At 39.6% G+C, this 288,358-nt stretch overlaps 4 protein-coding genes across 7 annotated transcripts in view; 2 read left to right on the top strand and 2 right to left on the bottom strand.

Annotated features, from left to right (window-relative positions):
• GNL3L (G protein nucleolar 3 like) overlaps positions 1 to 10,515 on the bottom strand; it is a 57,921-nt gene extending 47,406 nt beyond the window's left edge. Inside the window, exon 1 of one of the 2 annotated variants that reach the window (XM_080831173.1) lies at positions 10,347 to 10,515. The gene's annotated coding sequence lies outside the window, so the exon portion shown is untranslated. The remainder of the gene's footprint in view (positions 1 to 10,346) is intronic. The other variant, XM_080831176.1, reaches the window with a different exon arrangement.
• FGD1 (FYVE, RhoGEF and PH domain containing 1) lies at positions 10,115 to 50,553 on the top strand (the record flags this gene model as incomplete). The annotated part of the gene is made up of 18 exons (XM_080831179.1): positions 10,115 to 10,421; positions 27,378 to 27,551; positions 27,857 to 28,034; positions 28,162 to 28,597; positions 29,896 to 29,985; positions 30,677 to 30,825; positions 32,206 to 32,362; positions 32,468 to 32,606; positions 41,595 to 41,653; positions 41,791 to 41,937; positions 42,307 to 42,399; positions 42,566 to 42,645; positions 46,169 to 46,199; positions 46,683 to 46,784; positions 47,157 to 47,282; positions 47,459 to 47,620; positions 48,938 to 49,081; positions 49,627 to 50,553. The coding sequence occupies 18 exons, from the start codon at positions 10,115 to 10,117 to the stop codon at positions 49,930 to 49,932; spliced, it is 2,880 nt and encodes a 959-aa protein (XP_080687305.1). The 3' UTR covers positions 49,933 to 50,553.
• On the bottom strand, positions 50,423 to 55,536 carry TSR2 (TSR2 ribosome maturation factor). Its single transcript, XM_080831178.1, has 5 exons — positions 55,426 to 55,536; positions 55,173 to 55,263; positions 52,543 to 52,634; positions 51,797 to 51,967; positions 50,423 to 51,565 (listed from the first exon to the last, which is right to left on the bottom strand). The coding sequence occupies exons 1-5, from the start codon at positions 55,507 to 55,509 to the stop codon at positions 51,431 to 51,433; spliced, it is 573 nt and encodes a 190-aa protein (XP_080687304.1). The 5' UTR covers positions 55,510 to 55,536; the 3' UTR covers positions 50,423 to 51,430.
• Positions 55,537 to 156,607: 101,071 nt separating this feature from the next.
• On the top strand, positions 156,608 to 281,092 carry WNK3 (WNK lysine deficient protein kinase 3; the record flags this gene model as incomplete). 3 transcript variants are annotated; one of them, XM_080795167.1, is made up of 22 exons in its annotated part: positions 156,608 to 157,144; positions 182,169 to 182,341; positions 183,131 to 183,351; positions 184,083 to 184,240; positions 187,204 to 187,292; positions 191,085 to 191,304; positions 195,768 to 196,062; positions 197,059 to 197,210; positions 197,337 to 197,486; positions 224,300 to 224,361; positions 240,627 to 240,774; positions 250,379 to 250,495; positions 252,150 to 252,305; positions 252,387 to 252,438; positions 253,707 to 253,844; positions 254,215 to 255,155; positions 260,263 to 260,353; positions 260,907 to 261,037; positions 261,580 to 262,202; positions 265,450 to 265,661; positions 275,927 to 276,129; positions 280,277 to 281,092. In XM_080795167.1, 22 exons carry the CDS (start codon positions 156,608 to 156,610, stop codon positions 280,604 to 280,606), a joined length of 5,199 nt encoding a protein of 1,732 aa, XP_080651293.1. In that variant the 3' UTR covers positions 280,607 to 281,092. The 3 variants fall into 3 exon arrangements, with proteins under 3 accessions (XP_080651293.1, XP_080651292.1, XP_080651291.1); XM_080795166.1 differs by having other exon boundaries at positions 197,059 to 197,240; XM_080795165.1 differs by having other exon boundaries at positions 197,059 to 197,240; positions 260,263 to 260,494.
• Positions 281,093 to 288,358: the final 7,266 nt, after the last annotated feature.

The following is a 288,358-nucleotide window of genomic DNA, read 5'->3' as shown; positions in this document are numbered from 1 at the left end:
ATAAACTCGATCAATGTATTTGATATATTATATAACATAATGTTCAATGCAATTAGCTAATATTTTATTTAGGATCTGTGTATCTATATTCATAATTGAAATGAGCCTACAATTTTCTTTTCTTTTATTATCCCTGTCTAGTTTTAGACTCAAAGTTTGAAGATTATACTAAACTAATAAAATGAGCTGGGCAGCTTTCTCTCCTTTTCTATTTTCTGGAATAACTTGTGTAAGAAGAAAAGTAACTATTCCTTGTGAGTCTGGCACAATACACCTGTAAACTTATCTGGGCCTGGATTTGGGGGGGAAGGGATGATGTCCTTGCATACCATTTCAGTTTCATTAATACTTAGTGGTCTATTTAAGTTCTTTACTTCTTGCTGTTCCATTTTTGTCGTTTTTTATTTTTCTAGGAATAAAAGTTTATCGACATTTTCTAATTATTTCTGCCAAGTTCCTAATAGTCAGGTTTCTGGCTTGACTGCCTAGTGCCTTCATAGACAGGGGGGCACTGAAGGAGTAGCATGTCTATAATTTGGGGCCAGAGGAAGTTTGGCTACCTTTGTACTTCCAGCAAAGCAAAGATTTGTGTGATTCTCTGTTGCTTTGGAAATTTGTGATTGTATATAAATGTGTGCACTTTAGTAAGTGTGTCTGTTTACACATGATGCTCTAGTGTGTTTCTATTTATATGAAAATAGACCAAAAGAAAACAATTTTTCAAAGGGAAATTAGCGATGATTCTATGTGTAGCTATTTTTCTGTGTTTATTTGTATGTGTCCCTGAGCTGTGAAGGGGTAATTCCATGAGTCTCTCAGTGTCTCTGTGTATGTCTGCATCTCTGCCAGTGTTGATTCATTCTGTGTGTTTTTCAGTGTCTCAGAGTATCTGCAGCTATGAGGGTTCGTGATTCTATGTACATCTTTATGTCTCTGCAAAAGTCTCTGTCTCTAACTGTGTGTGGGGCAGGGAGATTCTGTATGCATCTCTGTGTTTCACTGTAGAAGTATATGCATGGAGTGCACATGCTACGTGGCAAGTTCAGACTCTCCAAGTCTGGAAGAAACATTACAACAGGAAATGCTCTGGATTCCAGCTTCCGGATGGAATTTCACTCAGAAAAATACCCCTTCCTGGTCCTCCCAATAACTGCAGCATTCTTTGTCTTTTTTCAAGAGGCTGGGTTGAAGGGGTTTATGCTAACCTTGACCTCAGAGGCCTTGTCTTTCAGGAGGATTTGGCAGAGCCATGAAATTCCACACCCTGCCACTTGCCTCTTGCCAGGCCTACTTCTTCCTCCTAAAGCCTTTTATAGTTCCACGTTATCTACCAGACCAATTCTGATCCAAACTGTCCAGAGAGACTTGGGGAAAACACAAGGAGATGAGGAGAAAAAAAAGAGTAAGATTTTTTGGAGTAAATATATAAATAAAGATTAGATTTGGGAGGAGAAGAACAGTTAAAGAAATGATAACAGGAGATAAAGAGACAGAGACAGAGAAATAGGGCCTGAAAGGTGGGAGCAAATAGTCAGAAATGGAGATAAATAAATAAAGATGGGGACAGAGAGATGGAGTGGGCAGGGTGGAAAAGGGGACAAATGGGGCAGGAATGTAGGGAGAGAGAGAGAGATGAGGTCAGAGAGGCAGCTACATAAAAGATGAGGACTGAGAGGAACACAGAGATGGTAACAGCCAGGTATATGGGAAGGGGGTGTTTGGATTAGATAAACAAAGACAGAAAGAGATAGGGATAAAGATGAGTAGAGAGGTTAATGATGTAGCAGATGACATTTTTTGAGAATTTGTTATATTTGAGGTATGGCCCTACAAACTGTGCATGTGTTAATTTACTTAATGCTCACAGTAATGCCATGAAGCAGGTACCCTATTTCACAGATGAGGACACTGAGGCACAGCAAGTCAAAGGCATAACTAAGATTTGAATCCAAACAATCTAGCACCAGTGACAGTATTCCTGACTACTCTGTCAGTGATGAAGAAAGACAGAGGAACGGGAAGCTGGGGACAAGAATGCAAACAGAAACAGATAAAACCCACATAGGGACAGAGAGATGAGGACAGGAGATAGGCACATGAGGAGAGCAACCCAATAAGAGAGATGGTAAGAGATAGAAAAGGGGTGATAGAGAGATGAGGAGAGAGTCATATAGGGAAACAATGGCAAAAGGACCAACATAGAGGGGTAAGAGAGACAGAGACAAAGAGTATAAATGTTACAGGGAGGAGGGGAGATGAAAGAATGGAACAGAAAGGTGAGAATAGAGAAAGATAGGTGGGGAAGAGAGACAGATGAATGCAGCAGTACAAACAGGAAGAGGAGAACTGGGAAACAACCAGAGAGAAGTAGGGACAGAGTAATGGAGACAGAAAGGCAGACAGTAAAGAGGCCAAGGAGACAAAGGAGACTGAAAGAGAAATAGGAAAGACAGAAGTTCTGGAACACACAGAAATTCAGAAACAGATGAGGTAGACAATGTGGTATTATAAGCACAGAGACTCAGACCAAGCTGAGAACTGTAAGTTAGAATGGGATGGAGACAAGGCAATCCTCAACATATACAATATTTTTTTAAAAAGGAGCAAGAAGAGGAGAGAGATGGAAAGAGAATACGAGAAACAGGAAAGAGAAACCACCAGAGAGATGTAAACAGAGAGACAAGAGAAAGCAAAATGTAGACAGAGATAGAGGTGTCTGAGAGGTGGCCAACAGTGATGCTGAACTTGGGGGGGCAGTAAAAAATAAGAAAGAAATAGAGACAAAGATAAAGTCATCTTGATCCAACAACTTACAAGTCTCTTGGATATATCAGGACTGGCACTGGGCACTGTGGTGCCCACTAGACTATGAGCTTAGGAAGGCAAGGCCCTGGTCTTTGTTATTCACTATTGCATCTTCTACCCACAATATAGTCCCACTCATAGCGGGGACTAGTGTTTTTTAAGCATTAGGTCCCAGAGAAAATGTACATGCATGGCATGGATTTTGTCATTGAATCCTTACAGCTCTGATGTAGTAGGTATTATTATCATCATTCCCAATTTACTGATGGGGAAACTGAGACTTAGAGTGATGAGTAACTTGACCAAGGTCACACAGAGGAACTAGGAGTGAAGCCCAAGCCAGGTCCAATGGCAAAAGTATTTCAGGAGGCAAGGATGAAGATGAATTTTTCCCTGACCATGCACTTGAAGTACAAATAAATTCTAGTCTGCCTGATTCCAAGGTCTACACATTTGACCACCATGACACACTGCTTCAGTGAAGACTCGCTGACACTGATGGAAGCCTGCTGAGCCAAGGTGCACATGTTCTGACTCCTCACCCTCTGTAGCTCCCTCCATCCAGTGAAGAAGGCTAACCTGGTTAGCTCAGAGAAACTTGAAAAATTTCTGTGAGTGGCAGTAATAAACTGTGGAAGAACCCCAGCCTGGGGCAATCAGAGAATGCTTCCTGGAGGAGGAGGTAGTTCAAAGAGGCCAGAGGCAGATTTACACAGAAGTCAGTGAAGGTTCAGGACCCCTTATTTGCACAGGTCCCTTCTAAGGCCCTGCTTAACAATCAGTGAAAAATCAAAGAGTACTAAGGATTTGTTACTCTGCAAGAAAATTGAAATACCCTAACATCTTACAGCTCATACATGAAGGAAACCAGACAGAAGTTTTCCCAAATTTAACAAGACCTAAAAAATGTACATTATTGTGAAGCTGAAACTTTTCTAAACTATCAGTAGTAGTTTATTTCTATCGACCATAGTTTATAGTTAAACTACCACAGTAGTTTATTTCTATCTATCTATATTTAGTAGTTTATTTCTATCCACCATGCTATTAAGAAAGTCTAATGTTTTGGGGGGCACCTGGGTGGCTCAGTGGGTTAAAGCCTCTGCCTTCAGTTCGGGTCATGATCCCAGAGTCCTGGGATCGAGCCCCGCATCGGGCTCTCTGCTCTTCAGGGAGCCTGCTTCCTCCTCTCTCTCTGCCTGCCTCTCTGCTTACTTGTGATCTCTGTCTGTCAAATAAATAAATAAAATCTTTAATAAAAATTAAAAAAAGAAAGTCTAATGTTTTTATTCTTTCTGTAGAAAATGGCTTTACCTCAGGCTTCAATGACAAAATAGAAGCCATTGAACATCAGGAATGATTACTAGGCCCTCATCTTCCCACTGCCAAGTCTCTAAACCTCCCAGTAACTGTGTCCATTCTTGTCTTATACCTACCAGCTATAATGAGGGGCCTGAAGACCTCTCCTCCTCTTGCCTCAGATCCCAACCCCTCCTTTCCCTTTCTCTTCTGCATCTTTGTCCTCTCCCTCTCTACTGGATCATTCCCAACAGCAAACAAGCACAGTCTAGTATCTCCTATCTTTAAAAAAAACATTCTTTGACCCTCCTCCTACCATCACCTTATCTGTCTGGGCTCTGTTCCCATTCACAGCCAAGTTTCTCAGTGGAATTGCCTATACATCTAGCTCTAATTCAATGGGGATGAGGGTGGTGTTCTGTTCCCTCTGATCTCAGGGAGGGTCCTGTAATAAACTACACTCTCACCAGCACTCTATACAATTATTACTGTTTGTTAAATTATTTTATTTTTCATTACATACTTTATATATTTTAGAATCTACATATATAGACAGCTTGGATAAATAATAAATATCTGTGTACTCATCACCTAGCTTGAATACCAGATCATTTTCAATGACAAAACCCCCTGGGTAACCCTCCCCAGTCACATTTCTTTCTCCTCCCTGAGGTAACCACTGTTCTGAATTTTTCATTTTTCATTCTTTGCTTTTCTGTATAGTTTTATAACATACAACTGTATCCATATATTGTATAATTTTTCATGTTTTTCAACTTTATATAAACATATTCTTCTATGACTTTTTTGAATCAGCATTAGGTTTTCTGAATTTCATCCATGTTGATATGTGTAGCTAGAGTCCATTCATTTTTTATTTCTTTATAGTAGTCCATCATATAAATATGTCTGAATTTATTCATCCCCTGCTCTATTTCTTGCTATCCATCTTGCTATCTTGCCTTCCATTTCTTGCTATCATTAACAGGGTTTGGTGAATATTCTTGTAGTGTCTTCCAGTACATATGTGCAAGGATTTCTCTAAGGAAGCAATGCTCATATTTTTTTCTCTCAGGACTTCCTTTACGTTCTAAAAAATCACTGCAAGATAAGTAAATCTTTAAAAAACAAAAAAAGTGGGGGGATGGAGCCTGGGTGACTCAGTAGGTTAAGCACCTGACTCTTGATTTTGGCTCAGGTCATGATCTCATGGTCATGAGATTGAGGCCCCACCCCATACACAGGCCATGAGTCTGCTTGAGGTTCTCTCTCTCCCTCCCTCTCTCTCTCTCTCTTTTTCTCTCTGCTCCTCCCCACACACTTGCGCAGGCTCTCTCTCTCTCTCTCAAATAAATAAATAACCTTTTTTAAAAAAAAAATCACTGCAGGACCTCAAAGAGCTTTCACGAATGTAATATCAGTTGAGACTTGCTGCATTAGAAATTAAAACTACAAAAGTTTCAATATATTAATTTTTAAATAACAACAATAAATCCATTTTTTCAAATAAATAACATATTTTATGAAAAATAACTATTTTCCAAAACAAAAATAATTCAGTGAAAAGAGTGGCATTGTTTTATGTTTTTGCACATCTCTTTATGTTATGGCTTAATAGAAGACAGCTGGATTCTCACATCTGGTCTGCATTCAATCTGTTGTGTTATCTAGAAAACTCCACTCTACAATCTTGAGAGAATGAGAGTAAAAGAAACAAATAACACCTTACTAGCATTATGGTTTTGGCTCCCTGCCCCCCACCTCTGCCCCCAGGATAACCCAGACCACACAGGGAGAACCGCTGCTCTAGGATATATACCTAAAAAGTCTGGGTCATAGAGTATGTGTATCACTGAGCTTCACTAGAAAACATCCAGCTTCTTCTAGAGTGGTTGTATCAATTTACACTCTTACCAATGGTGTAGCCATTCCCTCTTCATCCATTCTGGTGTTCACCCCTACCACTCCACTAAAACTGCTATCACGGTCACTACCAATATCCAAGTTGCCATATCCAATGGACCCTTTTCTTTTTTTTTTTTTTTTTTTTTAAACATTTTTTTTTTAAGATTTTTTTTTTTTATTTTTTATTTATTTGACAGAGAGAGAAAGATTACAAGTAGGCAGAGAGGCAGGCAGAGAGAGAGAGGGGGAAGCAGGCTCCCTGCCGAGCAGAGAGCCCGATGCGGGGCTCGATCCCAGGACCCTGGGATCACGACCTGAACCGAAAGCAGAGGCTTTAACCCACTGAGCCATCCAGGCGCCCCTCAATGGACCCTTTTCAATCTTCAACTTAGTTGACTTCTCAGTACTCTTTTTAAAAATCTCCAACACAACCTAGTAATGTCCCCATCTCTTTATCTCTTTCTCAGGCTCCTTGCCACCTCCTGCTCTTTTGCCCAATCTCTAAAGTTGAAGTTCCTTGGAACTCAGTCAAGGATCCTCCTCCTTTCTCTTTTCTCTCTTTCACACTGACCTCTTCTCTCATGGCTGTTAATACCATCTCTATAGTGACAACTCTGATTTATATCTGAAACTCAAACCTCTACCTTGGGATGTATATACCATTACCTGCTTTGACCTCTCCACTTGATTATCTTAAGGGAGTGTAGAATTGAACCCTTGGTCTTCCCCCTGAAAACCTGTTCTTCTTTCTGTCTTCCTCGTCTCAATGAATGACCTAGCCCACATGAGATCCGTGGAAGGCATCAAAGATGCCTCCCTCTCCCTCCCTTCCTCAAGCCACCACACCAACCCCTTTCGGTTCTAAATATCTCCCAAATCTATCTACATCTCTCCATCTCCACAGCCACCACATTAGTCCACTTGCCATTATCTCTGACTGCAGTAGGTTTCTAATCTTGCCCACCTCCAATCCAATCCACAGCAGCCAGAGTACTTCTTTTAAATCATCCCACCTCAATCCCAAATTAAAAACCTTTCAATGTAGGGTATTTTAGCATTTGAGAGATGTGAATTATCTACAAAAAAGTTACTATTTCATCATGGCCCATGGTATGTGCTCAAAACGACATTCATCAAATGAGCAGAGATCTGAAGAACAAATAAAGTAGAATTGGGGAAATGTGGGGTTTTATACAGAGGCAACAGCATACACAAAGACTCAGAGGCTAGAAAGACTAAAGAATGGTCAAAGACTTTCAACTTAGCCTTAAGAATGAAGTCTGGAGGGGCACCTGGGTGGCTCAGTGGGTTAAAGCCTCTGCCTTCGGCTCAGGTCATGATCCCAGGGTCCTGGGATCGAGCCCCCCATTGGGCTCTCTGCTCAGCAGGGAACCTGCTTCCTCCTCTCTCTCTGCCTGCCTCTTCATCTGCTTGTGATCTCTCTCTGTCAAATAAATAAATAAAATCCTAAGAATGAAGTCTGGAGAGGTAGGTAGGCATCAAATAAATCATCAAGGGTGTGGCTTAATCCTCCTTGTTGAAGAAGGTAGGCTTCCTTTTGAGCCAATGGGGACTCATTGAAGGGTTCTAAACATGACAGTGATATGAGTTGGTTTACCTTTTGAAAAGATCACACTGCCTACAGTGTAGAGAAAGGATTCCAGGGAGCAAGACTGAAACAGGGAGACCATGACAGTATTGCAGTTTAGACATGGTGCTGACTAGGGTCATGTCAGCAGAAATGAAGAGACTGCATAAATAAATCTGGAAGATATTTGGGAAGTAAAAATGACAAGATTTGGTGATTGCATGGGGGTGGAGGAGAGAGAAGAGTCAGGGGTATAACTCAGGTTTCTGCTTTGACTAGAGTCATTCACAAAAGTAATATACAAAGAAAGACAAACAGGTTGGGAGGAGGATGCCTTGAGGTGGCAAAAAACTGGGGTTTTAGGTGTTTCTGGAGTGCTCAGATAGAGCTGTCTAATAACCAGTTGAATGTGTGGGTCAGGAGAAATATCTGGAATCGAGGTATCAGTTTGGGAGTCATCAGCAAAGAGATGATAATTGAGGCCACGGGAGCAAATGTAATAATTGAAGGAAAGAGCACAGAGAGAGGAGAGAAGAGAGCTCAGGCCAAATCCCCAAGGAGCACCACCATTTAAGGGTTGTACAAAGAGGAGCCTGGAAAGTAAAGAGGAATTTGAACAAGGCAGTTGAAGAAAAATGTGAGTGTGGTGTCATGGAAGTGGTTTAAGGAGGAAGGAGTGGTCACAAGTGCCAGATACTACCAAGAAGTCAAGTAGGATAACCTCTGAAAAGATTGTATTAGATTTTGTGAGGTAGGCTGTGGCAAACCTTGATGAGAGAGCACTATTAGGCAAGTAGTGGAGGCAGATTGGAGTGGGTTGAAAGATAAGTGGGAAGTGGGAAAATGAAGAGAGTTAAGTGTAGGCAACTCTTTTGAGAAGCTTATGGAGAGGAGAAGGTGGTGGTTGGAGAGGAAGAATTTCCAGCAATTGTTTACACGTTTTCAGATGGAAGAGACCAACATGAATATGTTTAGATGAAGCAGGGAAGAAGCAAGGACTCTGTAGGTTTAGTGGCAAGAAGTCCAGAATTTCCTTTCAGTGACTTCTGTTTACTCTGTGAAATAGGAGGTCGGGTCATCTGCTGAGGCTTGAGGGCAGATGGAAAAGCTGGGGGTTTGAGGAGAAGGGAGGTTTGAAAGGGCCACTGTGGAGCATGGGGGAAAGAGCAGCCGAGGGACACAGTAGAGCTGTGGGTCAGTACTGAGGACCTCGTAGATGCTGGGGACCATGAGTCTTAGCGGCACGAATCTGTGAGACTGAATAGTTTTCTCCAGCAGTGTTTAGCTGCCTTTGCGCAGGCATGGAAAAAGCAGACAGTCGGACTGATCCAAGGTTGGGATGCTGCCAGACAGATGCAACAATTCTGAGAACTGAGGCTTTTGGCAAAAGAGTAGCCAAATTAAGGACCATAAGGTCTGGTCTGAGCAGAGCGAAGTGTATCAAAGACAAGTCCTCTATGAGCCAACCACTAGGGAGATTCTGGAACCTGTGGAAAGGTTTCTGGAAAAGAGATTGAAGGACGAGCAGACAGAGGAAGACCTGAGAAAGGAACAGAAAGACAGATTAGGGGTTTGAGCCCAGAGACTTGCCTGTGTGGGACCACGGACGGATGGGGAACGAAAGCTGAGGGGAATGTTTAAGGAGGAGGCGGGCCTTTGAGGGCGGTCACAGGGAGAAGCGAGGCGGGTCCGAGTCAGGGGGCGGGGCCAGGAGCAAATCCCGGGCGAGGGGGCGGGGCCGGGGTAACTGGGTCCCAGCGCCGCTGTGGCGGCGGCTGCCTCAGCGAAGGCTCCCGCCTCCCCACCCCCCTTCTCCGTCTCCTTCCTGCCCGCCGCCGTGGAGACCTAGGCCGAAGCTGTTACCCTGCCCCCGCGGCTGAAACATCGTCCAGAGGGATTGGCTGAGGGCGAGCCCCGCAGCACAAGCGCGCGACGCACACGCGCGCCCCTAGCCAGCGCCATCCTCTCCTCCCTCCCTCCCCTGCCCTGCCCTCCCTTCTCCTCCCCTCCGCCCGCCAGCCTCCGCTGCGGCGGGAGGAAGAACCCTTTCCGACCAGTCAGAAGAGCCCAGATCGATTCCCATTTGGGGAGAAAGAGACCCCGCACACCGAACAGACCGACCGCTCGCCCCGGAGCCACGGAAGTGGCTTGCCTCTTAAGAGAGATCCCGCGCCGAGCGCAGCCCCCCGACCTCACCCAGCCGCTGCCGCATAGACAGCGCTCCTCAGCGGGCCCCCGGCCCCGCCGAGCCCAATCTCTGCGCAGGGCCCGGGCCGGCGATGCCTGGCACGGCAGCGGCGGTGGCCGCGGCTGCTGCTGGTACTGCCACTGCTGCCACAGCTGCTGGCCCGGGCCCGGGCCGGGGGCTTGAATCTCCGCAGTGGGGCTCAGCCCGCAGCCCCGCCCCCCGAGCCTGAGGCCGCTGCTCCGCCGGGCGCCGGGCCTCCTCCGCCCGCGCCTCCGCCCCAAGAGCTGGAGCCAAGCGGGGAGCCCGGGCCCCGCGCCCAGGCCCGGACCATGCATGGCCACCGAGCCCCGGGGGGCGCCGGGCCCTCTGAGCCCGAACACCCAACCACGAACGCCCCCGGCGCCGCTCCTCCGGTCAGTGCCGACACGGATCCTGGAGCCTCCGAGCCCGGACTGCCGGTGCTTAGGGGCTCAGGCTCAGCTCTCGGCGGCCCCCTGGATCCCCAGTTTGCCGGACCCTCGGACGCCAGCCTGGGCGCTGCTCCAGGCCCCCGGGTCTTACCCTGCGGCCCCAGTCCACAGCACCACCGGGCCCTGCGCTTCTCCTACCACCTGGAGGGCTCACAGCCCCGGCCTGGTGAGTGATCGAGAGAGCATGGGAGCCCGGGCCATGGGCCTGGTACTGGGAGCGGGTTCTTGTTCTCGGGCCCTTTAAGCCCCGCCTCGGAGCCGGCCCGCTCACCCTGGCCCTTAGAGTCTTCTCAACCCCCACCCCCTTCCCTCGCTCCTCTTCCGTCCAGTCCTTTCTGCCTCTGTCCGCGGTCTCCTCTCTCTGTCCCTTTGCCCCCTCAATCCTCCCAACCCCTTTCTTATCTATCTGCTGAGACTAATGGGAGAGGGAGCACTCCAAGAAAAACGGTCAGAATTGCAAGGCAGTAAGGGGAATTTGGTAGGGGGAACGGAGTTTGGGAAAATAGGAGAAAAGGAGTCTTCTTCCATTTGCTAAGCGCCTACATTGTGCCAGGCACTGGACTGGGTGCTTTATATGGGCTCTCATTTCATCTTCAGGAACCTCCTGTGAAGTACCATTAGCCCCATTTTGTAGGGTAGGAAACCGAAGCCCAGAGAAGTTAAGTAACTTGCCCAAGGTCCCACAGCTAGAATAGAGCCAGGATTCAAAACCAGATGTATTTGAGTCCAAAGTCTGTGGTCTTTCTCTTTCCCCAAACTGAGGCTGGAGACCATGAAAGTAATGCCAAGCCTTCTGCTTATGTGATTTTCTCCTCTACTGTTCAGCAGCTCTGGAGTATGAGTGGAAAAAAAAAAGAGGGATGGTGGATTGATCCAAGGTTGGGGTTTTGCCAGGGTGTGTGTGGCAGGAGGACAAGGGAAGAAGGGAGTATAAGGTGCTGATGAATGAGATGGGTGGAGGAGGTGAGTCTTGGGGGTCAAGCCGGAAGAGAGGGCTGGAAGAGCTGATAGGTAGGGAGACAGCAGAGGGGGTTGGGGGCAGCAGCCAGTTGTAGTAGGGCTGTAGACCTGTGGGGCTGCAAGGATGGTTATAAAAAGAAATCAGGATGCTTGAACTTGAATTTGCAGAGGTGGAGCCACTCTAGGTCGGGCTGGGGCCACAGACTACTGCCTGGAGAGGCATTTGCACTGCACAGACTTGAGTGTCTGAGGCGTCCAGCAGGGCCACCCCCATCTGGGGACATCCCATGTGGACCTGAGCCCAGGAGCCACAGAGAAAGAGCAGTGTATCTCTGGTCTGCCTTCCACTGGGCAACACTGACAGAGCTGTTGAGCCTCTGGGACACCCTCCCCCCCCGCACAGGGCTCACATCCCCAGGCTCCATAGGGACTGTGGTCCAGCACAGTTAGCAGTAAATGAAACATAAAGCACTGGCAAGACGTACCACTTACTGCTTTTGTGATCTTGGGCTAGTCATGGAAACTCTGGGAGTTTCCAGGGGCTCCCTTGGTGTGGGCTGGAGATATCCAGCTGACAAGAGGCCTTTTACACCCTGCCCTGCATGTTGCTCCTGCTGGCTTTCCAAACACCCTTGACAGACTCTGTGTGGAGCAGGCTACTTGCCCGCCCTACTGTAGCACCTTCTTTCAAATTCCGAAACATGCCACAAGGACTCCCACCTCGGGGTCTTTGCGTCTGCTTTTCCCTCTGCCTGGCAGCTCTTCCCCCTGCGCCCTACCTGGCTTATTCCTCATCTTTCAGGTCTCAGCTCCGATGTCACTTCCTCCAAGAGACCTTCCCTGACCACTTTGGTGGGGGGGGGGGGGGCTGGGGGGGGCAGTTGTGAGTCTCCATCACAGCTTCCATCCTTGCCCTTAGTACAGTCTGAAATTATCTTATTATATGTGTCCACTTGCTTACTGCCCATCTTTCTCCACTAGAATGTGAACTCTGTGATTGTATCTGTTTTGTTCACTCTTGTGTCCCAGTGAGTAGAGCAGTGCCTAGCATATAGTAGGTGCTTAATAAATCCTCACTGAACAAATGCCTGAACAGATATGAAGGGAACACATAGTAGGCCCTCAGTAACTATTGTCTAAGAGAAGGAGAGCAGAATTCCTGCCCTCCAGATGCTCTTGGTCTGAGTCAGTAACTGGGTGGTGTCTTGACCCCTGGTCTCTCGCCTCTGATTGATACTCTCACTGCTCCCACCTCATGGTGGTAATTCCAAGTTGTCTTCCCACTCCACCAAACCTGACAAATTACCAATCACAATACCCATCCTGAACTACTCCCTTCCTCCCCAAAAGAGCAAAACAAAATTTCCAGGATTCTTTTTGGCAATCAAGTCCCTGTGTCTGTAATTGGTGGCTGTCTTTTATATATAAATATAAATAGCTGATATAGATAGATGATAAGATAGATAGATATATAGATAGATTCTCCAAATGGGGATTAGGAGTAAGAAGAGTTTTAGGGAAAGACCTGGCTTCCCAACCAACCATTCCTAGCTGACTCACTGTGTGACCCTGGGTGAGTGACTTCCCTTCTCTGAGCCTTGATTTCCTCATCTAGAGAATGCCTTGAGGAGTCTATGAGATACTGGTGAGAAGCCTGCAGAATAAAATAAATTTTTTTAAAAATAAGGGGAAAACCTTCTGAAGAGGAGGCAGAGGAATTACTCAGGCCCTGGCAAAGCAGGTGCTGGGCCATGTGATTCACAGCAGCATGGGGTGTGAGAGGCCTGCCTCCCCCACTGCCCAGCTGGCCCGGGTTTAGGCACAAGTGACTTGCTTCTCTCTCCACAGAACTTGCCTATAATTGGCCCAAAGAGGGCAGGGTTGGTGGTTGTAGGGTGTGTGTCTGTGTGTGAGAGAGAGAAAGAGAAACAGACAGACAGAAAGAGAGAGAGAGAAAGAGAGAGAGTCCTCTCAATTAAAGGGTTGAAACATTTTAGTCCACATGCTAAGATTTCTGTGTGCTGAGGCTTGTATTGAATCACCATCCTTAGGGACCAGTGGCCCAACCTGGTGGGGTGCTTAAAAATAATACAGTTGATGCTTGAACAATGGGGGAGTTAGGGTTATGAGCCCCCATGCCCCTACTTGCACAGTCAAAAATCTGTGTATAACTTTTGACTCCCCAAAAACATAACTACCTAATAGCCTAACTTTGACCAGAATCCTTACCAATAACATAAACAGTCAAGTAACATATCATTTTGTATGTGTACTATATACTTAATTCTTAAAGTAAGCTAGAGAAAAGAAAATGTTATCAAGAAATCATAAGAGAAGGGGCGCCTGGGTAGGCTCAGTCAGTTAAGCATCTGACTCTTGATTTTAGCTCGGGTCATGATCTCAGGGTGGTGAGATTGAGCCCCACATTGGGCTCTGTGCTCAGTGCAGAGTCTGCTTAGGATTCTCTCTCTCCCTCTGGCCCTCCTATGACTTGCACATGCACTCTCCCCCCTCTCTGTGTCTCTAAAATAAATAAATAAACCTTAAAAAAAGAAAAAATCATAAGAAGAAATACATTCATGGTACTATACTATATTTATTGAAAAAAATCCACATATAAGTGGACCTGTGCTGTTCATACCATGTTGTTCAAGGGTCCACTGTAGTTCTATCTTATCCATGTGAAAAACCTTCAATTTCTTCAAACTGCTTTCTCTTTACCTGATTTCTGGAAGGGGGAGAGGGCAATTGTTTTTACACCAATTTTCCAGGTTATTTAAACCTGGAAAGATGCCAGAGAAGGCTTTCAGAGAGTCAGAAAGGAGTCCCCAGCCTAGGTTTGCTCATAGAGATTTGGGGGAAACCCTACCCTATTCCTCAGTTTTGAGGCCTAGAATATCCTTCTGGATGCTAGGTGGGGAGTAGCTTGGGCTCTGTCTCAGTCAAAATAGTTGCATCTAATGTAAGAGTCTTTTCATGGGTAGTGGAAGAACTAAGCCAATTGAGGGGGGCAGCAATAGGGCTGACTCCCCTCTAATTTGGAGCCTAGGACATCATCAGAGACTCCAAGAGTTAGAATGGGAGCCAGAAAGGGCCCTGGACACCATCTAGTTCTGGGTTTCCCAAACTGGGTGAACATCAGAATCCCCTGTTGACTCTGAACAAATAAATGTGATTCCCAGACTCCACCTCAGAGCTCCAGAATCTTGGGGTTGCAATCCAGGAATCTATTTTTAAAGCTTCCCAGGTGATTCTGATGCACAGCCTAGAGTGGGAACTGATTTTTAGCTGGGGTAGTGGAGGCTCAGAGAGGCAGCTTATTCATGGTCCTATGGTAAATCAACATGATTAGAGTCAGGAAGATGTGTAGGCCTCCCCTCTGAGGCCGTCTCCTTAGGACCTTAAGAAGGCCTACCTCCTTCCCTCCCAACTCCAAAGGAAGGCAGGGGATCTAAGCTAAAGGGAGTGAGTCAACCCCTCACTCACATATGCACAAACACCAGCTGCCTCAGTTTACCATCTATGCCTAACTCTAGTGAGTGGCTGCCATTTGGCATTTCAAGTTGGAAAGCAGTTGCAGTTCTGGGACTCTAGGCAGGAGAAACCCTGGCATCAGCAGCACCCACCACAGGGCCTGGCCCAAAGCAAGGGCTCTAAAGGGTGTCAGCAAGGTTTGTAGAGCTAAGAGGAACATGGAGGGCAGATCAGGTAAGAATCTCAGTGGGAGCAAGGGCACTGAGGCTTGGGGCATGCTGGGAACTGGAAGTGTATTGAGAGGAGTAAGGGATAAGGCTAGGAAAGGAACTTTATCCTGAGGGCCAAGGGGAATTATGGAAGGGTTTACTAAGCAGGGGAATGCTGGGCTTAGATGTGGGTGTTTGGGAGATCCCCATAGCTACATGTGGAGAGTGGATGATAGGGATGCAGGAATGGGAGCAGGGAGACAGGCAGGTGGAGGTCATAGTCATCCTGGTGACAGGTGATCGTAGCTTGAGTTAGAGTAATGGCAATAGGTAAGGATGATAAGATCTGAGAGATATTTCAGGGCTAACACAGACAGGCCTTGGTGGTGGCTTGGATGTAGAGACCAAGGAAGAAGGAAAAGTCCAGGATGAGTTTGGGTTGTTGTCTGAAACCAACTACAGTGACCCAGTGGATGGGTTTGGGGCCATCTACCTGCAAGAGAAAGAGCAGGTTTGAGGGAGGATATTGAGTTTGAAAGCCTTGGGGGACATCCAGGTGGAAGTGGCCAGCAGGCGTCTGGGTGTAGGTTTGGAAAGCTCAAAAGAGAGAGGACTGGGCCAGAGCTGTTTGGGAATTCTCACCACCAATGCATACCGTGGATCACAAAATAGCTCATGGGGAGAAGTGTGTACGGTTCTGGGGTCCAGTCCCATGCCTGAAGACACAGATAGTGAGGTCAGCAGAGTCATATTCAGGTGGGTCATTCGTCACGTGCCCAAACTTTGCCTTAGAAATGCCTCGGGGAGGGAGGGCAGTGTTTTAAAGCACATTTGCATAAAGCTGAGACCCATTTCACAGATACCCAGGCTAGTGGCTGTTGCAAAGAACTGATGCAATACTCCTAAAACACAAATCGGACATGGGCAAAGTAAATTCCTGTGGCTCTCTCGATGTTCTCCCTTTTGAGGGCATCCCGAGAGGTCACAGAAGGAGGTCGCTCATGGAAAGAAGAGGGGGCTCATGACAGGAGGCAGGGGTGGGCTCTGCTGGGGATTTTTGGAGAGCAGCCATTTGAGATTCTGAGGGAATGTCTGGGAAAAGACCCAGATTTGGTTCAGTCAGCCAGGGCCTTCCAAAGAAACACAACAAAATATAAAGACTCTGGATAGCTGGGGAAAGGACTTCCCCAGACAGAACTAAAGGAATTGAAGCTTCCAAGGTGCAGGTGGTTGGCATCCCCGTTTCTCGGCCCTTTCAGGTACCTCTGTCCCTGTAGGATGGCCTGGCTGGAGCTACCTGCCTCCTTAAAGGTGAGTGGCGGCTGTATCTAAGACAGACTCCAACCATGGCTTTCTGGGGATCAGTTAGCTAAATGCCTTAGGGAGATGTGGAGCTGGCCAGATCCTGGCTGTTTGGGGCTAGGACCTGTCTGGAATGAGGGCAGGAAGCACAGTCTGCCATTGGTCAGCCCAGCAGAGTTATGTTCCCTCCTCTGGAGAGAGCAGACATCCTTGGAGCACTAAGTCCAGCCTCTCCGGGCTCTAATACCAGTTCCTCGGACTTGGAAGGCACCACTTCTCCAAAATGTGCTTCAAAACCCACACAGAGCTGAAGACAAGGATGCAGGACAGTAGCTGAACAAACCTCAGGGCTCCTGGCTCTGCCACTGGTGCACTGTGCCCCCCCCGGACCTCCTTTCCCGTCTCAGGGCCTTAGTTTCCCCATTTATAACCCTGGGACCTGATCATCTCATTTGTCTGGCATATAACATTGGTAATAAATACTTGGCAGATAAGGGAAAGTGAAAGGGGAGGAAGAAAGGCATCTCTTTATTCAACAAACATTTATTAAAGATGGACTACGTGCTTGGCCCCGTGCAAGGTGCTTGGTGTGCAACAAGACAGGCACAATCCTTGGGCTCACAGAGCTTCTTCCTAGCAGAGAAGATCTATATGACAAGTAATTCTAAGCACAGATGCTGCAGGAACATATGGGGGGCGGGGTAAGCAGGGAAAAGAGAACACTTGAGACTCCAGAGATAAATGGGAGTCCAGAGGTAAGGCAAAGCGGAAAAGCCATTCAGGCCATGGGAACAACATGTGCCAGAGACCCAGGCGGAAGAGAGCACTTTCGAGGAACAGACAAGAAGCCATTGTGGCCGGAGGGCGGGGGCGGGGAAGTGTTCTTGAGCTGGGCCTTACTTGTCCCCAAGCTCAGGAGGTTGAAGTTCACCCGGGAGGCAAATGGGAGCCCTTCGCAGGGCTGCAGGAATTAAAGCAGACTGTTTCTGAAGCTGGTTGTGGTGTGGAGAATGCCTTGCAGAGAGGATGGGAGGGAAACCAGTTAGGAAGCTGGAGAGTGGGGAAAAGCTTATGGATTCTAAAGCTAAGAAAGTCAGGTCTGCTAGGGCTTGGGGTCTGGCCTGGATGTGTGAGTTGAGGGAGAGGGAGGAGACACGGAGAAAGCCCAGCCTCTGGCTTGGGGTACTGCAGGAATGGATGTGCCACTCTTGGGATGGGGAAGGCAGGAGGAGGAGCCACTGGGGGCTGGATGTGGCTTGGGACACCCAGAGTCTGAGTGAGCCTGAAGAGAGGGGATGGGGCATCCAGGTGGCAGTGCCCAGCTGGCATGTGCTGTGCCCCCCTGGGCCCCAGAGTTAAAGGCAGGAGGGTGAGGGCACGGGTGTGTGGCTGAGGCCCACAGGGAATGGGAGGCTTTTCCCAGTGCTGGCAGCTTTCAGCCCTCTGTGGTGCTTTCCTATAGCCCAGGCATGGAAGGGGTTAAGTCACAGAGGGAAGGCGCCTGTAGAAAGCGGGGAAAGGCGGGACTGGCAAAGCTGGCCCCAGGGAGCTACAGCTGGCATAGCAGCCCTTCCACTTGGGTCTGCTAGAAGCACAGCAGCTGTCCACACCACTACCTCTGCCTTCACCTTCACCTTCCCTGCTCCCCTGCCTTAGCTTCTTCCCAGTTCCCCTAGGCAGGGCCTCCCTGCCTAATGCATTCCAGGTGTTGACACAGCCCCAGGGGCAGCAGGAAGTGGGGCAGGGAAGGTGTGGGTCTCTCTTACTGTGCATCTCTTAGGGGCTCCATTCTTCAAGCCTCACTGACTGCTTCTGTTCTCCAGAGAATTCGTTCAGGGATCTCTGGGTTGTGAATCTCTGGCAGGGTCACGCAGTGGTGAGAGGCTCCCTCCACCCCAGCCCAGACCCAGCTCCGCCACTTTCTAGCTTCATGTGACCTTGGGCAAGTCTCTTCACCTCCCTGAGCCTCAGTTTTAACATCTGTAAAATGGGGTTATCATGCCCACCTCTTAGCGTTGTCTTAAGAATTTGCCACAGGTAACAAAAACCCCATAGCACTCAGCATGACACATGCCGTGTTTGACAAATGGCCCTGGTCTGCCCTTTTTGTTTCTTCCCGCTTGCTTCTCTAAGCCTGGATCCCTCACTGTCCCTGTCTCCCTTCTGACTTGCCCCCGCCCTTACGGTTTCCCTCTCTACTTGTCGGCTCTCGGCTCTCGGCTCGGCAGTCTTCGCAGTCATCCTTCCGGTCTTCTCCCTCCTTGTCTTGGTTTCAGTCTCTCTCTCTCTCCCTCTCTCTCTCTCTCTGCCTTTTTCCCTCATGATGCCTTCGTGTTACTAACTCTCAAATTTGACCAGGCTTCTGGTGAGAGGGGAAGTGAGATGGGACAATCTTGGGGTCCTGGGGGTCACACACAGCAGGGGTCAGAGGGGTGATCCCCTAGTGGCTTTGTCCTCACAGGAAGGGAAATCCCAGCCAGCGTGGCAGCCCCAGCACTGGGTAATTACTGCCCCCAGTTCTTCCAGCTGCAGCTCCACTCCCTTCTCTTCCTGTCCTCTGAAGTCCCCAGCCCCTCCTGGGGGTGGAGCAACCACCCCCATCCTTCTCTGGCCTCAGGTCCAGAGACACAGGGAGGAGGTGGCCAGGCCCTTACAGCAATCCAGCAACTGGAAGAGGGATGGGCTGCCTGTGCTCTCATGTGGCCGTGGCGTGTGTGTGTGTGTGTGTGTGTGTGTGTGTGGTGTGTGTGTGTGCACGTGCATGTGTGCACATGTGCCTGGCTGTCTTTGTCCCCAAGGGTCTGTTTTGTGTGTATCTTAATGTTCTTATTTCTGTATGTCCGTCTGTATGTTTGAGTGTGTATCTGTATATATTTGCGTGTGTCTATGTGTATCTTTGGGTCTGTATTTGTTGTATGTTCCTGTTTGCCTGCTTGTGTATCAGCTTGGTTCTGTCTAAGCCCCTGAGAGTTTCTAGATGTTTCTGCATGTGTGTTTCTGTATGTAGGTCTTATGCATGCATTTGTGTGTGTGTGTGTGTGTGTGTGTGTGTTTCAGTGCCAATGTCTGTCTCTGTATGCCCCCTATGAATTCTTAATCTTGGTTGTGGTTGTGGTTGGTGTGTGTTGGGGCAGGGGTGCCTGCCTGTCTTCTGGCCCTTCCTGCTCCCTTCCTCCTGTTTGGGAACATTTTTTACAAACCCTGGACTGTGTTCATTGTGCCCTCAAACATGCTCCTCACCTTCCCACCTATTACTCACACCTTTGCTCAATTTTTTCCATTGCCTGCAGGATCATGAACTCAAAAACCACCTCCTTTAGAAAGTCATCCCCACCCCACCCCCCACCTCAAAATGTGATTTCTTCACCAACTCAGCAAACATTGGCTGAGGATGTGCTCTGTGACTCTGGACACAGACATGCTTGGGATCCCGTCCCAGCTCTAACTGTGTATCCACAGACAAGTTATTTTGCTTCTCTGTGTCTTGCTTTTCTTGCCTATAAAATGGAACTAATAGTTTGCAGGGTTGTTAGGAGGATGCCATACAGGAAAGCATTGATACGAAGCCTGATGCTGAGTAGGTGCTTAACAAACAGTTGAACCCCCATACTTTATTCCCTCCACTAAAAAGTGAACACTGTCAGTTTCAGAGAGTTTTGAAGGTTCTTGAAATCCCCTGCTCTCTTCTCCAGGCATCTTGCTCAGGGCAAAGTGTAAACTGGACCAAGCAGAACAAAAGGATTCCAGTTCAGGAAACTGCTGACAAGTATTGCATGAGCCTGCTCTGGCCCAGAAAAGATTGGGCTCTAGCAGACGGTGGAAGAAGGGGCCGCCAAGGCTGCCACCCAAGGCCAGAGCATGTCAGATAGGGCAGGAGGTAAACAACAGAGGTGGAAGGGGCCTTAAGGACCATCTAATTCAGACACCCCAAAGTGGTGGACCCCAAGCTGAATTTGACTCACAAATAATTGGCCTACTCACTGTTTTCAAAATTAGGGGATTTCATGTAAAAGTCTGGATTTCTGATTCTCTGGAAATATCGGAAGATCTGAAAACACAGGGCCCTGTGCCTGCAAAGTGATAATTGGGTAGAAGGGGGGAGCTACTATCCCTGCTTCAAGTGAGGCATGTGGTCTCCAATTTACCCCAGTCTCTATCATTCCCTAATGCCTGATACTGTTCCATTTTACAGGAAGGTCCTCACTTTACATGAGGGTACACATTTTACGGAAACATCCTGCACTTTACAGAAGGGGCTCACTCTACAAAAGACTTCCTCCATTTTACAGAAGAGTCTAATGTTTGGCAGAGAGTCCTTCAGACAGGTCATCCGTTTTACCAAAAGGTCTTTATAGAACTCTCCTCACTTTACAAAATGTCCCTCCATTTTGAAGAAGTCTCCTCCACTTTGTAGAAATTTCTTCCATTTACAGAAGGGGCATTCTTTTTATCAAAAAGACCTCCATTTTGTAGAAAGTTTCTGTATTTTGCAGGAAGGAAGACTCTAGGAAACTCTTGGAAGTGGCTCCTACTTTCCAAAAGTGTCTTCACCCTGCAGAAGGTGCCTCTGTTTTTCGGCAGAGTCCTCATGTTCAGAATACCAGTCCACTTCAAGGAAGGAACTTTCAGATCTACCCATAGGGTTCCCATAGACAGCTCTCCCGGCACATCTCACACTTGACAGAGCTTTGTGTTTGAACTTTCAGAGAGAACATCTGTCAAGCCAAGCAAGGCCTGGGCTACTCTGGCTGCAAAGGGGTAGGGCAGCAGGGCTGGACCTCACATTCAAGGGGAAGGTGGGAAAAGTGGGCAGCTATGCCTTTATCCCCTGCTTTTTTCTCAAACTGAAGGACTCCCCTACCCCCCATCAGAGCTGGCTTTCCAAAAGGCACTTTCTTACTTGCTGTTGTTCTTTCTTCTCCACTCCCTCTGTTCCCTTTTTCCACCCCACCCCACCCCACCCCCAGGAATTCCAACTGTCCCTGGGGCCTACCTCTTAGCCTGGAGAGACAGAGATCTGGGGGCTGTGGGGAGAAGCATGCAGTGGGGGGTCTGGAGGCATGAGCGCTGGGCCCAGCTTCTGCCCATTCTAGCATCATAACAGGTCCTCAAAATGAGAAGTACACACATATTCTCCCCCATTTTGCAGATGAGGAAATTGGGGTCCAGAGCTGTGAAGCAACTCCCCAGGTCACCATGGAGTTAATGGCTGAGATCCAGTCTGAGGCCCTATTAGCTGACTTGAGATGAGGCCAAGGCTACAACTAGGAGATGGGAGAGGGGGTATTGCTGACCAGCCAAGGGGGATGCTGGGAGCTTAAATTAACAGAGGTGAGGGAGAGACTGGGTCATTCCAGTGGAAATGGGCAAATGCAGGAGTCTTTATGTTCCAACAGCTAGAGGACAGACCTGCTTTGCCAGGAGCCCCAAAGCAGGTGCTCAGGGCACCTGCCAAGTAGGGGCATGCAGGAACCAGAAACAATTTTTGGAATGATTTTATCATTTCAGTAACAGTAAGTTGTCATGGAAAAATTCAAAACTCCATTATACTTCTGAACACTTATTTTATAGTTTCGTATGATTTGTGTTTTCAATGGAGTTTGAATTGCGGGATGGGGTATCATTGTCTTTTCTTTGCCATGCCACCTCTAGTAGGAATCCTGCCCTGATCTGAGGAGCTGTCGAGGAGAGTGGGGCTGGATTCTGTGTTCCCTCTCTGGCTGGGTTTGCTTGTGTTTCTTGGTGAGTCAATAGCTTTGTGTTGGGTTGCAGCCTGCAGCCTGTGGGTTTATGTACCTGTGTGCATAGTTTCGTGTCTTCACGGATATGTGGTTCTGTTGGCTTTCAAGTTTCACTCACATTGCCATGTGGGTGGGAGACACTATGCTCTTTCCCTTCTTTGTTTCATGGACTCCCCAAAATTAGGGGACTGTGATTACTATCTAGTTTTCTGAACAAGGAAACTGAGGTTCAGATAGATAGAGAGGCTTTGCCCAGGGTCACACAACTAGTAAGTGAGGGTGTTGGGATTTAACCAGGGTCTCTATGGCTCCCGAACCAGCTCTTCCTTTTTTTTTTTTTTAATAAGAAAAGGAGAAAGTGGGGGAGGCAGAAGGAGAGGAAGAGAGAACCTCAAGCAGTTTCCACACCCAGTGCAGAGCCCATGACAGGGCTTGATCTCACAACCCTGAGGTCATGACTGGAGCCAAAATCAAGAGTCGGACGCCTGACCAACTCAGCCATCCAGGCACCCCCAAACCAGCTCTTTCTAAAAAGGTGCCACAACACCTGAACACACACAATCTGGTCAGTGAGCACAGTCATGCCACCCCTTCTTTGGGATAGTAATATATCACAGGTTCTAAATGATTATCCTTGCTTTTTTTTAACAAATAAGACCATATTCAAGGTTATCCCTGAAATAATGTCACTGTCATGAGCACTCAGGTGCCCATTGCAGGGAAATTGGGTAGAGACCACAGCTTGCCTGAGGCTTAACTGGACGAGAGACTAGGGGGCCCTGGTTGCCAGGTGCCGCCTCAGAGGCCTGGCTTTGCCTCGTTGACTCTAAGCCTCCCTTGACTGAGGTTGCTAAAATTTGCTCAAATAAAGTACAGATAAATTTGAATTTCACATATTCAACAAACAATATTTTAGTACGGCATAATACATTTTTAGTGTAAGTAAGCATGAGACATGCTTATCCTAAGAAATTATTCATTGTTGATCTGAAATTAAAATTTAACTGGGCATTCTGTACTTTATCTGGTTGCCCTGTCCCTGGCCTCTCCCTCCCCTGAGCTTCCCCTGTCCCAACAGGCTGTCTCCCACCTCCCTCCCCTGCCTTGCATTTCCTGAGCCTCACTTAGCTTTTTTTTCCTGAATGAGTCTCTTGTCTTTGAGATTGGGAGCTCCCTGAGGGCTAAGATCAAAATTACCTTTTGCTTGCTGAAGTCTTGCTGGGACTGCACACCCCCACCCCCACAGAAGAGGTAGGACAGTGCCCAGGCACTCCTGGGGTGCCCAGGGTGTGCTTCAGGTCAATGACAAGAGATACCAGAATGGCAGCCATGGTTGTGGGTGAGCATAAAGTGCCGAGCATGTTCCATAGGGACATGTGAATGACTCTGTGGCTCTCACGAGGTCTTTGAGGGCTGCGCATTGTCAGTGTGTGGCTGGGTAGATTTTCACGAAAGTATCATAAGGTTGGGTGGTGTAACTTTCTCTCTGTGGGGTGCGGCCCTTTGTGGCCTCTGTTCTAATGGGCCCTGGGGACTCTGGTAAACCCAGTAGTGGAGGGAGGCAGTGCTGGTGGAGGACTCTGTCAGGGCGCAAGTGTACGTGGATGAAAGAGAATGCCGTGGACTGTCAACTATAAAAAATGGGCTGGAGAAAACCAATGCAGGACCTAGCCAGGAGGGGATGGGACAGGGTAGTGGGAAAGGCTGTGGTCTCCAGGAAGGGAGAAGGTCTCCCTTGGGAGCTTCCTAGGGGCAGAGATGGGATTTTCACATCTTCTAGCAGTGAGTCTTCTAGGTTCAGAGTAGGGCTCAGAAATGCCTGGGGGATCTGAGCTAAGCCTAGGGAAAGCAGAGAGTTCAACAGAATCGTGAGGTGCCATGGAGGCCTAGCTGAGAAGTTCCTATCCTCCCCATGGGCTGTGGAAAGTCACAAAAGGCTCTCATGCAAGTGTCATGCCCCGAGCTGGAGGTCCCTCCACCCATGTGGCAGGAGCAAGAGCTGGGGACAAGGGGGCCACTGAGGGAACCCATAGGAGGAGACAAGGAAATGGAGGCAGAGGGACAGGCATGAGGAGCACTGACACTGGAGAGGGGGGATCTTGAACCTTCTTCCTTCAGTGGAGCCTCCGCTGTTCTTGGCCAGGCCTCAGCTCCTGAGCTGGAACCCTGATGTCATCTCCCAGTCGGTGGGCATAGAGGTATTGTACTAGTTCACTAGCCACACTGCAGCTCATGACTTTCTTAAACACTGGGGTACAACACTGCCTCTCCTACTTCCCCTCTTTTCCAGCTTATCCTTGAGGGGCAGGGTTAAGAAAGGGGTCCAGGGCAGGACCCACCTGCTGAAGCTCAGCTGTGGACTTGCTGCGTGACCTTGAGCAAGCCACTGCCCCTTCTCTGCCTTCATCTCCTCATCAGATCCTGAGCTCACAGTCCCTGCCCCTCTCTCCTGGGAATGCAGAGTGTCCCAGAATATTTGAATCTTATCCAGCCTTCCGCTATGCAGGGCTGCCCACAAGGGGGCAGAAGGAAAGGAGAGCAGGCCCACTGGTGGGCTCCCAGGTGAGGTGGGGGGAAAAGGAGTAGAGGGTAGGCCAGAGCAGGGCCATAAAGAATGGTATGGTCACCCTATCCCCAGAACAAGTAGTGGAGTGAAGAGAGAAAAGCCCAGCCAGGGGCCCCCCAGCTGCTCTGTACAGATGGGGTAGGGAGGGCTCACCCAGGAGGACTGCCTGCTTTGAGGTGTGAAGACAGGGTGAGTTGGAGCCCTAAGGAGGCAGACAAGGGGCACCTGAGACCCTGGCACCTATGCCTGTATCTCGGAGGGGGGAAGCTCTGCACAGTAGGGTGCCTGGCTTTGCCTGCTGGATCTCTGGCGCTATCAACTACTCCGTCTCTCACCTTCTCTGGCCATGTGTCTCTCAAACTGAGTCTCCTCATGTGCCACCCTCCAAGTGATTCATCCTCTTCAACCCACACCCAGGGGGATGGTAGGGCAGGACCAGGCCAGGATATGCTGAGCAGGGCAGGGTAAGCTGAACTGAGAGAAGCACGTCCTCCCTCCCAGTTAGGGCCCTGCCTGCCCAGGTGGGAAAGGAAGTGAGGAAACTGCACCCAAGGCAAGGTATGGGGTGGTATGAATGAGGCTTGGCCTGGGGGCTGGGCCACCATGTTCCTTCAGGACTGGGAGGGGACCATGACCCAACTCCCCTGGGACCTGCCTGGCTGGATTGGGGCCAGAATGGGGCCAGAGACCCAGGGAAGCTGCTGGAACAGTGTGGGTTGGGCTATTCCTTCCCTCCAGGACGGCAAGACCTAAAATTCCCTGTGATTATTATTTTTTTTTTTTTTTGCCCATGCAACCCCATAGGGTGTCTGTTCATGTTAGCTGTATGTTTTTGCAATGGAGGGCACCTGTGACACCATGACCATTTAGACCAGTAGTCAAATGTCAGGTGTGTATGTGTGCCTCAGCCCCTAAGACCCAAGGCCACGTTTGTTTCATGAGTATGACACAGGAGTAAATTAGGCCATATGTCTGTGATCGTGTGTCTGCGTTTCTGGGTACCTGGCGGTGTATGACTTTGTGATATCATCCCACTGTGTGAGGTCCTATCTGACATGGTATAACGAACCTGCGTGGCTCTAGTCCTCATGACTGCGCAAACCACTTGCAGGTGTGTGAACCTGTAACACCGTATTACAGTGTGTATGACACACTGTTGCCCTGCAATTGTGAGATACAGTGTAAATGACTCTGTATGTCTTTGTGACTCGGTGTCACCAGCTTTGAGGAGTATATATGATGGTAAGTGGTTGGGAAATTATCGTATGAAACTGCATAAAATGATAGGCTTGCCACTGTGTGACTGTCTTTGTGAGTGTGCATGACCAGGTTGGCCTGTGTATGTGATACTGTGGAGCTGTGTGAAAATATGAGTTGGTGACTGTGGGTTTTGGTGACTGTGTGTGACCAGGCTTTCAGGAGCATGACACCATGTGATTGGGTATTGGAGTTTGTGTGGCCCTGCAGTTGACTGAAACAGTCTAAATAACACCATGTGGCTCAGTAACTGCATGGGCCCTTTTGTGATTGGTCAGTGTGAGACTCTGTAACACGGGGTAACAGATCCTGTGGCTGTGAGAGACTGTGTGGCTGGGGCCCCGCAAAACCAACACCACATGTGGGTGGGAGCTCTGAGAGCTCTTGGCTGCCACTCACTCTCTTGTCCTCACACCTGTTTGCCTGCGTCCTTCCCTATGCCATGGCCTTTCAGCCATGGCCTTTCATGACTTCCTTCTGCCCACAGGATGGTCACCTAGCTCCTCAGCCTGCCTGCAGGGTTTGCCCTCTCTGCTTTGTCCCCCACCCCCACACTGACTACTCAGTCACAGCTACCTGCCCAGCCAGGCCCACCTGAGCCCCACACTCTTTCCCTTTGGCACATGTCATCCTGGAAGGTCCCTCACTGTCTTCTGGATGGAATCTTCTCTCCCAAAGGCAACTGTCCTCTCCCCTAGGACCAAAGACAGAGGAGGACTTAGGGCACCCACAGTGAGGGAAGAGGGAGAGCGCAAAAAGGCCTCCCATTTTCTGCATTTGTTACCTGCCATTTTAAAGCCATTCCTGTGACCTGAACTCTGGGTGCTGGGTGTGTGTGGTTGTATGTGGTTGTGTGTGGTTGTATGTGGATGTAAAGGAGGGTAGTACAGGTTAGTGAGAGGCTGGGCTTTTTTTTTTTTTTTTTTAAGATTTTATTTATTTATTCGACAGAGAGAGAGAGAGAGAGCACAAGCAGGCAGAAAGGCAGGCAGAGGCAGAGAGAGAAGCAGGCTCCCCCCCGAGCAAGGAGCCCGACGCGGGGCTCGATCCCAGGACCCCGAGACCATGACCTGAGCCGAAGGCAGCGGCTTAACCCACTGAGCCACCCAGGCGCCCCGAGGCTGGGCTTTTAAGGAGCAAAACTTTCGCTCGTGAAATAGAATTTTGTCATTTTTGAGCACACTCAGCTGTATGAAATTGTAGACAAGGAAGGCCAGGTGTCCTCAGGACCTTAAGAAAAAGGGTGAAGAATGGCCTAGGCTCAGCATGCCCACTGTGGCTATATAAACAAGGGCTACAAACATGTACACAAACTGTAGGGTTCTCGCACCCACCCCTAGCCTGTTAACACCCTAATAACAATGCCTGCCGACATACAAGGAATCAATGTACAGATCACAAAGAACTCTTGTCTATTGATGAAAACAGCCAGCCACAGCCCTGGGCCTGGCTTCCCATCTGAGGGCTGTGGTAGGGGCTTTCCGGAAAGGCAGTATGCCCTGGAAAGGGGCTAAGGGAAACCCAATACCCCAGTACCTGCTAAGACATACAGCTCCCCTGGCCCCTTTGGGGTAACATCAATTGTTTCATACCCAGGTTCTCCTTTTCTGCAGGGCTGCACCAAGGAAACCGAATCCTGGTTAAAAGTTTGTCCCTTGACCCTGGCCAGAGCCTTGAACCTCATCCAGAAGGTCCCCAGCGGCTTCGCTCAGACCCAGGCCCCCCCACTGAAAGCCCCAACCAGCGTCCTTCACCGCTAAAGCGGACACCAGGCCCAAAGCCACAAGGTAAGTGGTTCCAGCGAGGGGTGGAGAAATGGCCCAGGAGAGGGAATAGCAGAGGGGAAAGCTTGACCAGTGGCAGAGGAAGAAGCCTTGTTAGAAGGATAGGAAGCACCATGGTCTAGCAGCAGAGGGCTGTGGCCTGGGGCTGATGTGCACACACTGGCATTTTGCCTCAGGCTTGCTCTGTAGCTGCCTTGGGCAACCAGGCAGGCTGGGGGTTTGTGGAGGGCCTCGTGGCCTAACTATGACAGCCACCTCTAAACTCAGCTCATTGAGATCTCCCCTCTCTTCCCTGTCCATTTCTCCAGTCCCCCCAAAGCCCAGCTACCTGCAGATGCCCCGGATGCCCCCCCCACCTGAGCCCATTCCCCCTCCACCATCACGCCCACTGCCTGCAGACCCCCGAGTGGCCAAGGGCCTGGCCCCTAGGGTGGAGGCCAGCCCCAGTTCTGCAGCAGTATCCTCACTGATTGAAAAATTTGAAAGGTGAGTCTGGTTCCCAGGGGGACCCTGTGGGAGTGAGGGTGGGCCTGGGGCAGGAAGGATAGCTATAAAATGGGACTCTCAGTCAAGCTCATACCCTGCCTCCATGTGTGTCCACCACCCACCTCAGAGAGCCTGTGATTGTTGCCTCGGATAGGCCAGCCCCTGGCCCCAGCCCAGGTCCCATAGAGCCAGCCGTGTTGCCACAGCCACCCCCGCAGCCACCTGTGCCCCAGCTTCCCGAGGGTGAGGCCTCCCGCTGCCTGTTCCTGTTGGCTCCCGGGCCCCGGGATGGCGAGAAGGTGCCCAACCGGGACAGCGGCATTGACAGCATCAGCTCGCCATCCAACAGTGAGGAAACCTGCTTTGTCAGTGATGATGGGCCCCCCAGCCACAGCCTGTGCCCTGGGACCCCTGCCCTGGCCAGTGTCCCTGTTGCTTTGGCTGACTCCCACCGGCCCGGCTCCCAGGAAGTTGATAGCGACCTGGAGGAGGATGACGAGGAGGAGGATGAGAAGGACAGAGAAATCCCAGTGCCCCCGATGGAGAGACAGGAGTCTGTGGAGGTACTGACCCATGTTTACCAAGAGACACGACCATGTGGAAAAACCAGGAGCCTGGCTCTTACACTTGGTTCTTCCCCAGCTTGTTATTCCTCAAAACAGGGCACTGTTTCCACTTTGGATGTTTGGCTTCCCTGGTCCCCGGGTACTAAAATATCAGTAGCAAACCTGTACCTCACCCCGCCCCCTTCACTGTAACTACCAAAATGACTATGCACAGTTCCAAATGCCCACTGGGATAATTGTTCTCCCCTCATCAAAGAACCACTAGCTGGACCTCAGTTTTTCCATCTTAAAGATGTGCATCCTGCTTGGGGATCCTTCAAGTCCTACTTCAGCCGGAAAACCCCAAGACTCAGTAGCTCTGTGACACTGGGCAAGTCTCCACTCCTCTACCACAAGCCTCGGTTTTCTTATTTAGAAAATGGAAAGTTTCTCACATCCAGACTCCCCAGCAGCTGGCCACCAGAGGGACACAAGAGCTAGAGCTCCTCCTGCCCGAAGGACCAGAGGCTGTGGCCATGAAGGCTCTTGGTAGCAGGAAACCCTTTCTGTGCCCCAGCAGCCTCAGGCTGCTTTCAGAGGCATCCCTGAACTTCAGTTAGGTTGCAGCTGGAACACCTTCTTCACCAGAGCCCAGCTCCAGTGCAGAAGCTGAGGCCAGCAACTCAGCAACCATGTGTCCAGTGATTTGGAAACTGGGCCAACAGGCAATTAGTTGTATGCATTTTTGTACTTTGGTGTTTTCTACACCCCAAGTACTCAGCAAGCCTTTGCTGCCTGAACTGAGTGGGCGAATAAATAACATTTATAGACTACTTAATCTGTAGTCTGCTATGTTTTACTTATATTCAATCATTTAATTATCTCAGTTACCAATGGATTTAGGTCCTATTACTATCAGTATATATAGATGAGAAGACTTAAATACAGAGCAGTTATACAACTTATACAAGCTAATGAATGGCGGAGCTAGGATTTGAACCCAGGAAGTCTGACTTCCTGGCCCACACAATTAACCACTGTGCTATGCTAAATGGATAGAGAGGGCAAATGCCTGGGTGCATGAGTGGCCAAGTGAGAGAGTGTGTATCATCAGAATTGAGGAATGGCCTTTAGGATACACTGGGGAGTCAGAGATTGAAGCTGGGAGGGTTATGGGTCCAGAGATGGGGAATAAGGTTCTCCCAGGGTGGCACTGGGCTTAGAGTAGCATCTGAGCTGTTCTGAGAATTCTGTGGGCTTGGGTGAAGGTTAGGGTATGGGGTGATGAATGAGTGGTTGCCTCTTCTCCTTTCCAGTTGACCGTGCAGCAGAAAGTGTTCCACATTGCCAATGAGCTCCTGCAAACTGAGAAGGCCTATGTTTCCCGGCTCCATCTCCTGGATCAGGTGAATGACCCCTTGGAGGTCCCTGGGCCCCAGGACCTGGGAGGTGGGTGCCAGGGAGGAAGTAAGAGGGCCTGAGCCCAACCCTACCATGACCAATCTAGAGTTGGTAAGACCCCTTTCTGACCTTGACCCCTATCCTGTCTCTGAAGTCAGTTCTGACTGACCCCAAGTTTGATCTTTGTATCAACCCTCCTTCCTAACTTTGGGTAGGTACATCAACCCTGACTGCAGCTCTAACCTAAGTGCTGAATTGACCCCATCCATAAACTAGACCCTGATCCTTATTCTAATCCTGGCCCTATTTCTGACCCCAAATTCACTAGAATCCATAAGGGTGGGAATTCTGCTTGCTTTGTTCACTATGTCATCCCAGCCATTACAGTAGCACACAGTAGGCACTCAAAAATAGATGTTAAATGAATGGATCTGACCCAGAATCTAATTCTGACCTTGACCCTGCTCCTGACTTCTCATTGTTCCAATGCCTACCTCCAGGTCCTAACCATGATAACCCAAAATCCAGCCCCACATAGAAGCCTAACTCCATTCCCTCTCTCCTCAGTCTCGAGACCAGTGCCGATCCCAAAGCTCCAAAGAGCTGTCCACAAACAGTGCCCTCACCTACAAGCTGCCCCTTCCCCTGCCAAGCCCCAGGCCCAGCTAGGCTGAACACGCCTGCCCTGCCCCACAGGTGTTCTGTGCCCGGCTACTGGAAGAAGCTCGGAACCGCAGTTCCTTCCCGGCTGACGTTGTCCATGGCATCTTCTCTAACATCTGCTCCATCTATTGCTTCCACCAGCAGTTCCTGCTGCCTGAGCTAGAGAAACGCATGGAGGAATGGTGAGGGACCCCAGATCTAGTCTTTCTACCCTTCTGTCTGCGTGCCTGCCCAACCCAGGGCACAAATGTGCCCTAGAGTTCATTCCCACCTGTCTTCTCCTCTTACCGCCTTTCACAAAGGGAATCAGACCAAAGTTCTGCCTTCTGTGCCTTCCCACTCTAATATGAAACACAGACCAAACCTCCGAAAGTTACAACAGAATACACATAAGAGTATGAGGTTAGGAGCCACATTGGCTGGGTTCAAATTTTAGCTCTGCCGTTTGCTAGTTTTGTGCTAGTTTCCTCCCCTACGTAATGAGGATAATAATAATAGCCTACCTTGGAGAGTTATTTGAAGGATTTAAATGAGTTGAGGCATGTTGAGAGCTTAGAACAGTACCCTGTATATAATAAATGCTCAATGTGAGCTGTTATTTTGGGGTTTTTTGTTGTTGTTGTTGTTGTTGTTGTTGTTGTTGTTTTTAAATCAGACCTATGTTAGAGCTGAGAACGAGAGGCTATAGGAATCCAGACAAATGGACCAAACCTAGTCTAGGGTTAGAGAAGGGTTCAGGGAGGTGCTGATTATTGAGCCAAATCCTGAGGGAGAAGGGCAGGGTTTACAGGCAGTCTCCCAGCCACCAGGCTCTCTCCTCTTACAGTCCATCCTTTAGAGTCTACACCCCATGCCATAATGGTCTTTCTGAACAATCAGACCATGTTATGTACTACTTAAAATCATCTCCATGCTCCCCACCCCCTTGGGATAAAGTGCATCTCCCTCACTAAACTGTCACCACGGAGGGCTGGCATGAAGCCGTTTCCTACATCTTCTCAATTACCCATTACCCCTGAGGGATAGGCCTGGCCTGGTTCTTGTGTGCCCCCAGCAGACCATGACCAACAAGGGCTAAGACCCAGGTCTAGTCCTGTGTGTCCCTCAGCAAACTGTGACTCCTGAGGAGTATGAGCAGACTTGTTCACTTTGTCTCCCCTATCAGACAGTGACCCTGTCGGGGCTTAGCTCAGTGTGACTCACTTGTGTCTTCAGATTCCCCGAGCTCAAGGCTGAGCACAGAATCAATAAGAAGTGTACAAAGTGGCCCTCACGGGGAGGTGAGGGCAGGTATCTCAGGACATATAATTCCTGGTGCTTGAAAGGGGCAGAGTCGGGGCAGGTGGCAGCCCGGGCCATGGCTTCAGGTCAAGCTGAGCCTTTTGGCCTAATTGGCCTGTAACACAAGCAGCAATTCCAGAGGAGCAGAACTGGCTGAGAAGTAGATTTCCAGGAATGCGGTGAAACTAGCTTACCTGGGACTAGAGGCCTAGAAAGAAGCCTGGGAGAGCTCTGGGGGACAAGGCTCAGCAGGACCGTGCTAGCCCCTGCTTCCACCCCAGGGACCGTTACCCACGCATTGGAGACATCCTTCAGAAGTTGGCACCCTTCCTCAAGATGTATGGCGAGTACGTGAAGAACTTTGACCGGGCTGTGGAGCTGGTAAACACCTGGACAGAGCGCTCCACCCAGTTTAAAGTTATCATCCATGAGGTACAGGTAAGCAGCAAAGCCGGATAGGATGGACTGGGGAGGAGAGGTCTGCAGGGACCCAGGGAGGGGTCTGTGGCCACACCTGAGCCCCTCTGCTTCTGCCTGTCACAGAAAGAGGAAGCCTGTGGCAACCTGACGTTGCAGCACCACATGCTGGAACCCGTGCAGCGCATTCCCCGCTATGAGCTGCTTCTCAAGGACTATCTGTTAAAGCTGCCCCATGGCTCCCCAGACAGCAAGGACGCCCAAAGTGAGTGCATGCCTCCGGACCCTTCCCTACCCCTTCCACCCACCCCAGACTTAACTCACAGGGTCAGCCTTCCACAGCAACGTAATGAGATCCCAGAATAGGATCTCCAGACTGAAAGGCCCACATTGAAGCTCTGGAGTAAGACCCCAGGATGAACATCCAGGTTGAGACTCTGCCTGAATACCCAGAGAGAGCACTCAGGAGTTCCCCAGTCTGAAGTTCCCAACTGGAACCCTAGGAGTTGGAAGAGTATACCCGGAATGATCCCCTAGAGGGAGCCACTGTTTTCTAGGCCAAGACCCCAAAGCGCACCCCTAGATTCATCCTCAAATGAAGTTATCCCAAGTTCAAAATGAAACTGAGCCAGAATCCCCAGGGACTGAGAGTGCCCAGACTGACCTCTCAGGCCAAGCCCTCTTTACTGAATCTCCACAGCTGAGCCTCACACAAGGAGAGTTGTCTCATCGGGCCCCTGATTATCCATCATCCACATTTAGAGCTCCACTCTGTGTTGCCAGCTGCTGCCTAGAACGAACCTCATAAAGAACCTCCCAAGTCTGATCAGAGCCCTACAGAACTGAGCTCTTCAGAACTGAGCACCCCTGACTGGACCCCAAATTTTCCACCTCCAAGATTTGGATCTCTAGGCTTAGATACTGTCTCCTCAGACTGAGTCCTCACACACAGAACCACTAGAAAACTATTTCATTCTGATTCCTCCAGTATGAGACCCACCCCCACCCCCAGGGTCACACCTCAAAGAGTGCTTCCCCAGAGTCTCCCCAACTTCCCCCCCCAACAGAGTATTATTTCCATTTATTCCTTCACTTATATAACAGCTATTTACTGAGCACCTTATTCTGTGCATTGTTGTAAGCACAGGGGATATGGAAGTGAACAAGATAGCAGGTAATAAAGAGAAGTAATAAATACACAGGAGAACACTGAATGGGTGCTACATGTAATTCAGAGAATAGGAAGGTGATGTGACAGGGGCTGGGGGGCTTACTTGAAGTTGGGTGGCCTCTCTGAATAGAAGATATTTGAGTCAGACCTGAATGACATGAAGAAGAGAGCCACATGCCAGCTGGAGAGGGCCATAGCCCCCAGAGGCAACAGCAGGTACAGACTTCCTGGGGGGAGGAGGAGGCAGCTTGCATATCTTTGGACCATCAAGAGGGCCAGTGTGACCTGAGCATGGTAAGTGAGGACAGAATGGTAGAAGTAGGGTTAGAGGGAGGAGCCAGACTTAAAAGGCCTAGATAAGGAGATGGATTTTTCTTTTCTGAGTGCAGTGGGTAGCCAAGGGAAGATTTTGATCAGGATTATTTGGGAAGCAAGAGAGAGAGAGAGAGACCAGTAAGAAGCCTTTGCAATAATCTAAGTGAGAAAAGTCGGCTTGGACGAGGACAGTAGCAGTGGAAGTAGAGAGAAATGGTTAGATTCAGGATATATTATATTTGGAAGCAGCACTGAAAGAACCAGGATGGAGTGGGCGTGAGGCTTGGGAGAAAGAGTCAAGAATGACTTGCAGATTTTTGCCTAGTGGTGATCGTTCTTGAGGTGAGCTCAGGAGGTTGATTTTGGACGTGTTCAAAGTGAGCTGCCAGGTAAGCAGTTAGATGAGTCCAGAATCCCAGGGAGAGAGATATGGGTGTCACTGGCTCATAGATAGTATTCAACACTGTGAGGCTGGCCCTGATCACCAAAAGAGTGAATGTAAATGGAGAAGAAATGGGGGCCAAGAACAAAGCTGAGGGAGGTGGCATCAGCAAAGGACTTGAGAAGAAGCAGCCCTATAGGTAGGAGGAAAGTTAGGAAAGTAAAGAGTGCTGGAAGCCACAAGAATCAGGAGCAGACAGTTGTAGTCTGCTGCTGTGTCTACTTCCCAAATTGAGTCCCCTCCACCCTACCACATGGGGCACTTTGCTACCAAGCCTGGACCTCTAGAAAGAGCGAGAACCCTAAAATATTTGACAGTTGAACTCAACAGACATCTGCAGACTAAGTGCCTCAGTCCTCTCCCTGACTGAGAACCCCCACTGAAGTGCCAGGATGAACTATATAACCTAAACCTTGAGAAAAAGCCTTCCAGACTGAGTCCTTAGGAATAGTTCCATGGGCTGACATCTCCAACCGAGCCCTCAGGCTAAATCCAGTATGAGGTCCCAGTTATAGGACCCCCCCCACCACTGGTTTCCCCAAACCAAGATCTGGGCTTCCAGAATGCTCCTCCCACCCTGAGCTCTGAGAGAGGGTTCCCAGTCAAAGCCCTCAGCCCAAAGCCCCACAAGGAGATCCCCCCAAAAGATCTTCCCAGTCTGGTCTCCATGGCCACCATTCTAGAAACAGGTATTGCCAAACAGCACCGCAGATTCATCCCCCATTTACTGTCCCTCAGATTGAGACATCCTGAGCTCCCAAAGATAGACTCTTTTGTCAGGCACTGATCCATGCCACAGACTTAGACCACTGAGGCCTCAGACTGATTTCTACAGTCTCTCCATCTGAGATCAAGCTGCCTGATCTGAGCTCCAAACAGATTCCAGATTGTGTTCTCCCTAACCCCAGTCCCCCAGACCCCTGTTTTCTATCCCCTTCACTGTGCCCTGGGACTAATGCCCTAGATTTTCCCCCAAATTAAGTCTGATCCTCCAAGTCTGATTTTCCCAGTCTTAACTCCAGACTGACTCCCCACAAATAGTGCCCCCCCGCCAGCTTTCTATATCCCAGCCTTGGATTCACAGATTGAGATTCCCGGGCTAAGTCCTACAGAATGAGGTCTCAGACTGTGCTCCATATCGAGACCCAAGAACGACACCTCACCCCACCACACTGAGTCTCCACATTTTATAACCCTCCAACTGGGATCCCCAGAAGAAGGCTCCTGCTCGTTTCTCCGCACAAAGCCCATGGATTCTACAGAATCATGTATCCACAGTGAGCTTTTAGGACTGAGTTCTTTCATTATTTCCACACTGGATCTCTAGCATGACATTTCCAAACTGAAATTTCCCAAATGAGCTCTCTGCACTGAACCCCCAAAGTGAGTTGCCAGTGTAATATTCCTAAACTGGGCACCAGGTAGAGTCCGTTTTACCAACTATGTGTCCCTGAGCAAGCTGCTTGGTCTCAGTTTTCTCGTGTGTAGAAGGGGGAGTGAAAAGGATACCTCCCTTGTAGAGTTGTTTTCAGGATGAGATAATCCAGGTAAAGCTGTCAGCACAGTGCCTACCTAGCAGCACATGGCAAAACCCCAATAAATGTTAACAGTTTTTGTTACTTGAATGCCCTGGCTGATGTACTCCATACTGAATGTCCATAAAATCAGCCCCTAGATTGAGTTCACCTAACTTAGGTTCCTATTTTGTACCAATATCAACCCTATCTGAGTCTCTAGAATGAACCTCGGAGCTTGGCCTTGCCCAACTGAGCTCCCCATGCTAAGCCCAAAAATGAACAATGCCCCCCCCCAACCACCACCCAAGAAAGAATTTCCCAGTCTGGTTTTCTGAGATGCTCTGAATGAGATCCAGTGCAACATATACTCAATAAGCTACCCAGCCCAAGATTTTGACCTCCCGATGTCAGTTTAAGTGCCTCCTCCCAGAAAGTGCCTCAAGGTCTGAGCCCCACTGAATCATAGCTCTCAATCCTTAGACTCACTCCCCCCACCTTCTATTCCCTAGACTGAACTCTGGAACCCAGACTCTAGACTGGGCTCCTCAAATAGGCCAAGGGGAATTGCTGGCCTAAACTGCCTACCCTGAGCCCAAGACTGAACTCCAGACCCAGGCTGCCAAAGACCCACCAGAGCTTCAGACAAGGCCCCTACACCGAGTTCCCCAAACCATACTCCCTATTCCAAACCCCCAAATGAAATCCTAGACTGACATCCCAGACAAAGCCTACACATACCAGACCCCTGGAAATACCAATTTGCACTCCATACAAGGCATCTCCAGACAGAACTCCCGAGAGCAAAGCCTCTAGTCTAAGTTCAGTGACCTGTACTGGCCTGAGTGGGTATCTCACAGCTTACCAGAGTCTTCTTTCTGTCCCTTTCCTGGTTACCTCCTACCTCTACCACCCAACATGCCCCCTGCCCTGGAGTGGGGGAGATATAGAATGTGTAGGAGAAAGGGCAGATGGCCAAGCAGGTCCAGCTCTGATGTCAACTCAGCCACTTCCCAGGTAGACAGCCTAAAGCCATCACCTCTTCTCTCTGTTTCCTCATTTTGGACAAATAGGGCCCAAATCACACCTATCTTACAGAGTTCTTGTGAGGACTGAGAGGAGCTAATTTATGCAAAGTATCTGATGGGGAGTCCTGGAGAGGGTGGGGGGACCCTGGCCCCATCCTAGGGAGTTCCTGGTCTACTGAGGGATGCAGATTTATCAATACATGATGGATACAGTGTGACTAGTGGGACAGAAGGGAGCGCGGAGGACTGTGGGAACCGAGATGGGGTCCTGACCCAGCCTGGGAACTCCGGACAGGTTACTAGGGGAGGTAAGCTGAATCCAGAAGACTGGGTGGCACTTAGCCAGATGAAACAAGACAGGGCCTGTTTAGGGAGGTACAAATGGAGGAAGTTGGAGAGGAAAGCAGAGATCTCCAAGGGCTTTCAAGGCCAGGCTAAAGGGCTGGGTTTTTCCCCTACAGATACAGGGGAGCTATTGATAGATTTAAGCAGAAGGATTGTCACTCTCTGTCAAGCTGTATGTGAGAAAGATCCCTATGGCAGCTAGGGTTGAAGATTAGAGACTCCTGAAAGGCCTGAGCTGGGTCAGCAGCTACAGATCTTGAGTACCAAGACTTGGTCATGGAGGCAGAGCCTCCTAGAAAAGCAAGACTTGGTTTCCCAGCCATATGGACCCTCTTCAGAAGCACCTGGACTCCTCCATCACGGGCAGATTTTCTCTTGAGAAAATTCAGCACCCTATAGACAAGACTGGGATGCAGGACAGCTGTAGCAGGGCCTCAAGTGTAGGCAGGATCGTTAGTGTGCGGGGATATGTAGGTATTTATTTCAAGATTTTTTTCCCCCCAATGATACCTGGTCACTATAGGAGATATGGAAATTACAGAAAAGATGAAAGAGATAGGGAAAAAAGATGGCTGTGATACAAGCCCCCAGAGAATAAGCACGATGAACATTCTGACATATTTTCTTCCCAGTTTTTTTAATACACATATATTTGCGAAATCAAGATCATTTGGTGTACACAAGTTGGTATCCTTTTCTTAAAATATCTTGAACATTTCACAAATTATGAAAAACTCTACAGAAGCATCACTTGTAAAGGATGTTCAGCATTCTATTCTATGAATGCACAGTAATTTATTTAACTGAACCCTTACAGTTGGACATTTTTTTGAGAGAGAGAGAGAAAGACAGTGAGCATGCAATGGGGGGAGGGGGAAAGGGAGAGAGAGAATCTTAAGCAGCACCAAACAGTGTGGAGCCTGACACACAGGGCTTGATCTCATGACCCTGAGATCATGACCTGAGCCAAAATCAAGAGTTAGTCGCTTAACCGACTGAACAACTCAGCCGCCCCTAAGTTTTTATTTTAATTCCAGTATAGTTAACATACAGTATTATATTAGTCTCAGGTGTACAATGCAGTGACAATTTTACACATCACCCAGTTCTCATCAAGACAAGTGTGTTCCTTAATCCCCATCACCTACTTAACACTCCCCCACCCCCCTTCCCTCTAGTCTGGAATTGTGATGCCTCCAGCTTTGCTTATCTTTTTCAAGATTGCTTTGGCTATTCAGGGTCTTTTGTGGTTCCATACAAATTTTAGGATTATTTGTTCTAACTCCGTGAAAAATACTGTTGCTATTTTGATAGTGATCGTATTAAATATGCAGATTGCTTTGGGTAGTATAGACATTTGAACAATATTTGTTCTTCCAAGGGCACCTGGGTGGCTCAATCATTAAGCGTCTGCCTTTGGCTTGAGTCATGATCCCAGGTCCTAGGATCCAGCCCCGCATCGGACTCCCTGCTTAGTGGGAAGCCGACTTCTCCCTCTCCCATTTCCTTTGCTTGTGTTCCCTTTCTTGCTGTCTCTCTCTGTCAAATAAATAAATAAAATCTTCAAAAACAATTGTTCTTCCAATCCATGAGCACAGAATGTCTTTCCATCTCTTTGTGTCATGTTCAGTTTCTTTCATCAGTGTTTTAAAGTTTTCAGAGTACAGTTCTTTTACCTCTTTGGTTAAGTTTATTCCCAGGTACTGTGCAATTTAAATGGGATTGTTTTCCTAATTTCTCTTTCTGCTTCTTCATTATTAGTATATAGAAATGCAACAGATTTCTATACATTGATTTTGTATCCTGTGATTTTACTGAATTCATTGATCAGTTCTAGTAGTTTTTTGGTGGAGTCTTTTGGGTTTTCTCTCACTATAGTATCATGTCATCTGCAAATAGTGAAAATTTTATTTCTTCCTTACCAATCTGGATGCCTTTTATTTCTTTTTATTGTCTGATTGCTGTGGCTAGGACTTCCAGTACTGTGTTGAGTGGAAGTGAGGAGAGTGGACATCCTTGTCTTATTCCTGATCATAGGGGGAAATTTCTCCATTTTCCCTCTTGAGTATGATGTTCCCTGTGGGTTTTTCACAGATGGCCTTTATTATGCTGAGGTGTGTTCCTTCCAAACCTACTCTGTTGTGGGTTTTTATCAAGAATGGATGTTATTGGGCGCCTGGGTGGCTCGGTGGGTTAAGGCCTCTGCCTTCGGCTCGGGTCATGATCCCAGGGTTCTGGGATCGAGTCCCGCATCGGGCTCTCTGCTCGGCAGGGAACCTGCTTCCTCCTCTGCCTGCTTCTCTGCCTACTTGTGATCTCTGTCTGTCAAATAAATAAATAAAATCTTTAAAAACAAAAACAAAAAAAAAAAACAAAAAAAAGAATGGATGTTGTTCTTTATCAAATGTTTTTTTCTGCATCTATTGAGATGATCATATGGTTTTTGTCCTGTCTCCTGTTGATGTGATGTATCACATTGATTGATTTGTGAATATTGATCCACCCTTGCATCCCAGGAATAAATCCCACTTCACTGTGGTGGATAATTCTTTTGATCTATTTTTGAATACAGGTTGCTAGTATTTTGTTGAGGATTTTTCATCTGTGTTCACCAGGTATATTGACCTATAGTTCTCTTCTCTTGTGGTGTCTTTATCTGGTTTTGGAATCAAGGTAATGCTGGCCTCATAGAATGACTTTGGAAGTTTTTCTTCCTCTTCAAATTTTTTGGAATAGTTTGAGAAGAACAGATATTTTTTCTAGAAACACAATTTTTCTTTTCTTTTTAAAGATTTTATTTATTTGTCAGAGAGAGAGAGAGAGAGCAAGCACAGGCAAGGGGAGCAGCAGGCAGAGGGAGAAGCAGAATCCCCAAGCAAGGAGCCCAATGTGGGACTCGATCCCAGGATTCTGGGATCATGACCCGAGCCAAAGGCAGACGCTTAACTGACTGATCCACCCAGACATCCTGAGAAGAATAGATATTAACTCTTCTCTAAATGTTTGGTAGAGGGGGTGGGGTTATGGACATTGGAGAGGGTATGTGCTATGGTGAGTGCTGTGAAGTGTGTAAACCTGGAGATTCACAGACCTGTACCCCTGGGGATAAAAATACATTATATGTTTATAAAAAAATTTTTAAAAAGGTCAAAAAAATAAATAAATGTTTGGTAGAAATTGCCTTTGAAGCCCTATGGTCCTACACTTTTGTTTATTGGGAGTTTTTGTTTTGTTTTGTTTTGTTTTAAAGATTTATTTATTTATTTGACAGATGGAGATCACAAGTAGGCAGAGAGGCAGGCAGAGAGAGAGGAGGAAGCAGGCTCCCTGCTGAGCAGAGAGCCCAATGCGGGGCTCGATCCCAGGACCCCGGGATCATGACCTGAGCCAAAGGCAGAGGCTTTAACCCACTGAGCCACCCAGGCACCCCAATTGGGGGTTTTTTGATTACTGATTTAATTTCCTTGGTGATCATCAGTCTGTTCACATTCTCTATTTCTTCCTGCTTCAGTTTTGGTAGGCTATATGTTTCTAGGAATTTATCCATTTCTTCTAGGTTGTCCAATTTGCAGGCATATAATTTTTCACAATATTCTCTTACAGTTGTTTGTATTTCTGTGGCATTGGTTGTTTTTTCTTCTCTCTCATTTGTAACTTTATTTGAGTAGTTCCCCCCCTTTTTTCAATGAGTCTAGCTAGGGAGTTATTGGTTTTGTTGATTAGAATGTGTATTTTCTTAGTATAGATTCCTATAATCATTATTATTGAGACAAAAAATAGGCTTATCTCTTTTTTTAAGATTTTATTTATTTGAAAGAGAGAGAGAGGGAGGGAGAGGGAGAGAGAGAGCGTGAGCAGCAGGGGTGGGGAGACAGAGGGAGAAGCAGGCTCCTCACTGAGCAAGGAGCCTGACATGGGCTCGATCCCAGGACCCTAGGAATATGACCTGAGCTGAAGGCAGACGCTTAACTGACTGAGCCACCCAGGCACCCGTCTTTGTTTCTTTATATGGCTCTTTTTTATTATAAAAGTAATACATGCTCTTAGTCAAAAATATGGAAAATACAGCAAAATCTAAAGGACATGACGAAAAGCACCCATAGTCCCACCATTCAGAGACAACTTGTTAAACATGAGTATGTTTCTTTCCAGTTACCTATGTAATTGTTATTGTTGTTATTTTTAATGGTAATAATAATCCTGTTAAGCTTGCATTTTATTCACTGCCAGTTATTCTATGTACTATAATTCTGCTGTTGTAGGATTAATTGAGATAGTTTCTGATTTTAAGTGATGTTGCTATGGACATCTTTGAGGCTGGTGCTTTCCAGGATGGGGAGGGTGTAGTCAGGCCAGGAAGAGGTATTCAAGGAGCAAAGAAGCCCCCAAGACCCTCTTCTTTGCTAGTCTCCCGCTTGACCTCCCACTCTGCCCACAGAGTCTCTGGAGCTGATAGCCACAGCGGCGGAGCACTCTAACGCTGCCATCCGCAAAATGGTGAGTGGCCCTTCTAGCCCCTGCCCCTCCTTGGCCACCCACCTGTGGTGTCTTTGTCCTGGGGGACTTGTGACTTGTGGACATGTCAGGGGAGGCCAGCACCCCAACCCTGCCTTCTGCTTCCTGTCTCCTGCCAGGAGCGAATGCACAAGTTGCTGAAGGTATATGAGCTGCTAGGGGGTGAGGAGGACATTGTCAGCCCCACCAAAGAGCTCATAAAAGAAGGCCACATCCTTAAGCTGTCAGCAAAGAATGGGACCACTCAAGACCGATACCTCATACTAGTAAGTGCCAGGTGTGGGGTTGCACACATTGACTTGGTACTCACTCAAGACTATACCTCCTGCTAGCCATTCTTTCCTCTATTAATTCCTTGTATTTTCACTACCTACAGCTAGGAATATTTTTTCTCTACTCCAGAGGGGATGTAACTAAGACTTAGAAGTGACTTGCCCAAGGTTGCCCAACTGGGCAGTGACTCCCATGCCTAGGCTCTTTTCTTGTGACCCTTGTGCCCAACTTGCGCTGTGCTTTCTCCATCTATTGCCTTGATTCCCCAGCAATAAAGCTTCAGGAGTCCTGTAAGGATAGGGAGCTGGGCCACACCTCTCCTGGGTCCTCCACACATACGTCCCAAAACTTTTCCTTCCTAGTTCAACGACCGCCTCCTTTACTGCGTGCCCAGGCTGCGGCTCCTTGGCCAGAAGTTTAGCGTGCGGGCACGCATTGATGTAGATGGCATGGAGGTGAGCACCAGGAAGTGGGAGATGGGTACCTGGAGTGGGGGCTTGGTTCTGGGAGGGATAAAGTTGTTCTGACTTTGACCCCAAGTCTTTGTGTGCATGTGTGCAGAAGGTAAGGGCTCTGTGGAGCTTAGTTATCCTCACAAAGACTTTTTCTCCCTCCATTCAGCTAAAGGAAAGCTCCAACCTCAATCTGCCTCGGACCTTCCTGGTGTCAGGAAAGCAGCGCTCCCTGGAGCTCCAGGCTAGGTACTTGACCTTACCTATACCTTCCCTCCAGCCCACCCTGTCCCTTCAGATATGAGGCATCTAGTTCTAGGCCACCTCGCCAAGGAAGAGATCATTCCACAGAAAAGATGGGCACCTTTTCCCAAAGATGCTGGCTTGCTCTTCTGATGGGTTTTGTTAGGGGAGAGGGGAGAATGAGATATTAATCCCAACAGGAATAACAACAATATGGTTTCTTGTAGATTCAGAGATTGAAGAGAAATAACAACCAAATGCAATGCTTGGTCCATGATAGAGACTAATTTGAATAAAACCCTAAAATACATTTACAAGACAACAGGGAAAATCTAAGTATGAACTGAACAATAACTGCTGGGTAATTACTGCTAACTTTTTCAGGTGTGATAATGGTATAATTATTATACAAGAGAATGGCCTTGTTTTTTCGTGATGCATGCTGAAGATTTAGTATCATGATACCTGCAATTTATTTTTAAAAGACTTATTAACCAGAAAATACACACATATATACATATATACACATATACATACATATATAACTATATGTGAACATATACATATATATGAAGTAAATATAGCAAAATATTTTTTAAATTTGCATCTATATAGTAGGCATACATTTAGTGAATTTGTGCTATCCTGTCTGATTTTTTGTATGCTTGAAATTTTTTATAATAAAACTTTTAAAAATAACAACATTTAAAAATAATGTCTAGCCATTTAACAAAGGGGCTTTCTTATCCATCCTCTACTTGGATCATTATAATAATAGCTCACATTTAGTGAAGACTTGCTCTTATGTTAGGCACTGTTTTAAGTGAATTTTAACTGAAACATTTTAAGTTTAACCTGACTAGTTGAATCCTTAAAACAACTCTTGAAGTAGCTACTGTTACCATCAACCCCATTTCACAGATGAGCAAACTGTGGCACAGAAGAGTTACGTACCTTGCCCAAGATCTCATAGCTAGAAAGCAGAGCTGGAAATAGAGCTCAAATTGCCTTCTGAGGGCCCAAGTGATTAGGAACCGAGGTCAGGGTCAGGGCCAGGGAATGGATGCATATGGGTAGATGATTTATTTCTGACAGGCTGCAAGGAAGTGAAAAATGAGAGTCAGAACCCTCACTGCTGGGACTGTGTGGAGGCCGGAAAGAGAGATGAATGTTACCTTTGAAGCTCTGTGGGACTGAGAGAGCATCCCCGAGGCCTGAGGCCTGCAGCCAGGAAGCAAGAACAAAGCCAACGTGGGCACATCCAGGAGGGGGCTCAGCAGAACCTGAGTGACAAGTCGTATGACTCAGACAGGTCTTCTGCTGGGAGGATGGGAAGGAGGGGGCTGCTTAAACACAATGGAGCCAGAGAGGAGCACTAAGCAGTGTAGGGTTTCCTCCTAGTGGCAGAGGAAAGGCATGGAGGGTTTGCTTTGCAATTGTTTGTACTGCCCTTTAAAAATTTTAATGAAAAATTTCAAATATGCAGAAAAGTGGAAGTACAACAAACACCCATATACCTACCATTTAGACAACTAGTGTTCAACCTTGGCAACACAGGGATCAACTGGGGAACTTTTAAAAAATGCTGCTGTCTGAAGGGCGCCTGTCTGGCTCAGTCAGTAGAGCATGTGGCTCTTGATCTCAGGGTTAGAGGTTTGAGCCCCACGTTGGGTGTAGAGATTACTTAAAAATAAAATCTTTATAAAAATAGTGATGTCTGAAACCCACCCTCAAAGACTGATTGAATTTGTCCAGGGCACAGCCTGAACATGAGGAGTTTTAAAAGCTCCCTTGCTGGTTTTAGTCTGTGCACCAAGGTTTAGAACCACCGACTTAAGAATCAACAATTATTGACATTTTGCCATATATATCTTTGGCTGAACCATTTTAAAGTAAAGACGTGACACTTCACCCCAGGCCTTTCCTTTCCTCTAGTTGCATATATATGTGTATGTGTATACACACATACACACACACACATACACACACACATATATTTTCTTTCTATATTTTATTATGAAAATATTCCAAAATACAGAAAAGTTAACAAAATTATACAGTGAACAACTGTAAACCCACCGTACAGATTCTATAAGTGCTAACATTGTCCTGTATTTACTTTATCACCAATGTATCCTTTTATCCATCCACCAATCCATCTGGTTTTTTTACATGCATTTCAAAACGAAGTTACAGGCATCACTACACCTCATCCCTTAAAGACTTTGGTGTGCATATTATTAACTAGAGTTCAATATTTGTTAAATGTCCTCTCCTTTTCTTGAGGCCAAATTTTCACACAGTTAAATGCACAGGTCTTAAGTGTGTACCATCACTAAGTTTTGATAAATATAAACATACATGTCACATGTTTTTTTTAAAAAATGGAATGCTATGTGTATTTTATGTTTTTACTTAAAATCAAGAGCTTTCTATACCACTTAACATATTATATTTCACTTAACATATTATAAACAGATTTCTATACCATTTATGTTGTCTGACAGTAATGATATACCATCATTTCTTTTTATCTGATCCCCTGTTGGGCACTTAGGCTGCTTCCAATTTTTCATAATAAATAGCATTGCAATGGACATTCTTGTAGCTAAATATTAACTCCTATCCTTAATTTTTCATGAAGTGGCTCTAAGGATGTAGTCAGATTTTCATATTAGAAAAATACTTTGGATGTCTGGTGTGTAGATGTGGAAGGGGATTAGAAGAGGCCAGGTAGGAGTCAGCCAAGAAACTGAGTCCTGTCCCTAGTAAGCAGTTTATGGAGCTGTCCCAGCCTAGAGGCCTTGGAGACTCCAGGGCAGACAGGAGAGGTGGGAAAGGAAGGAAAAAGGAAGCGGTAACTCACACTGATTGAGCACCTAGTGGACCAAGGATTGTGCTGGGCACTTTACCTATCACTTGTTACTGCTCAGAACAACCCAAACAGATCATTCTCTCCATGTAAAACGGAGAAGAAAATGGACTAAAGGAAAACAAGCTCCCCACCCTTTCTCAAATTTGCCATTCCAACAACAGGGAACTATTTATGGTTTCTTGTATGTTCCATAATTTTACACACACCTCACCCATAACCCTCTACTTGAGGCCCAGTACCTTCTTGAAGAAACCTTCCTTAACAGCCCCACCCAAATTCCAGGCTGGAGCAGGTCTCTTCTTCTGGGCTTCTCCGCCCTATTTTCACTCCGGGTCACAGTGCTAATCCCCCTGTATTGTCCCTATCTCCCCTCCTAGACCATGAGCTCCTTGAGGGTAGGGACCATGAGCTCCTTGAGGGTAGGGCCAGCCCTCTCTAAGCCCCAAGTCCCTAGCACAGGGTCTGGAAATTATTAGTAACTGCTGAATAAATAAACACAGGCTACATGACTTGCCTAAGGTCACATAATAAGTTAAGGACCAGAGGGTCAAAACCCAGGTCTGACTCCAAAATACTGTTTACCACTCCAGTTGCTTTTGGTTGGCCTGCCTAACCCAACATTTTTCTTTCCACCTCCCGCCCCCGCACCCCAAGGACTGAGGAGGAGAAGAAAGACTGGGTCCAGGTAACATCCAAGAAGGCTTTGTGGTAGGGGGCTGGAGGAGTATTAACAGGTCTCCTTGGGGTTTGTGGACTCTCCCCTAAACTCGTATCAGACCAGAATGGGCCTGGACACGGCTTTCCAACAAACTTTACCATCCCCGTTTTACAGATAAGCCAACTGAGGTCCGGAGGTTAAACAGAAACTCACAAATTCTCCCCTTAGAAAGCTGGCTCCTCTGAGGGTATAACCCCAGTGAGTTAAATCCTGTAAAACCTGAAGCCCAGACAGTGGCCAGGAAGACCTTCTGTGATTTTTCAACCACTGATCTGAGAATTGGATTTGGAATTGGGCTTGCTCAAGATCATACGCCTAACAAGGGGCAGAGTCTGGCCAAGAAACCAAGTTTTCCGACTCCAGGCTAGGTCATAGGAAGGTGAGGTGAGGGTGGAAGTAGGTGGGTTGTGAGGTGATCTAACCTCTTATTTCTTACAACCTCCTTTATAGGCCATCAACTCCACCCTCCTGAAGCACGAACAGACGCTGGAGACCTTCAAACTGTTGAACTCAACAAACAGGGAAGATGAAGACACACCCCCTAATTCTCCAGTAAGAGTCCCCACCCTCTCCCCCTGCACTGGGACCCCTTCCAGGCTTCCAAGTCCCCACTTTACCTTGAAATGATCCTTGCCCCTTCCCGGAGAGTGAAGACTAGAGAGGCAGAGTGCAGGACCTCAGAAGCACAGTCTCTTTTGGTATGGCCACAGAGGAATCATGGGGGAAACTGAGGCCCAGAAAGCAAAAATGACTTGTCGTCAGTAGTACAGTGAGGTAAGGACAGAGCAAGGACTCAAAGGCAGGTCTCCTGAATGTATCTGCTGCCTCCCAGTGATGATCCAAACCTTTGGGCCGAGGGCAGGGGCTGGCTGGACTGGGCTGGGGAGTAGCTATCTCTGACCTGGGACCTGGCCCTCTCTCCAGAACGTGGATCTTGGGAAGCGGGCACCTACTCCCATCCGAGAAAAGGAAGTCACCATGTGCATGCGCTGCCAGGAGCCCTTCAATTCCATCACCAAACGCAGGCACCACTGCAAGGCCTGCGGGCATGTGAGTTTTGGCAGGCAGGGGCAGAGCTAGGGAGGGGACAGGCTGGCAGCCCAAAGGCCCACTTCTGAGTGGGTTACCCTCCAAGTGGGGGAGGCCATGAGTCCACTGTGGGAGCTGGTACACTGAAGGGAAAGACCTGCAGGAACCAGGCTGTTTTTGCCCACTTGCCACCCCAGGTGGTTTGTGGGAAGTGCTCCGAGTTCCGGGCCCGCCTCATCTATGACAACAACCGCTCCAACCGTGTGTGCACGGACTGCTACGTGGCCTTGCATGGGGTGCCTGGGAGCAGCCCGGTCTGCAGCCAGCATACACCCCAGCGCCGGAGGTCTATCCTGGAGGTAAGAGCCAGGTCCCCGACTAACAGTCCCACACCGACCACATGGGCCCCAGCCACCCACCGACTGACACACGCGTGGGCATCTCTGAAATGCTAGGGTGCTATGTGCTTCCACTGAGCAAGTGACCCAGGCTTGGAGTGAGTAAAATGAATGCAAGAGTGAATGAAAGACGAATTTTTATTTAAGTGCTTTAGCCATTTAATCCTCACAGTAAGTAATCTATCCATGCTATTCCTATCCCTGGGTTACAAATGAGGGAACTGAGGCTCAGGGAGTTATTTGCCCAAATTATAAAACCAGTGAGTGGCAGAGCTAGTATGTTTTTTCAATAAACAAATTATCTTTTCTTATTACAAAACAGGATATGTGCGCTGGGGAAAATTAGGCAATATAAACAAAAATAATAAAAACACCATATTCCTTCTACCCACTAGATTACCACTATTAATAGTTGTGCTGTAGCATGCCAAACATACATTTTTGGTTTTGTTTTTAACCAAACTGAGGTATTTATTTCACTTAACATTTAAAGAATGCTTACTCTGGGGGTGCCTGGGTAGCTCAGATGGTTAAGCGGCTGACTCTTTATTTCGGCTCAGGTCACGATCTCAGGGTCCTGAGATGGAGCCCTGGGGTGAGTTCCTCACTCAGGGGGTAGTTTGCTTGAGGATTTACTCTCTCCCTCTGCCCCTAATTCCTACTCACGTGCACATGCGAGCTCGCTCTCTCTCTCTCTCTCTCTCTCTCAAAAATAAATAAATAAATCTTTTTTTTAAAAAGAATGCTTACTCCGTGGCAGGCACTCTTCTGAGCATTTTGCATACATTAACTCATTTAATCCTTACAACAGACCTGTATGTTCTCCTTCCAAGTCAATACATTTTCATCTCAAGCTGGGATTCTAAGCCAAACTGCCTTACCCAGCTACCCAATCCTCTTCACAACGCTAGGGTTGCCTCTTGCTAAATCCAAGGCATGGATGTTATGATGAAAGACAACGAACAGGGGGAGGTATAAAGGCATAAGTGACTTGAGGAATAAATCAACTGATGGAACAATGCCTGCCTGGCATCTAGGTGCCCCTGCTGAAACACCCCTCCCACCAACTCTTAGGAGGCAAGCAGCCACTGCAGTGCAGCAGACAAGCCTGGCTTTCAGCCTCAATTCTAACCCACAGGGGGTGGGGGTACTGGACAAATCCTTCCCGCCATCTGAGCTTCAGCCTTATCAATCCCTATGCTGAGGGCATGTCAAAGCCAAGAGTAGCCAGGCCAGGCCTTCTATCAACACTGATGTCCCCTATGTCTCTGGCCACAGAAACAGGCCTCAGTGGCTGCGGAGAACAGCGTCATCTGCAGCTTCCTACACTACATGGAGAAAGGTGGCAAAGGCTGGCACAAGGCATGGTTCGTGGTCCCTGAGAATGAACCCTTGGTGCTGTACATCTATGGAGCCCCTCAGGTGTGCATCCCATTCTTTCAGGGCCTTTCAGCCACCTGGCAAAACCAGGCTGCTCCTCTTGCCTTTCAGTCTTTGACCTCTCCTTGGCCTTGGGGGATTGGGTAAGGCTAAGGGGAAATCAGAACCCCTACCCTTGTGAGACAAAGACCAGCTAGAGACAAGGAGTGACTGTGGGCCAACATGTGTAGGGAAAAGTGGGGTGAGAGAGTGGAGCTAGTTTCCTGGAGGAAGCCAGAGTGGAGGTTAGGGACTGCTAGGTCCAGTTTGGAGCGGGGAAGAACATGTAAATGGAGGCAACAGCTGAAACAAAGGCCTGCAAATATTATTTGTTATATGCTAAAGAGAATAGCCCAGCTGGTTTTGGTTGTGGGAGGAAATGGGTATTTGAACTAGCCTGCATGCTAGCCTCAGTTGACATTTTTCAGTTGCTATCAGTGGAGCCATGGAAGTTTCCTGAGGAGGGGAAGGAAAAGAAGGGTTCAGCAGATGCAAAACTAGTGAGAAGCCTAGCCTCGAGGTGACCCCAGCTCTGTCCTGTTCCCTAGGATGTGAAAGCCCAGCGCAGCTTGCCCCTCATTGGCTTTGAGGTGGGGCCTCCTGAGGCAGGGGAGCGGCCCGACAGAAGGCACGTCTTCAAGATCACCCAGAGCCACCTGAGCTGGTACTTCAGCCCTGAGACAGAGGAGCTGCAGCGGCGATGGATGGCAGTGCTCGGTCGGGCAGGCCGTGGGGACACGTTCTGCCCAGGGCCCACACTGTCTGAGGACAGGGAGATGGAGGAGGCACCAGTGGCAGCTTCAGGAGCCATTGCTGAACCCTCCGAAGCCCCCCAGACCCAAGACAAGACCTAAAGGGTTTGGGAGGAACTGGGGCCCCCTACCCCATACTCTAGCTGCCCATGTCCAATTGGGGGCCCCAGCCCCCTCCCTCCCAGCTCAGTCAATACTTGAACTCCCATCATGGGCACTTTCAATCCCCAGTGCTGGGTCTTGGGTTTTTTAATTCATCTTTTCACAAAACATGGGCTTTAAAAAAAAATTCCTACAGCGATGTTAATTTTTTTTAAATCCCTGTCCCCAGGAAGGGTGGGAGCTGTTGCTAGACCCCCTTGAATTAGGCTGTTTTGTCCTCCATCCCTTCAACATCCTACAGATCCTGCCTCCACCCAATTCCCCCCCAAACTGGAGGCAGGAGATTTGGATTCAAGTGCCAGCTCTGCCACTGACCCCATGGCCCTGGCCCACCCCTGCCCCCCCAGCCAGTGTCTTTACACACGTTACATGGGGTGGTGACCAAACCCCTCCTGCCTCTCCCATGGCTTATAGCTTCTACCCAGCCCCAAGGCTACCCAGTATTTTATCGTCCAGACCCATGGCAGGGCCACAGGGAAGGACAGGGGAATGGGGGGGAAGACAATGGATACTCTTTGTTTTGTTTTTTAAAGAAAAATACAGTTTATTTCGGGCTTATGGAAACTTTCAGAGTGCTGCTGTGTTCCCTTTATCCACCTGTTTGTTCACGGTAACAGGCTGCTAGGGTGGGCCCCAAAACTGCTCCCTTACTGAGCTCTGAAGCCCAGCTCCTAAAAGGCTGATTCTAAGGCTCTTCACGGGTCAAGTCACAGATTAAACAATAAGGTACTATTTACTGAGATTTTAAGCCTCATCCCTAGATTTGAATAAGTACATGGAAAGAGGCTGGAGGAGAAAGAAAACAAATCCCAGGTCCCCCAAGCTCACCACCTAGCCAAAGTCTTAGACTTCCTGAAGGAACGCAGGGCTAGCGGCTAAGCTGCAGAAAGGGAGTGTTCCCGGGAGGTTCCAATTTCTGGGCAGGGGTATAGAGCTGCTTTGTGTGTGTATGGGCAGGGGAAAAAGAAGAAGAGGTACCACAGCTATTTTCGTTCACATCTTCAACTCATCTTGCTTCTAGTTTGCAAGTTCATCTCAACATTCCTGACCCAGCAGGGCTACTGGTTCTCCTGCTGGTCCTCTCCCTTCACAGATCCACCTGGCCACTGTCAACCAGTGTTTAGCTTCTCCAGTCACGCCCTCACCTGCTCAACCCTCCCTCTTCATACTAACCACACCTGAGAGGCAATGTACTGTGAAATCAGGCCCATCATGCAGACAGTAACTTAAGACCCAAGGGAGTGTGGTGAACCAGGTCACACTACCTCGAGAGCAAGGACCCTAGCGCTCTTCTTCCCCTGGAGGAAACTGAACAGGGGAACAGGAAGAGGGTGGAGATGGGGGAACCAGTCCAAGAGTCCATAACCCTCCCCAAAACCCCTACAGACAAGGCTCAAAACAACTAGCAAGCAAGGGCCCAAACCATTTCCAGCCCCACTCATTTCTTTCTCCGGACAATGGTCCAGCCATCCTCCACTATATCCTCTTCTTTAATAGTCTGGGAGTCTGGACCAGAGGATTCAGGCTGGGGGCAAACCCCATCTGTAGCTGCCCCATCATTCGTAGCTGTGACCTGGAAGAGAAATACAGGAGAGAGCTAAATACAACACCTCCTAGCTATGGCCACTGGAGACCCAGGCTCCCTTCCCAGCTTTGCCAGGACTGGCTATGTGACCTTAGGAAAGTTCCCTGCCCTCTCTGGATAATATATGCCCCCGCCCCATCACTTCCCTATGAAACTAGCTGATTTCCCAGAAAATTGAAGATATCTGCATCTCCCCACCCAAGGGGCACCCCCTTTCACCTCCATCTCCTCCACGCTGTCCGCATCATCTTCATCCGTTTCTCTGGCTGTTGTAACTGCAGTGGCTCTGACCCTGTACTTTCTTTGGGTAATGTGAGAGGCCAACTCCTTCAGAGCAGCCCCATCACCCCTCTGGAAGTGGTAGAACATGGTCTGTAGCTGCTGGCTCACCTACCAAGAAAACATTCAACTAGCTTGGATTTTTTTGAGAACCTACAATACAACCCACATGTGTTTGCAGCAAGAGTAGGGAGGGGTTTGGAATTTTCCAGAAGAGAATGGGGCTCTTTCTTCCCCAAGGAGTTCACTACTGAAGGAACCATATATGAAGGACCCAGGTAAGAGCCTAAAGTATGGAAGGAGCACTTCCTAGCAAAGGAAGGCACTAGAACTCGGTTTAAAAGACAGAAGAGGTAAAAGGGAAGGCAATCCCAGCAGGGCTTGATGGGGAAAATGTTAACCAGAACGGGTGGAAATGTACCTGGCCTGACCTGCCTTTGGGATGGAGGTGAAGAATGGATCTGATTGAGAATGTTGTATGGAGAGAAATTAAAGAGAAGAGGCAGAGTTTGGAAAGACCTAGGAAGACTAGACTTTTTTCTTTAGGCAAAAGGGAGTCACAGAAGGTTCTTGCACAGGACTCAAGAAAAGAATGGTCAGACCCAAGGTCTTGGCCTAAAAACAAACAGACAGGGAGAAGAAGGACTACAGGCAGGGAAATGGGAGTTAGTCCACAATATGCTCACCTGGGGCAGACTTCCATCCTCCACAACCGTATCAAATTCGTTCGTCATGAGCTCCCCGAGGAAGTCCTCCACCTCATCTAGCTCCAAGTCAGCTAGTAGGAAAGCAAAGACCAGCCACCTGAATCACTCATGCCCACTACTATTCAATACCTACTTGGTGGGTCCACATCCGATTGGTGGGTAAAGGCCCCAACAGTGAGCCTTTTATTCATTGAAGTGCTCTGTACTCCAGGTTTTTATGTGATTCTTAAAAACCAAACAAACAAACGCTAAACATAAATATCTCATTTCCAATCTCCTGCATCCTACCAATCCCTCTTATTCCCAAAGCATCCCGATCACACTTATCCTCTTTCATCTGACCTATTTTAATTGGCCTCCTCTCTGTGACCTTGAACAAGTTACTTATCTCTGTGCCTGTTTTCTCATCTACAAAGTGGGGCTAACAGCGGCCTTCTTGAAGGTCTATTATGAGGAGTCCCCTAAATAATGCCTAGCATAGAAGAGACCCATAATCCATGTTAATTTCCATCACTCAAGGGCTGAAGTTTCTGAAATGTAGAAACCCTTCACAACTGTGGGTCCACTGAACGGGATAGATAAGAAAAAATGGATGTTAAGTACTTCCAATGATGAAATCATCATAGCCTTGATATCAACATCCTATTGTGTGATTCTGGCTAATCTCCACCATCTAGGCTTCAGTTACCTTCTGGGCCCCTGCTCCACTTTTTCTGAATTAGAGAATTACTCAAGACGGTCTTCCACAAAGCTCCTCACTCTCCCTTCCCTCTGGGAGAGCTCGTTAACTCCCTTGACTTTCCCTAGCACTCTCATCTAATATCCCCCAAAGCCGTCTCCAACACAAACCACTCTACCAATTTCACAGATGCCTCAGGCCCTCCACATCCAAAGCCAAACTCATCATCTTACCACTTCAAACCTACTTCTTGTCCTCCAGGGTTCCTCTATTCCATGTAAGGCACCTAATCCACCCAGTGACTCAAACCCAAAACCTGCCTCCTTTTTCCCTCCTCTTCACGGCCAAACAATCTCCAAGGCCCCAATCCATTGCTATTGCCACTGCCCTAGTTCAGGCCTCATTATTTTCTACACGGAAATAACCTTCTCATCAGTCTTTCCCTCTCCAGTCCATGCTCCACACCGATTATTTTCTGAACTTTCTAGTCAACAAATCTCATCCCATTACTCACCTTAGAAAGGGCCCATGAATTTTCATCACCTACAGCAGTGTTTCATATCCTGCTTTTCAGGAATAGCTGTCCTGCTGGTTTTTAAAGAAAGCTATCCATAGAAAGCTAACAAGAAACAAAGGAAAACAGGCTTCTTTTTTGTGATTCTTATCGTTAGCCAAGCTTTTATTATGTTAATGATTACTGTGACTCCTAAGGAGGAGCTGAAGAAAAGTTCTTACATAATTTGACTGGAGAAGCTTTTTCTTCACTGAACATCTAACAGAACTATTATTCCATAGCCTGCATTTTGGCAAACACTGGCCTAACAGACAAACCAAAGGCATGTAACATCTTCCACGTCTTAACCTCTTCCCAGGGCCTCCCCACCCCCCAGATTCATTCTCAACCACTCCTACCTACACTCACAAGCGCACACACACCCTTACTCCAATACTGAGCTCCCTGCCACTTTCCAAATATAACACATAATCTTCTCATACCACAGAACTTATTTGTGTGTTGCTCTGTCTCCCCCACCTAGTTAACTCCTTTTCATCCCTTAAGACTCAAGCCAATCACTACCTCCCTGAACAATCTCCAAAGGAAGCCTCCTCCTCAGTCTCAGGCTACCCAAGCACCCTGAGCTCATCCTTATTAGAACATCACCCCGACTGTAAACGCCTACTTACTTAAATGGATCCATCACTAGATGGCAAACTTCCTCGTGATAACTCTGTCTAATGTCATCTACAAAACCAAAAGAAAAAAACCTGAATAAAGAATTTTGTAAAAATCTTACTATGCAAAAGACCCTCTGCAGGGTCCCTTATTCTTACATGACCTTAAAGACACATCAAAGGTGTAGATCTTTGCTGTCCAAATAACCAAAAGTCATTACTCAAATGTGGCACTCAAAATGTGGCTATGCCAAATTGAGAAGGTGCTAAAATTGTAAAATACCCACCAGATTTTGAAAACTTGATACTGAAAAGGGATGTAAAATATCTCATGAGTTATCTTTTATACTGATTACCTGTTGAGATATTTTAGATATACTGACTTCAGTAACATTAATTTCATCTGCTTCTTTTTACTTTGTTGAAGCGCCTGCTAGAAAATTTTAAATGACATGATGTGAGTTGCATTGTATTTTTACTGGACAGTGCTGAGGTGGATACTTTAATACCTATTTTAGACATTAGGAAACGGAGTCTCAGATAAAACAACTTGTCCAGAGTGATACCGCAGGTCAATGACACAGCCTCTAAGGCATCAGAACTCAAGATTCTGACTCCCAAGGCCTGTATTCATTCCACCTCGACCTTAGTTAGGTACCATCCCACAACTGTTCAACAGGAAGTGCGCGCTCTACAGGACCCGCCTCCTCCTCCCCACGCCCCCAAAGACAGGTCGTAGCGCCTCACATTCACTCACCATTGCGGAAGAAGTACTCCTCTACTGCACCCCCCAGCCACTCGGCCTTCTCTTGGCTGTGCACGCCCCCGAAGCCATTCTCCACAGCGATCTGCGAACACAGGCCAGAGCCCACCACGTCAGCCTGGAAGCCGGCCTGAGGTGGTGTAGGGTTGGCTGCTTATGCCGCCCAGTGGCGCCTCAGGCGCGTTGTCCAGCCAACTCTTGTTCTGCCCCAGACACTAACCTTTATCCTAGCCGTGGCCCTACTCACCTGCAAGGCCGGCCAGGCTTCCAGCGCCGCGCGGACGCCAGCCCCGAAGAGCGCCCGCGAATCTTCCCCAGCTCCTGCCATCATCCGTCCTCTGGCCACGGGATGCCCAGGAGGCCCAATCGCTGCGCAGCACAGCCCAGACCAAATGAGCCGAAAGCCGAGCCTGAGAACGCAGATGTGCCTTTCCGCGGACCTGGCAGCAAGACTAGAGCAATAGAAAAGTCTATCAGAGCAATGAATGACATCACCGCAGTTAACTCCTACGTAATAAACCAAAGGAAGCCAGGAGTGGAGGTCGCGCGGGGCCATGGGTTCTTGAAAGGTGTGGGGAACTTAATAAAGACACAGATTCCAGGCCTTGGGGCAGAGGAATCAACCCCAGGGAGCATAGCCTTAAAATTTGCGTTAAAAAAAAAACGTTGTAACATCTAAAACACTGCATCCAACAGCAACAACAGAATATACATTTTTCTGAAGTGCACATAGAACATTCTCCATGACAAACCATATGATAAGTTGTAAAGCAGGCCTCAATGGATTGAAAGGAGTTGAAATCACACAAAATTGGTGCTCCCACCACAATGGAGTGAAATAAAAAATTAATAACAAAGAAATTTGTGAAATTCACAAATATGTGGAAATTAACACCTTTCTAAATAACAAATGGGTCAATGAAAAAATCATGAAGGAAACTGGGAAACAAACTGAAATGAATGAAAATGAAAGCACAGCACACCAATATTTATGAAATATAGCTAAAACAATGCTTAAAGTGAATTTTAGGGCAACTGGGTGGCTCAGCGGGTTAAGCCTCTGCCTTCCGCTCAGGTCATGGTCTCAGGAACCTGGAATCGAGCCCTGCATCCGCTGGCTTCTGCTCAACAGGGAGACTGCTTCCCCCTCCCACCACCCCTGCCTGCCTCTCTGCCTACTTGTGAGCTCTGTCAAATAAATAAATAAAATCTTAAAAAAAAAATAAAGTGAGTTTTATAGTTATAAGCACCTATATTAAAAAAGAAGAAAGATGTCAAATCTATAACCTAACCTTTCACCTTAGGAAACTGGAAAAAGAAGAACAAAGTAATCCAAAAGCAAGCAGAAGGAAGGAAATAATAAAGATAGGACAGAAAACACCTGGAATAGAAAACAAAAGCAATAGAGAAAATCATGAAACAAAAGTTGATTATTTGAAAAGATCAACAAAATTGACAAATTTTTAGCTACGTTGACTAAGTAAAAAAGAAGACTCAAATTACTGAAATCAGGAATGAAAAAGGTGACATCACTACCAACGAGCCAAAAAAGACTACATATTGTATAATACCATTTAATATGAAATGTACAGGGGTGCCTGGGTGGCGCAGTTGTTAAGTATCTGCCTTTGGCTCAGGTCATGATCCCAGGGTCCTGGGATTGAGCCCAGCATTGGGCTCCCTGCTCCGTGGGGAGCCTGCTTCTCCCACTCATCCTGCTTATGTTTCTGCTTTCGCTATCTCTCTCTCTGTCAAATAAGTAAAAAAAAAAAGTAATATGAAATGTACAGAATAGGCAAATCTACAGAGATAGAGAATAGGTTAATGGTTGCCCAGGCTTTGGGGAGGGGGGAAATGGGGAGATGAAGATGTTCTTTGGCGGGGAGATGAAGATGTTCTAGAATTAGATGTGTGATGGTTGCTGTTGAGGGCTGAGTTGTGTGTCATCCCTTCCATTCATATGTTGAAGTGCTAAGACCCAATACCTCAAAATGTGACTGTATTTGGAGACAGAGCCTCTAAAGAGGTAAATAAGGTAAAACGAGGCCCTAGAGGTACACGCTAATCCAATACAATTTGTTTCATTGTAAGAAAAGGATATTAGGGCATAGAGAGAGACATAAGATGCACAGAGAAATGGCTATGTGCACAGAAGGTAAATATCTGCAAGCCAAAGAGAAAGGCCTCAGAAGAAACCAAACCTGCTGACACCTTGATCTCGAAGTTCTAGAATTTTGAGAAAATAAATTTTTGTTGTCAAAGCCACCAGTCTGGTATTTCGTTATGGTAGCCCTAGCAAACTAATACAGTTGCACAATGCCGTAAATATACTAAAAACCATTGAATTTTACACTTTAAATGGGTGAAATTTATGGCTTATAAATAATATCTCAATAAAGCTGTTCTTAGAAAAATAGCATAGGTGATTCCCTCTCACAGCAAGGATTGCAAACTTTGGACTAGACCATGTTAACAAACAATACTGTCACTTCTGTGCCTGGGCCCCTACTGAATATTGCTGTGTCATGCGTGGGTTTGATCAAATGACTAAGGAGTTTACAGTCCATCATGCAAGACTGGCCAAGGACCCTAGAGAATTATCAGTGCTCTGGATTAATCTAGGTGTTAAAGGACCTGAAGCAGATAGAATTCTGCAAACTGTCTTTAAGAGAAATGGTACAAATTAGGTATGAAGGTATTGCTTCAGATTTATAAAAGAAATCACAAATGTTACAAATTACAAAACTTTTTAAAAACTGACAAATACCATAAACATTCTCAAACCCCTCAAATAAAATATTTTTATCAATTGTTTGACTCATCTCCCCACTAATATTTCTTTTGGTTACAAGCTCCTTGATACCCTCCTCTAAATAAATATGACAATTATTTTATAATAACATTTTCTAGAGAGAATACAAAGAATTCAATTGAATTCAATGTCATTCAGTTGATAAAAATCTTTATTAGTAATTTAGAAAAATGTCAACTTCACAATTTGTTATTAGTGAGGTAAATTTTAAGATTGCTGTCAAATTTGGGGAAACCTCTTGTTTTGTTTTTTTTTTTTTACATGTGAGCTATAAAATTTCAGGGTATTTTAACTGTTCTTGTGCAATGACAAATCGTAAATGCTCTTCAAATTGACTACGCTCAATAATCAGGGACTCAGAAGTGGCATGTGTAAGTATGGGGTGCTGAGGCTTAAGCTTTATTGTTCTATAATAAATCCATCTCAGTGCAATGTTAGAGAAGGGAGCACAGGGGCTCATGAGAATCCAGCAGAGGGAGCCCCTGACCCAGCCTGGGGGCTTGTGGCAGGCTCTCAGAGATGACACTTGAGCTGATTCTTAAAAGTTTGAGTGGAATTTTGCCAGGTGGTGGGGTGTGTTACTAAATAAAGAGAGAGAAAGAGACTTTCCTGCTGAGGAAACAATGTATATACAAAGACACAGAGGCAGAAAACAACATGGTGTGAAATGATAACCATGAGCATTCCCAGGCTGATAACTTTGTAAAGCATAAACTCCTACACAGCAATTGATACTCATTCCAACAGACTCAGGAACTTAAATTGAGTTCAAATAAGCCCAAGCAAAGATACTGAGATTAATCACCTCTGCATGAGTTTCCAGACTAAGGCTTCAAATATATTTGGAGAGAGTAGGTAAGATGCTGGTCACCCGTTCCAGGGTGTTGTGGAGGTTTTTCCCACACCACCAAGTAATTCTCTGACATCAGCTATGTGTCTTCCAATTCAACTTACTTCTGATACTGCCTACCTGGAGATAGCCTCTGATCCCACAGGTTAAAAGTTTAGTCTTACAAATCTGCGCCCCACCCTCCAACATACACAAATCGCATGCCAAATACAAGTGCAGGTTGTTGCCTGTGCTTCTGACCAAAAGGCTATATATGGGAGGGAACAAAAACCCCATCCTCTGGTTCATTTAATTTGCTACAGGGGCTCACAGAACTCAGAGAAACATTTTACTTACTAGATCATCAGTTTAGGGTTGCCTGGCTGGCTCAGTCAGAAGAGCATGTGACTCTTGATCTTGGGGCCATGAGTTGGAGACCCACACTGGGTGTAGATAGATAGATAAACAAACTGAAGCTCTCTGACAGGGTTTTTATTGAGGCTTCATTACTTAGGCATGATTGATTGAATCTTTGGACATTAGTGATCTGTTGGTGGTGGTGTCGTTTAGTCTTTATTTCATAATCATAAACTTCACCCTGCAATCCAGCTAGACTTGGAGTAAGGAAAATATAGAACCCACAGAACTGCAACAAGAGCACAAAGATTATAGGATATTTTGAGCAGCTGGAGGTGAAGAGGTGCTCTCTGAGCTACAGAAGGAAGGATCTGGTAGTTGAGAGAAAACACAAGTCAAATTTGTTAGATTCGTCCACAGTCAGCAATGGTGATCTTCTTGCTGGTTTTGCCATTCCTGGTCCCAAAGTACTCATTCTGGGTTAATGATCACAGGGAGATTCAGAGAGAGCATGAAAGCTCCTTGCTCCTTCCACGCACCTTGCACTATGCATCTCTTCCATCTGGCTGTTCCTGAGTTATATCCTTTGATAATAAACCAATAATCTAAACTGGCAACTCTTCATGTTGGGTCCAACATTTGCCATGGACAAGATGCCAGGACCTGTGTGCTACAGGATGAAACCCTCATCATCAAATTTCTCCCCATAGATGGACTTGCCACCAGTGCCATTATTGAATGTGAAGTCACCACCCTGGCACAGAAATCGCAGAATAATCCTGTGAAAGCAGGAGCCTTTATAACCAAATCCTTTCTCCCCAGTACTCAGAGCATGGAAGTTTTCTGCTGTCTTTGGAACTTTGCCTGCAAACAGCTCCAATCTGTTAAAATAGATTTATGAATCAGATGAGTAGTCACTTCTTGGTTTCCAGGTCCCTTACCTCAAAGGAGACGTGACCCAAGGGCTCACCACCCACAGCAATGTGCATGGTGGGGTTGACCATGACTGGTGACATGGGAGGTTCCAGGGCAGTGGTGTCTGCAATGCCATTGGTGATTGAATTCAACCTCCAGCCCCTCTCCTCCCCCCCCAGGAGGTTGAGGGGTGAAACTGAAACTTCCAAACTTGTAATCACAGGGTAGCTCTACAGGCAACATAGCCATAGATACCTTTCACCATTCTCATCACTTAAGAAATTACAAAGATTTTAGGAGCTCTGTGCCAGGAAAGGGTTCAAAGGCCAAATACATATTTTAATTTATATTTTTTATATTTTATTTATTTATTTGACAGACAAAGATCACAAGTAGGCAGAGAGGCAGGCGGGGATGGGGGGAGCAGGCTCCCCGCTGAGCAGAGAGCCCGATGCAGGGCTTGATCCCAGGACCCTGAGAGCATGACCTGAGCTGAAGGCAGAGGCTTTAACCCACTGAGCCACCCAGGCGCCCCTCAAATACATATTTTTATTATAAATCACAATATCACAGTAGATCTTCTAGAAATACCCATGCTTGGGACTCCACTCTGGGCTCCAACAAACCAAGACCTCTGAATGAACCCTGAGATTTAGCCTTGAGACTGAAGTCCAAGTTTAAGTATACTAAGTGACAGACTTCCTCTTTTCTGTGCCTTGAATCCATCTGGCAATCTGTTGAAACCAATATGTCCCTTCCCAGATTAATGTTTTTAAATGCATAAAAATAAAATTTACATTACAAAGGAAACCAATTATATTAAAATATAGTTATAAGTGAAATAAGTCAAACAGAGAAAGACAATTATCATATGGTTTTACTTATTTGTGGAACATAAGGTATAACATAGAGGACATTAGGAGAAGGAAGGGAAAAATGAAAGGAGGTGTATCAGAGGGGGAGATGAACCATAAGAGCCTATGGACTCCAGGAATCAAACTGAGGCTTTTAGAGAGGGGAGAGGAGTGGTGGGATCAATGAGCCCGGTGATGGTATTAAGGAGAGCACATACTGCATGGAGTACTGGGTGTTATACGCAAACAATGAATCATGGAACACTACAGCAAAAACTAATGATGTACTGTACGGTGACTAACATAATAAAAATAAATAAATAAAATAAAATATAGTTATCAAAACATTACAAAACTAATTGTAATATACATTTTTTATTAATGCCTTAAATACAACGCTCTACTAGCAGGTTAGTAGTTAAATGACTCTTGCGATTTCAAATTAATGACTGTAAATAACATCTTTTAAAAAGATTTTATTTATTTATTTGACAGGGAGAGACAGCAAGAGAGGAAACACAAGCAGGAGAAGCGGAAGAGGGAGAAGCAGGCTTCCTGCTGAACGGGGATCCTGAAGCAGGGCTCAATCCTAGGACCCCAGGATCATGACCCAAGCTGAAGACAAGTGTTTAACAACTGAGCCACCCAGGTGCCCGACTGTAAATAACATTTTAAGAGATCTGTTATGAGGGGTGCCTGGATAGTACAGTCAGTTAAGCATCTGATCTTAGTTTTACTCAGGTCATAATCTCAGGGTTGTGAAATCAAGCCCTGCATTGAGTTCCATACTGAGCAGGGAGTCTGCTCAAGATTCTCTCTCCCTCTCCCTCTGCCCCTTCCCCTCTATAAAATAAATCTTTCTTTAAAAAAGATCTGCTATGAAAAATATCTGTGTGTTGGTGACAAATTTAATATTATTGCTAATACTACTGTGGTTGGTTACCTACATTTATTATTGAAAGAAATGCCTATAACAGACACATGAAAAAATGTTCATCATCACTAACCATCAGGGAAATTCAAATCAAAACCACATTGAGATACCACCTTATACCAGTTAGAATGGCCAAAATGAACAAGACAGTAAACAACATGTGTTGGAGAGGATGTGGAGAAAGAGGAACCCTCTTACACTGCTGGTGGGAATGCAAGTTGGTGCAGCCACTTTGGAAAACAGTGTGGAGATTCCTTAAGAAATTAAAAATAGAGCTTCCCAATGACCCGGCAATTGCACTACTGGGTATTTACCCCAAAGATACAGATGTACTGAAAAGAAGGGCCATCTGTACCCCAATGTTCATAGCAGCAATGGCCACAGTCACCAAACTGTGGAAAGAACCAACATGCCCTTCAACGGACGAATGGTTAAAGAAGATATGGTCCATATATACTATGGAGTATTATGCCTCCATCAGAAAGGATGAATACCCAACTTCTGTATCAACATGGACAGGACTGGAAGAGATTATGCTGAGTGAAATAAGTCAAGCAGAGAGAGTCAATTATCATATGGTTTTGCTTATTTGTGGAGCATAAAGAATAACATGGAGGATGTGGGGAGATGGAGAGGAGAAGGGAGTTGGGGGAAATTGGAGGGGGAGACGAACCATGAGAGACTGTGGACTCTGAGGAACTAACTGAGGGTTTTGGAGGGGACAGGGGTGGGAGGTTGGTTGAGCCTGGTGATGGGTATTGTGGAGGGGACGTATTGCTTGGAGCACTGGGAGTGGTGCATAAACAATGAATTCTGGAATATTGAAAAGAAATTTTAAAAATAAATAAAAATTTAAAAAAGAAAGAAAGAAAGAAAGAAATGCCTAATTTCATTGGAGGTTAGAAGATAAGATGTATTTTTTTCACATCTAAATCTACACTTAAATTCTCTGCATGACACTTACTCTACTCCTACTCTAGACCCTATTCTAGAGCGAACATTTCAGACTAGATTAAGCCTAGATGAAGAGGACCAAATTAACATGGTAAAGACTGAACTCCTAAAGCCTAAGCCTAAACTCAATTCCCAACATGAGACCTGAGACTAAGATCCAAGATTAAAACACAGATTGAGTTGCCAAACTGAACTGCTAGTATTTAAATGCAGCAGGTTCGATGGAAATTTTCAGACTAGAACCCAGCCTGGAATCCCAAGACAGAGCCCACCACACAGAGATCCCAGGTGAGGTTATCATACTGAGATCCCCTAGGCTTGGTTCCTTGGGATAAAATATTCTGGACTGAACTCCCAAAATCTGATTGTCCCAAAGCGGCCAGACTCAGCCACCCACACTGAGCCTTGAGTCTGGCAATCACTTGGTGAGAGGCTCAGTCATATCTTAGATCAAAAATCAGTCTTCCATATCGAATCCTTGGATGTTTCAAGAGTTAACTCTCAGTGTTTAAGCCCTCAACGTCATGTCCCCATAATGAACTTCTAGGCAGAGGTATGGGATTGAGACCCTAAATTTAGCTACTCGAAGGAGGATAGGGATGATATCTGGAGGTGGTCCAAGCCTGAGTTCCCAGAAGGACCCCTCACATGCTGAGGCCACAGATACATCTCCTCACTGAAAGTATAAAGTCAGCTCATGTTCTGAAACAAGTTCCTCCAGAATGAAAACCTAAGTCTGAGCTCCCAAATAACATACCCAGAATGAGCCCTAGAGGGAATCCCCAGAGAGAACCACCAGTATGTATCCAGTGGTAGCCATGAGAAAGCATCTCATAGACTTTTTATTTTACTTATTTTATTTTTATTCTTAAATATTCTTTTGTTTCAAACAGATTTTATTTATTTATTTGAGAGAGACAGAAATAGAGCATAAGCAGGGGGAGAGGCAGCAGGAGAGGGAGAAGCAGACTCCCCGCTGAGCACGGAGCCCAATGCAGGGCTCGATCCCAGGACTCCAGGATCATGATCCAAGTCGAAGGCAGACGCCCAACCAACCAAGCCACCCGGGAGTCCCTCTCATAGACTTTTTAGACGTTAGGGAGCATAACTAATCAAGTGCCCCAGCTGCTGTGTTCTGAAATCCATCCCTACATTTCTGCAAAGACCATGCTTCCCACAAGCTACTCCTAGCTTGAGTATGGCCGAGATACTTTGATGACTTTGGTTCAGGAGTCCCAGACAGCCTTACCAAAACTTCCTTGTACTACACAGCTGTCTAAAACACTTCTGTTCAATCTTCCCCCCTTCTCTTCTTTTATGGGTCAGACTACGTTGTGTTCTGATGGCTCTCAGCCTTCCATGGCAACTACCCCATTTTCTGTCATGGGCATTTCCCCTGATAAAATCTTGCTCACTTAATCCCATCTTGGTATTTGCTTCTCAAGACTAACACAAGCCCCTGGGCATGAGACTATGTGGTTAATTGCTCCAGACTGAGCTTTCATTTTTAGAATGAACCTACAGAATGAGATCAGGAGCCACGGTGTTCCCAGATGAGCTAATAAGGTCTCAGCCTCAAACTAATATCCCAGTTTGAGTCCTCAGACTTCTATGGGAGAGGGAGCAATCCAGGTGGAACTCCAGAGGCTACCAGATTGAACACCCACTCTCAAAACTTTAGGTTTATGCTTGCAGAATTAACTTCCAAGACTGAGCCCCCGTCTAACTGCCCCAGAATGAGTTCCTAGATTATCCATTTAACTGACTCCCTTGAGGAAGCTCCCACACAAGCCCCCAGACTGAGCTCCCAATGTTAGAGCTCCTAAGACATATATCAAAAATGGATCTCCACACAGGCATGCAGAGAGAGGGGGTCCTTGTTAGTTCAGACTAAGGGCCCCACACTGAATCCTAAAAGTCATGAGTAAAGGCTGATCCTCCAAATTGAGCTAGTTCTCTTAGATTGAGCCTCCAGAAGCTGGGCTTACAAACCCGAGGCCCAGAATGAAGCACCAGACTGGCAATTCAAGAGGCTTAGACACATCCTGGACTGAACCCAGAGGTAAAACATAAAAAATCAGGGTCCCAGACTGAACTCTCATATTGAAATACTAGAATGATCCCCTAGTTTGAGCACCCCCAGACTGAACTTCCTGTGAATGGAAAACCAAGAATGGGAATCTGAAGACTGATTCTACCAGACTGTCCCCAGACTCAGAAATTGAACTAAATCCTTTAAAGTAAGCTTCTAGACCACGGTCCCCCAACTTTGATCATGAAACTGATTCCCCAAAATGAACCTCCAATCTCTCAGACCCTAAATTAATATCCCCAGAATGAGTTCTCAAAATGGTATCCACAGAATCAGGGGCTCAGACTGAGAATCCCAGGCTGAGATATCTGTGCAACAAAGCTGCTAGCTTCACATTCCAACTTACATTTTCCCTTTCTCCTTTGGAACGGAACCCATATTTTTAGCTAAGTGGACATAAGTCCAGCTTAAAAACTATATTTCCCTGTATCCCTTGCAACTGATGGCCATGTGATATAAGCTTTGGCAGTAAGATTTAAATGGAAGAGTGAGGCAGTTCCTTGGGACTGTTTTTACATGAGAGAAATAAAGGCTTCTATCTTGTTTGAACCATCAGTATTTGCTGGCTCTCTATTATGTGCAATTGCATCTGATGCTGGTGGAGCGTCCTTGGTTGGGCTGAAGTCTGATCCACAATGACTCAGCATTTTAAGCCCAAATCCTGATGCTGAGCACCTAACAATGAGTGATCCAGACAGAGCTCCTGACTGACCAATACAGTGAGACTGACCCCCAGTACTAAGCTAGTAGTGCCTTAGCCCTTAGACAGGCAACCATAAAGTAAGTGTTTCAGTTTCTAGACCAAACCCCCCAAAATTATGTCTCTAGAATAAATATCCTGCCTGAGCTCCCTGAAGAAATTTCCCAGATTGTGCAAAAGAGATAGTTTGCAGAACAAAGTTTCAGATCCCTATACTGAGGCCACACTCTGAGCCTCCCCCCCAAAATCAAACTCCTTACCAACCTCAGAATTAACCACTGGATGGAGCTAGCACATTACATCCAGAGTAAACCTCTTCACTGAACCTAGTAGACAAAATCCCCCAATTGGAGCCTCCAAACTGTTTCTCCAGAGTGGAATTCCCAGATAAATCTCCCTGAAGTCTATCTGCTAAACTGAGGTCCCAAGATCAAGTCCCTCAGGCTAAGACTCCAAAATCACCTCCAATTATAGCTCTAGGTGGTCCACTCAAGTTGTTCAGACTGAACCCAAATATAGGCCCTCAGAGTGAGGCCCCCAAACTGATTCCACAGATGAAATTTTCAGATCAAGGTCCTGTACTAAAATTGAGACAACCAGTGACAATGTTGGAACTTATCTGAGCCCTGTGTTCCTGGAAAATAGCCATGGTCCAAAACTCCTCCACACTTTGGGCTCTGAGAAAGGGCTAACTACCAAGGACTTCCCTGCTCTCACATATTCTGAGATAAGACTCAGCTCCCCCTTTCCTCAGTGACTCAGATAAGACCTGTCCCTTTTCTTCCTAATCACCCTGTAAGACTCCTTAACTCCTTAACTGTCCACTCCTTAACTGTCTACTTGCCTCCATAAAATTTCAGTCTCCCTTTCTTTCCTTTAAGACATTTCTCATTAGTTGGGGCGCCTGGGTGGCTCAGTGGGTTAAAGCCTCTGCTTTCAGCTCAGGTCATGATCCCAGGGTCCTGGGATCGAGCCCCGCATCGGGCTCTCTGCTCTGCGGGGAGCCTGCTTCCACCTCTCTCTCTCTGCCTGTCTCTCTGCCTACTTGTGATCTCTGCCTGTCAAATAAATAAATAAAAATCTTTTAAAAAAAAAAGACATTTCTCATTAGTGTATGATCTCTCTACTGTAATAGGCTGAATAAAAATACCCTCTTAATTGTCCAGAGTATTTTGTCTTTCATGCCAATCTCAGTCCTCACATTGAAGTACATTGCACTTAAATCCTCAGTGTCTCATTCATTCATTCATTCATTCATTCACCAAATACTGATGGAATGCTGAATATGTGCCAGGCACTACACTAAGCTCTGCGCTAACAAGGCTCTGTTTTCACAGAGCTTACATTCAAGTAGGATAACAGGTGAGGGAGGAACAGTTTTTAATATGGTGGTCAGGAAAAATGCTGGATGTAACATTTAAGTTGTTTTTATAAGGAGAGGGTAGGAGGCCAGAAGAAGATGGTTCCAACAAAGGTAACATGCACAAAGACAAGGATAATGGAACTTAGTATGAGAGGAAAAGTGATACAGGAGGTGAGGCGTGTGACACCAGCAAGGGCCTTATTAGTCCAGGAGAAGAAATTGAATTATAGAGAAGCAAAAGTGGAAGCAAGAGACCTGTCAGAAAGCTCTTACAATAGTTCAGATAAGAGACAATGGTAGTTTGGTGTAGGTTAGTGATAGTGGAGACAGAGACCTGTGGACAAATTCAAGACAAGTTTTAGAGATAAAACCCATAGTATGCTGTAAGTACTACTGAGTGTGGAGGAGTTGAGGGAAAGGCATGATTCTCAGTTTTCTAATTTAGTAACTGGTAGTTGTACTGAGGTAGAGAAAGGTGGTGGGAGGAAAAGACTTGGGGAAAATACCAAGACTTATGGGTTTTTAAAATTTTTTTAATTTTTTTAATTTTTTATTTATTTGACAGAGAGAGATCACAAGTAGGCAGAGAGGCAGGCAGAGAGAGAGAGAAAGGGAAGCAGGCTCCCCCCTGAGCAGAGAGCCCGACGCGGGGCTGGATCCCAGGACCCCGGGATCATGACCTGAGCTGAAGGCAGAGGCTTTAACCCACTGTGCCACCCAGGCGCCCCCAAGATTTATGTTTTAAAGATGTTCAATTTGAGGTGCCTATTAGGTATTCAAGTGGAGATAACAAGGGGCAATCCATCTACAAGCTCAGAATGTCAACATTTAGAGGCTAGTGAGAGAGGATGAGAAGACACAGACATGTTTCTAGAAAGAGGAACTGGTTGACTGACCATGTCAGATTCTACTGAGAGCACAGTTAGGATGAGCAAAGACAAGTACTCATCTGTTGGGTTTGACAACATGAAGTCTTCGGTGACTTTGACAAGAGCAGGTTTCATGGAGAGGTGCAAAACCAGACTGGAGTTAGCTGAAAAGTGAATGGGAGGTGAAATGGGGACAGCAATGTGTAATCCATGTCTTGAGAAGTTTTGCTATGAAAGGAAGAGAGAACTAGGCAGTAGCAGGAGGGGCTCATGGAATTCGAGGAGGACTTAAAAATGGTAGATAACAGAGCACATTCATGCACTAATGGGGACAGCCCAAAAGAGGAGAACCTGGTGATCCGGGAGAGATGGGAGTAGCTAAAGGAGTAAAGACCTTGAGTAGGTGAACGAAGTGTAAAGAACTGAAAGGACTGATGTTTGATATGAAGAGGGTTAGTTCCTTCACGTGACAAGTCAGAAGTAAAGGAAGTTCTGTGCAGAGAGGATTGTAGATCTGGTGGTGAGATAAGGGAATTTCCATTTGAATGCAGCTATCTTCTTAATGGAAGGTCATGTGAAACCAACAAGCTGAAGGTGAGAACAGAGACTGGAATGTGGGAGGTTTGGGAGGAGCAGAGAAGGTATAAAATAGTAATCTCTGAAAGTGCAGAAGTGAGCATAACAGGATTGCTATGCTATTAATGCCCATTTGAGGTCTGCAATCAATGATTTAGAGTGAAATCAACTGACTTGTTTTGTGGTTTTTTGTTTTCTCTAATAACATTCAGCCTCTCAGATACAGATGTAGAGTGGGTGAGGCATTTTGACTAACCCAGGTTGTGTTTGGCCAGGCAAGTATTAAGATGGGAGGGAGGGGCTACATTAGTTTCCTATGCTATGGAACAAATCATCACAAACTTAGAGGCTTAAAACAAAATGCATTTATTATCTCACAATTTCTATGTATCAGAAGTCTAGGAATAAATTAGCTTGGTCTTCTCTAGGGTTTCATCAGGCTGCAATACAGATGTCAACTAGAACTGCAGTCTCATTAGAGGCTCAAACTAGGGAAAACATCTGCTTCTTGGCTCCTTTGGGCTGTTGGAAGAATTTACCTCCTTGAAGGTATAAGACTGGGGTCCTCATTTTCTTGCTAGCTTTCAGGCAGGGATGGCTGTCAGCTGCTAGACACCAAGTTCCTTGCCACATGATCCTCCCTATGGGCCCTTTCACAACAAGTCTGCTTACTTCTTCAAAGCTAGTAAGAGCATCTTCAATTCTAATCTGCTAAGGTGCAGTCTTATGGGAATGACATCCTATTGCTTGTCATATTCTATTGGCTAAAAGCAAGTCACAGATTCTGCTTACACCCACGGGGAGGAGATTACACAGGGCAATCAACACCTGTTAGTGGAGATTACTGGGAGTTGCTTTAGGGTCTGTTGGCCACAAGGGCCAGAATAGTAAAGAAGTTTGCAAGGGAGTGATTATAATGATGGATAACGAAATCTAAGCTGAGTGTATTAGTTTTCTATTGTTACATAACAAATTACCACAAACTTTGCAACTTAAAACAACACACAGTTATGTCACAGTTGCCATATGTGAGAAGTTCAAGCACAGCTTACCTGGGCTCTCTGTTCAGGGTCTCACAGGTTGCAGTCAAGATTTTGGCCAGAGCTGAGGTCTCATATGAAGCCACGTATTACTTCATATTCTCTTCCGATCTCACATGGTTGTTGGCAGAATTCAGTTCTGTGTGGTTATAGAACTGAGGTTCTCAGATCCTAGGGTCTGCCCAAAGCTCCCTGCTATGTGGCCCTTTCCATAGGCAGCTCACAACATAGCAACTTGCCTCCTCAAGGCCAGCAGTTGAGTTCCTTGCATGCTAGCAAGATGAAGCCCATCAGATAGATGGATAGATAGATAGATGATAGATAGAGATATCTCCCATCACCTTTGCTATATTCTATTGGTTAGAAGCAAGTCACAAGTCCTGCTCATATGCCAGGGAAAGGGCATAATACCAGGAGGTAGAGATCATGAGGACCATCTTGGAGTTCTGCCTACCACACTAGGTAAGGAGGGAAGTGAGAGCACAAGGGGAGTGCAGGGCAGTGAAAAGGTGGTGGGTGAAAGAATCAGAGGTTGAGATGTGTTTGAAGAATTCTGATGCTAGGTAGGTATGAAAGTAAATCAGCAAGAGGACCAGGAAATGATTATTAGAGGGTGATATGTTTGAACTTGAGATCTGGGGAGGAGGTTCCATTTTTTTGCTGAAGATAAGGGTTAGGCTGTGATCATGAAAGTGAGAGGCTGAGGTAGCTGGAGAGGAAGGTTGGAAATGAGGAGGTCAGAGATAGGCCAGTGTGGTGGATGGGTCATCTGCATCTAGGACCTAGCCATCCAGGAGAGCCTCACAAACTGAGCACCCCCCCCCCACAATGGAGCCCTCAAATTGAGATCCTAAGGTAGACCCCCATAGCTTTGATGCCCCCTAAATCAGGCCCCGATTGAACCAGGAAGCTCACATAGGCCTGAGTAAATTCCCAGAGAGAGGATATACCCTTAACTTGTCCTTTTCCATATATAATCTCCTACTCTGAGTACCTATCTGGGTGTCCTGCAAGGTATCATCTTGTTTTCCTCAGTCTCTATCAAACTAACAGCCTCTTATCCTATGTTGTCTCATCCTTCCCAGCCACCCCAGCCCATCCCCTCCACAACCTACCCCAGGGAGATGCCTCAGGTAAGGCTGTTACTAACTAACACAGTATTGTATTCTGAATGTAGTAAAAGAGGCACACTCTCGGCTGGACAAATTACAAAAATGAGCCCCTTCTAGTGGATGGGCACAAGTTCACAAAGGGGGAGCATCCTTGTTGAGTGGATCACAGATTATATTTCAACCCAGTCCCCACTTAGCCTCTAGATTGGGTATTCTTGTAAATGCATAAACTGCACAACCATATACAGCAGCCAAAGCAGCATGTGTAGGGGGAATGACCACTGTGAGGCGGCCTTAGCTCTGCCATCAGACAACCTAAAGCCAGCCACCTCCCTTCTCTGAGCCTCAGTTTCCTCACTGGATGAATGAGACATAGTCATACTTATAGTACAAGGCTGTTGTGAGGATTAAAAGAACTACTTAATGCAAAGCATTTGATGGGGAGCCCTGGTGAGGGGAGTGGGACCTGGGCCCTGCCCTAGGGGCACAGTCTGATAGTGTATGTGACCCCTTGTGGTTAGGGACCACCCCTGGTAATCTAACGTCTCTCACACTCATTCCTGCACCATATTTCCTTATCTGTGAATGGTCTGTTCATATCCCTTGCTTATTTTTCTAATTGGGATGTTGGGGCTTTGTATCCAGCAATGCAAAGATGGGGAAAATGCTTGGTGTTCACTCATTTCTTCTAGGAGTAGTAACCGGGGGACCCTGTTAATAATTTTCTGCTATTATCAAATTCCCTAAGGGTTTTTGTCTGTCCAGGCTTCCTTTTAATCCTGAGTTTCTCTTACTTTCTGTTACTTGCAGCCAAAGAATTCTGATCAAAATCCACATTTGTAAGTGGAGAGATGAAGGTGGGCTAGCCTTCTGTTAATCTTATAAGAATAATTTTGAGGGGAGACCCTCAAATAGCATCTTGAATGCTAGTGAATGAAGTCTTACAGATTCAAGTTTTGATCTTTATGGGTGGATTCTAATAAATTACTATGTGATATGGAATAATAAACCTATTGTAAACCAAAGTTCAAGCCAACATAATACCTTATACCATTTACTGTCAGAAAATTATTGGAGCCTTGGAGACAGAGTCATTTGGGCAAAATATTGGGCAAGCTGGAACTATTATTGTGAGAACAGGGCAGACAAGCAAAACTCACCCATATATTTGCGTTCACCACTATGGAATCTGCTCCATACCAAATATGGCCCTAGATGGAAATCCCATAAGAGTGTCCTGTTACCTTGCCAGGGAGAAACCAGAGCTGAACACTTCCTGGAATTCCCAGCTGCTGGGCCTCATCCACAATAATGCCTATGTCTTTAAGCATTCATCCATCTCTGGGAACCAGGGCTTCATTTGAAGGTTTTATTCAAAGATTAACCCATATGGAGAAGTTAAAGCTGTTTTTGTTTTTATTTTTTTTTTTAAGGAGAAACTTTCTGAATCGTCCTTATCAGCTAGTAGCAATATCTTGGGTACACACTGAGAAACTTGTACTTTGTCTTATAGCTGTGTATCTGAATTATGAGAACAGTGAGTTTGGGACATGGAGTTCAGATCACCCCTTAATCATGTCTCCTTTCTGCCACATACCCTTTAATAAGCTACTGCATTTTGTAATGTTAAATCTTTTAAACATGGCCTTCCAGCAACTTAATGAACCAAAAACAATTATTAATGGAAACTCTGACATTAATGCAAAGAATCTTAGTGATATGCAGACATTCTTTCTTTACCAAAGCAGTAAAACTAGATGAACAGTCATGCATCTGTGCACATAGTTTCCCAGTTTTCTTTCAGTTGTTGCTGGGCAAAGAAACTTTCAACCACCTTGAAGATGCCCAAGTGCCTTTATAGTCTCCCAAAGGTGCTCACAAAATAGAATGTCTTTCATGACATCAGCAACACATAGAGGCTGAAAATTAGGTGCTGGTTATAGGGAGAAACAATGGTACTTTGACCCAGTTGCCTATTGAAAGGAAGTTGCTGGGATGCCTGGGTGGCTCAGTCGCTTAAAGCGGCTGCCTTCAGCTCAGGTCATGATCCCAGAGTCCTGGAATTGAGTCCCACATTGGGCTCGTTGCTCCACAGGGAGCCTGCTTCTCCCTCTGCCTCTGTCTGCCACTCTGCCTGCCTGTACTCTCTTTATCTCTCTGATCAATCAATAAATAAAATCTTAAAAAAAAAAAAGAAAGAAAGGAAATTGCTCTCACTCCCTCACACTACATCCCTCCCTCTCTACTTCCCTCCCTCCGGCTTTCCCTTTCCTTTCTTCCTCTAGAAAGGAGGACCAGATTCAAAGCAGCTCTAGACTGATATTCTTTTAAGGCTTGCTGCATCTGGATGAAGGTATTCCATTTGTTTGCCCACTCTGCACTCTTTTTGCTCAAAGGGTGATCTGTTGGCATCATCTGTTTTTTTTTTTTTTTTAAGAAATGCAGGATTTCAGGCCTCACTGACTCAGAATCTGCAAGACTCTCAAGTGATCCATATTCATATTAGAGTTCAGAGAAGCCTGTCTCAGTCAAGATCCAGCTGGTCTAGTTTGGGTCATCTGCCCACCCTTTGACGGAGGAGGGCGTATACTATGGTAGACCTTACTGCCAGACTTTATCAGTGGGGGAAGTGATCATTTAAATTTCCCGAATCAAGGTGCTATTACCAAAAGAATGGGGAACAAATGAAGGGAAGCAAGAACCAAATAAAATACCCATTTCACCTTTGGTCTTCTTTGGGAGGATGAGGTTTGGAAGGTATTTCACCCTTGCAGGCAATGAAGTTACTTTGCCTATGAAAGGGAATTTCAGAGGCTTGAAAAGGAAAGCCTCACTTGGCCTGGGATAAATCCCTAGGGAATGGAAAGAAGGCTCTGTGATGGGCAAATACCTGATTCAATCTGAACCCTGTGCCTCTGGGGCAGTGAGGTCTCTGAGAAGAGCTACAGGTAAGCCCAGAAACACTGGTTACTTAGAGTTACAATTTGGGGATTATCTGTAAAGACCATAGTGACCTGTGCTGGAAGGTGGAATCAGCTAAGCTTTGCTCTGGAGTAGACCAGCTGTTCCAGATGGAAACAGGTCAATGTTCAGTAGTGATACATTGTGGCATTGAGACGTGGCAGTAGAGATTTTTCTCTGCTAAGGCAAAGACATCAGGTCAACCTCCTTTGTGGACTATGGTCAAATCCTCTGTGGACTTAGCTTTCTGGATAAGCTAGAGGAAGAGAAGAGCCAAAGTGGGTGGTATTAAATTTTTTGCTAATCTGGCCCATGAAGGCTCAAGCCTGTTTTCATTTATTTTGGAGAAATACAAAAGATAAGATTCTACTTGCTCCTCAAGAGTTCTAAAGCTATCATAGAGTCTACATGCATTTTTATGTAATTATTAGTTCACTGTCTTTCTTCCCAAGAAGAAAATACCGAGAACGGCAGGGATTTTGCCTGTCTTATTCATGCCTGCACCCCCAGAAACTAGCACATAGTAGATGCTCAACAAACATTTGTTGAATGAATGAATGAATATGATGGGGTGTCAGTGTTGTGGGGCTTCAAGACGTGCAATAATGCTGGCCAAATCCAGAAGTCATCTAAATGCCTTCTGCCTAGATGTACCCGAAAAGTACAGCCTGACATGGTCTCTTACTTCTTTAACATTCTCATAAAATGGCTGAAATCTTAGCCACTTAGAAAATCCACCATCTCCCCTGATATTTCTGAAGATTCTTGGCAGAATCTCATTTATTCTGGCCAGATTTCCTACTTCTTCTGGGCCTGCCTGCTACTTTGCATTGCCCTGCAAGGTGCCGTAGCCACTCCCATTGTTACATACACCAGGAGCAGTCCTTTTCACTGGGGCTTCCCTGAGCTGCCACCAACAGTTCTTGGCACTGGTTTTACCCTGTGCCTGCTTTTCTTCATAGTCCCCACCCCATTCAATCCTTTCTTCTTAGACCTCTTAACCTCCTCTAAGGTCACTGCCACTACTCTTTCCTCCACCAGACCAGATTAAGTGACTGTTAAGTAGAATCTGGCATTTGGTAGGGGGAGAGCCCCACAAGATGGCCTCTATTTTCCTCTCTTTTCTTTCCAGTCTTTATTATAATATGTTCTGCTCTAATTAAGGATTTCTCTTTTGAGTCAAAGACAGAGTCAAAGTGCATTACCTTTGCACAAAAGCCTAAGTTAGAAGCAAAACAAAACAAAAAACTGAGCATTATCTACCTCTTTATGTTTCTTCTCTAACAACTCTAATTCCAAATTCCCTTCAAGGTGATAATGTACTGAACTGAATGGTCCTCCCTGCAAAATTATGTGCACTCAGAACCTATGAATATGACCTCATTTGAAAATGCTATCTTTACAAGATGGGATTGGGAGGGAGACAAACCATAAGAGACTCTGAATCTCACAAAACAAACTGAGGGTTGCTGGGGGATTAGTGGGTAGGGATAGGGTGGCTGGGTTATGGACATTGGAGAGGGTATGTGCTATGGTGAGTGTTGTGAAATGTGTAAGCCTGATGATTCACAGACCTGTACCCCTGGAGCAAATAATACATTATATGTTAATAACAATAAAAAATAAGTTAAAAAAAAGAAAATACTATCTTTGCAGATATAATCAAGTTAAGATGAGGTCATACTGAATTAGGCTGGACCTTAAATCCAATGACTGGTGGCCTTATTAGAAGAGGGAATTTTTAACACAGAGACACAGAACAGATGCACAGGGGGAGGGCCATGTAAAGAGGAAGGCAAAGATTGCAATGATAAATCTATGAACCAAGGAACACCAAGGATTGCCAGCAACCACCAGAAATTAGGAGAGAGGCATGGATCAGATTTTTCCTCAGAGCCTCCCGAAGGAACTAACCTTGCCAATACCTTGATTTTGAACTTTTGTCCTCCAGAGCTGTGAGAGGATAAATATCTGTTGTTTTAAGCCATTCAGTATGTTATTTTGTTATGGCAGCCCTAGGATATCAATACAAATATGGATGCTCTTGTGTCCTGGTAGAAGAGCTAGGAAAGGTAAGGCAAAAAAAAAAAAAAAAAAAAAAGCACAAAGATTAAGATTTCAAGATTGTATCCTGAGATTTTTAATATGGTCTACAACCTTGCTAATCAAAGTAGGTCCAAAGAGCAGAATTAGAGTTTAAGAAGGGCTAACTCTTGGGGCACCTGGGTGGCTCAGTGGGTTAAGCCTCTGCCTTTGGCTCAGGTCATGATCTCAGGGTCCCGGGGTCAAGCCCCACATCGGGCTCTCTGTTTGGCAGGGAGCCTGCTTCCCCCTCTCTGCCTACTTGTGATCTCTCTCTCTCTCTCTCTCTCTGCCAAATAAATAAATAAAATAAAATAAAATACAAAAAAAGAAGGGCTGACTCAAGGAAATTCTACACATGCTACACAAACTCAAGTACATGCTACAACATGGATGAACCTTGAGGACATTATGCTAAGTGAGATAAACCAGTCGTAAAAAGACAAATGCTATATGATTCCTCTTCTGTAAGGTACCTAGGACAAGCAAATTCATAGAGACAGAAATTAGAATGGTGCTTGCCCAGGACCAAGAGAGGAGGGAAATGAGAAGTTATTATTTAATGGGTACAGAGTTTCAGCTTTGCAAGAGGAAAAGAGTTCTGGAGATGGATGGTGGTGGTGGTTGCACAACAATGTGAATGTAGTTAATGCTACTAAACCATACACTTAAAAATGGTTAAGATGATACATTTTTTAAAAGTTTTTCTTTTTTATTTTTTTAGTAATCTCTATGTTCAACCCAGAGACTCACAACCCTGAGATCCAACAGTCACATGCTCTTCTAACTGAGCCAGCTGGGTGCCCCTAAGATGGTAAATTTTATGTTACATGCATTTTACAATTAAAAATAAAAAAGAAGGGCTGGCCTACAAAGTCACTTCTGGCTTCTGCCGCCTCTCTAGCCTCATTTAGGCCATTGTCCCCCTTACTTTGTGCCCCAAACAACCAGGAGTTTCTTCTGTTCCCTGCATGTATCAACTGTTGACTTTGACAAGACGTGACTCTCTTTGTCTGGTGCATTTTCCCTTCCCTATTGCCTACTGTCAAATGTCCCTTTCATGGAGCAAAACTTTCCTGACACTACAGAACAACTCAGCCTCCAGCTGGACATTCTCAAGGCACCCGTGCTTTTCCTTCTTTATGTTGATTGTGTCAAATACTTATATAATCCATTGTTTAAAGTCTGTGTCTCCAACTAGAGTATCAGCTCCTCAAGGACAGGGATTGTGTCTATTTTGTTTACTGCTGTATCCCTCCTAGAGCAGTTAGACATTCAGTAAACATTTGCTGACTGAATGAATGACCTACTCATTGTTAGTTCAAGCTCCTTACGTCCTATAATCCAAGGCCTATAAACTCCAACTATGTGCATCCAGAAATCTGACTTTGAAGGAACACACAGAGCTGATCCAACTCAGAGCTGGGTGACACAAGCAAACAATGCACTCAATTACTTCACAAAACAGATGCCATTTAATTTATGGAGTGGATGCCTGGTTGAGCAGAGAACCAGTGCCAAGAAAGGTAAAGAATCTTGAGTGATACTTGCCTGATGAAACAAAATGAAACAGAGAGTACCTCCTAGTAATTGGTATATTTCTGTCTCTGATCCTGCATCGTTTTTAAGGTTGTTGGTTGTGAACAATGGAAATCTGTCTGTGCTCATAGAATCCATGCTCTCCTAGAGGACCAGGCTGAGAAGGGGGATGGGGACTACAGGAATATTAAGGGAAATGAACAACTTCACACTCTTCCCTCCATCCTTGTATTCTTCGCTCATGATTCAAAGACAGCATCTGGTTGGCTAAGCTTAGTTCATAAGCCCACTGGGCTCAACACACTATGGAAAAAGGTAATGTATTATTTTGCAAAACAAGATAATAGCTAATAACAGCACAGAAGTACTAAGATTAAACTGAGTTAATCTGTAAAAACACATATATTTATGTTAAACCTTAGCTATTAACCTTAGCCAAGCACCACCTTGGCTATTATTTATTTAATCTTCATCTTTAATTCAACTCTATTTATTTCAAAAAGAATATCTTGTATTCTAGAAAATACAAGAATATACAAAGACACATTCTATTCACTCTCAGAGTGATGATATCATATGTCACATAACCTCTAAAAAATCCCATCATGGGGCACCTGGGTGGCTCAGTGGGTTAAGCCTCTGCCTTCGGCTCAGGTCATGATCCCAGGGTTCTGGGATCGAGCCCCACATCGGCTCTCTGCTCAGAGGGGAGCCTGCTTCCTCCTCTCTCTCTGCCTGCCTCTCTGCCTCCTTGTGATCTCTGTCTGTCAAATAAATTAATAAAATCTTTTAAAATAAATAAATAAATAAATAAAAAACCCCATCATATACTTGTAAAGTAATGAGAGTGAAAAAGGAAAAGAACATCATGAAAACGGTTGTGACCTTGCAGTATGAAAAGGTCTTAGGGATCCCCAGGAGTCCCATAGTACACCTTCAGAACCACTGGCTTAAATCAATCAGGACTTAGTCCTGAGTCACATAGGGTAAGATTGGGCCCTGGAATCAAAGCAGGGCCCTGACAGCCTGGAAGAGGGAGATAACTGACAGGGCCTGCTACAGTGGGTCAGAGAGCATTCCCCAAAGACAACAAAGGAAAGAGAAGAAGTTTGTCTGGGCAATCATAAATCAACAAGTGATATCCCCACTCTCTCTCCCCCAGACAAGACTACTATCCGTTGGACACACTCTTTCAGTCTCTGCATCTCTCCTTCACAGGGCTGGGCATGGCTGTCCATGGAACCATTTTTCCTTCATTTGTGTTCATAGCCCTGATGAATTTGTGTAGGCCCTTGGCTGCCTACCTTTATATATTTCTTTCATTAGATGGGTGTTTGCTAAGCAGCAGCTGCTGGAGAAGAACCTTAGAATGTTTGCCAAGATCAAGCACCACCTTGGCTATTATTTATTTAATCTTCATCTTTAATTCAACTCAATTTATTTCAAAAAGAACATCTTATTCACTATCCACATCATTGATTGAAAGTCTCTCTAAGCTTCTCCAAGGAGTCACAGGAAAAATGATCCACTAGACTATTGATTCTTCCTTAGAATTACATTTGTGTATGGGTTAAATTGGTCTTAAAAGCCTTTTCTGTTTTTATTGTCTTATCAGATGCTGTGGTCCAGGCAAGCCTAGCATTTCAAAGATGCGGTTTCTTAGAGGAGTTTGTTTTTGTTTTTTTCCTAGAAAGTCAAACCAAACTCTGACCATCATTAATTGTATCGGGGCAAGACAAAAGGAGAGTTTAAATTCCTCTTTTGTTTCACTTTTCCCCTCCAAAACAAATGGCAAAAAAGAAGTTTAACAACACCCCCTTTTTCCTGCTTCTCCTCCCCATTCACCCCTCCTGAGGGTCAGCCTTATTCAGGCCTGGGAAGTGAGAAGCCCCAGTGGCTTTGAACACAGGCAGAAGCTCCAGAGTCTTGAAAGTTGCTCATCCTTAAACCTGGGAGGAGGGAGGAGTATAGAGAGGGGGTGGGTTGGTCACAAGAAAGATTGCAGAGGGGTGGCTGAAGAGTTCGATTGACCCAAAGGCCAACCCACTGAAGGGAAGGAGAAGAGAGAGACAAAGAAACAGAAAAGCAGAAATCTGAATCACAGAGAAGAGAAAGGGCAACACATAGCAGGGCCAAGAAGGAGAAAAAGTCAGAGAAAGACTAAGGGAAGGAGAGACAAAAATAGAGGAAGACAAGAAGGTAAAGAAAAGTAGCGGGAACTAGCTCCTCTAACTTCACTCACAGAATGATCACCATTTTCTGAGTACCACTCCGCTCAGCTTTCTTAGGATAATCTCATTTCTCCCACATCCAAGTCCTTGCAGGTGACCTAACTGTCACCTCTCTGTTCAAATCCACTGGGCTTTTGGGATCCAATACAAGTCCAGGAAGAAGGGCAGACATACCTAGAGCGGAGATTCAGGAAAACTGTATCAGGCAGTGAGGAGACCAAAGGTGAAGTAACTAGCCGGAAGCCTTTTTCAGAAGTTCTGGCAAAGGGATGAGAAATGCAGTAGTGGGACAGTGAGGAGGGAAAGAAGGGCTGCAATATCGTGATGTCACCAGTTACCTCATGGCCAGCTTTCTAAGAGCTTCCTTCACATCCAGGCTTTCATTTCATCTGCTCCATCAATTTTTTTCTTTTCAGCGAATATTATATCCATTGTACAAAAGAGGAAACTGAGTCTCAGAAAGTGAAAGAGATTTGTCTAAGATCTCTTGGTGTGTCTGTGGAGGAACTAGGACTAGGGTTGAGGTCTTCCAAGTGCCTATTAAGTACCGGGCCCAGTCTTCCTACTTTTGAACATATATTTGATCCTCACAGCAACCTTATAACATTAAGGAGGTATTAATATCCTCATTTCTCACAGTTTGCACAAATGTACAACTGCTCCGGGACTCCTTTGGGAGGGCGGCCTATTGGCTGTTATTCTTTCTAGAGGTCAGATTTCCTCGGGGCTACAGCTTCTTTCCATGGGGAGAGAAACTCCCCATAACCATCCCTACCCCTCCATTGGAGTAGTTGTTTAGGGCTGGAATGAGTCTGAGCCTACATATTTGGTAGACCTTGGAGCTGCTCGTAGAAAAGCAATAATACTCCATTCTTCCAAGGGCTAGGGCTAGGACCCAAGGCTAGGATTTCCTCAGCATATCCCTTATCCATTTTCTTCCCTCTACGCTGCTTCCACCCTCATCCAAGCTATCACCATCTCTCGCAGGATTACTGCAACAACCTCTTACTAATCTCTTTGATGAGGGCTGTAGAAAGTAGTTGTGCGGTTCTTGCACTACACAAGGGCCTCTGGTTGAGGGGCCCAGTAGGGTCTGAAATCCAGCCTGTATTCTGGTGATAAGTCATGCATGCTGGTGTGGGGCTGTATCTGCAGGATGAAGGCGCATATTTCTCTTTAGACAAAGGCCCTCTTTCCCAAGCCAAGTGCCATAAGGCTATGTCTACCTGGAGATGGCACATTTGATAAAGTCACACATTGACAGGCAAATAGCACCTAAATAGCAACCTTGCTCTTGCTTTCACCCTTGCCTCCTTCAACCTATTCTCACAGCAACCAAAGGGGTCCTGTAAAAACCTAAGTCAATCGTATACCTCCTTTGTTCGCAGTCTTCCTGTGGCTTCTACCTCACTCTGAGTCAAAATCAAAGTCACTACAGTGGCATACAAGACCCTATGTGAGCTCATCTTCTAATACCTCTATAATCTAAACTCTTACCTTTCTCTCCCTCATCACTCTATCCTAGCCAAACTGGACTTCTCACTGTTTTTCAAACACACCAAGTCCATCTCATCTCAGGATCTCTGTACTTGCTTTTGTCTCTACCTGGATTCCTTTTCCTCCAGATATCCACATCACTGACTCCTCAACACAGACAATATATCATCACTTCTACAAGATCCAAATTAGTACCTAGAGCACATGTTTTTTTTTTTTAATTTATTTATTTGACAGACAGAGATCACAAGTAAGGAGAGAGGCAGGCAGAGAGAGAGGAAGGGAAGCAGGCTCCCTGCTGAGCAGAGAGCCCCATGTGGGGCTCGATCCCAGGACCCTGATATCATGACCTGAGCTGAAGGCAGAGGCTTTAACCCACTGAGCCACCCAGGCGCCCCCACATGTTTTTTTTTTTAATATTGATCCTGAAGAGTGGGAAGAAAAAAAGGTTTGTGACAGGGGTGCCTGGCTGCTCAGTTGGAAGAGTATGCAAGTCTTGATCTCAGGGTCATGAGTTTGAGCCCCATGCTGGATGTAGAGATTACTAAAAATAAATAAATAAATAAACTATTAAAAAAAAAAGGTTTGTGACATCACTGGAATTGTAGCGAATGCTCTCACTTTCAAAGTTTCCTCCATCATAGCATTACTCACTCAGGATTCAATCTTAAACGAGAGCCAAATTTGAGTCAAGTGCCCACATGGTGTCTATACCAGGGGGAGGTAAAAAAAAAAAAAGGGGGGATCTGGCCCCATTGGCTTTTGTAATGGGAGCCAGTAGTGGGAAGCAGGTGTTGGGAATTCCCTTCCTGCCAAGACTACACACAGTGGAAAGTATGAAACTGGATAGGCCAAAAAACAACAACTGTCATGTTTTTAGGCAAGGAAGTAGGAGGCTCAGTCTAAAGCAGTTTCTGGACAATTGCCACGAAGAAATAGAAGGAGGTGGTGAGGTCCTTAAAAGTACTGACTACTATGGCCATCTTGGCAGGAAATATAAAGCCATGCCAGGGCAAGTGTCAAAGCTGGTCAAGGAAACAAGAGGCCTGTAGAGTCCTCAGGCCACCAAGTTGAAGATGAATCTCTTTTGGGGAATTTTTGTTTTCTTTTAATAAATTTTAAAAGTCTTTTAAAATTGTTTTAAATCCTGGCTTTCTGGGGCCCAGATTGGGATTGATTTGCTCCATGATGTGGCAGATAGATCCTAGGATAAGCCCCAAAGATTCCCACCTCTTGATGTTCATGCATTTAGTTGGACAGAACTTGTATCTTGCTTTTAACCAATAGAACATGGCAAAGGGGATGGGTTGACCACTCCCATGATAACATTATATTATACATGACTCTACCTAAGAAGACTGGAGTCAGAGAGAATCTTCCTTGCTGGTTCTGAAGAAGCTGGTACCTGCTGTGCAGCCTGGTGAGATTCTGACAGAGAATTCAGCTTAACTATGCAGAGATCCTTGACCCAGAGAAACTGGGAGATTATAAATGTATGTGTTGTTTTAAGCCACTAGATTTATGGTAATTTGTTACACAGCAGTAGAAAACCAATACAATCATACTCCCCACTTAGCGAACTCATCATCAATCCAGACATGGTACCACATGGAGATAATAATAGCATCTTCCTCATAAGGTTGTTATAAGGATACCTGAGTTTAATTTTATAAGGGTTTAGAACAGTTCTAAGCACATATGTGTGTTTTTAGGGGTTTTGTTTGTTTTTTAAAGAGGGGAGTGTGGTCTTAATTTTAATTGTATAAAGGGCTTAAGACAGTTCTGCCACATATATGAGTGTTTTTAGGATTTTTGTTTTTTAAAGTAGGGGGGTGTGGTCCCATCTTCATCCCAATAGCTTCCAAATTTGCATTATTGAGACTTCCTTCTGTTGTCAATTTTACCATCTCTGCAGATCTCACAGGCTGCTGGACCATTCCTTACCCTATTTGGTGTATCACAGAGCATCTTGTATTGTGGCTTAGAGGACAATATATTTAATTTAGCTGTTTTGACAAGATCTCTTCATTTTTCTATTTCTTTTTTTTTTTCATTTTTTTTTATTGTGGTAAAAGACACATGACATAAAACTTACCATTTTAACCATTTTATTTTTTTAAGATTTTATTTATTTATTTGGCAGAGAGAGAGAGAGAGATCACAGGCAGAGCAGCAGGTGGGGGGGGGAGCAGGCTCCCCCCTGAGCAGAGAGCCCAATGTGAGGCTCGATCCCAGGACCCTGAGATCATGACCTGAGCCAAAGGCAGAGGCTTAACCCACTGAGCCACCCAGGTGTCCCCCATTTTAACCATTTTAAAGTGCACAATTCAGTGGCATTAAGTAGAGTCATCACCAATATCTATTTTCAGAACATTTTCATTCCCCCAAATAGAAACTCCATGTCCATCAATCAGTCACTCCCTATCCTCTGTCCCTAACTGCTGAAATGACAAATATGCTTCCTGTCTCTATGAGTTTGCTATTCTGAGTATTTCATATAAGTGGAATTATTGTCCAAAACCAACCTCTGTGCTCTGGACCAAAATGTAACATAAAGACAGAGTTTGGGGATAAAGAGGAACAATAGTTTTATTACTTTGTCAGGCAAAGGAGACTGCAGGAGTCTAATGCCTTCAAAACTGCAGACCCACCAGGGGTAAAAGTTTGAGGGGTTTTATAGGAAAATACAGGACCTAGGCAGTTTCAATAGGAATCTGGTATGTGTCACCATCCATGTTTGTCATGTCTTCTACCTGGCCTCGGGATTATTGCTGGCACTGGTCGTCCATGTCTCCTTACCAACTATGTATTAAGGTCAGCAAGATGTCAATATCAATACTGAGTTCCTGGAACAAAGGATTCTACAGGAAAAAAAATGAAGAGGTGGAGGAGGCTTCAAGAATGAGGAAAAGAAAAATTTGTTCAGTTTTAAGTCAAGCCTTGCTGAAGCATCAGTGTTTCCCTTTTAATTTCCATCCATCTTTACGTTTCTATAATGGTTTCAAGAATCATATGATATGTGGCCTCCTACATCTGGCTTGTTTCACTTAGTATAATGTTTTCAAGGTTCATTCATGTTATGGCATGTATCAGTTGTTCACTTTTTTTTTTAAAGATTTTATTTATTTATTTGACAGACAGAGGTCACAAGCAGGCTGAGAGGCAGGCAGAGAGAGAGAGAGGGAAGCAGGCTCCCCACTGAGCAGACAGCCCAATGCGGGGCTCGATCCCAGGACCCTGAGATCATGACCTGAGCCGAAAGCAGAGGCTTTAACCCACTGAGCCACCCAGGCGCCCCCGTTGTTCACTTTTTAATGACTGTATAATATTCCATTGAATGGATATACTACATTTTGTTTATCTACTCATCAGTTCATGGACATTTGGGGTGTTACCACCTTTTGGCACTTGTGAATAGTCTTGTTCTAAATATTCATGTACAGGAATTTATTTGAAAACAAATTTTCAATTCTTTTGGGGATGTACCTAGAAGTAGAATTTATAGCTTATGTGGTAATTCTATGTTTAGCTTGTTGAGGAACCATCAAACTATTCCCACTAGCTACACCATTTTACATTGCCACCAGAAGTGTAAAAGGGTTATAATTTCTCCATATCCTTGCCAAAGCCTGTTAAATGTATTATTATTATTATCATATTATTTTAATATATAATATAATATATTGTAATATATTAATATTATTATTGCCATCCTAGTAGGTGTGAAGTAGCTCATTGTTTTTTTAAAAATTTTTATTTAAATTCTATTTGATTAATATATACTATATTATTTGTTTCAGAGGTAGAATTTAGATTCAATACAACTGAATTTAGATGTATGCAACAGATCCATTAGTTGCATACAACATCCAGTGCTCATTACTTCAAGTGCCCTCCTTAATGCCCATCACCCAATTACACCAGGCCTCCACCCACCTCCCCTCCCCTCCAGCAACCCTCAGTTTGTTTTATATAATTAGTAGTCTTTTATGTTTTGCTTCCCTCTCTGTTTTCATCTAATTTTATTTTTCCTTCCCTTCCCCTATGTTCATCTGATTTGTTTCTTAAATTCCACATATGAGTAAAACAATATGGCATTCGTCTTTCTCTGACTGACTTACTTTGCTTAGCATAATACCATCCAGTTCCATCTACATTGTTGCAAATGGCAAGATTTCATTCTTTCTGATGGCTGAGTAGTATTCCATTGTATATATATATACAATGGAATATATATATATATCACATCTTCTTTATCTATTCATCTGTCAGTGGACATCTGGGCTGTTTCCATAGTTTGGCTTTGTGGACACTGCTGCTATAAACATTGGGGTGCAGGTGCCCTTTCCAATCACTATGTTTGTGTCCTTTGGATAAATACCTAGAAGTGCAATTGTTGGGTCATAGGGTAGCTCTATTTTTAACTTTTTGAGGAACCTCCATACTGTTTTCCAGAGTGGCTAAACCAACTTGCATTCCCACCAATGGTGTAAGAGGGTTCCCTTTTCTCTGCATCCTCAACAACATCTGTTGTTTCCTGAGTTGTTCATTTTAGCCATTCTGACTGGTGTGATGTGGTATGTCATTGTAGTTTTCATTTGTATTTTCCTTACGCTCAATGATGTGGAGCATTTTTTCATGTGTCTGTTAGTCATCTGTATATCTTCTTTGGAGAAATGTCAGTTCATGTCTTTTGCCCAGTTCTTGACTGGATTATTTGTTTTCGGGGTGTTGAGTTTCATAAGTTCTTTATACGTTTTGGATACTAACCCTCTATCTAATAAGACATTTGCAAATATCTTCTCCCATTCCATACGTTGCTTTTTAGTTTTGTTGACTGTTTCCTTTGCTGTACAAAACCTTTTTATCTTGATGAGTCCCAATAGTTCATTTTTGCTTTTGTTTCTCTTGCCTTTGGAAATGTGTCTAGCAAGAAGTTGCTGTGACTGAAGTCAGAGACATTGCTGCCTGTGTTCTCCTCTCATTTTGATGGATTCCTATTTCACATTTAGGTCTTTCATCCATTTTTATTTATTTTTGTGTATGGTGTGAAAAAGTGGTCCAGTTTTATTCTTCTGCATGTGGCTGTCCAGTTTTCCCAACACCATTTGTTGAAGATACTGTCTTTTTCCATTGGATATTCTTTTCTGCTTTGTTGGAGATAGAGTCAAGGGCCCATTTCTGAATTCTCTATTCTGTTCCACTGACCTAGGTGTCTGTTTTCATGTCCGTACCCTACTGTCTTGATGATTACAGCTTTGTAATAGACCTTGAACTCCAGAATTGTGATGCCTCCAGCTTTGGCTTTCTTTTTCAACATTCCTTTGACTATTCAAGGTCTTTTCTGGTTGCATACAAATTTTAGGATTGCTTTTTCCAGCTCTGTGAAAAAGGTTGATGGTATTTTAATAGTGATTGCACTGAATCTATAGATTGTTCTAGGTACTGTAGACATTTAAACAATATTTCTTCTTCTAATCCATGAGCATGGAACATTTTTCCATTTCTTTTTGTCTTTTTCAATTTCTTTCATGAGTGTTCTATAGTTTTCAGAGTACAGATCCTTTACCTCTTTGGTTAGGTTTATTCCTAGATATCTTATGGTTTTGGGTGCAATTGTAAATGGGACCAATTACTTGATTTCTCTTTCTTCTGCCTCATTGTTAGTGCTTAGAAATGCAACTGACTTGTGTGCATTGATTTTATATCCTGTGACTTTGCTGAACTCCTGCGTCAGTTCTAGCAAATTTGCTGGTGTATTTTGGGTTTTCTACATAGAATATCATGTTGTGTGCAAAGAGAGAAAATTTGACTTCTTCTTTGCTGATTTAGATGACTTTTATTTCTTTTTTGTTGTGTGATTACTGAGGCTAGGACTTCCAGTACTATGTTGAACAACTGTGGTGAGAGTGGACATCCCCGTCATGTTCCTGACCTCAGAAGGGAAAAGCTCACAGTTTTTCTCCAGTGAGGGTGATATTTTCTGTGTGTTTTTTGTATGTGGCTTTTATAATATTGAGGTATGTTCCCTTTATCCCTACAATGTAGAGAGTTGTTGTCAAGAAAGGATGCTATATTTTGTCAAATGATCTTTCTGCATCTTTTAAGAGGATCATATATCATATGGTTCTTGTCCTTTCTTTTCTTTTTCATTATGTTATATTAGTCACTATATAGTACTTCATTAGTTTTTTTATTTTTTAATTTTTTTTAAAGATTTTATTTATTTGACACAGAGAGAGAGAGATCACAAGCAAGCAGAGAGGCAGGCAGAGAGAGGGGGGGGAAGCGGGCTCCCTGCTGAGCAAAGAGCCCGATGCGGGGCTCGACCCCAGGACCCTGAGATCACAACCTGAGCCGAAGGCAGAGGCCTAACCCACTGAGCCACCCAGGTGCCCCACTTCATTAGTTTTTGATGTAGTGTTCCAAGATTCATTGTTTGCATATAACACCCGGTACTCAGAGATTGATTTGCTGATGTTTACCGTCCTTGCAGTCCAGGAATAAATCCCAGTTGGTCATGGTGAATAATCCTTTTAAAGTTCTGTTGAATCCTATTAGCTAGTATCTTGTTGAGAATTTTTGTTTCCATGTTCGTCAGGGATATTGGTCTATAATTCTCCTTTTTAGTCGGGTATTTGTCTGGTTTTGGGATCAAGGTAATACTGGCCTCAAAGAGAGAGTTTGGAAGTTTTCCTTCCATTTCTATTTTTTGGAACAGTTTCAGAAGAATAGGTATTAATTCTTGTTTAAATGTTTGGTAGAATTCCCCTGGGAAACCATCCAGACCTAGACTCTTGTTTGTTAGGAGATTTTTGATTACTGATTCAGTTTCTTTGCTGGTTATGGGTCTGTTCAGCTTCTCTATTTATTCCTGTTTCAATTTTGGTAATGTATATGTTTCTAGGAATGCATCAGTTTCTTCTAGATTGCCTGATTCTTTGTATTTCTTCAGTGTTGGTTGTGATCTCTCCTCTTTCATTCATGATTTTATTTATTTTGGTCCCTTCTGTTTTCTTTTTGATAAGTCTGGCTAGGGGTTTATCAATCTTATTAATTCTTTCAAAGAACCAGCTCCTAGTTTCATTGATCTGTTCTTTTTTTTTTAACTTTCTATCATTGATTTCTGTCCTAGTCTTTATTATTTCTCTTCTCCTGCTGGATTTAGACTTTATTTGGTTTATTTATTTTATTTGCTGTTCCTTTTCCAGCTCCTCTAGATGTAGGGTTAGGGTGTGTATTTGAGACTGTTTTTGTTTTTTGAGGAAGGCCTGTATTGCCATATACTTCCCTCTTAGGACCACCTGTGCTGCATCCCAAAGGTTCTGAACTTTCACGTTTTCATTTTCATTTGCTTCTATGTATTTTTTAATTTGTCTTTAATTTACTGGTTGAGCCGTTCATTCTTTAGTAAGATGCTTTTTTAACCTCCACATACTTGTAGTCCCTCTAAATTTTCTCTTGCAGTTGACTTCACGTTTTATAGCATTGTAGTCTGGGGTTGCCTGGGTGGCTCAGTCACTGGTTAACCTGTGCCTTCACCTCAGGTCATGATCCTAGGGTCCTGGGATCAAGCCCCACATCAAGCTCTCTGCTCAGCAGAGAGCCTGATTCTCTCTCTCCCTCTGCTGCTCCCCCTGCTTGTGCACTCTCTCTCTCTATCAAATAAATAAAATCTTAAAAAAAACAAAGCATTGTGGTCCAAAAATATGTATGGAACAATCTCAATCTTTTTGTATAAGTTGAGACCTGATTTGCAACCCAGTTTGTAATCTTTTTTGGAGGATGTTCCATGTGCACATGAGAAGAATGTGTATTCCGCTGCTTTAGGATGAAATGCCCTGAATATATCTGTGAAGTCCATCTGTTCCAGTGTGTCATTCAAAGCCCTTATTTCCTTGTTGATCTTCTGCTTAGATGATTTGTGCATTTCTGTGAGTGGGATGTTAAAATTGCCTATTATTATTATATTATTATCAATGAATTTCTTTAACTTTTTTATCAATTGGCTTATATGTTTGGCTCCTCCCAAGTTGGAGGTATAAATACTTACAATTCCCTTTTATTACAATATGGTGTCTTTCATGTCTTACTATAGTCTTTGCTTTAAAATCTAGTTTGTCTGATACAAGGATTGCTACTCCACCTTTCTTTTGATGTCCATTAGCATGATAAATGGTTCTCCACACCCTCACTTTCAATCTGGAGGTGACTTTGGGTCTAAAATGACTCTCATGTAAAAAGCATATCTATGGGTCTTGTTTTTTTTTTAATCCATTCTGATATCATATGTCTTTGGATTAGAGCATTTAGTCCTTACTTTCAGAATAATTATTGGAAGATATGAAGTTAGTGCCATTATATTACTTGTAAAGTCACTGTTCCTGTAGATCTTCTCTGTTCATTTCCGAACTTTGTTACTTTGGGGCTCTGCCTTAGTTCTAATGATCCCCTTTAATATTTCTTGCAGAGCTGGTTTAGTGTCTATAAACTCCTTTAGCTTTTGTTTGTCCTGGAAACTCTTTATCTCTCTTTCTGTTTTGAATGACAACCTTGCTGGATAAAGTATTCTTGGCTGCATATTTTTCTCATTTAGCACATTGAATATATCATGCTAGCCCTTTCTGCCTTTCCAGGTCTCTTTGGACAGATCTGCTGCCAGCCTTATTTTTCTACCCTTGTAGGTTAGGGATCTCTCTTTTTTTTTTTTTAAAGATTTTCTTTTATTTATTTTAAAGATTTTATTTATTTATTTGACAGACAGAGATCACAAGTAGGCATAGAGGCAGGCCAAGAGAGAGAGAGGAGGAGGCAGGCTCCCTGCTGAGCAGAGAGCCTGATGTGGGACTCGATCCCAGGACCCTGGGATCATGACCCGAGCCGAAAGCAGAGGCTTTATCCCATTGAGCCACCCAGGTTCCCAGGCTAGGGATCTCTTGTCCTGAGCTGCTTTCAGGATTTTCTCTTTATCCCTGAAATTTGCATGCTTCACTATTCTGTGCCTTGTACACTTGAAATACTGTTTCCTTCCCCAGGTTAGGGAAGTTCTGTAATTTTAATTATAGAAGAAATTGTCACCATTTTAATTTTAAACTTTCTGATAGACATGCGGTGAAATCTCATTATGGATTTAATTTGTATTCCCTTAATGGCTACTGGATTTGAGCATCATTTCACATGTTTCTTTGCCACCTTTATGTTCTCTTAAATGAAATGCCTCCTCATTTTTGTCCATTTTCTAGCTGAATTTATTTATTTATTTTATATTATTTTACTTATTTGAGAGACAGCATGCACTCAAGTGGGGGGGGTGGGGCAGAGGGAGAGGGAGAAGCAGACTCCCCACTGAGCAGGGAGCCTGAGATGTTGGGTTTGATCCCAGGACCCCAAGATCATGACCTGAACCAAAAGCAGATACCCAACCAACTGAACCACCCAGGTACCCCTGAATTTTTTTTTTTACTATTAAGTTTTGAGAGCTCCTTATTATATTCTATGTATTAATGTATCAGTTCTAGCAGGTTTTTCATGGAATCTTTAGTGTTTTCTATATATAGTGTCATGGCATCTGTAAATAGTGAAAGGTTTACTTTTTCCTTGCTGATGTAGATGCCTTTTGTTTCTTTTGTTGTCCGATTGCTGAGCTAGGACTTCCAGTACTATATTAAATAAAAATGGTGAGAGTGGACCTCCTGTCTTTTTCCTGACTATAGAGGGAAAGGTCTCAGTTTTTCCCCACTGACTATGATGTTCGCTGTGGAGTTTTCATCTATGGCCTTTATTATGTTGAAGTACGTTCCTTCTAAACCTACTTTGGTGAGGGTTTTTATCAAGAATGAATGTTGTACATTGTCAAATGCTTTTTCTGCATCTATTAAAATGATCATACTGTTCTTATCCATTCTTTTATTAATATGATGTATTGTGTTGATTGATTTGCAAAGATTAAACCACCCTTGCAACCCAGGAATAAATTCCATTTTATTGTGCTGAATGATTGTTTAAATATATTGTTGGATTTAGTTTGTTAGCATTTTGTGAAGAATTTTTGCATCCATGTTCATCAAGGATATTGTCCTGTAGTTCTCTTTTTGGGTGGTATCTTTATCTGGCTTTGGTATCAGGGTAATGCTGGCCTTATAGAATGAATTTGGAAGTTTTCCTTCCTTTTTTATTTTTTGGAATAGTTTAAGAACAATAGGTATTAACTCTCCTTTATTTTTTTTTTAATTTTTAAAGATTTTATTTGTTTATTTGACAGACAGAGATCACAAGTAGGCAGAGAGGCAGACAGAGAGAGAGGAGGAAGCAGGCTCCCTGCTGAGCAGAGAGCCCGATGCGGGGCTCGATCCCAGGACCCCGGGACCATGACCTGAGCCGAAAGCAGAGGCATTAACCCACTGAGCCACCCAGGCGCCCCTCTCCTTTATTTTTTAAAAAGATTTTATTTATTTATTTGACAGATCACAAGTAGGCAGAGAAACAGGCAGAAAGAGAGAGAGGAGGAATCAGTCTCCCCACCGAGCAGAGAGCCTAATGTGGGACTCGATTCCAGGACCCTGGGATCATGACCTGAGCCCTTCGGCTTTAACACACTGAGCCACCCAGGTGCCCCTAACTCTTCTTTAGATGTTTGTAGAATTCTGCTGTGAAGCCATTTGGCCCTGAATTTTTTTTTTGTTGGGAGTTTTTTTTATTATTGATTCAATTTCTTTGCTGGTTAATAGTTTGTTCAAGTTTTCGATTTCTTCCTTTTTCTGTTTTGGTAGTTTACATGTTCCTAGGATTTATCCACTTCTAGTTTGCCCAATTTGTTGGTATATAGTTTTTCATAATACTCTCTTATAATTCTTTGTGTTTCTGTGGTATTGATTGTTATTTCTCCTCTCTTGTTTATGATTTTATTTATTTGGATACCTTCTTTTTTTATTTTGGTAAGTCTGTCTAGAGTTTTATCAATATTCTAAAGTTTTTCAATGGACCAGCTCCTTATTTCATTGCTCTGTTCTATTGTTTTTTTAGTTTCTAGATCATTCATTTCTTTCTTCTTTATTATTTCTTCCCATATGCTGGCTTTAAGCTTTGCTTGTTGTTCTTTTTCTACCTCCCTTAGATGTAAGGTTTGGTTGTTTATTTCAGATTTTTCGTGCTTCTTGAGATAGACCTATATTGCTATGCACTTACCTTTTAGGACCACTTTGCTTCATCCCAAATGCTTTGGACCATTGTACTTTCTTTGTCATTTGTTTCCATGAGCTTTTTGATTTTTTCTTTGATTTCATGGTTGACCCATTAGTTGTTTAGTAGAATGTTGTTTAACCTTCAAGTAATTGTGGTCCTTCCAGATTTTTTCTTGTAGTTGACTTCTAGTTTCAGAGCACTGTGGTCAGAAAAGCTGCATGGTATGACTTAAATGTTTTTGTGTTTGTTGAGGCCTGTTTTGTGACCTAGTATGTGATGCAGAATGTCCCATGTTCATTTGAAAAACATGTGTACTCTGCTGTTTTAGGATGAGATGTTCTGAACAGTTTAAAAAGCATTGTGGTCTGAGAATACTCAGGGTATAATCTCAATATTTTGGGATTAGTTGAGACCTGATTTGTGACCCAGTATGTGATCTATTCTCGAGAAAGTTTCATGTGCTTTCAAGAGTAATGTTCTGTATATATCTGTTAATTCCATCTTGTCCAGCGTGTCATTCAAAGTCATTGTTTCCTTGTTCATTTTCTGTTAGATGATCTACCCACTGATGTAAGTGGGGTGTTAAAATCCCCTACTATTATTTTATGATTATTAATTAGTTCTTTATTTTTGTTATTGTTTCATATATTTGGGTGCACCCACGTTGCATGCATAAACATTTAAAATTATTAGATCTTCTTGTTAGATCTTCCCCTTTCCTATGATATAGAGCCCTTCCTTTTCTCTTGTTATGTCTTTTTAAATTTATTTATTTATTTATTTTTAGAGAGAAAGAGAGAGAGCAGGAGAGCTTGTGTGGGGGGAAGGACTGAGGGGGAGGAAGAAGGAGCAAGAGTATCTTTCAAGAAGACTCCATGCTGAGCATGGAGCCCAATGTGGGGCTCAATTCCACAACTTTGAGATTACAAACTAAGCTGAAACCCAGAGTTGGACACTCAACCAACTGAGCCACCAGGTGCCCCATTGTTAAGTCTTTCTGTAAAGTCTAGTCTGTCTGTTATAAGCATTGCTACTCTGGCTTTCTTTTGACCTCCATTTGTGTGATAAATATTTCCCCATCCTCTCACTTTCCACCTGCAGGTGGTTTTATGTCTCTGTTGAGTCTCTTGTAGATAGCATATAGATGTGTCTTTTTTTTTTTTTTTTTGGCCCATTCTGTTACTCTATGTCTTTTGATTGGGATGTTTAGTCCATTTACATTCAAGGTAATTATTGGTAGATATATATTTATTGCCATTTTATTACTTTTTTGTGATTGTTTCTGGAGATTTCCTCTGTTTTTTTCCTTGTCCTTGTCACTTTTGGTCTCTACTTTCTATTCCCTCTAATACTTCTTGCAGGGCCTGTTTAGAGGTCATAAACTCCTTTAGTTTTTTGTTTGTCTGGGAAACTCTGTTGCTCCCTGAATTCTGAATGATAGTCTTGCTGGACAGAGTATTCTTGGCTACAAGTTTTTCCAATCAGCATTTTGAATATATCATGCCACTGCCTTGCAGTGCAACTGGCTTGCCAAGTTTCTGTTGTGAAATCTCCAGCTAGCCTTATGGGCTTTTTCTTGTATGTTAAGGACTCTTTTTGTCTTGCTGCTTTTAAATTTTTTCTTTATCACTATGTTTTGCAAAATTAATTATAATATGTCTTGGTGTTAGCTTGCTTTTATTGATTTTGATGAGAGTTCTCTTTGTTTCCTTGATCTGGATAGAGAGACAGTGAGAGAGAGAGAGAGAGCACAAGCAAGGTGAGGGGCAGAGGGAGAAGCAGACTCCCTGTTGAGTAGGGAACCCCATGTGGGGTTTGATCCTGGGACTCTGGGATTAGGACCTGAGACGAAGGCAGAGGCTCAACTGACTGAGCCACCCAGGCACCCATCTGATGGCTGTTCTTTCATTTGGGATAAATTCCTCTCTCTTTACCTTTTATCTTTCTCTGCCTTCCTCCGTGTGTTATAAAAGCTAGTTATGTCTCATGTTCCTGAAAGCTTTATGACAAAGAGATCATGTAATGCTCAGGGCCTGATGCTTCAAGGAATATCTCGGGTGTGTGCGGCATGTGCTCTACTATTGTGTTTTTGCCACTCTCTCCTTCAGGCCAATCATCTGCATAGGCTCTCCTTGGCTGCTGCAGCCATATTTGGTCCCTGGCCTGAATGTGGCAAGTTTTAACTACTTGTATTCTGGTCTGCTTGTGAAATGAGACCTGTTATCATCTCCAGCAGAACTGAGGCCCTGCAAAACTCTCCTGTCAGGAAATGTGTGGGCAAGGATTTGTGCTGGTCTTCGGTGGGAGGGGTCTGCCTTGCTGGGACTGACACAAGTGTGACTGAGAAAGGAAGTCCTTTAAGTGTGTGGGGGATGGGGCTTATAAGCAAGTTGGGCAGCCAGTGTTGGTGCTTCACTTCCCCTAGGTGACACTTTGTTGATGCTGAGGTGCAGGAGAGGAAAATGGTGCCAGGCAGCTCCTTTTTTCCTGAATAGGTTATCTCCTTGAACACTGCCTCCCAGTGATGTGCTCTGAGAAGAGCAAATAATCTCCCTATGGCATGCCCCTAGTGCTCTTCAGATTGCTGTTTTCTTGCTGTCTGCCCCTGAGTTATTTGCCTGTCTTCTCTCCAGGAGCAACTCAGTGTCCTCTAGGCTCTATTCCAGCCAAGCCCACTGACCTTTAAAATGTCACACTTTAAAGCCCTGCTGGTTGCAAGAACTCATGAAATTCAACTCCTCTCATTTTCCTAGCCAATGGCTTTGAGAAATGGTCTCTTTGTGTATTCCTGTGTGCTCCTGTCTCTCTCACCCTTCTCCACAATCAAGGCACCCCCCCTCCACAGCATCTCTGATCCTTTTCTCCTCTAAATTTCATCTCTGCACTTCCTACTTTCTTCGATGTGCCATCTTCTCTCCCTTTAGTTACAGAGTTTGTTCTGTCTGTCTTCAGGTTGATTTCTGGGGTACTTAGGGTGATTTGGTAGTTATCTAGTTGTGTTCATGGGATGAGGTTCCTACTCTGCTGCCATCTTCCCCTCCCTGAAAAGATTTATTGTGTTTGCTATTCTTAATGTAATTAAATACATTATCAATAGGGTTGATGTGCATTTTTCCTAAGATCCAGGGCTAGTGTGAAATTCTAAATAAGTCAGTGAACCAAATAAACCCATGGGTCACAGTTGTTTATGCAAGATGATGCCCAATCTTTAATTCCAGCCCAGATTTCTTCCCCGAAGAAGAAGTCTGAGCTCCAGACTCAGGTATTCAATTACCTACTGGACATCTCCCTGTGAATGTCCCATAAGCATCTCAAATTTAACAAATATCACTAAACTCACCATCTTCTTTTTTAAAAGATTTTATTTATTTAATTGAGAGAGAGGGAGTATGTGTTGGTGGGGGGAGGGGTGGAAAGAGAGGGAGAAGCAGACTCCCTGCTGAGTGGGGACCTGATGTGGGGCTCAACCCCAGGACCCTGATATCATGACTTCAGCTGAAGACAGATGCTTAACCTACTGAGCCACCGAGGTGCCCTTAGTTCATTATCTTCTTACGCAAACTTGTTTCTTTTCCTGTGTTTCCTACCTTAATTGGTGGCTTTACCATGATGCACAGTGACCAAAGTCAGGAACAAAGCAACAATATCTCCTCCTCCCTGCTAAATTTCTCCAAGTAAGGCTTGACTCTACAACTAAAGGTCTATCAAAACAGTATACTATTTTCCATCCCCATGGCCATCTCCTTAATTCTGGCCTCAACATCACTCTTCTTGATTATTGCGTTTGCCTCTCCAAGTCCAATTTTCATCCTTCAGTCTATTTGCCACAATGGCCCCTGGCAATTGTTTCTTGGTAAATGTTTAACAACAGGCTCTCTAGGGGGAAAAAAGCTTCAATTTGTAGCATTTGTTGACATCCATTCCATAAATATCCCCTTGACTGATTTCAAGTTACTAACATGTCAGTTGGCTTGCAAAATTCCTGAAATTTTAAGAATCATCTGTCTTGGGAGCTGGTAGGAGCCAGCTGCAGAAAACCACTGGTATAAATGAATCTTTGTAACATACAAATTTGACCAAGTTACTCCTTTGATTAAAACTTCAATGACTCTCCCATACTCCCAAAATAAAGCCCAAGTTCTTCAGCTCAGCATTCACATTCCTTTGCAATTTAGCCACTATAGACTTTACCAGCTTCATTTCTCAAACCACCCAAACTACAAGTCCCGTCCATTTTGAATGGCTCAACATTCTTTGATTCACCAGACTGTTTCACACCTTTGTATCTTATTTCTTGCTCTTCTCTGTACCTGGTGAACAACTATTTATTTTTCCAGACTCATTTGATGCCCTCAGGCAGAACTGGACACGCTCATATCACAATTCATTCAGACTTCTGTCACAGCACCTGTAATTTTTTGTTTTATCTGTTCCTTTATGTTTCTTTCTTTGAGACCAGCCTGTGAAGTTACTTGAAAATGGATAGAGTATCTGTCATTCATCCTTATCTCTCTAACACCTAAGGCCTTAGCCTGGTCTATAGATACAATTTAATAAATAGCTATTAGAGGGAAAGTTGATTTAGACTACGACTTGAAGGAGTTAACAGTTAGCTGGACAGACAAGAATTAGGAGAAAATTGCAGGTGAGAGAAAGTGTCCATATATACAATATGAACACTCTCCAACTCCTTAGAAGGCAAGGTATGTGATATTCCTGAGGAGTTTTTTAAGTATTCCTCTGACTAAGTAAATAAAGAGGCTATTAAGTGAGCCTATCACACTGTGGACTTCAATTATGATTAATGGCAACAATCACTGTGATGTTTTTCACTCCCCACCCCTGGCTCATCTGCCATGGGTACAAAAAATGTGCTGTACTCTGATTAGGGAAAATACAAATGCTCCTTCTTTTCCTACTTTTCTTATGAGTGACTCTTAAGACTTCTCTGTGGATGGTGAGGAGACAGATTTAGGATACATTTTAGAGATTGGGCTGAGAGGACTTGATGGATTTGATGTAGCATGTGAAGGAAGGGGAGATATTAAGGATAACTCTTAGGTTATCTAGGTTAACTGGAAAGATGACATTTTCATTAACCAAGATGGGGAAGACTGCAAGAGGAGCAAGTTTGTTGCGGGGGGAGGGGTAGAGATCAAGATTCTATTTTGGACATGCTAAATTAGAGAAGCATATGAGACAACCAAGTGGAAATTTCAAGTAGGCAGTTGAATACACAAGTATGGAGTTTTGGATAGGGTTGACTATTTGGGAGTAATTAATATATAAATGTTGAATGTTGTATAATGTATATAAACTGTATATATATAACTTTATATATATAAACTTTATATAATGTATATAAACTGTTGAATGTTGGTAGTTAAAGTGCAAGGATGGGATGAGAGTCTCAGGAGAAATATCTGAGGACTGAGACCTGAACACTCTGAAGTTTGGGGTCTGGGGAAAAAGCACTGGAGTCAGCATAAGACAATGTGAAGGAGCAAGCAGTGAGATAAGAGGAACACTATAAGGTTTCAGTGTTACGAAGACTAAGAGAAGAAAGTATTGTAAAAATGAAATTATTACCTCTGTTGAATGTTGGTGTCATAGTTTGGGCTGCTAAAATAAAATATCATAGACTGCATGGTTTTAAAACAGTAGAAATTTATTTCTTACAGTTCTGGGGGTGGAAAGCCAAGATCAGGGTGCCAGTATGGTTGGGTTCTGGTGAGAACCCTCTTCCAGGTTGCACATAGCCATTTTCTCCATTTATCTTTACATGGTGGAAAGGGCAAGAGAGTTCCCTAGGACTTATTTTATAAGGGCACAGATTTCATTCATGAGGGCTTCACCCTCATGACCTAATCATCTCCCAAAGATCCCACCTCCTAATACCATCACATTGGGGATTAGGATTTCAACCTATGAATTTTGAGGAGATACATTCAGCCCATAAAAGTTGGAAGTTGTTGAGTAAATGAAGATAAAGTAATACTGAATGCAGTTGGCAACCTAGAGCTCACTTGTGGCCTTGCCGAGGATAATTTTACTGGAGGAGTAGGGATCAACACCTACTTACAATGAGTTGAGAAGAGAAAAGAATGTGACAATAGCTCTCCACTCTCACCTAGCACCATCTGAGGTCAGTGAATATTAACCAAGATGTTTATTTCTTCTTGAGATACAGTGTATGATACCATACAGATTAAGACAGACTTTAGAGTCAGACTGCCTGGTTCTAGTTCTGATTTAGTCACTTGCTGGTAGTGTGACATTGAGCAAATGACTTTCCTTCTCTGTGCCTCAATTTTCTCATTTGTAAAGTGAAAATAGGTTGTTGTGAGATATATAAAAATTAATCTATGTGATATAGAATAGTGCCTAGCTCCTAATAAGTGCTAAAGAAATGGTAGATCTGATTAGTGTTTCATTTTTAGCCTTCAGAGAGACCTCTGGATTGGAATCCTGAAGGGCAGGCCTCTAGTCCTATTTCTGCCACAGATGAATGACCATGAGTAATTCACTTAAAAATAAAGAAGTTAAAACAAAATATTTCTAGAAATTCAAGAACGTAGAATAAGTTTTGACCTATATAGATGGCAACTTATTCAAATTTGAAATGGGTGAAATAATGGTATTTTATACATATACATTCGCACTCACAGAAACCCCTGGAATTCGAGGGCTAGATATGAGATACCATTAGTTGCTGAATTTAATGTTATATCAAGTAGAGGCAGCTGGGATGCAAAGGGAAGAAAGAAACAATCAGAACCAAGGTGGCTCAGTTGTCTACATAGGTTATCCAGGCATTTCACAGCAACACACCATGGTTAAGTATGATTCTCATTTCACAGGTGAGAAAACTGAGGCTCAGAGAGGGTAGGTAATTAGACCAGAGTGGCACAACTATTGAGTAAAAGAATCAGAATTTGAACTCTGCTATTTTGACTCAAAAGTGTCTACTTTTTCTACCACTAAGGCAGCCACAATGCTCTGTGGTCTCAAGCATAGGCTTTGGAGGAAGAACACCTAGATTTGATTCTAGCTCCTGCCAGTTATCATCTGTGCAGCCCACTGCAAGCCACTCCATTTCTCTGAAACTCTCTTTGTTCATTAGTAAAACAGTGATGATGATAATAAGACTATTTAATTTTCACAGGGCCCCTGTGAGGATTAAACAGTCCTATAAGTGAAGCACTGAACACATAGTAAAGAATCCATAAATGGTAGCTCACAATAATACAATAGTATGCTACTCAAGATTTAGTTTTAGGTTTAGCCATTAGTACACTCATATAAGTTACTATACTTCCCTGGGCTCCAGTTTCTACCCCATCTCTAAGGCCCCTTTTATGTTTGTTAACAACAACAACAAACAACTTGTATTGAGCTATTGGCTTTAAAGGATTTTAATAGGATTTAAATTCAATCCCAATTTTTTTCAGTAAGCTTTAGGCCCAATGTGGGCTTGAACTCACTCTGAGATCAAAAGTCACATGCTCTACCAACTGAACAAGACAGGCACCCCTCAAACTTAATTTTAAGTAACTTGTGTGAACACTGGGTACTTCCACTGAGCTGATTGGGGTCACAAAGATTTTCCTTATATTTGGCCTATATCAGCCTAAAATTATTCTTATTTTTATTTTTTTGAAGTGTGACTAAAGGTTTTAATGGCATGTGTTTTTTCTTAATTTTATTTTATTTTTTCAGTGTTCCGAGATTCATTGGTTATGCACCACACCCAGTGCTCCATGCAATACATGCCTCCTTAATACCCACCACCAGGCTCACCCATCCCCTCACCCCTCCCCTTCCAAAACCCTCAGTTTGTTTCTCAGAGTCCACAGTCTCCCATGTTTCATCTCCCCCTCTGATATCTCCCAATTCACTTTTCCTTTCCTTCTCCTAATGTCCTCCATGTTATTCCTTATGCTCCACAAGTAAGTGAAACCATATAATTGACTTTCTCTGCTTGACTTATTTCACTCAACATCATCTTCTCCAGTCCCATCCATGTTGATACAAAAGTTGTATATTTATCCTTTCTGATGGAAGTGTAATATTCCATTGTATATATAGACCATATCTTCTTTTTTAAAAAATTTTATTTATTTATTTGACAGAGAGAAAGATCACAAGTAGGCAGAGAGGCAGGCAAGAAAGGGAGAAGCAGGCTCCCTGCTGAGCAGAAAGCCTGATGCGGGCCTGGATCCCAGGACCCTGAGATCATGACCTGAGCTGAAGGCAGAGGCTTAATCCACTGAGTCACCCAGGTGCCCTGGACCATATTTTCTTTACCCATTCATCTGTTGAAGGGCATCCCTCCACAGTTTGGTGATTGTGGCCATTGCTGCTATGAACATTTACATATGGCCCTTCTTTTCACTACGTCTGCATCCAAGCCTCACTCAAAAAAATGGAAAAATCTCGAATACACCAACTCTCTTTACACCTTAAAGAACTGGAAAATCGACAACAAATTAAGCCAACCCCATGCACAAGAAGGGAAATAATCAAGATTAGAGTATAGATCAATGAATTAGAAACTAGAGATACAGTAGAACACATCAATGAAACTAGAAGCTGGTTCTTTGAAAGAATCAATAAGATCAATAAACCACTGGCCAAACTAATCCAAAAAAAAAAAGAGAGAGGACCCAGATTAATAAAATTATGAATGAAAACAAACACCAAGGAAATAGAAACAATCATCAGAAATTATTATCAACAGTTATATGCCAATAAGTTAAGCAACCTAGAAGAAATGGATGCATTCCTGGAAACCTTTAAACTTCCAAGACTGAAACAGGAAGAAATTGGCAACCTGAATAAAACTATTCTTTTTTTAAAAAATTATTATCATAACCCCTTCTGTGATGCTCTGTCCCTATTCAGCCCTTCATTAGTTAAAAGTACCACATAAACAGCTATTATGGAACCATACATCTAGGTGATTCAATCATTTTGTTGCTTTCATTTCTCCTTTCTAAACACATTCCAGTTGACTATACTCAGTACGTTCTGGTCATTATTTCTTCCAGAGATCCTCTTTAAAGTATACACAAAGGTGTATGGAGTTTATATCAGTAGAAGTCCTCGAAGAATCAAGTAAAACACTTCCTGCTCATTCACTACATGAATCTGTTTAAAGAGAATGAGAAAAGGTAAATACAAGTAAATACAAGTAAAACACATGTAAATACAAGTAAATACAAGTAAATACAAGTAAAACACAAGTAAATACAAGTAAATACGAGTAAATACAAGTAAAACACAAGTAAATACAAGTAAATACAAGTAAAATACAAGTAAAACACTTCCTGCTCATTCACTACATGAATCTGTTTAAAGAGAATGAGAAAAGGTAAATACATATCACACTGAATATACCTGTAACATAACTTATTCTCAGGATTTAGTAAAACAACTCATAACAACATTTACTAAAAGCTCTCAAAAGTGGGAGTTAAAGACCAGAGATTTGCCAACAAATGACGGAAAAACAATTGGTTATACATAAAAAAAAACTGAAATTGGAGGCTAATACTATGCCATATACAAAATCCAACTCCAGCCTTATTAGACACTTAATAAAGGCAATATTTTATTTTATTTTATCTTATTTTATTTTATTTTAAAGATTTTATTTATTTATTTGACAGACAGAGATCACAAGTAGGCAGAGAGGCAGGCAGAGAGAGAGGAAGGGAAGCAGGCTCCCTGCCGAGCAGAAAGCCCGATGCAGGGCTCGATCCCAGGACCCTGAGATCACAACCTCAGCTGAAGGCAGAGGCCCAACCCACTGAGCCACCCAGGTGCCCCTAAAGGCAATATTTTAAAAAGAAAAAAAAATAATAGCCCTTGATACTCAGAAGCTGGTCTAGCACTCACAGCTAGGCCATGTTATTCTCATATTTAGACATAAACAGAGAACACCCACCTCAGACAAGGTTACACTGAGACCATAATAAATTGAGACAAAACAAGGTCATTTCATAATTTTGTCTAAACACTGTGCCACTCACAAATTACCAAATGTCCCCTCTCTTTGCCAAAATGAGTGACTTTTACTTTGCCAATTATAACCTTGGCATTATGCTATTTTTCCCTCCCTATAGATAAGATTTATTGAGATACCTGATCATAGAATTGCCCCCTCCCACTCTCTGCTGGCACCCAATTTAGAACAGACTCCCACTTTCTTAGGCTGTCCTGCAAATCACTCAACCAAAGTTCAATTCCAGTAAAAGTTTTTTTTGTAATCCAATTTTATTGAGATACCTCTGGATTCCTTATGGTGTGTTTTTTGTTGTTGTTGTTGCAATGAATAATAAATTTCACTTGTTCAATTTTATGTGTCTTTGACTGGAGGGCATTGACAACTTAAAAAACTTGAGCAAAAAATACCGGAGAATGTACTTTTACTTTGGGGTAGTGAAGTATTTTTTAAACAATACACAAAAGCATTAACAATATAGAATAAAATTGATAAATTTGAGTGTGTGTTAGGCAGCCTCTTACACAGTCCCAATGATCCCCTTCTCCTGGTTTTCACAGTCTTGTGTAATCCTTATTGTTGGGAGTGGGCTGGATGTAGTAAATTGCTTTTGATGAATACAATAAGGAAGAAATGATAGGATTTCACTTCCGAGATTAGGTCATAAAGACTGGGCTTGATCTTGAGTACTCTTTCTCATTCATTCTCCCTCTTAGATTGCTCACCCTGAGACAAGCCATTTGACATGTCATGAGAAAGCTCTATATAGAAGCATCCATGATAAGGCACCAAGGTTCATTAACCACCACATAAGTGAGTTTGGAAGTGGTCCTCTCTCAGTCAAGCATTCAGATGAGACCACAATCTCAACCAACAGCTTAGGTGCAACCTCATGATACACCTTGAGCTAGAGGCTAAACCGTGTTCAGATTCCTGACCCACAAGAAATGTGGAATAAGAGTTCATTGTTTTAAGCTGCTAAATTTCAAGGTAATTTATTACATATTGATAAGTAGCTAATATAGACCACATTAAAATTAAGAATTTTGGTTCGTTGAAAGATGTGCTATTAAAGTGAGAAACTACAAAGCTATAAATCATGAAGAGAATATTTGAAATACACATGTTTTTTAAAAATTTTTATTTTATTTTTTCAGTGTTCCAAGATACATTGGTTATGCACCACACCCAATGTGCCATGCAATCAATACATGCCCACCTTAATACCCACCACCAGGCTCACCCATCCCCTCACTTCCTCCCTTCCAAAACCCTCAGTTTGTTTCTCAGAGTTCACAGTCTCTCATGTTTCATCTCCCCCTCTGATATCTCTCAATTCACTTTTCCTTTCCTTCTCCTAATGTCCTCCATGTTATTCTTTATGCTCCACAAGTAAGTGAAACCATATGATAATTGACTTTCTCTGCTTGACTTATTTCACTCAGCATCATCTCCTCCAGTCCCATCCATGTTGATACAAAAGTTGGGTATTCATCCTTTCTGATGGAGACATAATATTCCATTGTATATATGGACCGTATCTTTAACCATTTGTCTATTGAAGGGCATCTTGGTTTCCTCCACAGTTTGACGATTATGTCCATTGCTGCTATGAACATTGGGGTACACATGGTCCTTCTTTTCACTGCATCTGAATCTTTGGGGTAAATACCTAGTAGTGCAATTGCAGGGTCATAGGGTAACTCTATTTTTAATTTCTTAAGGAATCTCCACACTGTTCTCCAAAGTGGCTGTACCAACTTGCCTTCCCACCAACAGTTGAAATTCACATACTTATCAAAGGATAACCAGAATATAAATCAAGAACTTCCACAGATGAAAATAGGAAAAAAATAACTCAATAGACAAATGGGCAAAAGACAAAGATAGGCATTTCATAGAGTGAGAAAGAGGAATGTCAAATAAGCATATGAAAGGACAGTCAACCTCATTAATAATCAGACCAAGGGGAGTGCCTGGGTGGCTCAGTGGGTTAAAGCCTCCCACATCAGGCTCTCTGCTCAGCAGGGAGCCTGCTTCCCTTCCTCTCTCTCTGCCTGCCTCTCTGCCTACTTGTGATCTCTGTCTGTCAAATAAATAAATAAAATCTTTAAAAAAAAATAATCAGACCAAGGCCAAATAAGATCTCAATGAGGTATCATTTTATTCATTAAACTGCCAAAAGTTAAGAAGTCTGCCAATGCAAAGTAATAGAAAGGGGAATGTTATATACTACTGGTGGGAATGTAAATGGAGACAATCACTTCAGAAACATTTTGTTATTACCTAACTAATAAAGCTGAGCATACCCATATTGTATATTCTGGACATTTCAATCTTAGGTATATGCCCTGGGAAAAGTCTTTCATGAGTGCCCCATGAAACATGTTCACAGCAACACTATTGGTCATAGTCAAAACATGGAAACAATTTAAATGTCTCTTGAGAGAAAAATAAATTGTGATAAGTGCATACGGTGGAATGTTATATTTTTTGGAAATGAATTACAAAATGAATGAATCTTTTAGAAACATAATATATTTTATTAACATATAATGTATTATTTGTTTCAGGGATACAGGTCTGTGATTCAACAGTCTCACCCAATTCACAGCACTCACCATAGCATGTACCTTCCCCAATGTCCATCACCTAGTCACCCCATCTCTCCCACCCCCCTCCACTCCAGCAACCCAGAAACATAACATTGAGTGAAAAAAACAAGATGCAGAAGACTATGGAGAGCATGATATTATATTTATAGAGTTAGAAATAAGGAAAAATTAAGTAATTTATTGATTATGAATACATATATAGGAAGTAGAACTTTTTTAAACAAATGACAAATATAAAACTCAAAATAGCAGTTAGTTATGTGGAGAGGTAGGTGTGGGTAGAGAGAATCAGATAGATAAATATAAGTTATTGGTAATTTCCAGTTTTTTAGGCTGGGTGGTTGATTCACAGGTGTTTTATTAGGATTTAAAGGTTTCATATAGGTTACATTTGTAACATAGTTACAAATATTATTCCAAATGTATCAAATATTACTTCATTTAAAACATTTTAAAAAACAGATTAGGAGCATTTTTATTGTTTATTATGGAAAATAAAGAGCATTTTTTTACATCTAGAGAAAGTAACCAAGTTCATTTTTTAAGTGGGAAGGAAAAATACAGAAGGGAGAAAAGTTTGGTGAGCTCCTAAGAAGATCAAGAAAGGGAATACAATTCAGGGAAAAAGAAAAAAATCTTCCATTTTAAACTATGTTATTATTTTAATCCTAGATCATTCAGGAAGCTATGCTGGCTAAAACAGGAATTTATTAAGAAGATTATACATTCACCTGCAGTTCACATCAAGTAATTTCCATCCATGTTCCACATCTACATCTTTAAATAGTTTTTAATGCTCTCCCTTCTCAAATCAATCTCAAACATCAGAAACTGCCACATAAGGAAGTAGATAGAGCTACTTCTATCAGCGCTAGAGGGGAACCAGTCTCAGTTACATTCTTGGGGTTTTCCTAACTGGTTCTGGGGTCTTATGCAATGCCAAATCTTGAATAGGTGTTGAAGAGGATCACTTGTCTTTACAAGTTATTACTGAGGGACATCGTCCACTTGGCATCTTCAGATTGGCAGTCTCTCTGTGGCTTCTGTGCTTGTCTTAGGACACAGAAATCATTATAATATTTGTAACGCCAGGCCTTACATTCCTGTCCCTCAATTTTATTAAAGCAGACATTCCTTTCTAGGGCCTCACTGGGAGGCCATGGAAAGAAAGGCCAAGGTGCCAGCTGACTTCTCCTACCTTCCTGCCCCCCAGCCCATGGGACATTGCTTTTGAATCTGATGGACGTCCCATTCTCCCTCAAACCCAATTTTCCTATGCGCTGGGGCTTTTAGAAAAGAAAGCTCAAATATCTTGCAAGCTGACCTGCTTTTGCTCAACCACATACTTCCTAGAAGGCGAAGTACAGAATCTGCATCTCCCAGAAAAGGAGAAAAGGAAAGGGTGAAATACAGGAAGAAAACCCCTCAATATTTCAAAATATTATCTGGAGGTTAAGCAAAAGTTTTTCAGATAGGATTAAAAAAAATGCTAACTGGGGCACCTGAGTGGCTCAGTCAGTTAAGTGTCTGACTCTTGGTTTCAGCTCAGGTCATGATCTTAGGGTCCTGGGATCGAGCCCCATGTCAGGCTCCCCACTCAGTGGGGAGCCTGCTTGTCTCCTTTTCTCTCTGTCCCCCCTCATTAAAATAAATAAACCTTTAAAAAATCCTCCTAACCACAGAGGGGAAAAATTGGACTCCTTAAAATAAAGAACTGTTGTTTACCAAAATACACTGTTAAGAGAGGGAAAAGGCAAGACAAAAAAATGAAGAAGATATTTGAAATACATATATCAAAGGATTCATGTTCAGAATATATAACAAAGTCCTATAAATCAATTAAAAATGCAGACAATCCAACTGGAAAATTACTTAAAGCCAGTATTTCACAAGAGAAGATATCCTAATGGCCAATAAACCTGAAGAATTGTTCAGCCTCATAAGTCATCATGGAAATGTAAATTAAAAAAATAATGCAATTCTACTCTACATTGACCGGTATGGTTAAAGTGGGAAAGACTGACAATATCAAATGTTGGCAAAGATGTGGAACATCTTGATGGGAAACATAAAATGGTAAAACCAGTTTGGAAAACTGACATTAACCACTAAAGCTAAACAACTGTAGCAATTTCACTTAGATATATACCGAAAAGAAATAAATATATATGGTTATCAATAGGCATATCTAAGAATGTTTATGGAGGTACTACTTATGATAGCCCCAATGGAAACTACCCAGATGCTCATCAACAGTAATTGGATAAAGCGTAGTATATTCATACAATGGAATAACACACAGCAATGAAAATGAAGAAACTATTTCTACATAAAATATGGAGGAATCTCACCAATCCAATATTAAGTGTAAAAAAAACAGACATAAGAGTGTGTGTTGTATGATTCAATTTATATAAAGTTTTAAAAGAAGCAAAATTAATTTTGGTGTTAAAAATCAGAATAGTAGTTATCTTGGAGATGAATAGTGACTGGAGTGCACATGAGGAGAGCTTCTAGGGAACTGTCCATGTATTATTTTGGGATCTGGATACTGGTTCCACAGCTGTGTTCTCTTTATGAAAATTCATTAAACTCTACACTTAAGATTTGTTCATTTTTCTATATATATGTAATACTTCAAAATACTAAATTTACCTACAAAATTTTCATCTAAAATTTATGCAGCCACATTGTACCTGCAAGTCTGAGGGCCAGACTCTGAAATGTGATTCACCAAAATAACCAATGCCTCTTTAAAATGTTTTAAGTACTGCCCTTCGCCTTTTCCTTGTTATACCCCTATGCACCCTTTCCCAGAACACAGCAAAATTTCTTCTATAGGTCCTTTAGTGAAACTGAATAAAGTAATCTAGGCACACATGTAGGTTTTCATTAAATATGGTAGGCTGTCACAAATTGGAAAACTTGGTATTCTATACCTGCCTCAGCTGGTAGTGAGGGACAGAAATTCATTTGAACCTACTTGTCCAACTTCACTTGATACCCAAACTCACCCATCTTCTGACAAATTGCAATTATCTTTCTTCTTTTCCTATTTTTCATTTTCCAGAGTCTCAATTCACACATTCAACTAACAGAAGATGCCAAACTTTATTGCTTTTACAAAACAAGTTTGCTTTTTATAGAAAAATTCAGCAACAGAAAAAAGAACAAAGAAACGGGCAATAGATACCCCCAAAATCCCACCACCCAAGTATAACCAGAGTTAGCAATTGGTGAGATCTCTCTGCAGAATGTATTCAAATAGCAAGAAGGATATATAGAAGAAAGATGGATCATGGATGCATAGAGATGGATATGAATATTTAAACCACAAATTGGAAGACAAGTTGCCATAAATACAGCAGCAAAGGATTAATATCCTGTATATGTAGAGAACTATAAAAAAAAAGATGCACAACTCAATTAAAAAGTGGAAAAATGATATGAAGACAATTTACATGATATGAACCACAAAAGAACTGATAAACATATGAAAAGATTATAAATCTTACATGTAATCAACAAATTAAAAGTAGAGGGGGTGCCTGGGTGGCTCAGTTGGTTAAGCATCTTCCTTCAGCTTGGATCATTTTCCCAGGGTCCTGGGATTGAGGCCCATGTTAGGCTCCCTGCTCAGCAGGGAGCCTGCCTTTCCCTCTCCCTCTGCCCCCCACTCATGCTCTCTCTATATATCAAATAAATAAATTAAATTAAATTAAATCAAAGTATAGTGACATAGAGTGAAAATAATGGGACACATTCCCACATGTATGCAATGTTATTGCTACTATTTCACAATAATCATATTGGCAAAAATTAAGTAAGTTTTTAAAAAGTTAATTAGGTCTGGTAATATCAAATATTGGTAAAAGTGTGAAGAAAAAGAAAAGGAAAAGGGAAAGAAAAAGGTTGCAGTACAAATCAGTACAACTACATTGGACATAATTTCAGAAATATCTAGGAAAATTAAATATTGATGTCCAAGAAAAATCAAGATGCATGTTCACAAAAAACTTCTGCAATGATGTTCATAGCCACTGTATTAGTTATTCATTGCTACAGAACAAATTACCTCAAAATTTAGTTGCTTAAAACAACAAATATTATCTAATAGTCTGTAATATCATTCAGGGTTTAGTTGAATGCCTCTGCCTCAAGGTCTCTCACAGGGCTGCAATTAATGCATCATCTGGGGCTGTGCTCTCATCTGAAAGATCAATTAAAGGGAGGAGATTACAAAAGGTCAGGCATACCAGGAGACAGAGATCATTTGGTCCCATTTTGGTTTTTTATTATTAAACTTTTAGAAAATTTTAATCCCAGTATAGTTAACGTACAGTGTTATATTAGTTTCAGGTGTACAATATAGTAACTCAATAATTCTATATATTACTCAGTGCTCATCATGATAAGTGTCCTTTTAATCTCTTTCACCTATTTCACCCATCCCTCTACCCATCTCCCCCCTGGTAACCAGCAGCTTGTTTTCTACAGTTAAGAGTCTGTTTTTTGGTCTCTTTTTTTCCCTTTGTTTGGTTTCTTAAATTCCACATGTGAGTGAAATGATATGGTTTTGTCTTTCTCTGACTGGCTTATTTCGCTCAGCATTACCCTCAAGATCCATCCCTGTTACTACAAATGACAAGATTTCATTCTTTTTTATGACCGAATAATATTCCATTGTGTATATATACCACTTTTTCTTTATCCATTCATCAATCAATGGACACATGGGCTGCTTCCATTATTTGGATATTGTAAATAATGCTGCAACAAACATAGGGATGCATGTATCTTTTCCAATTAGTATTTTCATATCCTTTGGGTAAATACCCAGTAAGGGAATTACTGGGTCATATGGAATTTCTATTTTTAATTTTTCTGAGTAATCTCCATACTGTTTTCCACAGTGTTTGCATCAATTTGCATTACTACCAACAGTGTATGAAGGTTCCTTTCCCCACATCCTTGGCAACACTAGTTTCTTGTGTTTTTTATTTTACCCATTCTGACAGGTGTTAGGTGATATCTCACCATGGTTTTGATTTGCATTTCCCTGATGATGAGTGATGTTAATCTTTTCATGTGCCTGTTCACCATCTGGAGGTCTTCTTTGGAGAAATGTCTGTCCATGTCTCCTGCCCATTTTTAATTGGATTACTTGTTTTGTGGGGTGTTGAGTTGTATATGTTTTTATATATTTTGAATATTAAGCCTTTATGGAATATATAATTTGCAAATATCTTCTCCCATTCAATAGGTTGTCTTTTAGTTTTGTTGATAGATTCCTTTGCTGTGCAGATGACTTACTTGGATGCAGTGTCAGTAGTTTATTTTTCTTTTGTCTCCCTTGTGTTAGGAGACATATCTAGAAAAAAAAATGTTGCTATGACAGATGTCAGAGAAATTATTGTCTGTGCTCTCTTCTAGGATTTTTGTGGTTTCAGGCCTCACATTGAGGTCCTTAATCAATTTGAGGGTTGGTTTTTTTTTTAGATTTTATTTATTTATTCATTTGATAGAGAGAGATACAGTGAGAGAGGAACACAGCAGGGGGAGTGGGAGAGGGAGAAGCAGAATTCCTGATGAGCAGGGAGCCTGATGAGGGGCTCGATCCCAGGACTCTGGGATCATGACCTGAGCAGAAGGCAGATGCTTAATAACTGAGCCACCCACGCGCCCCTTGAATTTATTTTTGTGTATGGTGTAAGAAAGTGGTCTAGTTTCATTATTTTGCATGTAGTTTCCCAGTTTTCCCAATAACATTTGTTGAAGAGACTTTTCCCACTTCATATTCTTGCCTTCTTTGTCGAAGATTAATTGACGATATAATCACGGGTTTATTTCTGGGCTCTGTGCTATTTGATTGATCTATGTTTCTATTTTTGTGCCACTATCATACTGTTTTGATTACTATAGCTTTAGAGTGTATCTTGAAATCTGGGATTCTGATACCTCCAGCTTTGCTTTTCTTTCTCAAGATTGCTTGGGCTATTTGGGGTCTTTTGTGGTTGCATACAAATTTGGGGGTTGTTTGTTCTAGTTCTGTAAAAAATGCTATTGGTGGGGCACCTGGGTGGCTCAGCCATTGAACACCTGCCTTTGGCTCTGGTCATGGCCCCAGGGTCCTGGGACTGAGCCCCTCATAGGGTTCCCTGCTCAGCAGGAAGCCTGCTTCTCCCTCTCACACTCCCCCTGCTTGTGTTCCCTCTCACTGTCTCTCTCTCTCTCTGTCAAATAAATAAATAAAATCTTAAAAAGAAATGCTACTGTTGTTTTGATAGTGATTGCATTAAATCTGTAGATTGTTTTGGATAATATGGACATTTTAACAATATTTGTTCTTCTAATTCATGAGGATGGAATATCTTTCCATTTCTTTGTGTCCTCTTCAATTTCTTTCATCTCTGCTTTATACTTTTCAGAGTATGGGTCTTTCACCTCTTTGGTTAAGTTTAATCCTAGCTATTTTATTATTTTGGGTGCAATTGTAAATGGGATTGTTTTAATTTCTCTTTCAGCTGCTTCATTATTGGTTTATAGAAATGCAATGCATTTCTTTTTTAATTATTTTTATTAATATATAATGTATTATTTGTCCCAGGGGTACAGGTCTGTGAGTCATCAGGCTTACACATTTCACAGCACTCACCATAGCACATACTCTCCCCAAAGTCCATAACCCAACCATCCTCTCCCTACCCCCCCACCAAGCAACCCTCAGTTTGTTTTGTGAGATTAAGAGTCTCTTATGGGGGCGCCTGGGTGGCTCAGTGGGTTAAAGTCTCTGCCTTCGGCCAGGTCATGATCCCAGGGTCCTGGGATCGAGCCCCGCATAGGGATCTCTGCTCAGCAGGGAGCCTGCTTCCTCCCCTCTCTGCCTGCTTCTCTGCCTACTTGTGATCTCTGTCTGTCAAATTAATAAATAAAGTCTTTAAAAAAAGGAAAAAAAAGAGTCTCTTATGGTTTGTCTCCCTCCTGATCCCATCTTGTTTCATTTCTTTTTCTTTCCCTACCCGCCAAACCTCCCGATTTTGTATCCTGTGACCTTACTGAATTAATTTATCAGTTCTAGTAGTTTTTTAGTGGTCTTTAATGTTTTCTATATGTGGTATCATTTTATCTGCAAGTGAAAGTGTATTTCTTCCTACCAATTTGGACGCCTTTTATTTCTTTCTGTTTGGTTGCTGAGGCTAGGATTTCCACTAGTATGTTAAATAAAAGTGGTGAGAGTGGACATCCCTGTCTTGTTCATGACCATAGAGGAAAAGCTTAGTGTGTCCACATTGAGTATGATGTTTGCTGTGACTTTTTCAGATATGGCCTTTATGATGTTGAGCTATGTTCCCTCTAAACCTACTTTGTTGAGGGTTTGTTTTTTTTTTTTTTAATCATAACTTGGTGTTGTACTTTGTCAAATTATTTTTCTATTGAAATGATCACATGGTTTTTATCCCTCTCTTATTGATGTGCTGTATCATGTTGATTGGTTTGCAAATATTGAACTAATCTTGCATCCCAGGAATAAATCCCACTTTAATGTGGTGAATGATTTTTTAAACATATTGTTGGATTTTGTTTGCTAGTATTTTGTTGAAGATCTTTGCATCTATGTTCATTAGGGATATTGGTCTGTAGTTCTCTTTTCCTGTGGTGTCTTTATCTGGCTTTTGCATTAGGGTAACGCTGGCTTCATAGAATGATATTGGATGTTTTCCTTCCTCTTCTATTTTTTGGAATAATTTGAGAAGAATAGAACATTAAGTCTCTTTTAAATGTTTGGTACAATTCACCTGTGAAGCCATCTGGCCCTGAACTTTTGTTTATTGGGAGTTTTTTTTATTACTGATTCAATTTCATTTTTGCTAATATGGCTGTTCTAATTTTCTATTTCTTTATGATTCAGTTTTGGGAGGTTATGTATCTCTAGGAATTTATCTATTTCTTCTAGGCTGCTCAATTTGTTAGCATATACTTTTTTATAATATTCTTTTATGATCCTTTGTATTTCTGTGGTATTGTTTGTTATTTCTCCTATTTTGTTTCTTGTCTTGTTTTTTTAAAAGATTTTATGTATTTATTTGAGAGTGAGAGACAGACAGACAGACAGAGAGCATGAGCAGGGGAGAGAGGCAGACTCTCTGTCAAGCTCCCAGCTCAACGTGGGGCTTGATGTGGGGCTTGATCCCAGGACCCTGGAGACAAGCCATGAGAGGCTCTTAATTATAGGAAACCAATTGAGGGTTGCTGGAGAGGAGATGGGTTGGGGGATGGGGTAACTCAGTGAAAGGCATTAAGGAGGCATAAGATGTGATGAGTACTGGGTGTTAAATGCAACTGATGAATTACTAAACTCTACATCTGAAACAAATGATGTATTATATGTTGGCTAATTGAATTTAAATTAAAAAATGTATAGTAAAATATTAATAGTAGAATTTAGGTGGTAGGTACATATAAATTCACTGTATAATTTTTCAACTTTTCTGTATGTTTCAAATAAACAATAATAAATAATAAAACATTGGAGAAAAATTTAAGATGCATATCCCATATTACCCAGCAATCCAATTCTAGGTATTTGCCTACAGAGAAATCTCAAACATGAGTATAGGTAGACATGTGAAAGGATGTTCTCTACAATGTTGTATGTAATAGTAAAAAAGTGAAAACAACTCACCTGTTCTTTGGTAAAGGTTTGGATAGATCAACTGTGATTTATTCATACAGTGGAATATAACATACAGTGGAACTAGATCTACATGAATCAGCTTGAATATTTCTGAAAAACAATGTTGAGTTTAAAATACAAGGTGCAAAATCATGCATACATCATGAGACCATTTATGTAAAAACAAGATACATATTATTTATGGCTAGTGTCATATGAAATAAACCTATAAAAACATCCATTGGAGGGGTGCCTTGCTGGCTCAGTCAGTACAGCATGTGACTCCTGATCTCAGGGTTATTAGTTTTAGCCCCACACTGGGTGTAGAGATTACCTAAAAAAATAAAATCTTTAAAAATATTCATTGGAATAATATATACCAACCTCAGAATGACTGTCCCTCTAGGAGGGAAGGATGTGAGTTAGGGCTCTAGAAGTATCTTTTTTTTTTTTTTAAAGATTTTATTTGTTTATTTGACAGAGAGAGACAGTGAGAGAGGGAACACGGCGGGGGGGTGGGGGGGGTGGGGAGTGGGAGAGGGAGAAGCAGGCTTCCTGCTAAGCAGGGAGCCTGATACGGGGCTCGATCCCAGGACCCTGGGATCATGACCTGAGCTGAAGGCAGACACTTAACGACTGAGCCACCCAGGCGCCTCTCTAGAAGTATCTTTAATGCATTATGTCCTTCAAAAGTAAAAATATTTGCAGCAATTATGGAAATAATATGTTTAATCTTAGTGGTGGATTTATACTCATTTAAACAATTACCAGGTGCCAGAAACTTTGCTAAATGTTTTATATATTTTATATCTCATTTATTTTTTTTATTTCTTTTCAGCGTAACAGTATTTATTGTTTTTGCACCACACCCAGTGCTCCATGCAATACGTGCCCTCCCCAATACCCACCACCTGGTTCCCCCAACCTCCCACCCCCCCGCCCCTTCAAAACCCTCAGGTTGTTTTCAGTGTCCATAGTCTCTCATGGTTCACCTCCCCTTCCCTCAACTCCCTTCTCCTCTCCATCTCCCCATGTCCTCCATGTTATTTGTTATGCTCCACAAATAAGTGAAACCATGTGATAATTGGCTCTCTCTGCTTGACTTATTTCACTCAGCATCATCTCTTCCAGTCCCGTCCATGTTGCTACAAAAGTTGGGTATTCGTCCTTTCTGATGGAGGCATAATACTCCATAGTGTATATGGACCACATCTTCCTTATCCATTCGTCTGTTGAAGGGCATCTTGGTTCTTTCCACAGTTTGGCGACCGTGGCCATTGCTGCTATAAACATTGGGGTACAGATGGCCCTTCTTTTCACTACATCTGTATCTCATTTAATCCTCAAATGAAGTAGATTACCATTCATATTCACTTTCCAAATAAGGAGCCTAAGGCTTAAGGAGATTAAATAATTTAGCCAACATCTGGGATACCTGGCTGGCTCAGCTAGTGGAGCATGCAATTCTTGTTCTTGGGGTTTTAAGTTCAAGCCCCATGTTGGGGGTAGAGATTACTTAAAAAAAAATAAAATCTTGAAGAAAGTAATTTATCAGGGTGCCTGGGTGGCTCAGTGGGTTAAGCCTCTGCCTTCAGCTCAGGTCATGATCTCAGGGTCCTGGGATTGAGTCCTGCATCAGGCTCTCCGCTCAGCAGGGATCCTGCTTCCCCCCCACCCTGCCCCCTGCCTGCTTCTCTGCCTACTTGTGATCTCTCTCTCTGTCCATCTAATAAATAAATAAAATGTTTGGGAAAAAAAAGAAAATAATTTACCCAACACCATACATGCTAGCAGATCCAGAAAGTCTAACTGCGGAGTCTATTCTTGACCATTCTATTTATATTTGTCACCTGATTAACCCTGTGTCTAAACCTCATGGAGAGAGAGGTTTCAAGCAGGATATGAGGGGCTGATTTTATAAGGGATGCCATGAGATACAGGGAGATAAAAGGTGACACAAGGTGGATAAAATGGAACTTGTCTTCACTTCTGCACAGAATACAGTATATCTCTACCAATTCAAAGATTGGAAGCAGCAAGAGATACAACCTATTATGCAGATGCTGGTGTTTTCATGATGGATGTTATCCTCTATTGTGTGTTGAATTGTGTCCCCCCAATAAGATCTGTTTAAGTCCTAAGCCCCAGTACCTGTAAATGTGACCTTATTTGGAAATAGGGTCTTTGCAGTTGTAATCAAGTTAAGATGAGGTCATATTGGATACTCCTGTCTCTTGCCCTTGCATGTTTTTAGGCACTTTAGAGAACAGTCAGAGCCCTGATGGCCCAAGTCCTTGGCGTACTACCTCTGCAGATTCCTGAGTTATGTTGAAAGCACATTCCAGGTAACTGCACCTTTGTTTGTTCTTTTATAACCAGGTACCTAGTAAAGTGGAATTTTAAAAAATTATACCAATCGCTTTAAGTCATTAAGACTGTGACTCACTCTGGGAGGGCTTTTTCTTACTCTTAAGCTAAGGAAAAACAAGATCTTTTTTTCTGTGTTTTAGCAATGTTATTCAGAATTCTGAAGAGTCTTTGGGAGGGAGTATACCCAATTTGCATAAGAAGGCAAGGTGCTTTCGGAGAGGAAAGAAGAGAATTCAATCCGTCTTGCTTAGATTTAAAGTTTAGGAATCTGTTGGAGTGGTATGAAAGGACGCCAGTGGTCCCAAAGGAGAAATCACCTTGAAGGCTAGCAAGAATCTAGGCTGTTTATCTAGGCCGTTTATCTCAACACCAGAACCTAAGGGTTCCTGAGGGTTGGGCTAGTTCTAAAGTTTAAAACCCCAGGACTGAGCCTGGCAGGCACAATGCTCTGTTTTCAGGGTCAACAGCTAAGAATGAAGAATTAACTCAAAGAGCTGTAACCTTGGCACTCCAAACTCTTGCCATGTGCAGGATAAGGGGAGATGGCAAGAGAAGCAAAAGAGCTAGTGGGCTGAATGGACTTTCTAATTCTCTCTCTCTCTGCCTAGAGTTTAGAAATAGGACTCATCACCTTGGAATGACTAGGTACCTAGTTTCTTTACTAAGCTAGCAGGGATAGGGGTCTCAAAAGGGAGATATCAAGTTCCTATTAATAAAGGCAAATGAGTGCTTAACTGGTTAATCAGAGACAAAACAACTATTATTTATACTCTTAAGTGGTAAAGTAGGTCATAACTCCATTCAATGAGTATTTATTGAGTGTCTATTATGCATCAGGCACAGTACCAGACTATAAGTCTACTGTAGTGTGCAAAAGAGACGTAGTTCCTGTGCTCTTAGCTTATGCTCTTATACAGGAGACAGACACTAAATGGACTGGATGAAATTCAGTTTCCCTGTCAGCTCATTGGTTCGTGTAGCCCAAATGTGACCTCTAAATGCATATCCTTATCAGTTCAGCACCTGTAGTTAATTACAGGAGGGTCTGAGTCCCCTTCCAAACTCTTAGGGAAGAGAAGCTGGTTAGCTTTGCTTAGATGAGATGTCTATCCTGGTCCAATCAGCTGTAGCCTGGAAAGGAGTGACAAAGGCACATTGCCCATCTCGTGGGGCAATGGGAAGGTTCTGTAAGAACTGAGTATAGGGAGTAAGGCAATTTGAAACAATGAATGAACCAGCTTTACATCCTGGATTTCATAATATGTATCAAGTAACTACAATAACCTATAATATGTATGAATATGTATGAAATATTATTTCATAATATGTATCAAGTAACTATAATAACCTATAATAACCTATACAATGCCTAATATATTTTAATTATATCAAGTCCTGAGGCACCTGATATAATTTTAATTATGTCAAGACCTGAAGCACAGTTGAATCCCACTCTTGGGGAGCCTGGGTGGCTCAGTGGGCTAAGTCTCTGTCTTCAACTCAGGTCATGATCTCAGGGTCCTGGGGTTGAGCCCCACATCGGGCTCTCTGCTCAGCAGGGAGCCTGCTTCCCCCTCTCCCTGTCTGCCTACTTGTGATCTCTGTCTGATAAATAAATAAATAAAATCTTTTTTAAAAATCTGCAAAAAAAAAAGAATCCAACTCTTTTTTCAGCTCAGGTCATGATCTCAGGGTCGTGGGCTTGAGCCCCACATCAGTCTCCCCACTCAGCATGGAGTCTGCTTAGAGTTTCTCTCTCCCTCTCCCTTTGCCCTCCCTCTCCCCACTCTCTCTCTCTCTCAAATAATAAATAAATCTTTAAAAAAAATCACATCCTTTCAATAAGCAAGTGATTCTTTCTTCCCAAAGAAAAATTAAAGCCTCCAATGTATTCAAAGGATCTTCTCTCTCCCATTTTTTTAGTCAGAGGAATCTCACATGGATGCCTGGTGGGGGCTCAAATTCCTAATTCTGTTGTCATGTCCTGGGCTGTCTTCTTCTGCAGTTTTTTTTTTGTTTGTTTGTTTGTTTGGCTTTGGGAAGAAGTCCTCAAGAAGAGGAGAGGCCTAGCTTTTGCTGAGATGAAACTTTGAGCTGCCATGATCTTCCCTACTCTATGTCAAATGCTAAGATCTACAAACTGGCCAGTGAGTGATCATTAGGCCCCTTCCCATGATCTCTGCCCACTCTCCAAACCTCCACAGGATATTGAGAGGCATCCACTACCATTTCCCAGACAGTAAGCAGAGGTATTATCAACCACGTATCAACCACAGGTAACTGAGCCACATTAGATGTTAATTGTGCTCCATGAGAAGAAACTTTGCAATGCAGGATTAGGAACATCTCTAGGTCTTATTCCAGGAAGAGGAACTAGAATGTGTGTGAACCACAAGGAAACTAAAAGGGATGAATCTATCTAGTTTAAGGTCTAAATTACAGACTGGCCAGTTAAACTCCTTGGTCACTTTCCCTCTAGGCTCATACTCTGGGTTTTGTTCCTTTCAGTCTTACTACCCAGACTATTGGCAGCAGGAGGCAGAGAAAACTTTTTTTTAAGTAATCTCTACACCCAATGTGGGGCTTGAACTCATGATCCTAAGATCAAGAGTCAGGTGCTCTCCTGACAGAGCTAGCCAGATGCCCCTAGAAAACCTTTTCATAAGGCTCAAAGTAGTGATTCTTAACCAGGGATGAGTTTGTACCCTCCCCCCACCATGCCCAGAGGACATCTGGCAATGCCTGGAGACAATTTTGGTAGTCACAAGTGTGTTGGATGAAGGTACTACTGACATCAACTTGGTAAAGGTCTAAGGATGCTACTAAACATTCTATACTGTACAGAACAACTCTCTAAACGAAGATTATCAATAGTGCTGAAGTTGAGAAGCCATGGCTTAGAGGGTTTAGAGCAAAATATGCCTCACTCCCATCAGGCCTCCAATCTTTTGGACTCCATTCCTGTTCCCTCAGCCTGCTCAGTGAATGATAATGGTCTAGGGATGAACATTTCTATCCCATTACCTGCAGAGGGAAAAAGGTATAGTCCAATAGGTTAACTAGAGAGAGTAAGATGTCCAAACAAGGACAAGATCAAGATAGAGATATGCCAAAGTAGAGATCCCCATAGCAACAGCTTTTAACCTCTCAGTTCTTACCTCATAAAACTCCACCCCTAGAAGAGTGATTCAATTTTGTGTCCTTGAACCTTATTGCAAGATCTTCATTTTGGGAGTAGCTGGGAATAAGGAAAACTTGAACTCTTCACATGAACCCAAGTAAGTTGCAAACTTCCAATATCTAAGCCTTTGTTTTCAGCTAGAATGTGCTTTCTCACCATCTTGGCCTTTCTAAATCTTATTAGTCTTTTAATGCCAACATCAATGTTTCCTCTACCTGATCCCCCATAACTCCACAGCTCTTCTAAGTTGGATATCCTTTTATAGCACACATTACTTTCTACTTTGTATTAGGGTTATTTGATTCACAAGAGGTTTTTCAGCTTTTGCATTTGACTTTTATAACATCTGCATAGTCATATATTATATATTAACACACCCAAACCATCTCTCTTGACTGAGTTTGAACTTGAATCCATCAGACAACAAACATTTCAAGCTATTGCCTACTATCCAACCCTCCAGTTCCTACAATGAAGCCATCTTGATAGAGATTTTGCACAGTCATCAAATAGTTTATTATATTTTCTCTTTTTATTTTATTTTTAAAAAGATTTTATTTATTTATTTGATGGAGAGAGACACAACGGGAGAGAGAGAGAGAAAGAGAAAACACAAGTAGGGAGAGTTGGGGAGGGAGAAGCAGCCTTCCAGCAGAGCAGGGAGCCTGATGCAGGGCTCCATCCCAGGACCCTGAGATCATGACCAGAGCCGAAAGCAGAGGCTTAACCCACTGAGCCACTCAGGCACTTCTATTTTATAAAAATACAAGTGGAAAGCCATAAAAGTGAAAGGGCTAATACTACAATTTAGACAAAGACTAATAACATCAAACATGTCTAAAGCAATGATTTGAGGCAAACATATTAGAGCAGCTCATCAATGGGGATTCAATTGTGAAGGAAAAAACAAGGTAAAAGAATATGTACAGATGACTGAAAATACATCATTGAAAATTGAGTCAAAAAAGGTACAGTGTGGGGTACCTGGGTGGCTCAGCCGTTAAGCGTCTAACTTTGGCTCGGGTCATGATCCCAGGGTCCTAGGATAGAGCTCCACATGGGACTCCCTGCTCAGCAGGAAGCCTGCTTCTCCCTCTCACACTCCCCTTGCTTGTGTTCCCTTTCTTGCTGTCTCTTTCTCTCTCTCTCTGTCAAATAAATAAGTTAATTAATTAAATCTTGAAAAAAAAGATACAGTGTAATGCTGAAGGAAATGGAGAATTTTTTAAGATTTTAGACTGAGAATCAGTATAGATTTCTAATATATACATATGGACTTCTAGAATCAGAGAAATTCACAGTTCCACAGAGCTATTCATTAGGGCACAACTTACGATGTACAGTGCTATCAAATGAAAAAAGAAGAGTGGTGTTCAATGTCCTTTGAACAAATTTTTAAGGACACCTGGGTGGCTCAGTTGTTTAAGCAGCTCTTTGCTTCAGGTCATGATCTCAGGGTCCTGGGATCAAGCCCTTGTAAGGCTCCTTCCTCAGCGGGGAGCCTGCTTCTCCCTCTTCCTCTCTCTTGCAAATAAATAAAATCTTAAAAAAGAGAGAGAGAGTTGAAAAGATACCTCAAAGTTAACATCAAAATTCCATGCTTAAACCTTTGAAATTCATTATCAACAAGTTCTTCTTCCCAACATTAAAACCAAAAAAATGTTTGAAGAACTAATGGCCAAATTTTTAAAAATTTGTTGAAGATTATAAAACCACAGAACTTTTTTTTTCAGCCCCTGACTAAATTGTAAGTTCAAGTGCTAGGACATGACCTAACCTGTTCTGGGTTCTCACCATAAATTGAGCACAAAGTAAAAAATTAATGAATGTAATAAATAAATGGACCTGACTATTTTGCAACAAATATTTGCTGAGGTCCACAGAAGAGATAATACAGTTCTTGAAAGTAGAATGCTTTCAAGTGTAAGGCTTATTTGTGAAAGGAACTTCTGTTCCCAAAGATTATACTGTTTCCAACAAGAAGTCTGCTATCATCCTTATTGTTCTGTGCATAAATTATCTTCTTTTAAAAACAAGCTGTTTTAAGATTTTCTCTTCATCATTGGTTTTAAGAAATTTCATTATTCACATGCCTTAGTGTAGTTTTCTGCCTGTTTCTTTTGCTTAGGGTTTTGTTTTTGTTTTGCTTTTTTGTTTTAGTTTCCTGGATCTGTGGTTTTCTAATTTTCAACAAATTTGGAAAAAGTTCAACAAATTGTTCTTCAGATATTTGTTTTCTGACACACCGCCTTTCTGGGACTCCAGTGACATGTGTATTAAGGCCTCCTAAAGTTGTCTCACAGCTCGCTAATGCTCTGTTCATTTTTTTCGGTCTTTTTTCCCCATGTGTTTAGTTTCTTTTTCTTATTAAAAAAAAACCATGTATTTATTTTTCTCTCTTTTTTAAAGGATTTATTTATTTAGTTTAGAGAGCGTGTGCATGTGAGTGGGCAGAGGGGGAGAAGGAGAGGGAGAGAGAGAATCCCCACTGAGTGCAGAGCCCGACTCAGGGCTCTATCCCAGGACCCAGAGATCATGAACTAAGGTGAAACCAAGAACCAGCCATTTAACCAACTGAGCCACCCAGGTGCCCCATAACTAGATAGATTTATTGTTATGTTTTCGAGTTCATTAATCTTTTCTTCTGCAATGTCCAATGTCCAAGAAAATCTTAAAGCAACTTGTTTTTTTATTATAATTTTTTAAATTTTTTTATAAACATATAATGTATTTTTAGCCCCAGGGGTACAGGTCTGTGAATCACCAGGTTTACACACTTCACAGCACTCACCATAGCACATACCCTCCCCAATGTCCATAACCCTACCACCCTCTCCCGACCCCCCGACCCCCAGCAACCCTCAGTTTGTTTTGTGAGATTAAGAGTCACTTATGATTTGTGTCCCTCCCGATCCCATCTTGTTTGATTTATTCTTTTCCTACCCCCTAAATCCCCACGTTGCCTCTCCACTTCCTCATATCAGGGAGATCATATGATAGTTGTTTTACTCTGATTGACTTATTTCACTAAGCATAATACCCTCTAGTTCCATCCATGTCGTCGCAAATGGCAAGATTTCATTTCTTTTCATGGCTGCGTAGTATTCCATTGTGTATATATACCACATCTTCTTTATCCATTCATCTGTTGATGGACATCTAGGTTCTTTCCATAATTTGGCTATTGTAGACATTGCTGCTATAAACATTCGGGTGCACGTGCCCCTTCGGATCACTACGTTTGTATCTTTATGGTAAATACCCAGTAGTGCAATTGCTGGGTCATAGGGTAGCTCTATTTTCAACTTTTTGAGGAACCTCCATGCTGTTTTCCAGAGTGGTTGCACCATCTTGCATTCCCACCAGCAGTGTAGGAGGGGTCCCCTTTTTCCGCATCCTCGCCAGCATCTGTCATTTCTTGACTTGTTAATTTTAGCCATTCTGACTGGTGTGAGGTGGTATCTCATTGTGGTTTTGATTTGTATTTCCCTGATGCCGAGTGATGTGGAACACTTTTTCCTGTGTCCGTTGGCCATCTGGATGTCTTCTTTGCAGAAATGTCTGTTCGTGTCCTCTGCCCATTTCTTGATTGGATTATTTGTTCTTTGGGTGTTGAGTTTGCTAAGCTCTTTATAGATTTTGGATACTAGCCCTTTATCTGATATGTCGTTTGCAAATATCTTCTCCCATTCTGTCAGTTGTCTTTTGGTTTTGTTAACTGTTTCCTTAAAGCAACTTGTTTTTAAAAAGATACCTTATGGGGGTGCCAGGGTGGCTCAGTCAGTTAAGAGGCTGACTCTTGACTTTGGCTCAGGTCATGATCTTGGGGATCCTGGGATCTGGCTGCACATCAGGTTCCGTGCTCAGTAGGGAGTCTGCTTGAGGATTCTCTCTCTCCAAAAAAAGATACTTCATGTACAGAACAATGATAAGGATGATAGCAGACGTCTTGTTGGAAATAACATAATCTTTTAGAACAGAAGATTCCTTGCCTGGCAAGGTCTGACATCTTAGCTTATGCACTAAAAACCTATGAATGAATGAATGAATGAGTGAATGAATGAATGCCTGAATGCCTGACTGTCTTTAGCACTTATTATTTAAAAATGCACATGTTGGGGCGCCTGGGTGGCTCAGTGGGTTAAGGCTGCTGCCTTCGGCTCAGGTCATGATCCCAGCGGGGAGCCTGCTTCCTCCCTTCTCTCTCTGCCTGCCTCTCTGCCTACTTGTGATCTGTCTGTCAAATAAATAAATAAAATCTTTTTAAAAAATGCACATGTTAATTTGTTCTTCACTATCCTGTAACAATTCTTGAATTATTGTTTTCATTTTCACTTGTTTATGCCCTATCTCTTCCTCTGTAGTCTCTGTCCACCTTAAGCAGGGACTATAATTGTATGCTTCTCTTTTTCCCAAGGAGCAGCATTAGTATAATTATTTTGCCCAGGTTTCCTGACTCTCAGTCCAATACTCTTTTTTAACCATTCCACTAACTTGCATTCTTAACAGAAATAGTTTACCAAGGTAATTATAAGCATTCCTTGGCATATGCAATGATGTATTCTTGAAAAGGCATGCATGGTTTAAAATTGTGCAAATCAAAAGCAATTTTCTCTCAAGAAATTATGGTAAAAGATATTATTATGCCATTTCCATTTCAGCTAGGTAAAATTTTTGCTATAGAAGTAACATGTGCTAACTACCCCTAAATCCATACACTCCCAAATGAGGTAATCATTATTAAAATTATGGTGTGGACTCTTTTACAATTTTCTCTAGGTCAATAGGAATAAATGTAATTCATCATATTTAATAGCTGTATAATATACTTTAATGTCGATATACCATAATTTATTCAACTATTCCTCTATTGATGGGCATACAGGTTTCTTGGCGCTTTTATTTCTGTAGGATAGACTCCACACAGCTTGGTCAAAGGTTAGGTGTATGTAGCAGACAAAATCAGCTGGCATTTTCCCACTTCATTCTTGATAACAGAATGCTACTTTTGTTCAGGTATTAGGGAGAGAACCCCAACCTCAAGGAAGGTGGTCCTGCTTCTTGGTCTATATGTGATATGTGATTCAGTTATGGCAAAGGAGATGCATGGGCAAGTTTGCTGGGGGATGTCTGGAAAAAACTGCCTTCTTTCAAAAAAGGAGAGTGGTACCTCCCTTGCTTCCCTGGCCACTGCCATTCTCCTTTTCTACCTTTGAATGCAGTTCTGATATTTAGAATCAACAGCCCATCTCACACACATGAAGTAAAAAGCCTAGGGATAAAAAGCCAATATGTCAAAGATGGTGGATTAGAAGGATGGAAAAAAGCCTAGATTCTTGAGACCTTGTTGAACAGCTGATCCAATGCTAGGATCTGTGTCCCTCGTATTTCTTGATACATGAGAAAGAAAAACAAACCTCTGTTTGTTTAAGCCACTATTAGTCAGCTATCCTGTCACTTGCAGCCCAAACCATTCTGGACTAATACTGTAGATTTTTAATTTTATTAGATTCTTCAGACTACTTTCAAAAAAGTAGTAATGAGTCCTACTTCTATTAGCAATGGATCGAAGCAGGGAAATAAACATTCAACTGGAATTTATTTTTGTGTATGGCATAAGGTAGAGATTTTTGATTTCTTCTAGTTGGATGACCAATTTTGAAAGCACCAATTATTAAATAAGCTATCCCTTTTGCACAGAATTAAAACAGATACTTTATTTTTACCTTTTAATTTTTTAATTTTTATTTTAGTTCATTAATGTACACTGTTATATTACTTTCAGGTGTACAATATAGTGTTTCAACACTTCTATACATCACTCAGTGCTCATCACAACTATTGCACTCTTTAATCCTCATCACCTACTTAACCCATGCCCCTACCCCCTTCCATTCTTGTAATGATAAGTTGGCTCTCTATTATTAAGAATCTGTTCTTGATTTGTTTTTCTCTCTTTCTCTTATTTTCCCCTTCACTAGTTTGTTTGTTTCTTACATTACACATATGAATGAAATCGTATGGTATTTGTCTTCCTCTAACTGGCTTATTTTGCTCAGCATCATACTCTCTAGCTTTATCCATGTCGCTGCAAATGGCAAGATTTCATTCTTTCTTACTGGCTGAATAATATCCCACTATATATATTTATACCATGTCTTCTCTATCCATCCATCGATTAACGGACACTTGGGCTGCTTCCATAATTTGGCTATTGTAAAAAATGCTACAATAAACAGAAGGGTGGGGGTGCCTGGGTGGCTCAGTCAGTTAAGCACCTGCCTTCAGTTCAGGTCATGATCTCAGGGTCCTGGGATTGAGCCCCATGTCAGTCTCCCTGCTCAGCAGGGTATCTGTCTCCTACTCCCTGCTCATGTTCTGTCTCTGTCTCTCATTCTCTTTCTGTAAAATAAACAAACAAACAAACAAACAAATAATAAATAAATAAATAATAAACGTAATAGTGCATGGACTCTGAAATAAACTAAGTAGGTTCAAATCTAGCTCTGCCATTTACTTGCTGTGTTACCCTGGCAAGTTATTTAAATTCTTTGTGATATGGATTAACAATTTGAAAAATGGTGTTAATAATGTCACTTAACCCATAGGAGTCAATGGGTTTATATAAAGCACATTGTAAATGTTATTTCATTATTATTATTACTAGTAGTAGTAGTAGAGTAGTAGTAGTAGACAGAATGTTGGAACAGATACAGAGGGATCAGTGGAAGGGAAGGTGAAGGGAGAGAAGGAGAGAGGAAGGAAAGGCAGGCAGGCAAATGCAGCCTTGTAGGTTAGCTCAGAAAATTGATTCCCAAAAGAGTATACCATGTTAGACTACACATTTCTTTTTTTAAAAAAATATTTATTTATTTATTTATTTATTATTTATTTATTTTGGAGAGAGAGAGAATGAGCAGGAGGGGCTGAAGGAGAGGGAGAGAGACTCCCAAGCAGACTCTGCTAAGCTCAGAGCCCAACATGGGGCTTGAGCTCATTACCCTGAGCTCATGACCTGAGATGAAACCAAGAGTCAGACCCCTAACTGACTGTGCTACCCAGGTGCCCCTAGACTGTACATCTCTAAATGAATTGATTTTCTTTTGGAGAGAGAAAGGGCTGTTTCAGCACCCCCAACTCAGGCTTTGTATCCGGTCCACATGGGGACTTGGCAGAGGAATGAAGATTCTAGATACCTAGCAAATTTTAGAGAAATGATGCAGGTTTACTCTTTTATAGGCTAAGTTGTCAAGGCAAAGGCATTTACTATAAATTTGCCCCCCTACCTGATATCTGGCCTGGGGCACGTGAGGAAAGACTGTGTCTAGGAAGAGGAGATCAGACTCCATAGTAAATCTCCAGAAATTGTACTGTTTAATCTGGAAGGTGGAGATAGCTGTTCATTTCTGAGCTAGGTGATGTTCGTTCTTACTCAGGGGATACTCAACTTCTTCTGGAAGGAAAGATAGCCTCCTGAGAGGACATTAACAGACCCTAGAAGATTCAGGTAAGAAATTTCCCAGTACCAAGCCTTGCCTGGAGAAAAGATCACCCAGGCATCCAAGCCCTGGGAGTTACTGTCTTGAGCAGGGGGCATCTCGATGAGAAGTAAATTTTCTTTTTTTTTCCTTCCAAATTTTTATTTAAATTCTAGTTAGTTAACATATAGTGTAATATTGGTTTCAGGAGTACAACTTAGTGGATAATCACTTACATATGACACCTGGTGCTCATCATAATAAGTGCCCTCCTTAATACCCATCACGCATTTAGTTCATCTGCTGCCCACCTCCACTTCAGCAACCCTCAGTTAGTTCTCCATCATTAAAGAGTCTCTAATGGGTTGCTTTCCTCTTTTTCTTTTTTTCCCCCTTCCTGTATGTTCATCTGTTTTGATTCCTAAATTTCACCTATGAGTGAAATCATATGGTTTTTGTCTTTATCTGACTGGCTTATTTTGATTAGCATAATACACTCTAGCTCCATGCACATCATTGAAAATGGCAAGATTTCATTCTTTCTGATGGCTGAGTAACAGTCCATTGTATATATATACACCACATCTTCTTTACCTATTCATCAGTAGATGAACACTTGGGCTCTTTCCACAGTTTGGCTATTGTTGTTAATGCTGCTATAAACATCCAGGGCATGTATCCCTTCAAATCTGCATTTTTGTATCCTTTCAGTAAGAGAAGTAAGTTGTCTTTGCCCTAGGTGCTAAGATTTAATAGAGGGAGAATGTGGCTGCAATGTTTTGAGACATAAATGGGTTTTTTTCTTTTCTGTATTCCCATCATTCCCCCCCCCCCCCGAAAAAGTAGTCAGTTTTGTGGTGTATCTCAGGGGAAGAAGGCAGTGAGGCAGGAAACCAAATACTGTGTCAGTCTCTCTAGCTTTTGTGTTCCAAAAGTGGAAGCCCTAGGGGAGGGGGATTAATGTCAGAGGCAAAGACAAAGTATCTGGGCCAGAAAACTAGAGGGAGGAAAGATTTGCATAAGGCTAAAAAAAAAAGATTCTTCTCTTCCTCACTCCCCTCTCCTTGGTGCTTGGGGTGGGGGTGGCAAAGAGAGTTCTTTGGGAGGTCAACCAGCACAAACTGCCAGGAGCAACATTTGGTTGGCTGGAAGACTCAAGAGAGGAAGGGCTGTGTGGAATGTCTAGGTAGAGGGACCAACAGGTACATTGACAATGAGTTCTATGCTCCAAGTATGGCAGAGACATTGGAGAAAACTATAGCACCTGAAAGGACCATGCGGGCAGAGGGCTAAGCAGTAACTGACAGGCTCTAAGGACTTGGAAGTATATAACTTTACTCCAGTCCCACTCTCCACCCCCATGCCTGGGTACTACGTAAGATCCCCAAACTGTGGCATCACGTAGGATGAGAGAAAAGTACATTAAGAATGACTTATATTGGGGCACCTGGGTGGCTCAGTGGGTTAAAGCCTCTGCCTTCAGCTCAGGTCATGATCCCAGGGTCCTGGGATTAAGTCTCCCATCAGGCTCTCTGCTCAGCGGGGAGCCTGCTTCCTCCTTGCTCTCTGCCTGCCTCTCTGCCTACTTGTGATCTCTGCCTGTCAAATAAATAAATAAAATCTTAAAAAAAAAAGAATGACTTATATTGTTTTCCCAACAACCTGATAAAAGGAGGGCTCAGGGTCAGAAACTGAGTTTCAGAAACAGTCACAGCTCTACCTATGGTTGTAGCAGTTAGCTAACAGTCAGCTTTGAGGTTCATCTCCGTTCCATCTTGTTAATTGAAGGAGTTAACTTCTGTGTAGTAGGGAGGAGATCAACATCTAGTAGGGCCATGAAAATAACTCCCAGCCCCACCCCTGTGGGATGCTGGGGTCTAAAAATGGTTCCAGCAAAACCTTTTGTAATTTCACATAAGATGAACTAGATTATTGGAAGAATGTTTTCCTAGAATAATGTAAAGCCAAATTGCAAATAGTTAAAATAAGTCAAATTTTCTATTTGATGAATAAAAACATCACAAATGCAACCTAAGAGTCAGTGGAAACCAGGGGGTTAGAAAGGAATATTCCCTGGCATATATTATTGACTAGCTATAATTGCGCATTCCCCTTTCTGCCCATAGTGACATTTGTTCCTAGTTATGGATAGGTTGCTTCAAATAGAAGAGCATGTGTGTCAATAAAATGTCTAAACTGAGAAGAGCCTGTGCTTGAACGGGGAACAGACTGATTTTCTAACTTCTGAAGTTTGTAAAAGTCACACTGCTTTACATTTATTTAGCAAATGTTTGACTGTCAAAGAGAGACTTCTCAGAAGGGTTCATATCTGAGCAGGTTGAAGCGCTAACATTTCCAGATATTGCTCTGTACTGATTACATCATGGCACTTGGAGACTAAGGAAGAGGAGAAGGCCAAAACTGAGGGAGGTACCTGTTGATTTTCCTAAAGGTGGATGTGTGTAGTGATGGTGGGAGTACAGAAACACTGAGAAATAAAAAATTGTGGTTCAATTAAAAAAATGGTGGGCACAAGTTTCTAGTTGCCATCTCAGTGGGTATAAGGGGATACAAAGACTTGTAATAACTTGGTAACCTTTGAAACTGCCCTTTGGTAGTTGGCTATGTTTCCTGTTTTCTTCGTAGTAGTGAACAATTCAACAGGGAAAAGGGATTATCTTCAGGGGCAGTGAGGAAAGGAGTTTAGGAGACTCCATTCATTCCACAGCTAATTTGGAATGTAGAGACCTTTCAAGGTAGAGTGGTGGCACTTTTTGGAGAAATCACACCTTGCTCTTCCAAATTTTGCCAGGAAGATTTCCACAGGTGAAATAGTTGGACCTCCTAGCCCTGAGTTTCATTCCTTTAGAGTCTCTTTCCATTGTCAAAAGGGAAGATGGGGATTTGAATTTATTAAGGGCATAGTCTGGTTTTCTTACATATTCTGGCAATCCTGGGATCAATAAGTGACTTTCAAGAGGAAAGATGTAAAGAGAACAAACAGGGCTACATGGCCTCTCACCATTCCACTCCATTTGAACTCTGGAAACCTCATATTTAACTTTATTGACTTTTTTTTTAAAGAGCTGAAAAGGCTGAGGTTTTAAGGCCTATGGTAGGAAAAGAAAAAAAAAAGTGGAGAGAAAAGATTGATATAACTCTGTAATAGGGCCCTGAGGCTGGGCGGTTGTAAATATTAGCCTGGCGTTTTCCACACAGCCTCCTACACTCAAGGCATCTTGCTAAAGCTTGAGGGGCATTTGAAAGGAATCCTGCCCCTGAGGAGCTTTCAGTCAGTGGCTCAGAAACCAGATGAGGCCTGGAGGGTTGAAAAATGCATAGGCTTTGGAGTGAGCACACTTGGTTTCAAGTTCTGACTCCTCCATACTTAGTTGTGTAAACTTGGGCGAGTCATGTCCGTTTTCCCCTCCTGAGCCTAAGTTTCCTCCTTTATGGAGCCAGGATTATTCATGCGAGAGTGACAGAAGTAATTCTGTACAGTGCCTGATACAATGCAGGAAGCAGTTCTTAACTAAAGCCGGTGCGCTGGGGTTAACGTAGCGAAAGCTTGAAGGAGATAGCATTCACTACTAACTAAAGGAGAAAGGACGTGAGCGGTAAGAGATGGTGAGAGCCTGCCTTAGCGGGAGGTGGCCTTTCCGCATGCGCACAGTCTAGGAGCCCAGCAGAGCAAAGAGGGGGCGGGGCTAGGTTTCTGAAGGGGTTGCTATGGCACCGAGGGGCCAGGGGAGGTTAACTGAACCCTTAAAACATTACTCCCTCCCCCACCCGTCACTGCCTAGGCCGAAGGCCATTGTTCCCAGCAAAATGGCGTCGGTAATTTCCCTCCCGGCTAGAGGCCTAAGTAAGGCTGAGGATGGGAATGGGACTGGGGATGAGAAGAAAAACTACAATTCCCAGGGTACACCGCACTCGTCTGCGAGGCGCAAGGCACGTGCCCAGGCCTAGCGGTTACATGCCGTCAAAAATCCGTTTCATAGCTTCCCTTTCCCATCCCCACTTTCGTTGTTGCCCAGCCCCCGCGCGCGCGCACTGCGGTCTTCAGGGGTGGGGGGGGGGGACATGCCGTGGTCGTTGCCCTCGCAACGTAACCGGGAGACCGGTATTTGTAAATCTGTGCTTCGATTTCTAATCCCGAAGCCGGCAGGTATGGGTCTCGCGAGAAAAGACGGGAGTTGGAAAAAGGGAGTTAGGGGTGGTGGGTGAAAAGGTGCCCGCGGGTACCACATCTCGGCAGAGCTGCTGCATTTAGAGGCTTGCGGATAGCAGAGTGGATGGTGGGTGGCTGGGAAGTAGTGTGTGCTTGGACTTTTCTTTTTTGGAGGGGAAGAAGGTAAAGCAGCTGTGGAGACAGAGCTTTTGAACACAAGGAGGTGTCACGCGTGTCTTTTTGGAAAGGAGAGAAGCCTTTCTGCTGTTCGACGCGCATCCCTCTCTCCCGCTGCGCTGAAGAGGGCGGGGGAGGAGTGCGCTCGCTCTAGTTGGCTAGCCACTCGGCACCTCGCAGCGATAGGGGCTGTTCGGAGTTGGGGCTGCTCCCTAGGCTTTCTCCGCCCCTCCCCCTCTTCTTTCCTCCCCTCCCTTCCCCGCCCCCCTCCACCCCTCTCTCCTCTCCAGAATTCCCTGGCTGGAGTACGCGTGCGCCTGCTCTGCTCTGCTCCCGGGCGAGCGCGAGCTTGGGCTCGTAACCCGCTCCCCTAACCCCGCCCGCTCTTTACCTACCGGCTGTAGCTGGCCCGGTGGGCTCGCGGGAGACGCTCGCACGCGCACGCGCACACAACGCGGAGCGGAGCTCGAGACATCGAGGAGGGGAGTAAAAGCATCGGAGGAGGTGATAGAGGAGGCGGTGTGCGTATATGTGTGTGTTCTACGGTGTGGCTCGTCGAGGGGCGAGTGGAGGCTTGAAGGAGGGCGAGGGAGAAGGGGAAAAGAGTCCGAGTCTCTGTCCGTGAGAGCCTCTAATCTGGTGAGGGTCCCGGGCCGGCCAGGGTTCTGGGAGAGAGGGAGGAGGCCGGGGGGCGTGTCTGGGATCCGGCTGAGAGATGAATGGGCCGGGGATGAATGGAGGGAGGCAGCGGCGGCCAAGAGTCTGTTGAGGAGTAAGCGCCCTAGTGGGGGGCGGCTTGACCGAGGCAGGGTGATTGTCGTCGCCAAGAGGTATGGGACGAGGCCGGGCTTGGGTCTTCGCGGTTGTCGGAGTTGCTGTCCGTTTGAGCGAACAGGCGGAGAGGAAAATTCTAAGGGGGGGGGGGGTGGAGAAGGGCAGGTTTGGGTTTGAGGTGCGTTTTTTGTCTTTTCTGTTTTTGTTGGGGGTGGCAACTTTGGGAGTTGATGGAGGACTAGGGAATGGGGAAGATGAGAGGATACATGGGGGGCGGGAGATGGTTGACAAAGGACTGAGTGATCATTTAAGTGAGATTGAGGGTGCTGAAAGAGAAGATCGCTTCAGGTGTGAGAAGTTGAGTTTCTGTGGGTAAAGGGGTGGGGGAAAGTGGATTTAATATAGAGATTCAGTTGATGTGTGAAAGTCGATAGGACTGGATCGGGTGAGAGAATATTGCTGTCTGCTTCTGTAAGTGGGTTAGGTTCAAGGGGATTGAGAGGTGTTATTTGGCAACGGGTGGTGTTTTCTGTGACTGACAGCTTGAGGATGGGGAGGAAATGGGTATGTTTAGGATAAAAGTGGTGAGGTGGCTTCACTGTGCGGAAAGAGGTTTTGTTCGACTAGTTAAGAGTGGTGAAACATTTATGGAGTGGGCTGTGGATGGAAATCCTGCACGTGTATATCTTCCTATCTTGGGAGTTGATAGACCCTGTTAAAATGAAATTGAACCCTCAAAACAGATGCGAGTGGTATGGCTATTCCTTCTTAAGAATTACCTTTGACTATAACAATTATACGAATGAATAGGCTTTAAGTTGTGAAAGTCTTCTGTGTGGTAGTGATTACATCCAATTTGGGGAGGCATTGTTACCTGTTTTTCATTTATAGTACGTTGTAATACCAGGATAACTTTTGAAGAGATCTCAGTATATGACAGAGCAGCAGGTGTCTTCTAGACAGTCTCTAACCTTTAGCTTGATGAATTTAAAAATTGCTTAAAGTCAGCAGCCTAAGGGAAGGATATCCTGCATTTAAGGATGGCTAAAATACACTAAAGCTGATTCTGAATGCTGAAGTAATTATACATGATTTTTTTTTTTTTGTCATTCTGAATTTACCTTGTTTGAAAATTGGCACTTGCTTTTTGGTGTGAGTTTAAATTATAGCAGATTACTAGGACATTTTGTTCTCTGAATACATTACTTATCTTCTGGTAAGAATGCCTGGTGATGGTCTCATTCTGTTCTGGGTCAAGATTAATAGTTTATGGATTTGTAACTTTTCATGGTTACTTTTTACAAACTTTACTGACGTATACTCAGTATCTTGGAAATGTTGCAAATTTGAGAACGTTCCCATGCCCTTTTTCTTTTATTCTGCTTTGATGTTGCAAAGAGTGTAATCCTTGTTTTGACTACCCAGAGTTTAAATACAAAAGCTAATACTATATTCATACTTTCTTAGATTAAGATGAATACTTTGTGTATTAAGCGGTAGAGTGGAAGTACTAAAGCACCATGAGAGCCTGGGAATGTTGCACCAATTTTGGCAGGCAGGGTAGCCTCCCTGTCTTGAACTAGATGTTCCTGGAGTGGAAGAACCTGCAAGTTTTGAGGCTGGAAAGCGTAATCTTGGTATATCTGGGGAGTGGAATGAGATAAGGCTGGAATCTTAGTTTGAAGCTGGGGTGAAGGACTACCCTTCAGAATTAGGAGCCTTTGACTATTTAAGAAGGGGAATAACAGGAGCAGGTTTTTGGTGTTCATCTCTCTGCCTTTGCTTCTGATGCCTCTGCCCCCCAATCTGGAATGCTCTCTTTTCCCCACGCTGTGAATTTGAGCTCATTCTTTTTAGACTAACCTCGGTCATTAGTTATTCCCGAAAGCCTTTCCTGCACCCGACTTTTTTTCCTTTTCCCAGCATCCTCCACAAAGCTCCATTAGGTGTCCCACTTCAGTGGTCCCATCATACCGTGTACATATTTTTATTACTGTATTTCTGTTGGGAGGCAGGCAGGAAAGTTATTTGCCTTTTTATACTTAAGAGAGAAAATAAAGCACAGAGAGATAAGACCTGCCCTAGTAAGTAAGTGGTGGACCCTGGAATTCTGATTTCTAAACCAATGTTGATCCTTGTATTACAAGTCTACATTTGTTGATGTAATTATTCTATAGTGTTTTAGGAGTTAAATTTCTGTAATTTGGACTTTAACTTCCATAAAGTACAGGAATTTTTCATTAAGGTATGCATTGGTTAGCTAGTAAGTGATAAAGCCAGTGGTTGCATAGAAACAGAGTAATCAGAAATAAAGAAATGAGAATTGTTCTATTATTATAAGATTTATAGTCAGATGATTTACTTTAAAACATTAACAGAAGTTCTGAATTTTTGTGTATATGTTTGTGTGTGGGGAGGTTGTGTGTAAGTAAAAAAAAAAACCCTTTCTCAGTACCCCATCTTAGTATAAGTAGACCAGTTCTATTTGCAGATATATTTGATTATTTCTCTTGGCTAAAACCCAGAATACTTTCGGGGGGGGGTCCCATTTTTTGTTTGAGATCATAAAGTTTATGGCACTGTTAGGAGGTGTTTGAAGATTGTAAAGGACGTCTATAAAAGCATTCATTCAGAAATTCCCAAAACTTCAAGAGTAGAATTGATGCCATTTTAAATTGTTTTGATAGAGTTTGTCATGAGATACTTGGTTTAGAAAATGTTGAGGTTAAGTTACTGCAGTAGTGAGTCTTTAATGCCCCTTTCTTCAGGGATATATATATATATATATATATATATATATATATATATATCATTAACAGAAATGAAGTAACATTGTTTTCTGTGTTTTAACCTGGTAACTTTTTATTGTGATAAAATTCACGTAACGTAATGTACCATTTTAGAGTGTACAATTCAGTGTCATTAAGTACCTTCATGATGTTGCGTATCTAGTTCCAAAACATTTTCATCACCCCAGAAGGAAACCCTGTACCCATTAAACCATGGCTTCCCATTCCCCATTCCTCCCAACCCCTGGCAACCACTAATATACCCTCTCTATGGATTTTCCTATTCTGGGTATTTCATATAAATGAAATCATGCATTATATTACCTTATTGTCTGGCTTTTTTCACTTCACATGTTTTTGAGGTTCACTAATGTTGTGGCATGTATCAGTATTTCATTCCTTTTTTAAAAAGTTTATTTATTTTTTTAATAATCTCTACATCCACTGTGGTCTCAAACTCACAACCCTGAGATCAAGAGTTACATGCTCTTCTGATTGAGCCAGCCAGGTGCCCCTGTATTGCATTCCCTTTTTATGGTTGAATAATATTCCCTTGTATGGATATACTACATTTTGTTTATTTATTCATCAGTTCATAGACATTTGGGATCTTTCTACCTTTTAGCTTTTGTGAATAATGCTGGTATGAATATTTGTGTACACATTTTTGTTTGAAAACCTGTTTTCAGTTTTTTCAGGTATGCACCTAGAAGTGGAATTATTGTGTCATATGGTCATTCTGTTTAACTTGTTGAGGAACCACTAACTGTTTTTCACAGTGGTTGCACCATTTTACATTCCCACCAGCAGTGTACAAGGGTTCCAGTTTCTTTACATCTTCACCAACATTTGTTACTTTCTGGGTTTTTTTGTTTGTGTGCTTTATGGCCATACTAAGTGGGTGTGGAAAGGGATCTCATTGTGGTTTTTATTTGTCTTTCTATAATGACTAATGATGTGTAGCATCTTTTCATGTGGCTGTTGGCTATTTGAATTTGTTCTTTGGAGAACTGTCTTTTGCCCATTTTTAATTTTTTTAAATGTTGACTTAAAGAGTTTTTAAAGAATACATTCTAAATTCTAGACTCTGATCAGACATATGATTTGCAAATATTTTCTTCTATTCAGAGTTGTCTTTTTACTTTGTTAATAGTGTCTTTTGATGCACAAAAAATTTGAAATTTGAAGTCCAGTTTATCTATTTTTTGTTGCTTGTGCTTTCAGTGTTATATTTAAGAAACCACTGCCAAACCCAAGACAATGCAGATTTACTCCTATCTCTTCTTTGAAGAGTTTTATTGTTTCAGCTTTAATATTGAGGTCTTTGTTCCATTTTGAGTTAATTTTTGTATATAGTATGAGGTAAGGGTCCAGCTGTATTTTTTTGTATGTGCATTATCTTGAAGTTTTAGAAACTATAAAATAGATAGGGGGGTGAGAGATACAGGCTTCCAGTTATGGAAGTAGTAAGTTACAGGGATAAAAGTTACAGCCTAGGCAACATAGTTAATGGTATTGTAATAATGTTTTATGGTGACAGATGGTAGCTACACTTGTGGTGAGCATAGCATAATGTATAGACTTGTGGAAACACTGTGTTGTTTGCCTGAAACTAATGTAACATTTTGTGTCAACTATACTTCAATAAAAAAAATACATAATACATGATACTATATATGAAGCTATTTTGTGGCAATATGTAATTATTCTTTGGGCTTTTGTGGAGGAGAAATGTTTCTAAATGCATTTTTGAAGGTCATGCTTTGTATTTGAAGAGTGGGGATATTCTAAAGCTCTTTATGAGGCAGTGAGACTTTCATGATCAGGAAACCTCAATATGGCAAGCTAGACAATCCTTACAGTAAAGTTACATTAAGTGTTTTGTTTTTTACATAAGGGTTTTTCTTTTTTTTTAATGAAGAGTATTATTTTTGTTTTCAGATTGTTTGTATAGGGTGAAATCTTTGATTATAACTAGGGGGGAAAAGCAGATTTAGTTTATAATTAAGCAGAAATTGGCATTGGATTTATCCTAAGAGCACCCATATCTATGTGTTATTTGGTTTCTGATTGTGAGCCAGCTTCTTGACCAAAACATATATCAATCAGTACCTTTTGGAGACTTTTTATTTGTAGCTTAGGCCGTAATGACCTGTACATTGTCCTGTTCATTTAGGAATCCTGTAAGATTATTTTAGTTCCGTTACTTGTAAAAATGAGAGTTAAAATTTAGCACAGCACAATTTGTTGGTAAATCTCAGCCTCTAGTTAAGTGTAATTAAAATAGAGACATTATTTTGAATTGTTGTAGACATTAGGGGGTGTGTTTAATAGAAGAATGGGAAATTGGCTTGATTAGCCCCAAGACCCATGAGGTGCTAGTTCAGCTCTGACGATATCCAGTGCGGCCCAGAGAATAATTTTGTCCTGATGAGCTACTGTGGCATTTCCATTCATAGTCAGCCTTTGAAGGTTTCTAGCAAGAGGGGGGAAAAACCCCTTGAAACTCTGTGGTTCATTTACTAAGGAAGCTTTCAAAAGTCCTGATAACTTACTCTGAAGCTGTTAATCCAAATGAAATTTGGAGTATGACTTACCCAACATATTTGTAAGGTTCTACCTTTCATTAAACAAATATTTATTGTGTTCCTCCAGTGTGCAGGGTTGGTGTGTTGGGAATAGATGAAAAGGAAGCAAAGTAGGCAATGACCCTGCTCTCTTTGAGGTTACGTTATAGTTGGAGGACAACAGTCAACAAATATATCAGAACATAAATGCTGAGAAGAGTGAGTTTTTTGAAAGATTTTATTTTTAAGTAATCTCTACCCAACATGGGGCTCAAACCCCGAGATCAAGAGTTCCATACTTCACCGACTGAGTCAACCAGGCACCCTGAGAAGAAATTTTTTTTAAAGGGTGCTGGGATATTAGAGAGAAGCCTCTTTAGCTCAGTTGGTTAGTTTGGAAGGTTTCTTTGAGGAGGTGACTTTGAACAGAGATCTGAATGTTAAGAGACCAGCAATTCTTAGTATCCTTTCTGTTAATTGTTATTTTGTTAAATTGTTAATTTATCTCTACTAAACATTTTAGATTTCTTAATATTTTAAATGTGTAATTTGTGTGCTTTTGTTTCTTTTTTAAGATTTTGTTTATTTATTTGACAGACAGAGATCACAAGTAGGCAGAGAGGCAGGCAGAGAGAGAGGAGGAAGGAGGCTCCCTGCTGAGCAGGGTGCCCGATGTGGGGCTCAATCCCAGGACCCAGGGATCATGACCCCAGCCGAAGGCAGAGGCCTTAACCCACTGAGCCACCGAGGCGCCCCTGTGCTTGTTTCTAAGGAAAAATAAAAAGAAACAGGTGCATTCCTTATGAGAAGAGACTGTGTTCCCAGGTGAAAATGTCACTGGAGTAGGAGTCAGCCTAGGTTCTGGTCTTGCTCTCAGTGTAATCTTGTATAAGTCAGTGAGCATCGATTTCCTCATTTGTTACTAAACAAAGCAAAAGCCCTACCTATTTTGCAGGGTTTTTTTTTTTTTTGGCTAAGTGGGAAAATATACTTTGTAAATTACACAACGGTATATGAAATACAGTGTATTCTATTAACATATTTTTGGAGTCAAAGTTTCTCCATTGAGAAATGTTTTCCTACCAATTTAAAGCTTTTGTGCCTCTAACCATCTGGTAAATTTTAGCACCAAAGATCTAAACTCATTGATTAATCAGGAGGGGTTGGGTTCTTAGAACGTGGTAATATGGTAGAAAGTATGTTGGATTTGGAGCTAGAAAACTGGGGTTCCAGAATTTCCCCTTCAATTAACTAGCTTTGTGACTTGGGCAAGACGATAAACTTTTCTGAGCCTTCCTAATTTTCAGAATTCAGGGTAATACCAAATAGCTCTCAGGGTTGTTGTTAGAAGTCTTTGAGTTAAGTAGATGAAGTTCTTATGGAAGCTATAAACCTTTTTCTGTAAAGGACCAGATTGTCAATATTTTAGGCTTTGCGGACCATGAAGTCTGTTACAACACAGCTCTGCTGTTGTAGCAGCCATAGACAATATGTAAATGAATGAGTGTGGCTGTGTTCCAATAAAACTATTTATGAACACTGAAATACAAATTTTGAATAATTTTTCTGTGTCACGAAATACTATTCTTCTTTTGATTTTTTTCCCCAACCATTTAAAAATATAAAAATTTTTCTCAGGTCACCTGCTGCACAGAAACTAGCAGTGAGGTGAGGTGAGTTTGGCTTGAGGGCTGTATGTAGTTTTGCCACCACTATTGTAAAGGGTTAGGCAGAATAAAGTTTTAATTAGGGATTTGAGGGTAGATGATTGATAAATATAAAGCCAAGTGCCCCGATAAATATAAATTGTTTAATTTTGATAATGAAAGAAGATTGAGATGATCTCAACCCCTTTTCTAATTTGAACCCAGAAATTTCTTCATACAAAACAAGCATCTTTAATTGAGGAAATGATCTTGCCAAAGCAAAACTGGATGATGGAAGTGAGGAAAAAGATAGTTTTAATGTTATAAACTCCCAAGGACTGTAATGTGGTTATGCATTGTATGTATCTCTGCAATTCAGGGTTGTGTATAGTGTTGTGCATGTGGGTCCATGTCATATGTGGCCGCATATTATGAATAAAAAGTGGACTTGGGAGTCCAGTGCCTGAGTTGAATTCTGGCCCTGGTTTCTACTGGCTGTGTGATTTTAGACAAGTTAACTTAATTTTTGGAGCCTAGTTACCTCATTTGTAAAATGGGAATAAAAATATTACCTACGTCAAGATTTTTGTGGTGATTACATGAGAGAATGCATGAAGGGGCTTACAGTGCTTGGCACAAAGCATTCAGTACGTGTTAATATTTATTTGTATTTATATTGTACATACCTTATTTGTTTTCTTCTTTCAGTTACTTTGAGAAATGATAATATCCTCTTTTTAAAAAAGAATTTATTTATTTGACAGAAAGAGATCAGAAGTAGGCAGAGAGGCAGGCAGAGAGAGAGAGGGGGAAGCAGGCTCCCGCTGAAGAGAGCCTGATGTGGGGCTTCATCCCAGGACCCTGAGATCATGATCTGAGCCGAAAGGAGAGGCTTAACCCACTGAGCCACCCAGGTGCCCCAAGAAATGATAATATCCTTAACTGGTTCTTTTGTACAGGTTATTGATGGACAATTCTGCTTTAAAGGATTAAACTAACATACAGGTAGATTAAAACCTTAAGGTCCACCTTTACACAATTTTTGCCCTCCAGTGGGTAACTATTGTTAAGAGTTGACTGTAGGGGTGCCAGGCTGGCTCAGTTGGTAGAGCATGAGACTCTTGATCTCAGGGTTTTAAGTTCCCATGGTGGGTGTAGAGATTACTTAGAAATAATTTTTAAAAATCTTTAAAAGGAAGTTGACTGTGAACTTGTACAGTCCTTTTTCTCTGTATTTAATGCATATGATATTTACATGCATTTACATGCATAAAAATATTTTATGACTTGCTCTTTTCCCAGAGAATATGACTTAGGGCTCTCTCTCTCTCTCCCTCTCTCTATATACACATATATATATCTTCACATCATTCTTTTTAATGAATACATAGTGCTTAATACTAATTGCTTCTTAAACCTGCAGGATAAATTAAGAGCATATCTTTTGGGGCTTTTTTGTATGCATTTATGTATTCTTTCAGTTTTTTTTTTAAATTTTTTTATTTTAATAAACATATAATGTATTTTTATCCCCAGGGGTACAGGTCTGTGAATCGCTAGGTTTACACATTTCACAGCACTCATCATAGCCCATACACTCCCCAATGTCCATTTCCCCCCTCCACCCTCTCCCGTCCCCCCTCCCCCCTGCAACCCTCAGTCTGTTTCTTGAGATTGAGTCTTTTATGGTTTGTCTCCCTCCCAATCCCATCTTTTCATTTTTTCTTTTCCTACCTCCCCCCAACCCCCCCCGCCTTGCATCTCCACTTCCTCATGTCAAAGAGATCATATGATAGTTGTCTTTCTCCGATTGACTTATTTCGCTAAGCATGATACCCTCTAGTTCCATCCACGTCGTCGCAAATGGCAAGATTTCATGTCTTTTGATGGCTGCATAGTATTCCATTGTGTATATATACCACATCTTCTTTATCCATTCATCTGTTGATGGACATCTAGGCTCTTTCCACAGCTTGGCTATTGTGGACATTGCTGCTATAAACATTCGGGTGCACGTGCCCCTTCGGAGCACCACGTTTGTATCTTTAGGATATATACCCAGTAGTGCAATTGCTGGGTCATAGGGTAGCTCTATTTTCAGTTTTTTGAGGAACCTCCACACTGTTTTCCAGAGTGGTTGCACCAGCTTGCATTCCCACGAGCAGTGTAGGAGGGTTCCCCTCTCTCCGCATCCTCGCCAGCATCTGTCATTTCTTGACTTGTTAATTTTAGCCATTCTGACTGGTCTGAGGTGATATCTCATTGTGGTTTTGATTTGTATTTCCCTGATGCCGAGTGATGTGGAGCATTTTTTCATGTGTCCGTTGGCCATCTGGATGTCTTCTTTGCAGAAATGTCTGTTCATGTCCTCTGCCCATTTCTTGACTGGATTATTTGTTCTTTGGGTATTGAGTTTGATAAGCTCTTTATAGATTTTGGATACTAGCCCTTTATCTGAGATATTGTTTGCAAATATCTTCTCCCATTCTGTCAGTTGTCTTTTGGTTTTGTTCACTGTTTCCTTTGCTGTGCAAAAGCTTTTGATCTTGATGAAATCCCAATAGTTCATTTTTGCCCTTGCTTCCGTTGCCTTTGGCGATGTTCCTAGGAAGAAGTTGCTGCGGTTGAGGTCAAAGAGGTTGCTGCCTGCATTCTCCTCAAGGATTTTGATAGATTCCTTTCTCACATTGAGGTCCTTCATCCATTTTGAGTCTATTTTCGTGTGTGGTGTAAGGAAATGGTCCAATTTCATTTTTCTGCATGTGGCTGTCCAGTATTCCCAGCACCATTTGTTGAAGAGACTGTCTTTTTTCCATTGGATATTCTTTCCTGCTTTGTCGAAGATTAGTTGACCGTAGAGTTGAGGGTCTATTTCTGGGCTCTCTATTCTGTTCCATTGGTCTATATGTCTGTTTTTGTGCCAGTACCATACTGTCTTGATGACAACAGCTTTGGAATAGAGCTTGAAGTCTGGGATTGTGATGCCAACTTTGGCTTTCTTTTCAACATTCCTCTGGCTATTCAAGGTCTTTTCTGGTTCCATATAAATATTAGGATTATTTGTTCCATTTCTTTGAAAAAAAATGGATGGTATTTTGATAGGGATTGCATTAAATGTGTAGATTGCTTTACGTAGCATAGACATTTTCACAATATTTGTTCTTCCAATCCATGAGCATGGAATATTTTTCCATTTCTTTGTGTCTTCCTCAATTTCTTTCATGAGTACTTTATAGTTTTCTGAGTATAGATTCTTTGCCTCTTTGGTTAGATTTATTCCTAGGTATCTTATGGTTTTGGGTACGATTGTAAATGGGACTGACTCCTCAATTTCTCTTTCTTCTGTCTTGTTGTTAGTGTAAAGAAATGCGACTGATTTCTGTGCATTGACTTTATATCCTGACACTTTACTGAATTCCTGTATAAGTTCTAGCAGTTTTGGAGTGGAGCCTTTTGGGTTTTCCACATATAGTATCATATCATCTGCAAAGAGTGATAGTTTGACTTCTTCTTTGCCGATTTGGATGCCTTTAATTTCTTTTTGTTGTCTGATTGCTGAGGCTAGGACTTCTAGTACTATGTTGAACAGCAGTGGTGATAACGGACATCCCTGCCATGTTCCTGACCTTAGTGGAAAAGCTTTCAGATTTTCTCCATTGAGAATGATATTTGTGGTGGGTTTTTCATAGATGGCTTTGGTAATATTGAGGTATGTGCCTTCTATCCCTACACTTTGAAGAGTTTTAATCAGGAAGGGATGCTGCACTTTGTCAAACGCTTTTTCAGCATCTATTGAGAGTATCATATGGTTCTTACTCTTTCTTTTATTAATGTATTGTATCACATTGATGGATTTGCAGATGTTGAACCCACCTTGCAGCCCTGGAATAAATCCCACTTGGTCGTGGTGAATAATCCTTTTAATGGACTGTTGGATCCTATTGGCTAGTATTTTGGTGAGAATTTTCGCATCTGTGTTCATCAAGGATATTGGTCTGTAATTCTCTTTTTTGATGGGATCCTTGTCTGGTTTTGGGATCAAGGTGATGCTGGCCTCATAGAATGAGTTTGGAAGTTTTCCTTCCATTTCTATTTTTTGGAACAGTTTCAGGAGAATAGGAATTAATTCTTCTTTAAATGTTTGGTAGAATTCCCCTGGGAAGCCGTCTGGTCTGGACTTTTGTTTGTTTGGAGATTTTTGATGACTGTTTCAATCTCCTTACTGGTTATGGGTCTGTTCAGGTTATCTATTTCTTCCTGGTTCAATTGTGGTAGTTTATACGTCTCTAGAAATGTATCCATTTCTTCCAGATTGTCAAATTTGTTGGCGTAGAGTTGCTCGTAGTATGTTTTTATAATTGTTTGTATTTCTTTGGTGTTGGTTGTGATCTCTCCTCTTTCATTCATGATTTTATTTATTTGCGTCCTTTCTCTTTTCTTTTTGATAAGTCTGGCCAGGGGCTTATCAATCTTATTAATTCTTTCAAAGAACCAGCTCCTAGTTTTGTTGATTTGTTCTATTGTTTTTTTAGTTTCTATTTCATTGATTTCTGCTCTGATCTTTATGATTTCTCTTCTCCTGCTGGGTTTAGGCTTTCTTTGTTGTTCTCTCTCCAGCTCCTTTAGGTGTAGGGTTAGGTTGTGTATTTGAGACCTTTCTTGTTTCTTGAGAAAGGCTTGCACCGCTATATATTTTCCTCTCAGGACTGCCTTTGTTGTGTCCCACAGATTTTGAACCGTTGTGTTTTCATTATCATTTGTTTCCATGATTTTTTTCAATTCTTCTTTAATTTCCTGGTTGGCCCATTCATTTTTTAGAAGGATGCTGTTTAGTCTCCATGTATTTGCGTTCTTTCCAAATTTCCTCTTGTGATTGAGTTCTAGCTTCAGAGCATTATGGTCTGAAAATATGCAGGGAATGATGTCAATCTTTTGGTACTGATTGAGACCTGATTTATGACCCAGGATGTGGTCTATTCTGGAGAATGTTCCATGTGCACTAGAGAAGAATGTATATTCAGTTGTTTTGGGATGGAATGTTCTGAATATATCTGTGATGTCCATCTGGTCCAGTGTGTCATTTAAGGCCTTTATTTCCTTATTGATCTTTTGCTTAGATGATCTGTCCGTTTCAGTGAGGGGAGTGTTAAAGTCCCCTGCTATTATTGTATTACTGTCGATGTATTTCTTTGATTTTGTTATTAATTGGTTTATATAGTTGGCTGCTCCCATGTTAGGGGCATAGATCTTTAAGATTGTTAGGTCTTCTTCTTGGACAGACCCTTTGAGTATGATATCGTGTCCTTCCTCATCTCTTATTATAGTCTTTGGCTTAAAATCTAATTGATCTGGGGCGCCTGGGTGGCTCAGCGGGTTGGAGCCTCTGCCTTCGGCTCAGGTCATGATCCCAGGGTCCTGGGATCGAGCCCCGCATCGGGCTCTCTGCTCAGCAGGGAGCCTGCTTCCTCCTCTCTCTCTGCCTACTTGTGATCTCTGTCTGTCAAATAAATAAATAAAATCTTTAAAAAAAAAAAATCTAATTGATCTGATATAAGGATTGCCACCCCAGCTTTCTTCTGATGTCCATTAGCATGGTACATTGTTTTCCACCCCCTCACTTTAAATCTGGAGGTGTCTTCGGGTCTAAAATGAGTTTCTTGTAGGCAGCATATTGATGGGTTTTGTTTTTTTATCCATTCTGGTATCCTGTGTCTTTTGATTGGGGCATTGAGCCCATTAACATTCAGGGTAACTATTGAGAGATATGAATTTAGTACTTTTTTGTATGCATTTAAACATAGATGAGTACTCGGGGCGCCTGGGTGGCTCAGTGGGTTAAAGCCTCTGCCTTCGGCTCAGGTTGTGATCTCAGGGTCCTGGGATCGAGTCCCACATCGGGCTCCCTGCTCACTGGGGAGCCTGCTTCCCTTCCTCTCTCTCTGCCTGCCTCTCTGCCTACTTATGATCTCTGTCAAATAAATAAATAAAATCTTTAAAAAAAAAACATAGTTGAGTACATTTGGAAACATAAGGTTTTGTAGTTTCTTTTCCCACATAAATGATATGTTGTATATGCTGTACTGTAATTTTTTTTCACTTAATAGTATTTATGTGTAGGAGATTTTTATATATTAGTATATATCCATCTCTCATTTTTTAAACATGTATATTATTACATAGTACAGAAGTACCACTGTTTATTTTATCATTCTCTTATACATGGATATTTAAGTTCTTTTCAGTATTTTTTACTATTCCAAACAATGCTTCAGTAAAAACCCTAGTGCATGTATATTTGTATACGTACAAGAATATTTCTCAGGTAGATACCAAAAAGTGTAATTGCTGGTGATAAGTATGTATTAAGATACTTGGAATTTGTCAAGGAGTTTGACAAAGGGTTTGAAAGGGCTATTCCAGTTTGTCTGCCAAGAGTGCATGAAGTGCTGAATTTCTCATACACTTCTCAAAATCTAGTATTAACAGATTTTTTGGGTCATCTGTTGGATAAAAAATGATATTAAATTGTTTGCATTTGCATGTCCCTGCTTACTAAAAAGTTTGAGCCATCTTCCTATCATCCATGTATTGGCCATTTGTATTTCTTACTGATTTTTTTAGTTCTTCATATATTCTAGATATTAATGCTTTGCTCTACATGTTGCAAATATTTGCTCCCCATCTGTTGCTTAGCTTTTAACCTTGTTCATGGTCAGATGGGCAAATGTGTTAGCTTTTTATTAATGGTCTTTGCATTTTGTCTTTTTATGAAAGCCTTTCTTCAGGTTAGAAATATATTCAGCCATATTTTTACAAATTAATTAATTAATTATTTTTTCATATTTTCTTTTAATAGTTATATAGTTTTGCTTTTACGTTTAGCTCTTTAACCTACCTGGAATTTATTTTTGTGACTGGTCTGAAGTGGGTCTTTAACATCCCCCCCACGTTATAGATAGCCAGTTATTCTGACATTGTTTATTATGCTATCTGTTCTGTGCTGAAACTATTATTTAACTTACTATAGGCTGCATTATATTACAGTTTTCTTTATATAGGTATTGAATATTTCTTCTTGAGTTTATTCCTAGATGAGTATGTTACAGCTTTGTTGCTCTTATGTACAAGATAGTGTGTGTGTATTTAAAATCTCAGTGACCTGCCTTCCTCCAGACACCCAGCCCTTCCCTCCCCTTCTGAGTGCTACCCAACTCCAGGTCCCTCACCTTAGAATAGCTGCTTTTTAAATTACATTTTCTAGCTGATTATTGCCAATGTATAGCAAAGCTATTGATTTCTGTTTGTTGATTTGATCTTTGGCCTTTCTGCTGAGCTCTCTAGTTCCTATTATAGTTGTTAGTTGATTTGCTTGGATTTTCTAGATAGATAATCATATAGCCTGCAAGTTTTGAATTTTGCATCCTACTTTCCAATATTCATACATCTTGTTTTATTTCCTTAAATGGTAGCGATGATAATAAGAATTCTTGGCTTTTTCATGACTTTAATTATTGTTTATGTGAAAGATGCTTAACCTCACTCATAAGATAAATGCTAATTAAAACTACACTGAGATTCCTTTTTAAAATCTATCAGAGGGGTGCCTGGGTGGCTCAGTGGGTTAAGGTCTCTGCCTTTGGCTCAGGTCGTGATCCCAGGGTTCTGGGATCGAGCCCCATGTTGGGCTCTCTGCTCAGCAGGGAGCCTGCTTCTCCCTCTCTCTGCCTGCCTCTCTGCCTACTTGTGATCTCTGCCTGTCAAATGAATAAATAAAATCTCTCTTAAAAAAAAAAAGTAAAATCTATCAGAGTGTTAAAAGTCAAAATATTTGATAACAGGGGCGCCTGGGTGGCTCAGTGGGTTAAGCCTCTGCCTTTGGCTCGGGTCATGATCTCAAAGTCCTGGGATCGAGCCCAGCATCAGGCTCTCTGCTCAGCAGGAAGCCTGATTCTCCTCTCTCTCTCTGCCTGCCTCTGCCTAGTTGTGATCTCTCTCTGTCAAATAAATAAATAAAATCTTTTAAAAAAATTTGATGATACCTTTTTTGTTGTAGGTGGGAGTTTGAATTGGTACAATGCCCATGGAAGGCAGTTTGGCAGCATTATATAAAGATACACATGTATTATGTGTATTATTCTGGATATATTAGCATACATCAATAAAAGTTAAATACACAAATTTCTTTTGATCCAATAATATCATTTCAGGAAATACATATATAAACACATACACATACATACACACATATGTACAAAATATGCAATGCTCATAACAAATAACGTTGCAAATAATTGAATACTATATACTATATAGGTTTTACAAGAAAAAATATCAAGTTGTTGTGACTATAAACAAAAGTTTGATATACACTATGCTATTTTTTGTGTAAGGAAGGAAAAAGAGAGCATACATTTTTATTTGTTTATTTGCCTAAAGAAATTCCAGAGGGCTACACAATAATCTAATGAGTGGTTACCTGTTGGGGGAGTGGTTGGAACTGAATAGGTGGGAAACTGGGTTGGGGGGGAATCTATTAATTATACACCTCTTTGATTTTTGAGTTTTAGGACTATATTTTTAAAAATTAAATTAAAAATGGTTTCTTAAATTATTTCACTTCCTCCAAGGACATTTTTGTTTCTCTTGATCTCTCTTTTCTGTGTTACAGGTTTTCTCCAAATGGCTGTCTCCTGATTCTGTCCGTATTTAAGAATGAGCTAGTAGAAGGGCCGACTGGGAGTTCTGTGTACGGAGACAGGGTTGTCAACTGGTAGGCTTTATTTTGGGGTGAGTGGGTGGACAGCTGTCTATTACACTTGGAGTACCCAAATACCAGAGGGCAAAGGGCTTTGCTCTGGGATGCCCTTGTTCATCTGGGTTTGTTGAATTTGATATTTTGCATGCAAGGATTTTTTTCTTGGTGGAATGGGGAAGAGAGTTCATCAACTGTGTCATAATTCAGACCTTCAGTTAGTCCCTTTTTTACCCGACTTTTTTTTTTTTTTTTAACTCTGGCGCTTTATGGGATCACTTATCTCTGGGGTTTGGTCCTGCAAGTCTTCTCCGTCCTGGGTTGGAACCATTTCTATTACATATTTTAGGTTGTAGTATCCTTTGATTTGTGTTACTAGCGAGTTCTTTCCTGTCTGCTCTCTGTCAGAAATTGTTGAAATCTTGTATTTGTTATGCCATTTTCCATTTGTATCCTTGGCTTGTGATGTATACTTTTGTACTTTTTTACCATTGCTTTTCCAGGAAAGTACAAGAGATATGTGTTCAGTTCACCTTCTTGAACCAGAAGCCAACAGTGGTATATGTTAAACTTGGGTAAACTGTAGGCTCCTTGAGGACAAGGATAGACTTTTTTCTTTTTTCTTTTTTTTAATTTTTTTAAAATTTATTTATTTGTTAGAGAGAGAGCGAGCGAGCACAGGCAGACAGAGTTGTAGGCAGAGGCAGACGGAGAAGCAGGCTCCCCGCCGAGCAAGGAGCCCGATGTGGACGCTGGGATCCTGACCTGAGCCGAAGGCAGCCGCCTAACCAACTGAGCCACCCAGGCGTCCCAGACTTTTTTTCTTTTATCCCCAGATCCTGACATTGCTTGGCACTTGGTAAATGTTTATTGATGTGATATACATATATATGAGAGAGAGAGGATTGTTAATGGGAAATTTACCATATCATTCTGACAATTTATTTTAAAAAATTTTATTGAATTATACTTGACATATGGTGTTATATTAATTTTAGGTGTACCACATAGTATTTTGACAGTTCTATACATTCTGCTGTGCTCACCACAGTAAGTGTAGTTACCATCTGTCACCATACAAAGTTATTACAATATAATCGACTGTATTCCCTATACTGTACTTTTCATCTTGTGACTTACTTATTTTAGAACTGGAAGTTTGTATCTCTTAATCCCTTCCCCTATTTTGCCTGTCCCCTCACTCCCCTCCCTTGTGGCAACTACCAGTTTGTTCTCTGTATTAGTGAGTTTGTTTCTCTTTGTTGTCTTTTTGTTAGTTTTGTTTTTTAGATTCGATGTGTCAGTGAAATCATATGGTATTTGTCTTTCTCTTTCTGACTTATTTCACCTAGCATACTACCCTCTAGGTCCATTCATGTTATCGTGAATGGAATGATCTCATTCTTTCTTATGGTTGGTTGATATTTCATTTTGTATATATACCACATCTTCTTTATCCATTCATCTATTGATGGACACTTAGGTTGCTTCCACATCTTGGCTTTTGTAAATAATGCTGCAGCAAACATAGGTGAGCATACAACTTTTTGAATTAGTGTTTTTGTTTTCTTCAGGTAAGTACCCAGTAGTGGAATTACTGAATCATGTGGTGCTTCTACTTTTAGGTTTTTTTTTAAAGACAGGGAAGGGGGAGGAGCAGAGAGAGAGGGAGAGAGATAATCTTAAGCAGGCTCCGTGCTTAGCACGGACCCCGACATGGGGCTTGAGATCATGACCTGAGCTGAAATTAAGAGTCAGATGCTTTAACTAACTGAGCCACCCATGCGCCCCTGCCTATTTTTAATTGGATTATTTGTTTTTTTGTGTGTTGAGTTGTATGAGTTCTTGGTATATATCTTGGATATTAACTTCTTATCAAATATGTCATTTGCAAATATTTTTCCCATTAAGCAGGTTGACTTTTATATATATTCTTTCAATGGCTGGTTCCAAAAGTTGAAGTTCTTGAGCCGTGGATTAACAAAGTACTGATTTTATGCTGAATTTCTGATGGATAGAACCATGATAAGCTATGAGGGAAAGTTATTTCAAGCTTTTCACTCAAATGCTCCAAGATTATATATCAAACAGGTTACAGGAGTAGATATACGGTACACATTTGTGAGAGTTTCCCTATAATTTCAGTCTCTTTGGTAGTACTTTTATAGTTATCTTTATACATATTCCTAGTTTGTTACCATTTTATGAAGGAAAAAAATGGTCGTATAAAAGTTACAACATATAGCTGTTGAACTTAGTAAGAGACTTTAGTTTTGAGGCATGATTTTTGTGGACTATTTCACTGAGGTATGTTGCTGCATTGCTGAATGTAGAAGAGTTTATTTCCTAGTCACTGAAGCAATGCCAGCTTGGTTTATTACTGGAAAGCTTTAAAAGAATGCATTATATACTTATCAGCCTTTCTAAGTGAGTCTACTGAAAGTCATTTGATGTTTTTTAGAGTATTGTTGAATAGTGCTTTAATATAGCACTGCCCCTAGGGGTTATTAAGATGTAGAAAATAAAAGCTTCTATTGATTGATTATTATATTATGCCAGGCACTGTGCTAAGTAGTTTAGATGTATATTTTCATATCAGTCCTTTGAGATTTCACAAATGAAATCAAGAATGAATGAGGTAAAGTAATGGGCCCCCCAAATCTCCTTTGAGGAATGAGAGGCAGAACCAAGATTTGATTCCAGGTTTCTCCCACTCCAAAGCCTGTGTTCTGAACCCCTGTTTTATGGACAAGAAGCTAATGGATCCATGATGGGAAGGCCTTAGATATTCTATGCTTAGTGTAGTTCTTGGCCTAGTTTTAAAAAGATTTGTTTTTCTTATTTGTTGTGTTTGTGTTTCTTATTTGTTGTTTATTAATTATTGATGTTAGGACTTTCCCATTCAGAGCAGTGATTCTCAACTCAGAGGCCAGGCTGAAGATAAAGAAAGTGGACAAAATTGAGTGGGGGAAGATAGAGAATATAATTTTAGAAAGGCATATTTGATATTATGGCTTAGATTTTAGTCAAAATGTTTTAAGATTCTTAAGAGAGACATCATATTTTTTTAAAGATTTTATTTATTTATTTGACAGAGATCACAAGTAGGCAGAGAGGCAGGCAGACAGAGAGGAGGAAGCAGGCTCCCTGCTGAGCAGAGAGCCTGATGCGGGACTCAATCCCAGGACCCTGGGATCATGACCTGAGCCGAAAGCAGAGGCTTTAACCCACTGAGCCACCCAGGTTCCCAAGACATCATATTTTATTGAGATATAATTTATATACTATAAAATTCACCAATATAATTGTAAATGATTTTTAGTAAATTTATAGAATTGTGTTTCCTTGATTATAGTCTAATTTTAGAACATTTCCATCACCCCCAAAAGATTCTTTAGGCCAGTTTGCAGTTAGTCCTGTTCTTATATACTTCAGCCCCAGGTGACAACTTATTTATTTTCTCTTTCTATAGATTTACATATTCTAGACTTTTCATAGAAATGGAACCATATGGCATGTTGTCTTTTCCTCTGGCTTCTTTCACTTAGCAAAATGTTTTCAAGGTTTATTCTTGTTGTAGCATATATCCGTAACTCATTCCTTTGCATTGCCAAATAGTATTCTATTGTACGGTTATAACACATTTTGTTTATCCATCAGTTGACAGACATTTGGATTGTTTCTACCTTTTGCTATTGTGAAGAGCATTGCTATGGACACTTATGTACAAGTTTTGTGTGGACATACATTTTCATTTCTCTTGGGAAGATGGTGTCATATAGTTACTCAGTGCTTAATTTGTTGAGGAACTGCTAGACTGTGTTCTGGAGCAGCTGCACCATTCTACGTTCCCTCCAGCAATGTATAAGGAATCCATTTCTCTACATCCTTACCAACACTTGTTATTGTCTGTCTTTTTTATCATAGCCATCTTCATGGGTATGAAGTAATATTTCATTTGTGGTTTTGAGTTGCATTTCTCTAAAGAGTAATGATGTGTAACATCTTTTCGTGTGTTTATTGGCTATTTGTATATCTTTTCTTTAAAATATTTTATTTATTTATTTGACAGAGAGAGATCACAAGTAGGCAGAGAGGCAGGCGGGGGTGGGGTAAGCATGTTCTCCATGGAGTAGAGAGCCTGATGTGGGGCTTGAACCCCGGACCCTGAGATCCTGACTTGAGCCGAAGGCAGAGACTTAACCCACTGAGCCACTCAGGTGCCCCTGTATATCTTATTTAGAGAAATGTCTATTCAGATTTTGAGCCCATTGGATTATTTATCTTTTCATTATTGAGTTATAAGAATTCCTTTATAGGGATGCCTGATTATGACCTTCAGCTAAGGTCATAATCCCAGGTTCCTGGGATGGATTCCCTCATCCGGCTCCTTGCTCAGGCCTTGCTCAGCAGAGATCCTGCTTCTCCCTCTGCCTACTGCTTCCCGCGCTTATGTGTGCTCACTCGCTTGCTTTCTCTCCCTCCCTCCCTCCCTCTGATGAACGAATAAAATCTTAAAGAAAAAAAACAAATTCCCTATATATTCTGAGTACCGGTCCCTTATAAGATATGTGGTTTGCACATATTTTCGGTCAGTCTTTTGCTTTTCACCTTCTTGATGGCATCCATTGAAGCACAAAAGTTTTAAATTTTGATGAGGTCCATCTTCTCAATTTTCTCTTTTATCATTTGTATTTTTGTTATTTTATCTGGGAAATCATTGCTTAACCCAAAGTCACTTAAGATTCACTTCATTGGTTTGTTTTTTTTTTTTTTAGAGCTTTAGCGTTTTAGCTGCTATATTATGTCTCTGATCCACTTTGAGTTCATTTTTTTATGGTGTGAGGTAGGAGTCCAACTTTATCTTTTATATGTGGATATATCCAATTGTCCTAGCACCTTTTGTCAAAAGACTGTTCTTTTCCCATTCAGTGGTCTTGGCCTCTTACTTGAAAATCGATTGACCATAAATGTTAAGGTTTACTTCTCGACTCTTGATTCTATTCCATTGATCTAAAATTGACCCTTGATGATGTGAGGATTAGGGGCACCAACCCCTGTACAGTTGAAAATCTGCAAAAAACTTTTGGTTCTCTAAAAACTTTGTAGTAATAGTGTACCAAAGCTTTACCAATAACATAAACAATTGATTAGCACATATTGTATATGTTATATATATTGTATACTGTATTCTTACAATAAAGTAAGCTATGAAAAAAATGTTATTAAGAAAATCAAGAGACTATGATGAGTGCTGTGAAGTGTAAAACTGGCGATTCACAGACCTGTACCTCTGAGGCTAATAATACATTATATGTTAATAAAAAAAAATCAAGAGAGAGCAAATTCACAGTACTCTATCGTAAAATATCCATGTATAAGTGGATCTGTACAGTTCAAACCCATGTTATTCAAGGGTCAGTTATATATATCTCCTTTTTCTATTGTTCATTTCTAATTTAATTCTTTTGTGGTAGGAGAGCATACTTTGATTTCAATTCTCTTAAATTTATTGAGATTTATTGTATAGTATGTGATTTGCTCTGGAGATTTTTTGCATGTGTGTTTGAAAAGAATGTATATTTTGCTCTTATTAGGAGTGTTCTATAGATGGCAGTTAGGTTAAGTTGGTTGGTTGTATTGACCAAGTTTTCCAGATTCTTTTTGCTTTTCTGTCTAGTTGTTCTCTCCATCACTGAGAATGGGGTATTAAAGTACTCTACTGTTGTTATTGAATTATTTATTTCTTTCCAGTTTTCTCTTACTTAAAAATATCCTTCTTTGTATCTAGGAACATTTTTGTCTTGGGTTGCTTTTTTAGAATTTAGAAGACTGGGGGACACTCATTTCCTCATTCCCCTTAATTGTTTCTTCTTATCCTTATAGTTTAGGAAACCAGGTGACCAAACGTGTTAGAATTACTATACCAGAGCAACACTACTATTTTTATATTAGAATTCTGAGTAAGATTTATATTTTTCTTATTCTTTTTTTTAAGAGTTTATTTATTTATTTGTCAGAGACACAGAGAGCAAGCACAAGCCTGCTGCAGTGGAATGGGGGTAGGCAGAGGCAGAAGGAGAAGCAGGCTCCCTGCTGAGCAAGGAGCCCATGCTGGGAGTAGATCTCAGGACTCTGGGATCATGCCTGAGCCCAAGGTAGACGCTTAACAACTGAGCCACCCAGGCATCCCAAGATTTAATTTTTAAAAAGAGGTTATGCAGTTAAAAATGTTTGAAGGCTTTTTCCAACTTAAATTCTCCAATTTTATGTATTTTTGTCTGCTTAGAGGCCTTTTTATCCTACTTATGGATCTCTGTTCTTGAGGTTTCTGGATAAGTGACCTTTAGTGAAGTAAAGTGAATAATACTCTTCTTTCTTAAGAATATCCTACCTAAAATGTTTACATTTGGAGAATGTGAATGAAGGGTATACTGGATTCTTTGTATATTCTTGCAGGGTTTTTTTTTCCAAGTCTAAAATTCTGTTAGAATAAGTTAAAGAAAAAAATCTCTGCCTCAGTGAGGCATTGTTAGATACTTTTTCTCACTTGCAGGCAATACTAGTCTTAGTAGATGACTTTTAAAGTGTATTGATTTGGTGGTGTAACCTCACAGAACACTTCTTAGCTTTGGTATTAACATAGTTACTTCCTAGTCCTGTCATCTGATAGGCACATTTCTGGGAATTTTTATAGGCTTTTCTTTTGCCTCACAACCATATTCACTTAGATATAAATCTTGCATTTAGTATTTGCTTAACATGTCTTGAGTCTGTCCCTCTTGCCACTGTTTTTACTGAAACCTTAGCATCTCTTTCCTGGATTGTGGCAGTAGCTCTCTAACTGGTCTCCTTGTTCTACATTGTATGGCATAGAAATCCTTGGTGACTATCTACCTCTGTCCTCATCTACGTGCTTCTAATAAGTGAATAAACTATTATTCATGGTACCACTTATATGCACTTATTCCATACTGTTTTATGACTTTGCTCGTGATCGTCTCTTTGCTTGGACCAGCCAGTTTTCTTTCTTTAAAACTCGGTTTGGGGATCTTTCCCAGGAAGCCTTCCTTAGAGTATCTGACTTCAGGTTTTTGCATATAGATATACAATAGTCCTAGCACCATTTGTTGAAAAGACTGTTCTTTATTGAATTTTCTTGGCACCCTTGTTGAAAATTAATCAACTATGAATATGTGGGTTTTTTTCTGGACTGTTTATTTATACTCCATTTATCTATACCTCCTTATGCCAGTATCACACTGTCTTAATATTATAGCTTTGTAGTAGGTTTTAAAATTGGAAAGGGTGAGTCTTCCAACTTTGTTCTTTTTCAAAATGGTTTTGGTTTTGGCTCTTCTGGGTCCCTTGTAGTTCTGTATGAATTTTAGGATCAGCTGGTGAATTTCTGCAAAGAAACCAGCTGGACTTTTGATAGGAATTGTGTTAAATGTGTAGAACAATTTGGGGTGTTTCTCTTCATTTTGTTTTAGTTCAGGGTTGGTTTTCTTCAGGTTTTCAAATTTGGTATTTCTGTGTATGCTTCATTTGGCATAACAAATTGTGCCTTTTGAGGCATATAACATGATAATGGGTATATAAGCTTAACTTTGTGATGCATGTTTGTGGTGGGAAGGGCAGAATTTTCTTACTGGTAGTTTTACCATTTTTGAAAAACGGTTTTTCCTTATGAATTCCATGTATTTCCACACATTCATTGTGGAAAGTTTTAGAAAATACAAGAAAGCAGAAAGTTCATAATTCCACCATTCAGAGTTCATATAGTGTGTACATATGTGTATGGAAGCTTGTTGTATATATTTCTTTTTTCATTTATACGTATAACATATAGGCAATGTCTTTTCATCTCACTAAAAACTGTGGTGTTTTTCTTCTTTTTTTAAAAAATATTTTTGTTTTTTAAGTAGGCTCAATGGCCAGCATGGGGCTTGAACTCATGACCCTGAGATCAAGAGCTCTATGCTTTACTGACTGAACCAGCCAGTCACACCCAAACTTCAGTGTTTCTTAATGCTGTGTCACATCTCATTTTGATACTTAACTAAACCTCTATTAGGCTTATGTTTAGGATAGTTTTTCCAAATTATAAGTGCTATAGTTAAATCTTTGCCCAGATTCTTGACTATTTTCTAAGGCAAGTTCCTATAAGTGGAATTGCTGGTTCAAGAGGATGCATATTTTTAAGTATTTTTTGCCATTTTTTTACTATAGTGTGTTAATATTTGAAAGCCATTTCTTTATGTTAATATTTGAGGGTAAGCTCATTAACAAGTATTTACATTATTTGGAACTACCATTAGATGTTCATATAGCATTATTCACCGTGGTTATTAAAAGGATAAAAAAAGGCAAAAACAAACAATCCATTGACCAGATGAATGGAAAAACAAAATGTGGTATATCCACACAATGGAATATTGTCGAGCCTTAAAAAGGAATGCAATTCTGATACATGCTACAACGTGAGTGAACTTTAAGCATTATGTGAAGAGAAATAAGCCAGACATAAAAGGACAAATATTGTATGATTCCACTTATATGAACTACCTAGAATAAGCAAGTTCATAGGGACAGAAAGTAGTATAGAGATTACCAGAGGCCGGGGAGATGGGGAGTTTAACGGATATAGAATTTCAGTTTGGAATGATGAAAATGTTCTAGAAATGGATAGTGGTAGTGATTGTACAACATTGTGAATGTACTTAATGCCACTGAATTGTACGCTGAAAAATGGTTAAATGGCAAATTTGATATTAAGTATATTTTACCACAATAAAAATACTGCAATTGGAGTAATTTCAGAATTTTAGATAAAAATCAGTTACTGAGAAATTATGTGCTTATTTTACTTATTGTGTATTACCTTGTAGCTAAGTGAGCTCAGGTTTTGAATACTTGTTTTAAATGTGATGGATTGATAGCTGGTGCTGAGAACTAAGTTCCTCATCAACATTCATGCAATATGAAGATTTATTGAGCTCTGTATGCTAAGTAGTCTGCTAGGCACTGAGGACTACAGTGGTAAACAAGATAAGACACAGTCCCTAGAGTCTCCTGGTTGCTAAGATTGGACAGAAAAAGAACAAACTTCTTATTAAGAAAAAAAGGGATTAAACAATCAGGTGACTTGTTTTCTCCTTAATGATTTCCTTTGTGGGGTGATTTTAAAATATCCTTTTCCCCCCCCTTCAGGTTGCTATGGAAACATATGACTAAATAAACGGAAGTCCATTCTGATAATTCTGATACCTGAGATGTAACTCAACTAAAGAGTGGAACAGGAAAAATTTTAGTGCCAACCTCAATTACAATGGCTACTGATTCAGGAGAGCCAGCTAGCACAGAAGATTCTGAGAAACCTGATGGAGTTTCATTGGAAGACAGAGCTCCTCAGCTTGCAGCAACTTTGACAGTGGAAGCTAGACTAAAAGAAAAAAATAGTACCTTCTCTGCTTCTGGGGAAACTACAGAAAGGAAGAGATTCTTCCGAAAAAGTGTTGAGATGATGGAAGATGATAAAGTTGCTGCATCTTCCTCCAAAGATGAGAGAATGAAGACCACAACCAATATTCCAAGAGTAGAAAAACTTCCTACAAATGTGCTAGGAGGTGGACAAGAAGTTAAATATGAACAGTGTTCAAAGGCAACTTCAGAGTCCTCAAAAGATTGTCTCAAGGAGAAAAGTGAAAAGGAAATGGAAGAAGAAGCAGAAATGAAGGCTGTAGCTACTTCTCCTAGTGGGAGGTTCCTGAAATTCGACATTGAGCTGGGAAGAGGAGCGTTTAAAACAGTATATAAAGGATTGGACACTGAAACGTGGGTTGAGGTTGCTTGGTGCGAGCTGCAGGTGGGTTTATAATCTTCTTGGTCTTAATAAATTCCAGTTTTAGCAGGCCTGGCCTTCTGAGGGGTCCAGTGTTAATACATATCATGGATTAAAATAAAATGAAAGGCTTGTCCACTACCTCCCTGAAATTATGCTCTTTTCCTAGATCCTCTTAGGAGCTCATGGCAGCCTTTTTTACCTCCTGTTTGTTCCCTCCTGTTTTAAAGGGGGAAAAATTTATCAATGCTTTCTTTGGAAAAATGTTCTCAATTTATTAACATTTGGAAATCCCCAAAACTCTTGAGGTCTCATTTTGAAAACTTACTTAGTAAGTTTTAGTTAGTTGCATTATTAGTTGATTGTTCTACTAAGTATTTGGGAGTGTGATACATCAGGGATATATTTAGCATGATACCTCCCTTTTCTCTTTTTCTTTAAGCAAAATTTTTGGGGTTTGTATGGTGTTTTTCAGAATAGAAAATATTATGCTTGATTCTTTGATAACTTCTTTTTTTTTAGAAAGTATATTTTTTAATTTTTTTTAATTTTTTTTTTCTTTTCAGTGTAACAGTATTCATTGTTTTTTCACCACACCCAGTGCTCCATGCAATCCGTGCCCTCCCTAATACCCACCACCTGGTTCCCCCAACCTCCCACCCCCCGCCCCTTCAAAACCCTCAGGTTGTTTTTCAGAGTCCATAGTCTCTCATGGTTCACCTCCCCTTCCAATTTCCCTCAACTCCCTTCTCCTCTCCATCTACCCTTGTCCTCCATATTATTTGTTATGCTCCACAAATAAGTGAAACCATAGAAAGTATTTTTTTAAAGATTTTATTTATTTATTTGACAGATCACAAGTAGGCAGAGAGGCAAGCAGAGAGAGAGAGAGAGAGGAGGAAGCAGGCTCCCTGCCGAGCAGAGAGCCCGATGCAGGACTCGATCCCAGGACCTGACATCATGACCTGAGCCAAAGGCAGAGGCTTAACCCACTGAGCCACCCAGGCGACCCTAGAGAGTATATTTTTTTAAATTTTTATTTATTTGAAAGACAGAGATCACAAGTAGGCAGAGAGGCAAGCAGAGAGAGAGAGAGAGGAGGAAGCAGGCTCCCTGCTGAGCAGAGAGCTGTATGCGGGGCTCTATCCCAGGACCCTGGGATCATGACCTGAGCGGAAGGCAGAGGCTTTAACCCACTGAGCCACCCAGGCGCCCCGATGACTTCTGTTAGTATAGACTTGTCCATGCCTTAAATTTACCTCAGAGAGGATCTCTGGAAGAAATAATCACCAGAACCTACTGAGGTTAGTCAACTGGAATGTGTTTAGAAAGGAGAAATGAAAACAACAGGAGACTGAATTTCCTCAGTATTTGGTTCCATATTTGTGTGGTACTTTTAACTAATGAAGGACTAAATGGGGACAGAACATCATAGAAGGGGTTATAATAAGAATAGTTTTATTTATTTATTTATTTATTTAAAGATTTTATTTATTCATTTGACAGACAGAGATCACAAGCAGGCAGAGAGGCAGGCAGAGAGAGGAAGGGAAGCAGCCTCTCTGCTGAGCAGGGAGCCCGATGCAGGGCTTGATCCCAGGATCCTGAGATCATGACCTGAGCTGAAGGCAGAGGCTTTAACCCACTGAGCCACCCAGGCGCCCATAAGAATAGTTTTAGACAGATGTAGTTCAAATATAAAGAAAATCTTTGTGACCTCAGTCAGCCCTTGGAAAATGTCACTGTTCACATGAGATGCTTAAAGTTAAGATTGAGTAGAGCAAGTCACTTAGTACAGGTTTTTGTTGTTATTCAGATACCTGTGGTCTCTCCATATGGATGTGGATGTAGGTGCTGTGATTTCACCCATTCTGAATTTGCTGTAGGTTGCCATTTAGATAGGTTGAAATTTAGTCCAGGTCCCTGCATTTCTAGGGAGCTTTTTGTTAAACAACATGGTTTTGAAACTTCACCATCTGTTACAGTTAGTGTTTCCTTCATATGTGGATTCCAGAGCCTGTCAAAGATTCAGATTCAGTAAGTCTGGGGTGGAATGCAAGACTGCAATTTTTTTTTTAAAGATTTTTATTATTTATTCATTTGATAGACAGAGATCATGAGTAGGCAGAGAGAGAGAGAGGAGGAAGCAGGCTCCCCGCAGAGCAGAGAGCCCGATGCGGGGCTCGATCCCAGGACCCCGAGATCACGACCTGAGCCGAAGGCAGAGGCTTAACCCACTGAGCCACCCAGGTGCCCCGCAAGACTGCAATTTTAACAAGCTTTCAAAGTGCTTTGAAAGTGCTTGGCTCTCTGGAATGCAAGTTACCTAGCAGTCAAGCCATTCTAGTAGTTCTCCAAAGATGTGTGCATGTGTGAGTTTGCTTGGTTTTTTTTTTCACTCCCTTGTTCCCCTTTCAGAATTTTATAAGGTCTGTGTTGTAGTAGAAATATTAGGTCATTTGAACAAATAAACATCAAAATCACCTGAAATTCCACTATTTTGAGGATGCTTTTAAACAGTATATATCTTTCTGGGCTCTTTTTCTTTTTTTTTCAAATGTATACATGACTGTTTTTTCACCCACAAAGTGGGATCGTTACTATAAGGTTTTACAAAACCTTTTGTTTTTACTTATCATGAACATCTTTTCATTACCAGTAATCGTGAATTAAATTATTATTTTTAATAGATACCTTTATAAATTATTTAATCAGTCCTCTATTGTTGGACATCTAGAATTTTCTCCAGTATTTCACTATTGTAAACATGGTTGTGACCAACATCCTTGTATATATAGTGAAAATTATGTACATTTTAATTTCGTCTCTGTGTTGTGACGTTGGTAACACTCATCTTTTAGTGATACTCTGTAAATGGGGGAAATAGTTTCCATTCACTTGGTAGTAGGATACATAGTAAAAATATGTCAAGTATTTTGCAAATTGTATACTCTAGCTATGGATGCTTAGGTAAAACTTAAAACATTCTAGTGGTAAGGACCACTTAGGGAAGTGCCTTCTATCATTCACCTGTGGAGAGAGTGAAAGAGCCTGTAGGGTCTTAGTATTCAAAGTGTGGTCCCTAGACCAGCAGCATGGACATCACCTGGGAGCTTGTTAGAACTACAGGTTCTGGGCGCCTGGGTGGCTCAGCGGGTTAAAGCCTCTGCCTTCAGCTCGGGTCATGATCTCAGGGTCCTGAGATCGAGCCCCGCATTGGGCTCTCTGCTCAGCAGGGAGCCTGCTTCCTCCTCTCTCTCTGCCTGCCTCTGCCTGCTTGTGATCTCGGTCTGTCAAATAAATAAAATCTTTAAAAAAAAAAAAAAAAAAAGAACTACAGGTTCTACTTCTCATCCCAGACCTACTGAATCAGAATCTGCTTCTTAGTGACATCCGTAGGTAATTTGTATGCACAGTACTATTTGAAAAGCCCTGAAAGAAGGGACCACCAGTCTAAGACCTAGCTGAATCAGAGGAGGAATTCCCTTAATACACCAACATATGCTTTATATTATATCATAGATACTGATTCCTGCTGTCTGCTCCAGACTTTCCAAATCAGAATCTCTAAGAGATGGGTCCCAGGAACTTATTTTTTGAAAGTTGCCCAGGTGATTGGACAAATAGCCAGATTTGGTAATATTCATGTGGAGCAAACACTGTAAATATGTAAAATACATTTTAACTTACATCAAAAACAATTGCAGTTTTTGTCAGAATTGGTGCACTTAATTGATACAATTTTTAGACATCATTTTCTGCATATTTGGAATTAGGAAAAACATGAGTATTATGCAGTTTGTAATGTATAATTTCTCATATTTTTTTCACAAAGTCGTCTGTGTTATATAATTAAACAATTTTGTAGAAAAACATCCCAGTCAATAATTTAAATGTTTAAAGTATTCCAAATTCTTCTCCACTCTTTGCTTATATGTGTGTGTCTGTGTGTATAATATATAAAATTAGTATGTCCATACTTTTGTTATCAATTTGATATGTATTTTCTATTTATTAACATCACTAAAATATTTATATTTTATTGCATTCATGTCACCTCTTGCTTAAATCTGCTTCCCTGAAATTAGGTAGTTCAATTAAAAAAGTTTTTTTGCATGTTTGATGTAATAGCTTAACAAAAGACTTTTATACCTTTTTCTCTTGATGACATTTTCTCCCACTATGGATATTTGAGCCTTGTGTAACAGTTGTTAAAAGCTCCTTATCCATTTGTTTAGAATACATTGACCTTATGGCAGTGCAAAGAACCAGGAAAGAGAGATTTTACTGCTGATATTTGACTTTGAGGATGTTAAACAAACCCTTTGATGATGTAGGTCTGATTCAGGATTTGGCTGTAAATGTCTGCATTTCAACAGTTTGTCATATTTTATGGTTTCCATAACTTCATCTATGCATTAGTGGGAAGGCTGACCGATTGTTCTTTCTAAAGAATTTGCTAAACTACTTGGTAAATTGGTAATTTACTGTGAGTGAGGGTTATCAGTCGTAAGTGCTGTTTGGAAGACTGTTTTAGTTTATGATGTTGAAAGACCTGGTCAGATGTTACTGAAAGGCTTGTTTAGTAACCCCCTAGAAGGAGTCAGTCACAAAAATTTGTAATATTTTCTTCCCCTACCAGCTTGAGAATCAATAGCACTGTTCTTTTACATATGGAAACATAACCAGTTTTTGCTTTACTCTAATTTGGAAAAAATACTTCCACTAGTGCATTTTTCATTTGTTTTCTTGATGGAATTGAGTTTTCATATAATGGGACTATTTTCCATATAAAGAGACAACTTAGATATCTGAAAATTTTTTTGTTATTTGACAGTTTCTAAAATGTATTTGAGTGTTCTTATAATAAGCTTTGCTATGGGGTCAGATATGTGATTGTGTGCTTCTCAGGGTAATTAAATGGGCCTCTTTTATTTTAATTAATTTTTTTTATTTTAAAATTTTAATCACCATATAGTTAATGTACAGTGTAGTCTTTGTTTCAGTATAGTGATTCAACAGTTCATCACCTGGTGCTCATCAGGACAAGTACGCTCCTTAATCCCCATCTTCTATTTAATCCATACCGTTACCTGCCTCCCCTCTAGTAATCATCAGGTTTTTTTGTCTATAGTTAGTATCTGTTTCTTGGCTTTGCTCTATCTCTTTTTTCCCTTTGCTTGTTTATTTCTTAAATTCCCTGTATGAGTGAGATCATATGGTATTTATTTTTCTCTGACTTATTTCACTTAGCATTATGCTCTCTAGATCTTAATGGGCCTCCATCTAACAACTAGACATCTAGCGAGTCTGGCTATAGTGTCTGAACTGAACCAAAAATGACACTGAAAAAAGATTTTTTAAAAAAGACTTAGTTGACTGTAGTGAGCTGACATGTTGAGTGAGCATTCTAATGCACTTTCTTTATAGTAGTGAATATATTCAGAGCAATGCAATGGAAGTAGCAGTCTAAAAATCTATATTTCCACACCCAAAGCACCTATCATAATTGTGGAGAAACTTTCCATTTTATTTTCATTCAGCATCTAAAAGCACTTTGGGGATGTGTATTTTTAAATACCAGCCCTACATTTAATTGTAAAATTTGAATTAGATAATATGTAAACAGTTGAATTTCCAAAAGAAAAATAAACAAAAAGTTAGAATTTCTGTTTCTGAATAAATATTGTGGTCCAAAGTATTCACTCTGGATACTTTTGCTCTCAAAAGTTTGTTATGGCCTTCTTGGAAATGTTTCCATTTTCTGTTTGAGCCACACAAGAAAATTCTTCATTACATATAAGCATTCCCAAAATATTGTTATTCAGTTTGATTCCCGTCTCTTCATCTGACCTAGCCCTCAAAGTGGAATACTCTCACAAAGAAGATTACATTGAAGGGAGGAGGGATAAGGCTTGCTTAAATATATATGTTCTTATCTCTTTGTCTAAAAACTAGTCACATAACTTTATCAAGTATAAACCAAAGGCAGATGTTTTCATAAAATGACAAAGGGTGAGGGTGGCAAGAGACAGACTCAGTCTGGGAAATAACGTTTATTTTCTCAGTTCAGAGTTAGTTTTGAACGATCTGTTTGATAGTCAAAAGAACAAACTGATACATCTAGTAGGCTGAATAATTGCACCCCAAGAGGCCCATGTCCTAATTCCTGGAATGTAAGAATATGTTACCTTACATTGTAAAAAGGACTTTGTAGATGCGATTAAAGATTTTGTGGTGGGTAGACTATCCTACATTATCTGGGTGGGCCAAAGGTAATCAAAGATCCTTAGCGAGAGGAGGGATGGTCCTGGTCTGAAGAAGATCTGATGATGGAAGCAGAGGTTGGAGTGAAGTGGTTGATGTAAGTGGGCAGTGAGCCAAGGAATGTGGGAAACCTTTATAAAGCTAGAAGGAAACAGATTTTTCCCTAGAGCAATCCAGCCTTGCCAATACCTTCATTTTAGTCTAGTGAAACTCATTTAGGACTTCTGATCTCCACAAGTAGAAGATAATAAATTTGTGTTGTTTTAAACCACTAAATTTGTGACTATTTGTTACAACAGAAACAGGAAATGAATAGAATACACACAGCTGCCATTCATTCATTGTCCATTCATTCAACAAATGAATATTCAGTTCTATATGTGTTAGAACTGTGCTAACTGCTAGGGACATAATGGGAAGGAAAAGCAGACACAGGCCGTATTTTCATAAAACTTATGGTAGAGGGAATTTATAGTCAGTAAGAAGGCTTGGAGATTGAAATTAGTGAAAAGATCAAAGGGCTGTTAAATATAGGTTTGTTTGAAAGAAATGGTAGGGTTGGGAGTATTGGGCAATGGTGATACCACTCCTTTACTACTTAGTTTTCTTTTTTAAGTGTTTTTTTTTTGTTGTTGTTTTGAGATAATTTCTACTAACCAAAGAGTTGCAAAGATAGTATAGAAAGTTCTGGTATGCCCTTCACTCAATTTCCCCTTATGTTGATATCTTAACCAGAGAACATTTATCAAAACTTAAGAAATTGAAATTAGTGTAATAACTATTGACTAAACTCCAGAACTTATTTGGATTTCTCCAGTCTTCCTACTGATGTCCTTTTTCAATGCTTTGATCCAATTTAGGATCCCACATTGCATTTAGTTGTTACATGCTCTTAGTCCCTTCCAAACTGTGACAATTCTTCAGCCTTTCCTCTCCTTTTCATGATCTTAAAGAGTACTGCTCAATTATTTTATAGAATGTTGCTTCATCTGGGTTTGTCATGTTTTCTCATGATTAGATTTAGGCCATGAATTTTGGGAAGAATACCATAGAAGTTATACAGCCTTCTCAGTGTGTCATAGCAGGGGGTACTTGAGGTTGTTTAGAGTACTGGGGATGATAACCTTGATCACTTGTTTAGGATGGTGGCTAATAGATTTTTTTCTACTGTAAAATTAATATTTTCCCCTTTGTAGATTGATAAATATCTTGGGAGTAGATACTTTGAGACTATGTAAGTATCTGTTTCTCCTCAAACTTTGCCCAGTTGTTTTGGCAACAGTTGGTGTATCTTGCCTGTAATAAGTATTACTGTTGGTGTTCAAATGGTGATTTTCTATTTCCCATGTTCCTTTTACAGTTATTAATTGGAATTACCTCTTAGTTTTATGTGGTCACTTCCTAAGTATGACTGTTAAGTTTCTGAAAGCCCAATAATTGGGAAATTTGTGGTTGAGGAACTTTAATATATTTTAAATTATTAATAATGATATCATATACTTTGCATTTATCAAAATTAATGTTAATCAAGCACTTGTATGAGTACCCAGATAGGTGCTTAATTTGAATATTTTATTTAATCTTCACAGTAATTGTATGAAGTAGAGATGATTAGTTTTCAGATGGTGGAACTGAGGTTTAAATACATTAAGTAATTTGCCCAAAAGGATAGAGCAGGGAGCTGTATTCATCAATTATATATATGAAACATTTACATAGATGATTTAAGAATTTTCCCCCCATTGGTTATTTGAGCAGATCGTTCTTTTGTTTTTAATGAATTTAGATCAGTTTCATAAATGGAACCTGTTTAAAATAAAGTTCTTAATATTAAACTACTAAGGCTGAAGGGATACTTAATAGTGTCATTTAAGGATACTCCCTGGCCTGGGGCCTCTGAGGAATAATTTTAATGGCTGGGTTGCCTTGGTTCAATATCTGGCCTTCATCTTCTGTCAGTGTCCAGAGGTGGTTGGAAATGTGGGCGAGACTGACTTGTGTTCATTCAAAAGCCTGAATCTAGGACACAAATTTATTAATTTAGAATGAGGAGTAAATTTGGTAGGTCATATATTCTAGTTGGTCTGTAGGCTAGATACATGGAACACTAAATTATAATCAGAAACTGGCTTGGTAAGAATAGAGTCAGAACAAAGCAACTAGAGTTCCTGTGTATGTTCTTCTGCCAAGACAATAGACCAAGCAAATGAACTGTATGCTCAGGTCCTGCCTGGATGAGGACATCCCCTTTGTTCAATAGTACTGGAAGACAAGTGAACCTGGTTCTGTATTTGGTTCATTCCCTTTTCCATGTGCTATCTTAACTACTATTGATGAGCACTTTTTAAAAAGGTACTGATACTATTGCTGCCTAAAAGCTTTAAAATGCTAATATGACCAGGCCATAACTATTATATGCTTATTTCTTGATTAGTACTTTGGTATTACCACTTACAAATGACTGTTACCCTAGTGTGTGTTTATTTCATATAACTTTAGTTCTGGGATGCTATACTGTCTCTCCAAGGAGAGTGGATTGTGAATGAGGTGTCTGCAGTCATTGCCGTGAAGACTCTTTCTGAGAGGCAGAGCGATGAACTAGAAAGTACTCAGGATTCAGAATATGGCAGACCTGGGTTCTAGTGATGCCTGTGCTGTTTGGGTTTCTTGGGTAAGCTAAGCAGCTTAACATTTTGGAGCCTTAGTTTTTTACTTTTTAAAAAAGAAATACAATATTTCTGATATGCAAAAGAGAATAAAGAATAACATGGAACGTGTGTACATACTGCTCAGCTTGAGAAAAATGTTGAGGATCAGAGATAATGATTATAAAACGTGGCACATGGTTGAGTGAACAATAAATGATAGTGATAAAATACTGAGTGGCCTCATATTTATCCAAAATACTCATTAATGGACTACTTTGTAAGTTAAGCACCATTTTGAAGCCTTCATTGTGATTTTCCTTACTTGAACAAGTTATTATACAGCTTTTATAACACCATTGATGATTTCTTCTGTTCATGTTTGCAGAAACAGCCACATAGCCACTGACCTGGTTTTGTAGCTCATTGTTGGTGTTTGCATTAAGAGACAGCTGATAAGGCTATAGTTTACATTTTGGAAATGGAATGCTTCTTTTTTGTTTTGTTTGTTTTTATTTAAATTACAATTAGTTAACACAGTGTAATATTAGTTTCAGGTGTACAATAGAGTGATTCAGCACTTCCATACAACACCTGGTGCTCATCACAACAAGTGATCCTCATCACCTGTTTAACCCATCTCCCCACCTACCTCCTCTCTGTTAACCATCAGTTTGTTCTCTAGTTTGGAGTCTGTTTCTTGGTTTGCCTTTCTTGCTTTCTTTTTCTTCCGCCTTTGCTCATTTGTTTCATTTTTTTTTAATTCCACATATGAGTGAAATCATGTGGTATTTGTCTTTCTCTGACTTATTTCTCTTAGCATAATACTTTCTAACTGCATTCATGTCATTGCAAACAGCAAGATTTCATTCTTTTTTTATGGCTGAGTTATATTCCATTGTATATATATATTCCATTGGCAGGTTTACTTTCCACTCACTGAATTAGAAGTGGATCTTGGAAGATCTTGGCTAGCCCTTTTCGATGGAGTTTACCTCCAATAATACATCTGGGGCCACAGTTGTAATTTTGTAAAGTTGTTTATTCCTAATGCTGACTACTTTTGATTCCTAGGATCAAAGGATAAGATGGAGTAGTTTAGTTTGGCACGTGAAAGACTTGTATTCTACTAACTTAATCAGAAGGCATCAAAATTTATTCATTATTCTTCAGAACAGATCTGCTGATCTATCACAAGTGGATGACTTCCAGCTAATTATAGGGACAGTTAGGACTTACTTAGTCATCTTAGATTAGACAGAAAAGTGTAAACACTTATTCCCAGGTCTCTTCCTTTTTTTTTTTTTTAAGATTTTATTTATTTATTTGACACAGAGAGAGAGACAGCGAGAGAGGGAATACAAGCAGGGGGAGTGGGAGAGGAAGAAGCAGGCTCCCCACTGATCAGGGAGCCTGATGCAGGGCTCGATCCCAGGACCCCGGGATCATAACCTGAGCTGAAGGCAGACGTTTAACGACTGAGCCACCCAGGCACCCTCCCAGGTCTCTTCTAAGTGTAGTATTCTTTGCTCTTGTTCTTTAAGTTTCTTAACTCTTTTAGCATGTTTTTAAAAAGTTCAGATATGCTTGACATAACATTGTGTAAGTTTAAGGTGTACAGTGTGTTGGACTGATACATTTATATATTGCAATATGATTGCCACAGTAGCCTTAGCAATTTATCATGTCATGTGTTTATCTTTATTTTTTGTGTGAATACAGTTAAGATTTAGTTGCTTAGCAACTTTGACGTTTATGACAGTATTGTTGACTAATCACTATGTTGTCTATTAGATCTTCAGAACTTACTTATTTACTAGTTGTATGTTTATATCCTTAAGCAGCATCTCTCAAATTCCCTCCTCCAGTCCCTGGTAACCACTGTTCTACTCTCTGTTTTTAGAAATTCACTTTTTAGATTGCTTATTTATTTATTTTAAAAGATTTTATTTATTTATTTATTTGACAAAGAGAGAGTACAAGCAGGGGGAGTGGTAGGGAGAGGGAGAAGCAGGCTCCCGCTGAGTAGAGTGTGAGGCTCAATCCCAGGACCCTGGGATCATGACCTGAGCCAAAGGCAGATGCTTAACTGACAGAGCCACCCAGGGGCCTCTAGATTCCACATTTAGATGATACCACGCAGTGTTTGTATCTCAGAGGGATCTCTGCCTACGCGTGATCATTGCAGCATTATTCACAATAGCCAAGATATGGAAACAACCTAGGTGTCTGTCAGCAGATGAATGGATAAAGATGTGAAGCATATATATAGACAATGAAATATTATTTAGATATACACAGTGGAATATTATTTAGCCATGAGAAAGAAGGAAACCCTGCCATTTATGACAACATGGACAGACCTTGAAGGCTTTATGCTAAGTGAGATAAGTCAGGAAAGACAAATGTATGAGTTTCTTAACTCTTTTTTAAAGATTTTATTTATTTCTTTGAATGAGAGGGAGCAAAAGAGAGCGCATACAAGTAGGGGGAGGGGTAAGGGGAGAGGGAAAGAGACAAACTCCTCGATGAGCGAGGACCCTGACATGGGGCTTGATTCCAGCATCCCGAGATCACAATCTAAACCAAAGTCAGATAGATGCTCAACCAACTGAGCCACCCAGGCACCCCTTAAAACTTTCTTAAAATACTTTTGTGTTGTTGCAAAATGTACCTAACAGTAAAATTTACCATTTTCGGGGCACTTGAGTGGCTTCGATGGACAAGTGTCTAACTCTTGATTTTCCAGCCCCATGTCGAGCTCCAGGCTCAGCACAGAGTCTGCTTGTCTCTCTCCCTGTCCTCCTTGCTATACTTGCTCTCTCTCTCTCTCAAATAAATAATAAATAAAATATTTTAAAACTTTACTGTTTTAGCCATTTTAGGTGCATAATTCAGTGGCATTATGTATATTCACATTGTTGTACGACCATTACTGCCTCCCATCTCCAGAACTTTTATTCATCCCAAACTGAAACTCTATACCCATTAATCAATAATTCCCCCTTCCCCACTCTCCCAGCCCCTGGTAACCGCTATTCTACTGTCTCTGTGAACTTCTTTCTCTATGAATTAGCCTAGCCTATTCTAGGTACCTTGTAAAACTGGAGTCACACAATTTTTGTTCTTTTGTATCTGGGTTACTTCACCTAGCATAATGTTTTCAAGTTTTATCCATGTTGTAGCATGTATTAGAATTTCATTCCTTTTTAAGGCTGAACAGTATTCCATTGTATGTATATACCACATTTGTTTTATCCATTTGTCCATTGATGTACACTTGTGTAGTTTCTTCTGGCTGTTGTGACTAATGCTGTTATGAATGTTGGTGTACAAATATCTGTTTAAGTCCCTGCTTTTAATTCTTTTTGGTATATATCTAGAAGTGGAATTGCTGGATCATATAGTAATTCTATGTTTAACCTTCCAGGAACTGCCATACTGTTTTCTACAGTGGCTGCACCATTTTACATTCCTACCAGCAAGTCACAAAGGTTCCAATTTCTTTACATCCTGGACAAATCTTGTTATTTTCTGCTTTTGTTTTGTTTGTTTTTTTAAATAACCATCCTAATGGATGTGAAGTACTGTCTCATTTTGGTTTTGATTTGCAGTTCCCTAGGGACTATTGATGTTGAGCCTTTTTTCAAGTGCTTATTGCCAACTTATATTTCATTCTTTGGAAAAGTAAATATTCAAGTCCTTTACCAATTTTTAAATTGGGTTGTTTGTCTTTTGGTTGTTGAGTTGTGGGAGTTCTTTATATGATCTGAGTATTAATCCCTTATCAGCTATATGAATTACACATATTTCCTCCCATGCTGTGAATTATCTTTTCATTCTCTTAATAGTGCCTTTGATGTACAAAAGTTGTAAATTTTGTATAAGTCCAGTTTATCTATTTTTCTTTTGTTAATTCTGTGCTTTGAGATTCCCCATGAATTTTAGGATGGGTTTTTTTTTTTAATTTCTGCAGAAAATGTCATTGGTTTTTTTTTTTTTAAGATTTTATTTATTTGAGAGAGTGTGCGAGAGAGCAGAGGGAGGGTTAGAGGGAGAAGCAGACTCCTAGCTGAGCAGGGAGTCCATCGCAGGGCTCCATACCAGGACCCCGAGGTCACAACCTGAGCTGAAAGCAGTTGCTTAACTGACTAAACCACCTAAGCACCCCTCATTGGGATTTTGATAGGGATTGCATTGAATTTGCAGATCTCCTTTGGCATTGACACTTAGCAATATTAAGCCTTCCAGCCATTAAATTGCATTTATTTATGTCTTCTTTAATTTTAGCAATGTTTTGTAGTTTTCAGTGTTAAAGTCTTTCACCTCCTTAATTAAATTTCTTCCTACGTATTTTATTTTTTTGATGCTGTTGTAAATAAATTGCTTTCTTAATTTCCTTTTTGGGTTATTAATTTTAGTCCATAGAAAGACAACTGATTTTTGAATGTTGATTTTATATCCTGCAACTTTGCTGAATTAGTTTATTAGTGTTTATTTGTTTTTTAAGATTTTATTTATTTATTTGACAGGCAGAGATCACAAGTAGGCAGAGGCAAGCAGGGGCAGGGGGAAGCAGGCTCCCCACTGAGCAGAGAGCCCGATGCAGGGCTCAATCCCAGGATCCTGAGATCATGAGGCCGAAGGCAGAGGCTTTAACCCACTGAGCCACCCAGGCACCCTTGGTTTATTGGTGTTTGATTTTGAGTGTCAGGAAGAGGAAGCTAACCACTTGTGAAAATGAAAAAATGTAATATATTTCTAAGTTAATAGAAATAAAGGAAACAAAAAAATAAAATATATAAACAGCCTGAACAAGATAGAAGGAGTAAAATTAAGTATGTCATGTACTAAATCAAATATGTTCCTATTGCATTTGCTTGTTAAAAAAGTGAGACTGTTAAATGGGGTTAAAAGACAAACCCCACGTGTTGTTTACTAAAAACATACTTAAGACAGTGGTAAAGAAAGGTAAGATAAATGTATGAACAAGAAAGAGAAAACAGGAGTGGCAATATTAATATCTGTCACAGAAGGAAGGAAGTAAACTTAGAGCACTGAACAGGATTTTATGAAATTATTTACTTCACAGTTTAAGAAGATATATAAAAGAGCCGTAGGCACAAAAAATATTTTGGTTAGTAATTTAAACTAGGAACCTGTAATAGTTTCGAGGAAAATGGATAAACATATGGCTATAGTTAGAGATTTCAGGTCCTGTTATTTCAAAATAGGACCAATCTAGTAGACAAAAAGTGAATAAACACAGAAGAACTAGATAATATAGTCCACAAACTTCATTTGATGGATATATAGTACTATATATCCTTCAAAGAGAATGCACATTTTTATTAAAAAGGTCAAATTATGTGGCCTAAAGAAAACATTAAGTTAAATAAAGAGATTTTATATTCTGTATTCCTCAGTAAAATTAGAAATAATGAAACAAATAACTGAAAGATTCTTAACTGGAAATCAGAAATCATACTTCTAGATAAATTTTGGAAAGAGGAGAGAATCAAAACTGAAATTATAAACTACCCAGAAAGCAATGAAAAAGAGGACATTATGACAAAATTTGTGGGTCATCGCAAAAGCTATACCCAGAAGAAAACTTATCACCTAAAATGTCTTCATTATTAATGAATAATAACTAGAAGGTATTTGATAATTTTGAGACATTAGGGATATAACAACAAAATAAAGCAAAATAAAGTAAGAGGGAAATAAAGATAGCTGAAATTAATAAAGAATTATAAACCTGAAAATAGGATAAATAAATTCTACTCACTTTGGCTTTCTGAAAATGATTAATGAACCTGATGAAGAAAAATAAGGCAAAAATACACGAGAGGAGAAATGACAAATGAAATATAGCCATGCTCTGGAAAAGAGTTAAAGAAGTAGAAGAGAACATTATATGCAACTTTGTCAACAAAATTTTCCCAACACTTTAGTATGAAACATTTCAAATATAGAGCAAAGTTGAAAGACTTGCCTAGAACATCCATTATATCCACCATCTAGGTTCTACCTATAACCCTGATAATACATTTTAAATCTTAAGTAATGGATTGCTCCTAAACAAAATATAATCCAAAATGTACCCAAGAAAAAGTAGAAAAGTTGAATAGGCCAATTATTGTAGAAAGGTGATCTAAATTCTTTTTTGTTTTTGTTAATACCGGGACAAGGAGGCATCCAAGAATATGCAATGCAGTGTTGTTTATAATAGAGAAAATGTGTATCAACCCAAATATCCATCAGTGGGTGAATGGATAAATTATGGTAGAACTAGATAATGAGATACTATGCAAGTTAAAATAAATAAACGGAAACTGTTATACATATCAAAGTAGATAAATAAATGTAATATCAAACAATAATTTGCAAAAGGAGCGTAACACATGATAACCACCTCTATGAAGCTTTAACATCTGTAAAACTATATTGCTTATGGATACAAACATATAATAAAAATGCTTTTAAAATGTACGTGGATTAAACATATAATAAAAATACTTTTAAAATGTGCATGGATTAAAAACCTAATTCAGATAGTAGTTACTTCTGGGATGGAAAGGAAGGGGATAGAATCAGAAGGGATATCTAGGAGACTTCAACTATGTCTCTAATGTCTTGTTTAAAATGGAAGTAAATTTGGCAAAATGTTAAAATTCAACAGAGCTGGTTATTACACCTTATTCTTTATGCTTTTTTTTATAATTTAAAAACATAAAAGAACATTAGAAACAAGTAAATCCAGAGCTTGATCACTTGACAAGTGATTCCAATGTTAAAATTATTTAACTCCACTTAATTTCATGAAGCCAGTATATTTTCAATACGAATCCTTATATTTGTCAAAGAAAGAAAACTATAGCCTAATCTCACATATTAATATAGATGTTAAAATCCTTAGCAAAATATTAGCAAATATGATTCATCAGTGGATCAAAAGAATAATATGCTGGAACTAGGTAGGCCTTAAAGATTTTAAGAATAATTCTGTATCAGGAACCTATCAAGAAACCATATGATCACATTAATAGATGCTGAGAAAACATTTAACAAAATTCAATAGCCATTCCTAATTAAAAAATAAAAGTAACATAGGAATGTAAGTTCAGCGTGTTAAAGTACTCGGAAAAACAAAAACAAAGCAATGGATGTTGTAAGATGTGAGAATAAAACTTTTTAGTAGAATACAATAAAAGGCAGTGATAACTGTTACATCATTATTTTTTTCAATATTTTGAATGTCTTAGCAAAATCAATAAAAAAAAACAGGTCCATCCATGTTGTCTCAAGTGGCACTATCTTTTTATGGCTACATAATATTCCAATGTAAATATATACACCCATCTTCCTTATCCATTCCTCTATTTGATAGACACTTAGGTTGCTTCCACATCTTGGCTGTTGTAAATAATGTTGCAGTGAACATAGGGGTGCATATATAGTTTTGAATTAGTGTTTTAATTTGGGAATTATTGGATCATATGTTATTTCTATTTTTAATTTTTTAAGGAACCCCCATACTGTTTTCCAGAGTGGCCACACCAATTTACCTTCCTTCTAACAGTACGTGAGGGTTCCTTTTTTTCCACATTCTCACCAGCACTTGTTATTTCTTGTCTCTTTGTTTATGGCCATTCTGACATCTCAGTGTGATTTTATAGCCATTCTGACATCTCAGTGTGATTTTGATTTGCATTTCCCTGATGATGAGTAATATTGAGCATATTTTTATGTCTGTTGGCCATCTGTATGTCTTTTTGGGAAAAATACTGGTTTGGATTCTTTAGCCATTTTTAAAAAGATTTATTTATTTTAGAGAGAGAGAGAGCACAAGGAGAGCAGGGGAAGAGAGAGAATCCCAAGCAGACTCCCTGCTGAGTGTGAAGCTGGAGACGGGGGCTTGATCTCATGACCCTGAGATCATGACCAGAGCTAAAATAAAGAATTGGATGCTTAACTGACTGAGCCACCCAGGCACCCCTCACCATTTTTTAAATCTCATTTTTTTTGGGGAGGGGTGTTGAGTTATATGAACTCTATATATTTCACATATTAACCACTTATTAGATATAACATTGACAAATATCTTCTCCCATTTAGTAGATTGACTTTTTTATTGATGGTTTCCTTTGCTGTGCAGAAGCTTTTTATTTTGATGTTGTCCCAATTGTTTATTTTTGTTTTTGTTTCTCTTCCATTAGGAGACATATCTAGAAAAATGTTGCTATGGCCAATGTCAGTGTGTTCTCTTTTAGGATTTTTATGGTTTCGGGTTTCACATTTAGGTCCTTACTCCATTTCAAGTTTATTTTCATGTATGGTGTAAGAAAAGTCTGTTTTCATTCTTTTGCATGTAGCTGTCCAGTTTTCCCAGTACCATTTATTGAAGAGACTTTTTCCCATTGTATATTCTTGCCTCCTTTGTCATAGATTAATTGACCATAGAAGTGTGGTTTTATTTCTGGGTTCTCTGTCCTTTTCTATTGACCTATGGGCCTGTTTTTGTGCCAGTACTGTACTGTTTTGATTACAACAATTTTGTAGTACATCTTGAAATCTGGAATTGTGATACTCCCAGCTTTATTTTTCTTTCTTAAGATTTCTTTGGCTATTTGGGGTCTTTTATGGTTCCATAAAAAATTTTAGGGTTTTTTTGCTCTCGTTCTGTGAAAAATGTTGATGGTGTTTTGATGGAGATTACATTGAATATGTAGATCATTTGGGTGGTATGAACATTTTAACAATAGTAATTCTTCCAATCTGTGAGCATGGAATATTTTTCCATGTTTTTGTGTTATCTTCAATTTCTTTTGTCAATGTTTTGTAGTTTTCAGTGTATAAGATCTTTCACCTCCTTGATTAAGTTTATTCCTGGGTATTTTATTCTTTTGGGTGCAATTGTAAATGGAATTCTTTTCTTAATTACTCTTTCTACTACTTTATTATTAGTGTATAGAAATGCTACCATGAAATTGTTATTTTTAAAAAATACTATTTACAGTAGCACCAGAAAAATACTTAAGTATATGTAAAGTATGTGCATTATCTGTATGCTGAAAACCAAAAAAAGTAAAAGAAATCAAAGAAGATCCAAATAAATGGATTGGTTGATTGGAAGACTTAATATTAAGATGTCAGTTTTCTCCATATGACCTACAAATTCAAGACAATTACATCAAAATCCCAGTGGGAATATTTATAGTTGTTGACAAGCTGATTTTAAAATTAATATGGAAAGGCAAGGAACTGGAATAGCTAAAACAATTTTGATAAAGAAGTTTGAAGAATTCATGTTACCTGATTTTTCAGACTTACTCCAAGGTTACAGTAATTAAGACATGTTTGATATTGGCAAAAAGATAGACACATAGGGGCACCTGGGTGGCTCAGAAGGTTAAGCCTCTGCCTTCGGCTCAGGTCATGATCTCAGGGTCCTAAGATCAAGCCCCATGTCAGGCTCTCTGCTCAGCAGGGAGCATGCTTCCCCCTCTCTCTCTCTGCCTGCCTCTCTGCCTACTTGTGATCTCTCTCTCTGTCAAATAAATAAATAAAATCTTTAAAAAAAAGGATAGACACATAGATAAGTGGGACAGAATAGAACTTGGAAATAGACCCAAACAGATATGGTCAAGTGATTTTTATTTTATTTTGTATTTTATTTTTTGGGAAGATTTTATTTATTTATTTGAGAGAGAGAGCCACAAGCGGGGAGTGGGAGGGGGAGAAACACACTCCCCGCTGAGTGGGAAGCCCAATGTAGGGCTTGATCTCAGGACCCTCGGGATAATGACCTGAGCTGAAGGCAGACGCTTAACCAGCTGAACCACACAGCTGCTCCCTGGTCAAGTGATTTTTGAAAAAGATAGAATGGCAATTCAGCATAGAATGGATGGTCTTTTCAACAAAAGGTGCTTGAGTAATTATACATGCATACTAAAAAAAAAATGAACCTCCACCCAATTTTCACGTTATACAACATTTAACTCAAAATAGATCATAGACCTAAAAATGTAAAACATAAAACTGTAAAACCTCTAGAAGAAAACCTGAGAAAATCTTTTTCACTTTTTTTTTAAAGATTTTATTTATTTATTTGACAGAGATCACAGTAGACAAAGAGACAGGCAGAGACAGAGAGAGGGAAGCAGGCTCCCCGCTGAGCAGAGAGCCCGATGCAGGACTCGATCCCAGGACCCCGAGATCATGACCTGAGCCGAAGGCAGCGGCTTAACCCACTGAGCCACCCAAGCGCCCTCTTTTTCACTTTTGGTTAGGCAAAGAGTTCTTGGATATAACAATGAAAACATGATCTATAAAAGTAGAAAATCAATAAATTAGAGTTCAACAAACTTAAAATATTTTGTGTTATGAAAGACACTGTTAAGAAAATGAGAAGATAATCCACAGAGTGTCAGACAATATTTTCAAATCTCATACGTGACAAAGGAGTTGGATCCAGAATCTATAAAGAACTCTCAAAACTTAACAATAAGATAAAACAACCTAATTAAAAAATGGATTAAAGATTGGAACAGACATTTCAGCAAAGAAGATAGATGTATAGCAAGTAAGCACACAAAAAGATGCTCACCCTCATTAGTCATTAAGGAAATGAAAATTAAAACCATAATCTGATACCCCAGTACACCTATTGGAATGGCTAAAAACTAACCAAATGAAACAAAATCCTGACAGGACCAACTGCTAGTGAGGATAATGTGGAGAAACTCTAATACATTGTTGGTGAGAATACAGAATGGTAGAACCATTCTGGCACTCTCAGTTTCTTACAGAGTTAAACATACCATATGACCCTTCAATCCCAGTTGAGACATTTATCCAAGAAAACCTACATTCACACGAACAGTTGTACATGAATATTTATAGTAGTTTTATTTGTAATTGCCCCAAACTGGAAAGTACCCAAATGTTTTTCATCTGGGAATGGATAAACATATTGTGGTACATTCATAGGTGGAATACTATTCAACAATTAAAAGCAACAGACTATTGATACAACAATATGGATCAATCTAGAAGACATTGTGCTAAGTAAAAGATGTCAGACTCAAAAGGCTATGTATACTTTCTTCCCATTTATAGGACTTTCCAGAAAAGGCAAAATTATAGGAATAATAAATAGATGAGTAGTTTCTGGAGTTTAAGGGTACGAAGAGGGTTTGACTAGAAATGGATGGTGCAAAGGAATTTGTGTGTGTGGGTGGGGGGAGGGTGGAATCAATGGAATTGTTCTGTGTGTAATTGTGGCAGTAGTTATACACTTTATGCATTTGTCGAAACTTAAGGAACTATAAATAAAAAAGAATCAGTTTTACTAAGTGATTTTTAAATAAATTTAAATATGTGAAACCGTATGATCATATGGTTTCACTTATTTGTGGAGCATAACAAATAACATGGAGGACATGGGGAGATGGAGAGGAGAAGGGAGTTGAGGGAAATTGGAAGGGGAGGTGAACCATGAGAGACTATGGACTCTGAAAAACAACCTGAGAGTTTTGAAGGGGGGGGTGGGAAGTTGGGGGAACCAGGTGGTGGGTATTAGGAAGAGCACGTATTGCATGGAGCACTGGGTGTGGTGCAAAAACAATGAATACTGTTACGCTGAAAATTTAAAAAAAATTAAAAAAAAGAGTAATGAGTGCAAAAAAAAAAATTTAAATATGTGGTTCAAGAGAAAAAAAGCTAAGAGAGTATCAGGTCTTTCTCCTCACTCTCCCTCTCCCCCCAAAGAACCTTACTGGAACTCTGGACAAATGGAAAGATATACACCATGTTCTTAGATGGCTTCCTAGATACAGTTTTCTTCAAATTAATGTCTGTATATTTGCTATAAGTCCAATTATATTCCAAGTGATTCTTTTGTTTTAATTGGAAAAATGATCTTAATGTTTATATGGAACATAAAGAGATTAGAAAGCCAAGAAAATAATGAATAGGGAAGTGATTTGTCTTATCAGTCATTATACATACTGAAAGCCACTATCATAGGAATGGACAGATTAGTGAAAAGAAGCAGAATCCAGTATAACTAGAGACAATATACAACAAACATGTTCCTCAAGTCAGTGAGAAAAGAGTAGTTTAAGTGGTGCTAGCACAACCAATTAACCATTGAGATGAAAAGACTGCATGTATAGGAAACTCCAGATGGATGAGAAAGTTAAATATAAAAAGTCTTAGGAGACTAAGCTTCAGATAGTCACATAAAAGATATTCAGTAAAGTAAAAGATACTGCTGAGTGACTGTGAGGTGTACCATATAGTTAGTCATCATCTGAAGAAAAGACTCACATGCCAATCTTCTCCCTTCCAGATATAATTGCAGCTACTCATTTGTGTATCTGTCTCATCCTATATCTGTGCATTTAAATATGTAATAGAAAATAAAGCATTGTTGAGGATGGGTTTTTTTATGTACAAATTATCATCTTGTAATTTTTTCTGAGTGCTTTTTTTTTTTCTCAACAGAATGTCTTAGAGATCTATCCACATTAGTATACATAGATCTACCTCATTCTTTTAACTTGTTATTTGGCTATAACCCACATTTAGCCCATTTGATCCTGGGCAGGTTACCTAACCATCTTAACCTCAGTTTCTTCATTTGCAAAATGAAGATGACAGTAGTAATGCCTATCTTAAAGGATTGTTGTAGGACTAAATGTATCAATATATTAAAAAATTAAGAGCAGTACCTGGCATATAATAAACTTTATTATTGACATTTTAGTTGTTTCTAATTTTTCACAATTACAATCCATGCTGCACTGAATATCCCTTTACATATTTCCATATACACAACAAGGAATAATGTGAATAAAGTAACCAAAAATGAAATTGCCACAGCCCTGATGTGCTGCTTTATTAGGGTTATCATGAAGTCTTTAAAAAAAAAAACCCTTTTTAAAAGTTTTCCCTTTTCTTCCTCTTTTAAAAAATAAGTATTTATTTTAGTAATCTCTACACCCAGCATGGGCCCCAAACTCGTGACCCCAAGATCAAGTGTCTCATGCTCTTCTGATTGAGCTGGCCAGGAGCCCCTTTAAGTTTTTCTTTATATTCCAGTTACTTAACATACAGTATAATATTGTTTTCAGGTATGCAGTATAGTGATTCAGCACTTCCATATAACACCAGGTGCTCATCATAACCAGTGCCCTCCTTAACCCCCATTGCCTATTTAACCCATTCCCCACCCACCTCCCCTCTGATAAACTATCGGTTTGTTCTCTATAGTTAAGAGCCTGTTTCTTGGTTTGCCTCTCTCTCTCTCTTTTTTCCCTTTGCTCATTTGTTTGTTTCTTAAATTCTATATATGAGTGAAATCATATGTTACTTGTTTTTCTCTGACTTATTTCTCTTAGCATAATACTCTCTAGCTCCATGTATGTTGTGGCAAATGGCAAGATTTCATTCTTTTTATGGCTGAATAATATTCCATTGTGTGTGTGTGTATATATATATGTGTGTATACATACACACACATATATATACACACATATATACATATATATACACACATATATATACACACACACAATGGAATATATATATACACACACACATATATATACACACACATATATATATACATATATATACACATATACACACACAATGGAATATATATATATATAAAATATATATACACATATATATATACACACACACACACTACATCTTCCTTACCCATTCATCAGTTGATGGACACTGGGGCTGTTTCCATAACTTGGCTACTGTAGATAATGTGCTATAAACATGAGGGTGCATGTATTCCTTTTATTTAGTATTTTTGGATGCTTTAAGTAAATACCTAGTAGTGTAATTGCTGGATCATAAGGGAGTCCTAGTTTTAACTTTTTGAGGAATCTCTATACTGTTTTCCAGAGTTGCTTCACCAGTTTGCATTTGCATCAACAGTACAAGAGGGTTCCCCTTTCTCCACATCCTCACCAACGTCTGTTGTTTCCTGTGCTGTTGATTTTAGCCATTCTGACAGGTGTGATACCTCATTGTAATTTGGATTTGTATTTCCCTGATGATCTGTGATGTTTAACATCTTGTGTCTCTTGGCCATCTCTGTCTTCTTTGGATAAATGTCTACTTATGTCTTCTACCCAGTTTTTAACTGGATTACTTGTTTTTTTGGGTGTTGAGTTTTATAAGTTCTTTATGTGGTTTGGATACTAACCCTTTATCACATATGTCATTTGCAAATATCTTCTCCCATTCTGTAAGTTGCATTTTAGTTTTGTTGATTGTTTCCTTTGCTGTGGAGATTTTTATTTTGATGAAATCCCAATAGCTTATTTTTTTTCTAAAAAAATAAAACAACCTCTTTAATGGAAGTCTTTTGTGTCTATCAAGTTACCATTTCTTCTGCTCTCTTGAGTTTCATAAAAGTATATTCTATCAATGCTTTTATTATTTATCTTTAAAAATTTAACCCTTCTCATATTTCCGATACTACTGTGGATTTGCTTATGTATTTCTTTTGTCATTTTGGTGAGATTTAGGAAGAGAAGGGAATGAATTTAATATGTTGTCAATCATCTTGAAATGAAAATTATACCTAAATTTTTAACTAGGCTACTTGATTATTTCTCTGTCAAAATCAAAACTTAAAATAGTTCTCTCACTCCTTCCTTTCCTGCTCTCACTTTCAGAAGACAAAAATTTTTATTCTTCTTTTTCTGTTTTTTTAAAATTTAATTTAATTTTTATAGTTTCAAATTCTTATTTAAATTCTAGTTATGTAACATACAGTGTAATATTAGTTTCAGGTATAGAATTTAGTGATTCATCACTTACATATAACACCCAGTGATCATCTGGAGTCTTAATTGCAGAATTTCTTTTTGCATTACATATCTTCTATTGAAATTATTGTTTAGAAAATTCATTTAATTTTAATAACCACATTAACCATGATTACTTAGCCTTGACTAAGCATTATTGGAAATTTCATGCTGTTTATTGTATGTCATACTCTCCTTTTCTAATGATGTTATTTGGCTAGATTTTTATTGAAATTCTTGGAGTAATAGCTTCAGAAAGGGTGTATGGTATGGTAAACTTTGGGTCCTTGTTTTCATGAAGATGTGTTTCTTTTTCCCTTATAAATTTGGTTGGTAGCTTATCTGGGTTCAGAGTTTTAGGGTTACAGTCCTCCCTCAGAATTCTGTAAACATTCCTCCTTTGACTTCTAGAATTTAATGTAGCAGATTAGAGGTCCAGTTCCTGTTTGAAGGTATTTTACTGGATGGTAATCTTGTATTTCTGTCTGGAAATATGTTGGCAATTCCGATGTTTAACCAGAATAAATGCCTACATGTCTAACATTTTGATTATTCCTGTCCTGACATTGTAGATCCTATAGATGTGGAAATTTCGGATTTAGGGAAACTTCCTATTTGTTTTGATTATTACTTTTTTTCATTTTGATACATTGTTTTTCTTTTCCAGCAAAGGAAATTTTATTTATTTTTCCAGTTTTATTGAGATATAATTGATATATAACACTGTATAAGTTTAAGGTGTACAGCATAATGATTTGATATATGTATATATTATGAAATGATTATCACAGAAAGTTTAGTTATCATACAAGGTATTGATTTTTAAGGTATTGATTTATTTTGCAGGTGGATTTATAACATAGTTATGAACTATGACCGCTGCTGCACTGTTGAATGGGAGGAGTCAAAGTATCCACCTAATAAAATATATCAGTGATTATATAGGTCCTGAGAAAAAAAATTGACTGGTGAAGATAAATACATACATAAATGAAAACAACAGAATAAGGCACGTTTGAGCGATGTTACACATGTGCATGAGAATTTCTAGACTCTAATTTGGAAATTCTTTTTTTTTAAAGATTTTATTTATTTATTTGAAAGACAGAGATCACAAGTAGGCAGAGAGGGAGGCAGAGAGAGAGAGGAGGAAGCAGGCTCCCCAGCGAGCAGAGAGCCCGATGTGGGGCTCGATCCCAGGACCCCGGGATCATGACCTGAGCCGAAGGCAGAGGCTTTAACCCACTGAGCCACCCAGGCGCCCCTAATTTGGAAATTCTTATTCCATTTCAGGATCGGAAATTAACCAAAGCTGAGCAGCAAAGGTTCAAGGAAGAAGCAGAAATGTTAAAGGGTCTCCAACATCCCAATATAGTTCGATTTTATGATTCCTGGGAATCTATATTAAAAGGAAAGAAATGTATTGTATTGGTGACTGAACTTATGACATCAGGAACTTTAAAGACGTAAGTTGACTCTGACAGTGCTAATGAAGTTTTATTTGGAAATAATTTTCAAGAGTCATAAAAGTTGTTTATAAAATAACTACTTGATTAAAGAATAGGTAGCATCTGAATCTAGTGACTGTGCTTCAGGGCAGGTTGAAAAATTTAGGATGTTAATGAAGTTTATTAGAAAATACAGTATTAAAAAAAAGAAAATACAGTATTGAGAAATGAATATTTGTGGGATCACATAAAATTTTAGAATTAGAAGTAATGTCATTTTGTAAAAATAATGAAATTTCAAGGGTATGGCCACATTCACATATCTAGTGAGCAGGATTGTATAATTATAGTTTATTTACTTTTATTTCTGACTACAGTTTTTCATTTGATGGTGTAATCAGTTATTTATAACTATTAAATGTGAGATATACTTTTTCTGTTTCCTAGCATCTTTGCAGTAAAATTTTACATAGTTAAACCGTCTGGTGACCTTATATAAGCAGTTATTAGAAAGTAGAGAACTTTCTTTTTAAAATGTGCTGCCTTTCCACAAAAGGATACTCTGATTAGAATGATTCTTGTTTTGAATTAAAAATACTAAAAAATGCTAAACTTGGCAGGATATCTTCTCTAAGAATGAAGCCTTAGATTTAAAATTGTTTTTCTATAACAGAGAATAGAAAACAGTTCAGTGATGGCAAGCATAGTACTTACAATAGCAGCCAGCTTACATGATTTACCCTAATAGTGCTCATATAATAAGCTAGGTGTGTGTGTTTACATGTGGTCTTTTGTTTCTTTGTGTAGGTACTTAAAACGATTTAAAGTCATGAAACCAAAGGTCTTAAGGAGCTGGTGCAGGCAAATTTTAAAGGGGTTGCAGTTCTTGCACACTAGGACTCCTCCCATTATTCACCGGGATCTGAAGTGTGACAATATTTTCATCACGGGACCCACTGGATCTGTGAAGATTGGTGATCTAGGCCTAGCCACCTTAATGCGAACATCATTTGCTAAGAGTGTCATAGGTGATTAAACTTGTATAGTTTGTTGGTTGGATAAAGAGAGATTTTGTTAATTGTCTATATCTAGAATAGGGATCAGCAAACTGTGGCCCATGAGCCAAATCTGGCCCCATTGCCTATTTTTGTAAATAACATTTTATGAGAACACAGCTATACCCACTCATTTATGTATTGTCCGTGGGTGCTTTTGCACTACAGTGGCAGAGTTGAGTAGTTGTGACTGAGACTATTGTCTCTGAAATATTTACTATCTGCTTCTTTACAGAGAAGTTTGCTGACTCCTGGACTAGAATGTGAATTTGCTTTGAAATATCTATTACATATTGACTTATTTCAGAGACATCCTAGTGTATTTCTTTTTTGGGATATATTAAAGATCATTAAAAGGTTCTGAAGACTTAAGAAAGAGGATTTACTAATTTAGTTCAGAAAAATTTATAAAGGAAGGATAAAAATAAAAACTGATTTTAAAAATTAACAAAAAATGAAAAAAAAAACAGATTTTAGTAATCATTACCGAATTTTGAGTGTTACAAATTGTACTCCATGAATATAGAAAGTTAAGGAAATTCCTGGAGTACTTTATATAGGTATAGCAAGTATTCTGAAAATATTTATAAATTTGGTTTAGGGAGCAGAAATTAACTCTGGTAATCCTTATGGCAAAGGGAATGTGATATTGGTGGATACATTTTTCTTTTTAATAAAGATGTGGATGTGGTGTTATTTTGTAGGGACTCCTGAGTTTATGGCCCCAGAGATGTATGAAGAGCACTACGATGAATCTGTAGATGTCTATGCTTTTGGAATGTGTATGCTGGAAATGGCTACTTCAGAGTACCCTTATTCTGAGTGCCAGAATGCAGCTCAAATATACCGTAAAGTAACTAGTGTAGGTATAACTTTATTCTTTTTACTTCCTAGATTGTCACATTTCATGTTGAAGTTGGTAAAGTTATTTTAAAACTAATTTTGGTTTAGTGCTATATAACAGTGCTAAATTTAAAATAATTTTAATGTAACAAGCTTTAGATTTATGTTTTATACCTATACTTTATTGGGGTCACATAAAATGCTCTGTATTAGTATCTTTGGGTAAATTTACAGACATATCATCTATAACCACTTGTTTGTAAATCATTTTTACATTTATTATGTGGATATTATTTTTTCAAAGCTGAATAATGAAGATTGACTAAATGGTTTTGAAGGTTTCTGGTTCTAAAAGCCTGATTATAAAAGGACGTTCAAAATATTATTCAACAGCTATAGTATTTGATTCCCTGTTAGGGGTATTTTGTTGCATTACAAATCGCAAGGAATGTAAAGATGAATAAGAAGTGTTTGCTACCCACAAAGAGCTTGCATTTTTAGTATAGATAAATTCACAAACAGGTATAAACATCAGAGGATAGGAATAGAGTAAGGGATTTAAGAGAGGTAGAAGTAAAGTCTTAGGATAGTTCAGAATAGGTCTGTTTCATAATCCAGTTGGGTGGCTCTAGAATAGGCCAAGAAAGAGACTGTCAAAGTGTTTAAAGTAACTGATATTAATAGGTACCCTTTTCAAATGCATGCTTATACTGCATACTTTCATATTTAAATCCTTACAAGATGGCACTATCTTCAGTTTATGAATGATGAGACTGAGAACCAGAGGTTATGACTTGTCCAAGTTCACACACTACTAATAATGGTGGATTTTGACCCTAAATCGGTCTGACTCTAGAGATAATTGTATAGGGAGACTAGAAATAAGGCCAGTATTCCAGAATGTGGGCCATTCTGTAGGACAAATGACTTAGTTTCTCCAGCAAATCAATTTCATGAAAGCAAAAGGGGGAGGAACTTTTAAAGAATACAAGAGACTTAAAGTAGTGGTGAGCAGGTAAATGTTCAACAACCAATTCTCTGAAAGAGAAAAAACACTGATTTATAGCATTTGCTGATTTCCTTGGTGTTAAATATTTCCACAGTGACTTTTAAGTTTAAGTTTTTTTTTAAGTTTAAGTCACCAGTGTGACCTCACTGAATGTAGGTTTGGAGACAGTATACACAGTGGAACTTATATGATATTTCCACCATATGGATAGAATAAACAACCTCAAGAGCATAAATAATAGTAAAATGTAGTAAAATAATTAAGGACTGACTGGTATTTTCAGTATTTATTACCTTGGTTATTGATATAGTTTATTTAATTATAAGCTTATGTAATTTAATTTTTATAAATGACTATGTTTAAAAGTCAGCTTGCAAAATTCTTGAAAATGTAATAGTTGCCTCTTGTAAGCTTGGTATGAGCCAGCTTTAATGCACCATACATGTACTATGAGGACCTTGTTTGAATCCTGATTTGAACAAACCAAGTATGAAAAGCCATCATTTAGACTGTGTGGGAGATTTAAGTGTGGACTGTAACAAAGAGCTGAGAAAAAGAGGTAAGGCTAGAATGTCTTTTTAATCTTGGTCTGTACGTTGTATGGCAACAAATAGAAAAGACTGTGTACTCAATTTTTTAAGTTGCAGTTCCCCAATTATTTTCACCTAGGAGCAGTAATTACCCAGGACTGGGAAATAGGTAAGAGATCAATGGAAAGGCCAGAAAGGACTTTTTCTATAAGTAGAATGATGTAACTCCATATTTTGAATGGTGACTTTATTATCTTATTTTAAAGTCACAAAAATATTATATCATAATTCACATTTCCATCTGTAAGAAAGCTCCTAGAATTTGAGATCCCACTTAACTCCTAATCTCACCAATTTATCTACTGTGTGATACTGAGCATTCTGATTCTGCATCCTGTGAAGTAGTATGTCAGACCCAGAACTAGGCTTTAGATTGCCTCATTCCATGACAATTATTCTATGATATTCTTCTCCTTCTAGATTAACTTGGAGTTTTTTGTTAAATAACTGTAAGGATTTTTTTAAAAGATTTATTTATTTATTTGAGAGAGAGAGAGAGAGAGAGCGTGCCCATGAGTGGGAGGGTCAGAGAGAGGGAGGGAGAGAATCTCAAGCAGACTCTGTGCTGAGTGCAGAACCCCGCTCAGGACTTGATCCCAGGAGCCTGAGATCATAACTTGAGCCAAAACCAGGAGTCAGATGCTCAACCAACTGTGCCACCCAGGCGCCCCTAATGATTATTGTTTTAAATCTAAAACTCATAATTTAAGGGTAATAGGTAATTCAGGCAGCTAACAGCTACAGAAACATTTTTAATTGTCTGGACCTTACTAGTTTGTTATTGAATTCCTAGAATCTGATAATTAGCTTTGAGTTTCTCTCTGTATTTTAGTATTGCTTAATGATAAAAATAATATAGAGTTCTCAGAAATACACACACACACACACACACACACACATATACGTATATATTGACTGTTTATTGCTTCTCGCCATTCTGGAAGACTTGTTTATTACAGTTTGTTAATTGGTGTTATGCTTGCATGTATATTTTGGGATCAAATATTTATTCCCTACTTAATGTTGCAATAAGAGAATTATCCATATTATTAAATACTCTGAGAACATTTTTAGTTTTTGCATAAGTGTATATATTTATCACATAATTTGTATCTCTTGTTAGAAATTTAGATTGTTCAGTTTTTCACTGTGAAATTAATTATAGACTATTAGAACTGTGACAATATCTTCAACAAATTGTTTAAGCTTACACCATATATATATATTTATCTCATTTAAAGTTTGAATATGGTTTAGTGTTAAAAATTATTATGTTAATAAGTGTCATATCGACTTGAGCTTTCAATTGCTTAATTTGTGACTAGAAACTATTTTTCAATCAGTTGCTTAGTTTGTGACTAGAAACTGTTTTTCTTTTCTCAGGGCATAAAACCAGCCAGTTTCAATAAAGTCACTGATCCTGAAGTGAAAGAAATCATTGAAGGATGTATTCGCCAAAACAAATCAGAAAGGTGGGTACAAATGTAGTGAAATGATATAACCGATGGATACATTAAACTCTTACCTTGGACTGGGTCATTTTCTGACCTTTGAATAATACCGGGTATTGTTTTTGAATGGAACACAAACCATTCTGTCTGGGGTGAAGTATATCAGTGCATGTTGTTTGCCGTTTTGGACTTCGATATCATGTGCTGAATTTTTCTTGAACTGGAATTTGGGTTTTGTTTGTGTTGTGACAAATTTTCATCACCTTCACTCTTCAGTTTAATAGTCACTGATAGTAGAGTGCTTCTGCATTGTCACCTTCAGGTAAGTACTTAGAAAAAAATGATAACTTAAAAAAAATTGACCATCAACTCCCCAAGTGTTTCATATTTGACCAATGTCCTCGTATCATGATAATGGTAAAGCAGATAGGGCTATTTTTGTCTAAGAAGTAGTATTCTAAGTTTATAACACAATTTGTGTTTTTCTTATGGATATATCCCTTTAGTTTTAGCTTTTATTTCCTGTTAATTTGAGCTTTGGACAGTTGCCGAGTTAAATCAGTAGGTTAGTCTTTTGATTTTTTTTATCTCATTGATTATGATTAATAAAGGTGATAGGTCCTTTACAGAAATTATTTTCACCCACATTTTATTGACTGTCCCTCATTTTTATTAGTTTTCTAAGTTTAGTGTTGTATATCTGAGACTATATAAAAGCCACTGAGGTAAAGCCTGCTTCATTATAGCTTTATTACTGAACATTATTTTACCAACAGACTATATCTAGGTAGTTATATATTTTAATTATGGTAAAATATACATAACCTAAGATTGACCATTTTAATCATATGTTTAGTGTATAATTCAGTAGCATTAAGTACTTTCACATTGTTAAACAACCATCACCTCTATTTCCAGAACCTTTTCATTACCACAACAGAAACTCTGTACCCATTCTCTCTCCATTCCCTCTTCCCCTCAACCCCTGGTAACGTTTATTCTACTTTCTGTCTCTATGAATTTGCTTCCTCTGAGTACCTCATGTAAGTGGAATGAGTATAATATTTGTCCTTTTGTGTCTGGTTTATCTCACTTAGCATAGGGTTTTCAAGGTTGATTTCCATGTTGTATCATAATTTCCTTCCTTTTTAAGGAAGAAACACGTATACACACACAGCACATTTTGTGTATCCATCCATTTGGATACTTGGGTTATTTTTACCTTTTGGCTATATGGTGAATAATGCTGCATGAACATTGGTGAATAAGTATTTGCTTGAATCCCTGCTTTCAATTCTTTTCATTATATACCTAGGAATGGAATTACTGGATCATATGGTAATACTATGTTTAATTCCTTAAAGAACCGCCAATTTTTTTCCACAGTGGCTGCACCATTTTGTATTCCTTCCAGCAACATATGAAGGTTCCAATTTGTCAACATCATCACCAACACTTGTTATTTTCCATTTTTTTGATAATAGCCATCCTGATGGCTATAAAGTGGTATCTCATTGTGGTTTTGATTTGCATTTCCCTAATGTCTAATGATGTTGAGTATCTTTTCATGTGGTTATATCTTCTTTGGAGAAATGTCTGGTCAAGTCCTTTGCCCTTTTTAAAATTAGGTTGTTTATTTTTTTGTTGTTGTTGTTACTGTTTTTGAGTTGTACGAGTTTAGTCATGCTTTTTTTTAAGTGAATCTAAAAATGCAGTTGTCTCTTGAATAACATATTGTACAATACTGTAAATGTATTTTCTCATCCTTATGGTTTTCTTAATATTTTTTACTCTAGCTTACTTTATTGTAAAAATACAGTATATGATATACAATGTAATATGGTATATAACACATACAAAATATGTGTTAATCAACTGTATATGTTATTGGCAAAGCTTCTGGTCAACAATAGACTATTAGTAGTTGAGTTTTTGGGAAGTTAGGAGTTATACACAGATTTTCAGCTGAGATTGGCACCCCAGTCCCCCCTCCAAACAGTGTTTGAGGGTCAGTTGTACTATGTGGAAGTAGCCATTTTCGTTTGGATTCTGATTATTGCTTTTGCAGCATTTTAATTGTGATCTATTACCAAAGAACATTGGAATATTCAAAAGGATTCATGATATATTAATGTATTAGAAAGAACACAGGCGTCTACATCAGACTGAGACTCAAATGTGGACTCACACTTAGCCAGTATGATCTTGAGTGAGTTACCTCTGGTCCTCAAAGCAGGTATTTATTTTGATGATGAAAAAGATATTGCATGTAAAATAACTAACAGAGTAGTAAGTATTTAATGATATCTTCTGCTATTATTGTAGTTATTCTGTAGTAAAAATACATAGGCTACATTTTCATTGAAAGGTAGAGGGCTTGACTTGGTTGTAAACTTGTTGTTCTTCAGATTTTACCTATTTATTTGAGAGAGAGAAAGAGTGTGTGAGAGGAGAGGGGAGGGTTAGAGGAAGAGGGAGAAACAGGCTCCCCGCTGAGCAGAGCACCAGACACAGGGCTGGATCTCAGGACCCCGAGACCATGACTTGAGCCAAAGGCAGACACTTAACTGACTAACACTCAGGTGCCTCTTGGTTGTGTCTTCTTAAACACGTCTCACCTTAGCCTTAAAACTAGTCTGAGGAAGCTTATTCTTTTTATAACAGTCTCTTAATTATCTGTCCCTTGATCACTAAAAACATGATCAGGAGGGTTGAAAATCTTCAACTTACAGGATACCATGCTTCTCAATATACTTTATCTGCTTTAAATAGTCTAAGAGAGATTTTCTATATAGACGTTATGAAATACATGAGTTTTAGCTCTCTCTGGCCTGTAATATAGATAGATTAGATATTATATATATGTTTTTAGAAATTGGCCCAAGCAAAGGACATTAACTGCCCCCAGCTTGTAAAAGAATCTTTTGAACCCCTATCCTTTTTTTTTTTTCCCTCCTCAGAGATGGTTAATCTCTAATATTAGGTAGAGGGGTATCCATTGTATGTATACTTTGGCCTAAAACACTAGGCTTAAATACTTGAAGAAAACCATGGGACTTTGCTGAACTAAATTAATTTCATTCATGGCATTCTCTAAAGAGTGAAGTTCACTGACTAGATTATTATTAATGGAGTCAATGACGTCTATTTGTAACATTTGTAAAGGAGTTTGAATTTCTGATTTCCTTTAGAGGTTATATATCCAGAAGAATTTTTAGTTTCCTTTGCTGACAATCTGTTGTTTGAGTTTTATTTTTGTATTTTTTAGAAGATTTTATTATTTATTTGACAGACAGAGACCACAAGTAGGCAGAGAGAGAAAGGGAAGCAGGCTCCCTGGCGATCAGAGAGCCCGATGCGGGGCTCCATCCCAGGAACCTGGGATCATGACCCAAGCTGAAGGCAGAGGCTTTAACCCACTGAGCCACCCAGGTGCCCCTGTTGTTTGAGTTTTAGTAACTTAAGTCAGTGGCTTAGGGAAACTAGTCACTCTACCTAACATACTGTAGCACTTCTCCAGTTCTCTAGGCATACTTATAGGTATGTTAAAGTTCAGAATCTAGCTATGCTGCTGGAAACAATCTTTAAGGTGACTTTAAGTGCATGTTAGTTAGGATTTCTTTGCATCCTTGGTAAATGATAAGTTGGATATAAGATTTCATTTTTTTATAACAAGGCAGATTAATGGTCTAATTAATAGGAAATTTAAAATAAGATCGTTACTTTGATTTAATTGATGTTTACTAATTAAGAGTTCTATATCTTGTTCATGATTGGAAAAATTGATAATGAGATATGTATTTTGTTTATTAGGTTGTCTGTCAGGGACCTACTAAACCACGCATTTTTTGCTGAGGATACAGGACTGAGGGTGGAATTAGCAGAGGAAGATGACTGCTCAAATTCATCCCTGGCTTTAAGACTCTGGGTTGAAGACCCTAAAAAATTGAAAGGCAAGCACAAAGACAATGAAGCTATTGAATTCAGTTTCAATTTAGAAACAGATACCTCTGAGGAAGTAGCATATGAAATGGTAAGTGTATCCTACCGCTATTCTCCACTACCCACACCACTATTGCCCTTTATAATATCAGGGTTAGTTGATTCCTTTCTCCTTATTGCTTTCTTTCCTCCCTATTTTCTCCTTTTCTTTATTTAAATTCTTTTATTGTGAAATGCATCTCTGTAGCAGAGATGTACAGTATGTATATATGTACGGTATAAAGAATAATAAAACACTACTTTTGTTAAGAAATAGAACACACTCTCTGTCAAATAAATAAATAAAATCTTAAAAAAAAAAAGAAATAGAACACAACCTGTACCTTAGAAGCCACCTGTATGCCTCTCCCAGTTGTATTCCCTTCCCTAGTCACCACAGGTAATATCTACCCTGACTTTTATGTTACTCATTTCTTTGCTTTTTGTTATAGTTTATCTAAGTAATATGCTGTTTTGTTTTAAAAACCTGAGTGGCAGTTACACATCTAGCTGGTTATTGAAGTTACTATTAGGTGAAGATGTTCAGGAGCACATAAACTGAATGGAGTCTCTCAGTCATAGTCTGGCTTCAGCTTCGCTAAGTGTTTACAAGAGTCACTTCTGGGAAAGTCAGCAGGTGAGGTCATGAGTGAGTTCAGGGAAATACATGCATGGCTCACCAGTCAGGTCACCAGTGGACCATTGTGTGGACCTTTAAAATTAGTTGTCTGGTAACAATATGGTTTGATGGGGAGTGGGCCCCTCTGACCTCTCTACTTCTAATCACCTCATGATCCCCTCCTTACAGAGCAGATGACAGCAGATAACTTCTGTGGGGTTGAATGTGTGTCCACACCTCTCCCAGGCTGCTACAGTGCTTGGAGGGAAGGTGTGTAGGCGCTTTTGCAGCACATAGTTGAATTAGCCAAGTACAGAGCGTCTAAGCCAGGTTAGCCTGGGCATTCTGTCCTCAGGTTAAAAAAAAGGATGGAACATTGACATTGGGGATCTTGGAGATGATAGCCTTTAACCTGTCTATTTTTATAGTCATAGTGTTCTAATCTGGAATGATTGCCTTGGACATCGGTGCACAGCTATTATCCTGATATTTCTCTTTACTATCTTTCTAGACTTCTCTTCCTCTCTTCTATAGGGTTTCATGTTTCTTAAATCCCATGTCTTTCTTTTCCTTGGCTTACCCTCTTGTTTTAGTGACACACTTCCTCTGCCTGCTTCTTAAAGAAAGGGTATAAGAGGTAAATTCTTTAAGACTTGCATGCATGAAAATATTTTTATTCTATATTCATATTTAATTGATTCCTTGGCTGGCTAAGACGTTTTAGGTTGCAGTTTAAAAAAAATTTAGACTCATTGTTCCATGCTTTTCTAGCTTTCAGTATTGATATTGAGAAGTAAAAAGTTCTATTTTCTGAATCTTTTGCACGTGATTTGCTCTCTGGAAGCTTGTAGTAGTTTCTGTTTCTTCTTTAGTATTCTAAAATTTCACAGTGATGTGTCTTGATTTGGGTTTATTTTCGTCTACTGTGTTGGATTCTCAGTGGACCCTTCCAGTCTGTCAACTCCTATCCTTTAGTTTCTGGGGAATTTCTTGAAGTATTTTATTGATGATTTCTTCCCCATTGTTTTCATTCTGGAACTGTTATCATTTGGATGTTGAACCTCTTGGACTAATTCTCTAGTGTTCTTAACCTTTCTGTTTTCCATCTTTTTGTCTTTTTATTCTTCTTTCTGGCAGACATTATTAACTTTACCTTCTAACCCTTCCACTGAATTTTTCATTTCTGCTATCATGTTTTTAGTGTTAAGAATTCCTTTTTATTTTTTGATCTGTTCCTTCTTTAGAGTAAACATCTTGTTCTTTGTTTTGTGGAGGCAATATTATCACACCTCTCTGTAACATAAGTAAAGAGAATGTTTTTGACATTTTTTTCTTCCCATATAGTCTCTTTTCTCCAAACTGCTGTTTTACTTTTGTTGGTTTTGTGTTTTGTGTTCTTGTTAGAGGCTTTTCTGATATTTCTCATTATTCTTGGCTAGTTGCTCATGATTAATAGATTATAGGAGACTATATTTGTTTTCTGTTGCAGTGTAATAAATTACCACAAATTTAGTGGCTTAAAGCAACACCCATTTATTTTCTCAGTTCTAGAGGTCAAAAGTCCTAGTGGACTTCACTGGATTCTCTACTTAGGATCTCACAGGCTGAAATCAAGGTGTCAGTGGCCTGGGCTTTTCTCTGGAGGCTTTTGGTGGGGAGTGTGAGGAGAGTGTGGGGGTTGGGGACTGCTTTCGAGTTGTTGGCAGAATTCAGTTCCTTATGGTTGTAAGACTGAGGCCCCTGTTTCCTTGGTCGCTATAAGCTGGTGGTCACTTTCTGCTCCTAGAGGCTGGTTTTCAGTCCTGTCATGTACCCCACTCCATCTTCAAATTCAGCAATATCATGTTGAATCCTTCTAGAGTTACCACCTGGTAAAAGACTCACCCAGATAATCTCCCTATTTTAAGGTCAACTCTTCACAGCAAAATAATGGGAGTGATATCTCATTATATTCACAAGTTTGAGGATTAGGATGGGACACCTTTGAGGGGCCATAATTTTGCTGACCACGGGGTCTTGCAGCCTATTGGGTGATGTGATTGCTTGTGTCAGACTTGTTAACTTTGACCCATAAGGTAGGGTATCTGGATGGGCCTTTAATTAAGGAATCTTTGACATCAGTATTTATAGGTGTGGGGTGCCTGGGTGGCTCAATCGGTTAAGCCTTTGGCTCGGGTTATGATCCCAGGGTCATGGGATCAAACCCCACATTGGGCTGTCCACTCAGCAGCCAGTCTGCTTCTCCCTCTCCCTCTGTGATCTCTTGCTTTCACTCTCACTCAGATAAATAAGTAAAATCTTTATAAAAAATACTTGTAGGTCTGTCTTCTTAGATTGGTCAGATTCCCCAGAGAATCATCTTTCAATGTCCGTCCTGAAGGGTTAGGGTCTGGTTACTGGTACTTTGGTAGCCAAGTGAGGAAAAGGGCTAAGGGTTTCTGCATATGTCATTCAGCATGCATATGGTCATTTAATCTTGTTTTCTATGTAGTAGCCTTACCCTCAGTTGTGCCTGGTGTTCCATAATCCAGAGAGCCTCTCTTTTACCCTCTCCAGAGAACAAAACTCAAGGCTTCTTGGGTAGGGGAGAAGCAATCACCCAAAGGTATGGAATGGAGGGTGGGGCATAGGGATCTAAATATTTAACTGTTTTTCACAACCCTTTCACTTAGTCTTCCTTATTTTAGTCATCTCTTTTGACTTTATCCAGTTCTGGAAGTAACTGGTATTGCCAGTTCCTGTGCCTTATGAGCATTTTTCAGTATAAGTCATAATAATTCTCAGCTTTCCCTATTTCACCTTTTTCAGGACTGCTAGGTCATTTATTACTTAATCTGTTTTCCACATTCTGGAATGTCCAAAATGTTGCTGCTATTGTCTTTCTCTTATTCTCCCTGTCCCTGTGGGTTTACAACTTAAAAATCCATTTAGTATGGGTTTTTTTTTTTTTTTGAGCTTCGGGAGGGAGTGAAATTAAATATATGGATTCCATCTAACATTTTAATCATCTTTCAACTACCACGAAATTTCCCTGAGTCTGCAGACCCCCAAGACATGCTTTAAAAAACAGATTGTAGGACTGAGAATGATATGCCATGACACCTCCTCAAGTCATCTTCTCTGCTACTCAGCCCTGCTCTTCTCAGACAGCAAGCCCTTAACTTCTCTTCTCTCACTCTTCTAACGCCTGGTAAGATGTAGTACTTTGCTGTGAGCATATGTCCCTTTGCCTAGAGTGTGGATCTCTAAACTTCGTCCACACCTCCCTTAACAGCCAGCAAGTACCTTTTTTTGTTTTAATTAAAATCAGAGTTAACCTTTCTCTGTGACACTTTCTCTACTTTTTCCTTTAGGGCTTTTGCAGCAGCTCATTTCTACCTTATTTTAAGTTAAATTTGTACCGTCTTACCATCAGATTGTGTGCTCATACAGGACAAAGGACTGATGTAGTAACTTATATGTCTCTGGAGTCCAGTACTGGGCACATTGTAGGCACTTAACGTTGTTGAATAAGGAAACCTTTTTAATCTTTCACAAACCTAATGACAATCACAAATGGTCTGTAATAAGACTGAATGTACTGAAACATCAAGTTATTTCTTTTCATTTAAAGTCAGAATTATTTTAATAATGCTTGGTAATGGTATTGTTTTTCTTATGCTGAATTTATGTGTGTCTGATTAAGAAAGAACATAGATGTACATCCAAAATATTGAATCACCATGATATACACCTGAAACTGTCAATTATATTGAATTGAAAAAAAAAGAACATATAAACAAGTTAACTGTTATTTAATAACATTTGGAATTTGGGGACACAAAATAACTCTGCTAGTAAAAAGTTAAAATCGTAAATGTTAAAGATGTAGTTTGCTTATTATGTTTTGTTTGTAGGTCAAGTCAGGATTCTTCCACGAAAGTGATTCCAAAGCTGTTGCTAAGTCCATTAGAGACCGGGTTACCCTGATAAAGAAGATGAGGGAGAAGAAGCCAGCTGGCTGTTTGGAAGAACGCAGGGATTCCCAGTGCAAGTCTGCAGGGAATGTACTCCCTCAGCCCCAGAATACAACTTTGCCCCCTGCTCCTGCTCAGCACACTGGGGCTGAATGTGAAGAAACTGAAGTTGATCAACATGTTCGACAACAGCTTCTACAGAGAAAACCCCAGCAGCATTGCTCCTTTGTTGCAGGTAACAGTTACAATTTATAAAAGCAAACAAATGTGTGATTGTATTCCCTTATGTCAAAATAGTACTTTTGTGTTTTTCAATGCATTTTCTTATCTATCATTTCATCAGGCCTTTTACAAAACCCCTGAAATAGACAAGCTGGCTAGTTTCCTTATTTTGAAATTAAGAAACTTGTGTTATGTGTCCTATCCATGGTGCTAATTAAATAAGGATTATAATCTTTTTGCTTTTTTTAAAGGTCTGATGTAAATCCTTTAATAAAGAAGATTTGGAACTAAAGGGAGAATGTGTTGTTCAAGAATGAATTTTCTAGATTTTAAGATCCTTTGTATTTTAGACTCAAGTATAAAATTATCATAGTTCCTCTAATTTTTCTGCTATAATGCATTGTCTTCTCCAGAAGGGCAGAGTATTTTCACAATAATAACTAATTGTTCTATAATGATAGTATTATTTTCTAGCGAGGTTCTAGGAGAATGAGAATATGACACTTAGATTTGACTGAAATCCTAGTGGCAAGTATAGATTAGTTGGGTGGGGCAGAAGCAATCACCCAAAGGTGTGGAGTAGAGGGTGGGACACAGGGATCTAAATATTTTGACTGCTTCTCACAACCCTTTCACTTAGCCTTCCTTTACTTTAGTCATCTCTTTTGAATTTACCCAGTTCTGGAAGTAACTGGTATTGCCAGTTCCTGTGCCTTAGGAGTATTTTTCAGTATAAATGATAATGGCCAGCAAAAGGAATTGATTTTTATGTGATTCTTTGTTTTTAGGTTTGCTTTACTAAGAAAATTTTAGTTCTACGACAGTAGAACTCAGCATGGAGAGTTTACATAATGGTTTTTGGTTAACTGTGTATTTTAAATATTTTATTTCAAGTTGTCTCAGATTGTCAGAGTAAAAAAAAAACAGAGAAAACACTTATTTTCTATGCCATTTGGACCTTGTGTTTCAGGTTTTTCCTTCTATCTGTTGCTTATTTTCTTTGTCATAGGTGACAATTTGTCTGAGGCAGGAGTTGGATCTGCTGTACACTCAGATACTTCAAGTCAGCCCAGTGTAGCCTATTCGTCAGACCAGATGATGGTTTCCAACATCCCACAGGCTGAAATTAATGTTCCAGGGATGATTTTTCCATCCCAGCAGCTAGTAGGACATTACCAGCAGATTTCAGGGGTGAGGTGAACTCATATATTTTTAAATATATAATCTGTATATTTACTATAAATGGGAGAGTTTATCTTTAATGTATTTTTTTTTCTTATTTAACAGTTGCAACAGCAGCCAAAGCTGACTCAGCCCCACATTTTGCCTTTGGTTCAAGGTCAGTCCACTGTTTTGCCTGTACATGTCCTTGGACCTCCAGTTGTCTCACAACCCCAGGTTTCCCCATTAACTGTCCAGAAAGTCTCACAGATAAAGGTAAGATATATTTTAGAAGCTCTGTATTGGGTTAAACATTTTTCTGACAAAGCCTCTCTTTTGTAAATTCATTATAGTTTATATAAAACTCACTGAAAGCCAAAAGTTGTTTATGCTTTCCTTCACTTAAGATATTCTTGAGGATGTGCCTAACACTGTGAAACTAGAATCTTGAGACACTGCTTATATAACTGGAAAAGAAAGTGAGAACTCCACTGATAGATAAACAAATTTATTTAGGACTCAGATCTCTTGCTTTTGGTGATGATGGTTTGTTCTTTGTATTAGACTTTTCTAGCCTGATGTGCATGTGGAGGGATTTCTTTCCTTTTTTCCCCCAGATTTTATTTATTAGAGAGAGAGAGAGAGAATGTGTGCACACGAGTGAGGGGTGGTGGGCAGGGCAGAGGGAGAGGGAGAAGCAGACTTCCCAGTGAGCAGGGATCCCAATGCAGAGCTCAATCCCAGGACCCTGAGATCATGACCTGAGCTGAAGGTAGACGCTTAACTGACGGAGCCACCCAGGCGCCCCTGGAGGGATTGCTTCCGTAGTTAATTAGAAATAATATTTTATAGACTTATAATTTTTAGCACTTTCATCTAAATTTATGGAGGTTCCTCAAGATATTAAAAATAGAGCTACCCTACAACCCAGCAATTGCACTAGGTATTTACCCCAAAGGTACAGATGTAGTGAAAAGAAGGGGCACCTGCACCCCAATGTTTATAGCAGCAGTGTCTGCAATAGCCAAATTTTGGAAGGAGCCAAGGTGCCCTTCAACAGATGAATGGATAAAGAAGATGTAGTCCATATATACAATGGAATATTACTTAGCCATCAGATGAATACCCAACTTATGCTAAGTGGAATAAGTCAAGCAGAAAAAGAGAATTATCATTTGGTTTCACTTATATGTGGAACATAAGAAATAGCATGGAGGACCATAGGGAAAGGGAGGGAAAACTGAAGGGGAAGAAATCAGAGAGGGAGACAAACCATGACAGACTATGGACTCTGGGAAACGAACAGAGTTGCTGGAGAGGAGGGGGATCGGGGGAGGGGGTAGCTGGGTAATGGGTATTGAGGAGGGCACATGTTGTGATGAGCACTGGGTGTTATATGCAATAAATGAATCATTGAACACTAGATCAAAAACTAATGATGTACTATACAGTGGCTAACTGAACATAATAAAAAATTACTAAAAACATTTTGGCTTTTTAAAAAAATTTTTGGCTTTTTGAGAAATTTAAATTCCAGTTTAGTTAACATAGAGTGTTGTATTAGTTTCAGGTATCGTGAAAGTGTAGTGATTCAGCAATTCTATGCGTTATTCAGTGCTCATCATGTTAATTGTACTCTTAATCCCAATCAGCTATTTCACCTACACCCCCACCCCCCTTCTGGTAATCATCAGTTTGTTCTCTATAGTTTAGAGTCTGTTTTTTTGTCTTGTCTCTTTTTTTCTTTGTTTTGTTTCTCAAATTCCATATCTGAGTGAAATCATATGGTATATGTCTTTCTCTGACTGACTTATTTTACTTAGTATTATATGCTCTAGATCCCTCCATGTTGTTGCAAATGGCAAGATTTCATTCTTTTTTATGGCTGAATAATATTCCATTATATATGTGTACACACACATTTTATATATATATATATATACACACACACACACACGTATATATGTATATATATACACACACACACACACACACACACACCCCACATTTTATCCATTCATCTATCAGTGGACACTTTGGTTACTTCCATAATTTGGCTGTTGTAATTAGTGTTGCTATATACATCAGGGTGCATATATTTTTTTGAATTAGTGTTTTGTATTCTTTGGGGGAAGTACCCAGTAATGGAAGTGGCTGCACCAGTTAGCATCCCCACCAGTGGATTCCTTTTTCTCCATGTCCTCGCCAATACTTGTTTCTTGTGATTTTGGTTTTAGCCATTCTGACAGGTGTTAGGTGATATCTCATTGTAGTTTTTTTTTTTTTAAAGATTTTGTTTATTTATTTGACAGAAATCACAAGTAGGCAGAGAGAGGGAGAAGCAGGCTCCCCGCTGAGCAGAGAGCCCGATGCGGGGCTTGATCCCGGGACCCTGAAATCATGACCTCAGCGGAAGGCAGAGGCTTAACCCTCTGAGCCACCCGGGTGCCCCCTCATTGTAGTTTTGATTTGTATTTCCTGATGATCAGTGATGTTGAGCATCTTTTCATGTGTCTGTTGGCCATCTGTATGTCTTCCTTGCAGAAATGTCTGTTCATGTCTTCTGTGCATTTTTTAATAAGATTATTTGTGAGTTTTGGTGTTAGATTATATAAATTATATATCTTGGATACTGACTCTTTATTGGATCTTGGCTCTTTTTGATTCATGTTTATCTCTATAGGAGAAATAAATGTTTCTGTCTTTTTGACTCTCAAAGTCAGCATTATTCATTTCTGACAAGGAGTAAACAGTTATGAGCGTTCATATACTAAGACTGTATTGTGGTTCCCAAGGTTATGAGGTCTGGACGCATGGTTCAGCTTTTCTTTGCCATCACTGCATTTTCTTTTCTCAGCCTCACCCTCCCCTGCATGTGCCTTATTTCTTTGGGAATGAGATGGTGTGAACATTCTCTGTATATGATTCAGTTAGCAGCTGGCACGTCTGTTTCTTTTAAGAGATCGGTATATAGTAAGTGACAGCTTATCAACAATTTTTAATGATTGCCATTTCTGTGGATATAAGATAAAATAAAATATGGTTCTTACCTTCAAGGGGTTCATAGTCTTACAGGGGGAGGCATACACATAACTTGACAAATGTCAGATATATTTAAAATCTGCTGGGGTAATTTAACCTGATGGAGTTGACAGTAGCCTGATATTTGGCTATTGTATGTAGGTAACATCGTACATATTCATAATTGAATATGTACGATGGTTTTATTTGTCTAAGATTTTAATAGAAAGTGTATTGAATGGATGCTTAATTTAACTTAATTTAACTTAGGTTCAACCGTATAAGTATGCAGATATGTGTATTTTAAAATGTGTTTCCAATCTTTTTAAAGTTTTAAAAATTATTCTAAGTGTTATTTACCTATCTAAAAATAAAGCCTATGAAATTATAAAGTAGACCGTGTATTTTAAAATGTGTTTCCAATCTTTTTAAAGTTTTAAAAATTATTCTAAGTGTTATTTACCTATCTAAAAATAAAGCCTATGAAATTATAAAGTAGACCGTGAAAATCACCTGTTACTTCTCCAGCTAGAGACAACTTTTGTTTACATTTGTGGGTAGAGCCTCTAGGTTTGTCTTTTTTTCCCTATGTATACAAAATATGTACTTTTGTTTACATAGACATCTGTATATTACATACATGCTATTTTTTAGACTTTTTCACCACATATAGGAGCCATATAAGAAAGTGCTTTTACCATTGGTGTCTTTTTATGAATGTGGTAGTTCAAGTTCTAGGAATTATTGCAGCCAACCTCTATTTATTCAGCCGACTCTCTGCTCTCCTCTTTAGAGAGCTTCTGTGTTCATTTTAGCTATGATATTGAAATCCTTTTGAGCTTTTTCTTGGAACTTCGAGTGTCTGGTGTGTGATAATGTTAGATTCAGTTACTCTGAATCTCTGCCAGGGTTTGAATGAGTTATGTGGCAAGTGCAGTAAATGAGAAGCCATGAGCAGTGTATTACTGGGACTGCTCTCAATCCCTTAATGTATTCAACTAGCATTTACTCATGGTATTAAGGATTTCTGTAGTACTAAAACTATACCCAGCACCTTTTTGATAACTTGCTGAAATTTTTAGAACATAGCATTATTTTATCTGTCATTCTGTCTGGGACAGGCCCATTAAAATGGGCATGGTATATGCATTTATAATTTGAATTTTCCTTGCACCAGAGCCAGGAGCTTCAGCTGACCTTTGGAGCAGATGAACAAACTTCAGCCTAATCTATGACTTTACACTTGTCAGTTATTAGAGTTCCACAACCAGTATTTCTACAGTTTCTCCTCAGACATTGCCAATTTCACAAATGACCTCCAAGCATGTAACTGTTGGTCTTCAACTTGAGCCTGGGCCTAGAAATGGAAAACAGGCATTAACCAAATCATCAGATGCTAATCAGACTTTTAGTTTCTTACTGGTTAATTGTCTTCAAGCTTTGTCAAGTCATTCTGCCCAGTATATGAGTAGTGCATAGAATGTTGCTGGTACAGCTCAGGTCCCTTCTGATTCCACTGAGGGGCCATTCCGGGGCCAATCATCCTTCACAAAAGATACATTCAGTACCCCACCCATATCCAGTAGTACATCAGGAATCTGTGGCTCTAGGTTCTTTAGCACCACAAAGCCAGACTGTGCATTTGAAGAAACCTTGTTTCCAAGCCTCTATGCAGCAGCAGCCATTAATGTTACAACGTGAGATTATGGCATCACTACAAAAAAATTTTCACCAGGATTATATTCTGCGAGTGTCTGAAGCTCATGCAAGTGAGCAGCAGCTGAAGGGTGGCATTGAAAGTGTGTTTCAGTCTCTGGAATAGCCATTTTATTCTGTTCAACATGCTTATCCAGTACTACCCGCAGAACTGCCAACCTTCTCACTGAAGGCTCCTGGGCAGCTGCCATTGTCGCCAGAAACAAGCTTCTTACCTATCACAGCTGACGTACCCAATCCAGACTCTAGCACAGCCTGTTTATTCACTGCCAGCCCCAGAGTATCGTCTTACACTGTGCAACCACCAGGATCATAGTCAACCCATTCTATGCTGACTTCTTATCCAGTCCCACCTGTGGGTACAGACCTCTTATTTGGCCCCAGGCCAAGGGCAGCCTGCTTTTCCAGTACAAACTCAGGTTTCATTACCTTTTCTAGACCAGACAGCATATAAGATCCAAGGAGCTTACTCTGCAATTTATAGAACAGTTTGCTTACCAGCTACTGCCTATTGAACATGCCCATTATTTAGCACAAACTGTTTACACCATCCAGACAACTCAACAGGCAACCTTTATAACCCAGTAAGTATATGCAGTAAACCCTCCTGATAGCAAGCACATACGTATTAGAAACTCTGCAGATCAGAAGTTATACCCAGTACCCCCTTACGTAGCACAGACTTCTGACCAACAAACCTATTTAACACAACCCTAAGGTAGTAATTCTTCAAAGTTGGAGCAAAAGCCATTTTTAACATCACCCTTAGATACACAGACACATTCTATGGAGCCTTTGTTTAATGTCCAGCACTCAGAAGCTCCATCACAAGCAGATGTCCATTTTAAACACCAGCAACTAGAAGGCCAGTCAATTAGCATTACATCTCAGAGGGCACGGAAGGACAGCTTCAACACCCTGCGCAGATGTCCTTCGTTCAGTAGGCTTCCTCACAGACCCAGATCCAGCCCCCACATTTTTCTACACAGTTTTTGCAATCACATCTAACACCAAGCCAGGTTTCTCATTCAGCTTTCATTCAGCATCAGCAGATGACTCATTCATCTTATAGGCAAGTACAGAAAAGCCATCAGTTGTCTATTCAGGAAGGTCCCATAAATCAATAGCAGTCTTTGGGTAGCCACCATGCTGCTTTCCAGCAGCGGTTACCAGGCACCAGGTATGTCAAAGGCCATTATAAACATGGTACAGATTATACCTCCTTTGCAAGAACCATTGTAACCAGTGACAATGGGACAACAATATGTAATACAGCCTTTAGAGCAGCCTCAAGTGCTTCAGGCATTAGATAGCAGTCAGACTTTTCCTCTGAAGAAAACCCTAGGTCAGGACCAGCCAACGTGCATTCAGCAGCAGTCTGTCCAGCCACAGTGGCAGCCATCTTCTGACTCAACACTTGTTTTGGGGTCAGCAGAAACAATGACAACAGCAGACCCTTTGTCAAAGCTCTAGAATAACTCTCAAATCAGCCGTCATCTTCTGTTCATCTGTTAACAAGTAATATTCCGGTACAGGCTTCCACTGTCTTTCAGAGCATTTCTGTGTCACAGACACAACATCATTTGCAAACCCAAGAAATTCTGAAGGTAAATCCTCCTGGGGGAAAAATACAATGATTTTGATTTTTCTGTAACGTTCAAGGGTCAAGGACATGAACTAGGTAGAAATGATATCGGACAGGGACTCATAGTCCCTGTTCTTGGGTCTTCTCCTTACTCAGTGTGTGGCCTTGACTCAAATCTCTTTGGAGTTTCCTCATCTGTAAAGTTGGAGGGGTTAAGCCAGATGATGGCTTTGATAACAAAAAAATATTTGAGCACCTACTTGGGATATATCAGTGAATAAAACACAGAAGTCCCTTCTGTCATTGACTTTTGTTTCTTAATGGGGGGAGACTGTCAATAACCTTAATAGAAAGTAAATTTATAGTATGGTCACAGGAAGTTGGGGGAACAGGGTAAGGAGAAAAGTGGATTATAATTTTAAATAAGGTGGTGATCAGGGTAGGCCTCACTGAAAAGGTGACATTCAAGCAAATATTTGAAGAAGGTGAAGCAGCCCACAGTACACATGTTGGACAGAAGGAATAACCAGTGCAAAGGCCCCAAAGAAGGAGAGTGTCTGGTATGTTTGAAGAACAGCAAGGAGGCCAGTGTAGTTGTTGGTTGTAAAATGTTAGGAACCTGTGATTGTCTTATTCTACATTAATAATAAAGCATTTGCCCTTATGAGGTGCTAATAACAAACACTATTAAGTGATTCCTAGGTGCCAAATACTGTCTTGATGGTTTTACATGTACTATCCTCTTAACTGTATGAATTGTAGCTACCATTACCCCTCTTTTACGGGAGAGGAAACTGAGGTTCAGACAGGTTACAGAAGGGTCAGGATTTGAACCCAGACTACCTGGCTGCAGAGGCTGTGCCCTCAATGATTACACTATCCAGCCTCTGTGTAAGATAGCATCTTCCCTGCCAGAATTGGAGAAAAAGGGCATGATGACTTCATTGAGATTTAGTTAACTCAGATTTATTGAATTAATTAGAGGAAGGAATTGACAACCCAGCTTATTCTTTTTTCCCCTCTCTTTTATTCTGCTGTAGATAACTCTAAAGACTCTGAATTGATTGAGTTTGGCTAATAAAATGTTTTGAGTCCTTAGATAAAAGGTGTGCTGTACTGTAGAATTCTAGTGCTGGCATGTTACTTCCAAAAGCTATTTTCTCAAGTACTGTGTGTTTTGTAAAATTCTCTTTTCATCAAGGGCGTAAATTATAATGAATTCCAGTGTGTGCAAGTTGACTTCTAACAGGGATGATCAAGGATTAATAAAGATCTTTGCAGTTGAAGTTTTTTCAGACAAAGCATGCTATTCTGGGATTTATTTCTTTAGAATAAATTTCTTCATAAAGTATTTTGGGTTGGAATATTCATTTCTATGGACATGTGCTATATATACTTTCCTTACCTAATTAAAAAATTTTCCCCAAAAATTTATTAAGAAAAATGTCAGAGATACAGAAAAGTTGAAAAATTATAAATACCCATATACCTACCAACTAGAATCTGTAGTTAACTTTTGCTGTATTTGCTCAGTCACAAATCATCCCTTTATTCATTTATCAATCCATCTCATTTTTCTGGCGCATCTCAAAATTAAAGTTGTTGACATCAGTATGTTTCATAAATACTTCAGCATTCATATCATTGACCAGAACTCAGTATTTATTTTTTTAGTTTAAATTTATATGCAGTAAAATGCATAGATTATAGTTAGTGAGAATTGACAGTTTGCTTACAAGTATAAGCAAACCAGTATCAAAATATAGACCAGATGTTGACAAACATTTTCTGTGGAGGTCTAGGTAGTAATTATTTTAGGCTTTGGGGCTATATGGTTTCCGTTGCAGCCACTTAATTTTGCTATTACATGAAAATGGCCATAGGCAATATGGAAAATGGACATGGCTGTGTTCCAGTACAACTTTATTCACAAAAATAGGTGGTGCACCAGCTTTGGCCTGCAGGCTGTAGCTTACCTACTCAATAATGAATACTGCCATTACTACAGAAAGTTCCCTGTGCTCTTCCGCAGGCAGTAGCTCCCACATTCCACCAGAGTCAAACACTGTTGAGTTTTTTTTACCTTAATTAGTTTATCCTGTTCTAGACCTTCACATAATTGGAATCATACAATGTGTACTCTTGTATAAGACTTCTTTCACTCAGTATGTTTTTGAGATTGGTCTGTGTTGTGTGTATCAGTAATTTTTTTTTTACTGCAGAACACTATTGTATGAATATTCCAAATTTGTTTATCCATTTTACTATTCATGAATACCTGAGTGGTTTCTAGTTTTGGTTTATTAGGAATGAAACTGCTATGAATATTCTTGTATAAGTCTTTTTGTTAACATACTTTTTTATTTCTCCTGGATTATACCTAGTAGTAGAATTGTTTGGCCTTGGGATAGGTATTTGTTTACTTTTTAAGAAATTGCCAGTTTTCCAAATTGGTTGCACTCATTTACCCTAACACCAGCAATATATGAGAGTGCCACACCCTCAACAACACTAATTTTAGCTATTCTGGTGGGTGTGTTTTTATATGAATTTCCCTGATGACTGTGTTGTTGAGCACCTTTTCATGTATTTATTGGTCTTTGTGTATTTTTCTTTGTGAAGTGTCTGTTTAAGGCATTTGCCCATTTTATTTTGCCTGTTGTAGTTTGCCTTCTCATTTTTGACTTGTTAGGAGTTATGATATATGCTGGGTAATACTAGTCCTTTAGCAAATACTTGTTCAATATTTCCTCCAATCTGTGGATTGCCCATTTATTTTTATACTGACTTCATTTGGTGAGACAAAGTCTTTAATCTTGATGAAGTCTAATTCACCAAAATTTTCAGTTGTGGTTATTGTTTCTGTGGCCTCAGAAACCTTTGCTTACACCAAGTTAAAAAAATACTCTCCTCTTTTATGGTTTTAGGTTTTATGTTCAGGTCTATGGTCTATCTTAAATTAATTTTATGAGTGGTGTGAAGTAGGAGGTCAAAGTTCTTTTTTTACCCCCATATGAATATCCATTGTTTAAGCTTCATTTGTTGAAAAGATTTCCTTTTCCCATTGAATTTATAATGTATCTTGAAGTTACGTAGTACAAGTCTTTCTCCTTTGTTTTGCGTTTTCAAGATTTCTTGGGATATTCTAGGTCCTTTGCATTTCCAGGCCTCGACCTCTAGTACAATATTAAATAGCCAAGAAGATACTAGACATTTTTGCCTTGTTCCTGGTATAAGGGAAAAAGTGCTCAATATTTCACCATTAAGTATAATGTTAGCTGTAGGATTTTCTAGATAGCCTTTAGCAGATGAAGGATTTCCCTTTATTCCCAGTTCACTAAAAATATTTTATCTGGAGTGGTTGTTGAATTTTGTCAAATGCTTTTTCTGTGCCCAGGGATATGATGACATATGACTAATATGACTAAATTTACATATACCATTTTATTCTTTTTTTGCTTTGCCCCTCTGGTTTTTTTTTTTTTTTTTTAATGCCTCATGACCAGCCTTCTTTGGGTAAAAAAAATTTTTTTAGAATCCAGTTTTAATTTTTCTGTTGTCTTTTTAGACAAATATTCCTTCTGTGTTTTAAGAGTTTCTATCAATTTTATTTATACAGGCATTTTTTTATTCAGATATAATTCATACACCATAAAATTTACCCTTTTAAAGTGTACAATTCAGTGATTTTGAGTATCTTCACAAGGTTGTGCAACCATCACCACTAATTCCACCCTAAAAAGGAAACTCCCTATCTATTAGCAGTCATTCTTTATTCTCTACCTCACCTTCCCCTGCCCCTGCCATTCACTTATCTACTTTGTATTTAGTTGCTTATTCTAGTCATTTCACATAAATAGAATCATACGATATATGTCCTTGTGTGTTTGGCTTTTTTCACTTAGGATAATGTTTTCAGGGTTCGTCCATGGGGTAGCATGCATCAGTACTTCATTCCTTCTTCTAACCAAATAATATTCCATTGTATAGATATATTTTTTATACATTTATCCATTGATAGACATTTGGGTTGTTTCCACTTTTTTGTTGTAGTGAATAGTGCTGCTATGAACACTTGTATATAAGTTATTGTATGGGGGCACCTGGGTGGCTCAGTGGGTTAAGCCGCTGCCTTCGGCTCAGGTCATGATCTCAGGGTCCTGGGATCGAGTCCCGCATCGGGCTCTCTGCTCAGCAGGGAGCCTGCTTCCCTCTCTCTCTCTCTGCCTGCCTCTCTGCCTACTTGTGATCTCTCTCTGTCAAATAAATAAATAAAATCTAAAAAAAAAAAAAAGTTATTGTATGAACGTTCATTTCTCTGGTTAGATACCCAAGACTGAAATTGCTGGGCCACATGGAAACTCCATGTTTAACTTTTTGAGAAACTGCCAGGTTTTCCAAAGCAGCTGTATGGTTTTACATTCCTACCAGCAAGTTATAAGGATTTCAATTTCTGCACATCCTTTTCAAAACTTATTTCTTGTCTTTTTGATTTTAGCATCCTAATGGGTGTGAAGTGATATTTCATTGTGGTTTCGTTGCATTTCTCTAAAGGCTAATGATGTTGAGAATCATTTCCTATGTTTGTAGCCCTTTGCATATCTTCCTTTTTCTTCTTAGAAGTATCTATTGAAGTCCTTTGCTCCTTTTTTAATTGTTTTTTTTCTTTTCATTGTTGAGTTGTAAGTGTTTTTCATATATATTCTGGATGCACCTCTAACAGATTCGTCATTTGCCAATATTTTCTCCCATTCACTGTGTTGTCTTTTCACTTTCTTGATCGTGTCCTTTGCAGTTTAAAACTTTTTAATTTGATAAAGTCCAGTTTATCTGTTTCCTTTGGTTGCTTTGTGCTTTTGATGCTATATCTAAGAAACTATTGCCTAATCCAATATCATGTAGACTTTCTTCTATGTTTGATCTTCTAAAAGTTTAAGTTTTAGCTCTTAAATTTAGGTCTTTGATGTATTTTGAGTTAATTTTTGCATATAGTTTGAGGTATTGGTCCAATTTTTTTTTATGTGGATATTCAAATTTCCTAGCACCATTTGTTGAAAAGACTATTCTTTCCCTATTGACTTGTCACAGTTGTTGAAAATCAGTTGACCATAAAAGTATGATTCTTCCAACTTTGTTTTCTTTCTTCAGGACTATTTTGGCTCTTCTGGATCCCCTGCATATGATTTTAGAATCCACCTAATAGAGCTTAATTGTGTTAACTCTGAATGTTGCCTTTAGTATTATTGTCTTTTAATAATAGTAAGTCTTCCAATCCGTGAATATGGGGTGTCTTTTCATTACTTAAGCATTCTTTAATTTCTTCCAGCAACATATGGACATTGGGGAAGGTATGTGCTATGGTGAGTGCTGTGAAGTGTGTAAACCTGGCGATTCACAGACCTGTATCCCTGGGGCTAATAATACATTATAGATAATAAAAAATTAAAAATTATAGAAAAAGATTGGAAGAAATTAAATAATTAAAATAAAAAAATTTCTTCCAGCAACATTTTGTAGTTTTCAGCATACATGTATTACTTTGCGTTTTTAAGTTTATTCTTAAGCATTCTTTTTTGTGTTGTTATAAATGGAATTTTCTTAATTTCCTTTTTGGATTATTCATTCCTAATGTCTAGAACTATAACTGATTTTCACGTGTTGCTCTTATACTCTAACTTTGCTAAACAAGTTTATTAACTCCAATAGTTTTTCTGTATGTGAATTCTTCAGGATTCTCTGTATATGAGATCATGTCATCTAGGAATAGAGATAGTCATAATTTTTCCTCTCTAATTTGGATGCCCTCTATTTCTTTTTCTTCCTAATTGCTCTTTCTAGAACTTCCAGTGTCTTGTTGAACAGAAGTAGTGAAAGAGGACATCTTTGTATGGTTCCTGATCTTAGTGGGAAAGCTTTGAGTCTTTCACCATTAAGTATGATGTTAGTTATGGATCTTTCCATTTTTAAACGACTTTGTTCAGGTATAATTTATGAACAAAAAACTGCATATCTCTTTTATAGCCCACAATTCAGTGACTTGACAGATACATGCTACAGTCAAGATACTGAACATTTTCCAAACCTCCAAAGTTTCTCATGTCCCTTTTCTTTTTTTTTTTTTTTAAGATTTATTTATTTATTTGTCAGAGAGAGAGAGAGGAGTGAGAGTGAGCACAAGCAGACAGAGTGGCAGGCAGAGGCAGAGGGAGAAGCAGGCTCCCTGCCAAGCAAGGAGCCCGATGTGGGACTCGATCCCAGGACGCTGGGATTATGACCTGAGCCGAAGGCAGCTGCTTAACCAACTGAGCCACCCAGGCGTCCCTCTCATGTCCCTTTTCAGTGTTTTTTTTTTGTGTGTGGTTGCTCAAGGGATTTTATTTTAAATTCTTAATTCTTCAGTTTCTACATGGCTTTAATAGTTTATTTAATATTGTATTATATAAAATATAAGAAAGATGTAACCATTTATTCCCTCTAGACTTTAAGCTGTAATTATTATATATTATACCTACATACATCATAAACCACACAGTGCAGTCTTATAATTTTTGCTTTATATAAACATAAACATTTTTCTTTTTTTCTTCTTTAAAGATTTTGTTTATTATTTGACAGAGACACAGTGAGAGAAGGAACACAAGTTAGGGAGTGGGAGAGGGAGAAGCAGGATTCACTGAGCAGAGAGCTGGATGCAGGGGCTGGATCCCAGGACCCTGGGATCATGACCCAAGCTGAAGGCAGACGCTTAATGACTGAGCCACCCAGGCGCCCCTAAGCATAAACATTTTCTAAGAAATTAAGAGAACATGGATGCCTGGGTGGCTCAGTTGGTTAAGCTGCTGCCTTTGGCTCAGGTCATGATCCCAGGGTCCTGGGATAGAGTCCCACATGGGGCTCCTTGCTCAGTGGGGAGCCTGCTTCTCTCTCTGCCTCTGGCCGCCCCTCTGCCTGCTTGTGCTCTCTCTCTCTCTGACAAATAAATAAATATATAAAATCTTTAAAAAAAGAAATTAAGAGAACAAATTAATTTAAATTTTGATGAGGTCCTGTTTTTCAATTTCTTTGGTATTGATTGTGTCTTTGATTTGAAATCTAACTCTTTGCCTAGCCTTAGATCCTGCAGATTTTCTTTTGCTTTTTAATTTATGGTTTTCACTTATGATCTAGGTGATTTGTGTTATTTTGTTGATTTTTTTTATAAGGTGTGAGGTTAAGATTGAGGGTTTTTCTTTTTCTTTCTTTTTTTTCTACCTGTAGATGTTCAGTTGCTCTAGTATCATTTGTTGAAAAGCCTATCCTTTTTCCATTGAATCTCTTTTTATGCCTTTGTCAAAAATTAGTTGAGCATATTTGTGTGGATCTTTTTTTTTTAAGATTTTATTTATTTGAGAGAGAGGGAGAGAGAGAAGGAGCAGGGGGAGGGGCAAAGGGAGAAGGGGAAGCAGATTCCCCACTGAGGAGGGAGCCTGACATGGGACTTGATCCTAGGATCCTGGGATCATGACCTGAGCCAAAGGCAAGCACTTAACCAGCTGAGCCACCCAGGTATACTTGTGTGGGTCTTTTTCTGGGTTCTCTATTCTGTTTAATTCATTTATGACTCTATTTCTCTCTTAATTATGTAGATCTCGATTACAGTAGTTATATAGAAAGACTTAACATTGAGTAAAGTGATTTCTCCCACTGTCTTCCCTTTTTAATTCTGTATTTAAATTCAATTTAGTTCTTTTTTAAAGATTATTTTAGCTATTATAGGATGTCTGACTATCCATATAAATTATAGGATAATCTTGTCTATATTTACAGCAAATCTTGCCAGGATTTTGATAGTAATTTTATTAATCCTATATATGAATGTGGGGGAGAATTGACATCTTTACTATATTGAGTCTCCCAGTGCATGAATGCAGTGTCTCTCCATATATTTAAGTCTTCTTTGATTGCTTTCATTAGCATTTTGTAATTTTCAATATCCTGAACATCTTTTGTTAAATTTAAGTATTTAATTAAGTATTTAATTTTCTTTGGATAGATTATAAATGGTACTCCTTTTTATTTCAGTTTCCACATGTTCATTGTTAGTACATAGAAATGAAGTTGGGGTGTGTGTGTGTGTGTGTGTGTGTGTGTGTGTATCTTGTGTCCTATGACCTTGCTGAGCTTAATTAGTTCTAGGAGAGTTTTTTGGGTAGAATCCTTGGGATTTTTTTTTTAAGATTTTATTCGTCTATTTGACAGACAGAGATCACAATAAGGCAGAAATGCAGGCAGAGAGAGAGGAAGGGAAGCAGGCTCCCTGCTGAGCAGAGAGCCCGACGCGGGGCTCGATTCCAGGACCCTGGGATCATGACCTGAGCCGAAGGCAGAGGCTTTAACCCACTGAGCCACCCAGGAGCCCTTTAGGATTTTTTTTATGTAGACAACCATGTAATCTCCAAAATGGAGACAGTTTAATCTCTTCCTTTCTACTCTATATGACATTTAGTTCTTATTTTCCCTTTATTGCCTGGGTTAGAATTTCTAATATTGTGTTCCATAATAAGAGTGGTGAGAATGAACATCCTTATTACCTTGTTCCCCAAGCCTAGAGGAAAATAGTAAGTCTTTGACCATTATGAATGATGAAAGCTATAGATTTTTCATGCATGCCCTTTATCAAGTTGAAGTAGTGCCTGGTGGCTGTTCCTGACTTACTAAGAAAATTTGACTTTTCTTTGTTAATTAGTGTAATTTTGTGATTTTTTTCAACTATTGGTATTGTGGATTACATTGATTTCAAATGCTGAAACATCATTGCATCCTTGGAATAAATTCATTTGGTCATAATATATAATTCTTTGTATACATTGTTTTATTTCATTTACTAATATTTTATTGAGGATTTTTTAATCTGAAATTCATGGGAGATATTAATCTGACATTTTTCTGTATCTTTGCTAATTTTGTATAGAGATCCCATCAATTGCTAAGAGTAGGATGCTGAAGTTTCTTTTTTTTAACATTTATTTATTTATTTGAAAGAGAGAGAGTTGAGGGGAGGAAACAGGGAGAGGGAGAAGCAGACTTCCCACTGAGCAGGGAGCCCAATGTGGGGCTGGCTCAATTCCAGGACCCTGGGATCATTGCCAAGGCAGACACTTAACTGACTAAGCCTCCCAGGCACCCTGGATGCTAAAGTTTCTAACTATAATTGTACATTTATATATTTCTCCTTTTAGCTCAGTCATTTTTTTCCCATTTATTTTGAAGGTTTGTTTCATGCATTCACATTTAGGATGGCTATGTCTTCTTAGTGGATTGATCTTTTTATCATTAAATTATATCCCTCTTCATCACTAGTAATTTTCTTTTCTGTGAAGTATGCATTATCTGATAGTACATATCCACTCCTGCTTTCTTTTGATTAATGTTAGCATGGTATATCTTTTTTACTTTCTTTCTTCTTTCAACCTATTTATCTTGTTGTGTTTAAAGTAAGCATCTAGTAGAAAGCATCCAGCTGTTTTTTTTTAATATATATATATATATATATCCACTCTGACAGTGTCTCCCTTTTATTTGGTATATTTAGACCATTTACATTCAAAATAATTATTGATACCTTAGGACTTAAGTTTGCCATTTTAACATTTGCTTTTTGTTTCTTGCCTGTGTTTCTCTTTCCTCTGTTTCTTTGTTCTTGCCTTCCTGTGAGTTACTTGCATTTTTTTTTTAGTATTCCTTGTTTTCTTTATACTGTTTTGAATATCTTGTGCTGTAGAGTTTTCTTAGTGGTTGCTCTAGGTATTACTCTCTATATATGTAAGCGACACACTCTTGCTGGTATGGACATTTTACTACTTGAAGTCAACTATTGAAACCTTTCTTCCATTTAGGTCCCCTTACCCTTCCTACTTTTAAAATAAAATTGTCTCAGGTATATGTTATAAGTTTAATGATCTAGTTCTGAAAAATTCTCCTAGTTTTCTTTTGTCTGAGTATATATTTTTTTCTTTTTCACTTCTGAATATGTATTTTGCTGGATGTAGAATTCATCAATAATTATTATTTTCTTTCAGCACTTGAATAATGTTATGCCCCTCCTTTTGGCCTCCTTTTTTTAGATGTCAAATATGCTGCCATGCATGTTGATGTTCCCCTAACAGTAATGTGTCATTACTTCGTAGTTGTTATTAAAATTTTATTTTTACAAGTATGATGTATCTTGCTATGGATTTCTGTGGGTTTGTCCTTTTTGAAGTTCACTCAGCTTCATATGTCTGTTTTATGTCTTTGGCCAAATTTGGGAAATTTTCAGCCATTGTTTCTTTAAAATATATTTATTTTTCTGGTCCATATTCTTTCTTGTTTCCTGCTAAGGCTCCAATTACATGAATTTTCAGTCTTTTTAAAAATTATTTTTCCACAGGTTTAGAGACCCTGTTCATTTCTTCCTCTTTTCTCTCTCATTCAAACTGAGTAAATTCTATTAATCTGTACTGAAGTTCACTGATTCTATTTTCTGTCCTTTCCAGGTTATTAATTAGCCTGTTCAGTTAGTTTTTTTTATTGAGGTTATTATATTTTTCAATTCTATAATTTCTGTATAGTTCTTACAAGTTCTACTTTTTCCCTGAGGTTTTCTATTTTTTTCATTTGTTTCCAGAGAAATTGTGATTACTCATTGAGGTTCTTTTTCTGATAGCTACTGTAAAGTCCTTATAAGATAATTCCAACATCTGATTTATCTCAGTATTGGTGTGAGTTGTTTTTTCGCATTTGAGTTACGATTTTTCTCTTCATAGAACATATTTTTTTTTGTTGTATATTGGACATTTTGGGTATTATGATTGGAGACTTGGTCATATTTAAATCTTCTAGTTTAGCAAAGACTTGCACTAGTAAGTCTAATTAGCCTGTAGACTCTATCCTTCTTTTGTGGGCTGTAGTTTCAATGATAATTTAGTTTCCTGAACTCTTACAGTGCTATTCTGGACTACTTGATCTTCTGGCTCTCTCTGGTTGAGCTCTTCCTGGGTCCCTATTGGTGCTATGTGCAGTAACAGAAGGGGCTTTTCTGGGCTGCCAAGTTTCAGGAGTGGTGGATGCTGGGCTGAAGGCTGGAGGGCATTTTCCCTGACCTCTTTTCTGGCCACCTGATGCTGGTACCCTTCATACTTGATCTCTTCCAACACTTACCTGGTCACTGTCTACTGCTGGTCAGGAGTTGAGGGGTCTGTATGGCTCTCTGCAACTGGATGGAGGGTGAGGACATAATGACTTGGGTTGCCTTCTGCCATTAGGTAAAGTGTTAGGAGACATCTGGCCTGCATCTTTTTCTGCTGCGTGGTAGAGCACTAGGAGCTTTGTGGGTCTGGAATACTATTCCTTCCCAATTCCTTCCTCTATTTCTTCAATCTTATTAGAATGTTGGGGTTTTCTTATGATTTTTAGCTGCTTTCAGGTGAAAAGCCATGAAAATGGTAACTCACCCACTGTCCTTCCTTTTTTCCCGTGCTGTCACCTTCTTACCTGTTTTTACCTGCTTTTGCTTGCTCTGTCATACCTTCAGGCAGTTGTGGGTTTTTTTTCTTTTTTTAAACATTTGTCCAGCACTTCTTTTTTTTTTTTAATTTTATTTATTTATGAGAGCAGACTCCCTGCCGAGCAGGGAGCCCGATGTGGGACTTGATCCTGGGACTCCAGGATCATGACCTGAGCCGAAGGCAGTTGCTTAACCAACTGAGCCACCCAGGCACCCCATTGTCCAGCACTTCTCATTGGTAACTGCTGGGGATGGAGGAAGGTATAAGAAGTAGAACTTCACTTTCCTAATTTTTGTCATTGCAAAATTCACTTAAGTTAGGTAATCACTATAGTCCTGTCAGTAAACCCTAGAGAGTTGATGAGAAAGGGATGGAGTGAATTTCTGATATTTGGGTGATTTTACTGCTGAGGTAGAGGAAAGAGATAGCTTCAGTCTGGTCAGATAGCAAACTGTGCTTATATTTTGTGTCTGTCTCCCCAATAAAACTGAAATTTTTTTGCGCAGAGGTCTGTACACTATTTACCTCTAATTCCTAGCACCTAGCATGGTGTTTGATACAAATAGTTGCTTGTTACATATTTGTTTAATAAATTAATAAGAATATCTGTAGATATCTCTATCCGCCTGCCCTCAGTGGCAGAAGGATTCTTTGTTGATATTTATCATTCTTGTTGCTGCATCAGGACTTCCAAACTGATAATGAACTTCTGTTAGGTGGGCAACTAATATCTGCTCTTATTTGTCCATTTTGTTTTTCCATTTAGCAATGGACTAGGGTTATATAAGAGACAGGAAATGAATCATGAGTTTAGATGGTTTTGATCATTTTATTCAAATAATGTGGAAAATCACTTATTCTGATATTTATCTATTGCTAAGGTCAGCATTTCTTACCTTCTCTAGTGTGATGTGTTAGTACTAGTGAATTAATACTTCTGGTGGTTAAGATGGATTTCTTTTCATTTGACATCGTGGTCTAATCAGACATCCATTTAGATGGTTTCATTTTCAGCTACTGGAAAGAAATGTTAAACCTTAGCATTTCTTTTTTTAAAAGATTTTTTTTATTTATTTGACAGAGAGAGAGAGAGAGATCACAAGTAGGCAGAGAGGCAGGCAGAGAGGGGGAAGCGGGCTCCCCGCTGAGCAGAGAACGAGATGCAGGCCTTGATCCCAGGCCCTTGAGATCGTGACCTGAGCCAAAGGCAGAGGCTTAACCCACTGAGCCACCCAAGTGCCCAAGACTCAAATATCTTCTTTTGTGAAGTGCCTCATCAAGGTTTTTGGGGGGTGGTGGTTTGTCTTTTTCTTTAGTCTGCTTTAATCTCAAATATTTCTTTAGCCTTTCTTTGTTTTTCTTGACAGTTTTGAAAAGCACAGGCCAATTTTTTGTAGATTATCCCTCAGTTTATATTTGTTTGAAGTTTTCTCATGATTTGATTCAAATAATGGATTTTGGTCAGGAATACCATGTAAGTGACGTGCTGTTCTGCTCAGGGCATCATATTAAGAGGCCTGCCAGTTTGTCCCAATATTGGTGATACCAACTTTTATTACTTGGTTCAAGTAGGGCCTGCAAGACTTCTCCACTATTAAGTTGCCATTTTTTCCTTTATAATTTTTGAGTTATTTGCAGGGAGCTGTTTGACACTATGTAAATATCCCTTTTATCATCAAAACTTTCACCCACTAATGTAAGTATCTGTTGATGATATACTAATTTCTTTTTTTTGATATTCTAATTTCATCATGCCTCTTTATATTTATTAGTTGACTCTTCTCCTTTATTTATTTATTTATTTATTTCGAGTGTGAACTCATATAGCCTTATATTACTAAATAGGTTGTGATATAATATTATCATAATTTATTTGATGTTTGAAGTACCCCAGATTTGGCTAATAAGCACAGTACTCAATGGCCTGAAACCCCGCTAGGATCTGGACTCCCCTGCCTAACTCTCTGACTTCATGTAGATTTTCTTTGACTTCTGTTGTCCTTTTGCGTAATGATTAAATCCTTCCACAGGTCTGCAGTTTAAGGACAAGGAGATATATACTGTGTATTATTAGGCATTGATCTGCTGTGGTTCTATAGTAAGATGTAGTTTACTTTTACCCCCATAATGTGTTCTCCAAAGCTTGTAATAATCAAATGTATTAAGATTGCCATCTTCAATATGTATGGCTACCAAAATTTTTCCTTTCTACATCCTTGCTGATTTGACTTTACTTGTAGGGACTCTACCTCCCAGAACGCCAAATGGCTCAGTTCTCTCCTTTTTATCTCCAATATGAATTCTCACTCCTATCATTAAAAAACAAACAAACAAACCAAAAAAAACCAGGGTTGTTTGCTCTCTCCAAGTAGCTGTAGAAAGCCTGGGGGGGTTGGGACGTCTGGGTGGCTCAGTCGGTTAAGCATCTGCCTTTGGCTCAAGTCATGATCCCAGAGTCCTGGGATCAAGTTCCACATTAGGCTCCCTGCTGAGCAAGGAGCCTGCTTCTCCCTCTGCCTCCCCTCCCCCTGCTTGCTAAGTCTCTCTCTCTCTGACAAATAAATAAAATCTTTTTTAAAAAAAGCTTGGAAGGCTGCAGGAAGAGCAGTGTCTGATCAATTTGATGGTCAGCACAGACCCTTGATAACTCAACCAGGGACAGATAATAAGGAGAAAGTATGAGGTATAAGTTGACTTTCAGTTAGGTCCCTTTCATGAGGTGCTCCCTAGGGAGGCTCTGGAGTAAAGCCCAGGTAGTTTTATTTCTTTTATATAGTTCTACCTGCCTTACAATTAATGGATCTTCCTCCTAGTTTCTGTCACTAGTGCCTGTCAATATTTTGTGTGCCGATGTGTTTTCATCTTTTTTTCCTTGACTGTTTAATAGCTTGTGTGTCTTTATGTGAGTTTATCCATGGAACTGTTCTGTGGATCAGTTATTTCTTGGAGTAAATTTCATTATTTAGAATCTTGGCTTGGCCAGGAATTGGGCTTAGATAAGCAGTGACTTTATAGATGAAGCGTTATTTAAAAAAAAAAAAAGATTTTATTTATTTATTTGACAGAGAGAGAGAGAGCACAAGTAGGCAGAGAGGCAGACAGAGGGAGGGAGGAAAGCAGGCTCCCTGCTGAGCAGAGAGCCTGATGCGGGGCTCGATCCCAGGACCCTGAGATCATGACCTGAGCTGAAGGCAGAGGCTTAACTCACTGAGTCACCCAGGTGCCCCAAAGGGTTCTTTATAAAAATATGGAAGCGGACATATACATTGATAATTTTTTAAAATTAAATTAACAATGATTTTACTGTTAAACAGGTATATACATCATACATGTAGTGTTTTTAAGAATTTATTAACATATAATGTATTATTTTTTTCAGGGGTACAGGTCTGTGATTCATCAGTCTTACACAGTTCACAGCACTCACCATAGCACATACCCTCCCCAATGTCTATTGCCCAGCCACCCTATCTGCACCCCCAGCAATCCTCAGTTTGTTTCCTGAGATTAAGAGTTTCTTATGGTTTGTCTCCCTCTCCAGTCCCATCTTGTTTCCTTTTTCCCTCCTTTCCCCCTACTCCCATCCTGCCTCTCAGATTCCTCATATCAGAGAGATCATATGATAATTGTCTTTCTCTGATTGACTTATTTCGCTTAGCATAATACCTTCTAGTTCCATCCACGTCATTGCAGATGGCAAGATTTTGGGGGGTTTTGATGGCTGCATAGTATTCCTGTGTGTGTGTGTGTGTGTGTGTGTGTGTGTATGTGTATCTCACATCTTCTTTATCTATTCATCTATTGTACATAATACATATAGTCTTGAGCAGTTTGTATCTTTAACTAGACCTGAGTTTGAACAATGTCTCTTTGAATTATTTACTCTACGATTTGTGGAAAGTTATTTAATTTATTTTAGCTCTGATTCTTTTCATTTGCCAAATGACACTTTAAAATGCCTGTCTTGGATTTGCACCTTACTTTGAAATGTAAAACATGAGATGGATTGGTGGATATACATGTGATAAACAATTATAATAAAGTGCCGTAGACTGTGAGTGATGGATATATAGGTTTTCACTGAACAGATACTCAACTTTTGGAAAATTTTCATTGTATCAGAGAAAATGCCGTCTTGTAGGCTCATTAGAATTAGGAGATATATGTAAGAAATGCCTGGCATGTAATAAGTGCTTAATGAATAGTGGTTGTTAAAAAAAAGCACGTCATAGGAGAGACATGGTTTGTAGTGTTGAGAATACAGTGAGGCAGTTTATGGAATGTTTAAAGGTTTCTTTTCTTGTTTTTTTGTTTCCTTTCTCTTTCTTCCCTCTTCTCCTTCCCTGGAGATTATAAACTGCATCCAGGGCTGAGAATCACTGGTGGGAGGAGGGCAAGTAATGATAAAGTAAGTAAAGTAGAAAGAGGGTTAGGAACCAACAAAACTAACAGAAAGCCTTTGTGGTGTGCACACATGGTCTTTGGTCCTCAATACTCTTTGGAATCATTTGTCTATTCATTGATTTCCATTTACTGATGCAGTTTTTGTTTCCATCACTTACAACTTTGGCTTGCTCATTCGTAAAATGAAGATAACAATACCTACTGCTCAGAGTTGTCATAAGAGTGGAATTTAGTTAAATAATGTATATGAAGTGCTTAGCACTTAATAAATGCTTAATAGTGAATGGTGTGTTGCTGTAATAAAAATAAAAATAATAACATGAGAATATTATAATAATGAAAAACTATTATTGAGCATCTATTCCTATTTCAGGTGTTTGTTAGGCACTGGGAATATTGTGATACATTTTACAGATCTAATCTCTTCCCTCGAATAGCTCACAGCATCATGGGTGAGAAAGGTCTAGAAACTATAAGAGAGTGGTTTAGGTATCAAAATGGAGAGGAGGAGGCGATGGTGTGGCCCATGGAATCCAAGCCTAATTTTGCTTCTCATTTTTGGCCTTGTCCTTATTCTGCATGTGTGCAGAGGTACTTCAGTATTATTGAACTTTGCTAGCAAGTTATCAAGGTCTCAGACATCCAGATTATCAAGGGCTCATTAGGAAAGGGGATTGGTGCCTGTCTTTCATTTGGATTTTAAGGTGGGGGTAGTTGAGAAACAAGGACAAGGAATCATTTTCCGCCTTCCCTTTCCCCTCCAACCTAGTCAGCCCATACTGAAATTTTTTCCTGGACAAATTAGATTAGCTTCTAATTGCAGGTTAGATAATTAGCTTTTTAACATAATCACTGTTTAAACACTGAAAGCAAATATTTTGGCAATGAGATTTCTTTTTCTCAAACACACAAGATTCAATAAGATGTATCCAGCTTAACAAATGGTTGTATTAAAGAAATTTTAAAAGAATTATATTGAGTCCCAGCAGGATAGAACAGTGACATGGTGTCCTGATACATAAATCTGGAGGCAAATCCTATGGATTAAGTAAGGAGAAACAAGACATAGTTACTGTAACAATAATCTGGAATGATATTTTATAACAACTTATAATTAATGCTACTTTGTGTCCTTAGAATCATGGCTAATAGTTAGTTTGTCTTTTTTATATGGTAGCTTCTAATCAAGTTCTCTCATAATATTTTGAGGAGTTTCAAAGCTATTATTTATAAATAAATGCTAGGCTATTTTTTTAGATGTCTTTCAGATTTAATGAACTGCTCCCTTTTTACTTTTGTTTAAAATGACTATAATGTTGTGTATTGAAATAATAGGGACCTGCCCCGAGAAAGTTGGATTTATTTTTTTCTTAATTACTAATGCAAGATGATTATAGATAAGCTTATTAATACCTTATTATGTATTCTTCCAGACCATTTTATATGCTTATATATACATGTAATTTTAATGTAACCATAGTATACATATTCCTTTATAATCTTTTTTCACTTATAGTGTTATCTTGTATGTTTTAACAAATTTTTAAGGGGCTACGTAATACCCATTACTACGGATATAGCAGTATTTATTTAGTGGAACAAGTAAGGGAAACAAGTGTCTAATTTTTTTGTACTTTGTGATTATAATCTATGTTGTGAGGAACATTCTTAAAGCTAAATCTTTTTATATACTCTTATTTCGTTTGTATACACTCTTAATTATATCCTTGGGTAAATTTCTAGAAATGTCATTGATAGATGTTTTTAAGACTTGATGCGTTCATTGATTGTCAAGTTACCCTTCAGAAAGGTGTAACCAGTTTACAGTCCCACCAGTGGTTTATGAAAATCCCTATTTTCCTATACACTTAGTATTTGATATCCTTTCAAAGTTTTAAATTAGAAAATGTATGTAGTAACATTGTAGAGTAAGAAAATAGGGAAAATCACCTAGAATGCTATTTCCTTAACATAGCAGTGATTATAATATTTGTTATAGTATTCTAGGCTTTTAACATATGCGTAAGTGGTATGTACACTTTTGTTTTCTACTTTTTTCATTCATTGGGAAGTAGTTTCCCCTGCCTTTACTCGGCCTTCAGAATTCCAGTATTCAATGGCCTCATGATAGTGCAATACTTATTTATATTTACCTAACTCATCCTCTATTCGTGCCAGTTTTTATTTTGTGTAATACCACAATTAAAACACAGATATCTACCATTTATTCAGTATTTACTATGAAACAAACTTCATATTATGTACTTTTTTCTCCCTTTGTATTATTTCCTGGCTTTATGTCCAGGAATGGTAATACTGGATCATGAACATTTTTATGGCACAGTCCTTCTTATGTCACTGTTTTCTTTCTTATTTCTTCCTATCTTAAAACATTTATTAGAAGCCTAAAATGTGCCAGACATTGTGTTAAGAGGCACTGAGAATACAAAGATAAATCAGAGTCCTTGGAGTCAGACATTAAGCATACATGTTAAAGAGGGACATGATAAAAGGCAATCCCAGATGATGGTTCATCGATTTCTTGGTCGGTCATTCTTTCCGTCCATCCTCCATCCATTCATCTGTCCATCTACGCATTTATGCCCACTTGATTTCCCTCTCGAGCGTGGGAGAGCTAGTTGTAGACAGCTTGATGCCCATTCATTCCTAAATATTTCAGTATAAGAATAAGGATCTTTTTAAACCACAGTACAATGACCAAATTCAAGGAATTTAATATGAATATCATACTGTTGTTTAAACTGTTGTCCACATTCAAATTTCACCAGTTGCCCAAATGATGTCCTTCATGGCAGTTTTTCTTCTTTGATTCAGGATCTAATTGAAGATCATGCACTGCCTTTAGTTGTGTTGTCTCTTTTGTTTCCTTTAATCAACCATTCTTTGTCTTTAACCTTTTTGAAGAATAAACGTTAGTTATTTGGGGGTTTTTTTGAAGATTTTATTTATTTATGAGAAAACGAGCTGGGGGATGGGCAGAGGGAGAAGCTGACTCCCTGCTGTGAGCAGGGAGCCAGATGCAGAGCTTGATCTCAGGACCCTGAGATCATGACCTGAACCAAAGGCAGATGCTTAACCAACTGAGCCACCCAGGTGCTCCAAGGTTGGTTATTTTGTAGACTATCATTCAGTTTGGAATACCTAGGTGGCTCAGTCGGTTAAGTGTCTGACTCTTGATCTCAGCTCAGGTCTTGATCTCAGGGTTGTGAGGTCAAGCCCAGCATGGACCCTACTTAAAAAGAAAAGAAAAAAGAAAAAAAAAGGGATGTCCTTCAATTTGAGTCTGTTTGAAGTCTGCTTTTGTTCAGATTCAGATTATACATTTTTATTAGGAATACCATCTAAGTGATGAGGTGTTCTTTGCACATCGTATTAGGAGGCATGTGATGTCAGTTTGTCCCACTAATGCTGAGGTTAAATTTAATTCTTTGGTTAAGATGGAGGCTGCTGTGTATAGTTTTTTGGTTTTTGTTTTTTTTTTTAACCATAAAGTGACCTTATTTTTGCTTTTGTAATTAATAAGTAATCTGTGGAGAGATATTTTGAAACTACATAAATTTTACACTCTGGTTTTATCACCCATTGATGATTTTCTGATTTCATCATTCCCTATATTTATTAGTTGGCTTTGTGCTGTAAAAACTTTATTTGTTTGTATCAGTATGAACTCATGTATTCTTATTTTATTGAGTGGGTTATATTCTGTTACTATCACTATTTATCTTGATGCCCAAATGTCCCATATTGGGGCAGTAGGAACCCCTTCAAGCTGACTCCTGTATATTATTGATATGTTCCCATCATTCTTTGAGCAGTTCTTTACTTTTTGGGATAACAAGATGATCCAGCCTCATCTTGTGCTTTCTTTGCCCCAGTGTTGGAATCAGTCATTTCTCCAGGAAACCTTCATCCCTTATAGTTTGGAAAACAAGATAAGAGCTAAGGTATATGTTGTTTTTTTTAAAAGAGTACCCAAAGTGGTTTTCCTGGTTTGTCTGGAACCTATTGTAATAGAGGCTTATTGTATATAGGAGTTCTGTCCATAGAATGGGCAGGACTGAGGAGGAGCTGAAATAGTCCAGGAAGATAAAAGAATATAAGTAGAGTCACACTACGTGGAAGAGCCCAACTCACTCAGAGGAGCTACATTTCAGTGTGGCTTCAAGTAGAGGAGTCTGAGAATGAGGCAGGGACCAGTTCATTGAGGACTTTGCCATCCGAAGGAACTTAACCTTAGAGATGGGGAACCATCATAGAGGGTTTAAACTGGGTAGGGAAGAGATAAAATTTTGATAGATTTGCATTTTAAGGACCAGTGGCAATATGTAGGGTGGATTAGATAAATGTTTAAAATTGTTTTCCAACATAGTTGGCAATTTCCTTCTTAGAGGTCCAGTATTGCAGCTGCTGATACTAATGCGTCAGAGGGATAGTTGTCAGTAGATTAGTGTAAAGAGGGCAAGAAAAAGCCAGAGCACACAAGTTAAAGCTTGAGTCCTTTATCTGTTTGTTGAAATGGCAGCAACTCTCCCTTTTAGTACTGCTTTTACAATCAAGACTGGAAGCTGAATGTCAATGTTTTCCATTGAAAAAAACACAAAGATATAAAATATTGATGAATATGAATATTGCTACATTTTATTTTTCTTTATCTTTGGTAGTAACAGCTAACATTCAGTAATGTAGACATTCTACCTAGTTTGTTATGGTAACCAAAATATGAAATGTAACAACCATGTTTTTTTGAAATAATAGCAGATTGCATTTTAACTTGAAGTTTGTTGTTAAAACAAGTTTTATTTCTGTACTATTTACAGCCCGTATCCCAGGCAGTTGGAATTGAACAAGCAACTCTTCTAAAACCGGATTTAGTTAGAAGGTGAGTATCTTCAAATTCATACCATCAAAACAATGAGAGTGTTTTGAAGTATTTGCACTCAATGGGTGCTTAGTGAATCTTGATTAGAGAAGCTTCTGTTTTTTTCTATTTGTGTGTATGTTCAATAAAATAGTAGGTATTATTTTTACTTTTTTAATGTTAATAATCATATGGGATGTTAAATTATTGACTGTTTTCTTGTTTTCATTATTATAATACTCCATTCTTAAGAAAAGCTTAGGGGCGCCTGGTTAGCTCAGTGGTTTAAAGCCTCTGCCTTCAGCTCAGGTCATGATCCCAGCATCCTGGGATCGAGCCCCGCATTGAGCTCCCTGCTCAGTGGGGAGCCTGCTTCCTCCCCTCTATCTCTGCCTGCCTCTCTGCCTACTTGTGATCTCTGTCTGTCAAATAAATAAATAAAATCTTAAAAAAAAAGAACACTAAGAAAAGCTTAAAGGGGTTAAAAAAAGGAAACAAGGAATAGTGTAATTTAGAGTAAAAGTCCTGCTAATCTAAAGATATTAGGTATAACCAGGTATATAATTGTGTTATTATCTGGTAGTTGGAAATTAATATTTTTCTCTGTGTTGTTCAGATTGGATAAGTTTTATTGTTTTCTCTTCAAGTTCATTGGTTCTTTCTCCTATTCATTCTGCTATTGTGCCCATTTGATGAGTTTATCTCTATGATTATACTTTTTTCCAGTTTTATTGAGAAATAGTGGACATACACCACTGTATAAGTTTAAGACATACATCTTGATGGTTTAATTTACATATACATTGTGAAATGATAACCATAATAGATTCAACTAACATCCATTTTCTAATCTAAATATAATAAACGAAAAGAAAAAAAAGGAAAAAAATCTCTCCTTGTGGTGAGAACTCACAGGATTTCCTTTCTTAACAATTTTCCCATATCTCATATAGCAGTGTTAACTATAGTCATCGTGTTATGTATTATATCCCTAGTACTTATTTATCTTACAATTGGAAGTTTGTACCCTTTGACCATCTTCCAGTTTTCCCTCTCCCCACCCTCTGCCTCTGGTAACCACAAGTCTGATCTCTTTTTCTGTGAATTTGTGTGGGTTTTTTTTTTTAAATTTATGAGATTGTACAGTATTTGTCTTTCTGTCTGACTTATTTCACTTAGCATAATGCCTTCAAAGTCCATTAATGATGCTGCAAATGGTAGGGTTTCCCCTTCTTATGGCTAAATAATAGTCGTGTGTGTGTGTGTGTGTGTGTGCATGTGCACACACCACAATTTCTTTATCCATTCATCCATCAATGGACAGACAGGTTGTTTCCATGTTCCATGTCTTGGCTATTGTAAAGAATGCTGCTATGAAAACAGGAGTGCAGGTATCTTTTTGAGTTACTGTTTCTGTTTTTTTGGGTTATATTCCCAGAAATCAAATTGCTGAATCATATGGTAGTTCTAGTTCTAATTTTTGATGATCCTCCATACTGTTTTCCAGAGTGGCTACACCAATTTATAGTCCCACTAACTACACAGTCATTCTCCTTTCTCCACACCTTTGCCAGCATTTGTTATCTTGTCTTTTTGGTAATGGCCATTCTAATAGGTGTGAGGCAGTATTTCTAGAGCTCAGTTTGCAGATACCCATTCTTGAGACAGAGGTACCTGGGTGGCTCAGCTGGTTAAGTGTCTGCCTTTGGCTCAGGTCATGATCTCAGGGTCCTGGGATCAAGCCCTGTGTCAGGCTCCCTGCTCATTGAGAAGTCTGTTTCTCCTTCTCCCTCTGCCCCTTTCCCCAGCTTGTGTACACACGTGCTCTCTCTCATGCTCTTTCACTCTCGTACTCTCTTTCTCTCTCAAATAAACAAAATTTTTAAAAATTTAAAAAATTCCTGAGACAAAATGGAAACACAACATACCAGAACTTTTGGGATGCAGCAAAAGCATTTCTAGAAGGAACATTCACAGTAATAAATGTCTACATTAAGACGTAGGAGAGATCGCAAATAAGGAACTTAACTCTACGTATTAAAGAATTAGAAAAAGAACAAACTAAGCCCAAAGTTAGCAGAAGAAATAATGATTAGAGTAGAAAGAAATGAAATAGAGAGCAGAAAAACAACAGGACATTAACCAAACTAAGAGTTGGTTCTTTGAACAGATAAACAAAATTGACAAACCCTTAGCTAGAGTAAGCAAAGACAAAAGATTAAGAACCCAAAGCAACAAAATTATAAATGAAAAGGGAGGAATTACAACTGATAACACAGATACTCAAAGGATCAAAAGAAGCTATGATGAACAACTAAATGCCAACAAACTATACAACCTAGAAATGGATAGATGCTTAGAAACATACAATTTACCAAGACTGAATCAGGAAGAAATAGAAAATCTGAATAGACCAATTACTATTAAGAAGATTGAATCAGTAATCAAAACATTCCCAACAAGTAAAATCCCAGGACCAGATGGCTTCACTGGTGATTTTTACCAAATACTTAAGGAATAATTAACATTAATCCTTCTCAAACTCACAGTAGTGAAGAGGAGGGAACCTTCCCAAACTCATTTTATCATATCAGCATTATACTGATACCAAAACCAGAAAAGGATACTACTAGAAAAGAAAATGACAGGCCTATTCCCTGATAAATATAGATGCACAAAAACCTCAATAATATACTAGCAAACTGAATTCAACAGCGAATTAAAAGGATCATACACTATAATGAAGTAGTATTTATCCCTGGGATACTAGGATGGTTCAGCATATGCAAATTAATGATTTGATTGAAAGAAATGACTCATGATCATATTAATAGAATGAAATAAAAGAATCATATGATCATCTCAGTAGATGTAAAAAGTGCGTTTGACATAATTAAACATTCATGGTAAAAACTCTTTTTTTTTTTTTTTTTTTTTTTTTTTTTTTTTAAGATTTTATTTATTTATTTGTCAGAGAGAGTGAGCACAGGCAGACAGAGAGGCAGGCAGAGGCAAAGGGAGAAGCAGGCTCCCTGCTGAGCAAGGAGCCCGATGTGGGACTCGATCCCAGAACCCTGGGATCATGACCTGAGCCGAAGGCAGCCGCTTAACCAACTGAGCCACCCAGGCGTCCCTCATGGTAAAAACTCTTAAGAAATTAGACACAGAAGGAACATATCTCAATATAGTAAAGACTATGTATGGTAAATCCATATCTAACATCTTACTCAATGGTGAAATGTTGAAAGCTTTTCCTTGAATATCAAGAACAAAACAAGGGTACCCACTTTCACCACTCTTATTCAACATAAGATTAAAAATCTTAGAGCAGTGAGGGAAGAAAAGAGATAAAAGGTATCAATCCCATTTACAGTAGTATCCCAAACAACAAAAATACTTAAGGGATAAATTTAACTAAAGAAGGGAAAGATTTCTACTCTGAAAACTACAAAATATGGGTGAAAGAAATCAAAGAAAACACAAATAAATGAGTAGGTATTCTGTGTTCGTGGCTTAGAAGAATTAATGTTAAAATGTCAGCACTACTGAAAGCCATAGATAGATTCAATGCAATCCCCATGAAGATTCCAGTGCCATTTATTACAGAGCTAGAAGAAGTACTCCTAAAATGTATATAGAACCACAAAAGTAGCCAAGTAGCCAAAGAAATCCTGAGAAAGAAAAACAAAGCAGGAGACATCACACTTCCTGATTCCAAGCTATACTATAAAATTATGGTCACTAAAACAGTATCATACTGGCATAACAACAAATAGACCGGTCAGTGGAGGACAATTAAGAGCCCAGATATAAACCCAAGCATGTACAAGTCAACTAATATTTCACAAGGGAGCCAAGAATACTTAAAAGACAGTCTTTTCAATAAATGGGGTTGGGGTAATTGGATATTCACATGTAGAAGAATGAAACTGGATCCATATCTTACACCACTCACAAAAGTTGACTTGAAATGGATTAAAGACTTAAATGTAAGACCTGAAACCGTGAAACTCCTAGAAGAAAACACAGGAATAAAGCTCCTAGACATGGGTCTTGGTAATGATTTCTTGGTTTTGACATCTAAAACACAGGCAACAGAATAAAAAATTAACAAGTGGGACAACACCAAACTACAAGCCTTCTGCACAACAAAAGAAACCATTAGCAAAGTGACAAGAAAACCTATGGAATGGGAAAATATTTGCAAACTATGTATCTGATAGCAGGTTAATAACCAAAATATATAATGAACTCCTATAACTCAATAGCAAGAAGACAAATACCCCAATTAACAAATGGGCAAAGGACCCAAATAGACATTTCTCGGAACAAGATATACAAAAGGTCAATAGGTATGTAAAAAGATGTTCAATATCACTAGTCATTAGGGTAATGCACATAAAACAACAATGATATCTTACTAGTGAGAATACGCCCCCAACTTGATTCTGCAGATGAGCAAAACCACTCATTGGGATTACTACTTGGACACTACAGGTATGAATTTGTCTGCCACGGAACCATCTGTTGTCCTGTTGCAAACCCTTCCCTCCTTCCCTATCATACTCATATTCCCAGTGGTTGAGCCCTGCAGATTCTCCTGCGATGCCTGTAGTGTGAGATCAAAATAGGGACTCCCACAAAGCTACCCACAATGCTGAGTGAGGGCTGGTTGTCCCCCTGCCAGGTTCTCTTTTCCCACTGAAGGTATTAGAGGCTCAGGTACTATGATGGCCTGGGGTAGGGGCAATGTGGCCAATGTATAGCCACTTCTCTTACCCCCCCTTTTTTTTTAGAGGGGGGAAGGAGAAAGAGAAAGAGTGAGCATGAGCAGGTGGAAGGGGCAAAGGGAGAGGGAGAGAAAATCTTTTTTTTAAAGATTATTTATTTATTTATATGACAGACAGAGATCACAAGTAGGCAGAGAGGCAGGCAGAGAGAGAGGAGGAAGCAGGCTCCCTGCTGAGCAGAGAGCCTGATGTGGGGCTCAATCCCAGGACCCTGAGATCATGACCTGAGCCGAAGGCAGAGGCTTTAACCCACTGAGCCACCCAGGTGCCCCAGGAGAGAAAATCTTAAGCAGGCTCCATGCCCAGCATGGAGCTCGACTCAGGCCTAGATCTCATGATCTGGGCTGAAATTAGTAGTCAAATGCAACTGACTGGGCCACCCAGGTGCCCCTTCTCTTACCCTTCTAATCCAGTCTGACTTGGTCTCTATGGTGCAGAGGGATGGCTTCAGTCACACCCCCATGTTCTAGGAATCTTTCAGTGGTGTCTTGTTCTTGAATAGTTATTAGTTGTTCTTGTGAGCAAAGGCAGAAACAACCTATGTTGCCATCTTGGTGATGTCACTTCCTGTGATTGTACTTTATTTTTATAATTTTCCTTATTTCTCTCTTAATATCTCTATTTTTCTATGAGATTTTCTGTTTTCGCATTTGCTTCAAGAATATTTGTAATTGCTCATTGAAGCATTTTGATGATGGCTGCTTTAAAGTCCTTATCAAGAGGTGCCTGGGTGGCTCAGTGGGTTAAAGCCTCTGCCTTCAGCTCAGGTAATGGTCCCAGGGTCCTGGGATTGAGCCCCGCATGGGGCTCTCTGCTCCGCAGGGAGCCTGCTTCCTCCCCTCTATCTCTGCCTGCCTCTCTGCCTAGTTGTGATCTCTCTCTCTGTCAAATAGATAAATAAAATCCTTTTAAAAAAATAAATAAAAAATAAATCCTCATCAATAGGGACGCCTGGGTGGCAAGTCAGTTAAGCATCTGCCTTTGGCTCAGGTCATGATCCCAGGGTGCTGGGATCGAGTCCAGCACTGGGGCTCCTTGCTCAGCGGGGAGCTGGCTTTTGCCTCTATCTGCCGCTCCCCCTGCTTGTTCATTCTCTCTCTCTCTCTCTCTCTCTCTCTCTCTCTCTGATAAATAAATAAATAAAATCTTTAACAAAATAAAATCCTTGTCAGATAAATCCAGTATCTGATTCATCCTGGTGTTGGCATCTCTTGGTTGTCTTTTTGTATTCAAATTGTCATTTTCCTGGCTTTTGGTATGATAAGGAATTTTCATTTGTCTTCTGGACATTTGGGATATTATTTTGGGAGACTCTGGATCATATTTAAATACTGTATTTTAGCGGACAGTTACCCTATTTAGATGCATAGGTTCTGATCTACTTTTGTGGGCTGTGGTTCTAATGACAACTTAGTTTTCAGAGTCCTTGTAGTATTAGTACTAGTAGTACTAGTTCACCTTGCTTGGTTCACCTGACACCACTGGGCCCCATTGCTGCTGCCCCAGGCCAGAACTCCAGGCCACGTTCTACTGGTGGAGCTCCCTGTAATCTTACTAGGGGAGGGAAGGGTACCCTGAACTATCTTCTGCTGGGTTGGGGGTCAGGAGACCACTGGTCTTGCTGCCTTTGCCTTTGAGCCGAGAGTCAGGAGACACTGACATGAGCCTGGACTATCTTGTCACTGGGTGGGTAATTGGGAGATGCCAAACTGCTTTGTTTTTCTTTGAGTCCTGGTAGTCCCTAGCCAGTCCACTTTCATATTTTCATCCTTCAGTATCTAGCTGTGATTGTCTACTCTATTTAATTTCCACACTATTTAGTTGGACTTAAGAGGTGGGAAGAACAGAGAGAGTTGAATTTCTGCCATCTTGTCCCAGATCCTGAACTGGTGTTTTAAGATTACTTTGAAATGCGAATGAAATAGCCCCGTTGACTAGAATTCTGTCCCTTTTATCTTTTGAAGGTGTTGTTACTATTATTTTTTGTGTATATTAAAAAACTGAGAGCAGTATTAATGTATCTCCTTCCACCACTTGTTTTTTTTTAAAGATTTATTTATTTGAGAGAGAGGGGGAAAAGTGAGTGGGGGGAGGTGCAGAGGGAGAGAGAGAGAGAGAATCTTCAAGCAGTCTCCCAACTGAGTGTGGAGCTCTACGTGGGGCTTGAACCCAGGACCCTGATATCATGACCTGAGCTGAAGCCAAGAGTCAGACACTTAACCGACTGAGCCACCCAGGGGCCCCCTTCTACCACATGTAGAATTTATATAATTTTTTTAAACACGAACATAGGAAAAATTTAAAAGTTATTTTTATATCTTCTTTCATATCTTTATATAAATATTTCAGGGGTAGTTTCCAGGAGAAAGGAATTTACCTAAAAATTAATTTAAAAGATATGTGTTTGGTGCTAACAGATCTTTTCATTTAATTTTTAAATGTGTTTATTGGAAATTTTGTATTTATTGAAGTATCTTCAAACGTATTAAAGAAAATGCTGAAAAATGTCCTGACACAGATAAACTGAAAGATAGCTGCCATTTCATAATCATACTGATATGAACCTGCAAGATATAACTAGTTAAAATTAATCACATTGAACCATTTTAATATCATTCATTTTTTTACCAGAATTGTAGTGTATTTTATTTTATTATTTATTTTATTGAAGTATAACTGACATAAAAATTTATGTTAGTTTAAAATACACAACATAATGATTTGATATTTGTATATATTGTAAAATGATCACCACAGTAAGTGTAGTGAACGTCTATCACCATACATAGTTACAGAATTTTTTTCTTGTGAACTTTTAAGATCTAATCTCTTAGCAACTTTGAAATATACAATATAGTATTATTAACTGTAGTCACCATGATGTACATGACATCTCAAGAATTACTTATTTTATAACAGGAAGTTTATATCTTTGACTGCCTTCACCCATTTTGCTCAACACATTTCCCACCTCTGGCAACCTGTGGCAACAATTAATTAATCATTAATCTATTCTCTGTATATAGGAGTCTGTTTTTTTAATTCTACATATTATGATATTTTTATTTCTGTTTCTGACTTATTTTCCTTAACATGAGAAATATAAAGAGGAAAATAATATCCTGAGGATCTGTTCATGCTATTGAAAATAGCAAGACTCCATTCTTTTTTATGGCTGAATACTATTCCTCACTGTGTGTGTAATCATGAATATAACACATTTCCCTTTTTCCCTTGAGTATAGTGTTTTACTTTTTATTTTTTTTAACATTCAGTGTTTTATTAGTTTTAGGTGTATGATATAGTGATTCAACAATTCCAAACAATTCCCAGTGCTGAGTATGAGAAGTGTACACCTTAATCCCCATTCCATTTTTAACCCATTCCCCCCCACCTCTCTTTTGTGACACTTTGTTCTCTATAGTGATGAGCCCGTTTCTTCATTTGTCTGCCTCTCCTCTGTATTTTTGTCCCTTTGCTTATTGATTTTGTTTCTTAAATTCCAAATATGAGGGAAATTATATAGTATTTGTCCTTCTCTGTCTTCACTTAGCATTATACTCTCCACCTCTATCCATATAATTTCCATTCTTTTTTATGGCTGAATAATATCCCATTGTGTGTATATACACCACATCTTCTTTATCTATTCATTAATTGATAGACACTTGGGCTGCTTCCATAATTTGGCTATTGTAAATAGTGCTGCTATAAATATAGGGGTGGATGTATCTTTTTGAATTAGTGTTTTTGCATTCCTTGGATAAATCCCCAGTAGTGCAATTGCTGGATCAGAGGCTAGTTCTATTTTTAACTTTTTGAGGAACCGTCGTACTATTTTCTGTAGTCGCTGTACCAGTCTGCAGTCCCACCAACATTGCAAGAGGGTTCCCTTTCTCTGCATCCTTGCCAACATGTGTTGATTCTTGTGTTGTAGATTTTAGCCATTCCAACAAGCGTGAAGTTGTAGCTTAGTGTAGATTTGATTACATTTCTCTGATTATAAGTGATGTTGAATATCTTTTCATGTGTCTGCTGGCTATCTGGATATCTTTGGAGAAATGGCTGTTCATTTCTTCTACCCTAATTGGGTTTTTTTTTTTTGAGTGTTGAGTTTTATAAGTTCTTTATATTTGGGTACTAACCCTTTATCGAATGTGTCATTTGCAAATGTCTGATTCCATTCAGTAGGTTGTCTTTCAGTTTTGTTGATTATTTCCTTCACTATAGAGAAAGTTTTTATTTTGGTGTAGTTCCAGTAGTTTATTTTTGCTTTTGTTTCCCTTGCCTCAGGAGACGTATCTAAAAAGAAGTTGCTAGGGCCGAGGTCAGAGAAGTTATTGCCTTCTAGGCTTTTTGTGATTTCAGGTCTCCCATTTAGGTCTTTCATCCATTTTGAATTTGTTCTTGTGTATGGTGTAAGAAAATGGTCCAGTTTCATAGTTTTGCCAACATTTGTTGAAGAAAATTTTTTTTCATACTGGATGTTCTTTCCTGCTTTGTCAGAGATTAATTGACCATATAGTTGTGAGTTTATTTCTGAAATTCTGTTCTGTTCTATTGATCTGTATGTCTGTTTTTGTGCCAGTACTGTTTTGGTCACTACAGCTTTCTAATATAATGTGAAGTCCAGAGTTGTGATGCCACCAGCTCTGCTTTTCTTTTTCAAGATTGCTTTGCCTATTCAGGGTCTTTTGTGATTTCATACTAATTTTAGGACCATTTGTTCTAGTTCTTTGAAAAAAAATGTTAGTATTTTGACAGAGATTGCATTTAATCTATAGATTGCTTTTTGTAGTTTAGACATTTTGACAGTATTTGTTCTAATCTATCAGTGTGGAATGTCTTTCCATTTCTTTGTGTCATCTTTAATTTCTTTTATCACTGTTTTATAGTTTTCAGAGTACAGATCTTTTACCTCTTTGATTCGGTTTATTCATATGTATCTTACTATTTTTGGTACAATTGTAAATGAGATTGGTTTCCTAATTTCTCTTTCTACTGCTACATTATTGGTGTATAGAAATGGAACAGGTATCTGAGGTGCGTGGGTGGCTCATTCGGTTAAGTGTTTAACTCTAGATTTCTGCTCAGATCATGATCTCAGGGACCTGGGATCGAGCCCCACATTGAGCATGCTTAAGATCCTCTCTCTCTCTCTGCCTCTGCCCCTCCCCTGCTCATGCGCTGGCTCTCTCTTTCTCTCTAAAATAAATAAATCTTTAAAGAAGAAAGAAATGCAACACATATCTGTATATTGATTTTATATCCTGCAACTTTACTGATTTCTTTATCAGTTCTGGCAGTTTTGTGGTAGAGTCGTTTGGGTTTTCTATAGTAGAGTCATTTGGGTTTTCTATATACAGTATCACGTCATCTGCAAGTAGTGAGTTTTACTTCTTCCTACCAGTTTGGATGCCTTTTATTTTTTTGTTGTTGTTTGATTTCTGTGACTTGACTTCTAGTACTATCTTGAATAAAAGTGGAAGAGTAGACATCCTTGATTTGTTGCTGACCTTAGGGGAACACTCTTAGTTATTCCTCATTAAGTATGATGTTACCTCTGTGTGTTACGTAGATCGCCTTTATTATGTTGAGGTATGTTTCCTTTATACCTATTTCATTGAAGGTTCTCATCATAAATGGATGTTATACTATGTCAAATGCTTTTTCATCATCTATTGAAATGATCAAATGGTTCTTATTCTTTCTCTTATTGATGTGATGTAATGTGTTGATTGATTTACAAATATTAAACCACCCTTAAAATCTAGGAGTAAATCCCACTTGATAGTGGTGAATGATTTTTTTTAAGATTTTATTTATTTATTTGACAGAGAGAGATCACAAGTAGGCAGAGAGGCAGGCAGAGAGAGAGGAGGAAGCAGGCTCCCTGCCGAGCAGAGAGCCTGATGCAGGACTCGATCCCAGGACCCTGAGATCATGACCTGAGCGGAAGGCAGAGGCTTAACCCACTGAGCCACCCAGGCACCCAGTGAATGATTTTTTAAAATGTACTGTTAGATTCGGTTTCCTAGTGTTTTGTTGAGGATTTTTGTGTCTATATTCATCAAGGTTAAAGGATATTGACCTGTGGTTGTCTTTTTTTAGTGGTATCTTTATCTGGTTTTGGTATCAGGGTAATGCTAGTCTCAAAGAATGGACTTGGAAGTTTTTTTTCCTTTTCTATTTTTCGGAACATTTTAAGAAGAATAGATATTAACTCTTCCTTAAATGTTTGGTAGAATTCACCTGTGAAGCCATCTGGTCCTGGCCTTTTATTTGTTGGGAGGTTTTTTTTTTTTTTTTAAGATTTTTTTATTTATTTGACAGAGAGAAATCAGAGCTAGGCAGAGAGGCAGACAGAGAGAGGGGGAAGCAGGCTCCTGCTGAGCAGAGAGCCCGATGCGGGGCTCGATCCCAGGACCCTGAGATCATGACCTGAGCTGAAGGCAGAGGCTTAAACCACTGAGCCACCCAGGCGCCCCTGTTGGGAGTTTTTGATTACTGACTCAATTTCTTTGCTGGTTATTGGTCTGTCCAAATTTTCTATTTGTTCCAGTTTCAGTTTTGGGAGTTGATATGATTCTGTGAATTTATTCATTCCTTCTAGGTTGTCCAGTTTGTTGCATGTAGTTTTTCATAATATTCTCCTATAGTTGTTCATATTTCTGTGGTATTGATTATTTCTCCTCTCTCATTTGTGGTTTTATTTATTTGGGTTCTTTTTTCTTTTTGCTAAGTCTGGCTAGAGGTTTATCAATTGTATTAATTTTTTTCATAAAGCCAGCCCTTCCTTTCACTGGTCTATTCTATTTGTTCTTTTCAGTTTCTGTATTGTTTATTTCTGCTCTAATCTTTATTCTTTCTTTCTGCTGGTTTAAGGTTTTGTTTGTTGGTTTTTTCCTAGCTCCTTTAGATGCAAGGTCAGGTTGTTTATTTGAGAGCTTTCCTTTTTTGAGGTACACCTATATTATTGTTATAAACTTCCGTGTTAGAACAGCTTTTGCTGGGCACCTGGGTGGCTCAGTCAGATAAGCATCTGCCATCAGCTCAGGTCATGATCCCAAGGTCCTGGGATCAAGTCCTGCATTGGGCTACATGCTCAGCGGCGTGTCTGCTTCTCCCTCTGCCTCTGTACCTTCCCCCTTGTGCTTGTGCTCTCTCTTTCTCCTGCTCTCTCTCTCACTCAAATGAATAAATAAACTATTTAAACAAAACAGCTTTTGTTGCATCCCAGAGGTTTTGGACCATTGTGTTCTCATTTTCATTTGTTTCCATGTACTTTTTTATTTCTTCTTTTGTTTCCTGGTTGAGCCATTCATTGACTAGTTACGTGTTGTTTAACCTGCATATATTTGTGGTCTTTCTAGATTTTTTCTTGTGGTTGACCTCTGGTTTTATAGCATTGTGGTCAGAAAAGATGTGTGGTATGACTTCAGTCTTCTTGAATTTATTGTGGCTTGTTTTGAGAGCTAGTATGTGATCTATTCTGTATGTTGTTCAGTGTGCACTTGAAAAGAATATGTATTCTGCTGTGTTAGGGTGGAATGTTCTGAATGTGTGTGTTAAATCCATCTGTTCCAGTGTGTCATTCAAAGCCATTGTTTCCTTGCTGATTTTTTAAAAAGATTTTATTTATTTATTTGAGAGATTGAGAGCAAGAGAGAAAATGCATGAGCAGTGGGGAGGGGCAGAGCAAGAGGGAGAAGCAGACTCCCTACTGAGCAGGGAGCCCTCTTCAGGGCTCTATGCCAGGATTGTGAAATCATGACCTGAGCTAAAGGCAAATGCTTAACTGCCTGAGCCTCCTAGGAGACCCAGTTTCTATTTAGTTGATCAGCCCATTGATGTAAGTGGGGTGTTAAAGTACCCAACTATTCTATGATTATTGATTATTTATATTTGTTATTAACTCTTTGTCTTTTTTTGCTCATATGTTGGGTGCCTAGATATTTACAAGTATTGTATTTTCTGATTGGCTATCCCCTTCATGATTATATGTTGTCCTCCTTTTTCTCTTGTTAGTCTTTGTTTTAAAGTCTGTTTTCTCTGATACCAGTATTGCTCCTCTATCTTTCTATTGATAGCCATTTTCATTATATATGTTTCTCTACTCCCTCATTTTCAGTCTGTTGGTGTCTTTAGGTCTAAAATGAGTCTCTTTTAGGCTGCATATAGGTAGGTCTTATTTTTTTTTTATCCATTCTGTCTCCCTGTGACTTTTGATTGGAGCATTTAGTCCATTTACCTTCATAGTAATTATTAAAAATGTATTGTCATTTTATTCTTTGTTTTGTGGTTGTTTCTGAAGATTTTTGCTAATCCTTTATTGTTTTTATCTCTTTATCATTTGATTTTCCTTATTGATATATTTAGATTTTTTTCTCTCTGTTCTTTACATATTTATTAGTGGTTTTTGATATATGGTTACTGTTAGGTCTGTGTGTGATGACTTCTGCAAGTAGCAGTCTATATTAATTTGATGGTCGTTTAAGTTTGGACCCATTCTTTACTCTTCTCTTCCCCACATTTTAGGAACATTTTGTCATATTTCACAAATTTACATATTTTACATGTTTTCCATTTATTTTTTAATATCTTGACTGAATTTTTACAGAAATATTAATTTTTACTTCTTTAATTTCCTAGCTTTCTACTTTCATTTTTGGTCTCTCCTTTCTACTCACAGAGTCCCCTTTAATATTTTTTACATAGCTGGTTTAGTCATCATGAACTCCTTTAGTTTTTATTTCTCCTTCTATTCTGAATGGTAGCCTTGCTGTATAGAGTATTCTTGGCTGCAGATTTTTCTCATTCAGTACTTTGAACTTATCATGCCCCTCCCCTCTGGCTTGCAAAGCTTCTGCTGAAAAATCTGCTATCCTTTTATGTTTCTCTTTTATGTTACTATCTTCTTTTGCCTTGCTGCTTTTAAAACTTTTTAAAAAGATTTTATTTATTCATTTGATAGAGGGAGGGAAAGAGAGCAGAAGCAGGGGGGCTGCAGAGGGAGATGGGGAAGCAGGCACCTGATGTGGGGTTCAATCCCAGGACCCTGGGATCATGGCTTGAGCTGAAGGCAGATGCTTAACTGACTTGAGCCTCCTAGATGCCCCTTAAATTTTTTTCTTCATCACTATTTTTTTTGCCAGTTTAATTACAATATATCTTGGTATGGATCTCCTTTTGTTGATTTTATTGGGGGTTCTCATGCCTCCTGGATCTGGATATCTGTTACCTTCTCCAGATTAGGGAAGTTTTCAGCTATTATTTCTTCCAACAAATTTTCTACCCCGTTTTTTCTCTCTTATTCTAGGACTCCTATAATATGAATGTTATTACATTTGGTGGAGTCACTGTGTTCCCTATGTCTATTTTCATTTCTCATAATTCTTTTTTCTCTCTTGTTCAACTTGATGACTTTCCATTATTCTGGCTTCTAAATTACTAATTTGCTCCTCTACTTCTTCCATCCTTCTCTTTATTCCATCAAATGTGCTTCTCATTTCATTTATTGAGCCCTTTATTTCAGGGCTCAATAAATTTTATTTATTCCTTATCTCTATGTTAAGGGTCTCACTGATGTCCTCCATTCTTTTTTCAAGTTCAGTGAGTATGTTTGTGATCATTACTTTAAATTCTCTATCAGGCATGTTAAGTATCTCTGTTTTGCTTAGATTTCTGGCTGTGGCCTTGTCCTGTTCTTTCATTCCGGATAAATTTCTCTGTCTTCTCATTTTACCTACATTACTGTGCCTGTTTCTACGCTTTAGGAAAGTCAACCACATCTTCTATTCTTGAGGGTAATGGCCTTATGATGAAGAGATCCTGTAATGCCTTGCCCAGTAGTGTCCCTTGTTCCCTAGGGCCTGGTGCTTACAGGAGTGTCTCCAGTGTGTGCTGTGTATGCTCTTCTTTTGTCCTAGTCACTTTATCCTTCAGGCCAGTTGTTTGCCGAGGCTCTATTTGTGTGTTGTGGGCAGTATTTGATCCCTTGCCTGAATGTGGCATGTTTTAGCTAGGTGTGCTCTAGTCTGTTTGTGAAGTGAGACCTATACCAACACTATAACTGGTGCTCTGCAAAACTCCTAAGTCAGGAAGCATTGTATGAACAGGGTTTTGGGCCCATCTTCTGGGGGAGGGAGTCATCAAGGTGGGATTGTGGCAATGGAGACTGGGAATGGGAGTTCCACTAGAATGTGGGAGAGGCAGGGCTTGTTATAAGCATGTAAGGTTGGGGTTGTCAGCATTGTGCTGGTTCCTGTCATGGCTCTATGCTTACACTTAGGGTCAGGGGAAGGAAATGGCACCTCCTAGTTCTTTTCTTCCTGGAGGTTTCTCTCCATGAATGATGCCTCTCTGGGATGTGGTCTGAAATGAACAAATAACCTCCCCACTGTGTACTCCAGGTGCTCTTCAGATCACTGTTGCCACACTGTATACTCACAGGTTATTTGCCTGCCTGCTCTGCAAGTGTAGCACAGTGCCCTCTGGGCTGTATCCCAGCCAAGCCCAGTGACCTTTAAAACTCTAGGCTTTATGCCTTGCTGGTTGCTGAAAGTCATAAAATTTGGCCCCTCTTGTTTTCCAAGCCAATTGCTATGGGGATTTTTTCCCATCCACTCCCCTGTGTATTAGTCTGGTAACCCTTTTCTGTGACCGCTGCTTCCTTCCCACCCCAGTGACCACTATCTGATTCTCTCCCCAAACGTGTCTCCACACTTTCTATCTTCTTCAGTGTGGCTGCTTCTGTACCTTTAGTTGTGTAGTTGTTCTTCCAGTCTTCAGGTCAATTGCTGGTGTATTTTGGATGATTTGATAGTTATCTGGCTGTATTCATGGGACAAGCGAGCATAGGGTCCTCCTATTCTGCCACCATCTTCCAATGAACCTTTACCACATTTTTTTTTAATCTCATTTTCATTTTTTGTTCTTTCTTATACCCTGTTCGTCTATGTCCTTTTGAGTTCAGTACATAAACAGGTATATTTTGAGTGAAAATTGTTTTTTAGAAGATTTATTTGAACACATTAATAATATACCCAAAACAAACAAGATAAAATTGATCAAGAGCATCCTCTGATCAAAGGTTCCACAAAGATTGTCAATGCCCATGTTTTTCTTTTATTCCCACTACTGTCAGGTGATTGCCAAATAAATACATATTATCTCAGTTTTTTGTAACTTTGAATAACATCTTCATTGAGATATAATTCACATACCATTAAATTAACCAGTTTAATGTGTACAATGTGCTTTTTGTATATTCTCAGACATTATATTTCTTATTTATATCCTTAAACTGATTATGTATTATTTTATAATTGGAATTTTTCTAGAATTTTAGTGTCAGAATGGAATTATTCTAGATATCATAGAATTTCAAATGTTAATTCTAATTTGGGTTAAATACTGGGCTTTGAAGAATCATGGAATAATGTTTTCTCTGAGAAATTGAATATGACTTGCTTTTGTTTTTTTTCTAATAACTAGTTTGAATCCTGATGTGGCAGCTGTGAAAGAAAACATCAATACCCCTGATAACCCATGTGGAAATGGCAAACAAGATCGGATCAAACAAAGAAGAGCTTCCTGTCCTCGACCAGAGAAGGGGACTAAATTCCAACTTACTGTCCTTCAGGTCAGTGTGTAAATATTATTTGGTTAAGTGTGTGTGTAGAGGTCTGTGTTGACAGGTTGGGACCATGTTGCTTCAGACATAAGTATAGAGCATCGCAGAATGCTAACATCTCTTTCATTAAAATTTTTTCTGATTACAATATTCTGTACTAGGAAATATAGGCCAAATATTAGGAAGAAAATAAAAATCACTTTTTACCACCTCTCAGAGATAGTTCCTATTAATGTTTTAGTTTCATCTTTCTTTCCTGTATGTATGTGTAGTATTTTACATTATTAAGGTTGTAATAGTACTAGTAATAGTAGCATATTTATTGTATTCTTTTGTGGTAGCAACCCCAAATGTTATGCATTTGTTTTATCATTTAATCCTTCAGTACACCTGTATGATAGATGTTAGTATACTCATCTTTAGTAATTTGTCTGTGGTCATTGAATTAGCAAGTGATTGTTGGATCTGAATCCATTTCAGACTTTAAAGCTGGTATTCTAACCAATGTGATAAACATTTTGGATGGATGCTTAAACCTATATATATAATTTCATATTCTTCTTTTTCTTTTGCTGTACACACACACACGTACACACACACATATACACATATATATTAATTGTATTAAGTTTTTTATTTTAATTCCAGTAGAGTTAACATACGGTGTTATATTAGTTTTTGGTGTATAATACAGTTACTTAACAGTTGTGTACATTACTTACTGCTCATCGTGATAAAGGTAATCTAATCCATATCATCTATCTCACCCATCCCCCATATACCTCCCCTGTGATAAACAGGGGAGGTTTTTTGATTACTGACTCCAGTTCTTTGCTGGTTATCTATTTCTTGGTTGTCTCTCTCCCTTTTTTTTTTCAATTTTTCATTTGTTCTTAAATACTGCATATGAGTAAAATGTTGTTATTTGTCCTTGTCTCACTGACTTATTGTACTTAGCATTACACTATCGAGTGCCATCCATTTTGCTACAAATGACAAGATTTCATTCTTTTTTATGGCTGAATAATATTCCATTGTGTGTGTATATATGTATTTGTATATATCTATATCTATATCTATATCTATATCTATATCTATATACACACCCCACATCTTCTTTATCCATTCTTCAGTTGATGGGCACTTGAGTTGCTTCCATATCTTGCTTATTGTAAATAGTGCTGCTATTAACATAAGGTTGTATATATCCCTTTGAATTAATGTTTATATATATATATTTTTTAATGTTTATATATTTTTTATGTAAATAGCCAGTAATATGATTGCTGGATCATGGGGTAGTTCTATTTTGAACTTTTTGAGGAACTTCCATAGTGTTTTCCATAGTGGCTACACCAGTTTGGATTCCAGGCAATAATGCATGAGGGTTCCTTTTTTGCCACATCCTTGTCAATAACTATTTTTTCTTGTGTTGTTGATTTTAGCCATTCCAACAAGCATGAGGTGATAGCTCATTGTAGTTTTGATTTTCAGGTCTGTGATGATGAGCATCTTTTCATGTGTCTGTTGGCCATCTGAATGTCTTCTTTGGAGAAATGTCTGTTTGTGTCTTCTGGCAACTTTGTAATTGGATTATTTGTTTTTGTTGTGTTGAGTTTTACAAATTCTTTATACATTTTATATGCTAGCCCTTTATCAGATATGTAATTTGCAAATATCTTCTCCCATTCCATAGGTTGCCTTTAGTTCTTAATTGTTTCCTTTGCTGTTTAGAAGATTTTATTTTGATGTAGTCCCAGTAGATCATTTTTGCTTTCGTGTCCCTTTCTTCAGGAGATATAACTAGAAAGAAGTTGCTAGTGCTGATACCAGGAAGTTACTGTTGGTATTCTCTTCTAGGATTTTTGCAGTTTTAGGTCTTACATTTAGATCTTTAATCCATTTTGAATTTATTTTTGTATATGGTGTAAGAAAGTGGTGAAATTTTATTCTTTTGCATGTTGCTGTCCAGTTTTTCCAAAGCCATTTGTTGAAGAGACTGTCCTTTTACCACTGGATATTGTTTCCTGCTTTGTTGAAGATTAATTGATCCTAAAGTTGTGGGTTTACTCTTCTAGATTTTCTATTATTGTTCATTGATTTATCTGTTTATTTTTATGCCAGCACCATAGTGTTTTGATTAATACAGCTTAGTCGTATAACCTGATGTCTAGAGTTCTGTTGCCTCCAGCTTTGCTTTTCCTTTTCCTTTTATTTTGTAAAGATTTATCAGTTCGTTTTTTAGAGAGAAAGAGAGAGCATGCATGTAAGTAGAGGGAAGGGCACAGGGAAAGGGAGAGAGAGAGGAAGAGAAGCAAATTGCCTGCTGAGCTTGGAGTCCTATGTGAGGCTTTATCTCACAACCCTGAGCTCATGATGACCTGAGCTGCTTAACTGACTGAGCCATCCAGGCACCCCTGCTTTTCCTTTTAAACATTGATTTTTGTGTGTATGGTCATCAGGGATATTGGCTTGGAGTTCTCTTTTCTAGTGGTGTCTTTATCTGGTTTTGGAGTCAGAGTAATGCTGGTGTCATAGAGCAAATTGGCAAGTTTTCCGTTCTTCTCTATTTTTTGGAATAGTGTGAGAAGAATAGGTATTAACTCTTCTTTAAATGTTTGGTAGAATTTGCTTGTGAAGGCATCTGGACCTGGACTTTTTTTGTTGGGAGTTTTTGATTACTGACTCAAGTTCTTTGTTGGTTATCTGTTCAAATTTTCTATCCCCTTCTGTTTCAGTTTTGGTAGTTTATATGTTTGTAGGAATTTATCCATTTCTTCTAGGTTTCCTAATTTCTAGCATATAATTTTTCATAATATTCTCTCTTTTTTTTTAAAGGACACATCCAATCAATGTACAGGTCAATACATTCTTTTTTTTTTAAAGGTTTTTTATTTATTTATTTGACAGACAGAGACCACAGGTAGGCAGAGAGGCAGGCAGAGAGAGAGTGGGTGAAGCAGGCTCCCTGCTGAGTAGAGAGCCCGATGCAGGGCTCGATCCCAGGACGCTGGGATCATGACCTGAGTTGAAGGCAGAGGCTTAAACCACTGAGCCACCCAGGCACCCCATAATATTCTCTTATAATTGTTTCTATCTATGTGTGGTGTTGATTGTTATTTCTCTTTGCTCATTTGTGATTTTATTTATTTGAGCCCTTTTTTTCTTGATAAGTGTCAGTAGAAGTTTATTAGTTTTATTCATTTTTTTCATAGAGCTAACCCTTCCTTTCACTGTCTATTCTGTTTGTTTGCTTGTTTTTCCAGTTTCTATATCATTTATTTCTGCTCTAATCTTTATCTTTCCTTCTGCTGGTTTAAGGTTTTGTTTGTTGGTTTTTTCTAGCTCCTTTAGATGCAAGGTCACATTGTTTATTTGAGAGTTTTCTTACTTTTTGAGGTACTCCCAGATTGTTGTTACAAACTTCCATGTTAGAACAGCTTTTGCTGGGTGCCTGGGTGGCTCAGTCAGTTAAGTATCTGCCTTCAGCTCAGGTCATGATCCCAGGATCCTGGGATCAAGTCCCACATCAGGCTCCCCGCTCAGCGTGGCGTCTACTTCTCCCTCTGCCTCTGCACCACCCTCCTTGTGCTTGTGCTCTCTCTCTTTCTCATACTCTCTCTCTCTCTCAAATGAATAAATAAAATATTTAAACAAAACAGCTTTTGTTACATCCCAGAGGTTTTGGGCCATTGTGTTCTCATTTTCATTTGTTTCTTTTTTATTTCTTCTTTTGTTTCCTGGTTGAGCCATTCATTGACTAGTTGCATGTTAATTAACCTGCATATATTTGTAGTCTTTCTAGGTTTTTTTTTCTTGTGGCTGACTTCTGGTTTCATAGCATTGTGGTCAGAAAAGATGCATGGTATGACTTCAATCTTCTTGAATTTATTGTGACTTGTTTTGAGAGCTAATATTTGATCTATTCTGTAGGTTGTTCAATGTGCACTTGAAAACACTGTGTATTCTCCTGTTTTAGGGTGGAATGTTCTGAATGTGTGTGTTAAATCCATCTGTTCCAGTGTGTCATGCAAAGCCAGTGTTTCCTTGTTCATTTTCTGTTTGGATGATATGTCCATTGATATAAGTAGGGTGTTTAAGTCCCCTGCTATTATTGATTATTATCGATAAGTTCCTTTATATTTGTTATTACTGTTTTACGTATTTCACTGGTCCCATGTTAGGTTCATAAATATTTGCAGTTGTTACAGCTTCTCGTTGGCTTGTCACCTTTATTGTTATGTCTTTTTTAATGTCTTCTTATATTTTTGGTTTAAATGTCTAGTTTGATGTAAGTACTGCTATTCTGGCTTTCTCTCGACATCCATTTGCATGATAGATGTTTATCCACCCTGTCACTTTCAATCTTCTTAAGTCTTTAAGTGTAGAATTGATCTTTTGTAGGCAGCATATAGATGGGCATTGTATTCTTATACATTCTGTTACCCTATGTCTTTTCACTGGAGTATTTATTCCATTTATTACACTGAAAGTAATTATCAATTACATATCTATTAGATATGTACTTATTGCATTTTATTACTTGTGAGAGATTTTTTTTCTCCCTTTCTTGTGTTTTTCTTTCATATATTGCTGATTTTTCAGTTTTATATTTGGATTTCTTTATCTTTGAATATTAGTGGTTTTGATATGTGATACTGGATATATGATAAATTTGATTTAACATTTACTGCATATTGCAGTCTATGTTAGGTTGATGGTCATTTAAGTTTGAACCGATTCTTTACTTCTCTTCTCCCCATGTTTTAGGTATAGGTTAGTTCATGTAATCCTTTTTTTTGGTGAGTTCCTTAACTGATTTTTTTTTGTACAGAAATACTCACTTTTACCACTTCTCCGTTTTCTGCACCTGTACTGTCACTTTTCCTCTTTTTTACTTTTAAAGACTTATTTATTCACTTTTCAAAATTATTTATTTATTCATTTACGTTGGAAAGAGAGAGCGAGCACACTTGACTGGGGGAGGGGCAGAAGGAGAGGGAGAGAGAATCTCTAGCAGACTCCCTAGGGGCTCAGTTTCACAACCCTGAGATCATGACCTAAGCCGAAATCAAGGGTGGGACACTCAACTGACTGATCCACCCAGGCACCCCATATGCTGTCACTTTTGCTTTCTCTTTTCTGCTCAGAGTCCTTTTTAATATTTCTGCAGGGCTGGTTTAGTGATCATGAACTGCTTTAGTTTTTGTTTGTGAAACTCTATCTCTTATTTTATACAGAATGATAGCTTTGCTGTATAGAGTATTCTTGGCTTCAGATTCTTTCGTTCAGCACTTTGAATAGATCATGCCACTCCCTTTTGGCTTGCAAAGTTTCTATTGCAAAATCTCCTGCTAGCCTTATGGCTTTACCTTTGTAAGTTAAGGGTTTCTTTTGTCTCACTGCTTTTGAGATTTTTTTTTTGTTACTCATTTTGCAAATTTAATTACAATATGTCTTGGTATCAGTCTGCTTTTGTTTATTCTTTTGGAGTTCTCTGTGCCTCCTGGATCTGGATTTTTGCTTCCTTCCTCCAGATGGGGATGTTTTTAACAATTATTTCTTGAAATAAATGTTCTGCTCTCCCCTTTCTCTCTCTTCTTCTTTTGAGACTCCTGTTGTTTGAATGTTATTACATTTGATGGATTCACTGAGTTTCCTAAGTCTATTTTTTCGTTGCATAGTTCTTTTGTCTCTCTTTGTTCATCTTTATTCCTTTCTACTACTCTTTCTTCCAGGTCACTAATTCATTTCTCTGCTTCTTCTGTCTTGCTTTTCATTCCATTAAGTATGTTTCTCATTTCATTTATTGTGCCCTTTAACTCTGTTATGTCTTTCCTTATCTCTGTGTTAAGGGTCTCACTCATGTCTTCTATTCTTCTCAAGTCCAGTGAATTTCCTTATCATTTTTTGCTTTCTTTATCAGGCATGTTACTTATATCTCTGGCTGTGGCTTGTCCAGTTCTTTTATCTGGTATAAGTTTTTATCTCACTTTTTCTGGCTCTTTGTGTCTGTTTTTTTGTGTTAAGAAAGCCACCTGTGTCTTCTGCAGAGGCTTTAACCCACTGGGCCACCCAGGTGCCCCTGTGACTTCCATTTTTATGTTGCCTCCCCACAGGTCGCTGTCTCTTTAAGGGCAATAACCCCCAGCTATCACTTGGCCTCCTGGATTGCCCAGTGCTGAGTCAGCTGACCTTCAAAGTTCAAGGTTCTAAGCCCCCCTGGTTTTACAAACTCAACCCATCTGGTTCTTAAAGCTATACGTTATGGGAATTAGTTTTCCTTGAGGACCTGTTTCTCAGCAGTCTTTGTATAGCTAGTCCCTCCTACAGGCAGCCTTCTTTACCATTGACCTTCCTAACCTTTGAGGTGATGCTTCTTCCATATATTTAGTTGTGGAATTTGTTTTGCCAGTCTTCAGATTGCTGTCCAGTTTATTGACTTGGATGTGGATGATACCTAATTGAAAACACGGGGTGAGGTGAGCTCCAGGTCCTCCTATTCCACTGTCTTGCCAAACTCTTACTCTCTCTTCTGCCCATTTTGTAATTGGTTTATTTCTTATATTGAGTTGTATATTTTCTTTATAACCTTGTTTTATATTTTCTTTATAACCTTTCTTGATAACCCTTTATTGGATATGTCAGTTGTAAATATCTTCTCCAATTTAGTAGGTTGTTTTTCAGTTTTGTTGATTATTTTCATTGCTGTAAAGAAACTTTTTATTTTGTTACAGTCCCAGTAGTTCATTTCTGTTTTTATTTTCCTTGCCTCAGAAGACGTATCTAGAATAATGTTGGTACGGCTAGTGTCACAGAAATTACTGCCTGTGTTCCCATCTAGGACTTTTATGGTTTTAGGCCTCTCATTTAATTCTTTCATCTATTTTGAATTTATTTTGTGTATGGTGTATGAAAGTAGTCCAGTTTCATTCTTTTGCATGTAACTCTACAGTTTTACCAATGCTGTTTTTCAAAGACACTGTCTTTTCCAATTGTATATTCTTGGCTCTTTTGCTGAAGATTAATTGACCATATAATTGTGTGTTTATTTCTGGGCTTTCTATCCTATTCTTTTGATCTGAGTGTCTGTTTTTGTGCCAGTACTGTACTGTTTTGATTATGATGGCTTTGTGTTCTAACTTGTGGAATTGTGATACCTCTAGCTTTGCTTTTCTTTTTGAGAATTGTTTGGGCTAATCAGAGTTTTTTTTGTGGTTACATACAAATTTTAGGGTATTTTGTTCTAGTTCCGTGAAAAAATATTGTTATTTTGATAAGGTTTGCATTAAATGTGTAGATTGCCTTGGGTAGTATGATCATTTTAATAGTATTTGTTCTTTCAATTCATGAGCATGGAATATCTTCCCATTTCTTTGTGTCATCTTTATTTTTCATCAGTATTTGATGGTTTTCAGAGTATAGGTCTTTTGCCTCTTTGATAAGATTATTCCAAGGTATTTTATTATTTTTGGTACAACTGTTAATGTGATTTTCTTTCTTTCTTTCTTTCTTTCTTTCTCTCTTTCTGTTTCTGCTGATTCATTATTAGTGTACTGAAATTCGACTGATATCTGTACATTGATTTTTTATCCTGCGACCATAGTCAATTCATTTATCAGTTCTAGTAGTTTTTTCAGTGTTTTGTTTTCTTTTTCTTTAAGTTTTCTATATATAGTATCATGTTGTCTGCAAATAATGAAAGTTTTACTTCTTCCTTACTGATTTGGATTCCTTTTATTTGTTTTTGTCATTTGATTTCCGTGGCTAGGACTTCTAGTACTGTGTTGAATAAAAGGGGTGAGAGTAGACATCCTTGAATTTTTCCTGACCTTTGGGGGAAAGGTTTCAGTTTTTCATCATTGAGCATGATGTTATCTATGGATTTTTCACATACGACCTTTATTTTTTTTGAGGGATGTTCCCTATAAACCTCTTGAGGGTTTTCATCATGAAAGGATGTTGTGCTTTGTCGTGTGCTTTTTCTGCATCTATTGAAATGATCATATGGCTTATTCTTTCTCATGTTGATGTGTGTGTATTACATTGATTGATTCGTGAATATTGAACCACCTTTGCATCCCAGGAATAAATTCTACTTGATTGTGGTGAATGATTTTTTTTAAATGTGTTGTTGGATTCAGTTTATTGTATTTTGTTGAGTATTTTTTACATCTATGTTTATCAGGGATATTGGTTTATAGTTCTTTTTTTTTTTTTTTTGCAGTTTCTTAATCTGGTTTTGTATCCAGTTAATGCTGGTGTCAGAATGAATTTGGAAGTTTTCCTTCCCCTTCTATTTTTTTGTAGTAGTTTGAGAAGGCATATTCTCCTTTTTTAAAAGCTTAATATATCATGTACATTTTCCTATGTCAGTAATTTTTCAGTAATATAATATTTCCAATTGCTGTCTTAGGTAGTCCCTTATATAGAGCTATAACAATTTAAAAATTTCTTCTGTTGTCATTTAGGTTGTTTTCAGTCTCTCTGTCTGCCAGTCTGTGTCCTCTTTAACTTTTTGTCTTTCTCTCTCCTTTATTTAAAAAAGATTTTATTTATTTATTTGGCAGACAGAGATCACAAGTAGGCAGAGAGGCAGGCAAAGAGAGAGAGGAGGAAGCAGGCTCCCTGCTGAGCAGAGAGCCGGACTTGGGGCTAGATCCTAGGATGCTGAAATCATGACCTGAGCTCAAGGCAGAGGCTTAACACACTGAGCCACCCAGGGGCCCCTCTCTCTCCTTTTGTCTGTCTGTCTCTGTGTGTTTCTCTGTAACAGACACTCTTGAGCATGGATCTTTATAAACATCCCTGATTCTTCTTAATGCTTCATTCCTAGAAGTAGAATTAATGGGTGAAAAAGTGACAAAAAACAAACAAAAAAACCCCCAAACTCATTAATACAGAGAATAAAAGTGGTCGGTACAGGGGAAGTTGTTTTGTTGCGGGGAATGTACAACAAAGGGAATATAGTCAGTGACATTGTAATAACATTGTTTGGTGACAGGTGGTAAGTACATTTACCATGGTGAGCACTGAGTAATGTATGGAATTGTTAAATCAGTATGTTGGACACCTGAGTTCAATATAACTGTGTATGTTAATTATACTTCAATTTAAGATAAATTAATGAAACTAATGAAAATATATGAAGATTTAAAAAAATTTTAAATACATATTGCTAGATGGACTGTCCAAAAAGTCTGGACCAGTATACATTTCCAATAGCAGTATGTTTTCTTTTGCTTAAAGAGCCAATTTGTAGGAGTAAGAGAATTTTGGAATGAATGACTGAATGATCTTTGCATTTTGGAAAAAATAGACTTCTTCTGACTTTTTTGTCTTTCTTTTTAGTCTTTTTATGGAAGTTGTATTCCTTTTTCTTTTCTGTTGGATCACATTTCTAATTTATATTTTGCTAGTTTAACTCTTGTATTTGTCATAGGATGGGTGCTAAGGCACTATTTCAATAGGGAAAAACAATCTTTTTATATTCTCAACAGTTTAAACTATTTTTCCATATATTGAACATACGCTCATCTAGTTCCTTGGTTGATTGCAAAGAGAAGATAATAAATAACTGTGATTCTTAAATTGGTGAAATGTTTGTATCCAGGTATCAATATCTGGAGACAATATGGTGGAGTGTCAACTGGAGACACACAACAACAAGATGGTCACCTTCAAGTTTGATGTTGATGGTGATGCACCAGAGGATATTGCAGACTATATGGTAAGTACAGTGAAACCAAGTTATTTAACCTTTAGCATTCTGTCTCTTTTTTTACTCATACTCTCCCCTCACTTATTCAGAGCAGTCTTTTTAGGGTACCATTAGTTTTTAAGATTTGCGCAGAACTATACTACTTATAACAAAAAGTAAGTCACTGTAACTTCTTTCATTTCAGTATATTTATCTCTAAAATATGAGGGGTTTTTATTAATAGGTCGATGATTCTTATCCCGGGCAGCATGTTAAAGTCATCTTAAGAGCTTTTTACAAACAAATCCATTGCCTAGGTCCCTAATTAAATCAGAATCTTTGGCTGTAAGGCCTAAGCATCACTAGTTTGTAAAATACCCCAGGTAATTCTATTGTGTTAGGTACTGATACGTCATCTTACAAATAGGTGTTTAAATAATACTCATCATTTCTTTTAGTTTTCATATTTTCTTTGAAAATATGTTAATTAATTATGTTATGTTCAAATAAGTTAGTTGTTTTGCCCTTTTTTAAATTCAGATAAATAAGGGTAGAAGGAAGAGTACTTCATGCTTTTTTTTTAATAGCCTTTATTTTTTTTATTTTTTCTCAGTATTCCAGAATTCATTGTTTATGCACCACACCTAGTGCTGCATGCAATACGTGCCCTCCATAATACCTGCCACCAGGCTCACCCAACCTCCCACCCTCCTCCCTCCAAAACCCTCAGATTGTTTCTGCCAGTTTTCTTTAGATGTGCATTTCTGAAGAAAAAGAATTAAGCATTTTTAAAGTTAATAATGTTGTTAGTTCTGCCTCTTGTTTTTGTTTTGTTTTCAGTAAATAGTTCATTGATCTAATAATTGTTACACAGGAAATAAAACTAAAATTCTTTAGTTACAGTTCTTTTTTAAAAAAATTAACATATAATGTATTATTTGCTTCGGGGGTACAGGTCTGTGATTCATCAGTCTTACACAATTCACAGCACTCGCCGTAACACATACCCTCCCCAATGTCCATCACTCAGCCACCCCATTCCTTCCACCCCCGGCTCCAGTCTAGTTCTGCCTCTTGTTTAACATGTTTTCTGAACTCTCCAGGCCATTCTTTATAAGCTTTAGAGATGTTCATTTTGTGATTTAAAAAACTTTTGGGTTTGGACATCCTAGTGGTAATCATAAACATTTCATCAGTTATGTTCCTCAAATGATAATTTATAGAATGTGAGATTTTTTTTAAAATGTTGGCTTTTTCTCTGGTAGGTGGTACCAATCTGACAAGCATCAGTGGTCTCAAAATAAGAATAAGTTAATGTTTTATGTGGCATTTTAGTGTGGTCATTTTTTTAAAGATTTATTTATTTATTTTAGAGAGCGCAAGAGCGCCAGCGGAGGGAGGGGCAGAGGGAGAGCATCTCAAGCAGACTCCCTGTTGAGTGTGGAGCCTGATGCTGGGCTCGATCTCACGACCCTGAGATCATGACCTGAGCTGAAACCAAGTGTTGGACACTCAGCTGACTAAGCCACCCAGGTGCCCCAGTGCTGGTTGTTTTTAATTCTCGTGTGGCCTTTGTATCTAATACTTAATTTTCATTTATTTTAATTTAAGATAGTCACCATTGATATAATATTATAATTTTGAAGAAACTAAATTTAATAGACTTACTTTTACTTTTGGACAGGTTGAAGATAACTTTGTGCTAGAAAGTGAGAAAGAAAAATTTGTAGAAGAATTGAGGGCTATTGTAGGTCAAGCCCAGGAGATCCTTAATGCCCACTCTGCTGCAGATAGAGCCATCGGAATTGACTCTATTATTGTGGAATCCAACAATAGCCAAGTAAGAGCAGTTGTTTAGCAAATAGGTCTTCTCAGATATATATCAGGAACTTCTTTATTTATCTGTTCATTTTTAATTCAGACAGGATCATCTGAACAAGTACAGATAAATTCTGCATCCACTCAAACCAGCAGTAAGTATATTTCATAAAATTTACCATGTGGCTTTTGAAGCAAGACATTTGGAAACTTTAATTTATGTATCTTCATTGAGAAAGATACTAGCCCATAAAGGAAATTCATAAATTGTTAATGTAGGTTTACCCACACTTGGAAAGGCCTTTTCAGCCCAGATGTAAGAAGTAAAGTCATTCTCCAGATTTTCTTCAAGTGTTGGTTCTTTATCCAATTAATTGATTTCTGAGTCATTGCATTGTATGTTATCTGAAAAGCAGTCACAGTTCTGATGACCTTTAATGGCTTTACTGTTTGAAGTTAATTGGTAAGTTGGTTTTTTAAACCACTGATATGATGTGGACAGTACCTTTCTTAACTAATATCACTATGTTCTAAGTTTGCCTCGTGTTTTAATATAGTCATTTATATCTTGATTTCCTTCCACTAGTGTTATACTTCTACCTACTGTGATCACTGATAAGTTTTTGTAAATCAGTTACTAGCTAAACTTCCAGGGACTAAAAATGGGTTCTTCTGTTTTCTTTTCTGATGACTTTATCTCTCCATTCTTTTCAGCTCTGGTCATGGTTATATTTAGAGTATCTGGGAGGGGGCGAAGAGCCATAGACAAATGAGGACCTGTGAAGGAATTATAACAACATGAAGAAGCAACAGGTGGTGTGGGAGTCATGAAACCAGATACCATTACCCTGAAATTTACTTTGTGTTAGGATGCCAGGGTCCTCCTCTGTTCTTTCTTGCTAGGGGGAATTTGAGCAGATTTCTGAGTAATAAAGTATGGTAAAGTTTACAAAAAGAATTACTTATTTGAATGAATTTACAAAGTAGGAATAAAGATGTAGGGACTTTATTTTTAAGTTGTCATACAGTAAAATTGATTTTTTTCTTTTGGTGTATAGTTCTGTAAGTTTTAATACCTATAGAATTGGGTAAGCATCATCATAATCAGGATGCAGAACAGGAGATAGAGGTTTTATTGGAAAAAGTGCTTTCCATTTTCCCCCCAAAATGTGCCCTCTTCTAATTGCTATTACTACAATGTTTGTTTTCATAGATTTAAAAAATCCTTCCCTAATAATATCTTGTACTTAGTTCTTTAGAGTATTTGCCTGCGTTGGGAGGTCTGGTCTTATAAATTACACATATCCTAATGCTGTTGGAAATGGAGATACAAGACAAATTGGTGTTTTAACCTGGTTTCCTTAATAGGGTAAACATGTTGACAGTTGCTTAGCATATTGATATTTGCTAATTCTTTTTACAGATGAATCTGCTCCACAGTCATCCCCAGTTGGTCGGTGGCGATTCTGTATCAATCAAACAATAAGAAACCGTGAGGCTCAATCACCTCCTTCTCTTCAGCAGTCCATATCTACAGTTCCTGGGCTGTCTCTGCTTCCTGGTAAGTGTTCATTGTCTGCCAGCTTTCTCCAAACTTGGAGGGGTTACAAGATATATACGATATCTTTAATTTGTGTTCATGGATATTGTATTCTTATGAGAATGTTCATAATAATTTTTGAAGGTATTATTGTTAGGGTATAACTTAAGCCATTTTAAAAGGTAATATTTTAAAATATATTTATGGGAAAAAATAAAAAGTTTTTATTCCTTGACAGGTTGAATTCTGTGTATTTTGAGTCTTATTTACAAGACTTATTCACACAGGTTCTTGTTTGTCCCTTGCTCCTCTTGTCCCCTTTGAATTTGGTTACTAGTCCATGCTTTGTATTTATTAATATGTGCCTAGCTTTTCTTTGTTATTGTTCCAGGTCCAAGAACCACAAGTAATAAGGAAATATCACAGGACACACTGCCCACTCTAGAAAGTAATCCATGCCAGCGTGTACTTTTTGCCTCCAAATCAGAACTCAAGGATGTAGTTGATGGTAAGATTTCTGAATATGCCAGTGTAGAAACTAAGCAGCCAGCTATATTGTATCGAGTGGAAGATGACAGGCAGATAATGGCACGAGTTACTAGTAGTTCAAGTTATACTGCTACTTCAGTTCGTGCAGTTCCAGTTGGTGAGGGACTCACCAACCGAGCAGGCATATTTCTACCTGTATATCCATGTCACCAAGCTGCCAGTCAGGCTGATGTACCTATGGTCCCTCCTGGCGAGTCAACTCAGATTGCTGGTAACTCTGTTACAACTCTGGCATTTATATCTGATCAAAAGCCTCAATCCTTAGCAGTGCAGCAGCCAACTATGGATGCAGAGTTTATTTCCCAAGAAGGAGAAACCACAATGAACACTGAAGCAAGTTCTCCTAAGATGGTCATTCCCACTCAGACCCCTGGCCTTGAACTGACTACCCTTCTACCCACTACTATCCTGGAATCAGATGGGGAAAGACCTCCAAAAATGGAGTTTGCAGACAACCGAATTAAAACTCTGGATGAAAAATTAAGAAACTTGCTCTATCAGGAGCATAGCATATCTAGCATCTATCCTGAGAGTCAGAAGGATACCCAAAGCATAGACTCTCCATTTTCTTCCTCTGCTGAAGATACGCTCTCATGCCCAGTGCCAGAAGTCATAGGCATCAGTCACAGTGGAATTCAAGATAGTCCTGCACAGTCCCCTAATTTTCAGCAGACAGGCTCTAAGATTCTGTCCAATGTGGCTGCAAGTCAGCCTGCTAACATATCAGTATTCAAAAGGGACCTGAATGTGATAACTTCTATACCCAGCGAATTATGTTTACATGTAAGTATTATTCTTTCTAATCGATTTCTTACCCTTATTCTTTTAAAGAAATTCCTTCTTTTCTAAAGTTATATCCTTTGAAATGAAATTGTCTATGTCTTAAGATTCTGAGGTCGCAGGTTATTTAAGAAGGTCATGATTTTGGCTGCAGGTGCCCAGAATTTCTAGATGGAGATGACAGAAGTATCTTTGGTGAGAGAGCCCTCTGGTGAATTAACTAGGAACCTGCAAGGATGTCTTTTTTTGTATTAGTGACAACAGGACTGATTCATAGATTGTTTTAGTAGGTAGGAAGAACTGGCTTTTAGATTTCCACTTAAAAGTGCCTGGTCCCAATTTCCTTTCTTAAAAGTTAAAAGTTTATGCTTCTAGTTTAATCTTGTTTGGTGGGTTTTATTTGAAAAAAATTATTATTTTTTTAAATTTAAATTCCAGTTCACCTCCAGTCTAATATTAGTGCAGGTGTACAATATAGTGATTCAGCACTTCCTGCTGTGATCCAACACCTTGCGTTTATCACAAGTGCCCTCCTTAATCCTGATCTCCTATTCAGCCCATCAGTCCACCCACCTCCCCTCTCTGGTTCTTGGTTTTCCTCTTCTCCTACCCCGAGTTCATTTGTTTTGTTTCGTAAATTCCACGTGAGTGAAATCATACGGTATTTTTTTCAAGTTATGTACATAGGAACTTAATTTCCCTTTTCTATTCCTTCAAATCACAGGGGTAATGACTATCTGGTGTTTATCCAGTATTTGGTACTTAACCTTCTTAAGCTTACATGGATCTTTTTACATCCCTATAACTTTTTATTTAAAAAAATAGGATTGCGCTATATGCATATTGGTCTGCAAATTTATCTTTTCATTTTATAGTATATCATAGATATATTTATAAATCTTCACCACTGTATCTCTTTATTATTGTTATTATTATATAAGTATCATATGTGTGTATGTAAAGTAAAATCCATCCCACTTCCAAACCTATAGACACAGCTGTTAATGAATCTTTGCAGACATAGTTTTAACTAACATACAGATATTTGTATAATCATACTTCTTTTTTTAAAGGATTTTATTTATTTATTTGAGAGAGAAAGAGAGCATGAGCTGGGGGAGGGAGCCCAACCTGGGGCTCAATCCCCGCCCAAGATCATGACCTTAGCAGAAGTCAGATGCTTAGTGGATTGAGCCACCCAGGCGCCCCAGTCATACCTCTTTATTACATATTTACAAAGACATAGATACATATGTTTTTATACATATACTTCTCTACATGCATGTGCTATTCTGCATTTTTTCAATTATGAGCATTTATCCATTTTGGTACACATAGTTCCACCTCACTTATGTTTTTTATTTTTTATTTTTTTTTTCACTTATGTTTTTTAAACAATGGCATAATATTCCAGTGAAGAGATACAACATAAAGATTTATATTGTTGTAAACTAGTAGTTTTAAATTATGTAGTTAATATATAAACAGGAAAGCAATTCAGAAGGATAGAAAATTAAAAGTAATTATGTTAACAACTTCTTATACCCCAGTCTCCTCCCCAAACACTGTTCAGTTTCTGGTTTTAATTCTTGAAGTCATTGCCATTAATAACTTGTAAATAATACACTTATTCATCTATCTTTTGATTGAATACTTTTAGATAATACCTAATAATTCACTACTATGAAGGGTGAGGAAATTATTATATTTTCCCTCTCTTCTTCTTTCCCACATACCTCCTAATTTTTATTACGTGTATTGCTTTTTAACACTGGCAAAGTTTATAACATCTACATTTTTTTTTCTGTAACATTGGTTTTGCTTTGTCTGTGGGTTGATTTGAAGAATTGAAGGTCAGTAAACAGCATTTATATTATGATTATATTGTTATCCGATGATCATGTAAGATGATTAGAACCATTAAAAATGAAAAATAATTTTCTGTCATTTAAATTTTGTTGCTCAGAGGACACTCACGTGTCAAGGTCAAATGGATTCTTTTGTCTAAGTGTCCATTGCTACTTCTGGATCAAACTTACTTGCCACTATTTCTCGTGTCCTAGAATTCCTTCCTCCCCTACTCCAAAATGCTTCAATGAGTAATATTTTTAAATTTGTTGCATGAATGACTAATTTGGGTATTTTTTTAAGTCCAAAAATGCCTTTATTGCTTCACACTTGATTAAGTGTACATGGTAGGGTCATTTTGAGTTAATTTTTGTATATGGTGTGAAATAAAGATTCACCTTCATTCTTTTGCATCTGACTATCCAATTGTTCCAGTACCATTGTTATTCTGTTTGTTTTTATTATAAATGGAATTGTTTTCTTAATTACCTTTTCAGATTTTTCATTGCTAATCTATAGAAATACAACTATTTTTTTGTGTTGATGTTGTATCCTTCAATTTCGCTGAGTTTGTGTATCATTTAGTATTTTCTGTATAATATATAAGATCATATTGTCTGTAAATAGAGATCGTTTATTTCTTCATTTGCTGCTTTTCTTATCTATTAACTTTTCGTTGTCTGCTTTTTATCTCTTTGTCCTTTTGCTTTTTGTACTGGAAGAATTTCTCAATTTTTAAGCTATTTCCAGTCTCCTATTCAGCTGTTTCTTTATGTCAAGGAATCTATTATTATTTTTTTATTTTAATTTTTTTTTCATTTTTTTTAGAGAGGGGAAGAGAGAAGGGCAGAGGGAGAGGGAGAGAATCTTAAGCAGGCTCCACACCCAGCACAGAGCCCAGCATGGGGCTCAATTTCACAACCCTGAGATCATGATCTGAACTGAAATCAAGAGTTGGATGCTTAACCCACTGAACCACCCAGACACCCCAAGGATTATATTTTTAATTTCCAGTAACTGTAGTTCATAATTTTTCTTATGCTTGTATTATCTTCACACATATTTCTGGAGATATTAAAGTCATTAATATCTCCATTAAAGTCATTAATATCTCCATTAAAGTTATTGATGCTATTTCAAAACTTGGCTATTCTTCTTATTGAATTTAGTGTTTTCTTTCTTTTTTAAAGTTTTTATTTATTTACTTTTTATGTAGGCTCCACACCCAATGTGGGGCCTCAACTCATGACCCTGAGATTAAGGGTCACATGCTCTACTGACTGAGCCAATCAGGTGCCCCTAATGTTTTTGTATAGTGTTGATTTCCCATAAGTGTTTGGTGATTCTTAGACTCATTTTTTCTTTTTTCCCTGTACAGTTTCTTGTTTGTCTCTCTAAATGCTATATATAATTGTTGTAGCCTTCCTCCAGTAATTGTGGGAAAGGCATGGGACACGCTTCTTGGCTCTGAATATTATACTTGTCTCGAAATGCTGCCTAGAAGGTAGCTTAATCTTCTTCAAAGGTGGAAGGGCTTTCCCTTCCTTCTGGATGTTGTCTCCTTCCTACGTTGGTGATTGGGCCACAGACATTTTCCTCTCACCACTCTTATTTGGGAGCAGATGCCTCTACTGTCTTTTGCTTGCTGTGGAGGTGGGGAAGGAAAGAAGAACTGCCTGGCTATTCTTTCTTTGGTACCCCAACCAGTTTACTCTCCCATTCAGTGAGTAAGTCAAGATCTCTCTTTGTGAAGCCCAAATTCTAGTGGGAGAAGATAGATCCTAAACAAATAAATAAAGAAAAAGGCTATGATAGAATGAGTAGGGGATTACTTTATATAGGGTAGTCAGGGAAGAACTTGTGTGTGGTGGTAACAGTCATAGGTGGAGACCTGTGCAAGGAACCAAAAGAAGTCCAGGAAGTAGGAGAGTGTTATGAGATGATGTTGAGGTAGATAGGAGACTGATTGGGGACAGCTTTGTAAGCATTCTAGCCAACCACTCTTCCCTTTGGTTGGCCAGGGCTCGCTCTCACTGCCGATATCTGCCACCCAAGTTTGCAGCATTTTGAAATAGTTACTGCCTGTGTCATGGGCTTCTTTTCCCTCCTTTAGTCATATATGCATGTGTCTATGCCTGTTTTTTTCTGTCATGTCTATGGATTTGGACTGATAAGGTAGACTAGAACTCGTGCTTAACTCACCGTCTTGATCCAGTTATAACTTATTAAAAAATTTTCTGTAATTTCAGTGGGACCAATGCAACATTTTCTAAATTTAATATTATTGAGAATTTTTTCTCTTCATGAAGGTAGCATTATTACTAGTTCAGAATGAGTTTTTTTTTCCAAAATAGGACTTCAGAAAATAAGAACTGATTGTTCAGAATTTTAATAACTGCTGACCTGCCCTGAGTGTTAATGCTTATTCAAGACTCCAGTGTACTTAATGCCACTTATGCTATCGTCCTGCAGACAAATGCTGAATCCCATTCTTTGAACTTTTTAATACTCATTTAATTTTCTAGATTAGTAGAGACGAGTCTCATGTTCCCAAAGTTGTATACTTTTGTATTAACTGTTATAGAGGTTTTATTTTTAAAGTACTCATTTAGAATACAACAGTTAATTCTGACATTTTGTTGGGAGGGATGGGAGGCAAGAAGAGGAGAGTGATTTTATAGTGAGCTGTGGCCTGATGTTAACAATTTTTATAGCAAGAATTTGAAATAATTTCAAGGTCCATTGTAAGTTTCTGCGTGCTGACATAAAGTAAGAAATTTGATTTGGTAGTTTTTCTCTATAAATCTAAATGCCTAGAAAAGCTTTTTTCTATGTTATCATGTGTGTTAGGCATCTTTAACTCTCTCAAATAATATGAGCATAAATGAAAGTTTCATTTTAAGAGCATAGGGTTTCAGTAACTTTTTTTTAGTAAATGAAGCATATGAAGGAAATAATTTTAATTTCAGTTTTCAAAGTTGCTGTAATGAAAAATATTCAAAAATTCAAAAATTTTCAAAGTTGCTGTAATGAAAAATATCTGCTCTTTATTTGTCTGAAGTCCAAATAATATTTTTAAAGAAAGGGGAAGGATTAATTCCGCTAAGTTGAATACTTCAGATTCACTCTGATATGCAGGTATACATAGCATTCCATTTTTGATTACTGATTAGTCCATGCAAGAAAGTCCAATGATATAAACAACAGCTTCACCTTACCTAAATTATTACCATTTTGGTTTTTCTCTTTTTGTCTCCATTAGGAGATGTCCCCAGATGCTTCACTGCCAGGGGATCCAGAGGCCTATCCTGCTGCTGTGTCAAGCGGTGGAGCCATTCATCTGCAGACAGGAGGTGGATATTTTGGCCTAAGCTTTACTTGTCCTAGTCTCAAAAATCCTATTAGCAAGAAATCCTGGACTCGCAAATTAAAAAGCTGGGCATACAGGCTACGGCAGTCAACCAGCTTTTTCAAGAGATCAAAAGTCCGTCAAGGTAGTGTGCTTACAGTCAGGGACATAGACTAGGTAACATCACTTTTCATTTACTTCTGTTTTTCTTTTTTTTGTTTGTTTGTTTGTTCATATACAAATCTTACCACTTTTTCCACATAGCCCATGTCTGTGACATGTCCCATTAATGTCATTGCCACTTTACTTTTCCTTTTGTAACTAATTTGGTTTTACAGTTACTCATTTCATGTAGATACTAAGTCTCGGGATAAATCTTACAATGTCTGATTTTGAGTTAGGGACTTCTGCAGTGTTGCTTATTACATTAACACTTTTTAATTATTTAGCAGGGGTTAAGCTTTTTCTACTTTTCTTCATTTTTTTGGTAATGTAAACAAATTTAGTCTTAACAAACAATTTTCTCTTTTCTGCTTACAATTGTGCAAAACTTGCAGTGGAAACAGAAGATATGAGATCAGCAGTTGCTCCTGATCCCATTCCCCTGACAGGAGAGTCCATGGCTGATACTAGGGCTTTGAGTAGATGTAAAGCGATGAGTGGATCATTTCAGCGGGGTCGGTTCCAGGTTTGTGTGTTTGGTTCAATCTTTATCTATAAGGGCATTGTAAAAGAGAATAGCATTGGAGATCTTGGTATTTAAATAATACTTATTTTGAATGTAGATTATTATCATATTTATTTTTTTCCCCTTACACACATCCCTTACCTTTTGTAGACTTGAGTTAAGTCTAAAGAAATGGGGATTTTAGTAGTGGAAAAGAGCACAGAAATGAGTCATCATTTTTCAGTGGGTGGTTGGGTCACCGTTTTTTTTTTATAAATCTATTTCTTGTCCTTTAGAATCTCAGCAACTTGAATTATCGAATTTTTTTTAATTACAGAATTTTGTTTGAGCAATTTGAAGCCAACTCTCTTTACCCAGGGGACCTAATTGAAAGACTTTGAAAATGACAATTATAAATGGGGTTTTTAAGTTTGGGTATTATCAATGTGTGTACGTCACAGCAGACCATTCACTTGTCTGTGCCATATTTTGATACCGAATTTCTTTGTGGGTTTACTCTTTGGTTAGACAGAGCCAACCACTTTTGCCTTTTTGTATCTCAGGTGATTACAGTTCCTCAGCAGCAGTCGGTGAAAGTGACATCTTTTGGAATAGAACACACACCAGCATCCAAAAAAATGACAACCCATTCTAGTGAAGAAGCTCTAGCCTTTACAGACAGAGCGAAGTCTCAATTAGTGGAAATGGAACCTGCCATGCACAATCCACAAACTTCACTTTCTTCTCAGAAGTTACAAGCTCTTCATGAGACCTTGAAAGAAGGGAAAAGAATTCCCAAACAAGGAGACAACTTCTCATCTTTCAGCACAGCTTGTGAGACCGATGTATCTTCAATGACCCCAGAAAAAGAATTGGAAGAGAACTCAGCCACGGGAAGTAGTATGCATTCTGGACTTGAACTGTTGCTTAAAGAGAGAGAGATACTTACTGCTGGTAAACAGCCTAGCTCTGATAGTGAATTTGCAGCCACTCTTGCTGGCAGAGGGAAGTCCGTGGCAAAGACTGGTCCAGAGAGTGATCAGTGCTTACCTCTCCGTGAAGAAAAAGCCTATAACCAAACACAGAGCTCACTCTTCTATTCACCATCTTCTCCAATGAGCAGTGATGATGAGTCAGAAATAGAGGATGAGGATTTGAAGGTGGAGCTTCAGAGATTACGAGAAAAGTAAGATTGTTTCCCTTTTGTCACAAATCTGGTTGCCCGGAGTTTTATAGAACTAAGTATTTGACTGATAGCTAATTTACAGTTGGTAACATTTTTTTTTCAAAAAGATTTATTTATTTATTTATTTATTTATTTATTTGAGAAGGAGATAGAGCACATGTGTGCACAGGGAAGGGACAGAGAGAGAATCTCCAGCAGACTCTGTGCTGAGCATGGAGCCCAACATGGGGCTCAATCTCATGACCCTGAGATCATGACCTGGGACAAAACCAAGAGTCAGATGCTTAACTGACTGAATCACCCAGGTGCCCCATGATTGGTAACATTTTAATGATTGAAAATTTTTGATTATTGACAAAGATAGCATCAGATCTCACAGGTTAAGGGCTCAGTCCCACAGATGCCAATCATAAGTCCAAGTAGTGTTAACCTATGCTTCTGACCAACCTGTTGTAAATCAAAGGTTCCCACAAGCCCTTCTTTGGGTTCGATTAATTTACTAGAGCAGCTTACAGAGTCAGGAAGAACAGTTTACTTACTAGGTTATCAGGTTTTTTTTAAAGATTTTATTTATTTATTTGACAGAGAAAGAGATCACAAGTAAGCAGAGAGACAGGCAGAGAGAGAGAGAGAGAGAGAGAGAGAGAGGGAAGCAGGCTCCCCACTGAGCAAAGAGCCCGATGCGGGGCTCGATCCTAGGACACTGAGACCATGACCTGAGATGAAGGCAGAGGCTTTAACCCACTCAGCCACCCAGGCACCCCAGGTTATCAGTTTCTTATAAAAGGACACAACTGAGGAACAGCCAGGTGGCAAGGTATAGGGAAAGGGACATGGAGCTTCCATGCCTTCTTGGGAGTGCCACTGTCCCAGCACCTGCATGTTTTTACCAACCTGGACCCTCTCTCAGCCCTACAGCTAAGGGATTTTTATGGAAACTTCATTATGGTAGGCATGATTGATTTAAACCATTGGCCACTGAGGATTAATTCAATCTCTTCCTTCTGTCCCAGAGGTAGAGTGGGAGGGGCTGAAAGTCCCACCCTCTTATCACTTGGTTGGTTCTCCTGGCAATCAGCCCCCATCCTTAGGGGCGGTTTGAAAGTCAGTTCATTAGTATAAACTCAGGTGTGATTCCAAGGGCCTTGTTTTAAATAATACGATTCCTTTCACCTTTATCGCTCCAGAACTACTTCAGGAACTGGAGCTATTTGAGGACAATAGATCAAATATTAAAATAAAAGATTCTCTGGGCACCTGAGTGGCTCAGTCAGTTAAGCATCTGTTTTTGGCTCAAGTCATGATCCCAGAGTCCTGGGATCAGGCCCTGCATTGGGCTCCTTGCTCAGCGGGAAGTCTGATTCTCCCTCTCCCTCTGCTGCTCTCCCTGCTCATGCTCTCTCTCTCAAATAAATAAGTAAAAATCTTAAAACAATAAAAGATTCTCCTATTGCTCTTTATAGCTTAAGAAATTACTAGGGTTTTAGGAGCTATATTCCAGGAACAGGGATAAAGACCAAATATATATATATATATTTTTTTAATATAAATCATAGTATCACAACAGTAAAAAAGCACACAAAATAATCTCTTACTTCTCATGCCCTAATCTTATTTCTCAGAGGCAACCACTGTGAACTGTTTGGTATATATCTTGCCTATCATTTTTCTGTGCATTTATAAATATATACTTTTGCCTTTTATGAAAGTGAGGTCATATGCATGTTATTCTACAATTTTTTTACTTAATTGTTGCTTATATATGTACATGTTTGTATAGATTATCTTTATTCCATGTATTAGAATAGCCACTTAAAGTTTATTTAATCCCTCATTAATGGACATTTCAGCTTTATTTCATATTTTGCTTATGTAAACAATGTTGAAGTAAACAGCCTTATATTTTCACATACTTATGTGAGTATTTTTGTTGGATAGATACCTAAAAGTAGAATTTCTGGGTTAAAAGGTATGTATACTTTAAATTGATAGATACCACTAAAATTGTTGTTCAGGTGGCTGTATTTTATTCACCAAACAAATATATGTGAAAGTGGGGTGCCTGGCTGGCTCAGTCAGTAGAGCATGTGATTCTTTATCGTGGGATCACGAGTTCCAGCCCCACGTTGGGCATAGAAATTACTTTTAAAAAGATTACTTTAAAAAAGAGATTACTTTAAAAGAGATTACTTTAAAAAAATTTCATCCTATATATGAAAGTGCCCGTTTTCTCACTTCTTAACAACATTGAACTGGATATTATTGATCCTTTTAGTTTTATTCCAATCAGATGAATTAAAAATATTTCTTAAGAAATAATTGCATTCTCCTAATTAATAGTGAGGTTGTTCATATCTCACATTTATTGCCTGCTTGTATCTCCTTTTTGGAGTCACCTTCTCATATTCTTTCCTCTTTTTCCTATAAGGTTGTTTCTTTTTTTCTTAGTGATTTTTTAAACAGATTTTATGTATTTATTTGAGAGAGAGAGAGAGAGAGAGAGCGAACAAGCATGACTGGGGGTGGTGGGCAAAGGGAGAGGGAGAAGCAGATTCTCCACTGAGCAGAGAGCCCGATGTGGGCTGGATCCCAGGACCCTGGGATCAGGACTTGAGCTGAAGGCAGCCGCTTAACTGATTGAGCCACCCAGGAGTCCTTTTCATATTGATTTTTTAAGGAATTATTTGTATATTCTGTATATTAACCTTTTAGTATATGTTGCAAACATTTTGTTATTTATACTTGCAACATATAATAAAGAAAAGGTTAATATTAGCAATACTCTGTGACTTTAAATTGTATTTCATTGTCTTTCACTATATTGAAGTTTTAAAGATTTTTAAAAATTTATTTATTCATGACAGATAGACACAGAGAGAGAGGCAGAGGCAGAGGGAGAAGCAGGCTTCCTGCTGAGCAGGGAGCCAGATGCAGAGCTCCATCCCAGGACCCTGGGATCATGACCTGAGCCCAAGGCAGATGCTTAACGGACTGAGCCATTAGGTGCCCTATATTGAAGTTTTAGAAATTTGTTCTTGTCACTTTGTTCACTTTTTTCTTAATGTCTGATTAGTTTAATGTTGAGCATAGGAAGGCATATCTCATCCTAAAATTGTGAATTTTCTGTATTTTCACATTGTTAATCAAAATTCCTTGTTAAACTTGCCTTGTATTGATGTAGATGTTTCTGGAGTCATCTGTATGGTGCCAGTGCTATTAAAATGCTTTCTGCGTTATTTTCATTTAGACACATTCAGGAGGTGGTAAATCTTCAAACCCAGCAGAATAAGGAGCTGCAGGAGCTCTATGAACGCCTTCGGGCAATTAAAGATAGCAAAATCCAATCATCAGAGGTTCCTGGGCCACCTTCATCACCACGGAGACCAAGATCTTTCAAAAGCAAACTACGTAGCCGCCCACAGTCCTTGACACATATGGATAGTGGTGCAGCTGCTACAGGTAAATCGGTCTTAAAAGTGATTTTAAAAATCTGGTCAAATATCAGCAAAGTAAGAAATAAAATGATGATATAATTATTTCTTACTTTTTATAATTTATTTCTTATTACACTAAGATGCTTTAAAGAAGTACACATTATCCTAAGATTCTTTTCTACCTTTTTTGGTAGAAATTCTTTTGTGAAATTATGGTGAGGCTAGATGATAGATTTTGTAGAGCAGATGAGTGTGTTCTGTGTTTTCATTTGGAAAACAAACACCTGGAAGCCCAACTTCAATCCTGCAAATAGGGTTGTTGTTTTTTTTATAATATTTCAGGTTTTTAATTTTTAATAGTTATTTCCTGATTCCAAAATATTTTTAGGAAATTTTAAAAGTACAGAAATACATTGTTATTGTTGCCACTGATAATTGTTAATACATACTACAGGTTTGAAAGCATAGTGTAAATTGGCTGCATCTCAGTCATTAAGCTAATATTTAATTCATTGGTCTCTTTACTGTCCATTATGCCATCTCTAACATCTGTAACTCAGAGCTGGGATATTTTCTACTTTCATAGCCAGTTCCATGGAAGAGAGATTTTTTTCCTTTAGCAAATATAAAAGAATGCAGCCAAATAACTAAGTCTGTGTTCAAATAATTTTTAATTAATTCTGAATATATTTGTATATTACTGTTAGCAGTACATTCTGCAAATAGTTTTTAAAACGTTAGCAATCATTGGGAGCTAGAGTTTGTTGAGGAGTTTGTAGCTAACAAAGATAATCTTAAAAATACTGGAATGTTCTATGTGTTGTAAGAGATAATTGTTTCTTATTTATGAGACTATTAGAAAAATGTACTTCTTTGATTTGAAAAAGCAGGATCAGTCTCTTCTTAATAAAGAAGTTGTTAATCGGGTCAGACTTCCTGGTTACATGTGCATATTTAAGTGAGGGTTGATGGTGAACTATAAGGATATACGTAAGATCGCAACAGAATTAGTGGAGACAGAATAATGGCCCCCAAACATGTCTTTGTGCAAATTTTTAGAACCTGAGACTATGTTTGGTTATATGGCAAAGGGGAATGGGGGTTGTAGATGGAATTAAGGTTGCTAATTAACTGATTTTAAAATAGGAAGATTATCCTGGATTATCCAGGTGGGCCCAATGTAATCACAAGGGTCCTTTAAAGTGGAAAAGAGAAGCAGAAAAGAGGGTCAGAGAAAAGATGTGAGCGGGGGAGCAGTGTCAGATGGATGCAACATTGCTGGCTTTGAAGATGGAGGAAGAGGGCACAAACCAAGGGATTCAGGCTGACTGTAGAAGCTGGAAAAGGCTGGGGAGCAGATCTTCTCTAGAGCCTCCAGAAGGAATGAAGCCCTGCCAACACCTTGATTGTAGTCTAGTGAGACCCATGTTGGACTTCTCACCGACAATACTGTAATAAATTTGTGTTGCATTGGTATGGATGTTAGCCACTAATCTATGGTAATCAGTTATAGCAACAATAAAAAAGTAATACCGATCTCAAGAATGGAAACTCTACTTTGTGATCCTCGTAAAGATAGAACTGAAGGGTAAAATTAGATTGAGGGCAACTTTCGGAGTTTAACAGCAGAAGCATGTGGACTTTCAATCTAATACTCTGCCATTAATTGCTATACTTTAAAAAAAAGATTTAGTTATTTATTTGAGAGAGAAAGAGCCAGTGTGAGAGAGCATGAGAGAGAGACAGAGAAAGAGAGAGAACAAGCAGAGTAGAGGGGTAGAGGGAGAAGCAGACTCTCTGCCTATCAGAGAGCCGGTCACAGGACCTGATCCTCGACCCTGGGATCACGACCTGAGCTGAAGGCAGACACTTAACCAAGGGAGATAACTGTTTTGTTCTTAAGTGACTTGCTCTTTTAATGTAGTTTCTGTTTCCTTAGAACTTTGACTTGCAGATGGCTTTGGTTTGTTATGATCCAAAGCATTCTTTCACTTTCTAATCCCTGCTTAACTGGCTTTTGTCAGATTGCAGAGACAGAAAATTGACTGACCCTGCTCATCTTTTTCATGCCAAGAGATGGGCCAGAGGCCATCACCTGTCCTATTGTTGGGCTCTCCTCCATTCAGGTTGTTAAAGGACTTTCTCTCTGTAGATGAACATGGTTCTTGGTCACACCACTTTGAGGAATGAAGAGGTAGAGCAGACAGAGTGGTGGACAGCAAAGCAAGGAGTGTTGAGTTAAAGCAAAGTGTTAGTACAGAGCTCCTGAGGAGGGAGGGGACCTGAGAAGGTTGCCACCAGAGTTTCTAAGTCAAGGGTTTTTTATGGGCTGGTTGGTGGGCTGTTTTAATCAGATTAAGCCTCCCTGCACCTCTCATCCAATCAGGTTTTTGTCACATGGGAGAAGGTGGCAGGCTCCTTCCAGGGTGGTGTAAAATCATTTTAAGGGTGGTTTCCTCTTAGGGCAGAGGGCCCCTTGTCCCTACCTGCCTGCCTTCCAGCTATCTTTTATCAATATCTGTTGTTGATCCACGGTAGTGAATTTTTTATTTCAGTTATTGTACTTTTAAACTCCAGAATTTTTTTTTTTAAAACTCCTTTAAAATTTTAGGCATAGTTTCCTTAAATTTGAATACAGGTTTTGTCTACTAATACCAAAATCTAGGCCCCTTTCAGGATGTTTTTGTTGACTTTTTTCTGTATAGGCAGAATTCTTTTATATTTTTTGCATGTATCTTATTTTGTGATAAAAACTGGACATTATAAATAATATATTGTAACAGCTCTGGTATCAGATTCTCCCACCTTCTTCCCCACCAAGGTCTGTTGTTGTATTTTGTTTGTTTATCATTATTATGGTATTTTCTTACTGCTGTTTGTTTACTGATTTTCCAGAATAACTCTGTATTCCCTGCAGTGTATGACCATTGAGTTCTTTGCAACTCTAAAAAAGTTTTTTTTTTATTTTTAAGTCTGGCATGCTGATGTTCACACCTGGGCCAGTATATTTAGTGGTGAGCCAGTGATTTTTCAGAAGATTTAATTAAGTGCTTCATCTGGGTATTTTTGCCAAGGGGATCTCTGAGGGAAGGCACGCTTTCAAGCTTCACTTTATAAGACAACCTTTGAATTTATTTCCTGCTTTCTCAGGAACTGAACTTCAGCCAGAATGGAATGATTGGTACTTTCTCCTTTCTCAGGTCTTTCCTGGCATGCCAGACATTTATATTCCCAGGAATATGTCAAAGATTTTGAAAATTTCCTCTGGTCATCTAATTGTCTTAGAATTCCTTTTTAATTCTAGGCCAGGCTCTTGTGTGCCCCAACTAAATCACAGCTTTATGCATCCAAGTTGTTGGCAGCACTTTCCTATTGTTTCAGTAATGCCCTGGAGGTAGTTCCCTACACTCCCCCACTCCCAATACCCAGCCTGCCTGGGATGACCTGAGCTCCAAGTGAAACCAAATATCCACCACACTCTAAGAATGGAGGTTTTTTTTTTTTTTTTAAGGTTTTTTAGTTTAGACACAATATTGACTCAGGGGATGGTGCTTTTTTAAAGATTTTATTTATTTGAGAGAGAGAGAGTGCTCACAAAGAGTGAGAGGGAGAAGCAGATGCCCTGCTGAGCAGGGGGCCTGATGCAGAACTCATCCCTAGGGATACTGACCTGAGCCAAAGCAGACAAGGCAGACCCTTAATGGACTGAGCCACCAGGCGCCCCTTGAGATGGTACTTTTTTTTTTTTTTAAAGATTTTGTTTTATTTATTCGACAGAGATCACAAGTAGGCAGAGAGGCAGGCAGAGAGATGAGGAAGCAGGCTCCCTGCTAAACAGAGAGAGCCCGATGCGTGGCTTGATCCCAGGAGCCTGGGATCATGACCAGAGCTGAAGGCAGAGGCTTTACCCCACTGAGCCACCCAGGCGCCCCAGGATGGTACTTTTAAGGGAACTCAAAAAGAGGTCTAATCTCTATTGTCTGCAGTGCTGCTGGCTTTTGGCCATCTCAATACTGAGTTGAAGAAGAAACAGGGATGGGACTTGCCAAAAGTTAAAATGTCACAGACCTCAGTAGTTTGTCTTGGATAAGCGATTTTTATTTGATTCTATGCCTTTGGATAATTGTCAGAGTTCTAAAATGGTTGGTTTGAATTGTTTTGCCCATATTTTTATTGTTTTAAAGAGCATAATCACCTAGGCCCTTACTCTGCATTTTTTAAAGTCTTTCTCTTCCCTCTTCTATTATCACAAGGACCTTGCATTGAATTAACATTATTTCTTCTTTGACTGTCTGGAAGAATTGTTCAGTGAAACCACTTGGTTTCAGAGATTTCTGTTTTAGGAAGTTTTTCACTACAAATTCAAATTATTTAATAGCAGTATAAGATTATTCAACTTATACCTTTCATGTTAAATTTTTATAGTTTATGGTTTTTGAAGCTTGGTGCATTTCATCTAAGTTGTTGAATCTCCATGTTTAAAGTTGTTTATTATTACCTTTTTAATGCCTTAGAAACCTGTAGTGACATGACCTATTTCTGGTATTTGTAATTTGTGTCTTCTCTTTTTTTCCTTGTCAGTCTTGATAGAGGTTTATCAGTGTTATTGATCTTTTCAAAGATATCCAGTGTTTGCTTTTATTGGTTTTCTCTATTGTTTTCCTGTTTTAACTTCCATTGATTTCTGCTCTTTATTATTTTCTTCCTCTTACACATGCCTTATTTTTATTTTGTCCTTTTTCTAATTTCTTTAAATGGAAACTAAGATTATTTTTTAAAGATTTATTTCTTTATTTTAGAGAAGAAGTACACACAAGCACAAGCGTGTGCCAGCAGTGGGGGGGAGGGGCAGAGGAAGAGAGGATTGAGAGAGAATCCTCAAGCAGATTCCCCACTGAGCCTGGAGCCCTACTCGGGAGCTCAGTCCCACCATTCTGAGATCATGACCTGAGCTGAAATCACTAGTCTGTCGCTTAACTGACTGAGCCACTCAGGTATCCTGGAAGCTAAGATTATTGATGTATGAGACCTTTCATTTTATAGTACAAGCTTTTAATGCTATAAATTTTCTTAGAAATACCAAAATACCATTTTGGCTGCATCTACTAAGATTTTTAAAAATTAAGCTTTATTTTGGGGGGGACAGTTTTAGATTTACAGAAGAGTTTTACAGAAGATAGTACAGAGAGTTTCCAGTTTCCATGACAGTACTGAGAGTACCCCACACCCAGTTTTCCCAATTATTAACATCCTACATTAGTATGGTATATTTGTCACAACTAATAACCCAATCTTGATACATTATTATTAACTAAAGTCCATATTTTACTCTGATTTCCTTAGTATTTACTTATCTTTTATTTTCTGTCCCAGGATCCCATCTAGGATACCACATTATTTAGTGTTCATGTCTCCTTAAGCTTTTCTTGGCTCTAACAGTTTCTCAGAACTTCCTTGTTTTTGATGACCCTGAAATTTTTGAGGAGTACCAGTCAGCTATTTTGTATGGTTTTGTTTTTGAACTCTTCTTTACTTACTAGCACCAGAAGATGCTCTAGGCTAATTTTGTATATTTCCTGGCCCAGTCTTAGGAGCCACCATTTCCAAAAGGAATCCTAATTCCTTTTACTAGAGAATAAACTAGCTGGCTTCTCCCTCTCCCTCTCCCCCTGCCCCCCCTCCCCGCCCCATTGATGCGTGTTCTTTCTCTCTCGCTCTCTCGCTCTTCCTCAAATAAATAAATAAAATCTTAAAAAAAATCCTATCTATAACGTTAATTTTTTTAAGTAGGAAGTAATTGACCCAGTTTTTTTTAAAAGATGTATCCATTTAGTTGAAAGAGAGAGAGTGTGCATGTGCACATGTGCACACGAGTGGAGAGAGGAGCAGAGGGAGAGAATCTCAGACTCCCTACTGAGTGTGGAGCCCTATGTAGGCTCAATCCCACAACCCATGAGATCATGACCTGAGTCAAAACCATTTGTTGGCTGCCAAACCAACTGAGCCACCCAGGCACTACTGACCCAGTTATTTTTACCTTGTGGTTTCTAGCCTGTCTTCTTTGGTCCGTTGTTCCAGTTCACTTGCATTGCCTCTGTGGTACTCTTTGGGTTTTTCCCACATGTGGGTCTCCCAGTGGTCAATCTCAGTCTTTGGCAGTTGTCTTAGTTCAGTTTTCTTGTCTTTGGTGTACTGCATTTTTCAGGGCTGAGAGAAAGAAGTATGCTCAAGTGTGCCCCTCATAATAGGAAGAGAGTATAAGGAATTCTGTGCATAAATTTCTCTAGATTCCTGTTTCTTTTTCCCTTGCTGATCCTATCATGCATCTTTTTGCTATAATAAACTTAACTGTGAATACAGCTATATGTTGAGTCCTTACAACTTTGATTGAATCATTCAATCTGTGAGTGGTCTTCAGGACCCTGAAACATAATTGCATTACATAATCACAATCCTCAAAATAACTCTAAGGTAGGTAGACATTAATGTGTCTGTCTCTTATGGGTAAGAAGACTAAAGTTAGTGAAGTTAAACAACTTCCCTAGGACCTCAGTTCATAAGCGAGGGAATCCAAATCTATTTAATCCCAAAGCCTTGGTTCTTCACTGTTACTCTGCATTGCCTCCCAGTACCAGAAATTATGTCTGCAATGGGTTGAGAGAAGGCAGTGAAAGCTTATAGAGGGTGATAATGGTCTGAGACTGCTACATACAGGATGTAGTATTTGAGTTGGTCTTGAAGGATAAATGGACAGGATTAAAATTGGTGAAGTGCTGTGGGAAGAGTATTGTCTACAGATAGAATTGTATGGTATAAGCATGCAAATGTTAAAATGCAAGATTTATCTCCAAGAAGGAGAATGTAACAGTTGGGTGAAATGGAGCGTTTATGTTAGAATTAGAAGGTTTTTCTTACATAGTTCAAAAAAAACTTCTGGCAACTGCCATTAGCTTGTCTTTGCTACAGTTTGGTGTAAGATAATGTATCTGATCTAACACATAATTATGTATTTAAGCTTAATAAATGAGGCAGTATGTTTGTTTAGGGATAATAAATATCTGTTCTGCAGAGATAACCATGACTACTACCAATGACTTTGCCACCTAAACAAGTTAAAAACCCACTGTTGTTAGTATTAAGAAACTCCTGAAGTGGAGGGGGCGGTTCGAAGAGAAGAGTGAAATGCTGAAAACAGCATTTAACTGATACTAATCTGGTGGCAGTGTGAAGAATGTATTGGTTAGAGCTAGGGAGGCAGTCCATTTAGATCATTGTAATCATAGCATTCCATGTATGAGATGATTAAGAGCGTAGAGAATTGTGAAAGTGAAAATAGGTGAAAGATACTGTATAGGATGAATTGCCATGATGTGGTGATGACTGGATATTTGTATGTTTTTGGTGAGATCCAAATGTTTGGAGTCTGAGTAGTTTGGAGAAAATATGAAAGTTATCATAGAAATATGACATTTAGGTGAACTGTTATGCCAAGACCATGTTAAGTTTCATTCTACGTGTATTGAATTGAACAATTTATTGACATCCTAGTGGGAAAACACATTTGGGTTCTGAAATTGGATTGAAGAGGGATAAAAGTTTGAGATAAGAGATGGGAAAATTTGCAATTGAGTGGTCACTAAAACGATCTGAATGTGGGCATCACCTTGGGGAAAAAAACAAAAAAGAGCAACAAGGACCATACTCTGGTTTTATTCATTTCACTAGTAAGAAATGAATATTAAAGAGCATCTTTGGGGGCGCCTGGGTGGCTCAGTGGGTTAAAACCTCTGCCTTCAGCTCAGGTCATGGTCTCAGGGTCCTGGGATCGAGCCCCGCATCGGGCTCTCTGCTCGGTGGGGAGCCTGCTTCTCCCTCTCTCTCTCTGCCTGCCTCTCTGCCTACTTGTGATCTCTCTCTGTCGAATAAATAAATCTTAAAAAAAAAGTTCTTTAAAGAGCATCTTTGAAGTTTTAAGTAATGTTATAAGTAATGTTGACATTTTTTATAACTGTTAAAAACATTTGTACAGTACTTCTTTTCATGTAGGTATTTTCTAGTTCGTGAACTTTAAGTGGTCTTTTATAGTATATGAATAACTCTTAAATGAAATCAATAAGTAATTGTCCTTTCCATGTATAAAGTATAGTTATGCACCAGATAACGTTCAAATAACGTTTTTTTCTTCTCATATAGCACATTGTTCTTGATAACTTCTGGAAGGTATGTGTGTGCATATCTTTCTGTTGCCTACTTAGGAGTCTTGCTCTAAGTTCCTGTTTCATTTCAATACCTGTTTGGTTTGTTAATCATTTCTTAGCACTTGCTGACTGTTGTGCCACTAGTGCACCAGCCGTCATTACCATCACTTGAGGGTTCGAGATCACTTGTTCCATCACTTTCCCTTAGTGCATAAATGTTCTTAAATGAATGACATTCAAACTTAGCTCTATGCAACACATTTGTTTTTTAGAAACTAAGGGGAATGAGCACAGAAATACTCCTTAGGAGAAGCTAAGTAGACAAAAATGTTGGCACTAATGTGTATATGGTTCTGGCTGTTGTCTCCATTTTACTCCTACCTACTGACATTTTTCCAGGGTAAGAAGACACTATTAAAAAGCTTCAGCTCCAGAGTCTTACCCATTTTGTTCTGCTATTTGTTCCATTACTGGAGTTGACAGAGAATTAGATGAATGTGCAGAGGGATAACAGGAAAAAAAATGTCTTTATTATAGGCTGACTTGTTTTCTTTGGGTTTTAAGTCTTAGAAAAGGAGGGAATTCCATCAAAATTTGTATGTCATTTTGGTATCTCATGGTTGCCCAAAAGGTAGTATACATGATTTTTATAAAACTCTTGGTATATGTGAAGATGGTCCAATTCATTCATTAAACTCTTCTTAAACAATTTTCATTAATGTTTTCATTTAATATTTAATCCCCTTGAATCTAAGCTTTTAGTAATACAGAGTTCATTGAGAATCACAGACTTTGTATAAGCACTCATTCATATTATCATGTTCCTCCTTTTGAAGCAAGTTCCCCATTCATTTCCCAGTGTATTCTGTGGGTTGGTATGGTACAGTGGAAAGTACACTGACCTGTCAGGATACCTGGGTTCTAGCCCCAGCATATAACCTCAGCTTCTGGATCCCATTCTTCTCATGCAAAAAGTAGAATACTTGTTGAGCCTATATCACAGGCCTATTATAAGTTTCAAAAATGATAAAGAAAATTACTTTGAAAATGTTAATATGGAGGCTTCTTGCATCATCTTCAGTGATTTCCATATTTTTCACAATTAAAAAAGTACCGTAACAAATGTACAAGAAATGTTCAAATGCTTGTTTAATAAAGTTCCTAAAAATGTTATTGTGCTTATATTTCACAACTGTATTTCCTTAAATTTATTTTAAACCCACTCTGTAAGTTTTGGCTTGTAAATCAGAGGAATTGGAACGTTATGAATTTTTTCTATGAGAATGATTTAGCAAATGTGTATAATCGTACTGAATAATTTAAAGACTTAGTGTGATGTTCAGATTAGGGATTTTTTTGCTAACAGAGACTTCTGTCATTGATTTGTTTCATTTATTTGGACATCTTATGCTCTACAACTCACGAGGTTCATATACCATCTGCATTCTTGTTTCTGCCATTTGTTTATCATTAACAAACAAAAATATTGGTTAAAAAGTTAAATGAGATTCTAGTTTTCTGATACTTGTTTAAAGTCAGTATGGTATACTGAAAAGAGAGAGCATCCTCATCTACACTTCAGCATTCCAAGTCTGAGTCAGCTGATGACTAATTGCAAGAATTGCAAGAACTCAAGCTTATCGTTCTACTTTTTCTGTGGCTCATTTGTCCATTATAAAATAAGTGGTTTGGATTAGACTTCTAAGGTTCTTTTAAATTTTAACATTCTATGATTGTTTTTTAAAACTTCTGAGTATCCGAGGAAACCAATGTAAAGATTATAATTGGTACTAATGTTTTTAGAGATACTGTTTATTATATTTGACTTATAACTTATACCTTATTTGACTTATACCAAGGTGACCATATAATTTGCCATCCAACAAGAGAAAACTTTTGAGAGTTAAAGGCATACTGTTAATAATTACTCCAGGGCAACAGCTTTTAAACCAGGACTGTCTCAGATAAACTCAAATATCTGGTTACCCTATGTGTACCCCGTATGTGGGGTTCTGTCAACTGCATTATTGGCCAAAGAACAGTATTTATCAGTTTTAATTCCTTTTTATGGTTTTACTGTTTTTTCTTCTAGATCCATTGTGTGTGGAAAGTAATGTAGCATCATGCCAGCAATCTCCAGCTAGTAAAAAAGGGATGTTCACAGACGACTTACATAAACTGGTGGATGACTGGACAAAGGAAACAGTAGGAAATTCTCTTATTAAGCCAAGTTTAAACCAACTCAAACAGAGTCAACACAAACTAGAGTCAGACAACTGGAACAAAGTGTACGAGGTAAGTTGTTTTTACATGTTCCTCTTTATTTATGAGAACTAAAACCAGGGGCTCCTTGGTGGCTCAGTCAGTTAAGGGTCTGACTCTTGATTTCAGCTCAGGTCCTGATCTCACAGTTGTGAGTTCAAGCCCCATGTTAGGCTCCACACTGGGCATGGACCTTACTTAAAAAAAAAAAAAAAGAATTCAAACCGTAAAAATTGATTCACTTAGTCACTATGAGAGAATGGTGTGATTTGACAACATAGAGACTTTTATCCTTATCTAGATTCATTATATCCTTGAGCAAATTATCTTTTAGACCAGGGGTCAGCAACCTTTTCCTGAGAAGGGGCCAGTTAGTAAATACTTGCAAGTCATGTGGTTGCAACTAGTCTACTCTGTTGGAGGGCAAAAGCAGCCACAGACAAAACATAAATGAATGCACGTGGCTTTATTCCATGAAAACTTGACTTGCAAAAAGAGGTGGCAGGCTGTAGGTTGCTGTCCCTTGTTTTAGACTTTTATACCTGAAAAAGTAACCATCAAGTATCAAAAAGAAAGCATCTAGAGTGATGGTTAATTCAGTCCTGTGGTGCAAGAAGAGTTTGGTTTTGAGGAAAAGCTATCATATGTTGTATGTCAGTATTCTTAGAACTACTAAGTGATCTTATTTGTTCAGTTTTTAAAGTGATTTTAAAGCTCTTTAAGCTAGAATATTATGAAAGGCATCTTAAATTCATGGGATGAGATGCCTAGTTAATTGCATATGGCCTTAGTCAGATGTACATGCATTTGAGATATAGAAAGATGTCCTCAGTGCATCTGGAATGGGAAGAAGGTAGGCTTAGAGAATAGTATATACAGTATTTGTTTAAAATTATGGACATTAGATATATGTATATACAATAGAAATAGGAAGAGCTATTAACAATATGTGGGATAGTGGAATTTGGGCCTTATTTTACTTTGTACTTCTCTGTGTTTGAGTTTTTAAAGTATCACTTTTTCACGATGAGTAAATCTACTAAAATGTGAATCAGGGCTTAGAATCTGAACCCTCATAATTGAAAGAGATATATTTGTGTGTCTGTTTTTCTGTCATATTTATGTACATGTATGTGTATATTTGTAGTCATTGCATGTAGTTTGGTAAAGAGGCTGAAAATACAGGTAGTGTTAATGTTGAATAAAAGTTTCAAAAGCCTAGATTTCCCAAAATAGTAAGCAGTATATTTCTTGGGGACTCTGTATTTATCGTACTCCTGGCACTGATTTATACACAGATAGTATCACCATTGTAAACACTGGAAGTCTTTAGAGGCAAATTTCAAGGCATAAATGCATTGGTGTTGCCAGTGAGAGAGCCTCTGAGTACTCTGTGAATGGAGACTTTTGTTGACTAGTAGGAGGGTGGTTTTTTGCAGCATAATGGGGGATTTGGGAGGGAAAATGAGTAGAAAATGGAGTATGAACAAAAGTAATGAAGGTCTTTAAACAGTTAATACTTACTTACCTTAGAAGATTGCTGTGAGGATTAAATGAGGTAACACCTATAGAGTAACTAGCACAAGGTAGTAACTACTTTTGTATTTTGAGTTCACTTGATTACATCTTTGTGTGGAAAACTCATCTCATAATCTAATGTTCTTGCTTGTTACTGAGCTTAGAAAAATTGAAAAATTAGAAAATTTGTCACAATTATTTTAGGCCCTTTACTATGTGCCAAGCCCTGTCCTAGACACTAGGTTTGATGAGCAAAAACAAGTATGTGCCCTATCTCTTGGAACTACACTCTGGTGGGACAGTTCAACATGAACAAACTTATATAAATATAAAATTGTAGCTATAATATGGACTACAAAGGAAAAATTAAGATATCATAGGTAAGAGATTTGATCTAGTGAAGGGAAGTCAAATTTCACTGAAAAAGTGCTGATTGAACAGAGATCTGAGGAATGAGTAGGTGTTAAGTAGGTGAAAAAGAGAGGGAATGTGATTCCAAGCAGAAAGAACAGCTTATGCAAAAGTCATGTATGGGTAAAGGGATCATGAGGGGACTGAAAGTAAGCTAGTTTGGCTGAAGTGAAGAGAGCAGAGAGGAGTTGGTATGCAGTCAATCTAAGGAGGTTGGGAGGGTTTTAAAAGTGGTGATGATAAGGAACTTTGTATTTTAAGAAAGACAGTTAGCAGGAGGGAAAAAAAAGAAGTTGTTAGCCATTGAAGCCCTAGGGTTAACATCAGATTTGCTTTTCGAAAATATTACTCTGACTTGAAGCAAGAAGAAAGGATTATGGGGGGGGGTGAGGGTAGAAGTTGATAGATGAATTGAGAGTTAGTCACAGTAGTCTATATAAAGAGAAGCTGAGATAAAAGTGAACAGATTCCAAGAAATGTTTAAGGGATAAAATGGAGGTGCCTGGGTAGCTCAGTCAGTTAAGTGTCCAACTCTTGATCTCAGCTCAGGTGTTGATCTCAGAGTCGTGAGTTCAAGACCTGTATTGGGCTCCACACTGGGCACGGAGCCTACTTTAAAAAGGAGAGAAAAGGGACAAGATTTAGTGATGGAATGGATGTACATCAAGAGGGAAGGTGTCAAGACTAGGTTTCCGGCTGCCATTACTGGCTATCATTCCAGTGTACCATTCACAAGATGTGGAACATGAGTAGGCAGTGTGTTTTGGTAAAGGAAAGACTATAGGTCATTTGAATCTCAAATTCCTTTGAAATATGCAGAAGGTTAAGTATAAGAAATCATCTCCAATTGTCTTTTTTTTTTTTAAAGATTTTATTTATTTATTTGACAGAGTGAGAGATAGTGAGAGAGAGATTATGAGGGAGGGGGGAGAGGAAGAAGCAGGCTTCCTGCTGAGCAGGGAGCCTGATGTGGGGCTCGATCCCAGGACCCTGGAATCATGACATAAGCCAAAGGCAGGCGCTTCACCAACTGAGCCACCCAGGCGCCCCCATCCAATTGTCTTTTTTAAAAATAAAAATCACATTATTGTTTGTAAAATAATGTTCATTGTAGAATTTAATAAGTGCAGAAAAGTACAAATCTTAAAATACCACCTTCAAATCCCACTACCTCGAAATAATTGTCACTAACTATAGATAAACACCATTTCAGATATCTTTCTATGTCTGTATGTGTATACATGGAAATGACTTCATAAAAATGCAGTCATACTATATGTGCCCTTTTGAATCAGAGGTATTAAATTTTACTTTAATGGAACAAAAACACTGTTACGAGGAAGAGATTACTGAACTTGAAATAAATGTGTTTTTTTCACCTCATGAGATACAGTCATTCATTCTTGAGTCAAGCAAAAGCTTTTTACTTTCAACGTTTATTTGAAAGGCTTTTAGCTTGACTAGTCAACTTACAAGAACTGAGCATTTGGGACTGATACCAAACTCTACTTTAAGTGAGAATTATTTACTTCCGTTTGACTTAACTATTACTATGTGCCTAACATTTCAGTAATCTTGATAGATGTGTGTAATCACAATAGGACATGATAAGGAGAGTCAGGCAGGAATATATTTTCACAGTACTGCCAAAAACATAATTGTCTTGAGTTTAAACTTCCAAAAATGCAATAGGAATTTTAGACTTTAAGGCAATGAGAAGTGGGTAGGGCATTGACATTTGTTGAGCACCTACTGTATATACTAGACTCTTCCCCTGTGCCACACTATATCATGCTTCTCTGTGTCCAAAGAATTACATAGTAACTGGTCTGTGGTGCTGAATGAGAAAAATTCATGGGGCTAGCAGAAGGAAATAAAAATAGAAGAGTACTGCTAACATAAAGAAATGGACAGTATTAAACTGTGAACAGAGATTTAGCAGGGTCCTTGGAGTTAGCTGGAACTCTATTCAAATCCTCACCTCACTGTCAAGTTGCTTAGTGATATTGGGTGTCATCAATTTTGAGCTTCAGTTTCTTTATCCGAAAATGCCTACCTTATAGGGCAGTAATGAAGAGGAAATGAAATAAGGTATGCAACAATGCTTGGCACACAGAAAGGTGCTCCAAAAGTTATAGCTTCTTATAGTAATAATAGAAATAGTAAGCCAGAAGGAATAGGAAGGAATATAGATGGGTAAAAGCATCAACCAAATGAACTGATCTTTTGTTTTTATTTTTGTTTTTGTTAGAATACTCCATCTACTATGGGCTACACACCAACATGGATTTCTTCTCTGTCCCAAATCCGTGGAGCTGTCCCAACCTCCTTGCCACAAGGACTCCCACTCCCTTCATTTCCTGGGCCATTATCATCCTATGGAATGCCCCATGTTTGTCAATATAATGCTGTGGGGGGGCCAGGGTACCCAGTACAGTGGGTAGGCATTTCAGGAACACCGCAACAGTCTGTAGTAATTCCTACTCAATCTGGGGGACCATTCCAGCCAGGAATGAATTTACAGGCGTTTCTAGCTTCATCAGTGCAGAATCCATCCGCGATCCCTCCTGGTCCCAAATGAATCAGAGTAGAGATGAAGAAAAGGGAGATTTTTTTTTCAGAATTATTTTCAGGACACCTAAGATACTAAACGTTCTTCTTCTTGGTTCTGCCGTATTTTCCCTCATTTGAGTTTACTTTCCACTGAATTTTTGTTGTTGTTGTTGTTCCATTATGGTATTTTATATAGCTCATCATTCTGTAGAACTGTGCAGTTTGTACATAGAGCACTGCACACAGAAATGTTTTTTCACTTCAGATCCTATCCTCTTTGATACTTGATTTTTTAAAAATACCGTTCAGAATGCTTTAATAAGCTCAGCTTGAGCATTACCATTTCCAGGACACTTTCCATGAATTGCTGAGAAGCCCCCATTTTTTACTGCTGCTATCTGCAGCTGAATGATACTTTAAAATGTATAAAAACTATTTAAATTGATATTCCCCAAACATGGACGAAGTGAGACCCTCCAACAGCCGGAGTTTTATGGGATTCTTCACATGTTTATCTTAGGTTTACCTTTCCCAGAAGGCAGGGTAACTTGCTGCAGGAAACGTTTTGGTATATAAAATTAGAATAACTTTGTCAACCAATATAGACCATGAGCCCTTTTTAATGTGATTTTCTTCCCGTCGTCACAGCAGGAGGAGTGAAGCCTTGTTTTAGGTGAGGCGGAGAGAAAGGAAAAAACAGAACTGTAACAGTTCCTTGATTCTGCAGATACTGTAGCTGCTTTAGGATTTCAATAGTAATTCAAAGCAGCTATCTCCTTGTTTCTCATGTGCACACTACATTGTTTTTGAGCATCTGAGAGGCACTGGTTTGGCTTGCATTCTTTTCTAAGGGATATATTGCAGCTGATATGAATCTCATTTTGGGGGAATCTTGGTATTCCGAACAAAGAGGATTCAAGTTACACCTCTATTGATCCATTGTTCTGAAGTAAAATGTACTTGACACAGTAGGTTGTAGGTTTTGAGACTTAAACATGAAACACTGGCTTTACAGGGTTCTAAGGTGTGGGGTATACACTGTCCTGCAGTGAAATAGTAGACCCTCGAAGGACACTATTTAAGTTGCCCTTAGCTTTTTTTTGAGGGGGGGGATTGCCATTTTTTTAGTTGTTATAATTTCCCTTGTTAGTATATATAGCATCCTAGATGATTTTAGATCTCAGATGATTTTGGCAGCCTCTTTTTAGAATCTGAGAGAGATCACTGTCAAGTTGCACTTTACTGGGTTTTATCCAGTTTTAGAAGGAGGTGAGACAATGTCAAAATACACACTTTTGCTTTTCAAGAAGGCTAACTATAATAATCCTAAAAGGCTGGTCACAGAGTTACCTAATGCTCAGTCTGTGAAACCCAAATAGAATTCTTAAATGGTATTAATCAACTATCACATACACATGTTTGAAATACTTTCTACTCTGAAAATTTCAGGGTCATTTCTACCATATAATTACCTGATAATGAGTTCTATCTACTGGTAACCATTCCAAATTACCACCCAACATTTCTTTGAACAGATTTTCTTCCATGTTCCTCTAAAATTTTTACCCCATGAGCTTATCAGGTAATGAGGAAAACTCAATAGGTATACTTTTTTTTTTTTTTTGCATAGTCTACTTTATGACATTCAGTACCCTTTTTCAAAAAAAATGTGTCTGGTATTGCTTACCTGAGGATCACACTAACCATCATAAAGATTCTATCACTATCCTTTGGGGTGTCTAAGGCAGCATTTTCAGAATTGCTGTTGATAAGAGCCACAGTTTCTTTTCGTAAGTCATACTCTGGTTTGAGTGAGTCTCTTATGTACAAATTCTTCAAATTTCTCCTACAGTATTGGTTTGCAAGTTGCAGTGATTTTAGGACATTAGTGTAATGCAAATGCTTGCATTGCAGTGTTTTCCATGTGTACAAAAACAATGCACCTAAAATCCGTATTCTTTAAAACTGCTCGTGTTTCATTTTAAGAGTTGGCTTTGTGTAATTACATTAAGACTTACAACCTATAAAGTGAAAATCCTGCAGGTTTTAAGATCCCTTTCTCTCTACATGTAATGCTTTTAAACAGTGTACCCCAGGATGAAAAAACCTCCATGGATGACATGCACAATTACATTTATTAATGGCTGCTCTACATCAAATGTCCCACATTTTGCCACCACCTCTGTTTTAGGTATGATTCATCATTCATTTGCCTGCAGACTTTTGCAGTGCCTTGTAATATTTAGAATCTTTTCAGATTTTTTGCTGGAAAGAAAAGTAGTCTTCTAAAGTTTGAAGATAGTGAATAGCATACTGCTGTCTCCATGCTGACCGCAGTAGTTGGATTAACATATGTTATGTATACATTATGTATATGTAACATGTATAAGTTTAAAAATACAGAAAAAAGTGAGTTTGTGCAGAAATGAAGAAAACAGTGTTATTCACATCACTGTGGGTTTTTATTTTTTTCCCATTAAATGTTTGATTCAGATTATAGTCACTTTGACTGTAAATATTGGCTAGTTTTCTAAGTAGGGGTTTTACATTATTTCATAATTTTGCTAACTCATATAATAGTGCTGTTTTCATTCTTGCTGAGGTAATTTTCCTTCCCACAAGCAGTTAACTCTTGAGGTGAAGCTCAGAAATTCCCTTCTTACTTAACAAAGAGCCTACTATATAACAAGGGCCTTCTACCCAAAACTGTCCTTTTCATTTTCCTTTTTGTAGGAGAAAGAGGTTGTACTAAACCATCCTGCTTGTAAAGTTTATTTGGGGGATAGTCTGTATGTCCAACCTCTATGTTTACTTCTCAAAGTACAAGTCTGATAAATAGTACTGTATCTCCATATGTGGCAATGTGAGCATTTCATCATGAAGTACATGCTGCTATGTTTGTGAAGTTGGGTGTAACATCATAAGACTATGAAACCAGTATTGGTGTAAATCTAATGAAAATAACCCTATGTATATTTGTAGCAGTCTTGAATCTCTATTTAAGGTAATTTGCTGTAATATAACAAATATCCCTTTTGTTTTTCATCCTTTTCTTGCCAGTTTTATATCAAGCATGAATTCTCATGGTTTGACAGCAAAATTATCTGTGAAAGTTTAAAAGGCACTTTCCCGCTGTGATTTTTGGATTGAGTGTGGAGTGTTATGTACAATATGATGGGATGTATCATTTTAGAACCCCAGATTTAATCCAGTCCAATTACTTTTGTTTATCTACCTCGTTTTCAGTGCTGTTTAGGGTTGCACAAGTAAACACTGCCTGTGAAACTTGCTTTTTTGCCTTGATTCTCAGTATTCTTTCAGGTTATAAATCTGGCCTGCCTCCTAGTCCCAGTGCTAAGCATGAGTTCGATATGAGAGGGACCACCACTCTGCCACCAATCTGTGTTTAAGTGATGAGAGCCATGTGCCTCTGCAGAGAATAAGCTTTTGGGATTTGGGGAAGGAGAGCAGAGAAAGAAATCCAGCTGGTGGCAATGTAGGATTTAGTTTTGGGAGTCAGTCCTAAAAGAAATGGTAAAAAAGTATCTAGACAGTCCAGTGCCTGCAACTTTGCATCTTTTACTAAAGGTGCATTTCTCGTCTGTGTGCCTAAAGGGCTATGTGTTGAAATTGCTTTAACTATCACAGTGACATATTTGCTCAATCCTACAGCAGTGGCCTGTCATTCAGCATATTAGCATACTGCTAGGTATTTTCAGTGGTATTTTGTTACCTTAAAATGGCTATATGCTTTCAGTTGAATTGTAGTTGGTGGTAACTGTTTATCCAATCTCTAAATTCTATTGGAGGCATTGACTTTCTTCTTTGCTGTCTTTTCTGAATGATGAAATGATGCATTCTTTTTCTTTTTCCAGAACACTCAGCTAATGTTTATAAGCCACATGTTCTTTGTTTCACATGGTTACTGTGTATAACACTACAGCATATTTAATGTTAGCAAATACTGTATTTCAGGCTTCATGCACAAATACATTACTGAAATATATTTGGGATTCAGTTATTTAATCTTCTGTTTGGTTTAGAGAAACTTGAGATTTGAGGTGGGGTGCAGGCCATTTTCTAGAATAGATTGTTCATTTTTTTCATTCTGTAGTGTATTGGGGACTTTTTTTTTTTATCCCCCCTTTGTTTTGAAGATGAACCGGCGGGGGGTGTTGTAGAAAAGGCCATTGATTTGATAAATGTAATTTCTGATATTCAGTTTTGTTTTGTTTTTTTAAACCAATACAGACTATAAAATTGTGACACTCAAACTTGGTAAAGTCCTTTGAAATTAGTATGAAATTTTGACAGAGCCAAATGCTTTCAGTTCACCATGGAAATAGTCTTTGTATGTGAAGGATGAACACAAACATTGGTCAGGGTCCTTGATAGCCAACCTAGGGAGGGGCCTGGAATAGTGGTTAGGTGACACTGAAGTTATTTTCAAGTGAGATAGTTGGAAGAGTGTACAAACCAACAGTTTCCATTCTGGAAGGTTTTCTCTTAATTTAAAAAAAAAACCAAAACTCAAAAAGGCTAAAAGTCAAGCAAGAAGGGAAGAGAAAAACTCGGCTCTTGAGAAGAAAAATGTGCCGGTATAAAATAAACTCCTAAATGCGTGCTTGTCAGCCTTCCCTTTTTTTTTTTAAGTTACATTTCTTTTCCACTCTAAGTTAAGATTTCAGATTGAGGTTTGTGGGCCAGACCATACCCTCAGCAGAAATAGTGACTGATCGGAAAGTGCAGTTGTTCAAGGTCTGTCATGCTCAATCACTTAAAACTGTAACTTGTTTGATATGAATATTAAGCATGTAGACCTAGTGCAGCATGGGAGCCACTCAGGAAGTTTATGCAATTAATAAACTTTCATGCATAATTTGCTATGAAGTATGCAGAATTTCAGCCACTTCTTTACACTTAACATTTAGTTGTATATGCGAACTCTCCTTTCTTAATTGGGGAATGTAGCATTATATAGAAAGAATGTTGTTAAACTTAATTTTAATCCTTCTTGACATTAACCTTTTTTTTTCCTTTGGTAAACCAAGTGATCTGCCTTTAAGCAGTCATCTGATTTTGGTTCCTTGAAACTGTGATTTTTATTTCATTTGTACCCAGCCATTGTAAGTATTTTGTTTTGTTTCTTGGAAATTTAGTTTTGAAACAGAAAATAAAGGCTGTGTTATAAAATGAGTATGGTATCTTATTAAAATGCTTTCATAGTCACTGCAATCACCTGGCTTAAACTGGTTCTTCATTTATCAAATGTAATTTTTAGGAGATTTAAAAGATTTAGCCCTATAGATTATGCTGGCTGAACAAATTAACCAAGCCATCGATTATCTCTTGATGTATATAGCTCTAGCAAATTTTGAGTTGTACCTCTTCTCCACTCTTATCAATGAGCTATAATTATAATACTCACTATGATTTTTCTGAGTACCTGTTATGTTATTTAGGCTTTTACCTGTGATATATTTAATTCAAAAAACAATCCTATAAGCTAAGTCTGTTACTATCTCAACTTTACGAGAAAATTTATGGATCAGAGACATTAAAGAATTTGCCATGGTTAACACAACTAGGAAATGGTGAAGCCTGGACCCAAACCTAGGTTTGTCTGACTCCCAAGCTCATGCGAAAAAAACCCAGGCCATACAACTCTCAGATACACTGTTGGAAAAATAATCCACATACATTTACAATAAGTTTCCACCTATTAATCAGGATTAGTAGGTGATCTTTTTACATGTCTTTCATGAGGTTATATCCAGTACTTGTTTCATCATTTCAGGAGTAGAACTGTGTTTATGGTATAAACAAGGATTCAAAATGTGCCCTTTGCACAAACTTATTAAGGAGATTTCCTTTCATGTTGACAATGTTTATGGTACATGTTTAGGGAAAAAAGTATATTTGGAAATTTCCCTCCCACATCTCTCATTTACTACACTACAGTGACTTAGGAAACTGCTAAATGAGGTCCGATCACTTGTTCACTTGATAACTTAGAAGAACTGTGCATATATTTATGCAACCAGCCCTGGAGGAAGAGTTAGAGACCTGTCAAAAATACCCAAGGTTAGCTGAGGATTTTAAAAATATTTTTTGGTGGCGCGTGGGTGGCTCAGTTGGTTGAGCATCCGCCTTCAGTTTGGGTTAATACAGATAGACTTTTTAGAGTCCAACAGACCCAGATTTGTATTCTGGCTTTGTGAACTTGGGAACACTGCTTAACTTTTCCACTTTGATTTCCTTTTCTACAAAAAGGATAGCTGCCTATCCTTGTTTCCAGACTAAATGAGAAAGCAAAGAGAAGGCTTAGCACTATACCTCATACATAGTAGGTTTGCTCAAATAATAGTAATGACTGCTCAAGGGACCTTACATTATCACTATTTTAAGAGAAGAGGAAACAGGTGACAAAACTGAACCCAACCAGTGAGTCAATGTGAAATCTGTTGGTGGAAGAGATTAGGTATTGGCCCCAAAGGTCCTAGATGATGTAACAGAGTGAGGTCCAGAGGTGAAAGTGTTTAAGTTTGGGAATAAGACAATATAAAACCCACTTAAAATGTGCATCACTGGGGCACCTGGGTGGCTCAGTGGGTTAAAGCCTCTGCCTTCAGCTCAGATCATGATCCCAGGGTCCTGGGATTGAGCCCCACGTCGGGCTCTCTGCTCAGCAGGGAGCCTGCTCTCCCCCCCTCCCCTGCCTACTTGTGATCTCTGTCTATCAAATAAATGGATAATATCTTTTTAAAAATCCTTTAATTTGGCCTTCGTTTAATATTGTAAAAGCCCTATATGAAAATAATTTGAAGGAAAAAATGTGTACCACTAGATAAAAGAATTTTACTAGATAAAAGAATTAGATGGCAGAATTTTCTGTGCCTAAAGTGTTTTGAAGGAGCTGAAGTAGTAGCAGTAGTAGTAGTAGTAGTAGTAGTAGTAGTAGTAGGGGAAAAGGGGGTGGGGTCTTACAATAGAAGCTCAAGACAGAAATGAAGATGTACAGCATAGGTAATGGTCCAAATAGGAGCAGGACCTTGTGATAGATAGATGAAGAATTGCAAAGGACTAGCTGGCATGCATGTTACTAATGAAGAAATAGCCTCAGAAATTAAACCAGTATTTGTAAGTTTTCTCCATTACAGTTCAGAGGTTCTCAACCCTGACTGCATATTAAAATCACCTGGGTAGCTACATAAAGCACAACAATGTGAATGTACTTAACACTATTGTACACTTAAAAATGGTGACGATGATAAATTTTGTTGTATGTATTTTACTACAATTTAAAATAAAGAATGTGTCTGTGTCCCATCCCTACAACCAATACTGTTACATCCACATATTAATATAATTAGGGTTGAGAACCACTGTCATTGTTTACTAATCAAATGACTTTCCTGCCAGCTATTAGAGAGTTGCTGGTTCAAGAAAAACAAGAAATATGGTAGCCTCATTAGACCTTCTAATTAACTATTTCCTAGAACCATATGAGCTTATAGCCTCTCAAACAGGCCCCAAGGTTCTGGGCAATAGAGGAAGCTAAGTGGGCCCTTTGCAGACACTGAAAAGATAGTTGCTACTTAAGTGTAAGATTCCAGAAGATTGAGTCCAATGTGAACTCTCCAGGCAAACTCCTTATGCTTCTCTCCACTCTTCATGATAAGAATGAACATTAATTAGGTGCGTACTGTGCCATTTATTATGCTAAGCACTCTACATCATTTAATCTCCATAAGCTTCTGAGGTAAGTATCCTTACCATC

Source organism: Martes martes (assembly GCF_963455335.1).
Source record: "Martes martes genome assembly, chromosome: X".
NCBI classification, from domain to species: domain Eukaryota; kingdom Metazoa; phylum Chordata; class Mammalia; order Carnivora; family Mustelidae; genus Martes; species Martes martes.
The sequence above is the reverse complement of the archived record's forward strand: the minus strand, read 5'-3'. Positions and strand labels throughout refer to the sequence as shown.

What these genes read in the sequence shown, in the direction of transcription:
- TSR2 (XM_080831178.1), bottom strand. Translation starts at nt 55,509, where the DNA reads ATGATGGCAGGAGCTGGGGAAGATTCGCGGGCGCTCTTCGGGGCTGGC. An exon ending in GGAGTACTTCTTCCGCAATG is followed by an intron (nt 52,635 to 55,172) that starts GTGAGTGAATGT and finishes CTTTCCTACTAG; the next exon opens with CTGACTTGGAGCTAGATGAG. An exon ending in AGGATGGAAGTCTGCCCCAG is followed by an intron (nt 51,968 to 52,542) that starts GTGAGCATATTG and finishes TTTTCTTGGTAG; the next exon opens with GTGAGCCAGCAGCTACAGAC.